Below are 207,559 nucleotides of genomic sequence, written 5' to 3' on the forward strand. Positions count from 1 at the left end.
AAGTTTTGGGAAGACAGGCAAAATAAAGGAAACATCTGCTAACTGCATTTTTAATTTTGTTTATGTAGCAATTCATTCATCTGAGTTATGTATTTGCCAGTGCCAAAACACATTTTAACTCTAGAATTGTATTTTGTATTCATTGCTTACATTTCATTGTATTTCTGCGTTTTGGTGATGCTTGTGTATTCTGTAAATAAATAAACACAATAATAATAACACACACAGTACATACTCAAATTATAATATAATGGAAAACAGTTTTTGTTTCAACTTGATAACCTGCCACACTAATCCTGCAGGGACACCATATTACATGCTGTGAATTTATTAGGACTCACATGAGGAAGAGAAAGCTACACTGTGACAGGATATTTAGTTTATAATGCTAATTCTAACTAAAAATAGGGGGAATCATTGACTGAATTACAATGGGAGACATTTCAGAATATTTAAAAATGTAGAATAACTGATGTTCACAGCATTTCCTGTTTCAAAGTGTTCAGGCAGGGTTATAACTCACTTTTCACATGATGTCACAACTGCAAAGCTGGAGGCAACGACCAGTACTAGGATTCTAATTATCTGTAATGATATAAAAAAGTAAGTAAAATGCAGTCGTATCAATAATCAATGTGCTAGGCTGCATCACCAGAGTTTAGAGTTTAGCTACATATATCATCAAGTAGGAACAGAGGATTTAGACATTTTAATGAGTCCCTTTAGACCTCTGTAATGAGCTGAAATCTAGTTAACAGAAGACATCATCGACATTAATAGGTGTCTAGACAACAAATGAGAAAAAAAAAGAATGTTTCTCCACCCTTTGCAATGAACTCATAGATAGACCTAGCAAAGGAAACTATGCACTGAGAACTACAAACTAGGTATGTTTAAACATGTTTTAATGCAATTGTTTCCTCATTAAATCACATGACACTAAAGCTAAGACAGCAAAATGTCCCTTACTCTGTTACCGGTACACTGGAGAGATTATGCAGACGCTCTGAGAAGAACCTGCCGATTCAATGGGCTTCTTTGTTCTTATTTGTGGGGAACTTTCTTTCTTTCTTGATTATAACTGGTGACAGAACCTGAAATCACATCGTTTTTATTGCAAGAGCTGTATCAGTTCTCACCAATATGATATTAAAAAGGGGGTAGAATCCATAATGCATTGAATTAAGTGAAACCCCAGGTAACTGGTAAGACAACGAGAAGACGGGGAGTCTCATAAGGTGCTAGAGAATGCTAGTGGTTTATGCCAAAATGGTGTGTGGGGAAGAGCAGGACGCTGGCAGTGGGATGGCGAGGGATTAAAAGAAGGATTAGGACTGTGGTAATCAGATTGAGTCGAGAGTTGAAGCATGCTCTGTCCATACAAGACAAACCTCTTTCCCTGGACTGGAGGAAGATTGTGGCAGCGAAGAGACACAGGCCACATTGGGATTGATGCTTGGCCTTTCGGGGATGGATTACGATCTGGTCTGGGCTAATAATAGAGGCAACCAGTGTTTTGTTCTCCTAAGTAAACGTGGGTGAAAGAGTCCTTGACCTCTGGCTTTACACACGGACGCAGTCAGTGCAGAGGACGTTCTCAGGATAATCTCTCCCTGTGTAGTATCAGTGTATAAGTATGTCAGCTAATCCGGCACATTTGTATAGGATCTTCTCACTTGTAGCATTTGGCTGAAGTTGCACTGATCTGCCTTTGCTATACGGTGTTTGGGGTACATTCTATGCACAGCTCTACAATTGATTAGCATTTGTTTCTCACTCCATCCCTCCTGTAAGTAAGTCAATTGATCTAATTATTTTCCTCGTTAGTCAGGTTAGGGATCTTGATTAATCAGGCCAGATGTTATTTATCAGGTTATGCTTTCAGGGATATGGTTTCAGAAGGACTTGTGGCATACCTTCAGTCATGGCACACATCAGCCCACTTTCGACTGAATGTGTTTATAAAGCAAGACATGGCACTTATGATGTGATCTGAACAAAAAGGCCTTGTTGAGCCTGCAACCACTCTGTCCAAGAGACAGAGTCACTGATTGGTGGGGATATTCATTCTCTGAATCCAGGTTCCTGGTTGGCTAGTTAGTGAATCACTCCTTCACATGAGACAGACATAAACACACAGACTAGGCCTACCCCCCCCCCAGATAATCCTCAGAAGTGTCCCAATATCCCCTGCTTCTGACCTAGTTAGTGTACATGCTAAGAAAGTCTATATTCTTCTTTCTAGGTTCACAAAACCTTATTATTGTTTATTCCAGATGTGCGCGTGTGTTTCTTTTTTCATATTGAAGATTCCTCATGTTTTATTAGATTGAATTTACTCTATAACCATCCACTGGAAATTAATGCATCTTTGCTGCCATCTAGTGGGGCCTATCATATTCATAAGTCTTTTCCCTTTACTAAATTATCCTCTTCATAATTCAGGGTAACTGCAGGTCTCCAGGACCGGATTCGTGTAGGAATGAACCTAATGAATACCTGTAAATGACACGGATTTTACTTATCATCTTGATAATTCGAACAATTACGTAATTATGAGCTGGGGTGAAAAGTCAGAGAAATGGACTTAAATGATCATTACATAAGATAATACTAAATAGTACTATTAGTGCATCACACAACACTGTTGTGTAAATGTCTATGTAAATCAAGTGATCTCTACATGTCTTCCAATGTTTATGAATCCCCGGGGTGATCTTAAATGCATAGAAAGAATGGCGGATTGAAGTAAAAAGCTGTTAAGAAATCGACATTTTATTCAACACGTTAAGAGCTCTCAATTATTAGAATGTGGGTGTCACTTTTCAGTAAAATAAAATGTGCTACTACTACTACTACTACTACTACTACTACTACTACTACTACTAATAATAATAATAATAATAATAATAATAATAATAATAATAATAATAATAAAAACACAAATAGTTTCCTGCTCATGAGTGTAAAAATCAGTTCAACCTACCTGTTTTCTCAGATGCTGTGGGTAACATTAACCCCTTCTGTACCTAAGAGGCAATGAGATGTATTTTTTCTCAATGTATGAATTTGTTCCCCACTCCACTTCAAAAACAAAAAGACAAACAGACAAATTGATTTCCCTCTGCAATTTCTCTCTCAACAGTGAGCTTTTTATTTCCGTGCTCTTCGCGGCCTAGAGACATTGACAGATCGACCAATTACAGACAAACCTCCGGGCTTTCATAATGCTCTCAGATCTCTCGATGAGCTAAATGGCCTTTCAGACAGGGATATGAGATTCGTTTTGGAGAGGAAAAGTGACTTCCTCAGCTCTGAGTCCAATCTGCTGTGTATCGATCAAACCCTTGCCCATTTCAGAGCGCCTGACAGCTGGGGCCAAATCAGCCTCATCTGAACAAACATAGGTCAGTTAAGGATATTTTCCTCAAGTATACTTGTGTACAAACCTGTAAACACTGCAACTACTGCCACAACTCCAACTCCCACCAACAGCTACCACTGCTCTCTCTCCTCCTATTACTACTAATATTACTGCTACTACTAGAAAGGAGAAGACCTTGAATCTGAAAGTGATGATCAAAAACCTTCAATCAAAAGCAGAGCAAAATGGGAAGAAACCATTCCAGCTAAGTGCTAAATCCTTGTTAAACCTGTCTATTAATGCCATGGCATGCAGTGACTGCATTTAATTCTCAATTATACTCCCATTCCCTGTCTTTGCTCAGCTCATTCGCAGCTAAAGACCTCTTGCAAATGAGTACTAATGTACAATCACAGCATCTCAGACACGCAAAATCAATAGACTTCTCACTGCTCAAACAACAGGATTATGGAGGAATTACTTGAAATAACCAGGATTAGTCCCCACCAGCTGAAGTACCGAAACTGGGAAAGTCACCCAGCCATTTCCTCAACAATGTTAATAGTATATTCATACATTTAATTTATTAATTCACTAATTCATAAGACATACCTATTGTATGAAGATATACATCGATCTACCATAACATAATGACCACCTGCATAATATTGTGTAGGTCCCCCTTTTGCCGCCAAAACAGCCCTGACGCGTCGAGGCATGGACTCCACTAGACCTCTGAAGGTGTGCTGTGGTATCTGGCACCAAGACGTTAGCAGCAGATCCTTTAAGTCCTGTAAGTTGCGAGGTGGGGCCTCCATGGATTGGACTTGTTTGTCCAGCACATCCCACAGATGCTCGTTTGGATTGAGATCTGGGGAATTTGGAGGCCAAGTCAACACCTTGAACTCGTGATTCATCAGACCAGGCCACCTTCTTCCATTGCTCCGTGGTCCAGTTCTGATGCTCACGTGCCCATTGTAGGCGCTTTCGGCAGTGGACAGGGGTCAGCATGGGCACCCTGACTGGTCTGCGGCTACACAGACCCATACGCAACAAACTGCGATGCACTGTGTGTTCTGACACCTTTCTATCAGAACCAGCATGAACTTTTTCAGCAATTTGAGCTACAGTAGCTCGTCTGTTGGATCGGACCACACGGGCCAGCCTTCGCTCCCCACGTGCATCAATAAGCCTTGGCCGCCCATGACCCTGTCGCCGGTTCACCGCTTTTCCTTCCTTGGACCACTTTTGATAGGTACTGACCACTGCAGAACACCCCACAAGAGCTGCAGTTTTGGAGATGCTCTGACCCAGTCGTCTAGCCATCACAATTTGGCCCTTGTCAAAGTCGCTCAGGTCCTTATGCTTGCCCACTTGCTGCCTAATATATCCCACCCACTGACAGGTGCCATGATAACGAGATTATCAGTGTTATTTACTTCACCTGTCAGTGGTCATAATGTTATGGCTGATCGGTGTAACCTATAATAATCATTAAATGCATAACAAGCAAAGTAAAGGATTTAGTTTTTCAATTGTGTATTCTTTAAATTGAATGGTTGTTTCAAACATTAGTGAGGGAATATTTGACCACAAAACATGCATATAGATATCCACCCCCTAACCCCAACAAAAACATGGATGGTGATAACTTTACTCCTTTTATCTTGGTTCAGTGAAGGCTCAGACAGGAAAAAACACTTACACTGTTAGCCTTATGATATTAAATGACAGGCCATGTGCCCATGTGTATGCATATTATTGCATACATCTTGCTTGTATAAGAGAATGTGGGAATGTGTATTTCACTTGACCCTGTCTGATCTCCTGGGAAATGCCTCAAAAAACATGGCCTGCTACCTCATAAAAAAGAGTGAAAATTCCCCAGAGTCACACAAACAGCATTATTTATATACTTTTGTATGCATGGCCTATTTCTATACAAAACAAACAAATCAATCACAAAATGGAAACCAGAGTGGGGTGATATTTGATTCTTGAGATTATTCAGTTAATGAAAGCTGTTTGTAAGCATGACATTTAATGTGCACTGTTTTGCATGTCACTGCAATTAAAGGCTGTTTCAAAGTGAAGGTGCAGCTCCATCTTTGGTCTTTCACACAGCTCAACTGATTCTGCAAGAACACTGCATTACACTGCACACTGCTGTCTAATCAGAGAAAATTACTAGAGCACATCCAGGGAACCATCTCAGTGACACTGTGTGGTCAGGGTAACACATTTCTGCCACATTTTCTCATGTTATCAAAATAATCTGAACCAAAACCTTATCAAAACCAAAAGACAACCAAACTAAAACCTTGTTCAGCGTTGCACGGACAGGGTTTAAAGTTAGTCAAAATGCATTTCAAGCTTTAGTACCAACAAATAAAGAAAGTACATTTGCAGACAAAAATGGGTTTGGAGTCAACAAATAAGATGCACAGGAGAATATGAATTACTATTTTTTTCTCACTCACAAGTCATGGCTTATTAAGCATACTTGAAAAATTTGGCTCAGAATTCACCAGCTAATAGCTCAACATGTCCTTTATTTCAAAGGGAAATCTCCAAACTGAAGTGATCTGTTTGATGTTTGATAAATCAGCTGAGGGTTCTTGCAGATAAACAAAATGTCACTGTTAATAGATTAATATTACAAATTTAACAAAAGCTTGAAGAAATGCTGGAGTGCTAATGGTCATTCATGCTAAGGCTTTCTACACTCCTGAACTGTTCTGGACCATTACGTGTACATAATTGCCTATAGATGTAAAGACACGGCCCTGTTCTCCCCCATTAAAGCAGATATATATAAACAAGCTTTTTTGTATACATGTTATTTATTTTGCGGTGCTGTTAATAAGACTAAGGTTTGCCATTGCATTTTTGTAATATGTTGTGAGCATTCCCAGTAAACTCAGTCTTGAAATCATAAAGTGATAAAATAGCAGGAAACGGAGACTGGTACCTAAAAACAACACAAACAAATATAAGACAAAAAATAATTAAATCCAGGGGGGAAATGAGATAGAGACGAGTTATTGTAGTCATTCTGCTCTACAGCTTAATCTTGGCTTGCTGGGAGGATATTGAAAATGCCTTTTTATGAAATCTAATACAATATTATCAGCAGGAGATTAAAAGCTGCTGGAGGCTGTGCTGATAATATATTAAGCTTGTGCTTTGTTGCCGAATGCAGTTTAGTGAAGCCTGGTTAATACTGGCAATGGTAATCAAATCACAACCCTGATTTTGGAGCCACTCATTCATCTTCAGCCCTTCTGTCACACGGTTGCTGGATCCCACAAAAGAGCCGCTAAGCACAATCATCTCTAACCCAGAACGAAGTGCATAGGATCTATTATCAATTCAAGAAGATGGAAATAATACACAGATTTTAGACATGGCGTATATATAGGTCAAGCAAAGGAAGCATCAAATACACAAGCAAACATTGGCAATTGTATGGATTAGGTGTGGACCAAAGTTTAGCTCCAGTTATCGGATGTTATACATTCTAGCAATCCAATATTCACTTTTTGTGTTCTAGAATGAATCCATGCCTACTGTAGTGATGAAAGGACAAACCCAGTATCTCTCAGGCTCAGTCACTGGAGACAGTTGTTTAGTAGGTGTTACAAGACTCTTTACATCACCTCCTATGCCACACCTGGGACTAATGATTTTACTGGTTTAATTAACCACTTAGTTAATGGATAAACTGGATAAAACCAGTTTTAGTTCAAGATTATTTTAACTGTAAGACTTGCTGTTGACACACATTGCTTTTCTTTTGAAATTTACATCCTTAACTCGTTGAGGAGGGGCTCTTCTGTCTCAAACTCAATGATGCCTGTCCATTGTTAGAAAACATGATGCATGAGTGCTCCCTATGAGGTTTCCTGTTCGAACTTGACCCCCAGACAGCTGTTTACATTTCTTAAACTCCAAATGAACACTAGATGGCAGCTTCACCCAGAAAGAAAGAGAGTCACACTCATTTCCAACAAAGAGAAGACTAAACCAGTCTGGGCAAAGAATATTGTCAATGTCAAGTAGTATCATTTATGACAAATATCTTCATTCCACTTGAGATCTGAATGAACTATTTCATGAAGTGAGAGAACTTAACCAGTTTGTTGCTGCCATCAGTTTAAGATCATCTCATAAAACGTGAAGGCTAGTGAGATATTAAAAGGAAATTGTTAAAGAATCAAACAAGATTACAAATGAAAAATAAACTATACATAGCATGGATTTCACTAGACATTACAATGGAGATTATGGTTCAGATCTCAGATGAAGTGTATCCTCTTTTAGAGAAATTTAACTTTGATTTTAAAGACACATTCAATGAGTGCTTAACATATAACATACAGCCATTGCCAAGAGCACTTTGGAGAACATGGGGTGTATAATTGCACCTAAAGCACAAAACTACATGAAGTAATTTTGCAGGTTTAGTATAAGAAAAAGACTAAGAAGAAATAGATGAGAAAAAGGAAGAAAGTACAATGTTGCTGTGATTCTTGAATAGAAATTCACAGAAGAAATGTGTTCATTCTTCTTTCATTTCCTGAAACACCAGTGAAGATGTAGAAGAGAGAACAAAAGGGGGGCTGATAAATATGCATGAGGAAATTATTAAAGAAGCATGGCACCTTTTCATATTTTATTTTCCAAAGGTTACATTACATAAGGTTATTGCTAATGAACTGAACCACATGAGCCCATATGAGAGGCCAGGAAACAATGAGAAATGAAGAAGTGGACACTTGTGTATTTGTATCTGTGTGTTTGCCACTCAAACTGTTGACGGTCACAGTGCACACTCTGCTCCCTCATATCTGTTTCCTGTTGACTCCATTTCCATTATGAAATGTTCCACTTGATAATTTCCTGTTACCCTGAAAAGGCACATATGTACAGTAGTATTTTTAATGACTACAACCATAACAAAGTCCACTATCTGTAATGAAATATATTTTATGGTTCATTTGAATGTTTAAACGATCTTATAACCCATATGTTCATTCATATTGTAGTGCAATAGCTTCTGTATTTAATAAGGTTTAATGACAACAACAACAACAACAATAAAGTAACTACTGTAAAACAATATGAGGAAGGCTTCTTGCTGAACTCAAATTAACAAAATATCTTTGAAAGACAATCCAAAAGTCAAGACTCAAAACTTAATCCTTCTGTGGCATCAGAAGTATCTGTTGTGAAGAGTGTCCCAACAGCAGGATGTGAGGGTGTGGTTTGGGTCTTGAAGTCCGTTGCCTACAAGTCCAATTTGTTTTGGGATGGGTGGGTGGGAGCTGTTTTAAAAAAATAAACTTTATCTTTTGAGTACTTACTGCGAGGGTGTTTTGGGTTTTTGAGCACTATGCACATTCAAAATCCTTCAGGAGCCCCAATCTCACCCTGCAGGCTGACACCAATTAATACTTCACCACAAGCTTTGAGGATTCTCCAAAGTCAGGACCCTTAGAGGCGGCACAGTGCGAGGCTCCAGGGAGCGCAGTTTTAAACAATACCTTAGGCTACCTTTAATTTACACTGATTAGAATTAGAAGTTGAAAGTATTAGCAAAATCTTACTGTATAAAATGAAAAGTACCAAAGGAAAGAGAGATAAAACGATTTAGGACTTATAACTTACTGTCTAACGGTGACATGAAGTCATTGCAACAGCTTGGCAAGTTAATTAACTTCACCTAGAAATCGGAAAACAGCACAATAAGGGGGGAAATTCTGTGTTATAAAAAAAATGCACACACACACAAAAGCTTGAATAGTTAAGGCCTAATGAATGTGGGGCACATGTTACACACGTTAAAAAATAAACTGTTCTGCCCCAGTATCTCTCATTTATTTTGGACAACCCTATGACAGTTGGAGGCTTTCACTTACAAAAGCAACTACACCAAAAACTAAAATATGAACAAATAAGCGATGAAAAATCCTTTCATTATAGGACACTATCATGCTATACTGATTCTCTATGGCGTAGAAAGAAAGAAATAGAATAAAAGCTTTGGTTTGGTTGTTAACATACGAAAAAGAAAGAGAAAGATAGACAGATATAAAGAAAGAAAGATAGCATTGTGTTTCCGTAATGGAACCAAAGCACATTTCTCCCCATGGTGATGACACTTTCTGTCTCCTCTAAAGACTCATATATTATTTATACCACTGACCTGTTGTAATGAGAATAATCCAATTTTCCTCTTTTTTTTTCAGGCTGATCTACCTGTAAGTCCCTGTACGTCACCACCTGTTAACTAGTCCTCCAACCTGTTACCTCAGACCCCACCCCTCTTCCCCAGCGATTGGCCAATACTCTTTTCCAGCCCGCCCCCTGGACGGAACTCCTCTCCTCTATTGGGTAGCCGCCCTGTCAATTACGCCTATCCCGGTGCCGCCCCTTAGGCTAGATGTGCCTAAGGTGAGTCCCTATAATATTCATCATGGCGTTGCGGGGCTGGGAGCTGTTGCTCTCAAGCCTCACTGTTGTTAAATTGCACCTCCGCTTTTTTTACCACCTCTTCGTATCGCCTACTTACGCAAACTCATAAAAAGCAACAGGGATGACCTTTTGCAATGCTGCCAGCGGATGAAATGTACATTAGCTGAGGCGCTTCGTCCTATTTTAACTCCGCTAACTGCAACCGGATTTTAGTTTTTTGTGTTTGAAGATAACCGCAGGCTCTGGCTATGTCTCTGCTCTGTGTGAGAGGTAAGGCTTTTCTCTTTAAAGTGTTTCGTTGACTGTATATTTCCTGGAAAATAACACAACGGCGGTGCTTTTCTTATTATAGATATGTATTTGGTTGTTTCTAATCAGTTGGCAAGCCGGTGTGAACTTTTCTGCCTCAGATTTATTTGATACCCTGTTCATATTGACACCGTCTGTGCATGATGTGATGATTGTTATTTGTACATTGCATATCGAAATTATACACTTTATTGGCGGTGAATGAAATCTGCGGATTGAGACAACGTTGGCTCGGATTATTACATAAGTTGCTCTGGGACGAGTAGCACCGGCTGTTCCCATCCCTGCACCCTTTGACACTTTGGTGACGTTTAATTTGTATCCTGTACTGTTTTTGCAACAGTTTTTATTCTTTCTTCCTGGGCTTTTCCCCCCCAACTTATACAAACACAATAAGGATGTGGTTGATCTTTTTCCCGGGCAGATACAGAACCAAACCACGAGAAAAAAACAGACAAAAGAAACAACCACGAAACAAATGAAAATGCTCTCCGCTTCTCCTCCCCTCTCCTAATAATGGTATAGAAACTGCCCTTAGTTATGTGTGGTGTTTTGGCTGCACGGCAAAGCCACATCTTTCTAAGGAGCTTACCGTAAATCATTGCGTTCACTATCTGCTGTCCACTAGGGAGTTATAATATGAACGGATATCATTTAAAGCCTTTCTGTCCAGTGCAACACGGTCGCCAGTTCTTGGTCGTGTTCGTGCTGCGCAGATGTCCGCAGTCCGCCAATGGGAGCGGTGGGATTCAGCAGATCTGCGCAGAACTGCGGGAATCTGCGCCTTCTGTTTGTCTGTATACATTGGTGACGTATGTGTGCGTGTATTACAAACTAATCTCCACATAAAGTTGTCAGGCAAGTGTCTCCCTGACGTCAGAAATAGACCTGCAAAGTATTATACTGCTTCATCATAATATTAATAATACATTACAACCGTTAACCTACCACAGTTTATTTATTCATTTGTTAAGTTGGTACAGTGAAAACGATGTTTTTCCTCCATCAATAAACTTTTTTTTTTAAAATGTATTTATTTTTGTGAATAGTTATTTTATACACATACTGTTTTATTAAAATGAAATATCCCCAATATACCAACATATTAGCTTTGAGTTGATTCTGCACTGGATAGCATTTTCATATCTCAGTGCAGTTGCCCTTATTTTTAGCCAGAGAAAGTTTCCATGGATTTCCAAGAATGTACGTTTGGTTTAGATTTTAGCATTTTTATTATTATTAATAATAAAATTATTACTACTACTACTACAATTGATTGATGCATTTAATGTTACTTGCATATGATGGGTATATTTCACTGGATTTGAGAGTCTTTCTCTCTCTCTCTCTCTGTGCATATATGTATAAGAGTGTGTGTATAATTGCAATACAGACACAAGTAATCGCACACCAAAGTTCTTGTGTTTATTCAGCGTGCCTGCATAGTGCCAGCACAATGTGAGGATGCTTAAACCATTGAGGAGTCACTCTTTAACCTGCACATGCATAAACCTCAATGTAAGGGGAAACTGGAAGAGAAGAACGCTTGGTTTAGTACATTTTATAGGATCCAAGGAAGCGAGTTTTCAGGAATTGGTCATGGATAGCACACAGGGTCTTGCTGTTTTCCCATTGTTGCACTACATGGGCTCCCTGTTTTCCACATAAACATTGCACATGCCATTGCCACACAGATGGTCCTTCCTAGAGAAATGATGTATGTGGCATAAGTGACGGTGTCTTCATAGTCTACCAGCAGACCCCAAAGCACTAAACATCACAGCAGACAGCCTGCAGTATGTCGTCGTTGTAACTGAGAGTAATAATTCAGATTTCACTTGTATTCAGACAGAACACAGATTTGGCTGTGTTCTGTGCATAAACGTGGCACTGCTCTCTTGTGGTGTCTCAGTGCCTGTCTGAAATTCAACCCTGGATGTTTCATAACTTGGTTGTAGCTGTAGATTGATAATTGGTAAGTGCTCTTAGTTGGGTTACATCAACATCTTAAGTCTGTTCCATTTCCTGTTTAGTATTTCAGTAATGCTTCATTGTTTTTGTTACATATCAGATTACTTTTGTGGTCACGGGAATAGCTTCGGGCCGGTGTTAAGTAGTGTTAATACAGAGATGTAAAGATGAGCTCTTGCTTGCTGTAGGTTAGCCTTGCACTTTCTGATTGCAGGAGGGAACTGTTCTCCTAGACTCATCAAGGTGGCAGGTGTAGTTTGGTGTAGTCTAGGAAGTTCTGTAATTATATTTAATTCATTCAGTTTTTTGTAATTCCTTCTGATTACATTGTGTGTGTTTTACTTGTATATTTCTGTGTGTACAAATTAGGGATGCTATTAATACATTATGATTAAGTTAAAGGTTGTGACCCCACCTGTATTACTTATTACGGTGGATGACAGACTAATGCAGGGTGACCAGTTAGTTGCAACTTCCACGGTACTCCATGCTGTTGAGTACACCTATGTGGTTTCTAGCTCACAACTGCTGATTTGCCTATCTGAACTCCTACTGCTATATCTGGTAGTTAGAGACCATATTCTGTGGCAGACCCTGATTTGTTATGCAAAATGTATGCAAAAAAAAAAAATATATATATATATATATGTGTGTGTGTATGTGTATGTGTATATATATATATCTAAATAAATATATATATAATGTCAATGTGTATTCTTCCTCTAAGGACTTGCCTGGCTACTGTCCTTCCACTATAATGGGATGTCATGTTAACTGTAATGGAAGATTATTTTAAGAAAGCAAAAAATCATATCTGATCAATGTTAAGGTTGGAACTATCACTGAGCATTAAAAAATATATTATTTTGAAATATTTGATACCCTATTAATACTTTTTGCAGTCAATAGCTAATTGTTGCTGTCCAATACAATGCTTTTTGTGAATGACTGACTTGGATAATTACCCGAACTAGCCTAATTCTTGAAATATTTCAGTTCAAATCAGAAATGGCAGCTGGCTGTTGCCACCCACCCATTTAAAAATAATATAAAATTACTTTCCTTATATTTCCATTACATGTGACTGTACCACACTCTCATACCCCAAAATATCAATTAATTCTATTTGGTTGCCTATTTATTAATATATTTATTGTTATTGTAATATTGTAAAGTTGAGAAGTAATTGCCAAGCTTTATTTTCCATGCAGAGCTATGAAAAATGATGGCTCTGAGCTCACCATCTATAAATCATTACTTGGGATCAATAAGCTCAAAATCAATTATAGGTTTAATGAGTTCATGAAAATTACATGGTTAACTGCAAGTAGATGGGCTGCATTTAATTGATTTATATGGTAGCCTGTGAGACTATTTTGGAAAAAAAAAATTCTGTGCAGGCCTATGTTGACGGTGTTGCTATGGAAAAGAATGGAAGATGAACGTGGAAACTCTCTAATAACCTGTAATAGAAAAAGAAAGATCAAGTGGACCATGTATTGACTCAGGTGTACAATGTCTATGTCTACTAGTGTATGTGTACCTCAGATTTAAATAAAAGCAATATTTGGGGATAGATATTTGGGCACTCCAGCAAAACAAAACATATTTTTAGAATTTTAGTTTTTAGGAGTGTTGGTATAAGGTTTAGGTCTGTATCTGTATAACGAGGAATAAAGAACAATATAAAAAGGCAGACAATTAATTTGACCTGTCCTATCAATGTCTTGTATAAATTATGTCAGTATTATAAGAAATCGTATGAATTTCTCAGTGATCTTGTATGGCCTTTTTACAGCTGCATTCAATGGAGAGAGAAAAACAATGATCACAATTAAGGAAGTGCTGAAAGTTTTCTCTTTTTTTTTTTTTTTTTAAGGCCAGTCCAAATACCTGCTTCCCACTAGGAATCTGTCATAAACTATGTATCAACCTGTTACGATGTGCCAGGGATTTTTTGTATCTTTCTTTCAGAGCTGCCCCTTTCAGAGTTTCAGCAGCTTTCGGTATGAAACCTACACATTCAGTGTACAGGGTGCTTTCAAACACGCTGGTAACTCTAAGAACATCAAATCCTTTAAGCTCAGGGCTACCTTGAGGGTATCCTTTACATATTTGTATAGGGCTGAATAGTCTGCTATTTTACTGGGTTTCTATCTATTGCTTCCTGTGGATTAATCTCTATACCATCCTTCTATCCTATTCTAATGTGTCTCTGTCAGTGAACTGTTTTGGGGCTCGGGAATAAGATCTCAAGGGACAGGATCTAAATCACTCTGTAGCCTTAAAGGAATTTTAAAAGTGCACATGGCTTTTGTTTGTTTTTGTTCTGATTATCCTGGTAGTGTACAGCTGACATGAACTGAAGAACTGTGTTCTAGGAAACAACGGAAATAGCAGTGACATTTCCTGTACAAAAATAACGAGTGATCCATTTTTTTTTCTGATTACAATAACTTCAACCAAAAATATTGATCGATAATTCACTAAACCCATCCTTCTCACATCTCATTCTAATTATTCCCGGAAAATGAAGGCTCTTTTTTAATTTAGCACAGTTGTCCAGATCAGGGTCTGAACCAGGTTGCGTTGATATAGCTGTGAAATGTTATTAAGGAACGTTGTGGAGGCGAATGATGAGTGGGATTCTATGACAGCTGGGGGAGATTGACATCTGATCACAGCGATGTGCGCCTTTAATCTTCAAGAGAGCTGCTGCCTTTTCACTTATTTAGATGATGGAGCCGAGGTAAGAACACAATTGCTTCTGAGGCCAAGTACTGTCCAGAGGTTTACACAGGGTTGATTGGTTCAAATTGTCCACCAGATCATAGATATAATATAAATAACTTCTATGAACAACAAAGTTTGGCCTAGTGGTGCAGTTTTCATAAGGCTGAAGGCTTTGATCTGTAAAGGTTGGCTACAAAAGACCCTGGCTTTTGATGTCTTCGTTATAGAGTGGTAGCCTTTTCCATTACATCATATGCCAGGAAGAAACGCAAATAGATTGGGAAATGATTAAAGCGGAAATAATGAAAGACAGAGAGGGAATAATGTCATAAATTATTATTTATGGAATGAAATTAAACATTAATTTGTAAACATTTAGTGAAATAGTTTTTTCCTTCGGGTGGGTTGCCAAGCCACCTCTTGTATATTGGCAAATCTTGCACATTATTTATTCATCAAATCAATAAAATAATGGAGCAGTTCATGATTGCATTTTAAAGTTGATATTTGTTCTATACATTATGCTGTATTCTGATGAGAAAATGTATATTACATGGGTGTTGTGTGATTCCACTTGATGAACCAATACTTGTGGAAAGGGCTGAAATCTATATCTCTATCTTCAGCAGTATATACATACAATTAAACTGGAGAGATGAATGAGAGACAAACACCATGGTAAAAAGGTTGTGTTTAAATCTTACTATAGTTTGTGTCTCCATTCACATGACTTCAGACTTATGAAGATTTCTTTAAAGGTCCTTTGACTAGGACAGTCTGCATGATGGACATGTTACTTGATCGGTCTCTCAACCCTGCACATTTTTATTAAAGTCTGGAAAAGGAACGGTCATGTGGTCAGAGGCGACTGGCCCATTAAATGCGTGTGCAGTCAAGGACTCCTTTGTCTGTGTCAAGAAGTGACGAAGCCTGTCACTTTGAATGACAGCTCCAGAAATTTGCCTGAGAAAGGAGAGGTTTTAAACCCATCAGTCTGCAGCCAACAAACTTGTTATCTCTCCCCGCTGTTCAGTCTGAGAAGGAATGATTTCATTGAGGGATTGAGACTTGGGAAGACTGCAGTAGATTGCTGTTTATGGTCATATGTGTGGAAGAGGAGATTGGGTATAGCGGCACATTTAAACTTCCAAAGTAAGGTTCTATTGTCAGTTAGATTTTTTTGTAATTGTTTAATATTTATTGAAAGGTGTATGTTAGCAGTGCAATACTGAGCATGATCCCTTTTCTTTACTATATTATTACATAGAAAGGGTTGAGAGGGTAAGTCAATCTGTGCCTACAGAAACCTGAAATATTACATTTATAATCCCATCAGAGGTTTTATTTTCCCAGCTGCAATTACAAGACTACACCAGGAATATTTTGTTTTATCGAGTGGATCAATAGATTTTTATAGATTCTTTTTTTGACCCTGAATAGAGCGATTTTTCTTTTATTATTCATGTGAGGAATTCTGGCTGCTTGTCCTCTCTGATTGCAAGTGTTTGGGGTCTTAACAGATGTGAAAAGGCCCAGCTGCACCGTGGTGTTTTAATAGCAGTCCAATTGTGGACTTGTGATCTTTACTGTACACAGTGCTTTATAATATGTGAACTGGGGTATACTGTAACTCTAAAATAGTGTGCTTTGGAAATAGTGGACATTTTAGGAGCAGATTGAAACCGATAAGTAAACCCTGTAATTAAAGATATCGCCTTAACATTTCCCCGTTTTGCACGAGAAAAACAGGCAGTGGCAGTTCAATGCAGTGAAAGTCCTTGTTGCCATCTGCTTTCTTTTTGTTCATCAAAGGGCTTGCATGTTGTACAAATCTGTAAACACAGGCAATTTCCCTATCCACGGATGAGTCTATTAAGGTTGTACGAAGTCTTACTGTGGCTTCTGTACTCACACAAGAGGAACGATGCAGAGATGAATTCACAATAAATAGATGGTGGGGCAGGATGAGGTGGGTTTTAAAACAATGGGCCATTTTCATAAAACATTAGTGTCATAAGTTTATCACCCTTTTTATGCAACACACAATTGTACAAAATTAAAAAAAAAACAAATTTCCTTTTTAAACTTCCCTTAGGATTCTGAGAGCCGTATGTGGCACCTCCCTACTGGTTAGCGGGTTTTCCTTCCTCAGTAGAATCCGTTTTATGAATGTGGCCCAGTGTCTTTTGAAATTAGGAACAGAGACCGGAGGGTGTGTTGTGTACTGCTTCCCATGGTGCACTGCAACACCCTGATCCCTGGGTAAGTTTAGCAGTTTGACTATGCTTAAAAGTTTAGTGGATCCAGTGCTGTGTCTCTGGCAGCCACGTAAGCAACCCAGCATGAACCTCTCTGAGATACCTGCCTGTACCGGCTGAAAGACCTCACAAGTCTAAAACTGCTAGCAGTTGACAGTTACGCTAATGATCCCACTGTGTTCTTTTGTTATTAGTAGTATTATTTTTTTACTTTAATTTGTTATAATTGAACTGTACTATTTTGTGAGGTTGAATGAACTAGAATGTTCAGTGTTTAGAATTTTACTTGTACAAAGACTAATTGCTTCAAATCAGCAACAAAGAATATATTTTTGTATTTGGCACTCACTGTCGTTGGATGTTTCACATTTAGTTCAATTATTTATACTTCTAAAGTACACCACGGGCCTTAAATTGTTTAAGAAGGCTTGATCTCTTGCAGTTTGAACAGTTTTCTGGTATTGCCCGAACAATCAATGTATTCTTATGTTATTGGTGAGAAAACATCTCGGGGAACCTGCTCTGGCATCTCTCCTTGAAAATAAGCCTAATTATTGTTGAGTCCAGAAACTGGCCCAATCACCTATTTACCTTACTGACTTGGCACAGGAGCACAGGGTTTGAACTTGCTTGTGTAGCGAATGCTTTGAGATGGCTCTTTGGACTTCAATTATCTTCAGTATAGCTTATGTGGTCTATAAATGCCTTCTGCATTTTTATTGAATTATGAAATCACTGAAACCAACCTCCTAGAACATTTTCAGTTCGTACAATTTTTCTCCTCTGTTTCCAGTATATATTCAGGGAAGCAATATAGCACTGTGACAATGAGATAATGAGGGAAGGAAAAGTTACGGATGGTCCAAGATGAGTCTAACTGAATAAATTGTATAGGCATTTCCTATATTGTTTACCTCTCACATTTATATGGGCAAAGGAGCGGTACAAATATACTATTAAATATATTTTATTATTGTTTCCCATTTGCTTTTCCTCCACCTTTTCTTCCATACAAGATCAAATTATTGCAGTAGACATAAAGATAGATCATGTAATTGCTTTGGGAACGATCATTATACTGGAAAAAGCAGTAAAAACTTGGATTAGCATTCAAATGGACAGTGTTGTTCTGTAGTAAATATTACAGTGCAGCCATGTATATGTATCTTACTATGAATCACAATCTCATGTAAAGAGCCGAATGAATCCCAATGGAAGTTTGCTTTGGTGAATCTCGGGTCTCTTTATCATCAATGCCGAGCCCGTTGTTTGTCTCTGGTTATTGACCTGTTTCCATGGGGATGTTATTAAACACCAGATGAGCAATGTTTTTCCGTGTGCCTGTGCGTGCGTGAGCTCTTTTCCTCTTCTTTGAGTGCTCACATGTAGCAGTAATCCTCGTCACAAGATGCAATGGGAATCAAAGTGATCTTGTCTGTAAAATGTCAACATACTCTACCGGATTGTCTGTGATCAAGAATAGCATTCAGTGCGTGATGCATCCAGTTTGGTTACAGAATATAATGGGGAGTGCTCCTGTATGTTCTAAACGCTCTGGAACATTTGCTATGGGTCTCTTTTGGTTGTTTGAAAAGGTTTGATATTGGTAGAAAAAGTACTATGTCAATGTTTTTCACCTGGGATGATTGATATTGGCCCTTGAAAATAAACTTTTATAAGTTTGTATAATCATTAATCTGTAAGTACTAGGAATACATGAAATCTGATAAATTCTAGTAAGGTGTTTCCAACTTGTGTTGTTTCCAGGTTGTTCTATACATACATTTATCCTCTTAAAGAATATAACTAGTCAGCCATTATTACAGGAAATTGGTGGGAATACAATATTAACCATAAGAGATGTATAAACTATATTGGAAAGAGACAATTAACTTCTTAACTTATTCTGAATTCTATTCAGTTTAATTGCTATTTTTATTAGAACATCTGCTGTTGCCAGAAGTCATTTAGAGACCTGAGCATTTTGTGAATCAGACTCATTATAGTACCTTGTGACAAACATACAATCCTGTAATTGTGAATGATAACCAGCATAAAAATGGCAGGGCAATTAGTACATTCTTTTGGTGTGGGTTTTTTACTATAACTGTCGTAGTTACAAATGGCAAAGCAGATGACTGCACAAAATGAATTTTTAACTAATGATCTTTGTGTAGTTCTTGGGAAGGTTGAGTGTCTGTTGATGATAGATTCAAGATCTTCCAGACTGAGGATGCTGTTAATCCCTTGAGATTCAGATGTGGCTTTTATTTTCCTTAATGCCACAGGAACGGCACAAGGCCTCTCAAAACACAAATGAAGAGGGAAGCAAAGAGTGGGCTACCGTTTCCATGACAATCCCATTAGATAGTGCAGTGGGCAGGATCGCATGGCAGTTTGGAGATGGGGAAGCAGCAGAGTGCAACTCCAGCCCTTCTTTGCACTACAGTGGCCTGAGTGGGCTGCACTGGGGCGAGGCATGGTGGGCCCACATTGGCTGTCATAGAGAGCCAAGGTTGTATGAATCGTGTATGATTGTCTGAAAACCCAAAACACAATGCTGACCTGCTTTAGTCTTCTGGCACAGCAGGGAATTGTCAGTATTGTCTTAAAGCCCAGCTCTGATCTTTGGAAGATATAAAGAAACTATTTTTGTGTAAGTTGTGGAAATATAGAGCTGGGTGGCTACATAGATCTGGACCACCCAAGATATTGTCAGTTCAAATATACTATCCACAAGTGTTAAGACACACACTCTGTTCATAAATAGGAATAGTTTTCAAATTTGTGGCGAGTTTGGTTACTTTTAGATGGCCCTCTATACGGAAGACAGTCTGATTGAAAGCTAATATAGCAGTGTCTTCACATTGGCAACTGGGAAAGAGAGTTAAACAATTGCTTGTTGTTCATCTGGGTTTGCATTTACTTTTGAGCTTTTTGTCAGCCGGTATGTTTGTAACTCTGTGAGCCATAGTGTGTTTCCAAGGCACCTGGCAACATTCATCAGCCTGCAGAGCCAGATGTAAAAAAAATCGTAAAACAAGCTTTGAGCTGCACTGCGTGCCTCTGCTTATTTTGATTTAATAATTTATTTATTTTAAGAATATTGCATACTTATATACATACATACACACACATTTCTCATAATGGTTTTCTAGGGCAATTCCATGAATGGGTGGACATTCATGCTAAAATCACAAAATGTGTAATTGCTTTTGGCCAGTGGGCTATTTGGCTGCTATGTGTTTCTGTGTGAGGAATATCATACTTTGAGGTGAATTCATTATAATTCATGAATTGCTTTTGTTTATCTAAAATATATATATTTTTTAAATGACTGAGTCATCAGAGTGTAGTTTTCTGAATACAAAACACTGCCTGGAATAGATATGACACTAAAATCAGAAACCTCAGTTGCAATTGTGAATTACATTGTCATAAAATAACATTTTACTGTTAGTTTGTCCCAAAATACACACTATTAGGACTATCTTAATTTAAAATAGTGAATCAAAACAATGCATATACTTGAATTTGACTGACCTTTAGACTTGTTAGTTTAGAAATACTGCTAGATGAAATGGATTTTCAGCTTGTGATTTAATAATTAGGTATGCAATAATATGGATGCATTTTTTAAATTCTAGTTCTTGATAAGTTTATAATAAACGTTTCTTTCAATCTCTTGTTCAATAAGGCAATGTTTGTATTGTATTAGAAGCTAAATGTTATTGATTCAAACTCATGCTGTATGACAAGCTAGTTGTGTTTTCCTTGTTTGGCTAGTTTTACACATGAGACATGCCCCAGTTTTCTTTAAGACAATCAGCTCCTAACACTTGCCTAATCTGTGAAGTTGAGTGTTGGCCAATCGTCACGATGAAAGTGGTGCGGCATGTTACTGTGGGTGTTTGTTGTAAGTAGAAGGAGTCCTGTGTGACACATGGAATCTCCTACTACTTAATCATACTGGGGGAAAAAAAAACACAAATGGAAGATTTTAAACTCAAAGTAATTTTCAGAAGCCACAGAAGCTTTTTTTTAGTCTGTCCTGTCACTTCATTCACATTGTTCAGACAGTAGACCTATTCTATTGGCACATTTTTTTTAAATAATGTAAGTTATTTTAAACAGTAGTTTTAAACATGAAGAACCACAGCAAAACCTTATGCACAGCATGGTTTAGTACTTCTTTCCACATTCTCAAATAAGTTCATGTTTTCTTTTGTCCTTAATATACAAGCATTACATTTCTTTGTTTTACACCTTTATACAAATGTCTTAACTTGTTAATTGTCTTCCTCACCAGTATCCAACATTAACTGTTGTTCATTCCAGCCCGCTGGATATCTTGGGCAGGATTTCCCTGTGCCCTTTGCCTAGCGACCATTTTATATGCAACACTAATCTTTACAGAGAGAGGCAGAGAGGGGAAGAGAGGCAGAGAGATTGAGAGTGTAATCCTTTGGCCATCTGCTCTCTCCAGCATATTTGTTTCCAGCTCTGATTCCTGATCGTTTTAGAGTAAACACCGAACAATGGCAGCCAGTAGTCCAGGAAATTCCAGCCTAGCTCCTGCTGTCATGCTCACCACTGCCTCGGCATCTTTACCCTGGCCTGGTTTGTAGTTGAGGCCAGGGTCACTTCCTGACAGAATGGCCTTTGACTGAGACATTAGGTGAGCAACAGTGCCCCTGCTGGACTGTCACAGGACTGGAGTACTGATAACATTCCTCATCTGAATAATAGGAGTGAAAGGGAGAGAGAGAGGGCATGTATACATGTGTAGCAGTGGGGTGGGGGTTGGTATTATAGGATGTAGTAAAGGGTTTCAGCTCAGAGAGCAGTCCTGAAGGGATCTCTGTAGTGAGAGGGTGCCAGCTGGCCCTCAGGACACAGACTCCAGTGTGAGAGGGAGCTCTTGGTTTAGCTGAGATCTGACTGTATCAGTGTTGGACCTCCGCTTAGTCATGTGACCAGATAATGTGGCTGCCTGTGCTGGGTCATGGCTAGGGATGACAGTCCTGATGGCTATAGCTGTCTCAATGTTGTTTCATGTTTGCATACTTGTCCATTTATTGCTTTTCCACTGGTAAAGCCCTGCAATAAATCCCAGCAATGAAGAATGCAAGCTGTACAGCTGACCCTCTGAATATTACAATTAATTTATTTATATTACAAATAATTTGGTGACTTATAAGAACATTTAAAATCTAAACTTGTGCAATAGTTGGCCATCTGACTTGTGGCATGAGTTCCTCCTGAATTGTTATTCAGATGCCTTCATAATCCAATGGATTCATCTAACTGGTTAATAATAGTTACAAGTAGGGATAAACATTAAATAAATTGCATTTAATCAAAGGAAGAATTATGGTGAGTATTTATAAATGCACATGTGCAAGACTGAAAGATGAATGATAAAATACACAGCCCTTACAATAACCCTTCCATATCTTGTATGTTTCTCATACATTATTTTAGGCAAGAAAAACAAATGTCATTACTAAATAAAGTTCTCTAGCTTCATAGTCAGCCTGAAGTGATTTTTTTTTAGCAGTAATAGACTCATACCCACTTGAATACTGACTTAAATCTCCCTTCAAGTATGTTTTGAAGGGTTTAAATGTGGAAAGTCATTAGTGTTTTAGAAATAATCTGTAAGAAACTCAACTGAATGCTGACAAAAGCTTCTAATAGTGTTTTTTTTTCCCGGTCTCTGAATTTAATTAGGCAAAAAAGTCATTTAGGGGTTGAAACTGACGATGTGTAGTCGTCGTAATCCTTTTAATCTTAGAGTTATGCAGCTCATTTCCTTGTGCTGGAGAACATTAACATGCTTTACAAAGTGAGTGACATATTGAAGTGAAACACAGCTCAGACACACAATTTGTGTGTGTGTGTGTGTGTTTGTGTGTGCGCTTCTACAACTATGGGACGTCTGTGCCAGTCAGTTGCATTCTGTTTGCTGTTATAACTTGCTTTCCAGTATATATTTTTGGCTATGGGAAGCAGACTGAGTGATAAATATATACGTGTCCCAGTCTAGACACCACTCTAGATCCCTTCTGCCTGATGCATTCAGGGCGCTCTCCGAGGTGCTGAATGATGGGCCGGCTGTATGACGGGGGCCTCCCGGCTACTTGACCTCCTATTTTGCAGGTCTTTGTTACAAACTACTCCTGCATAGTGGGTAATTGGATTTTATAAGTCTGAATCAAATAATTGGAAGAGCTGGATGTGTCAGAATGCTGCATTATGGTGGTTTGTTATTTGGGAATGTCAGCCTGAGGAGAAATCTTCTCACTGCTAACAATTTCTAGCGATTTAATTCCTGCTTTGTGTCATATGTTTTTGTCTTGTATCACAATTCAATTAATTTAGGATTTACTTATGCTGAAGTTGACCCGTTATTTGTTTATTTGTTTGTCATGAAATAGAATTTTCCAATATAAACTTTTTTTCCCTGCCTTATAATGTCCTCTATTGGTCTTACTGAATCTCTTGGTATACACTGTACAAACACAAACTAGTCTGAATATTAACATGTGGAATCATTCAGAACACAAACCCCTGTGTATTACCCAACCTTTTTTTACATTATTTGTCATTTAGCAGATGCTCTTATCCAGGACAACTTACATTTGTACCCATTTATATAGCTGGGTATTTCACTGGAGCACTGCCCTATGGAGGGTTATGGAGTTTAACTATTATTACCATATTCCTGTATTCCTGTTATAGCCTTTTATGTAGGAATAGGATTCAGGGTGGGTTAGTCAAATACAAGTTTTGGAGAAGAATGTGATGAGTTTAATTTAGGAATCCTGCCTCCTGGCCTTAACGATACTCCACATCTGGACAATGAGCTGACTGCACCTCTGAAGAGGTGGAATTATACATGACACCTCTGGTTATTTGTATGTCACACATCACTGTTAGAGAGACTGAACTCTTCACATATTTGTAAATAATTTAGAAGTGCCTTTCAGAAATTGCAAAAGTGTGTGACCAAAAAGTGACATGTAAAGAAAAAACGGTAACCCTAAGTCACCCTAGTTACAGTGTATTTACATAGTAGGTTAGTAGGTTCTCAGTTACTCATAAGTACAGTGTAATTATTAGGGGTGTAACGATTCTCCAAATCCTCGATTCGATATGACTTTTGATTTTTAGGTCATGATTCGACTACATCTACATTTTTTTCTCAGTGCTGATTACACTGCTGTTAAGACTATTGGCCCTGTTTTATGAATAAAAAACACTTGCTTTTTATTAAAACAACTTTTTTGAAAATACAGTGTAAAAATAACAAAAATTTAGAACATTTAAATTAACACTCAAACTTGAACAACTCTCAAAAATAGAACACTGTTATTGTTGTAAATGTAACATTTTTTGAATTGGTGACAACTATGTCCAGCACTTGTTGCCTATTTTAATATAATTATTTACACCTTGGCATATATTTGGAAATGCACTACAACCAGTGTTTTCAACCACCGAAAAAGGCTGCAGATCCATTGCCATAAACTTTGCTATTGCATTTGTAATTTTTTGGGCACGAGTACAGTTTATTGGTAGTTTGGCTCTAAATGTAGCTGGGATAGTAGGTTGAGTGAATATTTTCTTTGCACTTATATCAATTTCTTTGTGATGCCTCCACATATGACCTGCCATGTTTGATGTGTTACTGGAGGTGGAGTATGACACCTTCATGTAGCAAACACGGCAAACTGTTTTCTTATCAACGACACAGACATTGTTCTCATAACTCGCCAGGAATGCAGAATGTTGCCATACTGCTGATTTCAAAGAAGCAGGGGGCATCTCAAGCTTAATAGTTTCACCTCCTGCTTCCGAAGCAGCCATCTTATTTTCTAGAAAAGCGAATGTTTGCCCACTGCGCCTGCGCCTTGTTTAGTCGCTAGGCAAAGACATGGAGGGTGAGGGGGGAGTAGCAAGTTGGCACGGATCTATTTTGTCAATGACTGCATACAAAAGTAGCTTATTAAAAGTAACGACTCTTCCGAAGTTAAATAAATAATAAGCCTGCAGGTATAGAGCGGTATAGTTGCTTTTAACAGTTTTGTGAGTGCAGTTAGTTTAATGCCAACTCTTTTACATGAACTGTACACGATCAGTTGCATGGATATGGTGGAGGTGGTAACAGCTGGCCACAATCAATGACGTGCAGTCACTTAATTACAGAATCGCGAACTACTTTTAAATTTCGCAGTTCGAAATCGAACCTAATAATTTTAGATTTTCGAACTAGAATTGAAATCGTTACACCCCATTATTATGCATTATTACAATGTACTTAATGTACTTAAAAGCCCAGAGTAGCTCCAAAGGAAGACTCCCAGTGGTCATCCTTACCAGACAATTGTGTACTTGCCTATACCGTTAATCATTTTTACACATTAAGATCATAATTCCACTGTTCTTATGAGTAATTACAAATGTAGTTACTGAGTACCAACTATGTAAATACACTGTAACTGGGAGACTTATTGTAAAGTGTTGCCGAAAAAACTAAACTGAGACCAATTAATTTGAATTTATTAATAGTTTTTTGTGGGGTCAGCCATGGAACCTAAGTAAGTAGGGAAACTAAATTATATGCATTCCACATTCATATAAATTACAGTGCTTTTAAGTGAATGACTCTAAGATAAGACACCGTGAATCCTCTCCATTTCCCTGTTAGTACTGTATAAAAGTTGTGCCTTCTCCTTTTAGCTCAACGTGAAAAATACAAATGCACCCCCCTCCCAGTCCAGCCTATTACCGCAGCACCAGTTGGTGGTACATACCTGAATGGAGAAATAAATTCTGCTTCAGAGCAAAGGTAGGCCAGTGGCAGAGTGCAGACATGCATGCATAACCCTTTCTAGCTGGCCACTTACCTGAGGCCCTGACCCTGAGAGCAAACTAGACAAAGCAACACAGGGAGATGAGTGCGGACAGAGCCGCCCACACTCCCCTCCAGCTTTCCTTACATCGATCAGTTAATAACCTGCATTCATTCTCCGCATTTGTTCTTCGATTCCAAAATCCCGGTTAAGGTCATTTCAGTGCGAATAATATAACTTAAAAAATAAAAAAATGCCCATTTTCTTTGAAATCGCCAATTATACATATACATATCCACTCACACCTGTCAAAGCTAATGGTTGTGTTTTCACAGTGATCTACACAAGCATATGGATCTACATTTAGAATCACTAATGGTATTTCCTTTAACACATTCTGCCAATTTGGAATCACCAATTGTTACTCAACTGGGATCACTGCTGCAACCCCTACTTCCAACTTGCTCTTCTGTTGAAAAGCAGAATATAGTGACTTGAACCAGGATGGGGACAACAGTACAAGATGTTCTGAAACAACAGAGCATTTCCTCTAAAGTCAGATTTATTCAGCAAACAGGTGGAAAGCTTTGAAGCAATCGTGTCAGGATGATAAATCCCAAGATTGCATGATCCTTGTGACGGCTTTTTCCTCTTCCTAACTAAGATATCCCTCCAGTTTTCTTAATCCTTCCCCTCCTTGTGTTACACCTGGCTGGTGTGGGATGAGGACAGGCTTGGAGCGAGAGGGGTTGTGAATGTGAATGGCATGGGCTGATAACAGTGCTTTGTCTAGGCAAGACAAGCCCATATGGCACATGAACTGATTTGTAAAAGTAAATGTGCGCTTGTCATTTCGGAGGCTATCGAAACTTGCTCGTCCTGCAAGTAAGAAAATGACCTTGTGACTTCAAGTGCAGAAGATACCATTTCCCTTTAGGAAGACATAAACTCTCTATTATTATAGAATACATAATTTTAATAAATGCAACAATGGTTTAGATTGGAACATGAGCTCTAGAGGTCACTTCCTAGTGCTTTTGGTATATTTAGGTACTTTTAAGTAAGTTTCCATACCTTCCAATATAAAAAATAAGGTTCTCCATATTGGTAAAAATCATCTTCAACGGTAAATGGGGGTAAATTAACAAATCTTATTCAATCAATTCAGATCCTGACAAGTATGCAAAAGTATTAAGTAATGTATATATTGATATGTTTATATTTAAATGTTAGGCAGTTACCTTCTCATGGGAACAGCAATAAAATCATGTCATGCCTCACTGTGTCTGGATCTAGTGAGCGTCACTGTACGATGAAGGCACAAACATGAGCAATCTCCATTTCCTGGAACACAGTAATTTAATAATTTGGTGATAGGAAAACCTCCTCACACTGCATCGGGAATGGCAGAGAACAGATGGCTGTGATTACTTGGGGAGAACATTAATTATTATTGAAACTTTAATGTACTCTTAATATCAGTCAATCTTTCCACAGTAGTGACGCATACTGTCTGCAGTTACTTTGCACTCTTACCTGCACGTGTCTAGGTGATGTCAGGTCTGAAACCCCAGACAGCCACTCTTGGTTTTCTTCAGCAACACTTTAGACCCCTTTTTAGGATGCGTGGAATCAAGTGACAAACTGGAATGATAAACCTTTGTGCAGTGTTTCCTGTCCTACATTGAGGCATTGCTTTGGAAATCACTTCTGCACATTTGTGTGAAATTTTTGTGAGCTTTTTTGTGAGTTTTATATGCATTCCCACTTCATTTAAACTTTTTAAATGGGACTATAGTGTGAAGTATATTGCATTCAACACATTGTGAAAACGTTGTTTAATAAGTCTACTGTGTAACTTGCTTTTTGTTGTGTGTGTGTGTGATTTACCATGCATTAGTGTCTATTTATAGCTGTAGGGTAGTTTAGAGCAGATGGCCAGCCATTTCCATAGTTACCACCTACCACTTTATAGACCCCTCGCAATATTTGCCTGCAAATATCTTCCCTATATGATCATATTTCAATGACTAATATCCGGGTCTGGGTGGCAGTAATTGTGTGACTGGATAAATAAACTGTAACCTGGGCAGCAGTACAGTGACAGGGCTGTTACTAATTGCACACGGTTTTCTACCCAATGAAGAATGATAGTGTTTTTCGGACCGATAGAACAATCCACAGGAAATGCAAATGATGCAGTAAAATGCAAACGCTGTGTGCAAATTCATGGCTGGTCATTAATAACGAAATCCAGATTTCTCCGTCTGTGTGTTGGATTATGTCTGTCTAATAATGATGTTGATAGCGAGAGAGGACCCTGAGGAATTATTTACATAAGGATTTGCCATCTTTCTTGGCAACTCAACATAGTGGCTGCAGAGTGCCTGAGTCTTAGACAAGCACACTGATCAGAATTGGGCTTTTTCAGATCATGTGACAAACTTTGGAAGGGCCCTTTGTACTATGATATAGGAAGGCGATGGGTAAAGGTGACCCTGAATGGAGCTCTGTTCAAACCGGGGCTGTGTGCTTTCTAGGCTGTGAAAAAAAATCACTTTTTTTTATTTTACTCTCCCTAAAGCAGCTGGTTATAGTAATTGTTTTTGCTGTTTGTTTTGTTTGTGATCAGTGGGAAATCTCATCAGGCTTAGTGTTTTACCTATGGCACATGTTAGGAAGAGATATCGGAGTGGTGGTTTCTGTGCAGCTCAACTAATTAAATGCACGTCTGCAGATGGATTTGATTTTAGTTTAAAACGGGGAGTGCATCAATGTAGGACGCTGCAGCTTTACTGATATAAACAGCACACTACAACTCTGACTGTATATAGTGTTATCTGTTGTGTGTGACCTCCCTGGAAGACATGGCTTTACTGCTTTACAGAGTAATCTCTTGGTATCAGCCTGTAAGAGCAATAAACAAATGAAACAATCCTGGTTATTTTTGTGCACACTTTCTCTTCAGGAAATTCTTAAAATAAATCTATAACTTGCACATTTGTCTGTTAAAAGTTATTTTATATCAAACAAAATGATTCTCTCTCTCAGCTTTGTCAAGATATATACCTAATCACTTTTTCCAATTTCATGTATGTAACTACCTCATTTTGAAGCTTAATGACATAATTTTTATCATTGAAAGTATTCCTAAAAGTTATGTTTAAAGATATATACTTTTAAATAGTTTTATTTGTATCAAGGAATTTTTCGATGGAATCATAAATATTACTTATTATTGATCCTTACTTACAGTCGATCCCAATACTTTTTTCCCCAAAGAAACCTATAGTACTTACCAATTGCATGGATCCAAATTCTTATTAGTATTTACACAATGCTCCAAGGCAACAATAGGCTCTTATGAAAGCAATAATTACAGTCTGTCTTATGTGTTTTTCAATGGATTAATATGGACTCCAAAGGCAGAACCATGTATGTATGGATATAATTGGTTAAATCCCTTGTGAAAAGTGTTCTCCCAAAGGGTTCTCGCAAGGGGCCAGTAAGAACTAGGTCTGTCGAGCAGAAGAAATTTAGCCACAATATGAAGAAACTATGAAAAAGTGGCCTATGGAGACAACTTCTCGATTTTTAAAACTTTTTACAATAAATCTAGTTAAAAAAAATAATAATCTGATAATACTGTAGGAGTTTGTCAGAGTATTTATTAAGATTTATCTTGTATGCTTTTTTTCCCCTGATAAGTGCATTTTATCCAATGTATCCCTTCTAGATTTGGATCAGCACTGGCACTTTCCAAAGTGAAGGTTATAAATTAGAAGCAAGCAGGCCTGTTGTAAAACTACCCAAACTCCTTGGACACTTCAGTGGGCGTATGCGATTTATTCACATGGATTTCAGAAGAGAGATTAGTAACTGTTCTTTGTTATAGCTTGAAACTATAGGAAGCCTCCCCTTTGCAGCGCCATTGGTTGTTCAGGTTTATTTTCCTCTGTGTGTGAGTGTGGTGGCAGTGGGTGTTTTAAATCTTCAATTAGAAAATTTTGAGAAGCTCTAGTTTTTGGCAAACAAGTCCGATGTTTTAGTAATGCCATCACCACTAATTTGTCATTTTGCCCTAGATCTGATTGAACGGTGTGAATTAGCATTCTTGGGAGGAAGCTGATATTTACATGCAGGACTAGCTACACACCTGTTCCTCAAGACAATTGTTAATAAGAGCATTTTGCAAATAGGTTTTAATGCAGTGTTCCTATGGCTGCTGGTTATGACACAGTTGCTCCCTCATGTGAAGACACTTGCCTAAATTGAGTTATATTTAGTCATGTTTATTATGCACTACATACAGTAAGTTAGCACATACAGCACACAGATGTCTACTCTATTACAAAGTAGCATTATAAAATATGTATGCTCAGGTTGCGCTACAGTGTATTTACTTGCGTTACAGATGATCTTGATGAAGTTAACTGATCTGTATAGGTGCATGCTTTTCATATAAGTTCATGGATGTGGAAAAGGAAGCAGAATCCTGAAATGTATCTGACCTTTTTAGCAACCTTAAAGAATCCAAAATGTGCAGACGGCTTGCAGAGCTCTCTGTTAATGTTTTATTTTGGGAATACATGCATGAGCGTTGTGATGTATCAGTTTAATAATTCTCGTGGTGTTAGAATAATTGCATTTTAACCATTTGTCCTGAATGTGGCGATTGAATACATGTACATTTTGGTATAATAATGTAAGTATTTTTTCCATTTAGAATAAATACAGACTAAAATAAAATCTATTAATCAGAATTGGTAATTCTTGTAAAAATGAATTATTTTAAATATAAAATTAATTGTATATAATTGTATGTATTATTTTGTGAATAAAGAGAATATATTTGTGGTCTAGCATTGCTCTAACTCAAGGACAAAGTGGTATTTGCATACTCATACATTTTAATAATTCATTTACAACTAATACTGATTCTGACTGTATACATTATAGAGGGGGGTTTGTGATGTTTCCAGTCTTAATTGTTTTTGTATTTTCTGTCTCTAGACTTAAAGCTTTCACTGTAGAAAGGAAGAATACTGTTCCTGTACTGTTTGAACCCTGAAAAATGGGCGGTAGCTGTACGTAGATACCACTAATGTGATTACATTCAATATTAAAGTCACAGAATGCAAGGCTGTTGATGCATATTGACAGGCATTAAAGATTATAGTTTTTTTTATGGAACTTGGAAGAGGATTTAGATCTGTTCACAAGAGTGAGGAGTTGTTATTTAACCTTTCTTTTTGAGTGTGGTCTTCATGAGAACCTGAACTTTCAGTCTCTGGATTAAAATGTGCAGGAGGCGGGATGTAGTTTGTTATTTTTTTATTAGTTTGCATTTTACTTCATTTATATCTATAAAATGTCAAAATCAGTTTTAATTTGAACAAAATTACTATAATGAATTTGTGTATTTTGCTATAGTTACTTTTATGTATTTCTGAAAAGTATTCTAAAATGAGAATAATCTGTAAGCCTTAAAAATGATCCCAAAGTGACTGAACTGTGCAAAAGCAGAAACAAATATCCTGTTTTCTCTTGAGGTGCCACTTTATTACAGACCTTTTACAATCCTGACTATTGACTACTTCATTAGGCATCATGGCCAAGTCTTTATTGCCTAGCAGAGGCACTGTGTTGCTGACCATGCAGTGCCATTGAGAAAATGACCAAGTACTTGCCCATCTGTGTGTATTTTTAATGTGAGTGTTCAGTGACCCTGGGCTCCTACTCCAGTGGAAGGAATTATACTTCAGTGCCCCTGACTGAGCAGAACAGAGCAGATCCAGGGACTAACCCACTTGTGCACATACCTGCGCATCAGATAGGACCTTGAAGAAACCTTGAAACCTGCAATATTTATTTTTTCACATAAAGCTTTATAAATGTAGTGTTTACATAATAGTACAAAAATATATATAATTAATTTGAACTGTATCAGCCTTTCCCCCTTCACTGTTAAGCGTCGCTCTCCCTGCTGAGCTTCACCTTTTCTACTTTCTACTTGCACCCCTGAGCTCCTCCCTCTCCGAGCTCCACGCACTGCTTGCCCATTCTCTTACCACTCCGCTGCATTCTCGCTGAGCTCCTCATTAGGCTAATTGATATGCATATATTAACTGAAGATGTCTGAGGTCGGAAAAGAAAATATGCAGGTTAAAATGTACATATATATGTATATAATTTGAAAAATTGACAATGGTAAGCTTTAATCTGCAGTAAACTGGAGGTTTGGAATGGTCAATTGGATACAATAGGTTTTGAATATGACAGCATTGATTGATCTCAGAGAAAGGTATTTTAGCCTTTTTCTATGAAGCAGCCATTCGGAACTGAAGTAGCTCTTGTTCAATTGCAGTGTTTTATTAACCCCAATCAACCTCATTGGATCCCTGTAAGATGAGTAAATTGCAATACTTGAGCCATGCAATTCCAGAGAGCTTGCCTCAGCATCGCAGCCCACGGGAGATCAGATGGAATCATTGCTAATCAGCGTTGTGCTGCAGCAGCTCCTGAAGATGTGACTCCAACCGTTCACCTAGAATTAGCATCTTGGCCAGAATTAGAAATCAGGGTATGCTTTCATGCAGACTCATTCACTTTAACACCAAACCTTTGCGCCTACTGACGCCCAATATCCTCTCTGAGATGAAGTTCTGTAAGGGGGCAGTGGATTAAAAATGTCCAATATCTGCAGTTGATCAACATATGCTTGAGACAAGATCTGTAGGTGAGGACAGCTGTTAATTTCCATGTCCATCACTGTTAATGTGATTTTTACCTCTTAGAACTGTGGCCGTTGATTAGCAGATAAATCATCTAAACCGAAAAGCCTGGAACATTGACCTTCCCCCCCCCCCCCCCCCGAGTTATTTTCACTTCCTCTCTTTGCCTGTTCATTTCCACTCACTCATTCGTCTATTTTTTTTCTCCATTAGGATTGTTTCCTCTGTTTCATTCTTCCTTCCTGATCAGGTCAGCTGCCTCAAAAAATACTTGTACTTTCTTTTAGTATTCTACAGACTTGAAGTAATGTTCTAAGAGTACACAATTGGGCCATGGTCGGGTTCAGTAGGATTTAATGAAGTGGTTAAATCTTGCAGGACTCCAATTGAGGTGCAGATGTTTTTTTTAAGAGACCTTTGTCATGTGCAATGGTGAAGAAAACTCCTGAAGAGAAAAGAGGTCAACTGCAGATATGAAGATGAGTCCTGAAATATTTAAATATTAACTTGTAAACACTGGCTTTAGGGTACAGATCTCTGTGGTAGTCGGGCAGTCTGCGTCATGCGGCTATTCTTCACATGCTCAGTACAGATTGTCTCCCCAAACCGCTCATTAGCAGCTGCCTGTGCTCACTGGTAAAAGCCCCGCAAAGTATAGAGTATGTGTGCCAGCTGCCACCCACTGTGCAAGAGTAGTCAAGGGTGACTTATTTAGGTGTTTCTGAAGTAGCATGTCAACGGACCGGCATGGTGAAGAGTAAGTTTCTTTTAGAATGAATAATTCTAAAAGTAAATGTCATTTCATCCTCAGAAGGCTTTTTCAGGTGTTTGGATTGCAATATATTTTACAGTTAATGAGACTAACAGCACTGGCATGTAGTTGTGGGATTGAATTAGTTTGTTAGCCTGATCAGGGTGGGTGGAAAGAGCCCATCAAATTTAGACAAAATTAATATGACTGGTTGGTGTAAAATGTGACTAGTGACGGCTGAATCTTTTCACAAGAGCAGTGGAGCAAGACTCAAATTTAGTGTAGCATAGAAGTGACAGACAGACAACTAGTAGCCTAACACTGCAAACATCACAAATCTGCTGTAAGATTGGCTTTATTCTGCTTTTAACCACTTCGAGCATCTCGGGTTCATATGAGTACAAATACATAACTATTAAAATTGTTAGAATTGCATTGTGTTAATGACAACTGTCTACACTTACCATGTGTGTACTGTGTACATATTTGTCTTGGGGGTTTTGGCCTACTAAACATTTATGATGGATGTTACCTTTCGAATATGATTGCCAAAGAGACTTGGAGAGAAGAAACGCTTTAGATGGTGGCCGTCTCCTTACACAATTTCACATTTGTGGTAAAGGATAGAAGTTTGCACACACGCAGGCTATGAAGATGTTGGTCCGTCACTTTAAATGTACTTGTAGCTGAAGAGCACTATTGATTGTATCCTTGCCCTGCGGTCACTGGAATTGTTTCTTAAGGAAACGAAAACGGTGGCATTTAAAAGGAAAAAAACAAAACAAAAACGTTGCTCCTCTGGGGAGGCTAAAAGCTTCAGTGGGCAGACAAACACTCGAGTCTGACAACATGCTGGAGCTAGTGCCCTGCGGTCTGGGAGAGCATTCGCCGCTCCATCAGGAAACCCGGAGAACAAAACAAGCTCTTTACAAGCGGCTCTGTGGTTAATGTGCATCTGCGCCTCTTGTGTCCTCCCTCACTCCACATATTAGATCATCACCTCTGCACCTCCGGATTCCGGCTTCCTCTCCCCCCCCCCCCCCCCTTCTTTGTCTAGAAAATGCATTCCCGTAATTGCACATTCAGCATTTGTCATTTAAAGGTTATATAATTTCTGAAACAAAACGTACAAATTTGAATAGCTTTTTGATCTAGCTGCAATCGAGAACCCATCTGATATAGTGAAATGGTTTTCTCACAACTCTTTTGCCCTAATAATGAGCTTTCTGTGTGACTGCCAGGTGTGTCAAAGTACAGCATATTGGTGCATTTTTTAGTGAGGCTGCTGATCGGAGTCCAATGCAGAATTGCAGAACTAGCTCCTCAGGATGCGACTACCACAACCCGGTGGAGCAGGTCTGCTTTTTGGGGCTGCAGGTGCTTTAAAGTGCATGTATTTTAGGAAAGCTCTGCTCGGGTTTGTCCATGGAATTGTCATATTCATATAATCCTCAATTTAATATGGCAGTACCCTGTAGATGGTGATGCTGTAACAAATGGAGACCAATCAGTGGTTTCTGATGTGTTATTGAGAGAAGCAGCAGAATTAACCATTAGGCCAAATGTGAGAGATTGGGCTCCAGTCCGTGGGATAATCCTGGCCCTAAATTAATAAACTTCTGGTGAGTTGTCTCCAAGAGTAGTCCCTGGGAGCCTCCTGTTCATATGGGGCTATGAAGGGGTTCAGAGGGTAGGCTAATATCTTTAAGCAAAGACAGCAGATTGACCCCATAGTGCTGTCCCAAAGCTCCTCAGGCAGATAGGAAATGAGAACCCGAATTGCCCTACCTGATCCAGCTTCCCCTCCCTCAGTTGGTCATAAAGCAAAAACCAATGACCTGTGTTCACACATTCCTATGCATTGCACAAGCCTTCCTGAAACAACTGGTTTAATTTGTGCAAGGAACTAACCTTTCATAAAAATAAATAAATCTGTGCTCCAACCAGTGTCTGAGGTGTAAGGAAAGCCTCAATAACTATCCGTAAAAGACCAGAATAACTGAACGCACTTGGAAAGTGTTACCATGCAGAGTAATTTGATGTCCCTTTCAGTAGGCTGATAATATACATAATTAACAAGTGCTAAATTCCTCATTTAAAAGCCGAGTAGCACACTGTGTTTAACAGAGTACGCAGACACACGAGACAAGTGGAAAATCAAGAGCTGTCACTGTATCAGTGTATCCAGAAGCCAGGCATTTAGAGTACCTGTCCTCGCATGTAGGCAACACGACAGTAACTAGCTGATGGTAGTAGCAAATATTATGAGTGGTCCAGTGAACCCATTTTCAAACTTGTATCTCACTGAAAACAAAGAACATTTCTCATCAATGGTGAAAAGTTTTTATTTTATTTTTTATTCCTCAATATAAAAAAAAATCCTCTTCTTTCCAGAGCTATAAACACACACAATACAAATACACCCATGTTCAATAAACTCATGCTTATGATAGCTCCTACACCTGTGGTTCTCGGCCCTGGTACTGGTTGACCCTTGGGTTCTGGTTTTGGTTTCAGGTTTCAATCCTGAGGTGATTCCATCTGTTTTTAAGAGGTTTATCCAGTTAAGCAATTTCAATTCAATGGCGTAATGTAGACCTATTCTTGAATAAAACCCAGAAGACACAGGGGCACTTCAAGACCAGGGTTGTAAAGCTAAATGCCCTCTACTTTCCACTAATGATGAACTACTACTGACTGAAAACAGCCTGGAAATTACACTTCACTGAATATTAGAACTGTATCTTCTGATGGTGGGTCATTCCGGGTGTAAATATAGTACTGTTTCTGCATGTCTGTGTTATTCAGTGTGCATACACTAAATATACAGTATTTTCTAGTAACACCTCAACATTGGTTTCTGTGCATGAAGGTTCAAACTGATCTGTTTTATTATCATTATTATTCTCTTTCTCTCAAGCTCTCACTGAATGTGATGCTTCCTGAATCTGTAAAACTGAAAAAGAAAAACCTCGTAAACCGGCTTCCCCTTAACGTCTCTGAAAAACCGTTGTAGTCCTTATCTGCTATGCTTTGACTCTTCCTGTCTGCCTGAAAGGATGTTGCTGTATGGAGCCACCTGTTTTATTTAACAGATGCGAGATGAAGATGAAATCTTCTTAATTAGCATTTTTCAACACCCAACTATGTTTCCTGACAAAATGTTTAATCTGTTTTATTAATCACATGTTTTTTAAATGTTCTATTGGTACCACTGAAATATTTCCCTTGTCATCCTGTTAAGACAAACTGGAGAAAAACCTACACACACACACTTCTCTGGGACACCTCTCCTGTGCTGTGTGCCGTATGGAGATGCTCAGTACCAGACCTCACAGTCTGAGTAGCTCTCTTATGCATTGCTGATAAAATCTTTCTGCCGTATGAGTGGCGCTGTGAAGAGAGATGCGATAAAGCTACATCAAGCATATGCCTGGCACTTCAAGCACAGTGGGAATCTTTCTGCCTGTTCCTCATCTGTCCCTGTCAGTCTTATTGTGTGAAGTCAATGCAGATTCACTGCTCACATTGGGACCAGGGGGATACAAACAAGTCTGATTGCCCTTGATAGTCACATATGTTTAAGTAATGTCTGGGAAGGCAACTTAATTAATCACTGAAAATGTCTAAATGTCTACTAGCTGACTGATGGGAATGTCCCCCCCTCCCCAAGAACCTCTGTTAGACCTGACCTGACCCTCACCAGAAGGAGAGTATGTAATCCACTCTCTTGCCAAAGCCGAAGGGAAGATTGGATACCCACATGACTGGCAATCAACGAATCCAGGTTCATTGTCAGATTTAAGTGTTAGCAGTGCAACCTTGATCAGAAGCCTGGCTTAGGAATGGTCAGACAGACCAGTATGTGTGTCAGCCCCACAGTGTGGAGGGACAGGATTGGCAGCTCAGTGCAGTTGGCACAGGACATTGCTTGGCTTTCACTGCTTTCTAAAGACAGGAACTGATTAATGAACGGTCAGATCTCATGGCAATTGGGTCATTAGGAGCCGCTCACACAATCCTATGCATATGTACAGTAACTGCTGTGTGGAAATACGTTGCAAACTCTTCTACCCGGACGTTGTAGAGAAACTCGGGGACTGAAAGCATATTGTAATGTATTGTTGCCTGCTGCCGTTTTAACTTGAGGACATGAGGGCAGCAAATCCTGCACAGAACCGCTTGTACTGAAAAATCTGTGGTGATACCAGGCTAAACAAACAGAGGATAAACTTTAGAGGAGGTTTTAATTGTTGGATAACACTGAAGAAAAATAGCTTAATCAGCTAGTTTGTAAGGTTTGTGTGTGCTCACCAGAATGCAGTCTCTACTGGATAATCACCATTATATTTACTGTAACTTTAAACTGTAATACGATTTAAAATTGTTGTCAATTTTCCTTAATATAGCTGCATAATGGTGAGACCTTCCAGCTCCTACCTGCTCTGTGGCATCTGTAGATAGATTTGAGGAAGCAGATTTGGAGGCAATTAAAATAAAGAAATCAGCCTGGTTAGAAATGATAGAGAAATCCATGTATAGCACCTTTTTGCTTTGCTCATCAGGCTTGATTATTTCCTGTCAGATGTTTTTTGGGGATGGAAAAAAGGTAGAGGAAGCTGTCATGAACATTATCTGATCTTAATCCATCAGAGAGATTGTGCAGATTCCTTTTGATATGAACATCAGAAGTCTTCGCTGCCACCGCTGCCAGTGAGAAACGTTATTAGTTGCCCAATCAATGAAAACAATGTGGCTGATGAAACCGCACTCCCTTGGGCAAGACTGTAACAGCCTGGAACAGTAGACTTTGACAGCCACAGGAAGTTTTTTTTTGGATGAGTTTTTGTCTGTCAGAAATGTCATTTTTTCTTTTTTCTCTCTCTGGAGCTTATGTCATACAATATTGTATTTTTTGGAATGATTAGGATAACAGCATGAAATTACAGGCAGATTGTGCAGTACTTTACAATGTTTTATTCATTCTTCATGGGTTTTCATGACTGATGCTTAGCTGTGGGATTTGATTCGCTGGGCGTTTGCTGTACTCTTGATGCCTCAGTGTGTGAATTGAGCAGGTCTGGACCTGGTTCATGTGAAGTATTTTCTAATAATTATGTGACAAAATTCATTCTGCTTGTTGCCGCTTTCTAATGTGACCTAAGACACTGTGCCCAGGAATATACAATGAACCAGCTTCATATTGGGCTCCTCATTTGGACCAAAACAGAAAACCAATCAATTGAATTGACCACACACAAGATGTTGCACTCTGAACCACATAACTAGTGGCCTTTATGGATCAGTTGTAGGGACTTGACAAAAGTGTGGAGGCAGCTGACAAGCAAGTGTGCTATTGGCATTTGCAGCCGTTCAAAGCTGTAAAGACGGGAGATGGTCTTGTCTGGATCCAGTGCTCCCGTACAGAGCTTGAGGAGTTGAATATTAACTAAGCTATTTAAAATTGAAGAGTTGTGTTACAGGAATAGAAAGAGAGATGATGTAATGGTGTACAGAAAAGATGCTCTGGCTCTTTTCAGTCTCCATTTCTGAATGGACAAGTCCAGACAGGACCCTTCTCTTGCAGCTGGTTTCCGAGTGGGGCTCTCGAGTGGGTAACCAGCACTGGCAGTCATCAAACATTTACTCCACTGGGCTCAGGCCTCTTCCCTGTTAGAATAAATGATTTACAGAGCTGAAAGCTTTTCTTTAAGGCTCTAGGTGGTTAGGAGGCTTGTGCGGTCTCTGTTGGCTGGTGTCAGCGAGGAAAAGGATATTGCTAACAAATTTAAGGTGGCATAGAGCCAGACTCTGGAAAAGCCTCGTCTGATAAGTTGTTTCCACCCCTCATGAATCTAATCAGCCACTGCATTGAAATTGATAAAATCATTAGTAAGAGGCTTGGGGTGTCATTTTTGTATGTATTAAAATATATATTGAAATCCATACATTTATTTTATAGATTGAAAACCTATGATGAGGTTAATTTCTGCAATATATTTTCAACCTGTAAAATACATATAGATTACAGACTAAAATATATATTTGAAATATATCCCATACAATTTTGGCAATTGTGGCATACAACGTATCAGCTTCACACATTTCTACCATCACAATACATACACACACAAACATATAGTTGTTGCATATGGGGTGTGAAGGCTGACTGGCCTCATCAGATGTCTGCCTCATAGGGTTAACTTTGGACAGTGAGTATAATCAGGAGTATAATCAGGCTAATCTTCTCCAGATCTCAGGAAAGGCTGAGAGAACTCGTATCTCAATCTTTGTTTTAGCAATCTATCGGGTCAGGCCCATATCTTAACCAGGCAATCTGTTCCTCGTCTCTAACCATTTTTCTTTCTCTTTTCTTTCAGTCAAGAAAGCCAAGCTCCATGGACCCCCAGGTAAGATAAAAAACGGTTTCGCTTTTGAATGACTTATATATAATAGTGTAGAACTCGCAGAGACTGATTTTTGTGAGATACTGCTATGGCTTGCAGACAGTCATTACCTATCAAGAGTCCCTCAGGGCTTGGCAAAAAGCATGGGACACATTAATTGTCATAACTGTTCTTCATCATTTTCACATAGGGATTGAAGTTAATTAAAAGAGGTAGCCTGAACTTTTATAAGCTGCTCAGTCCAGGTGCTCAGGTTACAGCAAATACATCTCTTGCTCTGGAAAGATTTGTTTTGCTGGAGCAAACGGAACACAATATCAGATACATTTAATAAGACATTAAGATAAAAAATGTAATAACAGGTCTGATGTGGGTTATCTTGCTCCTTTAAAGTGAAATTCTGTGTGTAAATCACAATTAACCAAATGGGATTCCCCGTCTCGGCAACCATGGCAGCGGGACTCTCTAGTGAGTTTGTGTTTTCTGTTGAGTTTTATGGAGTTTGCAGCACTTTTCCCTCCCCTCAAGTGACATAAACATTTCTGACTGTCAGAAAACAAGTCAGGGTGTGTAGAAGCTGTTAAATATGCAGATTAGCCTTTCAAATTCGGTGAAATAGCATTTTGTTTAGGCATGTGCTTGTTAGCTGAAATGCAGTTGGCCATGTCAATGTGGAGAACAGTGTCTTGGACTTGGACCTAACAGATACCACAAGATGCAGTATGAAAGGGATAGGGACAAACATGAATACAGACATAGCTGGAAATCAAGCAATTTTGTGCTTAGTGGAAGGAGAGAGAGAGTGTGTGATTGTATGTATCAGTTTTGTTCCCATGATCATCTTCCTACTTTATATTTGAGAGCCCAAACTAAAGTAATATGAATAGGAACTTGTTAATGTCGAGGAGTCTCATTCTGAAAGCTGGTAGGATGTTATAAATAGTGGAGCCGTAGCAGTTAGAGCATATTTCATTGTTGATTGGCGCTGGCCTACTTTTTTCCCGTATAGACAAATGTTAAAATATTTAGAGTAACACTTCACATTCTCTTCCGTCTGAGCAATGCTGTACTTTCCTCAGATACAATCCCATGGTGGATGACATGGAAATACCCATCTCTTCTGTTGTAGCACACTTGATACCAATACAAAAAAGAACTTGTTCACATAAATCATTGCATTTCACTTTGTGTTGACCCTTTCTGTACACCTATTTTGGAACACTTCTCCACACGGAGGAATACAAATGTATTGTTGCTGGTATCACATATTTCCTTTTGCTGCTACAATATGTATGGCTATAAGACTTAATAATACCATATAATTTAATACACAGTAAGTAGCCATTTGTGGAAGGTAGAATTAAATGGGATGTGGCCCTACTAAAAAAAGACTTGAGCACCAGTTTCAGAGGTGTTTAATTCTGTTACTTTGTGTTTTGTGCTGGATGGCTTGGTCCTACTGCTGGCACTGTCTGGGGCCATTAGAGACAAAGCACAGTAATTCGCTTGAGCCCAGTCTGCAATTACATTAGTCAGACTGGCCAAGGCAGCTGGCAGCATATTTGTACAAACTGTCTTGTACTAGATATTCTTGTTTTGTTTTGTATGGTGCAAAAAGGTACTATAGTCATTTATTAAGGGTTACTACTGCTATTAATATTAGATTAACGATATTAACGGCTTTAATCAGTTAAAGTTAATGAGACATAGTGTGTGCTGTCTTGGTATTGTAAGCTGTATATTCACATTTTGCACTTTCGTGGCATTTAAATTTTCCTAACTTTTCTGATGAGATTTTACCACACATTTGAACAGAAAATTAACAAATACACCTTTATTTTGCATTAGGCATTAGTGAACCATTTGCCATTAGTGAACAATGATATTATCTGTTGAATATGATTTCATCACCTGAGCTCTTGGAGTTAAGTTGGTTTCTTGCAGCTGGATTTGCCTGCTGTGAAACCTGCCAGGCAGTAGGTTTTTGAGGATTATAATCACAGTATTAAAGCAAATTAAATACCAATTCTAATTGCTGTTTCTGGTGGATTTTCAAGCTTTCATTATAATTATAGCACTATTAAGAAGTGGCTTACTTAATCTTGTGTGAAATATATGTTTTTTTAAGCAATAGTTAGGTGCCATTATGTTTGAGGTGGTACTTCTACAGAATCAAATCAATGTTTATTTTTATTGTTCTGCTACAGGGCTGGATCATTGCTAGTTTTTTAAAACTGCAACCTTCTCTTTGCTAATGAAAAGTAAGATCTGTAAACAGCCTTTTCTTACAAACAAACAGAACTGGCCATTCTGAATGGATGCACTGTGCATTGCCTGTGAATGTGACGGGCTGAGCTTAGTCTCAACCAGAATTAGGTGACAGAGACCATTGCATTTGTGGGCTGGTGTGTTGCGATTTCTGTGGGTAATGGAGAATAGCGGTTTTGTAGTGGAAGAGTAATTTGCATCGGAGATTTTGTGTCTGACCATCTGTTGCTCAAGCCATCTGAGATTTTTATCCTGCCGACCTCTTCTGAGCTATTGAGCTGGACTGTTAAATGTGGTGTGCAAAACCAGTTGCCGTACATTGAACCTGATGCACTTTGTTTCCAGCGCAAAAACCTGTCTAGCAAGCCCCTTGTTTGCACTGCGACAGGGGCTTCTGTATCTCACCTCTCATTTAAACCTCTCTTTATCATCTCACAGTTTCAAATTGCTCCTCTATTACATGTGGATCCAGAGCTTAAGCAGGAAAACAAATCTATACATGTTGGAACAATGATCAGAGATCCCTGTTTGACCCAGGAATTGGGTCAAGTACCTGGTTTCTCGGGTTTTGTCTTTTTGTGCCAGTCTCATTTGGTTCAAATTAGATTTCAGCGGTTCCTTTCGACAGTAGGACCGGAGTGGTGGTGCTCTGCGTCCGAGCAGTAGATTTGTTTCATGCCTTCATGCACCTGCCAAAATGAGACTCGCCCAGGAAATGAGGCGTTCTGTATTTTTATTAAAATATTTTTAGTGGGGTAATGGGTGACAGAAGGTGGTATGTGTGAGAAAGTTTGCATTTAGTAAAGGTGTACTTACTAAAGGTCTCATCGATGTGAAAATGCACATCATTGGTTAGGAGGGCCATTGAACTTCTTTCATTTTATCTTGAATATCCTCAGTGAAGACAAACTCCAGACTGGAGTAAAAAGAACAGCCCTTTATTTCTCTATCGGGCACATGGACTGCTGTGACAGGACTCGCAAACGGAGAGTGAAAAAGACTCCAAGTACAGATCTAACTAGTGTTCTGCTCTGTTGTTATTCCCTCCAGAGTCCCCTACATTCACACACTCGTATATCACTGCTAATGACCTCCAACCACAAAAAGCAGGTCTTTCCCTGGAGGTGTGGGACTAACATCATCAGCTCCAAAAGTGCAAATCATGGGGACACCGCTATTATACATTATGTATTATCCCCATTATAGGAGGTTTTGTCCAGTTTGAGATCATCCTCCTGCAGGTGATCGTCCTCTTGAGTGAGGAGAGAGTTAGAAAGACGAGATCTAAAATACAGCCTAGTTTTAGCCTAATTTGATCATATTCCTATCCTTTCCCTGCAGTACTGTTATCAGTCCCAGCAGGGTACTCTACTAGTACCTGATTGTTATACAATTTTTATGAATGAATTTTGTTCTGTAGCCCACAGGGGTTATGTGGTCTTAGCTGGACTGCTGACGAATGTTAAAACTTCTGTCTTTTTTTTTTATTCCACCCCATCTCAGATTGTTTGTATTAAGTGATTTTTAGTGTTGAGTTTAACAATGTTCTTTCTAATTACGTGAAAATATGTACTGAAAAGCCAGGGTCCTATTTACTTCTTGTGCTGTAGAAATGACTCCCTGACTGTCAACATATCTTTGCTTACTTTCCTTTTATTCCTAAAAGCCAAGTGCATTTTCATGATGAATGTGGTGTAATTTTTCTTCTTTAGCTACCCTCAATGCATACTCAATAACTTTTTGAGTGAGAAGAAAATGTTAAGATTGTACTGATTTAGATTCAGATATCAAATCTTTACCAGATTGTTGAAGATTAACACAGTGTATACCGTATATCCGGTGTTACTAATACCTGTGATTAAAGGCACAGCAGGGACGTAGAATCTCAAATGTTGGGATAGACCTCATGGAGACTGATTTCAGGGGTTGGCTTGGATAACCAGTGAACAGGAGTGCTATAATTTTATCTGAGGAAAACATTTACGAACATCATCAAGGACAACCAACAACATTCTCCTCTGAATCCCCAATGTTTCCTGGGCACGTTACAGTCATACACAATAGACAGTACATGGGATGGAGTCTTTACACTACTTAAACAGGCCATCCACAAGTCAAACCATCAAATACTGCAGGACGCCTTAATGCAGATTCTTTGCTATATATGTCTGAAGACTTGGATGACTATAAAGGCTTTAGGAAGGTGTCTGAATTTGGAGTGTACTTCTGTGTGTACGCACCTGCGTTGTTCATGAAGTAAACATCCGCTGGTCGCAGCCACACGTTTCTTGACATGGAAAATGGGATTTGGGATACAGAATTCAGCAGAACCTAGTGGTGAATTTTCCCCAGGTGGTTCCTGAAATTAGGAAATAGTTTGGCCATCTACTCATCCTCTCACAATGCTGGACCAGAGGACAGCACAGCCAGGATTTGAGCCACCAGTGTCCAGCTGTTGGGCTCGTCCAGCTGTCTGGTCAGTCTTGTACAGAATGAGTCTCCTGGGAGCACCAGCCCTGGCTGTTTGTGCTCATGTTGGCATAAAATCAGGGATTGGCTGTCCTGTGGCCACTGCGTTCATCTCTGGTCACTCACTAAGGAAGGTTGATTCTCCTGATGTTATTCGTTGTCTTTTTATATCCTAGTTTATAAAGACAAAAAAAAATTAAGTTTGACAGAGCAGCCAGATCTAATGAAATGGCATAGATTTTGGTTCTCCTATTCAGAATGTAATTACTTTAGAGACAGCTGTTTTTTCTTTAATTAACACGTTGGAATGAGTGCGATTTGTGCAGCGAAGTGACGCCAGCATGAAATCTGTGCTTTCAGATGGTGTTCAAAGTTTGGCACATCTGAATCCTTGATGGCATAAAGCAGCTTAAATTGTCAGACCTGGACTCTTGATTTTCAGTTCAGCTAGTAAGCAGCCACCACCTGGCCACCACCTTGATATGTTTTGAGCATCCTGTTCATAACTCCAATGAAATCCAATCATCCGAAGTAAGAATTGCGTTCTTGGTTCTAGTAAAGCATTTGTATATCCAAAGTGTTATACTAAAATCAAGTGTTTTACTTTAAAATAGTAACAAAGTCTTGCTTTACAATTATGTAGTACTCTTGCTATGGACCAGTTAGACCTACTACCCCAGCATCCAAGTCTTAATACTGCTGTCACCTTCAGAAAATAATTGTACAGAGATTGAATAGAAGAAGACTTTCAGGTCTGCAAACTGTCCAGGTGGGATTGTATTCAAATTAATGTAAATGGTTGCAATTGAGTCTCTTGTGTGAATGATGAGGTGTTTTAACGAAAGAGTTAGACATGATGCACAGTGGACGATCTTTAAATAGATAGGAAGCAGCAGTACACCCCAGTGGCGTGCAGGATACGGCTTCTTCTCACAGCCACTCTTTTATTAATGAGCAGACGGGAAGGACTGCTCTTATTAATCAGCCCTGTCTGATCCGCGCAGCACGGTGCTCCGCTCTTGGTTCATGTAGCTCTTTTGAGATGAGCACTGGGAACAGCAAGGAAGCGTTAGAAGGAACTGTGGGAGAGTCCAGCTGCATCCTGGTTTTTCTCCAGCATTTCCCAGTGCTAGCAAATATGGCTCTGCCTACATATTGTGCAGGAAAATTAAGCCAAAATACCCCCCAGTTGCACTCGACTTCACCTTTCTGAAGTTAAAACTTCACAGTTGCAAAAATGCTGGATAGGATGACGAGGAACCAGCTCTCAAAAGAAATCTCCATTCTGTACCCAGTGTGTTCTTTCTGCTACCCTGCAGTTTTGATCAGCATGAGCCGTTTTGAAATTGCTCTCTTTATCTCTCATGATGCAATGTGATTTGCACTAGATAGTTGAGATATAATTGTAAGGCAACATGTTTATTTCTGTTTCAACATATATATATATAATCTAATCTAATGTCCAGTTATATTTAGTTTTAGAATTTCAGTCCACTGTGTTTAGATATGATATGTCTTTGTTCTTTTATTTAGCCGTGTAGTAAGGCTAGTAGTTTTTTCTTTGAGACATTGTGTGTTATTGTCAATACAAATACCTTGAAATAACCTTGAAACAACATCCCTAGGTATGATGTCATTTATTTTTGCAGTCCCATGTGTTCTCTTTAGAATGAGTGGTGCTGGTGGTTTATTTGAGTCAGGCCCTCAGAAAAAAGGGCCCTTTTCGTAATTTTCAAAGCACTAGTAGTTTTTTTGTAACTCCAGCTAATTTTTCTAAACTCTTTTGTGTGAGGGTGAAAAACAACCAAGCACATGGTTTCCTTTTCAGAGCACATTTGCAATGCAACCGAGCACTTCTAAAATCGATGTATTTGTAACCATTGTGAAATTCATGCTCACATAATAGACTCTCTGACTATTGCTGGTTCATATTCTTATTAAGTTTCCCTGTTTTCTGTATTTGCTTGGATTTTCTTTTTCTGCTGCATTTAATACATAATCTTCCTGTAGCCTAAATGGTTGATGTTTTAAAGTGCTTCATATTGCATTCTCAAATTATTTCTCAGCTTCATTAACTTTCATTTTTTAACTTAATGATTGATTATGCTTATTGTATAAAGAGGATACATTCAGTGTACCATACATCTGTAGTGTTTTCTGTAGCCTTGAGCAAAATGTGGCATAACCAATGAGATTTGATCACTTAACTTGCTTCATTCGGGTAGCTGCCATTTGCAATGATACTATCTATCAGTCTTCCATTGATACTGTGCTCTCCATGGAAATGTGAAATGTTTTAATATAAAGTTATAATGAGGCTTCCAGACCACACAGCTCCAACTATTTTGCAATGCCTTGTAAGTGTGTCAGAAATCAGATTTTCCTGTAATAGTCTGATTATGTGATGCAGTGATTTAGAACTGAAAAGGTTTGACACCAAGTCTGCAAATCAGTTTAATCATGTACTTTAAGTGGAGAGTAGTGTAAAGAGTGCTTTTCCCCTTGGGACTCCTACCGCCATCCTGATCAGAGGGAATCGACACACAGGGACCCGGCCTGTGTCAGGTGTCACCAACTCAATTACTGGACAGGCACTCTCATTCCAAACGAAAGTCTTAATCTGTACCAATGATCTAATTACTGTCTCAGCTACACTAATTCACCGCCTCCCACCCCCCTGTGCATGATTTGAAAGGTTGTGCTACACTACACTATCAAAAAAATCTAAGGCCCAGATCTTTTAAAGTTCTCCAAGTAAATGGACCAATTTAGAAAGAGAGAACTTCAGTGAAATAAAAACAAAAGATACAATAGCTCTCTGAGAACTAAGTTTAATATCTGAGGTCTATGCATTTCTTTTTTTTCATTTTGTAAGGAAGGTAAGTATTAATACAGCAGAGTTTTCAGTGTAGCCTGCATCCTTAGTGGCTTTCATTCTAGAACGACTCAATCTGAAAGCACTTAAATCAATGAAAATGTGTGAATTGATGTCGAGAAATAGCTACTCTGAATAATGCAGACCTTTCCAAATGGCAGATGGCATCGTTACTAACCTGCCTATTGTCTTTGTCTTTTCTTCCACTTTGTGTAACATCTTCAGTGGTCGTCTCAAGTCACTCAAAGGCCTCTTTCTTTTTCAGAGGTCTGCGTAAAATGATATCAATAAAATAAAAGCAATACAATTTCTAGGTTGCGTTTAAAATTCCAGGTGACAGCTTTCAGGTCACATCGTCAAACTGCAATCTCACAGGTGGGCTATAAATCGACTATAGGACATGGCTGGCAAGACATTTTGTGCTCTGGAAAATGCATTCAAATTCCTACAGCAAGCTCGGTTGTCAGGAGCCTTTGCAAAGTAGGCTTCCTTTTGACACAGTCCAACTCTGTGAAGTATTTATTTGTAATCAGGCCTCCATGGAAATGGACCAGAGATGGATTTAAGTGGGCCTTGAGAATGGAGATGTAACAAAGACAAATCCCGAACAAAGTGCATGTTAGAGAGCATGTTACAGTTTGTGTCATTCATGGGGTAGTTCCACTATCACTGACCTGAGGATGAAGTAAAGCAACAGTTAATACAAATCATTATAATTTAAAAATCACATTAAACCAAATGGAATTTAAGACCGATTTTGACCATTTCCATGGCTCTGTTTCGTAATCAGGCTGTGATTTCATAAGTTCAGGCCATATTGCATTGTGTGTGGTATTATGGATCACTGGTTTCCTGGTCCCTACTGGCACAGCTGGATGGAAGGCTGTGTGACATGGCCTGCATTGTGGCTCCATTTACCACCTCTGCAGGGCTCGGCTGACAGAAGATGGATGTGTTTTCCCGGGGCTTAATGCTCTGTCTCTATTAGTGTGCAGACAGAGATTGATAGCGTCTCTGATGGCGCTGTTGAGTTAATTTTGTGCCACATTCAGCTGGGGCTCCAGGATCCCGTGCAACACTGAGGGCTGAGATTGCCATATAATCCATTGTTATTTCTGACATTAACAATGGTCCCCATTAATGCCACAGTTAATAGGCTTAACCTGTGTTACTGCAGCGAACCTTGGGCTCTCCTAAAGAGGGAAACCCAGTGCAAATTCTGCATTTGGAAATCTTTTATAGAACCATTAAAGGCAGATGAGCCAGTACTATATTTTAGAGGGCACAGAGTATGCATTCTTTACCTCACATTTTTGAGGTAAAAGTCCATCTAGAGCTGGTGTTTGTCCCTGTGCAGCAGTAACTCCAGGGCATCCAAAATAGAGATGCCTGGGCTGGGCTGTTTTCTCTGGAAAGTCTAAGATGGTCTGGACAACCCGGAAAGGTCCAAGGACATTTAATGAACCTCAGTCTTATGTATGGGGCAAAAATGGAGAAGAGGTTTGAAGTAGGACTTTCTTGAGTATGCTTCTTTTCACTGTAATTCTATAATCATGTTTCCTTATTTGTTCTCACAGTTTAAAAAATTATATTGACAAGAGCAATCAATATTTTCTTCAATTGTAAACTAAAGTTAGTATAGCAAACAATTTTCAGTTTCATTAAAATGGATATTGAACATTTTCCTTTCCAAAGTACCAGAGGTACTTGTGAAGTCAATGCAAAATCAGCCCCCCAAATGAACAGTATAGATTCAGGTGAATGAAAGGTTTGTAAAAAAATATTGACTTGTTTGAGAGAGAGAGAGTCTTTGAAATGCAAATCAAATCAGAGATCTGCAGTTTAATTCACTGTCATCCTTTCCCTTACACTCTTCATTTGAAGTGTCTTCTGACTTGAATATAGAATATCATCATCACCTGTATTATTGGTTTTCCTTGTTTTATTCTTCATTTTCACCTGGAGTAATATATTCTCCAATGTAATGTAAGCATTTCCTGAATAGTGTCCAACTACAAAAAAAATGAGAACAAAACACTTACGTTAACAAGCTAAATCTTGCAATTTCATGGATGAGTGTTTTTAGTATGTATTGCATGGTGACTTCTGCACTTTTATACCTCCTACAGAGAATTGCAGATTACATACAACCCTCCCCATTGCAACGAACAATTTGTGGAGCCATTTTGTCTAATTTGAATTCAGTGGAATGTCCCTGGCTGGAAATTAGGCACTGATGGCAGTTCTAAGACTATACATATTTGTACCATCTTCCTCCAGTACTGATAAACAGAGAAGTACATATAATTAGTGGCCAAGTACACCAAGCTGATTAATCAAATAGGATGCATATCTCTCCAGGTTGTGAAAGGAGTACAGGTTGTAAGGTGAGAACAGCTTGTACTAGATAACTTCATTTAATCAGTTCCCCCCCAATGCTTTTAAGTAATGCTATACCAACGATTTGTGCTGACTTGCCCGTTACTTTTTCTGGGACGGTAGACCTTATAATGTTTGTGTTTTGGTTATTTTCCATTTTCTCATTTTGTGTTCCTTACCTTCCTCTATGTAATAACCAAAATATAGGTTTAAAAAAGCTGCTATGATTTCTTTCAGTAATTGCCTTGTGTTGACAGCTGTGTGGACGGAGCCTTTTTCAAAACGTCATTATAGTCTGAAGTATATTATATATATACACTCACCTAAAGGATTATTAGGAACACCTGTTCAATTTCTCATTAATACAATTATCTAACCAACCAATCACATGGCAGTTGCTTCAATGCATTTAGGGGTGTGGTCCTGGTCAAGACAATCTCCTGAACTCCAAACTGAATGTCTGAATGGGAAAGAAAGGTGATTTAAGCAATTTTGAGCGTGGCATGGTTGTTGGTGCCAGACGGGCCGGTCTGAGTATTTCACAGTCTGCTCAGTTACTGGGATTTTCACGCACAACCATTTCTAGGGTTTACAAAGAATGGTGTGAAAAGGGAAAAACATCCAGTATGCGGCAGTCCTGTGGGCGAAAATGCCTTGTTGATGCTAGAGGTCAGAGGAGAATGGGCCGACTGATTCAAGCTGATAGAAGAGCAACTTTGACTGAAATAACCACTCGTTACAACCGAGGTATGCAGCAAAGCATTTGTGAAGCCACAACACATACAACCTTGAGGCGGATGGGCTACAACAGCAGAAGACCCAACACTGGGTACCACTCATCTCCACTACAAATAGGAAAAAGAGGCTACAATTTGCACAAGCTCACCAAAATTGGACAGTTGAAGACTGGAAAAATGTTGCCTGGTCTGATGAGTCTCGATTTCTGTTGAGACATTCAGATGGTAGAGTCAGAATTTGGCGTAAACAGAATGAGAACATGGATCCATCATGCCTTGTTACCACTGTGCAGGCTGGTGGTGGTGGTGTAATGGTGTGGGGGATGTTTTCTTGGCACACTTTAGGCCCCTTAGTGCCAATTGGGCATGGTTTAAATGCCACGGCCTACCTGAGCATTGTTTCTGACCATGTCCATCCCTTTATGACCACCATGTACCCATCCTCTGATGGCTACTTCCAGCAGGATAATGCACCATGTCACAAAGGTCGAATCATTTCAAATTGGTTTCTTGAACATGACAATGAGTTCACTGTACTAAACTGGCCCCCACAGTCACCAGATCTCAACCCAATAGAGCATCTTTGGGATGTGGTGGAACGGGAGCTTCGTGCCCTGGATGTGCATCCCACAAATCTCCATCAACTGCAAGATGCTATCCTATCAATATGGGCCAACATTTCTAAAGAATGCATTCAGCACCTTGTTGAATCAATGCCACGTAGAATTAAGGCAGTTCTGAAGGCGAAAGGGGGTCAAACACAGTATTAGTATGGTGTTCCTAATAATCCTTTAGGTGAGTGTATGTATATATCATTTTTTTTTTCTTTAACTATTTAATCAGTGAAAAGATACTTTAAGAATGCTATAATGCTATAAAAAAAGGAAAACGCATCACTTTTACCCCCTTTAAATCTGAAAGTGCCTAAAGTTGTCCCTTTATTTCAGTAATAAAGTAGTCTGGGCATGTCTCAAGACAAACCCAGTCTCCCTGTGGATAGGTTTCTGTTCACATCTCATTGTGTTAGAAGGCTAATGCCTTCTGTTCGTTTCTGAAATAAATTTTCCAGAAGTTAGAGAAACCCAGAGGGGAATTCGACAGTAGCTTTTATCTGTTTAGTGGTCTAATCTTGTCATATCCCTCTTTGTATGACTGTCTGCTGGCACACTGTTATCTTGTCACTGGCATTCAAGGGACTGCTCATGGTAGAAGACAGCATGCACCTAATTAGTAAAAGTAAGTCTCAAAATAGATCTACAACAGCTCTCCAAATTATCTCCATAGATACGCGTTGAGTCTTTGCCGACACCGGTGGCATTGTTTTGTGTGGACATTCATTACCATATAGCTTTTTGACCTTTACAAAGATACTACTATTTTATGGCCTTACGAATGTGCTCTGTCAATAAAGGTAACGTCTTTTGTTTGCTCTTTTTACCCTGAAATGAACTGCAAATGTTAGATACAAAATTAAGAAAACAGTCTCCCTGGTTACAGCGCAGTAAACTCCAGCCTGGCCTGTTTACCACAGGGCGAATGTCAGTGGCTCAATCACTAGCCCCCATTAGCATCATTAGCAAATTTGGTTCTTATATGGTGTTAGTTTTCATCAGTTCAATTGCAATTCAGAGACACCCAACTATTAGATCTTAAAGGCCGTTGCACACTGGCTCCAATATGTCATTTGTAGTCCATCATCTGAAAAGTTGTCTGTCAAGGACATTGCACATTGGATACATTAAAACTGTACCAGGTACACAGTCTGTCCCGCTTCTAGTGCTGGTGTGTGTCTCGCAAGCTATGCCACAGTTTCCTTACCTCCTCAACTTTGATATTAAAAAAAAAAAAAAAAAAAAAAAAAAAATCTTATTTAAGCAAACTAATTTCAATTCCAAAATTGCCACATCACTGTCGTATGACAATTACAGACTTCGTTTGCACAGTGAAATATGGATGCATGTTTTTTCAATGGTCACAATCACGTTTTTTTCTCTTTTCGTGCATTAAAAAAAGGGATGCAGCCAGTGTTCAAAGGCCTTCAGTCCATTCCAGCGCAGGACTGGTCTTTTACAACCGGCTCCTTAATAATGTAAATTTAAATTGGCCAAATAAAGGTTGCAGTGTTTGTTGAGCATTCATTTCGGCACAGGAATAGCATAGGGATATCTCATTATATCTCAAAGCCACTGTATCATAGTTGCAGACTTTGAGAGCAGGTTTACTAGTTAAGAGTGGCATTTTTAAACACTGAAAGCATAAAAATAGTACAAAAAATAAGATGCACAAATAAAGCTAAAAACTACTTACGACTGTTGATAACATAGATGGAATTAAGATGAAAACCCTGTAGGTTTGCAGACTACAGCTCGTCTGCCCTATTGACGGTTTCTCTAATTGCCTGTATTCAATATGGATATATTTATGGATTTTAACACTTGACGTCCAGATGTCCATTATTTCCTCAGTTAGTTCTGCCATGGACAAGCACAGTGCTGTCCTGTTGGCTCTGCATCACTTTCTCCTTGTCTTTGTACTTTGACTATGAAGCACAGGCAGAGCAATTCTTCTGCTGAGTCACTGCTAGTGTTCTCGTCTTTAATTAGTTTTGTGTGCCTTCAATTATTATAAGTTCCTCCCAATCACGACTGAGGCATGACTGTGTCGCAGTAGAGGCTAGAAGTCATATTAACCTACACAGGATTACCTTAACCTTCATGTGCAGAGATCTTACCTTAATATTATTTTGTTCTGTGTTGAGCTACAGGATTAGGATTTGGAATGAGAGCGAAAAAGACTCACTAGGTATTAATTAGATGAATTAGGTTTGCAGTGCAGTAGACTTGGGTGGAAGGTGAAATGGGTGACTGTCAGTACAGGCTGCGGATTTAGTTGTCCCGAAATTGAATTGGATTGAGTTAGAATCAAAGTGAGCGGGAGTCAATGTTACGTCTTCTGCCCTGACTTCCACCTGACTCTTCTGGGGTTTTGTAGGGAAATAGCATAGTTTCTCACGATAAATACGCACACAACCAGATTGCAGTTGACTACTTTTTACTGCTTGGTTGTTTCATAATGTTTTTTTCCCTCCAGTGTGGATTGGGTGCAACAATTACAGGAACATTTTTTTTTTCTACCTAATAACCAATATTTTGCCATGCTTTATAAAAAGTATTTTAATGAAGTACCATTGACTTCAACCAGCACCTCATAACTTAATTATGATGAGCTACATTTAATTTACTCTGTGTATATTGTCTCTGAAATGCAGAAGGTGGTGTTTTCCTGGTGTTTTCCTGATGTTTTCCCATCCAGGTGCGCGTTGGGTTACTGTATTGTGCCCAGATTACGATGCTCCTTTTGCTTGTCAGCTGGGATCAGTTGCAGTTTGCTGTGCGTTGGAAATTAGATCTGGGTTGTTTGTTCGAGTGTGAATGACAGTGGGAATTCGTCAGGTGCCACATTGTGCCATGTTAAACAAAGCCTCCCGCCTCTCACCCTGGTGTGCCGCCGGGCACCCTGCGAAATAACACCTCCAGAATTCCCCTCGGCTTATCTCTCTCAGGACAAACACACACAACTCGCACAGTTGCCAACTCACACTGCTTTGTCTGGTGTGTCACTGTTTGGCTTTTTTTCAGTATCCATGCACGTCAGCGAGTGCTGCTAAGACGCTTAATGGACACTTCTGGATTGTTGATTTTTTGGACATAACTTTTGAGCTCTGTTTCATACAGTTTCAGTAGTATTTTCAAGCTCAAGTTTTGAAGGGTGGGGATAGAGGGCTGTGTCGTGGTGGCAGTGGCATGGACATTCCTACAAATACTTTCTTCCTTCTCCTTATTAATTGGTAGTCTTTCATACACCTACCTGGTGCCTGAACAGATATACTGCCACAATGTGATGGATCAGCAGATGGAAACATTAAAGCTTATCCTTGTGTTATTTAAACCAGAATTAAACTTGACGATTGTAAATGGTTGGCGAACAAAGAGGTGGATGTCTGAGATCTATGCTGTGTAAGATTCCTATTGTCCGTGGCTTTTATTATTTCACCCCACCGGCACATTAGCTGAATGTTAACCTCCATAATAATCCCAATCTTTACAATAGAAGCTGGATAATGGTGCTAAATCTGTCGCTCATATCCGGGTGAGTGGCTTATCTGTTTTCAAAAGCAAATATATTCGAGATAAACAGTTGTATATTTTTCCATTGGCCAGTAGCACTTCTTGTGTATACAGGTGGCGTTGTTTAATGAGTTTATTTTTGGCCATCACTCTGATGGAACTGCTGTGTTCTGGCTCCCATAGCAGCTCTGTTCTTCTCGAGTGTCCTTTAGTCCCGATTCCACATATTCTGGACTTCCTTCAGCAACGAGTCCCTGTACTAAGGCTCCCAACCCATTGGTATTTTCTGTATATTAAATATATTGTCATAATTGTCACAGAGTATCTGGTTCCATGGCTATGCGTTAAATTGAGACTTTGATTTGATAGCTTCTAGTGTAGCGGGGCTGAAAGCCAGAAGATACTGCTCTCCTAAGGACCGGATTTTAGAGTTCCTGTTCTGATGTCACATGCTCCATTGATAGACTCTTAATCACTATTCTGCAGATAACATGCACATATGCGGAAGGTACATTTAGAAAGAAAGAAAAAATCACTTGGCAAGTATCCATTTTCATTCTGAAACTCTATTGCAATTTTAATGAGCTTTTCAGCTGCAGAATTAATTTTGCAGTTTTGGAACTTCCTCTGTACTAAATGGAAAACAAGATAAGTTGAAAATAAAATAGTTTTTCAGTCAATAAAATGAACCTTCACTAAAATAGGTAATGAATGTATATTCATGTTGTACCAAATCTGTTTCGCTATTTTGTGGCTTTTATCCGGGTGAACAATGTGTTCAGGTTTGACAGTCACGTGTGGTGGCATACCACAGCTTGAGCAGAGAAAATGAAAAGCTCTCCGAAAAGCCCTGGTTATGTCATCTGTCTTTAATCCTTGTGAGCAAACCATTAAAGGTTGATCAAAATTTTAAAATCTTTCCCAATGCAGCAGGGCAGAAAACCTTGAGACATTTTGAACAGCAGGGGGGTTAAGGGTCTGGGGACAATACAGAGAAGACTTGCTTGATTGTGACCATTGTCATGTATATTTATGCTCTCACCGTGGATTTGGGAAGTGTAATGATCTTTATTTTTAAACCAGATGTGCACCAGCACGAGACAACGTCCTTTTGTTAGGATTTCCCATGTAGTTAAAAGTCCAGAAAATCCAACTTAAGATCATCGTTACTACGGTCAGATCGACAAATAAATAGGAGGCAAAGACTACACATTTCTTTGAATTTAAATCAATCTTATTCTTGCTATAGCACTTTACAGTTAATTGTCTGTATTCTGCCACCAGAATTCAAATCAAAGTATTGGATGCCAAAATAGATGCATACAAGCCTTCTTTTAAAACTGCCCGTAGAGTAATCCACTTAAGCATGCAAACGGCATTTGGGCTTTCTTGTTCCTCCTGTTCACGTGTCATATAACTCCTGTTGTCTGTTTATTATATTGCAGTCTATTACATGCTAGCTGTCTGAAGAGGGAAGACAACACAGTGACACTGGGGAAAAAAACGAAAACCGGCCTTTTGTTTTTTTTTTTTTTTTTTTTATTGCTCTCAATGCTTCAGTGCTTTAGACTAAACAAAAGGAAAAAGATTTCCCCCTTGCGTCAAGTCTTCAGCCTCAGCGACGTCATGTGGTCTAATACAAAGGACAAAACATTAAACTGCAGTAACAAAGAAAAGTACACACAAAAAAAACATTGGCAGAGCACTCAAAGGCTGTACACTGGCATGGCTTGGTGCTGGCCTCGGGCCTACTCTACTGCCAAAGAGAGGCAGGTAAATATTGAAAAGCACAGCTGAGGTGAGTGTGCAGATTGAAATCTGGCCCTGGGCCGACAGCTGCGCATAATCAGCTGCTATAGGATACCAGTGTGACACACAGCTGCCACCACTGAGGGGGCCGCGATCCTGACCCGCCTGCAGCTGATCAAGGATAAGGGTGGGGGCTGCCACACACCTGTAAGTATCTCCCAGAGTTGGATTCACTTTAGTTTCTGGGGAATATTTCACAAGTAGCCTGGAATCCTGAATTCTGATCATGAACAGTTATGCATGAGAGGTTGCGCTGTCAGTCCAGCTCATCCGGTTATTAGTAGCTTGATTAGTCAAAACCCACACGAGGACTCCTCTTGAAGGCCCGGGTTAATTCAGCATTAACATGCAAGTGGTTATTGTGGTTGTAGTAATGCATTTTGAGCTTAGTGGTAGGAAGTGATCTAATTGTGGCTACACACTCTCTCTGTCTGAAGTCAGTGTTGCAGCAAGAGAAAAAAGATCTTCAGCTGATGTCTGAGATGTTCTGTCCATTTTGTATGTGCTTATGGTGTTGACATATTTTGAAACTCCATGAATCCATTATTTTATATTTTGTTTTAAATAGAACTAAATCTATGGTTTGATTATAACCCTATTCAATAACAAATATTGATTTAATTAAGATTGTAAATGGGGAGGTCTACAATTTCTTCCTACATGTTGTTATGTAAGTTAAGTTCATTAACAGTAGGAGAGTAAAGTCTTACAGGGACTTTCTCTCGTGTCAGCCCCACATGGTCCTCCTGATTTATAACCAGTATCCTAACAGTCTAATCACATGACCAACTTACATTCGGTCTATTCTTCACTTCTGTTGTCTTTATTCCATCCTGAAATTAAGATGAATCTGCAGGGGAGGATTGTGCTATGAAATAAATACTGTACGCTATTTATGTGCGTACGGTATTTGTCTGTCAGTTAAAGCACCTGATATTTGTATACCCTACATATACAGTAATTAAATCCTCTCCCCTCTCACTTTGGAAAGAGTGGTTATAGATTTTAAATTACCAAGGAAGATAAACAGTGGGTCAGGAAGACAAACGGACAGTCCTGCTATTTATTTATTTATTTATTTATTTTCCGGTTTGGATAGTGACTCTTGATAACTCTTGATAATTAAAAGGTCACATTCTGCCATTGGTCTCTGACTCTTTCTTTCTCTCCGAAGAGTTATTTTCCTGTGCCGTCAGGGAACCGACTGAAAGAATTAGACGGGAGCGAAAAGAGTGCCGGGCTTATTGATTATCTGTGTATTAAGCTGTCATGTGTGATTAGCAGGGCTAGGGCAGATGTATAGGCCAGGGAGAGGGTGTGAGGTGGATGCATATTTGGCTCACTGGCGCTTCCTGTGGCCAATCCTAGAATTGCACAGGGTGTTCCAGAACCACAGAAGTGTCATTATTGAACCTGGGATGACCCCCAAAAAGGGGGATCTATATACCCTACTCATGGATCCTTCTCTGATGTCTGTCTTAATGTTTGTTTCCCCAAACCTATTATTGTTATGTGTTTGTGCAGACAGGATTTTCTTTCCTCTCTCCCTCTCATATAACAAGTATAATGCTGATGTGGAAATGGCTTTCCTTGCATATGTAAGCTGACAGTATGATGACTCTTGGGAAGCAGAACTGTGTAGGCCTACATATCAATAGAGCACGTCTAGAAATAAACTGACTTGAGACTCCTTTCTGGCTGTGAAGGGGTTTACACAGTCTGCAGCAATTGGTTGATTTTTTTTTTTTTTTTTTTTTTTTTTTTTTTTTAATCCCAGTTTTAGAGAAATAAGACACTTTTCAATACCTAAGGAATGGTCTCTAAAAGAGCTGTTGCATATCATAAGAAATTAAATGTGTTAACCGCTGTGTAGTTTCACAGAATATTAGTTAAAATAATGTATTGCAATCTGAATTCCCTGCCCCATGTACTGTCTCAATACTTGTGGGATTGCCTCTGCTGTCCTGAACACAAATGGAAGTGCACTACAACCTTGTTATCCTGGAAGTCTTCAAGCCATTGAGTATGTGATCAAGGTAGTAGACTAACACTTGACAACACTTTGAGGGTTTCTCAGCATTCGAGCAGGTCCGTATCCTCTCAATTGAGATGGGAAGCAGGACAGTAATTGAGGGATTGCGAGTCTGATGGATGAAAATTCAGATATAATGCTTTGCTAACGAGCTGCAGCTTGGCCTGTTCAAAACAATTAGTGCGCAGCCAGCAGGGACCTGGGAGCGGAGGCCTGGGACTGTGACACAACAGTGAGTCGATCAGTCTCAGTGCAGTGCATCATCCAAAATGCCTTCAATGCCACCTGCAAATGTCTTGATGACAATTAGGTGTGAAAATCCATTGGATTGTGAACAGGACAAAATGGAAACATCCATGCATGTATGTAGGTTGACAGCATGCTAAGAAACATGACTTCTAAAAAAGAACATGGATCACAGTGGATCGTGGAGTCGCCGAACTGTGTAGTGCTTGCAGGGGCTTTTTGGAGCCGTCTCTTTCCCACTAGTATATCCAGGTCATGGTGACATCAAATCAAAGGCTGTCATGGTGAATATGTTCCTGCTAGGGTTTATGCTGGTCCAAAATAATGAATGGCAAATATTATGTTATCACAATTGCTTAACAATCACTTCTTTTCACAGCCTTGCCACTGCATGCCATTTTTCAATGCTGGCAGTCTACGTGGAAATTGCAATCTGGAAACCACTGGAATTATCACTGCTTTACTATTGAATGGGCTTTTGATTAGGTCTAGCCCTTCATGTTGCTTAAACAATAAAACCAAACTGTTGGGCTAATATAGCACAGTTTCTTGTAGCAAAAGATCACAATGCAATCAGTCATGATGTTCTCACCACTGGAGTGATGCTGCTATTCTAGCCGGAGAACCATAAATATAAATGGGGTGAGGGAGTAAGTATTTAACTTTTTCTGTTTATCTTGTTCTCATGTAGGTGGCTTTTTGATCTAGAATCTACAAAAAGAAGACAACCAAAGGTCTATTTAATGTCACATCTGATGCAAGAACCACACCGAAAATATGTGTAGCTAACAATTCCAACATTTACTTTTGCATGGGAAATGTCATTTATATATAGACTTCAAAGGAGTAAAACTATAGCTTTGAATGGTCATTTAAGTACCTTTCCTTTCCAAAGGTTGATTTATCAAGGGACTTCAAGATTAGTAAACTATTCACGTAATTACTTGAGGTCTAAGTTTAAAATCAGTTGCAGATGTATCGGGTTTGAGTACCATCTGTGTTTTAAACAAGTGTTCAGGCTCTCAATCTGAGGCTAAGAAATGTTTTCCAGGATTTTAACTTTTTAACATGTGACCCTCAAGTGTATAAACCAGTCAAGTGACACCCATTTGATAAACATTATTATTTGAACAACCTAATTAATTTGACTGGTATTACAACTCTGCTCTCCAGACTGACATCTAAGTTACCTTTGATCTGTGAGACTGTTCATATTTTAAATATTAGCCTTAAAATCTATTTTTTTATGTTTTATTTTGCAATGCCTGCTGCATAAAATTAGTTGGTTGCGGAAGACAACTCACTCTGTTTGGGTTTGTTTTGCACCGGCTTATACCATGTATTAAAACCACGCCTGTGTGGATTGCTTCTGTCAGTCAAATCAGTTATGCACAGCTGGCTTTCATTGAGCAAGCATGAGAAAATAAATTCCAACTGACACTTCTGCATTTCATTTTGTAATGAAAACATTTCAAACGGTTTTATCTCCCTGCAATCCAACTGTAATAAAATATATCAGAACTCGATCAACCATAAATATGTCTGTCTGATAGGTTTAGGAGTAATTTTAGATTTCTGTATTTAGTTTTTGTATGGCCTTAACTTAAAATGTTAGTGTAGGCTAGCTTTGGGTGTTAGACTGCTGTTAGGGGTTTTAGTGAATAAATTGACGATTTCCCAACAGAAACATTGTTAGGAGAATTTAAAAGTAATTTAAAATGTAAATATTGTTTCCCAAATACAAATTGGATATATTTAACTTGTTTGCTGCCTTGAGAATGGGTTTCTCCTGTACCAAAACTGTATTTTCAGGATCTCTCCAATTCAGAAACATTTGTATGTGTTTTTTTTTTTAAATCTGTTTTTAATTACCATATTTACTTCACTGCCACTCAACGTGCAATTTCACAACTCCAAATTAAAATTGAAACGGTCAACAGACAAAATCCAGCAAAATTCACAACCAAAACAAATGCATTTGACTTGTCTGTACTGGAGATTGGGACTATTGATTGGCCTAACAGTACTTGCACTTCAAATGAACTTTGCCGAGTTCAGTCAATGAGAGACTGAGTGTTAACTGGTGAAGAAAGGCAGCCTTTTTAAAAGTTCTGTCCACATCCAACTAGTGTTGAGGTTTCCAGTATATGGGCCTGTAGAAGCGAGTGGAACGAAGTGAGGTGACAGCTTTTCAGAAGATGACATTCGGAGCCGCACAGTGTCGGTGCGAGTCAGGTGAGCAGCTGTGGCTGGTGCACAGTGTTTAAGGGGTCACTAATTCTGATGGCAGCGTGTTGTCGATGGAGACGCATCATCACCTTCATCTTTCGTCTCATAAGGGCACTGAGAGTCTGACGTTCATTCACACACTGACGCACATCAGGTAGGGAAAGAATAGACCAGATTAGGAGCATGGTCTCTGATAGGTCTCGACACTCTAGCAATGTTTACAGATGACACACCCATGTTTAAAACCATCTAGTAAAGTACTTGAACACCTGGATATAAACCAGGTCTATGTTGTCCATTCCTGAAGTTTTTGAACATCAATGAGTTTTTGAAAAATGCCTAAAAATAGAAAGGAAGGTCATGTAATTTGAAATTGCTGTAGTAAAGTCTATTAGAGTAAATTACATCCTCCAGGTGAAAGGCGGTATTAGAGTGTGCAATCCTGTATATTTGGATGCATTCGATGTGCTTGTTTTTCAGTTTGGGTACATCCAGAGGGCATTCGTGCAAGCTGGGTGGAACAGTGTGAGAGTCAGACAGGAGTGTGTGTTGAGAGCACACTTGATCCTGCCAGCTCATAAATTGTAAATTAAATGCAAACTAATTTTCGTCTGTATGCACAGATGGTTTTCCGATCTTGTGCTTGATTTCCTTGCTATTTAAACACACATGGAGAGCGAGTGAGACTGATAGAGAGTTTCTGTTTTTCTGAACCACCCCTTGCATAACTGATCAGTTCTCCCAAAAGCAAACTTACCTAATAATAAAGTCCTGAAGCTTCTCGGAAAGGGAGGAGTGTTCAAGTTTGTGGGCTAGAGATGAAGTTAGTGTACAGCCTAATACTTAAATGAAACAATCTTTGAGTATGAGCCTCATGGAGTAAACTCTAATCTGAAGTTTAACCTAACACTTCAAGAATAATTTGGAATACATTCTTTAAAGAAACCAATGCAAACTGGATACTGACTAACCAGTCAAAAACAAAGATGCAATAAAGCAGCCAAACAACATGATGCAATGTCATTGGGGAATAACAAACTAGGCCAAATAAAGAGGTGCTTAAAAACAAACAAACCCAACAACTATTTTGTAAAATGTGTTCTTTGAGAAAAAACAGATAGTGAACCACCTGAACTCAGCAGAGTAACTGTCCAGCACGTCTGTCTTTCTACACAATGTCCCTGTGCAGAGTTGGACTAAATTGTTCCAGGCTCAAGTAACATATTACTGAAAATGGGCTGAATAGCATCATTAAATGAATGTAAAACTCCCAGCTATTAATCTAAGAAAAATAATTGGACAACTTTGTTACTACTCTGTGTGAATGCTTGCTTTGCTGGAGATTATATTAGGTGATGTTTTGCACCCTCTGAATTCCCCAGAGGAGCAGCGGGTCTTGCCAGATGGGAAACTGCTAAGTGCAAAATCATGTAGCAAAAGGTTATTTTGAGCAAAATAGGTTGACAATCAAGCTAAATGGCACTCCAGGGTGTCCTTTACTTCCCTAACCCAGCTCTTTCAAGGTCTTGTGTGTTAGAGAACATGTCTCTGCGGTCAGGTATTCATTTGAACACGTGCAGAGAAACTTTGAACCAAGTGAGCCTTATCCTTCACATTTCAACAGAAGATAAAAATGTAACCTTCTACCACTTTAATACCAAAGGTTAAGAAAACAGGGTCTATTTGTAAAAAGTGACAAACATTCTGTAATATGAAATGTCTGGAAAATCTGTGCAATAAAAAAGTCCTGAAATACTGGCACTCAATGAAGAGAGACTGGTCTTGGTTTTCATATCAGTGCTGTGTAGTAAAGCGTTTTGGAGCCTCTACACTCACACATTTGTCTTGCCACTTCAGGGGGTTATCCACTGTTTTCCTTACTCACGTCTCTAATTATTGGCTTTGAAACATGTATCCTGTGGCACCCACTGCTATCTCGTCCACACTCATTTTATTTCATTCTTCAGACGTTTTTTCTTTCCCCATTTAACTTCATGAGACTGCATATTTGACAATATTTAATTATCCCAGTTTAGATAATGGCCTTCTTCTATATGCAAAGCAGCAATACCCCTGTAGATTTATTTTGAATTAAGTAGTATTAGTCGACTGTGAGCTATATTACCCTATTAGAACCAGTCGTACTCCCTGCTCACCAGCCATCTGTTAAATCCCCACAAGAAATATATCCTTTCTTCAGAAATGGGCAGAACCAATTAATATTCCAGAAGCCCCGCAAGTACAATAGTACTGTGTTGTAATTGATGGGAACTTATTGTGTATAATATTATGTGTTGTTTATAATTCTTTGACAATGTAACCTATTTAAGCTTGTGTTTGTGCCTGGAAAAGTAAAAAAGCAGTTCAGAGAAATCCAGCTCAGTACTAGAAAGTAGATATCTGCTATCTATGAGACAGAAACTGTACACAACGCAATGAAAAGATCTTAAATTCACTTTGCAGAGAGGTAATCTCTATTCTTCTAGTCATTCACATCTACTATTGTACGTAGAATACCAATGAATCCGCCTAACAGCACTGCTCACTCTGCTTGCCCTAAATCTGTGAGTTTCTACCTGTTTCAGTTCCACAAGAAGTTATATTTGTGTAAGAAGTTTTTTTTTGGCAGAGTGGCCCTTTTGTTATAATAATAAATAAAAAAGACTGAAGTGCCCTATTTTAATGTTATATATCTGTCAGGATGGCATTGTACTACTGTAATACATGAATCATTTTTCTGGCTGGTGTTTTGTTCCAAAATAGAAACCTCAGTCAAGAATATTCAAACTATTCAATGTAAACTGTTACGTGTCACATCCAAGAGAGTGTGCCTTCTTCATTTGCTCTTCTTTTGTTAATGTTTTTACTCTACACATGGCTCCTGTAAGTGCAAATTTGATGGAACAGTACCGTGTGATCTTACAGAGGAGCCCTGGCTTTTGCAACAGTGCATCTTGCTGATGCTGTGACTGGAAAATATTAAATGGACATTGCTCGGTTCACTGACAGTTGACCTGGGACCCATGCTTTTCATATGAACCTCCGAGTGCCACCACAAATGGCCCTTCATTAAACTGAGAGACACCTCATGCTTTCGTTTTCCATACATGTCTTATCTCAAATTTAATGGAATCCAGTGTCTCGTTTAATTTCAGATTTTACCATGTATGTACACATCGAAGCCACTTAAAAAAAATAAATAAGTGGTTTCAATTGAATGTCGTACCATTTACCACTTAATTTATGGTGATTTAGTATCAGCGTGCTTTTAGGAGGGTGAAATTGAATGGTTTGTTTTCTGTTCTGCTCCAGATAAAACATTACATTCTCCAATTTAACTAATTGCGTCTTTGTGCCTTGAAATGTTCTCTGAAATATTAAAATCGTTGTATTTAGATAATTATAAATGGTGTCCTTTGATAAAATTCGTTCAATAATAGTAACAATAGTTGGCGGAATATGATTACATCTATTAGCAGAATGTAGAGATATAAAACAGTTTTAATACTGGTAAAGTATTTATAGCATGTTATAAATGGTCGGAAAGTTGGCATGTCAGGATAGGTTTCCTGCTGAGGGACTTAATCGTTTGCTTATATTTAGCACAGCTTCATATGAGGGCTTGCTTGTGAAGTTCACTTTAAAAGGCTTTAACTTGAGCCCTCGGTGTAAGAGCCCTGTTAATTCGGCAGTGAAATGTTTTCAGGAGAAGGCAGGAGTGTTGTTGCTGAACGTAATGCAGAGTTAAATGGACGGATGGGAGAGGAAATCTGAAAATGAAATGTTAATGTATTGTAATTATATGTGCTGTATTCTACCTGCTCTATCATCACTTACCCTCTGGGAGAGGAATTGAACCTTGTGTGCCATTTAAAATTCATATTCAATTATCCCCTCCAGTAGTTTACTAATGACATTTACTGCTCTTAGCTACACTGTAAAAATGTTTAAATTGATTGGTGGCATGAAAGCATGACAATCACCTTGCAGGATTTCAGCTGCATCTCGATGCATTCGGGTCAGCTTTTTATTATTGCTGTCCTAATTCTCCAAATATATCTGAAACAAACAAGGCACCATTCATATAATGCATATTTCAAACCAAAATGAGTGTTTAATCTATCCAAGTGTATTATGAATGATTTTTATGCAGATTATTCACTTTCATTTTGGTGAATTCTCATGTATGTTTGTTCGAAGCTGAATGGTTAAATAATACAAATTAAAATTATCAATCCTACAGGGTTCCTTCCTCCATTTTAATTAAAATATAGCTGAACAGATGTATAATGAAATGCATACCTGCAAAATGATACAGCTTAAATTAACATGATATATTGGGGGAGCGGTCTTTTTTTGCTTTTTTTTTTTTTTGCTTTAAACATGATAAATATTGCAGGTAATTTATTTATTTATGAACAGATAACGCCTGTTATGAAGGTTTTAATATATTCATCAAAACACATTCTGGAATATTCTATACGCCCGTTATTTCTGGACACAGTAGGGATAGTCTAACTTAATGGCAGTTGGGCATCTGAGCTGTGACACTCCTTGACCGCCAACATCCTGCGTTAGATTGTTTAAACATCTGTGAAATGCATCTTGAGGTGTGATGTTTATTAATGTGCCGTTTCCCGTGTTCTCTTTTCCAGATAAGTTTAATGCCTACGTGACTCTGAAGGTACAAAATGTCAAGAGCACAACGATCACAGTCCGTGGGGATCAGCCGTGCTGGGAGCAGGACTTCATGTTGTGAGTATCCTGGAGCTCGGCCAGGGGGTGCTTTTTTTTTTCCTGCATGCAATATAGTGGAGATGCCCAATCCTTGTGTTGGTATCTTGGAGTCATGAGTGGCAAAAGGCCTGAATTCAATTTTGTCTCAGTTAGGAAACAATTGTTTGAGTGAGACAGAGGCTTGGAGTTTGTGATTCATATAAATCTCTACCAAGGAAGATACAAAATAAAATAAATCCCTAAGAAATGTCAATGAACCACATGTTTCTGCGAGGTTCAGTTCTATTTGCTTACTAAAACAGGCTAATGAAAAGCAAGATGCAGTGTTTTTCATTCTTTGGTGGGTGCTAAATTGGTTCCATCGCTGCTGTGCTCATAAATGTATGGCTAATCTTGCCATTGCAGTGCATCTGTGTAAACTTTCCCCCCTGATATCTTATCTTGGGAGGCTTCCAGTTTATTTGCCTGGTCTGTCCCAGCTGCACAGCAGGTTATCTGAATTGATTCACACACACTGTTCTTTGTATTGGCCAGACAACCTTACATTTTGCTTTTGCAAAGGTCTAAGCTCCACCTATAGATGTTTGTCAGACAGATATCAATGTTATCTTGAAGTTAATCCTCGACACAGATACCCACAATGTGTGTGTTTGTGGTCAACAGTGCCCAAACAAAGACAGATGAGAGCTTACAGGATCAATAATAATTCAATGCCTTTACATGAGCATAAGTGAGCATTTTCTAGTTCCTCCCTTGTAAACATGGAAATCTTATTCTGATAGTTGACTGCTTGCTGACATTCAACTTAATATCTCTATCCTACCAGTGCCTACAAGTGTCCTACACTTTCACAAAAACATACACAGATGTGCACAACTGAATTATATCAGATCTTTAATTACATTGTCAGGTAAACACACAAAAGTGTCTTTTTAAATGCTGGTAATTCACTTGTTTGGACTGTCGTACACATTGAGGAGGGTGTTGTGCTGGCAAGGTCGCACACCTGTTCCTTAAGTATTTTGAAGCTCCGTGAACCAAACTGTCAGCCCAGTCCTCCATAGATGAGTCATTCAGGCTAATCAACAGACTGATTTCACATCCTCTTAAAATGAAACACAAAAGCACATTTGTTCTGATTGTCAGGAGAAAGGGGTAATAAGTAGACCTACTAATTTAGAGGCTGCCTTACCATAAAAGGTCACAACTGTCTATCTAACCACAACAAAACAAAAGGGAACATCATGTCTTTCTCAATAGGTATTGTTTTTTATCTTTTGAAACTGAACAACAGTGGTATCCCCTATAGATGTTGGTAAAAATACACCCATGGGGAATTCGATAGTTACATTCAAGCAGTCATATTTTATTTGATTGACTAAGAGTTACTCCCAATCAGTCAAAAGTTGTTCAATGATCTTTGCCATCAGAAAATATATACTTTATTTAATCAAGAAAGGATCTAAAGTCTTGAGTTGTAGATATCCATATATAAATACAATAAATTTTATTTGTCCTCCTGTATTAAAAAATCTGCCACCCCAGATTAAGGCTTGCGGTTCAAGCATGGAGTTCAGTCAGAAGGCAGTAATGTGTTTAGATGGGATTAACAGCTGGAGAATGATTGGAAGCTTCTCTGACACAGGAAATCCCAGTGTGGGAGGAAATTTACATTTAATGAGGGAGAGTAGATCCGAGTGGGAAGAAGGCCGATCTGCAATATGACACAAGCCTTGCATACACACTTGCACATTCAGACAGGGTACAGCACACCTACCCATGACTGGATAAAGCAATGTGAATTGACTGGCTACAGCAGTCACACTGTATGGCAGGAAGGCACTGAGGGAGGCCTCTTTGAGTCTTCTGTTTCTTATGCTACAGCCTGATCTCTATGGACCACCAATTCCCTTTCATAGTCTGATTAAATGGAGGGCTAGAAAAACAAATCAGTAGCTTTGAAAATCCCATTGACTTGTTCAACTTTGAATCCAGTTTGAACCTAATAGGCAGTTTTCGACATATTTGTGCTCCAGTAACATGCTACTGGAAATGTTGAATTACCATATTCAGAGTTGAAAACATTGCCTCTAGTCCGCTTGTCTACACGAAAAGTTATTTTTGGCATCAGAAATGTAGTTGACGCATTAAGTCACTGGATTTCAGTAGCAATCATCCTTTCCCTTGCAGGAGACTTTGCAGTCTGTAAATTATAACCTAAAGGAATCCATTATCCAATATGACCAATTGTGTTGAAAATCAAAGTAATCTTAATCACAAATCCAGAAATGTTTTATTTTATTATGTGTGTTCCATACAAGTCAACATTAGAACACATTGATGCAAATAAATATAGGCTTATTTACATTTTTTATACACTTTCAGCACTTTTTAGTCCTGAGAAGACTTCCTAGAAAACGCATTTATTTCTGTGCTGTTTCTGAATTCACAGAACCCACAACCTTACTCTGACCACCTTCTCTTCCCTGTCTGGAATTTCACGCTGCCAGGAGTGTCTAGATTATCTTAATTTGAGCCTCTCTCCAGTGCCTGTGCTGCTGCAGGTCTTGGCTGTGATTCTCCGCGAGTCTCGCCACGATCGTCTCCTGGGATTAATTAGGAGGATTGTGAGAATCGCTCTTGCTGTAATAATCTTTCAGCCTGAGTTCCCTCTAACACCCCTCCATTATTTTATACAAATCCCGTTAGCATGCTGGGACTCTCAGACCTTCGCAGCGCTAGTCTATTCTCCTTACCTGGCCTCCCATACAGCCTACGAGTTCAGGCTATGGCGAATTAATTTTGTACCCAATACAATCCATAACACTCCTGTGGTACCTGTCTCTGTACAGATCCTGCCAATTTGTAATGTGTCATTGCCCCCATTACAAATACAGTTAATTGTTACAGTTAGTAGACTTTGTACAGTTTGACTGCTTTTTGTACATACATGCTGAAAATGGCATTTCCCACTTTTATGTTTCGGTTGCTTCTTCAATGCATGCGAGAGTCAGACTGAGTGATTATGTAGGACTTGAGGAGAAGCTACAGTGATGGAGTAGATCCTTGTTCCTGTGGCTTCTGCTTTGAACAATTAGCAGGAAAACACTATGTAACACAAGCAGGAGTTAACAAAGGCAAAACTCAGACTCGCCCTTTCCACATTGCAAAGTAAAATCAACAAATTAAAAGTGGATTCTTTACAAAGTCTTTTCTTTCATCCTACATTTGGTACATAGTAACCCAGTAATACACACACACTTTTTTTCAAATGGCATCTTGTGTTTTATCTTGTTGCTGTGTATCCAGAAACCAAAGCCTTTCAGAGAATCAAGATAATTTGCTTTGTGAATCTGCTCGGTCTTTTACGGCCTGGCATCTGTGGGATTTATTTTGTTCGCATATTAGCATTTCAAAACCCAGTGGTCTTTTCATGGATTCCATGTGAGACCACGTGGTTGGTCCTCTTTGTGTGATTTGTTGCTGAAAAGGCAAGCAAATAATCAACATGGATAAATATTCAAGTTCAGATTTTTTTTTTTTAGTTTTTTTTTCTCGGTCTGCGTCAATTGAGACTTGCAGTGTCAAGACCATTCCCTCAACCAGAAGTGGTTTACAGTTCTGTTCTCCTAGGCAGGGGGTGATGGAAGAGCTGATACATTCATACAATTATAGTTCTCTCTCAAGAACAAGAGTATATTAATAAGCTGACAATCAAAAAGGCAAAGGATTCACAGAATGTATGACCTTTTCCTTTTTCTCCTCACACAGTGCGTGTTAGTGAAAGATGTAGTTTAGTGTTTTTTTTTTTATCTTGGCCTGAGACATCCATTCTTATAATGCAAGTCAAAAGTGCCTGCCTGGGTCTTCATTATGCTAATTCTGTATAAAAGATGCACTGAGTGATACTGTCATTGACACTGTGTTCCTGTAAGAGCTCTCTAAGCCATTGTTCTTAGCGCCTGTAAGACAAGCAAGCACAAAGTGACGCTTAATAAAATGGCAGTGTTATCATTTGCTTTCTTGACTTCGAAAAGAACACATTCATTGCAGAACCGGAGCCTTTTGTCCCCATGGCCCATTGTGAGCACTCAAGACAGATGCGTTGCAGAAGGTTTACTGTAAAGTTGACAGAGCAACACAGGCTCCTGTTTCAAAATAAACAGCTGGACGATATTTTGTTCGTCTGAATATGATCTTTCACATGGATGTTTATTTGATGATGTACGATTTCTTTTTAACAATGTGCGTGTTGCATGGCTCACTGGCTGTGTATGATCGCTTCAGTCTCTTATTGATGTCATCATGTCTTGCCTGCTGTTTTAACCAGGGCTCCTTTTGTAAAATCGACTAAACTAACATACACATTTGCCTTGGGTACATATCGGCGAATGACACTAACTTGCAGCTTCTGGCATTCTGCGTCTTCGAATGCGGGAGACTTGTCATCTCGATTAGATTAATGACATCGAGTTTTTCAGATGTTTTTCCTGAATTTTGCACATTCATCAAAGTCTTCAGCTCAGCTTAAGTACATTATCTTATTACTACAACATCAGTACTGTATCAGAGCACAGAAATGTGGCCTAGAAGACCTTTTACATGTTTGCAGAATCGTGATATTGGATTTTGACAATGCTGAAATATTTCCATTCAAGCCCTGGACAAAACTACTAATACCTACTTCATGAATTCAATAAAAAACTAAAAAACTGATAAAAACACTGGTCATATTTGGGGGAAGCAATTTCCTTCTCAACTCATGCAAATGTAACGAAGTAAATAATTGAAAGTGTTCTGTGAAACTCTGTGTTCTGTCTTTCATCAACATTTTGTAACCAGTCAATGCTCTATATTAAGGAGATTTATACTGTTAATACAAGCAGGAATCTGAGATTGCTTTCAATTCACATAGAAAAACTAAAATGTCAGAATACATAGCATACTCAAAGTGCAAGTATTCTTCAGTTTTCAGGCTTAGGGTATAGGCTAATTGATAAAGTAAGGAAAGGATAAAATTCCCCAAATGTTGTGGTTAAATTGGTTAACACATTGGTGTTCATAGGAAGTACTCTATATGTAAACCACATATGACTCCCTCACAATGTAAGTTCCCAAAGTGTGGCCTGGGGGCCAAATGCGGCCCTTGAGTATGTTTGGTGCAGCCCCCCAAAGCCAACCTTTAACACCCCCATTTCTGAAAATTTACTATATTTTTAAACTTTCTACAGATTTTCTGTTATAAATTGCACATATAATTTGTGGGAAAATAATAAAACAACAAGTACATTTCATACATTTTCCCTAACAGAAATGTATGGGAAATAAAAAGGTATGATTTGGGACATACAGTGAGGGGAAAAAAGTATTTGATCCCCTGCTGATTTTGTACGTTTGCCCACTGACAAAGAAATGATCAGTCAACATGCAAATCAATTTATAAATTTTTTGAAATGCGTTTTTCTGGATTTTTTTGTTGTTATTCTGTCTCTCACTGTTAAAATACACCTACCATTAAAATTATAGACTGATCATTTCTTTGTCAGTGGGCAAACGTACAAAATCAGCAGGGGATCAAATACTTTTTTCCCCCACTGCATTTCATTTTCATTCATTTTCGACTGCGGCCCCCCCATTCCTTGCAACCTCCGGAAATTGGCCCTCCATCACCAGACATTGGGAACCCCTGTTGCATGCTAATCATATTTGAAGCCATTCTAAGAATGTTTTTGTGTGTGTGTGTGTGTGTGTGTGTATATATGTATATGTATATATAACACACAATGTAATGTATTTATAATGTATCAAACTTTAAAGGTGCACACTGCTCTTACCATTTTCCATGTTTTTTTTGTTTTTTAAAGCTCACATTGTGAGTTTGAGGCTGGCAACACATTAATAGCTCATAATATCAATAACTACAGGGACTGCATATATTACTCTAAATCTGTTTAAATATGTTAGTAAATTATATTTTCTAATACATCCTTTAGACACATTTTTGGCTCAAGATTTAAATTACAAAGAAATGGAATCATTTTGTTTGATTTTTAATTCTGTTGCACTGTGTTGAACTCTTTAAACGATTTAAAGATTACTTTATATATTTTGTAACATTGCCACTGCTTCATTGTCTTTTGATTAAAAAGAAAAAAGAAAAATTGACCATCAACATATAACATTATGGATATATTTGAAAATCACTAAGAAAAACAGGATTAAGACACCTGTATTAGCCTAAATGGCAAAAGTTTTCTTATTTGAATGCTTCCTTATGGTGTAAATTGTTTTCTAGTAAAATAAGCAGCCTATTTTTTATAGTTTTTATAGATTACAGGGCCATTTTTCACAGGGCGGTGAAAGAACAAAAAGTACTGAAATATTTAGGGACTCCAATTAAAATGCTTTGAGGCCAGAGCCAGTAATGGGGTTATAATCCAGAAAAAATAGTGCATCTGGCATGGAGTGACCCATTTACAGTATGTTAAAAATAAAAGATGTGTGCCTGGTTGAGCTATGGAGCGTCAGAAGAGGTCAAGAGATTACAGCTATTCATGAACCACTTTTCATATTGTACGCCTTAACACAGACGATTTGCCAAGTTGCCAAAAACCCTGTTGTTCATGATGTATTACTCAATTTTTAAAGCGTAGCAGTGTGTGTGCTGTACTAGTTTTTACGTATTTAGTCATCTGAACGCGAGTGAGTGTTAATCACTTGGCATCTTCACTTTTCAAAATCAAAACCCCTTTGCCTGATGCTGGCTAACTGGTCTGAACTTTTGCTCCAAATGTGTCCTTAGTGAGCTAGATATATTGGTACAGGACGAGTAAACTCAATATGCAGCTGGATTGAATTAAACTTCCCTTTATATCCTCTAAGGACCTGTCAAATTTGTGTCATATACAGGCTTGTACCGAGATAAGTGTCTGGGTCCAGGGAGCGATTCTCCCAGTTATTCATATATACAGGATATAACAGCCTTGAAGACTTTGAAATTGAGTCGTTTTTGAAATAAATAAATGAAAGGCAGAACAGTTGCTTGGAAGATGTATACCATAATGCATGGTTTTTGTTCCAACCTAGATCTTAATTACTCAATTGAATGGTATATTGCTTTGTTAGGTCAATTAAGGATTCAATTAAGCAATTAAAACCTCAGATTGAAAAAACCCCAGTAGGGAATGGGGTACTCCAGGACTAGCTTGAAAACTACTGCCATAATGTAATAGTCTGCATTTAGGTTTTCATTTTATGCATTTATTAATCTGAACTAAAATAGCATTTGTAGTTGAATGTAGATTTCAGTCAGCCTTCCCAGGGATTCTTTCTCCTCAGATCCTTATTGTGGTGAGAATTTTTATAACCTGAAGCATAAAGTTGTTTCATAAATAAAACCAATAATGAAGGAGCACTGAAAATTATGCTGTGTCTTGTGTATGTTTTATGGTAACCCACTGATTCCCAGCAAAAGCGTGACAGAAAAGCACCTTTAGTGGTAGATTTCCTCAATCCAAATGAAATTGAATGGTTTCCAAACCAAATGGTGTCGGGAATCTGGTTTGAAGTGCACTCAGCTGCCGTGGCAAAAGGAGAAGTGGCGGCCCCTTTCACAGCGGGCAATGAATAGGCTCTCGCTCAGATTGATAGATGAAATTGAGAGGAGGAAATGTTGGCAGAGGGTCACAATCAGCTGCCAAGATAGCCTGTCTGCAGGGAGGCAGGGCTGGAGCAACAGAGGGAGGGAAGCCACTACAGGAGGAAGGGAACAGGGCTTCCTACTTTGTCCGTTAATTATTTTAAATGAGGTAAACCCCACCACTGCTGGAAGTTATATCCAAAGTACTTAAGAAATATGTCTTTTTACCTCGATAAGTTTGATTCCAGACCTTGTGGAACTATTGCTAACTTTGTGGGCATCACCCACAAACAAGTGACTTGGGCTCAGTGCGTCATTCGATTTCTAATGCCGTCTGTGTCTGTGATTGTAATGACAACCCACAGAAAATGTGCCAATACCTGGGCATCTTTATAGAAGTAGTAATTACATTTTTTGTCTGGTCTGATGACTCTGAGCAGCCCCTATCATTTTGTTCTGTGGCTTTTTGTGTGCAGAGTTTATAACATCCCCTTGGAGATTACTTGGCCCCACTAAACTAATTTCACATTGATGTAGTGAACCTTTGCCTGCTTTTTGTATCTTTGTTGGATGCTCTGGTAGTCATGATATGATAGTCCTCAGTTTTTGTGATGTATCAGTTTGTGAGCTTGTGTGCAGCCCTCACTGTAGAACTAATTTCCTGCATCCTTAAAGGCTGAAAGAGTTTCTCTATTTTGGGGAAACAGCAAATCCTCCTTACCTCATCCCTGACCATATCAAGGACCTCCATGACCACAAGCAGCTTATTTCCATGGCTGACATGGAATTTGCAGGGTCAGGGCTGAAAATCTCCAAGCACATGTAATTGCAGTTCACCACCACAGCCTTCCATCATGGCCTGAGGGCTGGGTTGCATAATCCCTCCTGCATTATTCACCAGGACAGTGTAAATAAAACAGCGTCTTCCACCCGTGTGCTGGTACCCTCCACGGGGCTCTTTGTAAAAGACAATAAGCATTTTAAAAGAGTGACATGTTTGAATAAATAGGCTTTTCCTTTTGCATGGTAATCCTTATTTGAAAATGTACCTCATGAAAATAAACTACACAATGTGGATCTTAATTAGATGGGAGGAAATCGAGGGAGGAAAGATGTGGGGGATAAGAGATGAGCAGACTGATCAGTTTTATACATTAAAAAAAACATTTTATTTTTGGAAATGGAGGGAAGCTAAGTCATTGCCTGCACTATGAGATTATCTGGAACAGTTTAACATTACTTGGAAAAGATGAAGAGATTTGAAAAAGCAAGCAAGTAATAACTCAGTTAAAAATATGAAGTGAATTTTCTGTTTGTTCTTCTCAGAATATTAAATGACCAACAAATCTAATTTAGACCCTGCGCTCCATTGTGCCGCCCTGCTCACTGTCCCTTCACAGGGAAAATCACCTCCATCACATCCCACTGCGATATAACAAGCTTGACAGCAACCATCTGACGCAAATACAAAATTACACCTTTCCAGGAATAGCCCAAAAGCTATTTTACTAAGAAATGATTCAATTTTTTGCTTTTATTTCTACCTACCACCTACCATTTTCAGTGTTGACAGTAACGTTTCTTAAGTACAGAAGAGAAGACATTTTTTAGTGTTCTTGTCAACTCCTCTGACCGATTGAAATCATACTGAAGAAATATGGCATACTCTGATAATGCTTCTAATTGTATGTAAGCTAATTGTAACATGTATGTGCAGAGAATGCATTTCACCACCTCCCGTCTGTTTCCGAACTGTTCTGCTAAGAGGTCACTTTGACCTCATTGTAATTACCATCCCAGTTCCGGTTTAATGTTGGATAGGAGGGCTTCTCTGTCGTTTCAGTCTTGGTCCTTATACGAGACTGTAACACCCTTGTAATTTGGTCATCATTCTATGCCACCAGCCTCGCTACCCTTGGAAAGAAACTGCAGAGTGAGCACCATAGCTGCGGCTACGAGTGTTGTAGTACTTAGAGCTGGAAGAGTTGGAAGGCAGTGCAGTTGTCCATGCAGCTAAGAGACCTATACATAGACAGTGTGGTTAGAGAGTAAGGAGGTGAGGAGGAAGTGTGCTGGGTCACTGAGAGGAAGTGCACTGCGGTCCAAAAGTTTGAGAAGCTGCAGTGGGGGAAATATGACTTGCCATTATATTGATAAATGTATGCATTAGTGAAATAAGGCGTTTAGGCCTATATTGTCTTGCTCGAAATTTCAGTCCAGTGATCCAGTAATAATTACATTTTATTTGCTTTCAGTATACACATACTGTAGCAAAGAAAAACTAGAAGCACGTTATCATATTATTGCGGTATTTTGTTCACAGGAGAGGACAGGTATCCCGACAATTTGTTACTCACTTTTCATCATCAGTGACAAATCATCACCAACAATTCACGATGGACAATAAGTCACTGATTGCTCAACAACAAAAAAATGATTGTTTTCTCTTAGAAATCACTACTCATACTCACCAGTTATTGCCACAATATATCATAAGCTGTGCTAAAAACAAATATCACTATAATCAATCATAAATAAGATACTGTACATATTCACTTACAAATTACATAAATAAAACCCCAAAAGAGCTATTAATAAACTAACAGATACAGTAAATATTCAATTAAGTAGCAGCATAAAAAAAACCCAGTGACTTACTGTCTCTTTTAATTTTGGTCCGATGCTTCTTAATGTCCTACAACGATTCCAAAACAGCCTTAATCCTAATTAAATACTACGGTAGTTGTCTGTTTTTCAACTCTTTATTCTCACCCCTAGACTTTGTTTGGTTGCCAGATACTGAATCTTCAGTCAGTGCTGGTGTGGTTTTGTGCTCATGACAGGTTTGGCCACTAGAACCTTTTTCTTGGAGAGCAGGCTCAGCCTTCTGGGGCAGAACAGGATGGCTTTCCTCACAGGGGGCAGTGTCTTCTAGGGACAGTAGCAGCTTGTAAAGTGGGGAGTTGCACATCAGTATAGGCTCCCATTGATCATGCTTGTTTGAGCAGTCCTGGAGGCTGGGAGGCTGCATGAAAGTTTGGTTTGGATATAAAGAAGGCGGGGTCCAGCAGCCAGTCGGGGCAGGGCTGACTTCAGATCGTGTGGAGCGAGGAACAGAGGGGGCATAAGTGTACATCATGAACATCTCCTCGTGGTCTTTGAAAGGTGAAAGGAGGAGAGGGGTCCCGCAGGTCGACAGGAGGGTCAGAGGGGTAAATACGGGGGAAACCGGGTCCAATCTCCACTCTGGGGAGGTATGTAGTCTCTGTAAAGGAGAAAAGAGACAATAGACAGTGTTGTAAGCAGGGATTCACCACTTCACAATAAACATCACCATTTACATGATTATAATTCTAAAATATATATGCTATACTTCCCCACTGACATTTCCTATATTTGACATCATTTAAATTATTGGTAATTGGTATGATTGTGCTTAAATTACATTGTCTATCATTGCTGCATGTATTTTTATTTTTGTTTTTTAATAACATTGGTTACATTTTAACCATAAAGCATAATTCATGTTTATATTTTAGTAATTAATAAAGCATATATCCTAAATCACAAGTCTAAATCTTAGAAGACTGATTAAGTTTTGGACTATTTTCATATTAGTTTATTTATAGTGATAATGGCATCTGTACCTGGTTTAATGAAGAAGACCTGTCTATCACGGTCCGAAAACAACATTTTCTTGCTTGTTTATAAATTCTAATTCCTCTTGTTAGCAATGAGTTGTTCTTCAAATCTGTATGTGAAGTGAATGGCAAATATTTTTCTGATCATACATGAAGATTCTTCCGTTTCCATGGACATTTGAGTAAACAGAACTTGAAACTTTACAGAATGTTGAGCATTCTACTATTTTTGTAATGGCTGCATGTCATAATGGGAGTCACCAATACATATCACATAAGTGCTAATACCTTGATTGATTGATTGATTTGTGTATTTAGTTGAGATATTTCTGTGTTGATTTGTTGATACATCATAGTCTATATAGGGCATGTATTGTGATTGGAAAAACAAATTAGCATGTTTTGTTACTCCTCAGAATTTCCTGAAGTGCTTTACAGGCTAGGTGGCCCAGCGTGCCAAAAATCAGTGCCCCTGTCCAAACATGCGTGAAAAAATAAAATAAAATGGAAAAACAAAACTTTAAAGTACAATTGCACATGCTCCGCCCCCTGCTCTCATTCGCCATGGCTAAACCCACTCCTTAATATGCAATTCCCCTCCCCCTTCTTTCCACATTTATGGCATTCCAATTTTCTAATAAGTGCCCTACCTTATTATCATTTATTTATTTATTTATTTATTTATTTATTTAGTGTAATCCCAATCAACATTCAGTGGGCATAATGGTGCTGTATTGTGAAAGGATGTAATTAGGTGTTCACTGATGAAATGCAGTTGTTTACAAGTTGTAATTATAGCTGCAATCTCAGGGTAAGTAACCCAGAATTAAGCCACAGACTGTGAAATGAGCTGAAGGGAATGCTAATTGACTTCATGTCTGACATCCACACACCTTGTGTCTATTTCTGATGCTGAAATCATCCAGGTTTGAAGGCTCATATTTTAGGACAAATTGAGCTAAACAAGCAAGATTACTCTACAGTCGTAAAAGCTTGCAATGACCTACCTTCCTAACTTTTTGAATTAACTGTATTGTCTTAAAAACAAGAGATGTTCTTTGTATCACAAAATAAATGTTTCAAAAGATTCTCTCCATCCAGGCTGAAATTCTATTTATATAATAAAAGTAAAATTATGTATAACTTGTTTGTTGTTGTTTCCCCATTTCCCCCCAACACTTTATTTGTGTGTTATTTTTCTAAAGACATTTAGTGGCTCAGCTGTCTTTTTATTGTTTCTTTGTGTTGGAAAGAGTTTGTCTTTCTTTTGAGAGCGTTTGAAGAAAGGAAGCCTTGATGTTTTATGCTGCCTGTTTTACAATAGAATATAACTAGACAATCTGTATCTATGGAAACCTGTAAATAGGCAATTATCTAGCCCTGCTGATGGTTTGCATGAAATAATAGACAGAAAACAGATGTGAGGGAAGCTTTTGATGCACTGAAGAAAAGGTTAAAAAATTAACAAAAAGGCTGTCATTTAGACAGTTTTGTTTCAAAGCAATGACACTGTCATTTTTACAGGAAGACAGCAGTGTCACATGAAGATAATCAATGTTTTAGAATGCTATTAATAATCACTTTTATTCCACCTGATTATACTGGTGCATCGCACAGCAGGTGTGTGTGTCTGTATGATGAGAGATGTATATTTATACAGAGTCAAAGTGGTACTGAAGAAACATATGCCTTTTTTCCACTGGCTAAGCATCCGGACGCGTCCGTGTTTTGGGGCCAGTGAACTATCAGTGCCAGACGTGTCCACCCAAGCGCCCGTCACCCATTGAGGAAATGATTCGCTTTCAGGAGCGGAGGTGTGTGTTTGACTTGAGACACAGGGAAGAGATCGGATGCATTGTGTCGGAAGATATAATCTCAAGTGCTGTGTGCCATCACAAAGAAATTAGTTTTATTAGCAGCATGGAGTGAAATCCACGTACAGAAACAATGACCGCTTACAGTTAATATCCGAGTGTATTAAAAACCTGGATTTCACAGGACCGGTGCAGTGCCGTGACGAGTTAAAAATAAACTGAAAGATAATAATCGGATCGTAGCAGCCGATGTTCATAATATTTTATGAACAACTGGATGGTGTTTCAGGCTGTGTTTTGTGAATGGTGTGCAGGACAATCCACAGAGACAGTCAGTGTGAAGACGAACACGATTCAGTTAATGTGTGCCCATTTACAAGTTAAATGAATGAATAATTACATACAGCAGATCTGGGTTTCCCTCTAAAACATTAAGGACTGGTTTAATAAATGCATCCATAAGTCCGTAAACGCCATGACTGAGACGCGCACACTTTAGTTCAATTATAACCTGCTATATTATATTATAGCTGGATGATTAATCATGAAATGTGTGCATTTAGTTTCAACTGTAACTTGCCCTGGTTAAGCACGTCTGCTAAGTAAATTATAAATAATACGGCAAAAAGTATTGTTTGCCATTACAAATCTGCAGACAAAGTAATACATTAAGGGAGTCACGCTGTGCCGTTTAAAATGCATATATACTATCACAAATGATGATGATAATACTAAATAGCAAAAATGTAATTATTGTTGCACATGGAAACGTATTCTTATGGGAACATGCTTGTCGGAATATGCTGTTGTCTACACGTTTAGCTCTTCCTAATCTCTCAACAGAAATGTGTATTTATTACGCTGTTTACAATCATGTAAAGCAGAAATAATAAAATTGACACAAAAGTATTTTCCGCGTCAGGCTGTATCGCTCGTAGTGTCGTTCTTTGTTTTTGGAAAAAAAAAAAAAAAAAAAAAACACAAGCCAAACCCTCAGCCGCTGCTCCTCCCATCAGAGGGACGGACTTCCCCAGGCCTGGTTTGACCGAAAAATCTCTGGGACACGTCCGGCATGGCACGGCACGGACGCTTAAGCCAGTGGAACCGAGGCATTAGATATTCAGATGTAAATAATCACAATTATCAGAGTTTTCCATTCCTAATAATTTGTTTGCCTGTTTAAATGTATTATATTAAAAAGCAAAGATCACTGATGTAATATACAATGTGACGATTTTTTGGTAAGCGAGGCACACTAATGTGAAATAGTTTAGAATGTGATTGCCTTATTCAGACAGTTTGGGAGCATCTCAGTTAGATTACAGGTGTTGGTAGACAAAGACTTTCTGAAAGCGGGAAGAATTTGCTGCTTGACTGGACTGTGGACAGATGACCTGATTATCAGTTGAGACTCTGAGAGGTCTACTCTCCCAGTGACTTGCACCAGAGCACTCACACTGTTCACACCACTTCACTGTAATTCGCTCTGCACTACAACCTGCAAAAGGGTTTATGTTGTAAATATATAGAGAGAGCAACGTCTTTTCTGTGATCTCAGAACGAGATTAAGGTGATGGCTGTGTAGGTTGAATCTATGATGGATAGATGGATCATTTTTTTTACTTGATTCTGTCATTTCACTTAAACGTTTCTCAGACTTCCTATTATTCTATGCCTGAAGCTTTGCTACATTGGTAGCAGCTACAAAAAGCATTATTCTAATTTTCAGCTATGGTTCAATAAACACGTGGGCTTTAATCTAATATTAAGAGTTGTAAGTTGTGGGATGTTGCACTGAGATACTTAATATGTGGTTTTAGTTTTTGCTGCCTTCAGAGTAATGTAGTTTTAAACTGTGTACTGTTGACAAAACCAGCACTTTAACAAACTGCAGGCGAAGTTATTTACATCTCTGTGTTAGCTTTTTTAAACTGACATTTTAACTTTGAAAGGTTATAGGGACTGATTTTATTAGGCAAAACAGGTTTTTTGCCAGAGGCTTTTTGTTCTCAAAGAGGTTCAGAACCGTTCGCTCTGTTTGTTGAAGGAGATTAATGATCTGACTGAACAGGTTAATTAAAATCCACTATTAAACACCGCTAACGATCCCTGTCAGATGTTGTCTGTAATGGTCCTCTCCTTCTGCCACACAGCATCCCTGATTGATTGGAGACAGAGCGAGACAGTAAAACAATGTGCCCAGGCACCGGCTCTCCTCCTGGGCAGCCTGTCAGCAATGGGAGAAGAACCGTAAGCCCAAGGCATATTGACTGAGCTTGACGGGGATTAATTGATTTATGTCAGTCATGTGACTCACTTATTTTCATTGTCTTTAGAAGCACTTGTTAATGGGCAAAGCAGAGCTGGACAAATAAAAATCCATACATTTTTTAATCTACTCACATCAGCACGCTTTACTTAAGAAGGCCACGCAATGGTGTCCCATTTTTATTATGGTTTAAACAATATGTCTTTCCTCTTCTTCAATTAACTATCACCAGTATCTCACCTGTATGCCCTCAGCTGAAATGGGCCACTGTGCTGGGATAGGCTGGTGTGTGCTGTGAGGCTGACTGTCTGTGATTGCAAACCGCAATGTCAGAGCCAACAAAAGACCAGAGTTCCCAGTAACTCCAGCTAGCCCAGATGTCTCCAGGCACTTTAGTGTGGCAAATTGGGGTCTATCTGCCAGCTAGCTCTGCCTCCTTTACCAGTCTCTAGTCTCTCTCTTTGCCCTGGCACAGGAAGCACCAGAGTATTTTTAAATGTAGACTGTGTACAAATCATTAAGAAATGAGAGGAGGACAACATTTAAGTCCATTGTCTGTTATTTATTAGTTTTCAGTTCTATTGTTCTGCTTCTTCTACTAGTATTTGCACACCCTGTCCAGATGCTTATTAGTGTCTCGATTTACTCTCTCTTAGGCAGCTTTCTCTCATGCTGTTTATTTCCCTCCAGTTAATGGTTCTTTTCCTGGAAATCGTCTCAGTAAAGCCAGAAGTTTCAAATGAGATTTTTTTTTTTTTTTTCCCCCATGCATGGTCCTCCTGGCACTTTATTACATTTTCTCTTGCAGGATTTTGAAAACCTCACTCAGATCTCCATGATGGTGTCTAAATGTTTCCAAGTTGGATACCTTTACTCTTTAAACTTTACCATGTTGTCATTTATTTTATCTTTGTTTCACAGTAGTCCCTTTTTAACATGGTAATTGAAATGTCTGGCCAAACTATCTTTGGCATTTCATTTCGGGGGTATTCAGGAGCTGGCCATGCCAGACCAGGGCAAGAGATTCTATTGCTGTGTTTGTGCAGTGTGGGCAGTTGGATTTTAAATGGCAGACACACACAGCCATCTGTACTGAGGCTGTTCTCCTGTCTTGCCTCCTCACAGAACAGAGAAAGAGGCTAAATTACGATAACAGAAGAGACTGAGACACTGAGAAGCAAAAGTAGGTCTTTCCTGTTCCTCTCCAGAGAAAAAGACTAGACCGTGTTCCAGGGAGGCAGAGATCTTGAATTAATTATATCGGGGGAGTTTGGCATTTTGAGTTAGCGTGCTCATTACGCTGATTTGTTACAATTTCCCCTGTATACGCGGTCAGCTTCTTTTTTTTATTTTTTATGCCGCACTACTTTGTCTGTTACATCGGGGAATTTCACAGCAGCAGTGACAGAAGAGGCTGTGTTAATTACCAGCGGTTCTTAATTAAAGCATGAATGCTCATTGGCATCAGGAAATGTATTTTCTTTCAGATAGAAAATGTCACCAAACAAAAAAAAAAGGAGCCTACCATGCAAGACTCGAGCCTGGAAAGTTATGATCTAACATCTGTATATTTCATGAAAAATAAATTATACCCAAGAGTTGATGAAAGCATAAGGAATTATTCCTTATTGTAGATCTGTTAGGGACTGTAATCAGTGATGGTATTGATATTGGCATACACACAGTCCATGTCTTTCTATTGTATTGTCTTTTTCTGATAATAGAGTCCTAATACAGACTGCCTTTGTTTCTGAGATGCAGGTTCTCGTGTGCAGGCACTGTGTGTGAATTAATGGTGTGCTGGTTTCTGTCTCTCTCCACTCTCTCTCTCCTCTGTAGTGAGATCAATCAGTTGGACCTGGGGCTGATTGTGGAGGTATGGAACAAAGGCCTGATCTGGGACACCATGGTGGGCACTGTCTGGATCCCTCTCAGCACCATCCGCCAGTCCGATGAGGTGAAGTGCCCACTCTGAGATCACAGGCACAGACGCACTTCCGTGGCAGCCAGACACAGACACAGACACACACGCATGCACCCCATCATACTCCACAGAATGCTTGAAGAGCTAAAGAACAAGCCTTAGGAGCCACAGAAGGTCACTGAACCCACAGTACCTGTCTGGCTGTTTGCAGCTCATTTGCTGGAGAACCTCATTAAATTGATTCTTGAAAGATGCAGATAACCCAGCAACCAGAATGCGTCTCTGTGAACCGTGAGCTATATAGCGATCACTTCAGCAAAAGTGCTTTGTATTAAGTGTTGAAAAGATGATTGACAGAAACACGGCTTTAAAAAAAGACTAAACACCGTGTCCATTAGTTTACCCTTCAACGGAAAACAGGACTTTTAACTGGAGAAAAGCTGACAAACACTTTGTAGTTCTCTTGATTGCCATCTGGTATATTTTAATACTCATGTTGTTTCTCTCCAAACACGTGCTCCCTGGAGGAAGGCAATGAAGTGTTTAGAAGGACTACTGTATTGTGGGTTTATAGCAAAATTAAACCTCAGCGAAAGTCTGACATAAAACAAGAAGGCTTTAATTGGCTTTTGACAATTTTGTGTTATCCCTTCAGCAGGAACTTTAGAACATAATTCTTCTTATTTTTATTTTGTTATGCATTTATTTTTTACTCAAAGCCCAACAATCTCTATTCTTCAATTAAGTTTTGTGCAATATACAAAATGATGGCTCTGTGTGACTGCTGAATAGAATCAATTAATCAAATCTTTCTTTGCACAGACGTTTGCATATTGTTTCTGCAAACCATCAGACTTCATGTTCTATCTGTCAACTAGTTTTTAAATATTTATAATCCCCTATAGTACAGTTACCTTGCTAATAGCCTTGTTAATGTATATATATTGTCAAACCTCTCTGATTACTCTGACCTCTCATCTCCTTATAATATAAAATGTGCAGATCTAAGCTATGATGAATTTGATATGCTGTCAAATAAATGTTGAACACTGTTAGAACAACAGTTGTTGGAACGGTCATGACATCGGACCGAAGAATAACAATGTCAGTATGATTTTCAGTTTGTTTTTCAATATAATCTAACTGCTAACATGCGTTACTCCGCCATGGTCTATGGGATTTGTTGTGTCTTGAGAATTAAAGTTTAGAGAGGCAAACCACTGTATAGTTTGACTTGAGGAGCAGGATTGCTTTGGCCTCCAGCTACACAATCCACTTCCGATCAGCGTGAAGGCTGGCCTTCGACACACCGAGGGATATACGAGATGCTTAGAAGCGGAGTACAGTGTTTAACACCTTGTCAGGCTGCATTAGTGAGATGGCTAAAATCAATACTGCACTAAATATGTGTATTCCTGTCTCTGCTTCTTCTGGGCTCGTTTATCTCAGATGACACTGTCAACCTCGTCAGGTACCACCATTCCATAGAATATCGACCTAATTACTGCACTATTTATATGTAAACTGCACGAAGAAGCAACACACATGCGCACCACGGAGGACTTCATGAGATTTAGGAGAACAATTACACAGACAGTCCATCAGTGCTCTGTGGAATCACACCAGGACTAACTGCGTGTGAAATTGCAGTTCAGTAGTTAATGCAGCTGCAGTGATGATGATTTGCCAGTGGCCTAATAGGGCTGACATAAGAGCTGGAGTAAGAAAGTAAAGATTTAAGAAACTGAGAAGTGTTATGGTCCAATGAAACCGCTGATTTGAGGAGGCAGAGTTGCTTTGTATTTCAGGTTACTTATTCTAAAGAGCGAACATAGCTGGGAGAGAAGGGCAGTTGAGAGCAGAAGGGTTTAGGGATGGATTATAGCTAGAGACTGGAAGAGAGGTAGTGTGGCAAAATAGGTCAGGACAGGAGAGCAGCATAGCAGGACTGAAGTGTACTTTGGCTTTTGTGTTTAAAGGGGAGGTTGCTGAGTTTCTGAGTAGCTGGGAAGCCATGTATTCCCTTATTTCAGAGGGCGAGATGCCTTAAGGAAGGAGCCAGGGGTTTCAGTGTGTCTGTCTCCCTGCAGGAAGGTCCGGGGGAGTGGGCTGCTCTGGATGCAGAGGTCCTGATGAAGGAGGATGAAATCTATGGCACCAAGACCCCCACACCCCACCGCATCCTGCTGGACACCCGCTTCGAGCTGCCTTTTGGTGAGAAAAGTCTCGTTCCCTTTCGCCGGTTTCTCTGGGCCTCTCTGAGAAAATTTGGCGATCGAATCAGCGAGCATCCACTTTTCCAGCCTACTGCTTGCATAGATGTGTGGACTTAGGTTTCTGAGTACGGCAGCCTTGGGATATTTCAAATATATCTGCAGATTTCAGATGTCATAATCTCTTATGGATTTATTGTTATCTTAAATGTAAGCTCTGGGCGTAATACGTTTACTCCTTGTGTGCCTTCCAGAGGGTTCTCTCAGTGTAATGTGTCTTTGGTTAAGTAAATGGATAACTTTCCTCTGAGTCAACCTGCCTGTCCCCATACTTTAATAAACTGTGATTTAGCTTGCTAATAAGAACAGAGAAAGTATAGGATAACACTAGAGAAAAGCTAAATATTCTACCCTAATATTTATTTTCATCTATGTATGTATGAGTGCAATTGAAGGTGACGGTAAGGGGGTCTCTACAGGTTTTCTTGATTAAACAGTGTCAGGAGAAAAGGTGTGAGAGGTATCCCTGTACTCTGGAGAGCAGATGTTTTCCAACAGCAGCCCAATTATAGCCTTTGTACAATTAGCTATGTGCTTCTGAAAACTCTTGGTGTTTGTTGGTTTGATTTGCCATCTTAATTGCATCTTGGGGCATTAGCGATCCCTGTGAGTGATTTTATTTATTTAGTTGTTTGTTTGCCTGTTATAACCTGGCACATGATAACAGCTACTTAGTCATTAAATAGACAAAGAATAAATGGAAGATTTCATACCTTACATAAGAGCCATTTAGGCAGTACATCTGTGACGTGACAGCCAACGTGATTCAAACCCTTTTTATTGATTAATTGAAATGTCATAAGGGTTCAAAGAGTCTGAGTCAACTGTATACATGCATCTGCTATTCATAAATAAACAACTACAGTTATAAATAACAACCCGTTACTGGAAACTAACCAAGTGGATGTGGCAGGTAGAAACAAGCCACCCACCCCATGTACTTAAAGTGAAGATTACAGTGTCACCTGGAGAGTCTTACGGAGTGCTCAATTGAGATGAAAAGATAACATGCATCTGTGTTTTAGGAACATACCTGTGTTTGTGACATGCAACCGTTCCCCTTATAAAGTGGATTGTGCATTTCTCTCTCCATCAGAAAGCTAGACACAACTCAGAACTTGTTGATGCTGGGAAATGTAGGACTACTCTAGAATAAAAACTGCTCACAGAAGATGCTTTGTGTTATCTCCATCTGCCACAAGGTTCCTCAGATAATGAAGGGAACCTGGCACTTCACTTTCAGCTCTCTAGTAGGAACAGGAGGAGTAAAGGAAAAGAAAAACGAAAGCTAAAATTCTAAGATGGGCATCGAACCAGTGCTGAGAGGGGTCTGTAACAACCAGCCCTTTAACAGACCTGCTGAAGTTTGATCTCGGGGCCCCAATCTTGGCACTGCTGGTGGTTTGAAAGTAAAGGGTGTAAAAGGTTAGGCTTTAGAAGGATAGGGTCTGCAGTATGCTGGCCTTGACATCTTACTATTGAAGTTGTATCTGCTGTTCTCCATTTACCCAGCAGTCTCCTGTTTCATCTCCATCCTTTGAAGGCCCCACGTTTTTAGCCCTCTTCAAAGCAAGATTCAGCCTCGGCATGGCCTTTGATCCTGAGACACTGACCCCTCTTTACACTGGGGTGGGGAGGGGGGGCTCTTGCATAATAATGTGGCATGAAACAAAATCACAATCTCTTGTATGCTTTTCCCACCTTCTGATTTTCAGAAGGTCTCCATTTTACTCTTTAAAATGATTGTGATCAATTTTCTGATGATCTTTGTACAAGTTCAGATTACAATTTCCCAGCATCAGAGAAAGAAGATTTTTTTTTTTTTTTTTTTTTTTTTACCTAAAACAGAGAGATATGGAGGATCCCTGGTCCGAAACCCAAGAAAAAGGGTTGCAGTTATTTATAGCAGAGGTTTCCAAACTCTGGGGGGGTGCAAGACCCTTTATGGGGTGGCGCGGGGAAAGAGCTGAATGTGTAAAAAGTCAAGACGACACGAGATCCCTGAGGGGATCTGACAAATGTTGATTGCCACCCCGCTGAAATCGCATTGGATGAACTGATATCTCTTGCATTCACCTATCTCTGTGAAACGACTTTTTCTACACTTAGACACATTATAACAAACTGTACTGTCGCGACTCACAAGAGTGGAAATTGGGTCTCGGTTATTGGATTCTTCCATATCCAATCAGAATAGAGGATTGTCAGGCAGCAGTGTCTGTGAAGCCGCTAATTGGTAGTTTCAGACCAAAATACACAGCAGTTTATAAGAACATAAGAAAGTTTACAAACGAGAGGGGGCCATTCGACCCATCGTGCTCGTTTGGTGTTCATTAATATCTAAGTGATCCAAGGATCCTATCCAGTCTATTTTTAAATGTTCCCAAACTTTCAGCTTCTACCACATCGCTGGGTAGTTTATTCCAGATTGTGACGACTCTCTGTGTGAAGAAGTGTCTCCTGTTTTCCGTTTTGAATGCCTTGAAGCCCAATTTCCATTTGTGTCCCTGGGTGCGTGTGTCCCTGCTGATCTGGAAAAGCTCCTCTGGTTTGATGTGGTCGATGCCTTTCATGATTTTGAAGACTTGGATCAAGTCCCCACGTAGTCTCCTCTGTTCCAGGGTGAAAAGGTTCAGTTCCCTCAGTCTCTCAGTAGGACATTCCCTTCAGACCTGGAATGAGTCTGGTTGCTCTCCTCTGAACTGCCTCTAGAGCAGCGATATCTTTCTTGAAGTGTGGAGCCCAGACCTGTACACAGTATCCAGATGAGCTCTAACTAGTGCATTGTACAGTCTGAACATTACTTCATTACTATATGAGGTGATAATTACGGTAAAATAAATACATAAGAATAACTTGCAGCTGCAAAATGTCATTGAGTGGGAAACGAGCTCGCCAGGACTATTTTGGAAACGCATTAACAAAAAATACATTAAATGTGAAATAATGCCAATTAGAAATAGTGACAATTTTTGCAATTGCAAGAAGTTCTGAACTTTATTTTAAAATAGTCATCTAACACAACTTTATTAAATAAATTTGGAAACATACCTGTGCGTTCAAGTTCAAGCTGGCTGTGTGTGTTTAATTAATATTAGTTTGTTTGTTGCTCCTCTTTCATTTTCTGTCATTGCTAGTTTCGCAGAAGGGTGTTTGGCTTTTAGGTGGGTTTTAGGTGGGGGGGCGCAAGCTGTGACCCAAATGCCTTTGGGGGGGGTGCCACCCAGAAAGTTTGGGAACCACTGATTTATAGGACCTTGAAACCGAACAATGAAATTAATAGTCATTAAATGCTGATTAATACGCAAGTCTAACAGATTATTATAATCAACAATATAGCTAATGAGTACATATGTCATAGCCTTGGGTACAATTCCATCTCACCATTTTTATGACCTTGGGGACAACAGGAATGTTTGTAATCAGTGTAGCCATGTTTACCCCATCCCATGAAAATGTTAAGGCAGGGAACTCCGATGTTTTAAGAACCAAGTGTCTGTCTGCTATAGACTTCTCAAGACACAGAAAGAAAGGCAGATGCACACAAGCCCTGTATTATTTGTATAAGTTTGGTATAGTTCCTGATCCATACTAGAAATTCTCACAATAGTATTGGATTGGGATTTTTAAAAATATATATCTATATAGCATTTTAAAGGATCAAAGCCTTATTAATTGTCATATTTAAGAGCATTGGCTAGGTACATTTTTTAGTGAACTCCATAGTTTCCTATTATGGACAGTAGGGATCATTGTTTTCGGCATTTCAGAGGCTGTCTGAATGATATATATTTTTTACTTGCACGTAATTAAAAAATGTGAACTGCTGTTTTTTTCCAGATATCCCTGAAGAGGAGGCGAGGTACTGGACAAGTAAGCTGGAGCAGATCAACACTATGAGACTGCATGATGAGGTACAATATGAAATCTTGAAATAACTATCTCCAATGCAGAATGATGAAACGCATGTTTTTATCCATTTCAGATATGAGCACAAAGATGAAGGTTAATAATATAAAAATGAAAATGGTTTCTAGGTTTGACTGTGCTTCAAATACAGGGTCCAGCCACACTGACTACATAAGCACAGACCTTCATTAAAGAAACCATTAACCGAAACTCAAGATAATAGTTTCAGTTAACAGCAAAATGATGTACAATTATCACGTGAATTAACCATACGGGTAGTTATCATAAATTGCTGCCTGCATTTTTCACAATTATCTGCTTCGCCTCAGTGCAGGTGTTACTTTCTCATTCACTGAATTTACAAGTTTATTAATACCAATATATTTTTGCCAAACCTAAGTAATTGTGTATTTTGTCTCTCATTAATATATTAATTTTAAAGTTGGTGTAATTCAGTGGCTAACATTGTTTAATGATTTCCTACTTAGGAGTTTAGCAGTAAAACTTAATTCTACTAAGAGAGGTTTGTAGCATCTTCTACTAAGATTTAAAGGATCCATTTCTCTGATTATTTTCCTACAGAGTATAAAGTTCTAACCGGACAAGAGCTCGTATAATTATTACATTACACGTTCACCTTTTGAATAATGGAAAAACTGTGAAATACTGTTATCATAAGTATGGTCTGTTCCACTTTAAATGTCAAGTTATTTTAGTTAACCTGTTTTTAAAATTCATTCCAGGTTAATGCTAATAGCACGTAAGATAGGACTGTTTTTATTGAGTCCTATTCGATTTTCTCAATTCAGAGCAAGCCTTATTGTGCTCCAGTCTAAATTAAAAACACATTGTAGATGTCAGTGCCTTGCCACTAAATTGAACATGATAGAAAATGTCTTATTGTACATGTTATTACCATTCATCACAGGACATATTTCTTTCCTCATCAGTTTTCATTCTGCATACCTGTGTCACTGGCGTATCTAATGACATTCCAATGGCAAGTTACGTTTGATCTTGTAATGTTTTAAATTATATATGTAAATAACAAAACGCACATATTCTGATTTGAACAGCTTCATTTCCCTGCTTACGCACACCAGATCGGGACTCTCACTCTCTCCACTGATGTACTGTGGGAATAAACCTGTAACTCCTTATATTTATGACACACACCTGCCATCTAGGCAGAGCATTTGAGAACTGCAACACATGCGTTCAATACCTTGATGCTCAAAAGACATCTGGAGAAGATAAATATGATACTCTTTTTTTCCTCTTCATTCTCTAATTAAGGCAATGTGAAACAAACTATCACAAAGATCCCGATAAAAGAGAAGAAAAACATTCTTATTTAGGACCAACATATAAAACCTGAAAATATAATTCTGTGCAAAATGTATCTTCTCCTGCCAGATTAATCAGTTTTGCTAATTTCCTTCCACTGTGTTTATTAATTAATACAAAGTCAACCATTTTTTGGGGAACTGCTTATCTGCATTAATTAAAAGCCCAAACTGGCATAATATCATATTAATCAGACCCCCAGTGCGGTGGGCAGCATGGATTAGTGAATTGAACGGTGATTAACATTATCATTTGCACGCTCTTTCCCTGTTGCATTAATGTTGGCTCCTCAAAGGGTAAAACTAGGTATGTCTGCATGAAGAGTGTGTGTGTGCTGGGGGGCGGAGGGGTGGGGATCATTTCTATATAGATCTAAATGATAGTTAACCATTTTTGTGTAATAATGATGGTGCTGATACCTCCGTATGAATTAGGAACTATTTTTCATTGCTATTCTCATGTGTACCCTTGTATGAGCAAATGTGCAAAAGCAACTTACTGGACATTGATGTTAAACCCAAGAAACTTTACATATAAAAATATGTAATGATTATGGGAAGCTGTGGTGTTGAGGAGTGTGTGTCCGCTCCTGCCATAAACACACAGAATGTCATAAGTGTCGTTTGAAGTGAATTTTACCTCTGGTGTGCTTTTCAGTTCTGTGAAGGTTTGCGTTTGGTCTAAATCCCATCGCTCCTCTTGTTGATTAAACCTCTGGTTGCTCCCCTCTCCAGTACTTGCTGCAGCAGGAGGTTCAGAAGAAGCCGCTGCCCACTGCTGCCTCCCAGTGCTGTAAGTGTGAATTGCATCCCCTACTGAGCATATCTCTCCCACTGGATTCATTTATCTTCCCTTGCTTTTTTTGTTTACACACACTGACATCATCATTCCCTTCTTAGGCCTCGACCAAATCAAAATGTTAACCTATCCAACCTAACTGCAAATCAGATTATATATATATTTTTTTACCTGTTCATGGTTTAATTTATTGTCAGAAGTCATTGTTTTCTACTTCTAATGCAAAATATGAACGGGAACCAGTCTGTAGTTTTCATTTGGTCTGGGCCTTAGTGTTACAGGGCTGCCATTTTGACATTGTGAAGAATAACAGACGATCTTCTGTGCAGTTATTTTAGAAGCTGAAATTTGGGCCAAATAAAGAATTAATCCCTTTAAATGACGTGAATTAGTAAATTAGTCTGATATGATAATTCTTCACTTAACTTGGCATGAATGTAAATGTTTTATGAATATGGCTCATATGTCTAAAGAACCTGTGGCAGTCTCCACTGGGCATTTTAGTGTCGCAGGCTCTTTTTATTAGGTTAATTGGTATTACTTTGATTTATTTGAATGCATGTATGTCTGTTATTTTATACCATTTCCTTTCTTAATTTCTTCAGTTCTTACTTATTAGAATGTCTGATGCAGTCTCATACTTAAAGCCAAAACAAATCCTTTTTAAACACAATTCTTTAAAATCGTCTGTCTGTGCATAATTTGACCCCTAGCATGACTAGTATGCAAGTAATATAGGGTAATTTCCACAGCAGTAAAAATGAATCCTGTCAATAATACTCAGTCATATAGCAGTTGCGTTTCTCCAGAGAGTATGGAGTTAGTGATGTAAAGACAGCGGCTACTCTAGAGTGACTAAAAACAGGATCTTTTTTTTTTTCTTTCTGATTTTACAAACTGAGCACAAATAGGTTAAATAACTTGCTCAGGCTAACAACTAGTCTCCTCCACCCAAACCACTGTGTTAGCCTGCTGTAGATGGACAATGTCACTGATAATAAACTTATATTCAGTCAGTGAATTGTAGAGAGTTAATAACAAATATATTGACCGTTTAACAGGCGACAAGCTTCCTGTGTTTATCTGCACATTGAGCGCCTCTCTTGCCTAGTTAGTATTGCTGTGTCTGGATGGATGTGTCCAGCTGTGTAGCACTCGAGCAAACTTGGACAATACCACTAGATGGAGTTCTTTCACAGAATTCCCAGCTCTCCAGCATTCTGCACAAAGAGATCAGTTCACTTCTTTTTTTTATCATTGTGTATTAGTCCCCTGTGTTGGCTGTGATTTTCAGTCTGTATATTGTGTTCCATTCTTTTTTTTTTTTTTTTTTTTAATTAAATGTTTTATGATTACAGTAAGGATAAAGTTGAATGTACGCATTTCTATCTCAAGCATGTAACAATATTCATGCAGGTTTCTACAATTTTACTAATGAATGGTACATCACTAAAACACAAATTGAAATAGAAACATTGAAATAGTAATGGCAAGTAGGTGATTAATGTTTCATTGCATAAGAACAGACATTTAAAATGCAGTTTGGTTTTTATCGCATACATACACACACACACACACACACACACACACACACAAACAGTGTTTTTTTTAAGTGTCTTTATCAAGCCCAATGCATGATAGTGCTGGGACGTCTTCTCTCTGGTGCCCCTTCCTAAATCAGGTACATGTGCACTACAGGATACTATTTGCAGTTCATTAATCACTACAATGGCTCCCGCCACACTACCAGGACGCTGTAGGGACACTTTCTGCCTCTGAGATCCTTAAGTTGTCTGTAATACTTACCAATCCCATCACAGATGTCTTCAGCATTGTTCTTAGCAACTGGACAGTGCTTTGTCCTTTACTGTGATCCCAGGACATCTGATCTCTCCTGGACAGAGTGACTGAGCCCAGGCCTGTGAGATGGGGATATGCCCTTCAGTTCAATTACAATCGGTGGCCCCATGCACCATATTTGAGAGAAATAATTGCTGTAGAAACAATAAAGTATTAACTTTGATTCTATCTGACTGCTGACAGGTGCATATTGAACCTTTGAAATATATATATTTACATATTTCCTTTTGCAAATGTCTTGTGTGAATATATCACCCTGCCTCAGAAATGAAATATTTTGATCTTTGAAATGTAAATCCCCAAATATTTTTCTGAACTTTTTTTTTTTTTTTTAAGGAATACATCCTAAGATCTTTGTATTTTTTGCCTTTTTGTTTTGTTTTTTGCTAACATTTGCATCCTAACCAGGCAATTGGAGTTATTTCGGATGGGGAGAGCAGCAGAGTATGTAACTCTTCTACATTTTTTTTGTTCTCCCCTGCAAGTATCCTAACAGCTCCTACTGTACCTCTGCATGCTCCGATATGATCAAAAATATCCCCACCACTGAGGATATTCATGCATAGAGGGCTCTCTTCAACCAGTCTCCCTCCCTCATCTCATACCTCTACCATCTTCAACCTCTTGGTCAAACTCATTGCCGCTGCTCTGTAAGAAAGAAGACTTCCTCACGTTGCCAAAGACTGATTTCCTGTATTCATCTGTATATATCTGTATGTCTTTCATCAAAAGACATACAAAATATTACCTTTGCAATTGTTAGTTATTTCTAAAACGAGTCTGTTGGAGTAGTGCAGAGTTTGCCGTATGACCAATAAAATTCTATAAGAAACGCATAAGAAGCTACATTGTCACAACATATAGAGATTGAAACAGTTTTTTGATTGTAGCCTACTTTAAAGAAACAAACCATAAAGAAATCGAGAGAATATATAGGCCATGAGCTAAGCCAGATCCGTTCAACAAGAAGTGTGCTGTTAGTCCTTGGGGAAAAAGAAAAACAAGCGAGTAAGAAAAAGACAAACCATTGCCTCCCAGAGTGGCTCGTTAAGTAAGAGTTTTAACTAGAAAACATGCATTCATTAGGTATAGTTGTCTTTGAGATATGAATGAATGAAATCAAGGCTCATGGCTTCGGCCTATTTTCCAATGCAGCAGCACTGTGAAGGGCAGGCCTTGGAGACTTGTTTTGTCTCCGTCATCTTAAGAGAGAACAGAGTGAGATTAGGAAGAGTTAGAAGTTTATAAAATGAGAAGATGTCTGAAGACCAATATTTGCCACTTCTTGATGCATCCCTCCCAAGAGCGTCTTAATTTCCTCCATTCGTTTGCACTTATTTTCATATTCAAAACATCTGGTTTGCATGGGATCATAATGGCAATACATCTGGCTCTCTCGATAAGTGAACAAAATAAACCTTACAGAAAAAAAATAAAGGAAAATTCATTAAGTAGATCAGTGAAGCTGAGCTTAGGCAACACAGAGTTTAGGAGGAGTGACAATGAATCTGGAACATTATGTGTGGTCTCATCTCATCCCATTTCCATCTCATCACCTCATGCTCTACTGTTTATTTGGGAAGGTAGCAATGAGGGCAGTATGCATGAATATTGTAACTATTTACCAAGGTAAATGCATGTATGCCCCCTTCTCCCAGTCAGACCTGCCCCCTGTGACCTGCTGCCCCTGCGAACGGCAACGAAGAGAGGAAGTCAGGGGAGGCCTTGCCCTCTCCCTCTCCATTACAATACAGGAGACAGAATATCTCAAAATGATCTGTATGCAAATGTGTGTCTGAGCGAGTGTGTATACAGAATGCCATATGCAGCGACCCACACAAACACACATGTATTTCACCCTGTGTCTTTGCATCTATTCTTCTTTTTAATTCCCTTAGATAAAATGGCATAATAAGTCAGGAAGGTTTTTTGTAACGCCACTGCAGGGTTATGCCATTTTAATGCCCCCGTGAAACAGTTTTCAGCTCCTTTTTACTTAGATGATACCTCCTGTCTGTGTAAATTCTAAAGAAATCTAATGCCTTTTTCACATCATATGGCCGAAATTAAACAATACTTTATTAGACTTCTCTATTAATTTTACGTTAAATGTGGGATACTGTGAAATTTTCAGCAAGAGTTTAACATAATGCGTCATGCAAGCAAAGGATATTAGTTTGGGTACTAAGAATGGTATAAGTAATTGCATGAGAAAGCCAGGTCAATTTAAGAGCATGAAAATGGTTACAGAAGATTAATTTTCAGTATCATTTTCTAAGACCTGGCATTGCAATCATAATGCCTTATAGAAGGTGTCTTAAAAATGACTTATTCTACCTTTTTCTTAATCTAAATAAAAAAATAAAAAAGCTCTTTTAAAAGTCAAGAATCATTTAAGTTGGATTTTCTTTGAATCCATCTATCAACAGATGTGAAGGAGGACTAATAGGGTTGGCCATATAAGTGCTGCACTTGAATGGTGATGTGTGTGAATGTCTGTAAATTACATTGTGGCCAGTAGGGTCCAAGTGTAACAGACTGGAATCGTGAATGCTTGCGACTCTTAGTTTGAGATAAACAGATGAGCGCATTTTCCAACCACATCCTCTTAATTGTCCTCAAGTGGTTGTTGTCCACATCAATACTATGTATCTGGGTACATTTGAGTAGATGCTGTTTATATGTATCGCATACCAAACCCTAACTGTAACCTTCGTCTTAACCGTGAAATGAACCATACACATTGATTTTAAATGTACCCAGGCACATCTGTTGCTCATGTGCCAACACACTGGTAGCCAAGCTGACTTTTGTGTCTTTGTATAGTAACCATCTACTCAGATGGTGACTTGCAATCCCGATTCACAATGAGAAATTAAAGCATTTCACTTATAAGATCTTTTATACTTCAAATCGAAAAAGTACCCGTTGCAGGAGAAATCCCACATTCTGAGATCTTGGTTCCTCATGATACAGTGAATCAGACCTGGTGTAAGAAACCGGAGTTTCACCAGGAGGCTGAAATCCAAAATCAATGGTAGTCATAAGGGATCCACTTTTCCTCACCTTCCCCTTTTGTGTAATTGGTTTATTGTGACGTGCGATTAAGGGCTTGTCCATTAACATGATGTAGTGAAATGTTGCAGTGGCTTTTAAACCTTAAGAGGAACACCTTGTTTGATCACAGGGGCTTTAGGTGAGCATGTGAGAAAGTTATGTGTTTATTTTATTTATTTTTTGATCAAACTGTTTTATGGAATGGTCTGCTCTGGGTAAGTGGCCTCCAATGTAGCTAAAGCATGAGCTATTTATTTATACATGCACAACCAATAGAAGGCTGTAACTTCCATGGCCATTCCACGTGAAACCCACTAATTGATTGGTGGCCACATCCTGTGAAACCCGATGAGTCTCTGACAATCCTTGGTAAATAATTTCTGGATGGACTATTATTCTTTCTTTTTTTAACATATTTCAAATAGTTTGTTTTATTATCATTTTTATTTGTGTAATGGTTGAAGGGCTGTATGGATTTTGCCTGAAATATGATATCCTCCTCCTTAGTAAATGTCTAAAACATGCCTGTTAGTTTCTGTCTTTCTCTGCCTTTATTTAGTTTCTGTCTTTCAAACATCTTTATTTAGGTAAATGAAGGACACCTCTTTGTGCAAACTCTGTATGACATTTTATTGAAGCGGTTTGTCTTAAATGCTATGGTGAATTCTTAATTACATTGGCAGCAGTTAAGGGTTGCTACATCATCATGCATTCTTTACCATTGATATGAAACTTATATTTTAGAGGATACACCTATTGTAGTTCACAAAATGTCCTAAATGGCTTACAAAGATTCTCTGATTTGGTTGCAGACCGCTTCTGTTTGAGGGATCATGACCTTGATAACTGTCCCCTGTTTTCAAAGCTAAATCTTTAACTAAAATGACAAAACCTTACTAAAAGCCACCCCTTCAATCTTTTATGTCTCGCAACTCGAAGCAACTCCATTTATCACCGATCTTTAGGCAAAATCTTACAGTTTTTGTTTTACTTTCTTTTTGTAAGAGGAATTTTAAGTTCAAGTAAATTAGGGCCTACCTGGTGCCATGCAAGATTATTTTTTAACTATTCTTCTTTGCGTACAATTTTGGTTGGCTAGATTGGGCTGCGTGTGTTAGTGTATGTAAAGCATGTATTCCTTCTGCTGGGTGACTGTGGTGGAAGTTTGAATAGGGGGTATATATTCACAGCCCGTGCCCCTCCAGACCTCTCCTCTCCCCTGCTGCGTTTCGGAGCTTGTTTTTTCCCCGCAGCTCTCGAGGACCACGACAGTGCGGTGGATGACCGGGACAGTGACTACCGCAGTGAGACCAGTAACAGCATCCCCCCCCAGTACCACACCACAGCCCAGCCCAACTCCTCCCTGCACCAGTACCCCGTTCCCCCCCGGCTGCAGCACCAGGCCGACTCCCGCGAATCCTGCACCGACTCGATGCAGAGCTACGACCTGGACTACCGCGAGCACAGGGGCACCAGGTACGGCATGCCCCACCGCCGCTCAGACACAGCAGTTGTATATTTTTAATTTTGCAGTGTTGGTGTAAGACAGTAGTTGGAGCAAATGAACACAAAAAACTATATAGGTACAATAGAGGGAACAAGCACATGTTTTAGTCGCATCATTTACAAGGGCTTCCCAAGGAATCCTTGAAATGAAATCTGCTTTCATATTTCATTATTATTCCTTTCAATATTTCACCACCAGAATGTCTTAGTCATTCTAATGCATGTCTTACTTCCCTATTGTTTTGAAGGATGAGTTTTACTGTTTGACGTAACAGTCACGCACAGTGGTTATATTGGCATCCACACCTAAGATTTGCTCTGCAAGTGGCTAGAAATATATTTTTCTGTCTCCAGTGAAGATTTTCCAAAGCTAATGGATCTTGACCATATACCAGTTTAAAAAAAACAACCAACCAACCAAAAAAGCATATTCTCCATTTAGTTAGACTGTCTAGTCTGAAAGGAGCCCTAGTCAAGTCCTGTTGTTTAGGCTGAAGTCATTGATGTGAATGATGTAATGTCACTGAAGACATCACAATTGTATGAATAACTGGCTGCAATTATTAAAATCTAAATGACATCTCGTATGCCTTGCTTTCATCACCCTTCAGACTCCTTCAACTTTTTCTCACATTTCTCACACAAAAGCAGTTTTCTCTGCTTAAATAAAATTGATGTTTTCCAGTCACTTCCAGAAACACTGGTTTCACGTTGAATATTTGTTTCCACCTTGTACTTTCAAAACAAACTATTCACCCGGCTAATAATTTTTCTTTCATGCTTGGAGATTTTAATTTGTGTGCAGATTTTTCAGGTAAAGTAAGGACTTGCCTTTGCAAAACCAAAGGTATATTTTGAGGATGGTAAAAGTAATTTACTTTCTCTCAGACTGCCCTGTTTTTAACCTGATTTTGTGGTTTATATCTAACATGGCCAGCATGGCCAGTGAAAATTGGCATCTGAACAAAAAAGTCACATAAAATGGCTTTTTGACTTGGTGGGGAGAAATCACAAACACCCTATATTAACCAAACCACACTTGCAGGGATATGGATACAAGTTCTCAGTGATGGATTTAAAGTGAATTCCAAAAGTCTGGTTAACAGTAAACAGTAAGTCTTTCATGACTAAATGAGTGAGTGGGAATTTAAAAATAAGAAATTAAGATTGATTGGATCAGCAAACATTTCCACCAAGGTATTCCAAAGAGGTGAAAAACATTTTCACTTTATAAAGTAGTCTGACTCCAATATCCCATTGATGTTGCTGATTTGGAGCCCCCACGTTTTTCTGATTCATGTCCGTCTCCCACAGTAGTGAGTGCTAGACATCATTGCCATTTACGTAATCTGCATTGACTGAAAACAAAATATAAATCTCTAAAGTGCTCTGTTAAAAAAGCATTTGTATGAGATTTATGGAATACATTGCACTTCACAATGGTCAAATGTACACACAGATGTAGATCTTCAAGCAGATCAGATTCCTTAAAGATCATTCTAGCAAGGAACTGACCAGATATAATCTTATCGTAGTTTTACTACTGATATCAGAATTCTCCAGCTGTGAAACAAAGACTGTTAGACTGTTTAATGGTCTCCGTATGCTAGTTCATACCCCTTTGCAAAGTAAGTTAATGAAAGTTGACAATGAGTTGAATGAGTTCAAGACATATATTCCATACCACCGGGTTCCTGAACTTTGAAATGTTTAAGTAGGAATGCATCCAAGGTATATAAGCTCTTAGGCACCAGTTATCTGCCAGCTTTTTGTGCAGTGAAATCTACAGCTGGGTGATGCAGGGGTATTCTCTGTTTTGGAGCCAAATAACAGGAAGATAAACAGCCTGTGTGCTCTTAAACTGCTGTGTTATATGAGAGCGACTTAAGGGATGCTAATGAACTGTCACTAAGCACAGTCTGTTTACAGATAGAGAGCTGATCTGGTGCTAATGCAACATAAAGTTCTACATTTCAGTGGGAAACTGATCAAAGGTTTGGAATTGGAGGACTTCTTTATTCTGTTGTTGATTTTTGTCAGTGTGTAGTGAGGAGCCCAAGTCTTAAATTCTTCTGCAGCAGGCAGGGTAAAGTTTACAGAGATTAAGTTGCATTTATTCTGATGGCCAGCTTCTGATGTGTACTGTGCTGTTTGTCCATCTTGCATCAGAAAGTGCAGGTCTAATTGATTGAGCATTCAGGCCACTGTGTATGTATGTGTGTATATACACTCACCTAAAGGATTATTAGGAACACCTGTTCAATTTCTCATTAATGCAATTATCTAAACAACCAATCACATGGCAGTTGCTTCAATGCATTTAGGGGTGTGGTCCTGGTCAAGACAATCTCCTGAACTCCAAACTGAATGTCTGAATGGGAAAGAAAGGTGATTTAAGCAATTTTGAGCGTGGCATGGTTGTTGGTGCCAGACGGGCCGGTCTGAGTATTTCACAATCTGCTCAGCTACTGGGATTTTCACGCACAACCATTTCTAGGGTTTACAAAGAATGGTGTAAAAAGGGAAAAACATCCAGTATGCAGCAGTCCTGTGGGCGAAAATGCCTTGTTGGTGCTAGAGGTCAGAGGAGAATGGGCCGACTGATTCAAGCTGATAGAAGAGCAACTTTGACTGAAATAACCACTCGTTACAACCGAGGTATGCAGCAAAGCATTTGTGAAGCCACAACACGTACAACCTTGAGGCGGATGGGCTACAACAGCAGAAGACCCCACCGGGTACCACTCATCTCCACTACAAATAGGAAAAAGAGGCTACATTTTGCACAAGCTCACCAAAATTGGACAGTTGAAGACTGGAAAAATGTTGCCTGGTCTGATGAGTCTCGATTTTCTGTTGAGACATTCAGATGGTAGAGTCAGAATTTGGCATAAACAGAATGAGAACATGGATCCATCATGCCTTGTTACCACTGTGCAGGCTGGTGGTGGTGGTGGGGGATGTTTTCTTGGCACACTTTAGGCCCCTTAGTGCCAATTGGGCATGGTTTAAATGCCACGGCCTACCTGAGCATTGTTTCTGACCATGTCCATCCCTTTATGACCACCATGTACCCATCCTCTGATGGCTACTTCCAGCAGGATAATGCACCATGTCACAAAGGTCGAATCATTTCAAATTGGTTCCTTGAACATGACAATGAGTTCACTGTACTAAACTGGCCCCCACAGTCACCAGATCTTAACCCAATAGAGCATCTTTGGGATGTGGTGGAACGGGAGCTTCGTGCCCTGGATGTGCATCCCACAAATCTCCATCAACTGCAAGATGCTATCCTATCAATATGGGCCAACATTTCTAAAGAATGCTTTCAGCACCTTGTTGAATCAATGCCACGTAGAATTAAGGCAGTTCTGAAGGCGAAAGGGGGTCAAACACAGTATTAGTATGGTGTTCCTAATAATCCTTTACGTGAGTGTATATACATAAGGGCATAATACATCATAAGAAAAATTATGTATCTGGGAAATGTCTCATTGTTGTCTTTTGTGTTATGATGTTATGTTATCAGCACCATTTCAGTTATAGATTTTAATGTTTTCTGTCTGATTATTGTCTGATGTATTTCCTTTTCTTTTTATTCTTTTCCAATTCTTTGTTTCTGTCCCGTTTTCTTTATCACATCTTTATCACACATTTTCCTGACTCACTTTATTTGCACCCGAGAAGATTTTGCCCCCTTAACCAGAGAGGAAGGGTTAGGATAATCCCCGTAGATTCTGGGATGGGGGAAGAAGATTGGGAAAGTAAATATTGTGTGTTAGGGAAGAACTTGCTGGAGGATTACCTAGACAAGGAGCAGGAGCAGTGGGAGGGTGAGAGTGATAGCAGGAGTGTCATTTTCCGAATGGCCAGGGCGAGCAGGGAGTCAGCTGGCACCAGGTTCTACCAGAGTGTGGAATGCGACACTGTGCCTCCTGCAACTTACCCAGAGGAGTATGACACCATAGACAGGCGACGCACAAAGAAGTTACGTGACTATGGCCTGAGTAATGGTGAGCTCAGACTGGTTTACAAGGAGGCGAGCAACTTTGAGGATGAGTCGTCCCCTCCAGAAATATCCATCATCCCCTCAGTTGAGCGTCTGCGTCATCAGCGGTGCGAACAGACTCTTGACCGGTTGGCAGAGCTGGAGGAAGAGAGCCATCTGATGCCCTGTCTACGCCCCTATAAGAATGGATTGCTGTATAAAACAAAAATGTGGGCTAAAAACAAGTTGGAGAATACCCTGGAGAACTATGTAGCGTTCCAAGAAGAGGAGGCGAGGCTTCGAGGCCACAGTGAATATGACAGCAGTGGCTCAGATGAGCTGCAGTACTCCATAGGTTCAGATGAAGAGATGGAGGAGATAGCCTCCCTAGCCGAGGCCATCAATTCAGAGAATGGAGATTATACTAGCACTCCTGGGTTTGGATCTCCCTTCGTTGGCCATTCAGATAAAAACCTGGGCTATAGGGAAAGGAAGAATGGCAAGGGCAAAGTTGGTGGTTGGGCACCAGAAGCCATGCTGTCACCAGTCGAGGAGCCTAGTGATGAGTATGTTGATCCCATGGATGAGCTGCAGTGCCTAGTAGAAACAGTATCAGAGTACCTTGCTGAAAAAGAAGAAGAGATTAGCAAATTTGGGACCTTGCCAAAGTCAAAAAAGTCAAGGCACTCATCTCAGGATAGTGCAAGGACAGATTCCTTAGGTGAGAACCAGAGTGTAACCTCAGCAAAGGATGAAATGCCAACAGAAGCAAAGGAGACTAATGCAGAGACTCCAGCAGATCCTAACCAAGGAATGACTGGTGTGAAAAATGCTGTTAGCTCTTTGTTCAGTTCATTAACAGAGAAGGTTGGCTCAGGCACAAAGCAGTTATCCACCTCTGTAGAAAAGCTGGTTACAAACCCACCGCCTGAGAACCCTGAGCCAAGTGCTCCACCTGAATCAGGGATCTCCAAACTCTTTTCATTCATTCCAAAATCCAGCAGTACAACTCCTGTAGCAGCTGTCCCACCAGCTCAAGGGCCTCATCCAGATAGGAAGTTCTCTCTGCAGTCTTTGCTGCACTTCCAATCATCTGATCCTAAAGAGTCTGGGAAGAAAACAGAGGAAGACAGCAACCAAGTGACCAATCCAGCCATGGCATCTTCCTCTGAAACTAAGGAGGCCCTGGGAAGTTGCAGCAATGCTACCAGTGATAAAGCCCAGGACTCTTTCACAAATCAGCAACCTTCTGTTGTAAACTCTGTGTTTGGCAAACTAAACCCATTAAGGTTTTTCTCTGACAAACCACCCACCACTGAAGAGACTGTAATATCTGTTGGGGAGAACAACATTCCTGTGCAAAGTGAATCCAAAGGGGGTACTCTCCTATCTGGTGTAAATGAGGCTTCAAAAGTAAAAGGTGGGGGAAGCTTAGATGCAGAAAGCATGCACAAAGACGACTATACTTTAAAGAATGATGGGAGTCTGCCCATTACAACATCTGTAAGGCAGCCTCATCCAACTAGTGGTTTGAGTATGTTAGACAAAATACTACAAAAAGAACAACAGGTTCAGAATGAATCTGCTAGTCTAACAACTAACTTGCAGGGGAAGATGATGTCAGATCAGCTAGAGGAAAATAATACCCTTCCCAAAATTCAAGCAAAAATAGCAGAAACTAAAGCTGGTAAATTGGAAGCTGTTGAGGACTCGGGATTCTTCAGCCCTTTGAAAAAATCATTTAGCCAGTTGATGTCATCTCCTAATGAAAAACTCCAAAGTGAGACTTCAGGACCTTCCAAGGTTTCTTTGTTCAGATCTGCTGAGGATGTTAGAATAGACAAGCCTGCTGAGGAACACTCTTTCTCTCTTGGGGGTAGGTTAAAGCTTCCATTCTTTTCTTCTGAAAATGTCTCCACACCTCAGCAAAAAGACACAAAATCTGAAGCAGGATTGTTTTCTGGGCTGCTGAAGTTTGCTTCTGGTGAAGAGCTCGGTGATCCTAAGGAGCAGACATCCAAAAATAATCTTCATGGAACAGGCAATAAGGTGTCAGGGATTTCCAAAACAACATCAGCCATCAACCTGGATAGTTCTAAAGTTACCTCAACAAGCCATGGTATGTTTATAGAGAGAGAACCTAAAGGGAATACAGAAACTGGATGGTTTTCAAACCTCTTTAAGATTACATCAAATGAGGATGTGCACACACCCCAAGGTCAGCAGCAGGGAAGACCATTTGACAAAACTTCATCACCCAATGCTAGACTGCCAGGCCAGAATATTCCTCAAGATCACAGCCACACCCTACATGTTCATGATCAGCAGCAGTCCGTCAACCAGACCCCTCCTGGACAACCGCAATCTGGCAACCAACAGAAAACAGGACATCAGGACCCGGTCCAGCATCATGGCAGACAGCCAATTACAGGTCAACAGCAGTACAATATTACACAGGGCTTTGTAACGGCTCAGAATCAGGCTTCCAAGGGCAATGACCAAAACACTGCTACACAAAGCCAAGGTCTGTTTTCAGGACTGTTTAAATTTGCTTCATCAGAAGATGTATCTAGTATTAATAGACCTCCTGCTGGGCACAGCCAACCTCAACAGAAGCCTGCTGGACAAGGACTGCTTTCAGGTCTTTTTAAATTTGCTTCTTCTGAAGATGTTTCTACAATCACCCAGCAACAAGCTAGCAGTCAGTCTGTTCAGGGGTTTAACCAAACACAACAGAACAAGCAACATTTAACAGGACAAAACCAGAATGCACCACACCATGCTGCAACTGGCAGAGAGCAAAAACCTACTGAGCAACATGGGCTGCTTGCAGGGTTGTTCAAGTTTGCTTCTTCAGAAGATGTTTCTGCCAGCAATCAGTCTCCTTCAGCCCAACAACAGACTAGGAGTCAGTCCATTCAAGGGCTTAATCAAACTCAACAGAACAAGCCACATTTAATGGGCCAAAATCAGAATCCACCAAACTGTGGAACCACTGACAAAGAGCAAAAGCCTGTGGTACAACAGGGTATCCTTTCAGGGCTGTTCAATTTTGCTTCTTCAGAAGATGCATGTGTAACCAACCAATCATCCACAATGCAAAAGCAGCAACAGCAACAACAGAATCTGTCTGCCCAAGGGAATCGGCAGCCACGGTTTAACAGGCAGCAACCACATTACCCACAGTCAAGTACAGCTGACTGGGACCAAAAGGCTGCTGTGCATCAAGGTCTGTTTTCGGGACTGTTCAAACGTGGTTCCCCTGAAGAATTGTCTGCCAGAACAGGGGAATCATCTCATCATGAGAGCATAGAGCAGAAGTCAAGTAACAGTTCCCAAGGTCTGCTCTCTGGCATTTTTAAGATGGGATCTAATGAAAATGTTACAGCACCCAAACAGGAAGATCTGATAGCTGGCAGCAAGAAGGACGGACCCTTAAGTTTCTTAAAGTTTAGGAGCAAAGGGGATGAGCCTGATTCTGTGAAAAAGAGTGACAGTGATGGTCATGTGGTTGAACAACGATCAATTGTCAATCTCACGAATATCAACAGTGAGGTAGAAAAAGAGAGGACTAGCTTTGGCATCTTTGATCGCTTCATTCCAAAACAAAAGAAGGATGATCAGATTACTCCAATTTCCAGCAGCACAGAAAGTATAGACTTGAGGACTTTTGAACACTCAAAATTGCAACAAAACCAACCACTGTCATCCTCTTATAGTACTGGACACTTACCTTATACTTCCTATAGCCATCAAAGCTTTCAGCACCATGTGCCGATGACAACTTCATACAGTACAGAGCAACTTCATTACTGGAAACAAGGACAACAGCCATCTGCAATATTGTCTTCCCAGAGCACTGGGCCCTTACAACCCTGGATTAGTGGCCAACAGTATCCTCGGGTAAATGATTATCAAGTCCAGCCATTGTCATTGCAACATGGAACAGCACCTATTAATAGCTTTGAACACCATCACCTCCAAGAATCGTCTTCATGGCACCAGCAACTTAATGAGTATTCTGAGTCTGATGTTCATGCTGAAAGCCCAATTTATTACACAACAGGTCTGGAATACAGACAGCCCCCAGATGGGGCATCTATGCTAGAAGCCCCACTCTGTTGGAGCACCACAGAGATGGACCCTTCCCCTTATTATGTTCCTTCCCACCAAAGAGAAGAAATCATTGATTACCAAGGCCAAGACGGTTTCCAGCAGGAAAAGAACAGCAAAGTATATGACATGAGCTATAAGTATGAAAGAAAGGAGTTTAGTAGTAGTTACTATCAGAACGACAGCAGAAAGTCATGGAATAGCTATGATGACCTTAGAGATGTATGTTATCAGACTGGAACTGAAGATGGTGAGAGTTGGATAGACTGTAACAATGCTCTGAACCTGAGTGTAAAAAAGCCTAATCCAAGATTTAACAGGTGGCATTCACTTAATGAAAGTAGCCACTATGACCTGCAGAGTGTTGCATCATATGAATCCTTGGGATGTGTCTCATACCATGAGGACTATTTTGAGGAAAATGTGCCATGGAATGATACTTCCTTGAAAGGAGACTTTAATTATACTGGTACCCCAGAGTTCCTTAACAAATGCCCTTTTGAAGAAGCACCAATCGATTTAAGCTACTCTATTAGTGATGAGAGAAACCCGTGGAGCTACCAGGATAGTAATTGTCCAATTGATATGGAAGAGGAGTATAGGTTCCTTGAAGAGGCAGAATGGTACCAGCAGTGGCTGTCTTTGCTGGAGCAGGGAATGTGGTGGCCATCAGAAGATGGGGATTATGGATACTTCATATACACTGATGGGGAGTTCATTTACTCCTTGCTAACCGATGGGGCTGGACAGAATGTCTATGTGTGCACTCCTGAGGAAGAGGCTTGGGTTTATGGAATGTATTCTGATAACCTGCCCAGTGCCTGGTTAGAAAATGAGATGGTTGCTGTCTGTGGATTTAAAATTCCTCTCTACAATGAAGATGAGCTATTCTGGTTTCCTGGGGAAGATCAACAGCAGACAGAGCTTCTCAGTGCTCCCCTGGATCTCTCTGCAGCCTTCAGGAAAGGGGATCAGATCATGAACATGAACCTAGAGATCTTTTCCCAGATGTTTGAGGACTCCATATACTACCAAAGAGAAGAGCCTATGGACTTCTCCACCTACAGACTCCATAAAGTTGGAATGGACCTACAAGAGCAACATCGGTCAAGATATACTTATGCAGAACCCCAGATAGAGGCTTTTGATCTAACGGTAAAGAAAGGATCTGTGACAAAGAGAATGGAAGGATTTAAAGAGCTTTTCTCACAAAAGGTTTCTGTAACCCTATCATCCGCTTCACCTTCTGAGTCCACCTCATCGGGCCTGTTCGGGCTCTTCCGCAGTCACTCTAAAGAGCCTGAGCATCTAGAAGCTAAAGACAGACATTTTGTTCAAAAACCAGGTACAGAAGAACAGAGCCAACCGATCCAGAAGATCTCTTCCTTCTTTTCAGCTTTGGGAGATTTGGTTGGTAAGACTCCTGATTCTGACACAAGCAAAACTAGCACAGCCTCAATAGCACCTGCTACAACATCTGTATCTGCAACCTCAAAGACAATTCCCAACCAGTCTAAAGATGGAGCCTTGTCTTTAACATCAAACAGTAGGTGCAGAGAAGAGTCTAAGCCAGAAGGACATGACTTACCTCCCATGGACCAGCACTCAAGGAACATTTTGTCTTCAGGCTTTCAGAGCCTTAAGTCAAAAATCATGAAGGAAGAGACTCCAACACCAACAAGTGTGCCTCAGCAGGTAGATCGTCAAGCAACCAAGCCAGCCACAACCACTTCTCGAACTTTGCCTTCATTGCCTACAACAGCCATAGTATCTGTGTTTGGTATTAGTTCAGGGCAGAGTGAACCACCAGTTTCCCCCAGTGAGAAACCAAAGCCTGTGCAGTCTAACTTGGCATCCCAAACCCCCAAGCCATCTCAGCCAAACCAGGCTTCTACTGAAGCTGCTAACCAAGACTCCTTTTTCAAAAATCCGTTAAGAATCTTCAATATTTCTGATGCAGCTCCACAAGACAAGCAAGCTGAAAAACCACAAGGCTCTGGCTTCTTGGGGTTCTTTAAAGCAGCAGTAGGAGTAGAAGAAACAAAACCAGAACCTCCCAAACCTCCACAGACTCAAGCTAAACCACTAGAAAAGAATGCTGCCAGCAGTGAAACTATAAACAAGGAAAATATGGGAATGTCTTCCCTTTTTGGTTCAATTGGTGACTTTTTCAAAGTGGAACCTCCCCCAACTAAACAACAGCCTCCAAAACAGCCACTTACACAGCAAGAGCCTGAAGGCGATCAGCAAGGATCAAACATTATTAAAAATGACATGAACCAAGACATCATGGGCCCAGTGCCACAGCAGCACACGCAAGAGGGATTGAATGAGGTTACTGGTGATGCATCCCGTTCCTCTTCCAGACCAAAGGGTCTTCGGAAGCAGCAAACTTTGGGTGGAATTGGTGAAGCTCGGCAACCCGATGTAGGAAGCATGCCTCCATTTGGCCAACCTCAGGGCCCAGCAAGAAGTATGTCTCAAAACTTCCCTCCCAATGCCAGTCTTTCCAAGCCTCCTGAGAGGTCACAGACAATGCCGACAGGGACACCAAGACCCCCTCCAGCAAGGCAGAGTAACCAAGGGCCACCTCCAAAGCAAACTGGTGGTTTGTTTGGCTTCTCTATTGGGGACATGCTCTCTGGAACATCAGCCCCCAAACAAGAAACCCCTGGCAAAAGTTTATTCTCCTTATTTAGTGGACCTAGCCCTCAGCCTGCCCCGAGTCAGACAAGCTCAGCACACGCCACACCTACAGCATCAAAACCACTAGCTGGGGAGTCAGAAGGACTTTTCAAGATGCCTTCTTTCTTTTCTCTTGGTGGTGCTCCAGAGGAGAATAAACCCAAGGCAAGTGGCTCAACCTTCAGTCTTTTCAACTTGTCCTTTATGGATGAAAAGAAACCAGAGGTACCTGCTGCTCAATCTGAGAAACCTCTCAGTCATGTGAGCAGCAAACCTTACAGCAATGAAAGTAAAGCGAGCACAAAAGATGAACTTGACTTCATGAACTCAGTGCTTGGCCTTGGAACTCCACGTCCTAAACACACTGAAGCTAGAAATCGAAATGAGCAAGATTACGTGTCTTCTGAGCAGCCAGCTTCATCCTTGAATAAGAACATTGAGGTACAGTCTGAGTGTATGGTTTATGAAGACACTAAATCTGTAGTACCTAGCAGTGAAAATGAGTTTATAACTCAAAGTCAGGACTCTCTTGTAGAGGAAATCTCACCAGCCCTTATACCTGAAATCACTGGTTTTGAAGTTGTTGAGGCTTATGAATTACAGTCGGATACCATTCATTTACAAGAAGATACTATTGTATCCCATGCAGATGGACAGCCAGATGGGTTTTGCCAGGTTGGGGAGCCAGTTTGTCAAGCATCTAGTGTAGAGGGAGAGCTTCACCTAGATGCATGTCCTCCTGTAGTTGATAAAGCTTTTCCACAGCCTCCTGAGCAACTTCCTCAGACTGTACAGCCACAGCCCAGACCTGTAGAACAAAGACCCCCTGGTTTCCCAACAGGCCCAGTTATTGATGGCGTACCTAAAATCTCTGAGCCAGAGAAGACCGTTCTAGACTCTTCAGTTGAAATGTTTTCTGGATTTATGTCCAAGGTGAAGTTATTCTCTGGTGGACCGAGTGCTCCCTCAAAACCCTCCTCTGGCTTTTTTTCCACAGCTCAGCCTTCAATGTTCAGGTCCTCACCTGGCCCTGCTCCGCAGCAGCAACAGAAAAGTTATTTTTTCAACCTTCCCGGGAGCCACCAAACTGAGTCTTTGAAAAATGAACTGTTTGGTATCTTCAAGATGCCTGGGGACAAGCCTGCAGAAGAAGCCAAAATTCCAGAAAGCAAGCCCACTGCTGCACTCATACACCAGGCTGGTGTCCAGGATATTGATGTAAAAGCAACTGCTAAAGAACTGGCAGAAGAAGGAGTTTTACATGACTTGCTTACTGAAGAGCCACAATCATTGGTGGAATCAGAAGCAGTCATTTGTGGCACGATGACAACTATTGAAGGGACACATCTACAAGAGTTCACTGAAATAGAGCCAGTTTTGGAAACCTTACAAGAAGAAGAATCTTCACTAGACACCGAGATTTTACCTGCCACTTTGGCAGCAGAGGATATCATAATAACAGCAGGAGATGTGAAGCCCCTTGTAGAAGTAACAGTTCAACACATGGAAGCTGAAGAGACATCCCTATGTGTTGTCACAAGTGAAGAATGTCAATCTGCAGAGGAGCTCAAAGTCAATGTGGAAGATTTATCTAGTTGTCGAGAAGGAGAGGTGACACATACGGTCACTACTGTGATCACTGGAGATTTTGAGGATAAAGGTGGAAACCAAGAAAGTGTTCCACACGAAACTTCCCCAAAAATGCCAATGGCAGAACCACCTCCTGGCAAATCCCTCTTTGACATACCTGGCTTATCCACACCCAAATTTGGTTTCATGTCTTCTAGTGACAGTGGAAAGACTTTTGGGTCATTCTTCTCACCACCTTCAATTCCTAAAGTTATGCCACAGAAGGAAGGGGGGCTGTTGTCTGGATTCAAAAACTTCTCAGCTGGACTGTTCCAGGAAGACAAACCAACTGTGAAGGAAGATCCCTCTGCTACATCCATGTTTGGAAAGAAACAAGACTTTGCCTTCCCTTGGCAGAAAGAAAGCCCTGAGCTGTCCAAGCAACAGCCTGCAGTAATCACCTTCCAGCCCACAGCCAAAGACAATAAATTGGTTGGTGCAAATGGTGCCATTAGTGGAACGCAAGTGAACAAGTCCACAATAGTGTCTGATAAGGAAATGGCAGAAAGCCATGAGATTAGCAGTGAAGTTAAAGAACTCCATAGCTTAGATCAAACTGTTCACACTAGCCGGGAAAATGCTGAACCCCTAGAAGAAGGCTTAGATGCCACAGGTAAAGAACCTGTTTCAGACAGCTCAGCTACACCTCAGGTAGAAATCTTAACCCCAGACCTAGATCAGTCCCGACCCCTTGCTGAAAATGGAAAGGCCTCCCTTTCTGAACCCCTTCCCTCTGCAGAGCTGACTCTAGGAGCACTTCATGACGACCTACCGAAGAGGGACCTTTTGAATGTGACAAGGCCAGTAGCAGCATAATAAATGGCTGTTGCACACCATTTATAATGCAATGTTATTGTACTGGGAATAAGTCGTTAGCGATGCCACCTAACGGTGCCTCCCCCCACCCCTTCCACCCCGACCCCACTATTCTTTGTTTACTGTGTTTTTCTGTTATTACCTTTTGTGTTTTTTTTTCCTTTTGATATTTAGCTCTTTTTAAATGCCCTTTCGCTTGCCAGTATGTGTTGAATGTGCTTTAGATATCCGTTGAGGTGATGTGCGTTTCTCCAGCACTCAATTTAACCCTAGTAGCACCACTCTGGTAAAAATGACTGATTGTATATAACATTATTAATGTATCATTATGAAATACAAAAATACCATATTTCCTTTTTATTGTACTATATTTTATTGATAATTGCTGTAATTTAAGGCCTTATAAGTGTTTGGCCATAAAGACGAAGAGATTGTGTATCAGCTTGTCTTATTAGACCTGCTGGAATCATATGAATGTGAAAGAATGTGAAACCCCTTGAATGCAATATCTTCAAAACAGTTTTGAATATTTTTAGATTATGCAATTTTGAGTGTTCCTATTGATATGCAGCTGTTGATTCTCATTTACTAACTTGTATTCGGAGCAGCACTGACATGAGAAACCAGTGTCAATGGGGCTAAACATTAACATAGACAAAACCTTTCAGAATGCACAGCTGTTGAGGAAAGAAAATGTTCATTCTTAACCCAATAAATATTTTAGCTTGCCTTAAAATATAAATAAATGATTCTGATCACCAGTCTGTAATACATGATTGAATACAGATGTGTTTTCAACTTTACTCTAAAAACAGAGGAATTTGGGAACCATATATTTGTAATGCCTTTTTATTTGTTAGTTTTAAGGTAGTGAAAATATTCAGAATTGCATCTAATTGAGAGAGAGGACAAACTTCATAAATGCACCATGAAGCAGGATTAAAAGGTCACATGCTTAAGTAATGCCTTAAATGCTTAAATGTCAAGATTGGACCTTCAGTTACCCTGCTTCAGTTCTGGAAGTTATTGATTCAATACCGAACATCTGCTCTCCATGGACACTGACAGCAATGCACTGTGTCTAGTGAAGAATACACTTCTAACAAGACTTATAACCGTAGGCCAAAAGGGTCTCTCTAAAGGCAACATTCAATGAGACAATTAAAAGTAGGTAAACTACTGCAACCTAAGGTGCATTTAAAGGGTACAAGGTTGCATACTGTAGCAGTACAGCAATGCAATACTTTTATGTATGATAAGTATTAGTATCTGATTAGTGGTAGTGCTCTCACACTACAGGGTTCCCCATTTAGCAGACACTTCTATTCACAATGCACTGAGCAGATGGATGTGGAGGTTTACATTCACCGCAGTTCGAGATGCAGTATAGAGAATATGAATGAACCGAAGCAATCATTTAGTGCACATTGAGCCACAGGAAGAGTGGGGATCAGCCTCCATTCAACAGGCTTAATAGTTTTGTGAATTTCATTCAGCTTTATAATATTCATGCTGTGAAGTGATGCTCAGCTGTTACAGTCGCGGGCCATAGAATTCTATAGACTAGCAGTATTCTCCCACTTTCCATATTTGACTGAAGTACTTTTACTAACCTCCCCCTCTTAATATTTCCCATAGTTTAATACAGTAAAGGATCAGGAATGAACCAGTAGGAAGCATTTAGAGAATTAAAGAAAAGATGCAGAGCTTGTTTTAAACCAATGGTTGAATAGTACTGCTTTCCCATCTTTGTATTATTAATTCTTATTCGTTCAAAGTGAGGTATTAAAATATATTCTTTATTTATAATAGTATTAGGCACGTTCAGATTTACAGATTGGTGAGGCAAAAGTCAATACTTGTATATTATTATTGTGTTCTCTACAGTAGTAAAACCATCTGCACTCCAGTCCTTTTAGCTTGAATTATTGAACTAGACCACAGAGCATAGATAGCCCAGTAGTAGCACACTAAAAGTTACTTGGCCTGATTTACCAAGGTTTCAATCAGCCTTCAGAGTTCTCATTTTTAGCTACAGGAGAACACTGATGACAGGAGTTTTTTCCTGCTTCCCAACTGGATTACATTTCCGAAAACCTACATTTGATGTTTTGCCGCAGTCGTGCTTATTTTGTTAGACTTGCTTCTTCTACACAAAACTGCATGCACCTTGTGTCCAGGGTTGGTAATTGACATCTCTTCCCTGTTTGCTCAACTGCAGCCCAGTGGGGAGTAGCCGCTACGGCTCCTCTGGGAACCTGAGCCAGGCCAGCTCTCAGCTGAGCGAGCTGGGCCCGGACAGCGCTGGCGGCTCCGAGCTGGAGGAGCGCCGAGACCTCGAGTCCTTCCACTCCTACCACAGCTCTGGCAGCTACCGGCCCAATGGCCACGTCTGGGAGGATAAGGAGGTGGCCCCGGAGACAGGGCTGGGACCCAGCGTCCGCCCCCAACAGGATGAGCTCACACCTGGGGCCCCACTGGAGCCCAAAATCCAACCGGAGAGGAAGCTAGAAAAGCAGCAGAGCAGGTCAGTGTCTGAGCGAGTCTGGGCTGGGGGCTTTAGGGAAGTGGAAATCCAGGAAAACCACAGTCGGACACCAGGTGATGTAGGGCACGATGCTCCAAAGTAAATGTATATACAGCTCTTACTCATTCGTACATCCTTACCAGTTTAGGAAAGTCGGGCCCATAAACTGAAATGTTATTTTTTTACTTTTAAGTTTTCTTTTTTTTTTTTTAGAGAGCAAGAATCTGTTTTTCTAATCTTGTAAGATACTGCCAAGCATCTCTCACTAAAACGTTCTCTCTCACCTTCACACACACCCAGCTGCCTCGAGGACGTGGGGCCGCCACCCTTCTCCCCATCGCGGGCGCGTTGGCTGAGAGCTATCAACAAAGTGCGGGTCCAACTGCAGGAGGTAGGGAGTGCCACGCTCCTCTTGTCTGCTTTGGTTGGTTGCTTGTAAAGTTTTTTTTATCTTGCTCTGCGTTGGTTGAGTTTCACATTGATCTGCCCCGACTCCCTCCTGTCCTAATTTGATTTAATATGGGGAAAATACTGAGGTCATCGATTGATATTCATGGTGCAAGGAATGGTGCTGTGATACAGGAATGAACAATCTTTTGTTTTTATATCCTTTACTATATTGAAATACCCTGTTATAGTGTGCCACCTGGTCGGCAAAAAGTAAAGAAAAGGCCAAGACGTCAACATGTCTGTTTTTTTTTTTGTATCTGCCCTTCATCTATTTGGACAACATGGTGTTGTCATTCAAAGTGATTTTGGGGAATAAGTTCACCTCATCTCTTATGCCTATAGTCACAGTCACAGAATGCGTATTGCTTCCTGTTGTTAAAAGTTAGAGTGGAACACAAATCCTTCTCCCAGTGGTGGGGAAATCTCAGTACAGAATAAGAGCCTTGCGCACCACTTGTTCTTTTGTTTGTTTCTGAAGGCAACGATTGGATGTTTTTACGACTCACGATTGACTTTGTGTGAAGCTGGCCAATGTTTCAAAGATAATTCGCTTTACTTTGTTTTTATTTTGCAGATTCTTTTCCTTTAGTTACCGTGCTTAGTGTTGTAACTAGACTGCTTCGGTTTGATCAGAGTTGTTTGAGTATCGACTGCCTGGTGTTTCTTGTGTGCCTTCATTACGTTTCTCAGTGTGTTTCTGAATTGGTTGTGATCGTCTCTGTACTGTCATGTTCAAATAATCGAGGCAAGACATTGTCCCCATGGTTACCAGTGTGGTCTGAGAAGAAACATCAAAATAAAGTTGGAGTCTTTTCTTTCCCTGAACATACCATACAAATGCTGCTTATACAATTAAAAATATGAAACTTTAGAGTGTCCAGAAAGCCGTTACATTCAAATTGCATTTGTTTGTTATTTTTATTCCCCCCTTCCATTTACATATAAACCTTTAGAAACTTCACTTCGGTTTCTAAATATGGTTTAAAACCGTAAAAAAATCGTTCAGGGACATTTTTGGTAAGGGCTGGTGTCTTTGAGATTAGCCTATGTCTCATTGCTGTACCTACTCCTGCACACCTCAGTGATTATCTGTGATAAGAGCTGTGCTTGAGTTTGTTCTTTCTGTCCTTGTGGTTTGATGGAAGTCCTACATCAGAAAGCATTTAATACTGATCGTAAGTCAATTTGTTCAAACTTTGTCATTTTAATAATTGGTTTAATTTTGTTCTTTGAGCTAGACTGTTGTCATACATATGTCCATGATGTGATTGCGTTAACCTGTACCTTTATGGCGGAATTGATGGTCTGTGTAGAAGTTTGTATGAGGCTACAGACTGAAGGAGGCCGTTTCTACTTTGCCATCTTGCAACTTTAATTGGTTTGATATGGTTAGAGAAATATTTGAGAAAAATAACACCATGAAGGAAATGAAAATGTCTAGGATGTGAACCCAATCACTGTGTTTGTTTTTTAAATGTATTATTGTTTTTAATATTGTGGCACGGTGTGGGGTTTGGGTCGTGGCTTTGGTTTGCTGTGGTACGTAGTCGTTCAGGAGGATTTTGCAGTCTCGTAGTCCGTGTCCGTTTCAGGTTCGGTTTCCAAGGGGTGTTGTTCGTGAATGGTAGGTCATGTGTTCTGTGATCAATGTCTCGTCTCTCCATTCATCTAGTAATCTTTATCGCCGATTCTCCCTCCATGGTTTTCCCTACTGGTACTGGTAGTGTCAGTGTCAGTTGCGGGGTGTTTTTATGTGATTGATTAATGCAGGACAGTGGTGTGTAATTTCACTGGCTGGACAGGTGACTGGCGTAGCATTTTTGCCATCACGCCATGTTGAAAAATGGAATGGGGAAACTCAGTGGCCCTGAAGTACCTCCCCTTGTATACTCCTCTCACACTGTCACAATATAGACATCCTGAATACAGATGGTATACACTCACGTAAAGGATTATTAGGAACACCATACTAATACTGTGTTTGACCCCCTTTCGCCTTCAGAACTGCCTTAATTCTACGTGGCATTGATTCAACAAGGTGCTGAAAGCATTCTTTAGAAATGTTGGCCCATATTGATAGGATAGCATCTTGCAGTTGATGGAGATTTGTGGGATGCACATCCAGGGCACGAAGCTCCCGTTCCACCACATCCCAAAGATGCTCTATTGGGTTGAGATCTGGTGACTGTGGGGGCCAGTTTAGTACAGTGAACTCATTGTCATGTCCAAGAAACCAATTTGAAATGATTCAACTTTTGTGACATGGTGCATTATCCTGCTGGAAGTAGCCATCAGAGGATGGGTACATGGTGGTCATAAAGGGATGGACATGGTCAGAAACAATGCTCAGGTAGGCCGTGGCATTTAAACGATGCCCAATTGGCACTAAGGGGCCTAAAGTGTGCCAAGAAAACATCCCCCACACCATTACACCACCACCACCAGCCTGCACAGTGGTAACAAGGCATGATGGATCCATGTTCTCATTCTGTTTACGCCAAATTCTGACTCTACCATCTGAATGTCTCAACAGAAATCGAGACTCATCAGACCAGGCAACATTTTTCCAGTCTTCAACTGTCCAATTTTGGTGAGCTTGTGCAAATTGTAGCCTCTTTTTCCTATTTGTAGTGGAGATGAGTGGTACCCGGTGGGGTCTTCTGCTGTTGTAGCCCATCCGCCTCAAGGTTGTACGTGTTGTGGCTTCACAAATGCTTTGCTGCATACCTCGGTTGTAACGAGTGGTTATTTCAGTCAAAGTTGCTCTTCTATCAGCTTGAATCAGTCGGCCCATTCTCCTCTGACCTCTAGCATCAACAAGGCATTTTCGCCCATAGGACTGCCACATACTGGATGTTTTTCCCTTTTCACACCATTCTTTGTAAACCCTAGAAATGGTTGTGCGTGAAAATCCCAGTAACTGAGCAGATTGTGAAATACTCAGACCGGCCCTCTGGCACCAACAACCATGCCACGCTCAAAATTGCTTAAATCACCTTTCTTTCCCATTCAGACATTCAGTTTGGAGTTCAGGAGATTGTCTTGACCAGGACCACACCCCTAAATGCATTGAAGCAACTGCCATGTGATTGGTTGGTTAGATAATTGCATTAATGAGAAAGTGAACAGGTGTTCCTAATAATCCTTTAGGTGAGTGTATATACCCAAGCCATAGACCCAAGAGCAAAACCTACTATACCCTGGAACTGTGACTGGACCTTTTGTAAGTATTGTGAAGAAAAAGGGTTCTGTTAATTGTAAAACTTTTTTAAAATATGGCACTTTTTCTTTTTGTTCTTTCAAATAGGATTCAAAAGTCTGTGTAGCAGCTCCTTTCTTCTGCAATCTTCCTCCTATTGTCTGAGACTGACAATACAGACCGACCTGAGCTGCACAATTCCTGGCATGACCAGTGAGAGTTAAAAGGCTTTCATGGTTTAATTTTTAAAGCCACTGGGCACATCAAAGAAAGGCAGCAGAGTGAGTTTTACCTGTATGACCTCTTAATGTCTTTCAAATCAAAGATTACAATATAATTACATCTTACTATTCTGCAAAGGCAGTGGAGGAAATAAGGCAATCCTATTAGGAAGACATCAGTGGGGCTCCAGTTCTTCTTCCAGACAGACCTCTCAGCTTAATTTTCTGATTACAAGGCCACTTACAAGCAGGGGACTGAGTAGGTGTACCATCTAATTCTCATGTCTAGAGCTCTTTGTTTGATTTGCTCCGTATAGCAAAGAGATCAGATTTGAATCTGTGTTCAGTATTTATGGATCCATTTCTTCTCATAACACATATTCCAAGACACAAAAACATCAAAACACAAATCCTGCAGCATACAGAAGTAAGCATTTATGAAGCAATTCTCATCCCAGCAGACCTTGTTTTTATTCCAAAATGTGTATGTACTTTGAAAAAGCATGCAGGCACACAACTCCATTGACTTAGTGTTAATTTACAGCCTTTAAGTCATACCATGATAATAATTGAAACTGATTATGTTTCAAAGCTTTTTGATCCATGAAATGTGCTCCTCTCTCTTTACCTTCACCATCTATATTTTCAAGAGTTTACAAATGGGGGCGAAAGCCACTTTATTTAATGTTTGCTTAACTACATTTCCTTGTGACATTTCACTTTATAAAATTGACTGTCACTGTCAGGAGATGAAAAGCACCCTGTATTTTTGCCACGGTTTCTCATAGAATTGCTACCATGTGATCTGAAAAGTGTATTCACTTTTGCAATGTTACTTATCATGCTATATCTCCCATTCCACTCGTCTCTGGGAATATGGTGTGCTAATGGGTAAACTAGAGACAATTAATAACCTGAGTTACATGGATGATGTTTTACCAATATAACAGTTGTTTGTATACATTTCAGGTCCATAATTATAGAAAAAAATCCATAAAGATTGACTTATTTGTTTGAATCGTTCATCAATGACATTTAAAAGGACAGTGAGGTTTTTCTCATCACCTTCTCTATTGTTCTGTATGTATATGCTGTATTTTGTCCCCTCTTGTATGTCTCCCTGTTAGTGAACCTTGAATTTGGCTGTTTAAGAGTTCCGAGAGCCAGAACAGTACGTGTCACATGAAGCGGATAATTGAACAATTCTGTAAATGTATATGACATGCACTGAACAGCAATGGAAAGTGTCTACGTTATTAGGGATGCTCATTATAGCGATATCCTACAACTGTCAGCTTGTGATCGGCCCACCACCACTGTTGTTTGGAGCAAATTAATGAGGCTTTCTCTTCATGGTCAGGTGCTGTGTTCTGCTTTTGACAAGCAGGGAGGAACAGTGCAGCACCAATGGGAGAACATCTTCACAGGGTTTAAAGTGAACTGATTGCCCCAGCTTCATTTTGTGTTTTGCCACAAGTAATACTGATAGGAAATTATATAACCATATTAACTACATATAATGGGGAAGAAAAATAAATATAATTAAATTTTATTGTTCGTGTCCTCATGGTTTCATTGCTTATTTGTGAAAAAAGTATAGTGTTTTGATACCTTTAATAAGAAAACATTCCATCTTTTTCTACCAAGCTGTTGTCTGTTTTTTTAAGTATATAACCTTTGGGGGAGGAATATGGATTATGTTTCAAATTGAAGTTCATAATTTATTCCGGGCCTCGGATAAATGTGTCCGTGGGCACATATTAAAGAGCAAGTTGTGGCATTGACAGGTTGTGAGTCATTTTAGGATCCTTGTAAATGATGGATAATTCAAGTGGAAAATAAGAAGAAAAAAATTATACTGCATTAAAAGAAAAAGTGAATTTGGAGATATTGATCCAGTTGCCATATAATTCCTTTTTGTTACTAGAAGGAATCGTTCCAGAAGTTGAAACTTGTTAGTATATGTGCTGTGTTGACTACAGTACATTGTAAGCAGATTTTGTTTTTCCAATTAGACATATCCAGTTAATCACAAATAAAATGTATCCATTGCACACGTGACTTTAGTTTGGTGTCCTAGAGAAATACGTGTGAATTCAGATATTTGTTTCCAATGAAGACATGCAAGTGTGACAAGCCAGAACTACAAAGCTAGGTTGAGCTACACCAAAACCAAGTACACTTTACAACTGGGGTGCAGGTCCTCTATTAACAGGATGTGACATCTCTAATGAGGCTCTTCCCAGGAATTGCGTTTTTGTCACCCTGCTCATTTGTTTGTCAGTCCGTAATTTAAAGGGTGGCCGTGAGTGGAAGTGCATGAAAGCACTGATCTGTATTAATGGCAGAGAAGAAAAAAAAAAAAAAAAAAAGACCAATCCATGTGTGCGCTAATTGATAGCGGCATGCTGAGAATAGAGATTGTATGCTGTCACGTCCCTGGCTCCAGGTTGTGGTCCTGCTGGCATCTGCGTTCATGGCGGAGCACAGCTGCATTTACAGGAAGAATAGAGAGGGTGGGGGGATGGGTCTAAGAAACCGTGTTACAGTTCTGAGACATTTGTGCAATAATTACTGTTCTTGGCTACCTGCACACAATATTTCCAAACTGGCATTAGAATGACTAGAGGCAGGGGAGGAAAGAACTAGAAAAACATTAGAATGTTTTTCATGAGGTATAATGCTTAATCGATGTTTAATTTATAGTAGATTAATGGATGGTGCTGGAATTCTTGAATTAACAGCCATAAAATGAAAATAATCAAATCCCTCCCCACCCCTTAGTGAATTGATGAACAAAGCAAGCTTTTTTTTTTTTATGTATAGCATATTCTTACTGCGTTCAGTCAGACATGTAGGGTACTGTACAGAGTGTTTAATTGACTGCAAGCATGGATGATGGATTTGGGGTTATGTATGGATGTATACCAATATAAATTTAGTCAGTGGATGCAAGTCTGTCTCAGACTTAACTTTATACCTCTTTCCCACTGGCATATCTGAACATCAGTACCCTCCTACTCTGATAGTTTTGTTGATTTTCCACTGGCTGCTTGCCAGAACTGGACTATAAAATGTAAGCCAGACAAATCAAATCAACTGCTACAGACTTGCAGGACAAAATGAATAAGTGAATAGACCTGAAGTGGACTTGAAGTGAAAAATATCCCCTTCGAATCTTTCTACTCCTTTTGAATATTTGGCCTGTAGAACTAAATTACCCCCTGTGTTTCTGCTCATTGGCAGCGGACAACTGTCTTTTGAAAGTAATCTGAACTGTCTGATAATTTCAGACGGCGTTTACAAAGCTCTTGATGGATGTGCCACTTAGCGCTGGCAGTACCCTTGCTGAGTTCGTTCTTTTGGTGCCAGAAGAAGGATCTTACCTAACTGGCATGTTTAAATTGTTAAAACTCCATCTAGAGCACTTAACACAAGCCTTCTGTGACAGGCATTATCTGTGCGATGGCTAGAAGCCCTACCTTTGAAGAAAAAGCTCTAAATGCACTGTGAAATTTCAAGTTTGGGGAATAAGTTAGAAATGCAGGAAGATTTAGACTTGAGAGCTGACATTTGGTTGCAGGGTTGACCTGCAGACTTAAGTGCACTGGTGAAGAACACTTTCAGGTAGAATTAATTGAGTGGGATGAACTGTGTCATCAAGCTACAAGGCACTCTTCCAGCATTCAAGACTGAGCTCAGCACTTTTTAAAGCAGTAGCACACTTGTTTGTATTTTGTTTGTGGTTTGTCTATGGCGGTGGTGGTTGTAGTGGTTGTTGTTGTTGTTTCCTCATGTTGCCGCTATACTTTGCATCTTTAAATCCTGAATTTAATCTTTAATTGGAGTGCATTCAGGATTTAGTTTAGACTAAAAATAGTCTGCATATCTCCTTGCCAAATTATCTGCCATGGCAACAGAGTTGTATTACTATGGCAACACAATAATTGTGTACTTTATGGTGACGAGAGCAGAGTGTCAATGTGTTGTCGCTGGGATTAAAGTAGGACAATTGTGTATAAATGTCCCCTCGATAATGTATGACAGCTGTTCTTGTACCCCCCCATTGCTTGATTTTCAAAAGTTTATACCAAAATCTATTCCTTTTGGGAATGAAAGAATGGGATCCCACTTATTGTGGTGGAATGACTCTGAGGCTATCATATACACTTACAACTAAAACTAACATCTGCTAATAACTTCTTCTAAATGTAATCTACTGGCCTCCAAATTTACTACCTGTATGTGAACCATAAGAAAAAAAGCATAACAGGAATTCGGGGAGAGGAATACCCCTCAGTAAAGAAGAATGGATGAAACATTATACGTTTTTTTGTTTGTTTGTTTGATATTAAGCTGCAAGACATACATGTAAGGTCTTTTTTGTTTTGTTTTTGATAAATAATGTAAATGCAGGGTCATTGACATCATCGGCTGTCATAGCAACTGCAGCATGTCTCCCTTTGTCTAATTATCATTGGAGTTGTTGGTTTGAAGAATTCTGTCTTAAGTCAAATTGTTTCATTACCAGAATTCCAAAGCAAAAGCAAGGACAAAGAAATAAGTCAGCATATGAAAGAGGGGAGAAAGAAAGATAGATAGATAGAGAGAGTGAGAGAGAGAAGTACCAGTGTACTGGCTGTCTGCAGCCCTCTTGGCAAGAGGCTGAACGTAGCCAAAGCACGACTCCTCTTCATTCACCTTGACATCCACAGGGAGTGCATGACTGTGGGAAAGGAACTTCCTGGTTCAACAGCAGGGTTCCTATCAGGTAAAAATTGGTTTTGTGTTGGTTTGTTTACAAATCATATGGGGATTCAAATGCTTTACAGATTTGGGGAAAAAAATACAACGGTGAATTTCTTTTGAATATCTAAGCATTTTAGTTTTTTGTTCTTTTAGACCAACATTCAGGGGAAAATATTAGAAGCAGAAAAAAAAGCATGACCTTTTTTGTTTATCTCGCCAAGATAAGGAAATGTGCATTCACTCTCAACCCCACCACACTCCTCAGAAGTGGGTGACAACCTCCTGAAAGCCGTGCTCCTCACCTGTGCTCCAGTGCTTTTTCAAAACCTGCTTTGTAAGGCCTCCTCACTCCAATAGGCTGCTTGCAATGGTGGGTGTCTAATACCTCACTGTTCAATAGGTACTCAACTGAGAGGAACATGAGCCAGATAGTGTTTTACAGCTAGGGGCCACTTGACTCTGGGGCTTGGTGTAACTACAGCTGTGGTTCTCAGCCTTGGTTCTGAAGGCGCACTATCCTGCTGGTTTTCATTCCAGTCGAGCTCTGAATTACTTAAATTCTGTAATTGTAATTTTTCAATTGCCAAGCTGGAAAGCCGTTGGAGAATTCAGATGGGATTATATAAATAATATGTACCATGAGCAACATAAATATTGGCATTCACAGGCCTTGGAATTGTTGGGATAAATGTGCTTTGAGGAGTAGAATAGAATGATTGTTTCTTTCTTGCTTGGCACTTTCTTAAACATCAAAAGTGTTTGTTTAGTTTTACATCGAGAACAGGCCCATTGCTGCAGTGTCAGACTGGCTTCCTTAAAATGACAAGAAATGCATCTCAGAGTTGATCTCTTTTCAGAATGTTTACAGATCAAACTCCGACTAATAAAAGTATAAACACTGTGTGTTAGAGGGGAAATCAGGACATTTCACACAGGTCTATGCATTTGAGCTCTGAATGTCACACAAGACGGAGCAGGCTTTGAAAGAAATCAAAGTCCTCTCAGGAGTTGCAGATCTGTGCCGATGCATGGTTTTTCAGCCTTTAGAAAAGAGAAGACAAATTGTATGTGATTTTGTTCTCCTTTTCCTACCTCACCGTCTCTGGGTCTTGTCTAATAGCAACTATCGGTTATCTTGGTGCTGTCCTTAAGAACACTCCCCAGACAATTTGTGGAATATTAAGCATCACGTAAACTATAACAATAGAAGAAAATCCAAGTCTTTATGATGAATTTGACTAATTAAGAACATGAATGAAAGTTGAGAGGAATGTGTATCTGTCCTAAAAATGACCTCTGAGTCCCCTTATAAAAACAAGGAAGAATGTGTTCTATAAATGTAACCTTGTTTGTTTAATGTATTCTGCCAACAATACCCTAAAAAATGCTTACATACAATAAACCTAGCACAGCTGAACCTGACACACTGTTACATTCTCTATTAGTGGTGTCAAATCTCTTTTTGCTTCCAGCATTTACAAAAGACCTATTTGTACACATATACCGGCAGGGAATATTGTAATAATTCATGTTAATTCCGTTTGGAAAAAGCTTCGATAATGTCATTTGCTCAGTGAACTCTAATTGAAACTGGATTCCAGCCAACACGCGCAGATTGACATCAGAAAGTTGCCCCAGGATGTTTCCTGTATACACAGTTGATTGTGTTAAACTCCTGCACGTCTCTCCGTCAGCAGCACTGAAGGAAGTACACTCATCTTTCGTTGTCTGCTGTGGTGGGGCTCCATTAGCAGCCCTGCTCATTAGCTTGTGATTGCAAACAGCGTGAGCGGGCGGAAAGCATTCAAATGCTTCCTTATCTTCTTCTGCTTCAAACTAAGCCGGCAAAAGGCGCTCACCTGCAGCTAGGTCCCCTGCTGCAAACACATTGTTATAGTCAGGATCAAACTTGAAATGGAAGGCCTTGGGTACCTTCAATTTCCACAACTAGGATGCCGAATGGTGTGCATCTGGATGGGCATTTCTGCTTCTGTATTTGACTTTTTTTGTTTTGTTTTTTGGTTAGTGAAAATACTGCGTTATTTGTTTGCACCCCCTTAGAATACAATCTTACAGTGCAGTTTCCATGTTGGACTTGTCTACTTGATCCTTCTCATATTTTCCCTCCCGTTGGTCACCACATACAACATCCCACCAAGTCATTGGAAACATTTCTCAAACCAGTGAAGTAAAGGACACACAACTCATCCAACATATTATTTGGTCTACCAGGTTAATGTAACTGAAATTAGAACATAATAACATAAGAAAGTTTACAAACGAGAGGAGGCCGTTTTACCCATCGTGCTCGTTTGGTGATCCAAGGATCCTATCCAGTCTATTTTTGAATGTTCTCAAGTTGTTTTCAGCTTCAACCACATGGCTGGGGAGTTTGTTCCAGATTGTGACTACTCTCTGTGTAAAGAAGTGTCTCCTGTTTTCTGTCTTGAATGCCTTGAAGCCCAATTTCCATTTGTGTCCCCGGGTGCGTGTGTCCCTGCTGATCTGGAAAAGTTCCTCTGGTTTGATGTGGTCGATGCCTTTCATGATTTTGAAGACTTGGATCAAGTCCCCACGTAGTCTCCTCTGTTCCAGGGTGAAAAGGTTCAGTTCCCTCAGTCTCTCAGTAGGACTTTCCCTTCAGACCTGGAATAAGTCTGGTTGCTCTCCTCTGAACTGCCTCTAGAGCAGCAATATCTTTCTTGAAGTGTGGAGCCCAGACCTGTACACAGTATCCAGATGAGCTCTAACTAGCGCATTGTACAGTCTGAACATCACTGCCCTTGTTCTCAATTCTACACTATTGACAATATAACCTAGCATTTTGTTTGCTTTTTTTATTGCTTCCCCATATTGTTTGCATGGGGAAAGTGAGAAGTCCACATAGACTCCTAAGTCTTTCTCATGGTTAATCCACACTGACGCTTTTTGTGCCAATAAAGAAAACGTATATTTGTATTTGGCTGTGTTGTATGATAACTCTGTGCTGCAGAGTGGCAGGACAGACCCCACCATGCCAACTTAACCCTAGCTGCATTTGAGCCAATTTAACGCTGGCCCAGGGAGGGGAGCAAAAGCGGATTATTGCGCAAACCGTGAACTGAAACATGATTTTTCAGGTTGGAGAGTTGATCTAATACTGCAAGCAAAGGAATTCCACAAGTCCTAATGTCCGTGCTTTAGTGCTGCTGGCTGTAATTTCCTCCCAGTCTTGTGAAATCAGAGCCTAGATTAACAGTATGGCCATATCATTTTTGGTTGGTATGTGAGGAGGGGGTTGGTAATTACACAGCTCTCTGTGTCCCTCCACTCCTCTTCCTCTCCCCCAGGGAATCCGAGGGTAGATTAAGGCTCCCATGGACAGTTTAATTGTACACTTTCTATCTATTTCTGTTGTGCCAATATCTATGTCTGCATAATCCATCTTCATCTCCCCAATAACAGTAGCCACAGTAGCCCTTTCAGTCTCTTTATGAGTGAGCAGATTGCAAGCTTCAAATTATACCTTCAGCTTATATATGAAGTATGGTAAGATATCAGTTTTGATCTTTCTTATTTGAAAAAAAACAAAATATATAGTTTGCTCGTTTGTTAAATTATTTTAATAATAATTTGTTATACATTATATTTTGCATTGACAATGGATTTCACTTTCATACTGTAAGAACATTTAATTACGCTTGGATTTTAATTAAAGTTTTAACTAAAAGAGTAAAAAAAGAAAGAAAGGAAATGGGAAGAAAAAATGCTGTCACTCCCCTTCCTCTCTGCCAGAGAAGTAAAATAAGAGAAAAGGGTCCCATTGACAGCCTAATTGCATACTCCAGCTTACGGTTTCTCTCTTCTTTCACTTGGTGTCTCGTGTCAGCCCTCTACCCTCCTCGCCCCCTGGCCCTGTAATTGCTGAATATAAGCAACTATTCCTTGTATTATCATCTTTGTGTCAAAGTGCATCAGTGATGTGCTAATTAGTATGCATGGATATTAAGGTAATGGTAACATTTTCCATTCTCAGCCCAGAATGAGATGTGAAGCTATTCTGCTCTGCTCTTGACCCATAATGGGTGGAAAAAAGTTACATTGCAGACTCTGACTTACACCAAAAAATACTTGCAAAGACTTGAGGATATTTGGGAGTGCAATAACAATTTTCACATTGACAGCTGTTGGCGATTCTTGTCTAAATATAATCATATGCCTTTAGGAGCATGAGCCATTGCTTAAAGCTGCAACATGTAATAAATATATAAATATGAAAGAATTGCCTACTTCCTCCAAATATTCAGTGATGCCCCAGTGAATATGTCGTGTCTGAGGACAAGATCAGTAAAGTGACATCATTGAAACAGACCTGTGGTCCTTATTTCTTTGAATGTGTTTGTCTTTCTCGATGCTACTACCGTTTCATCCACAATGCCTTTTAAAGTCATTTAATAAAAAAAAACAATAGATTCTGCAAAGGATAAGTTAAACCTTTGGGAATGCATTTTATCCTCGTCTTATCTGCTGCCTCCACCAGTGTCTCTGTCTGCCAGTGGCTCTTCCTGGCTCGTCCACCTTCTCTCCTTCTCTTTCGGGAGGGGAGTGGGCAGCGCAGACAGCCCTGCGGGGGATTCTCCGCAGTGGATGGAGGGGAGAGTGTGAGGCTCTGATCATTGGGCTTTGGGGTGATGCTCGGCATATTAACATGGTCAGAGTCTGAGATCAAAGGGGCAGAAAGTTACACTGACTTATATGCTTTTAGCAATGTACACTAATATGGTATGGTAAGTGTGTGACAGGGGAAGCGTATGTGAAAACAGCCCATTTAAAAGCCACAAGGGGGCTTTTTAAATAAGGGGGATAAATAAGAGCCCGAGGTGGAAATGGATGATGTCACATTACAATTGGATATACAAAATATAAAGGCGAGCCATGTTAATTTATTGTTCACAAAATAGTTTCATATTTGTTTCTGCTCTGAAACGCATGCATTTGAAGTTCTGTTTAAACTGAGATTAATTTAACTGTAAAAGGGTTGTCACTTTATTCCCTTCTGTAATAGCGTTTTGTGATTGAATTGAAGGTTGAATGGATATACACTGCAACCAATCATACATTTCCTAGAGGCCTGTAAAACATAATCTTATTTTGTTCATTTCAAATATGGCAAATGTATCATAAACCTGAATTAAGCTTAGTATCGCCGTTCTATGGAGTAGTGGGGGATAGTTTTGCATGGGTCTAGGTTAAAATGTTGGCGTTGGCTAGTGTTGGGGTTCCACCTGTTGCTTGTGCTAAAAATGGGTTAGCTGATCTTTGATGTACTAGGATGGTGTACTCTGCAGACTCACGCTACAATGCAATGCAAACATGAGTGACTGTTTTTGTAATTCTGTGTATTTCTCTGCCAAGTCCTTTTCTCTGCTTTTTGTATTTCACTAAATGTGCTGTATCCTTATTTGTAATCTTGGCTCTGGGATTCTACAGTATGTGCTTTCTGAAGTGACTCTCCTGCTTGTTTGTCCCTGTCATGGGTATTGAGTGTGTTGTGGCTGACTCTGGCTGCGAGACAAAGGAAGTAAGCAGTTTTTTCCGATTTTGCTCTGTGACTTCAGCCCTGGCGCTGCTGAGAGAAACAGCTGGCTTTTGGATGTTGAATTGTGAAACCAAATCCAGAATATATTACTGTAGCCTAGATTGATTCCAGGTTAGTTTCTGGACTGTAAAAAGATGACACCAACAACCTGTAGATCCGTCTTAATAACTCGCTTATAGAACAATACTTTCAACACGTTATTTGGGAGATTTAGATCATTATAATATAGGACTTAAAGCTGTCCCATAGAGGACTACAGGGTCTAATATTGTTGTCATTTGTTTGTATTTGCATACATTGGCATTTTATTGGTTAATGATTTATTAGGCTGATTATTCATATTTTATTCAAAATTAATGAACATAATGAGTTTTAATTTGCTTTCTGGTAAATGGATTTGCTTTTATTAAGTTATTAATGATGGGCATTGCTGGTTAGAAAATATTCATTGTATTCCATCACCACTCCTATTCTTTGATAGATGTACAGTTTGTATGTGTAAATGTGTGCCACAATATCTGCCATTTGTAAAACACGGAAATCGTTATACTGTTTTTCAAATCACATTGAGCTCGGCCCGCCTCAGATTTCAATTCATGACTGGTAGTTTTATTTTGCCTAAGGCATAGTTTTTGTGAAAAGCTCTCAATGAATGTGAGATTCATTAATATATGCTTCTTTGGATGTGATTTCTTTATCGCAGATTTAAAGCCCTTTTTAAAGCAAATCTAAACCCTGCATTTATTATTTTTTGTGAGAAAGAGTAGCAAGTGCTTTTTCATTGTCTCAACACCTCCTTATTAATGATGGAAAGGTGTGATGAAATATAAATAAATTGTCAGATTGTTTGTTTTATAGAAAAACAGAACATATTGTGCAATTTTATTGTCTTGCTTTATTTTTCAGAATTTTTTAAGGATGTGAAATAACTGCCATTAAAATATATTTGGAGTTTGGTAACCTGTAAACGAATCACTGCTGACATGAAGAGCTCCAGTTCATGTGCGTTTCATGTTGTCTGAGAGCGTGCCGGCGTGGCTGTGATTGTGCGTGTGTGTTTGTGAGAGATTGGAGGGATTGCGCTCTCGTGTGGGAGTGGAGAGGAGCCTGTGTGCCTGCTGGAACAGCGCGTGTAGAGTGTGCTTCTCCATGTGTGTGCCTGCGTGTGTGTGAAAGGAGAACTGCACACAGGGAAAGAGGAGGCTGTCTGTCACAGGGGTGGGCCGGGGGAGAGAGGGAGGCAAGGCTGAGATTTGCCTGCCTGACAGTTCAGCTCCGCTTCGTGCAACAAGATCCACCTGGTGATTCGGCCGTTAGGGAGAAAGAGAGGGAGAGACGCGTTCAGGGTGATTCTCAGTGTCTGTGATGCGAGGCGGGCTGTGCCGGGTGTGAGTGTTTTCTGTGGCACATGCCTTCGGTCCGTCTGAACAGGGGTCAATCCGTTTTCACTGGCATTCACTGGCACACGGATGCCGATCGCACAGCTTCCCTGGCTGAGGAGAGACCTTGGATTTCCATACTTGGTGGTCATTTTCCATGGGAAATGGGCTGAAATATAACTGGAGACGTATTACTATTTTTTTAATATTTTTTGTTTTGCTTTGTTTTCATTATTATTTATGTGTTTGTTTATTTTTTTTCAATCTACCATGGAGATGATACTTTTTTTTCTGAAGGTGATCCCTTTTCTTCTCATGGTGATTTGGTTACTTTTAAACTTTTGTCCTTCTCTTTCTGTGGGTTTGCCTTCGATCAGGTAAGTTTTCAGGTTTGCTGGAGTCCCCTTGCAGTTTGCATTATTAGTCTTCAGTAGATTTTTCTGATGGTGTAGTTTATGAAGAAATGGCTTGCTTAGTTATAATACATACATCCTTGTGTGCAGTGAAATATGTGACCTATATGTGATCTTTATATAAATTAAACTTTATTAAATTGAATTAGATTACATAAATAAATAAAATCATCATTTTTAAAAATACAAAAATGTTTACTATTTCCTTTCCTCATCAAGAACTTTCTCATCAAGAGCTTCTTTAACCCCCCCTGGAGTTAATAGAGGAGATAATGACTAGAAAGTTGGCTCTATACATGGACAGCCTGTCTTTGAGCAGGACTTGAGGATTCAAATATCCCAGGGTTAGAACTGTCAGGAGTTTGACTTTGACTTTGTCTTTATAACATTTTATACTTTTTTCATTGGTTAGCTGATTTGTGGTAGTTTTCATGTCTTGGAATTAATATGGACATGTATGAGGGAAGATGTGATAAAACCATAATATAAATGAAAGCATTGCATCTATTTAGCCTTCGTTGTAAGTTTAGTAATCTTGTTATACCAAGGGAAGCCCATCTTAAGGACAGTGCCAGCAGGGGCAATCAAATCTTAAGCTGGAGTTTTTCAGTCAACAGATTGATGGAAGAAAGTTGTAGCTCTGACCATGTCTATTTGTGTGTTGCATGAGCAGATTAATCTAGACAAATACCAGCTACTTTTGTTGTGAATAAAAAAAAAACTGAAAACAGCTAGACTCCACCTCCAGATATTTACCAAATTGTAATACCTTAATTAACATCACATTTAAAATTACTTAACTTTAACATTTGAAAATATTTAAATTTAAGTACAATTAGCCAGGGTGCATTTTAACCTACTGTAACTTAAAGTAACAATGTTTCTAGGAAAACTTTTGTAAGGCTCCTATTCAGGTCTAGTAAGTGCTGGAACTGACATGTATGTAGTTACAGAGAGAAAATCTGCTTTTGCTAGTACGAGGATGTTAATCTTGTTTTGTGCACTATTGCTTGTCTGAGGCAATGTGTTAAACGTGTTTAATAGTGACCGATAGATTGCTTGTTATGTGACTTTGAAAATGAAAAGGCAGCCCCCCCAATATTTAAAAACATACATTAATTAAATAAATTAAATTAAATACGCTACTAGCTCATAGATGAGAGTTTTACCAGGAACTTCCAGTTTGAAGCCCCCGGCTCTGCCACTGACTAATTGTGTATTACTCTGCGTACTTAATCTTGTGCGATGTCCTTTACACAATTTGGAAACCTGATGTCCTTCAGTAAATGACTCTGGAGCTACAGTTGTTAATGCGTAGTTAACTGCTTGACTCTCTTGAATTAAAGCACCCATTCAATTAGCTGTACTAATAGTATACTACACCTAATGATAGTGCTTATTCTACTGTAAAAACTGCAGAATTTAGAAAGCAGGCATTACTTACATACATTTGTTTTTTACTACAGTCTTTAGGTACTGTAGCAGGCAGGTGGGAAAGGAGAAGAAAATAAATAAAAGGATATCACTGCATTTGCTAAATTAATCTTTGGAGAGAAAAATAACAACCTAGCTACTTGTTTACATAGGTAATAGCACAGAAATTAAAATTAATTGGACTATTTTTATTGCCCATCCCTTTTGATGTAATTTGTAAATCATTTAATAATTTTAGATGAGAGAATAATTAAACAAGGGCACCACTAGATCATTTTTTTTTTTTTTTTTTTTTTTTTTTTTTTTTTGTTGCTATGTGGAGTTTAAACAGAGGCATTTATATGAAATAAAACCCTGAGGATAATGTAGATGAACAGTACTCTTCTACTCTGATGTACTATAGTTAAAGGCATCTTTATTGGTTGGACAAATCATTTAAGATTAGCCCGATTTCTAGGAGGTTTGTTGTAATGCAAGTAATAAAAAAAATATAAAAACCATAGGCAACGAACGTACAAAACAAAATGCAACCACCACACCTTCCTCTCACAGAGCCAGGACAGGAAAAACCTCTGTAGATCTTTACAACATCTTGTAACAGCCATTGTTAAAAACCATAACAATCATTATATTCATGTTTATTAATAATAGCAATTACAGTCCCTGCAGGCTAATGTTGTAGAGCATCTGCAAAGTGCTTTTGCATTAACTGTTGACACAACATCAGTACAATAAAAACATGTATTACTTTGCAAATTGATTGTGACTCACAGTTATTCATTGTCATCTAAAGGACATTTTCAACAAAGAAAAAGATGATGATTTTTGTGTGTGTGTGTGTAATTTCTGATTTTAATTCAAACTTTGCTTCACTGGAATTAGGTGTGGCAGGGATAGGTTTGTCCCATTTCCCCATGTATATACCAAGGAAAGTGTGCAGGGTACTGCGCCAGTTAGATTACATCTGCAACCTGGACCAGGATGTTAAAGAACAAGGAGAAGAAGACATTAAATGTGACAAACTATCACAATTTGTACATCAGCTGTGAGGGAGAGGTTTATGGCTTCTTTGGCCAGCTGAAGATAACATGAGAGACACAGCAGGAAATGGTGCATTCAGGATTGGGGGAGAATATAGTGATTTTTTCCTACCAAGTGATGACAGTGAACTTACAGCACTCCAATAGGTTATTTGTAAGGGCCATGTAATTAACAGATAAATTTAATATGCCTGGGAGAGGTGTTTCACGAGGAGCTGATGTATGAGGTGAATGGATGGTCACAGTCCCCCCCCCATACCATTTCATCCAAGTTGAATGAGGACAATACAGAGGGAGAAGCTGGCCAAACTTGGCACACCGTGTTGGATGAGCTCTGTGGTACAGTGGGAGCTCCAGGATCTGCCAATAATATTGAATGTTGAAATCATGGAGGAATTCCATCCCTATTTTGTCACAAACGGTTTGAGTAGTTATGGAAGCTAATGACAGTCGAGGCACAGCAAATGATTGAGCTCGGGGTAATTGAACCTGCAGACACTGACAGGTGTTCCCCAGTGGAGACGGTTTAAGTGATGGCCTAGTAAGGACTCGTATTGACTAAGGCAAAAATCAATGAGCTTTCACAACCTGACATCTTATTTCCTCATTTTAACCCACCCTTGAGAAGTGGAATGAAGTAAGATCACAGCCAGGCTTTGTAGTTATCCGTTAATTACAAGAAAGGCAAGCTGTGCAATCCGCATTGTTCAATATGTCAGGGATATGCCGTGGCATATTTTCCTGTTTGCAGTGCCATTCTCTCCAGGTATAACAGGTTGTAGTATCACAACTTTTAGCCTGGTTTCTATAATGGTAGGTAGGAATGAACGGAGAAGTCTGAAGTCCTGCCCCTGATTTTACTGGAAGCCTTTCCTGAAGAGTGTTGCAGTTAGTGAATAAACTGGGCTGGCAAACCAGAACGTAAAATCAGGGGAAGAACTTTGGAGAACATGTTGTTTTTGTAAGCAGGCATGACCTTAGGCTATTGGCTCATTGAAGTAAATAGCCTTGTTCAGTACAGCTCCCTCTGTCCCTGCAATTTGGCACGAAAGTGGATTTTTTTATATTGTCAGAGATGTAGATTTGATCTGAAGCAGCCCTATGAGGTGTAAAGTGCCTTATTGCAATGCTATTTATTGTAATTTTGTGCCTTCAGCATGTTTTATCTGGCTAGATGCATCCAAGTGCTTTATTGAGAAAATGATTAATAGTTTTTCACATGACTCCTCTGATGGAGAGAAACTCAACTGGCTTCTCCAAAGAAAAAGATGCATATGGTAAAGGATGACCTAATATTAGAATTCAGACAGGATGCGTTTCTGTTCGTAAGGAGCTGGATTATGTGTGAAAGCATGACTATTTTCCATTGCAGGTGTTTCATTGATGCTTCAAATCTAAAGAACTTAAGAATGAGTGAACACGTTCTCAAAAGTCTTACTCGGGACATTTAAAATATGTTCGAAGAGCTCCAAATTAATATGATTTGAATACTGGAAAAATACAGCACCCTCTATCCAACATTTGCTGGGGCTATATATTTCTGATATCCTTATAAAACATGAAAGTCATGAATTCTGAAGTCTTATCGTCACTGTGACACAAATTGTATAATTTCAAACATCTAATATGATACAATTACTCAGTCATACATTTTTAAAGTCTGTTTTTCTTTTTTAGTCCGTTTGTGTTTCATAACTGTATTGGATTTAAAGCTTAAATAAAAGAAAACCTAAAACTACTTAAGCTACTACATCCAGGAACAAACAGGCTTCCTTCTTCAGAAGTTAAACCTTGTTGCTGCTTTATAGCTTCCTGTCACAATTCTCTGGCGGAGTGTTTCAAGGTAAGGGTGAAGATCTATCACTCGACGTCAGGGGCATTGTCTCCGAATAAGAGGACAGTGGCAGTCGGTGCCTGAAACCGCCTACGCGATCATGGCACACTGTGCAGCAAAGACACAGGATGATGAAAGAGTGAAATAATGAGAAATGTACCAGGGATTCACAGAAAGACTTGTTACTGTTTAATTACACACCATATCCGTATCAAAGTCACCTGCTTTTTCTTTTCATTTTTAACGGTAAACTCATTCTTGATCTAGAACGCATTCAATTTACTTTTATTTGGACATAGTCATAGGATTCTCATCAACAGTGACTTCAGTCTTCATGGACTGCTGTCTCTCCAAACTATACTGCTAAACTATACAGCTCTGGAAAAAATTGAGACCACTGCAAAATGATCAGTTTCTCTGGTTTTACTATTTATAGGTATGTGTTTGAGTAAAATGAACTACTGACAGCATTTCTCCCAAATTCCAAATAAAAATATGAATGGAGTGGAATGGCTGCCATACATGTAGAGATGCTGATTTAAGAAAAATTTGCAGTGGTCTCTTAATTTTTACCAGAGCTGTATATCATACCTCACGCTCATGTGAAATGTACACACTTTGTCTTTTTGTTTGGCATATATGGATATCAAATCCAACAAAAGTGAAACTGGTAGTTCAGACTGCATTCTTACAATAATGGCAGAGGGACGATCCCAGCTCCCAAGGAGTTTTACAAAATGTGTAAAATGCATGTTTTCCTGTGCAAATGATCACAGTGAGTTACAGTGAGGAGTGGTAAAAGAACAGCGCCTTGTCCCTCACCTGTCCTGCCCTCTCGGCTTTAATCATTTGCGCTGATGGGTTATATTGAACTGAACACAGGCAGTTTGGCGTCTGAGGGGGCTCTCTGTGAATCATAAACAGGCAATAAAAGCGATCAGGTACCATATGTGAGACGGCAGCTTCGGTTAATTTATCAACTTTCAAATTAGACCTGGAAAACATGCTGAGCCCCAGCATTAATAACCAGGGCTTTTTTTAGATGGTTTAAAAAAAAATAAATAGGGTATTCGTATTGTAGATTTTATTAGTTAACTGGAAATCATCCCTTGAACTTAGTTTTTGTAATTATAAACAGTAGGCTATACACAAGCTAGTAATGCTAGCACAAGCTAGAAAACAAGCTAGTAATGTAAAAAAATGGTTAAGAGTGCTTAAAGGCTCAATATAATGGTTATTTTATTCCCTAAACAGTGGTTTTCCCTTTTAGGAATATGAACTTGCTATTATTTTCACTGGGGGTTTAGATTGTAATGGTTTAAATAATCATTTATGTTTCTAGAATTCAGAATCTCACAGGGGACAATTAACGTGTTTGAATATTTACACATTTACATATTTTCATGGTTTTCTTGATATTGGCAGGTTGTTAATAGTAGATTTTCACTGATCATAAAAGCATACTTGTCTGAAGGAACGATTATGTTAGAATACAGTCAAAAAAACCCAGAAACAAGTCATTAAGATATTTGAATGCTCAAGACTTTGCAACTCGTCAACTGTCACCAAAATAAACATCATCAAATACTGTGTAAAGCTGCACCTTCGTTAGATCTGACAGCAAAATATTCCACCAGTCTATTTTATTTTTTTTATTTTAAGTTGAGACCTAGATTCTTCGGATACTAGGGCAGTGAATGTCTCAAGATGTAGAGAAGCTGGAAGTATCCTCAGTCAGGGGGAGAAGGGGAGAGGGCCCTGGCTGGCTGACTGGCTGGCTGGTGAGTGCGATGGTATTTATAGGTTATCAATAGCTGAGAGCTCAGTGCACTGTTCTCCTTTGTGTGGAGTGCGTCTGTCTCTGGGATTCAGGAGTGCTGGGAGGAAGAGACGGGGAGCTGGGAGAGGGGAAGGGAGCATTCTGCCGCAAGGGAGAGATCTCTTCCTGTTTTAAATCAGCTTGCTAAATGTCAGCTGGTTATAAGCTGATGTATAATTTTTCTTTCTCTGTCTCTCTGTCTCTCTCTCACAAGCCAATCCAGCTGACTGGCTCCTATTGTTTCTGTATTTCATTCTGTCTCCGTTCTTCGCTATCACTCTCTCTTTCTGTCAGTCTCTCTCTCTTACTCATAAGTTATCCTTTTTTTTCCTTCTTCACCCACGGTTTACAGCTCACAGCAAGGCGAAACACACAGGCAGGGGGTTCTGGCACCTCATCAAAGACCCAGTGCAGATGTGGGTGTTGCAGTTTGGAAACGTTTGGTTAATCGTTTTCAAGAATAGGTTCCTTGTGTCGTTTAGCCCTTTTGGCACCCTTTCCAATAGTACGATTCCAAAGTTCATAACAAACAAGTAATTCAAGTTTGGAAACATATATATTTACTAACTAATCTGTTAGTTTGGGATTCACAAAGTTTCCAGATGCTGTGACAATTTATTTGTGGTTGTTGGGTTAAAATCAATGGCATTTTAAGCCATAAAGTGGAAATAAATGAATTAGGGATGCTTTTAAGTGATACAAAATTCTCTAGTAATTTATGAATAATTATATTTCTTGATGTTCCTTAATTCCATAGCTCTGATACTGAGAATTCGGACAGATTCCATATTGATGCAGTGGTATACAGTGTGCACTATGAGCCATCGTCAACATTATTTAATTTTTCTTTGACCACCAGGGTCCTGATTGTAATAGAGCACGCTGTCACCTGTATGGCAGTCTAAACACAGACCTCGGACTCTGTGCTGTATGGCACTTATTGTTCTTGCCTGTGCAGCTGGGTATGCCAAATCCAGGAAGAGAGAGGATGAAATTTGCTAATTGAATAGTAATTGGAAACATTAATTGCTCAGCTATGACAAGAAAATGAATGCCTTGAGAAACTCCATGCAGATTGCAAACTCCAGGGGTCCCCCCCCCACCCCCAGCCCAGTTAAAATGGCTAGTTAAAGCGCTCTGGCTGGTGCTGTGTGTTGTGCTCTTGACAAGCCTCCAGGCACAGTAACCGCCATGCTCCAAATCATAGTAGAGAGCTATTCCATCACATTGTCTTCATGCTGTAATATACAGCACCATAACACTGATTACTAAGCTTGGCAAAACTGCGGTCTTTTACTCTGTTGACCAAAACTAACTACTGATCTACTAAAACCCACTGCCATCCAGTCTACAGACCAGCGTTATTGAGCCAATAAGCATCCTAGTGGCCAGTATGTATATACATTGTATTCAAATTTAATATGGGTTAACCCATTCTGTAGTAGGGCTATATGTTGTTTCCATGTGGTAAAAAATATAATAAAAAATTACGTATGGTAATATATGGTTTAATGTTTGTAAACAAATGTTACACTTTGTTTTGGAGGCATGCTTTGTATTCATCAACTGGCTTCATTTATTCATTATTCATAAATAATACATCCTTCTGTGTTTCTGCGGTATATTGACTGGCATCGAGTTTATAAATATGCAAAGCAAAAAAGAAAACATACCTGTCTCTGATTCATACACAGCTTTATGCGTTGTATTTCAATTTGTTTATTTTTTCATGCACAAGCTTTCAATCAAAACTTCATTAATAGTGAAAACGCTGTCCCTGTAATTTCCCTTATTTTCATCAGGGTGCCCTAGTACATTCCCTTCCACTTCAATGATCAAAATCATCCTTATTGTCAAACGGATTAAACAAGTTCTGTAAGGAATCAAAAGAAAAGTTTTGGTTTGATTTAATATTTTTTTCCGATTTGATGGGGGAAAGAACATCCAATGATTCAATCAGAGATATTTTAGCTTGTTACTGAGAGAATGAAATGTCTTACTGACTGCTAATGGTACATGTATGTTTTGTAATACACATTTTCTTGCTGTCCGAACTGTCTTGTTTGCTGATTATCGATTTGCTAATATAAATGTTCCTCAACTCCAAATTTTGAGCTAATGTTTTCCATTAATTTAACGTTGATTTGAATAACTCTGATTAAGAAGCTCTTTTAGTTTAAAATAAATGAGAACAGCCACCATGACATGAAAAGTGGTTAATTAAACATTTTTGTTTTTATTAAATAAAAAAGTTGGTGCAAAAACATCTCAAGGAGTTTGTGTGACCAGGCTGTGTTTAATTCCAGTCACTCGTGCCTTCTCTGCTTTTTTGGTTGAATGTCTGCTCATTGTTCCCACCGGCATGCAGTCTCGGTTTCAGCTTGATAAAAAGGTTCACCTGCAGGGGTTTCTGGAAATTCGGGAGCTCATTGCCCCTGCAGCAGACGGCTATTACATTTCTCACAGAACTTTTTTCTTCCTTCTTCATCTCCCAACTTACTGAATTGTGTTTTGAACTATTGTAGTATTTTTGTTTGTTGAATTTGATACATTTGCTCTTCTGCCTGAAGCAGTCTTGTATATGGCTTTGTCAATGATATTTCCTTCTACTTCACAATCCTGGTATGAATCTAATCATCTACAGTTATTTTTTATTGTATTTATAATTATTTATTCACCATCATTTAATACATTATTTATCAGATAATATGGGAAAAGAGGAATAACATAGTTTTCATATATAACACTTTTCTGAGCAAGGTCATTATTTTTTCTTTGATTTGAAACCATAACTATGAATTTCTCTGCAAATGATGAGTGATGCACAGTTACCCTGTATCAGACTCTTCACTTCACTCTTCTCTCTGCTGGTAATTGATTCTACCTGATCTTATATGCTATGTAGAGGTTGTTTTTATGACTGCCAGTGCATCATGCATTGCAATATTTTGGAGAGCAGTGTAGTACCAGGATCTGATGGACATTATAATGTGTGGACATGTGCATCTACAAACATGATAACACAGTGTGCCATTCAGTGGGTCAAAGAGAACAGTGTTGAGATCCAACGCAACAGCTTTTGGGGTTTGAACTGTATAATCCATGAAGAGTCCTCAGGGAGTAGCTTCTCTGACAGCACCAGAAGTCCCAAAGGAATCCCCTCTGTCTATCAGAAGCATCGCAGTCTGGTTGGAGTAAAATGTTATGGTGGTCGGTGTGGGGAAACTGTTTTTGATAAGTTTACTTTTATCAATACATCACAGTTTTTAACAGCCTCCTGTGCCTATTAGGGAAAACTATTAAAAATGAATGTACAATGATTATTAATTCTCACTGATGTTCAGATAAAGAGGGACTACTAATAAAATATCTACTGGCTTTGCATTTTGATCAAGGGAAGAAATTAATTCTTCCTTAAGCAGTCTTTGAACTACCTGCTAATTATTTTTCTTTTATAACTTGTCCTTTATTGGATATATTGTCTTCAGAAAGTTATTTTTCCTTTCTTCTTCTACAGCTAAAGTTGATCACAGTTTGTAACAGTATACAGATTGTAGCTGAGATAATTGGCATGTTTAAACTTATTGTTAGTTTTCCTTAGGAGTAAGGTTTAGTACTTAACTCGAAATGATCTTTTACATAAAATAGAGAAATATAGTTTATAATGCATAACATACATTTCTCATCTGTAGTTTATGTCCAGGGCAGAATTTTGAGTAGGTTATAAATATATCTGGCAACATGATTCTGTTTTACAAGCTTACCTCTGGGTGTAATAGTTTAAGATGCAGAAGGCTCAATGTTATTTATGTGTAAATGTCCCCTCTTTACACACCCCATAGATTGCATGCACTGTAAACTATAAATTCTTGTTCGGGGCGCTTGGCTCAAAGGCAGAAGGTGCCCTCAGGAAAGTTTTCCGAGTCAATCATCTCAGACAGCATCCTCAGACGCAAGTGTATTGTTGGCAAAAGTGTTTGTTTTATATCAAAGGAAATCGGCTTTTGATACAACCGTCACCTTTTCCCTCACTTAAGGTGTATAGATGTGGAAACAGGAAATGAACAGTATGTTGCATAAATTGTGTATATTTTTTTTATTTTTAATGTCACCCTGTAAATGTTTATTTTTTATTTTTCTTATAGTTATTCTTGGTAATGCTCAGTAGGAGTGTTAAAATAAAGTCGGCGCTGGGTGGGACAATGTCTCTGAGGGGACAGCACTCCCATTGGGACACTTTATTCAGCCTTTTCTAGGAGATGGCTGCTTTTCCCCAGTTATTCTACATGCAAATGCAAATGCATGCGTCTTATATTTTTCAGTGCATAAAAATGCAAGTTAATGCAAAACAACAACATTCGTATTTTACAACTTCAAAACAATACTCTGGATTATAGACCCTCTAGGAGTCTGTCCTAAAAGTGTTTTATCTGTAGAAAAGAAGTAATACAAATTCAGCAGAAGAATCCAATTTCATATCCCTGATATGACTTTTTTTTTTTTATTCACAGTTAACTGTAGCATTACATAACTTACATACATTTTTTAACACAAAATTAAGTCCAGTTAAGTCAGGTTCTCCATATAGGCACAATTTGTTCCACTTTATTTCAAATTGAACTTGCATAAAAAAACTTTCGCAAGTGATGACTCAACTCTTTCGCTTCAATTAAGTTATAGCTTAATAAAACATTATTCCATACATTGTCACTATATATTTCCTTCATCTTTTTGTCCAATCATAACTAATTTTCACTGAATCATTTTCATCTACAAAGAATGTAATGTATTACCCGAATGCCCACTGCTGAAATTGCTGTTACTGTTATGGCTATGGTTAAGTGGCTGTCAAAATATATTAGAGATACATGCCATCTAAAACTTTTTACCTAATTACAAATCCCCTTTTTACCAGTACATTATTTCATTGTATGCAAATGTAAATTTAGTTCTGTAAAGGTACAATTTAAATACACATGGCAGCCTAAGAGTTAACATTTTCTACAGATTGCAGTTTGAGTCACACTTCACGGTGACTGACATATGAGGGTTCCTGACAGATTTCGGAGTCAGACATTGTGTCAATGGGTACTGCTTCAGTATGCTGAAGATTAGTAATATCAACTCCCACTCTCTGTTGGTGACAATTCACAGTGAGTGTGCAATGCATGTCCATGCAGAGCAGTCTTTGAATTGCAAACTACAATTTGCTAGCAGATGAGGGAGGGTGAGTGATGCAGGTGTTTGTAGCAGGAGGTGAGAGACCTGTGATGGATACTGGAGAAGACATTATGGAAATTGTGCATTGGACAGTTGGACAAAGGATTGGCAGGTACACTTGGTGAGAGTTTACAAGGCAGTCGAGGAGCTTGGGGGAATGAGTGTACATCTTGGCACTGGCAGACGCTTAAAGATACAAGAGCTAAGCTTACATGATTTCATCAAAGGCTAAAGCAGAAGGTTATTGAAATTATGAAGATAACCATAACTATTAAAGATTGGAGAAAGGAGGTGTTGAATTACAAAGCAGGTCACTAAGTACACTTACAGGCAAGGGCTGATAAAACTGTGACAGCTACAGGAGTATGTTTTTAATATCAGAGAGCATGCAACATGTTCAGGCTGAATACTTATAGATTTTTTTAAGATTGAAAGAATAGCAATTTATTACTATATTTGACTTATTATAGTTATATAAGTCTATTTTTGTGAAGTAAAATAATGAAGTTTCATCAAAATCTGTGTTGATGTAAATACAAATCCCATTCAAAGGAAATTGTGATGATAACATTCTCATTGTCTCGTATGTAGTAATGGGGGACATACATTTGTTTGCTTATTCATTATTCAGGAAATTCTCTTTGAATGACAGTTCTGATGGGGTAAAGGAAAACAAAATGGTGAATATGTATGTCAGGACCCAAACTTAATGAAAGGTTTTGCAATATATATTTGCAAATCAACCTTGTTTTTCCACAAATGTCTTAGTTGTGTTTAATCTTATAACTGCATATTTCAGTACATATGTTTATATAACTTGTTAATGCCAAGCAATAGAAGGAAAGCATTTCTGTCTCAACTCATTCTTCCTTTGTCTTGTTGAACGCAGAGTGACATATCTAAATGTTAAGTCCTAAGGTGTAATGGCAGTCCATACAAATTTAAATCTAAGACCAAAGGCACTGTTAGGCCCCTGAAAATCAACGCACAACAGGACCATCTGCTGCAATGTTTTCAAGGAACCGGCTCAATGGTCAAGATGGATCAGGGATTTTACCTCAGAAGAGGTCCAAGAAGAAAAACTTGGGCAAAAAGAGACCTCAAAGGCCAAAAGTGGCTCAGGGGCTGAGGAGCAAGATACAGAGGTTTCTTCAGGGTTCAGGGGAGCACTCTTCTCAGGATACCCCCGTCTCTCCTGTGGAGATTGAGAAGGATATGTTCGTCTGTGGCATTAAGAGAGATTCCCCCAGCACAGAGTTCTCTCTCCTTTGCATGCCTAATGGCCAGGGTCATGCCATGGCTCCTAGCGTTACCTGCGTAGGTGAGGTGGAACTAAACCGCGAAGGGTACATCAAGATCCCTTGCACTGTGAACATAAACGACCCAAAACTGCAGCTCCCCATCACAGATCCAAATGGTTCCAAGTGTGTGACAGGAGGAGATGACAATCGAGAAATAACTGGAGATGGGCAGAGTCCTACCAGTGATAAGGACTCAATAGTCTCCCAACAGACGTCAAATGGTACTGAAGAGGCAAAGACTGTGGAGGAAGAACAGGATGAGGAAGAGGAAGAGGAGGAACTAAATGGGGAAGAGGAGGATGAAGGTTCAAGTGACATCATTGAGCATATCGTGAAAGAGCTGCGTGGGATTAACCGGATCCAGGAGGAGATCTCAGACCTGCGACAGTACCTGACCTCTGTGCGTGGGTCGGTAGATGAGGTGTCCTGTTGTGTGGATGCTGTGCTGACAGAAATAGAGGGGCTGCGATCCGGAGTCCTCTCCCAGAGGGCAAGCTGCAGCTCCACCAGGGAGAGAGACAAAACTGTACAGGAGGAGTTAATCAGCAACCTCTTGTCAGAGTATTACACTTGGCAAGAGGATGGTCAGTTAGCGCAAAATCAGGATGGTCATCTTGCACGAACTGAAACCACTTGCCAGGCTGCTGCCTCCCAAAATGTAGGAGATCAAGGAGATCAAGATACTTCTGACCAAAGCTCAGATATTCCACCTCAGTCGGGGTGCAGTGTTTACAATATTACTTGTTTGGATCGCCAGGACTTTCCAAGCACAAGCTCCTTGTCTTCGGGACGTAGTTCTAAGTCCAATGAATCAGATTTGGAAGGGCAGGAGATATTTCCCTCCAAATTGGATGTGCGGGATGAATCTGGGACAAGGGAATGGCCTGAAGATGGTATGCAGCATAGCGTGAGCTTCAGTGGAGATGCAGGATGGAGTGAAGAGGAAGGCTACTTCTGCCAGAGAGGTATGGAAGAAGAACAGCCAGAAGCTTGGGACCCCTATGGAGGTGGAGAAACAAGCAGCACCCCAGGTCAGTCATCTGTGAGTAGTTCTGAACACTTATCCCTTTTGTTTGGCCGGCACTACCCCTCTCCTTCCCTGAGTACATCCAGTCTTGCAGACTGGAGAACACATGCACTGCACTTAAGTGAGATGGAGAGAGACCTTGGACAGGGAATAAAACCCACCCTTGAATGCGAATGTACAGTAGCTTGCCCATGCTCCGTGGACCCGGATTATCACGTCAGACAGGGCTATGCAGATGATTTGGGAAGTGGGCCATCCAGAAGCCTTAGCTGCAATTCAACAATTGTTTTTACGGACTGTGATGACTGTTACCAAGAAGGATACTCCTCTGAATGTTGCCTTGTAGCTGATATTATGGATGAGGGTTCTGGGGAACCGGTTATATCATGGACAGATCAGGTCCTCCAGGACAATGAAGGGGGGTTTCAGGGAGCGGAGGGAGGCTTCCACTTGGACTCTGATCACCCTTTCCCCAGTCTGGAGTCTGAGAGCACAGAGCTCCTCAACATGGGGTTCAGCGTAAAGAGAATCGGGAAAGCTGTTCTGCATTTTAAAACAGCCCTGAGAGGGGCTTTCAAAAAACTTGAAGGGACTGGCCCCCATTATCCCAGTGAAGAAAACATAAATCATTTACTTGACAGTCCTGGCAGCTTCCCACAGGAGGCACCTTGGTTAGAAGACATCCACGTGAATGGGCAGGTCCCCAGCCAATGCTCTCTCACTGATCTGCAACTGGAGACGTTCAGTGAGGTTTCCCTGGGCGGTGAGTATCCAAACACGAATATTCCAGAAAATGTGTTGTCCTGCACCACACCCTCCGACCGACTGGGCTCGTCGTGCACGGTGCTCTCCCACTGCACCACTGCGGAGTCGTTCTCGGCAGAAGACCCTGCAGCTCTGGAGCCCCACCCTGAGGACAGTTGCTCCAATTCCGAATGTGTCCCAGAGCTCAGCCCTGCGAAGCCTGAATACAGCCCACAGGATGCGTATCATCTAAATAAGTGCCTCATCAACTTCCAGAGTGTCCTGAAGCAGAAGAGACTGACCCGCAGAAAGCTCTCCAGCAGGACTGAAGGGTCCAAGCCCTCCTTCTCTGAGGAAGAATTAAATGCAGGTATCTTATTTTTTTCTTCTGCTTGGCATTTTCCTAGGCAGACAAAAATGGTACTGCTACAAATCAGGACATGTATTGAATCTGTAGTCAAATCTCCTAGTGCCATCATCTTTGTATTAAACATGAAACTGCAAATGTTAAATGTTGGTTAATTATATTATTGTCTGTAACAGTGCTAGTTATTTGCAAATTATTGATTCAAATATTGAATTTGTATTATACTTTACATTTTTATACTTAGTTAAGGCAGCTAGAGGTTAGGTGTCTTGCCCAACTACATGGGCCTAACTGTAACTCTCTGAAATATATTTAGGTAGTGCAGTGAGTTGAACATATATTTTCTAGCGGTTTATGGCATTTCTTTGTGAAATCTTCCACCCTGCCTAGGTCTGTTATATGCCACAACATATGATTCGCTTTAGAGTGAAAGCTTCCAAAGGTATCTGTTTCAGTTGAGTCTACCCAAGAAATGAACCAGCAATGCTTCAGTAATCAAAGACAGGCTTTGTATTGCTGGTTGCCTTTTTCTTGTTCTGTTGGAATAATTACCCCACACATTCCCTGGAGCCAAGAACCATCTTATGCAATTTGTGGTGGTTGGAAAAACAACCATCCCCCAAAAAATTTAATAAAATTATCTGTTTATTCTATTTATTATTAAAGTGAAGAGCATTATTTGTCTCACGTTGATGAATATCTCCTAATTTAAAGACACATTTTATGTCTACTTTTATAATAATAGTGGTAGCCTATCAGGCCCAGTTTTGGCAGTGTGATGCATTATGGTTTGTAATCTGGCTAATACAGATAGGGGCTATAGTGTGCTATACACATGATTAACAATTCATCCTGTAGAATCTGTTCCCTCATTATGTTGTGCATCATCATAAGTCATAATTACACCATCCATTGGGTGGATCAGGAATCCCTTTCAGTTTTCTAATTCTCTCTTCCTTGCTCCTTTTCTTGTACCTTTTCTTTCTTGCAGAAGGCAGTAGAGAAGATGATCAGGTTACCCTAGCAATATTATATATGTATATTCATTTGCATACACACACTATATTACAAAAGGTATTGGGATAGCAAATCTAGACTGTACCCAAAGCACACCTGCAGTGCCATCACAAAGCACTTCTGCATTTGTGAACTTGTGTATTGTGTGTGATCAGAACTTGGATTAAAAGCATCACCACAGGCTCACCTCCGAACACCAGGTTCATATGGCTCAAAGAGCATCCAATAAAAAAATACCAGTCTCTGGGCACTGGGGGTCCTTGTAGATCAAGAGGCAGTGACATCACAAAAGTACACATTGAGCCCTGTTTCGCCTGCAAAAGCTCATGGAGATGAAAAGCATCACACTCCAGACGATGTTTGAGTAAACCCGAACCCCTGCACATTTGATTACTGTCCCATTACTTGTGTGCTTATAGTGTGTATATATTTTTGTATGTGTATACATATACATACATTTTATTTTCATATGTATTGTTTGAAGCTTGGCATGCCTTACTTGTTTGTGTTATTTTTGCATTAGTCCCAGTGTTGAGTTGTTACTTTTATGACGAGCCTGTTCAGAATGTTGCTGACGTTTGCAACACATTTATTTTCCTTTAAATAGATTTCATCCGTGCTGGTGAAATTATTTCTTCTGACTTGTTTAGCATCACTTATTTTTCATCCATGATAGTGGAAGGTGAAAGAATGTTTCCCTCTTGCTAAATAGTTTAGATGGTGGCCCTGGGTCTCACACTATCACAATTGTTTTAATGTATTTTTTACCATAATGAAATCAAACCCTGTCAGAGAACAGCAAGTCATTTTGCACACTTAGCCTGATGTTGTGTAAAAGTACTTAGATTTTCTGTAAATCTGCTGTAAAAAGGCATGGCTTACTAATTGATCAGCTAGTTGTTTTGTTCTAGGAAAACAATGGAAAATGTGGTTTAAGCTTGTTAATGCTATTTCTTCCACAGTATGTTCTAAGAACCTTTAAAACCTTTATTCCATAATTTATCTCTCCTTGAAAATCTGTTTCCCTCCTAGATCAATTAAAGTATTTTGTTTGTCATGTGTTATGGTTCATAGAAAAATATATATAAATACTAATTGGGGGAAAAAAAAATCCTCTGATATTGCAAAGCATTCACAACAATATAATCAGCTTGATCATCTGTTTTGGCATTCACTCTTTCATTCTTCATTCCTTTTTTGTGCAGAAGCTGGCATAGTTATTTTTGATGTTAGTGCATATTGCCTCTTTTATTGCTATGCCAGTATCGCAGAGTGTAGGCAGTAATGAGTTCAGTTATTTCAGTCCTTTTGTTTGCTGTATCATGGTTGGTTGGTTAGTTGATTTAGGTCCTCTTCATCCCAGAAAGATTTTCCCCAGTTGAACTCCCATTCTGCATGTAATTACTGTGGGATTAGTTTGTCCAGAATCAGCCATTGGTTAACAACTTTAAAACTGTTTGATGTATTTAAATGTTTGGAGGAAATAAACTCATGGTGTTTGCAAGGTGGTTAATGAGGATTATTAGTCAATTTCCTTTTCTGCTTTACTTTTCCTTTTCTGCACATTTTGGACTGTAAGAGTTTACTTAGGTGCTTTGGATGCTAATGACCTCCTCCTGTTCAACCCCTCTACCCCATTTCTTGTTTTCTTCATCTATCACTTTCTATTTTTATTTTATTCTTGTTTTTCTTCACCCTTTTCCTTCTCATTCTCCTCCTCCTCCAACATGATTACAGTGTTAAGGTCCTACATATGCCAGGGCAGAAAATGTACCCAAAATATTTTTCCTTTGGTCTCCATAGTTTCAGATTTTTTTTTTTTTTTACAAATGCCTCAGTTTAGACTGCTTGTCTGACCTCTATACTTCCTTTACAATGAGCTGAACAGACTCTTTCACTGTTTGAGTTCAGGCCAAGGGTGTCTACTGATTCTGGCTGCCATCTTGCTTCCCATACTTTGTATTCAGGAGTGGAATGGGAGATTTAAATAAGCATGCATTTTGGCCGGGGGTTAATGATTTGTGAAACTCAACCAATGTTTGATTGCCTTTGTGTTGTTCATAGTGTTGGTGTATTTTTTTCCCCTTAAACTTTGCCTATATTCATGTAATTCAATAATTCATTGTTAAAACTGTATGTATTGATCTCTTTTCGTGTATTCATTTAAACCTCTGCAGGGTCGGGATTATGGCGACCCTTCTAAGCAGGCCTGGATTAAAGAAGGGTGAGTTTACTTAACTTTCTTCCCCCTATGAATCTCTGTAAGGGTACTTTCAGTATCACACGCGTGACACAATCGGCTGCCAGGACTGACCTTGGTTTGTTAGTATTTGTGCAGATCTGAAGAATAGCATGCAGGAGATGTGGAATGGGAAATCAGGTGGACTCACTGCTGCTGCCTACCGAACCTTTTTGTGAGCAAGACAGTAACTGTTAAGAGACGATTTCAGAATATATATATATATATATATATATTTTTTTTTAAATCACAGTTGGTATTATAAGAACAATAAACATATTACATATTTTATGAACTTGTGAATGCATAAGTAAAACTGATGCCAGGTAGGCACCGTCAAATGAGGGGACTGAAGCTGTGTGTCTGATGCCTGTGCTGTCTATCTGACTGTTCTGTATCCACAGTCCTGGAGGAGGTCTCTTTGGCATTGACAGCATGCCGGACCTTCGCAAGAAGAAGCCCATTCCTCTTGTTAGTGACCTGGTGAGTATCTCCCTTCACCTCAAGATACCGACAGTTAATTTACTTCTTGAAACAGATGCAACGTTATATTTCCTCCTTTGAATATATCTGTCAGGAAATAAATCTTTGTCTATCACCCAAAGAAGGTCAATGTCTTCTATTATACAGAAATCATGTTTTTTTGTTCTTTTTATACTCACAAATTAAAAAAAAGCCTATTGGCATTCTACCCCACTTACTGTGCTGCCCCCACACTATCCCAGAAGAGATGGAGAAAACACACATCCTGTAAGATGTGCACATCAAGCCATCTGCCTGTTTTTGCACTGCCGTACTCGAGACAGCCAGTTCCCGCGCTGCCAAACTGAGCTCTGGACCGCGGTCAAAGACAGAACCTACAACCTGAACTGCGAAAAGAGGCCTGTGGCCTAATACTACATCTTGGAGGATGAAATGCCATGAAACAATAACATTGGGGGAAGAATCAACTTGAAATTTAACGCAGGAAAATAGAGCACTCTCTCTTGTACGACATCGCAGTTTAATGTATACCTCAATAATCATTTCATTTTCTCTTCTTTTGAAGTCATATTTGGAATATGTGTGTAAATACATAAGTGACATTATTGACTTTGCAACCATCATCTTGACAGTATGTGTTTAAAGCGAGTAAATGTGATTCTGTGAGCAACCTGGAAATTATTCTTTATACATGCTGCCCAGTGCATTATTGGTAACATGCTATAAAGACCAATCAAATAGTTGTGTAAAACTGTGACTTCCCCTGCTGCTGAATTCCTACAATTTAACCCTCTACAATTCTTTTATATGCAACCATTCTCCTTGTACAGGCTATGGTAAGTTGAACTATAAAATTCACCCTCCCATATTTGCAAAAACCTTACTAGTATTATTATTATGATTATCTTACTCCTCAGTTACATTCCTTACTTTATTCCCTGTAGTCCCATTATTATTATTTTATTTGCCTTTATTTTTTTTTTCATCATGGTGCATGCAGCAGCATGTCAAGCCATCACTGCCACACAGGGGTTAGAGTAAAGACGTGAGCAGCCATTAGGCAAGACTTTGTAGTGTCTCTCACAAGCCCTGGTGGTCAGAGATGGACTTCAGACCTGAATATGTTCCCATTCCTCCTTGTAGTGAACTGATCTACAAAGATTGCAGTTCAGTGAATGGAAATCGGGTGCAGCGAGTTACTTTGTGTGAGACTGCTAAAGTAAAGCCATGAATCGTACTGTAGATTTAAAAAGAAACTTGCATTAACCTGTGACATTTCCTGTAATAGTGGCTATTATATGATTCATCGCTTAATTGCTGCAGTCTTTCATCAAAATTGAGTGGAAATGAAGCAGGGTGGCACATTTCTGTTCCTTATGGGCTTCTGATCTCTTCTGTCCCTCTGTTTGCTTGGGACCTGCAAAAAAGTGCTAAAAGGAGCTAATTAAATATATAACTATAAATATTCATCAATAAATTTAGTAATGCGGTGCACAGATGGAACAGAAATCACATGGCCCTGCTTGGCCTACATGTCAGATGTTGTGCATCACTGCCGAATAAGGAAACGACTCAATTTTGTGTTTGTAGCTGTTTGTGTACTGCAAATGTGAGAGAATTCACTGCAAATGAGTAGCTTCTTTCTATTCTTTCAGAGTTCATTTTCAGTTGTAATGACATGATTATTATTATACATGTTTTTGTTTGTTTATTTTAGTTTGCTTTTAGTTTATTAATCAAATACAATTTTTAATTATATTTGATTACAATTATGACATTGCCTTGGAATCCTGTGTTCGCCCATCTGGGAACCCAGCAATACACAGGTTTTGATATTTAATATAATGCATACAATACATAGTAGATGTATGTAGAACAAGCTCATTGCTAACCAGATGGTCTCTGTTCACTTTATTTTCCCTCTCCAGTACCTGTCCCTGTCGCTAGTCTTTGAATTAATTCAGTAATGAACTTGAAAGTCCTCCTGATCAAATGAAGAGCACCCTTAAGGAATTGAGTCTGTTCAGTGTCTCGTTGTGAATCCAAAAGTGATGCCCTCTTTCTAGACTAGATTAGACAGTACAGAAAAGAGCACCTCTGGTTAAGTGGTTGGACAAGTTAAATTTGATTAATGTACATTTAACTCTGTGCAAGCTGGAATACAAATGCATTGATTGGCTGTGCATAGGGGTTGCAAAACAGTGCCTCAGACTCTGGCCTGTTTTAATTAATATAATGAAGGAAAATAAATACAGCTTCTTAAGTTTTCCTGATGGTGAGAGCAAGGGTTCAAACATGTTGAAGGATATAAAGTACTGATACATTAACACCCCGCAAGTGCAATATGCAAATGAGATTAGTTAAGGGTTATTTATTCCTAGCCTGAGGCAAGTTGCCTCCAATCACTAACCACAGCCATTAACTTCAGTTTACACAATTACTATTAAACAGTCGGCCCTCTCAAACAACATAATGACACTAACGAATGATGAGCTTGTTCTGAATATGCTGTTTTATTCTGCATGGCTTTAAAGCTGATTTTAAAATACCTTATGTGCAGTGGCTGAAAACTGCTAATTAATATTCCGTAAAATATTAATTGCTGTTTGTGCACTGCATGCCTGCATTGAAAGGTAATAAAGCAGAGTATAAACACATTTTGCATACAGTATTAATGTATTTTATTAATTTGACATGTATAAAAAAAAAAAAACATAAATTGAGATGCAAAACTCAAAAGGATTTCAAACATGAGGTTAAGTTTTACATCAATAAGGGCCATTTAGTAAACTGAGCTACTTGACAGTGTTGAAATGGTTTGAGTGTACAGGATAGGTTGAGTGAATACTAATTGAATGTGACGCATTACTTAAATACGAATGTAAAAAGGATTAGAGAATGTGTTCTTATACACTCTTCAGCTGAAGCTACATGCTTGGATCTTGTGCTTCTTTTATGAAATCACTTTCTAAGCGATTAGATATAATTATCTAGTTTATAAGGATTATATCCATAAATGAAGACACATTCTTTATAAACATTATAATCTGCTATTAAAAGTTTCCAAAGTGAGAGGAATATAGTGAACCTGAGAGCTGCTTCACAGTGAACAGAGACAAAGCTAGGGCTCAGGCATGTGACAGTGTTTTGTTGCACCTGTCAGGCTACAGTACAGAAGGATGTGGCTAATGTTATGGTCTGAGTATTGGAGGACAGGCTAGGGAATCTGCTTAAAATAAAAGACTATTTATTTAATTTAACTTGGCTGAATTATTGATTGAAACAGGCACTTTGTTTTGCATCAAAACAGTTTAGTGCCAGTGTTTTTGTTTTTCTTCCTTTTTATTACCTTACAAAATAATACCTATTCTAATGATGTACTTTATGATTTGAGCTTTCTTATATTCTAATGTTAGGCTGTGAGAGTCTGATGTTTGGCTTTTAAGATCTGATGTTCTGTGTTCTGGTATTGTATGAATATGGCCGCTGTGCAGAGCTAACATGCTGTACTGTCTCTTGCGGTGTACAGTCTCTGGTCCAGTCCAGGAAGGCTGGCATCACCTCGGCCATGGCAACACGCACATCCCTCAAGGACGAGGAGCTGGTGAGTGTCTGTCCTGACACTGTTGAACTTTGTATGCAATCGATCTTGGTCAGAAAACTGAGGAACAAACGATCACCCTCACAGACACCTAACAGCTGATGTCCAAAGCCCACGTTGTAACATCTGAGCATTAGAAGTGCTTTATATTCGAAATAATTTATACCCAAAAGAATAAGATACAATAAAAACTTTAAACCAATAAAAACCTTCCCTTTTTTCCATTCCCAGTATTGCACACTGCAATGAATACAGGACAGTGTGCTTGTGTAACATTTCCCTTGACAATTCTCTCATACTCCTGAAGGTCATTTTATATATTATAATGTAATCAGTTTCATAAAATAAATCAGTCATATATCAAAAGCAAAGAGGAGCATACGTATATCCCACAACTATAGCACATCCTCCTCTCGGGATTTATCATTTTTCTGATGTCAGACTAGTACATGAATAGCATCAAAATAAACCCTATCAGTTCCTCTTCAAACACTTGTAACATGAACTGCAGGCCATCAAAATATATTAAGATATTTTTATTTGAATCACACTGGGGTGCAATTGTCCCCTTTTCCACTGGAACAAATATGAAGAACCTCTTTGTATAGCACACTGAGGGCGGGTGGAGCTGCTAGTTTCTTGTAATGTGCAATTATTCATTTTATATGTAATGCCTGTGATTAGAGATGTATTGTTCATTACTTTTAATAAACAATATACCCGTTCTCATGCACTCTCCTGCCTTTTGCCTCCTTGCAGAAGAACCATGTTTACAAGAAGACCCTGCAGGCTCTGATCTATCCCATCTCCTGCACCACGCCGCACAACTTCGAGGTGTGGACAGCCACCACCCCCACCTACTGCTACGAGTGCGAGGGGCTGCTGTGGGGCATCGCGCGCCAGGGCATGCGCTGCAGCGAGTGTGGGGTGAAGTGCCACGAGAAGTGCCAAGACCTGCTCAACGCCGACTGCCTGCAGCGTAAGTCCCGCTCTGCTGCCTGTGGCCGGTGACGTGCCGGGTTCCCTGCCTGACTCCATCACTCTACTTGCAAGGGTTCAGACCTTCAAAAGTACAACACGTATTTAAAAAAACAAACACTGATCTCATCCAAGGATTTAAGAGGTATGAATGTCATGGTTTATGAACTATAAACATAATCTGACAAGTAGGGAACTTGGTAATGAAACCATGAAACATCTTCCACCACTTTCAAGAAAGCAAATGGGTTCTCCTTCTAGGTTGCATATTTGATTGAAAACTGCCATCTCTTTCCTGCACTTTTCCCCCCTTTCTTTGTTGCACCATTTGTGTTCCTCACCCTGAATTGGGAATCTAGTATGGGAGATGGCCACAGTACTGTGCCGAGACGGCTCACGGGCTCTTTACAAAGTTTCTCAAACTCATGCGATCAGATAAGCACAGATTTTGTACACTGCTATTTGTCATTCTCTTCTTAAATTAAAAATCAGCATCTCGAGGTGTTAATCCATGAGACAGTTAAGTCATTTTAGTAATTTCACTGATGTGTCAAGCACTAGTAGATGTCCAGTGAATCACCAGCTTTGATCAGGAGCGCCTTAGCCTGCCTTCATTTGGAAATTAGATTTTTATTTATTTATACATTTTATTTATTTATACATTTATTTATTTTGAAAGTTTTAATTCTTAATTATCTGAGACTGTTGATGCAGTGCTGCTAAATTGTGTTGAAATGCACTCAATGATTTATTGCTCTTTAGATTAATTTAATATTGAATCATATTTTTTTAATTCCATCTAAATATGATCTAAATTATTTATTTGCCAAGGGGTGGGGTGTGTGTTGGGGGTATTGCTCCATATATCATGAACAATTAAACATACTTATTACTCTTGAGAGCTGTTTTTGTAATGTATTGGTCTCTGGAAATGTCACAATAAAGATTCCTTTTGCAGCACAAATTTTGACACAAAGGCAATCAAAGAGCCTGAAGTGAGAACCATTGACATGGAAGATGAACTGATACATATTGTCAAGATTGCCGTGTTCATACCTACATTCCTAAAATGCTCCAACATCTAATCCAGTATTGCCATACCTGTATGTGACAATTCATTTTTTTCTAGGGGTCAGTACATTGCCCCGTGTCCTCCTCTATTACATACCTTGATGTGCTAGTTTCCTTTAACCATTGCTGTTCTGGTACCAGGGTGTTGTTTGACTCCATCCAGCTCCTTTGTGTCCATATAAAAATTGAAAAAGTTAAACTCAAGGCCATTAAACTCATCATTCGTACTAACCCATGTATCCTCACAACCCCCCCGCCCCCCCCTGTTTGTTCTGATTGCAATGTTCTCAGTATCTGCGTTCATGAATAATTCCATCACCTTGTTATTTCACGCGGACCACATAGATGTTATCACAGGTGAGATACAGTGCTCTTAAAGCTGGTAAACAGGGTAAGTCCACATGTCACTGGACCTCTGTTATCCCACAGTGGGAAATGCCCCTGCCAACAATCAGCCATTGCATTGCATGTATTTGTGGCCTACAAAGTGACTACAAGTTACAACAATGCCTAACGTGTCGGGGTGCAGTAACCCATAATAGAATCACTAATGAAAACTATCATTTGGATTATTATAAAGTTCTACCCATTACGTAGAAATGCTCTCTACGTTTTCCAAATAAACACAGAATGTTGCTGTATCTGTATCTAGGAAACTAGTTAATATTTTCAAAATTAGGTAATTAAGTTTTTTCTTAAATATATTTTAGCAATAAGTTCCACACCATTTTGGTATTGTTTGTCACAAAGTTTGTGACTATAGAACAGATGCACAATCTATCTGTTTTCCAAACAAATTCTAGAATTATCAGTACTTACAATGGATTTAATTCAAATCCACAGCTGGTCCATATACAAACCTTGGTGCTGAACCATCAGCATCAGTGTTTCTCCACTGTGCAACTTTTCTTACTTGCACTTGGAAAACATGCAATTCATTTTCTGAAAGCAAGCAAGGATTGGTTCTGATCAGTGTTTTGGGGGACATAGGGGCCATGGGCAGGTGTGGTTGGGGAGTGCAGTTCTGTTCACAGTCCCTGGGGGCACCACTGTTTGGGTCTATCAAGCAGGATTGACTCCAGATGGAATACAAACACAAGAAGAGAGTCCAATGGAGTGTTGTCACTGTACAAATGCTCTGCACAAATGTCCTCTCTATGCAGATCACAGCACGAATACTTGAAAACTTGATATCTTTGCATTAATAAATATGTATTTGTTTTTGTTTTATATATATATATATATATATATATATATATATATATATATATATATATATATATATATATATATATATGTTTTATATTATAATAAATACAGTAATATCAGAATTATGCCTGCAGCCAAAACAATCTGTTCTGTGCATATGTTTAGGTCTGTCCTGTACATTGGGCTTCATATCAATACAATACTTATTTCCCCAGTCTTCAGAATTGTTAGGAATTATAATAAAAGGACACAGAGGGAAACAAAATGTGCATCCTCTGAATTATGAATATGGGACATGTGCCATTGCCCTTAGCTATAAAAACAAAAACAAAACAAAGGTACGTTTTCATCTCTTAGTGAGATTGGTGAAGTCAAGTGTTCTTAGAAAAGCCTCAGAGAAACAGAGATGTTCCTCTGAAAAGTTCAGTACTAGTTTACCAAAAGATGTATTCATATACTGATGCCAAAACCCCAGCTGGAGAATGCTAGCCATCCAATCTGGGTTGTAGGTAAACGCATTGCACGTTATGCAACACCTGTATGCTCATTGGAAAGGTGTGAAACCAGGATGATTAGGAAAGATTAATTTTGTAACAGTTTACAGGTATTTGACAGCAAACCCAATAATACGCACTGCCGCCCCCTTCCCTCCTCGTTCCTGCTGTGTAGGAGCGGCAGAGAAGAGCTCGAAGCATGGGGCGGAGGACCGCACCCAAAACATCATCATGGCCATGAAGGACCGCATGAAGATCCGCGAGCGCAACAAGCCCGAGATCTTCGATGTCATCCGAGATGTCTTCGTCATCACCAAGGTGGCGCACGCCCAGCAGATGAAGACCATCAAACAGAGTGTGCTGGACGGGACATCCAAGTGGTCAGCCAAGATCACCATCAACGGTACGACCAACCAAGACCAATATCTAACAATCTTAGACTTGCCTTGACAGTTAGATTAGTCTAATGCAGGTTAGTCAGTTGCATAAAAATGTATGAATTTAAGTCAATCTTTTCATGAATCTACTGGCCTGAGACACAGTTGCAATAGTAGGAGATTGTAATTCAAACAAGATTTCAATCAAATAACTTTTTACATTGACAGGTGCAAATAAAATCAAACCAATAAATGTAGTACACTAGTCTCTCTGGGGCACTTAATGAGGGAGTGCAGGATTCTCTTCAGCTCAGAGCCACTTCAGACCACACAGTCCTATTTGAATTGTTAGTAACTGTGTGAAAGCTGTCTTCAATAATAATAAAAAAATCTTCCAGACAAGCCTATGGGGCTGAACTAAAATGTTTGTGCTTTTATCTATTTTAGATGTAATTGCTTATTTTTTGACAGTATAATTTCTTAATCAGTTATTCTAAAAACTAGAAAAAATAATTATCATGATTGAAGTACTTTATTTTTGTCTAAAAATCTAATACTCCAGTCTGAAACTTTTTTGCATTTCTCATGAGGGTTTTTCCTAATTTTTGTAATATGATTATTTGTAACAGGAAAATGCAGACCTACAAAAACATAAGCTATGGTTAATAAGACAGCGAAAGGGCTGACTGTTTTTATAGGCCACATTTTTACATACAGTCTTGGAGCACATTGCTGGCAAGGATATTAAAATCACTTTATAACCAATAACAATGACAATAACATGCTGCCTAGAGTATCTTGGTAGCTCTGTTAGTCTGCTGACATGGTACATTGGTCATCCATCTGTCTGACTGCCTGTCCACAGTGGTGTGTGCCCAGGGCTTGCAGGCCAAAGACAAGACGGGCTCCAGTGACCCATACGTCACCGTACAGGTGGGCAAGACCAAGAAAAGGACCAAGACCATCTATGGCAACCTCAACCCTGTCTGGGAGGAGAAATTCCACTTGTGAGTCCTGTTCCTCTATACATTCAAATCAAGACCATATTCTTTTAGATTCTTATTTGTTCACATTAGTTAACATAATATAGTATTTGTCCAGTGTCAGAACGTCTGTATAAAACTGAGTGTGATTTATCTCCCTGTTCAAAACCAACCTCCTGAAATAAAAGGGCTACATTTTAAGCTCCGTTTGTATGTTTCTGACAAGTCTTCCTGACTTTCCACTGATCTTCCAGTGAGGGTGCCGCTCCAGTTTCTCTCTGGCCTTTTCCTGACTGCATAGCCCTCCAGGTCCTGCCAGTCCTGAACCTGCAGACAGAGACGGGCTGGTCTATCCTGAGTCAGGTTTATCCTGACTTTCTAAATGTCTAAGCACCTCTAGCACTTCTGTTTCTACTTCTTATAAATGTCAGTATCATTTGTTTTGCTTTACTGAGGCTAAATACTGAGGCTAAATTATATTCCCCAATCACAGTTTGTTAGCCTATTCCCCTGGAATTAAAATACAAAATACAGTGACCGAGAATGCTATAGTGAGGAGAAGAAAAAAAAACTAAGAGTTGGTCCAAGGTTTGGTTTGTGAGTGGAGCCATTTAAGTGAGCCGTGTCTCTCTCCACAGCGAATGTCACAACTCTTCCGACCGCATCAAGGTGCGCGTGTGGGACGAAGACGACGACATCAAGTCTCGCGTGAAGCAGCGGCTAAAACGAGAATCTGACGACTTCCTGGGCCAGACCATCATCGAGGTGCGGACGCTGAGCGGAGAAATGGATGTCTGGTACAACCTGGGTCAGTATTTAATTCCACACAAAAAGAGTCAATGCGCATGTATTTAATTCCTGTGCATTTGTCATCGTGTGCAAACTACTAGGGCTACTGTGGTGGCAATAGTCATGTCACAAAATAGACTTTGTCACTGTTCCAAGTGGTTGAAAAAACAATTATACTTGGCATAGCTAATAAAAAGAGTAAAATAATTGCCATCACTATCTTATCATTACATCTCTTAATATCTCTGTGCTTGTAGGCCACTGCGTGTTTTACTTAGAAATGGGAGTCATATAAACTATAGGCAGGATATCCCCCTATTTACAAGGCTTTGTTTCAGTCTTTACACACACACATTCCACAGTGTGATATTCCACAACGTATGCCAGTCAGGGAATATACACACACTCCTCTATCTGTGAACTATAAATAACATCCTTTCCTCCTCACTGAAGTTCATTCTCCTTTTCTCTAGTCTAAAGCGAGAAAACACTTTTATCGGATTAATGAGAATCCCAGAGCAAATCAATCCAGCATGTGAGGGGAAAAGGACCCTTTATCAGTCACGAGCAGAATTCTCTTCATGCACATGTTTATTCTGTATTTCCTTGATAGATGGAACTCTGTTCAGTGGCTGCTCTGTGAGTGTGAGAGGGGACTGATTACCTTGGCGCACCGCTGCCCATTAGTTATGTTAAAAGGGAATTAGACGGCAGGAGGGAGAGAGGAAGGAGAGCAAATGTTTTTGCAATAGTGTGAGGCATTGAAGTGAGGTCTCGGAGATGCTAGGGGCTTGAGCTGTAATTGCACTCTTGTGTTAAAGGCTGAAAAATAAGTTTTGCTTCATTTTCTATTTACATTTTATTTTCAGCAACATTATAAAAACATAAAATCAGTCAATAAGTCAAGGAACGGTGGCTAAGCAATTCGGTTAATTTTCCAAATGGCTCTAAGTTCATCACGAGCGTATAGTCATATATGATGCATTACTGGAATTACCTCAGTGACTACAAATTAACAGATCAATTGTAAATGCTCTAATTGTTTATGATTATTATGTATTTCTTAGCAGATGCTCAGATCCTGCTGGATCTCCTGATTAGAAGGCCTTTTTTATTTTTAGCCTCAGAAGAATATTACCATTATAACACCGAGAGAAAACAAGGCCCAAAACACTGTTCATTTAGAATCAGGACCCACCAGATAGCCTAATAATAATACTCATAATAAAACAGTGATGTAAATTGGTGTCCCAACTGTATCCAAATCTTTGTGTATAAACAGTCATGCTCGGTGAAGGCTGTTCAGTCCCTAATGAACACCACCTGCTTATCTGCAGTTTACCTTCACCTGCAGATGGTCTGGACTGTGCCTCCTCATGTGCTTAATAGCGCTTGTAAATTTGTTTTTGCCTGCTTCAGAACTGCATCTGTAGATCCTATTATCTGTGTTTGACGGACTGTCAGGCCTATTCATCTTGCCCAATTGCTTCACTGGGTTGTGTCGCTAAAGGCCTCTACTTTCCTAAATGAAAAAGTATTGGCTGTTGCCAGGCCTCTTTCACTGCTCTTTCTCCCCCTTTCCATGTCTCTTGCTTTCTCACCCCCCCTCCCTGATATCTGTCATTCATTGACCTCTAGGCCTCTGGAATTTGTTGTTTTCATTCTTTTCAGCATGTGTTCCCCAGAAAGATAAATAAAGTAAAATGAGCAGGGCTTTGAAAAGCCATCTTATAAGTATAGATTAGATTTACTTTTTAAATGTGATTGTCAATTTTAAACCCCCCACTATATGGTAATGTATATGTTTTGATTTATAAAAACAAGTGCGTGTGTGTGTGGTGATATGCAGGTCCACTCTCGTTAATCTGCCAAATTCGCGTACTCATTATAAAATGACTCGTTCGTCTGCCAATTCGCTAATTGCCATCAGTCAAGGAAGTTTGCAGCTCAATACTCAGGCTCGATAAGTCATCCAATGTGAATTGAAAACGTTGACTCTAGGATACGATAAAATCACTCCAAACTGAAGTGTTTACTATAAACCGGAACACATAGGAATCAAAATGACACACTCAAAACTGATAGAAATCAATGTGCAAAAAACACTTAACAAGTAAAATATTAACCTGTAATTGAAAAGATAAACTCTCACACACCTGTAAACCCCCATAGGCAGCAACCAACTACCGAATCGGCAAATAACCCAACCACCCCCCCTCCCGGGTTCTGAGAATATGAGCAATAACAAACCGCAATAACTTGATTAAAATAGCCCCTAATGTCCCACCCCATTAACATAAGAGGGGTTTGTTTGTCTTACTTGATTTGATCTGCAGAATATGCACATCAGCTGCAATCAGGGAGGAATAGAACTTTGAGTTTGGTTCAAGGTCCCTTTCAGTCCCACACTCCCAAACTGCAAGCATCCAGCTTTACTATTCTACCACTGTAGTGTCTCAGTACAAGGTATACATCCCTTCTGTTTTCCTTCTCGCTTTTCAATCAGCACACAGCATGGCGCTCAACACAACCTTCTCCCTCCCAACTTCTCTCTCCCGTGCCTTTATCTTCCCCTCTTAACAAACTACCAATTAACTTAATTAATTACAATAATGAGAACAATACAACACAGGTGACATGCATGCTTAAGGCATGTACTCTCATTAATCCAACACATTTTCAGAAAATTAAATGGGGCGGATAAACAGTGGACTTGTGTGTCTGTGTGTGTGTGTGTGTGTGTGTGTGTGTATATATATATATATATATATATATATATATATATACACTCACCTAAATGATTATTAGGAACACCTGTTCAATTTCTCATGAATGCAATTATCTAACCAACCAATCACATGGCAGTTGCTTCAATGCATTTAGGGGTGTGGTCCTGGTCAAGACAATCTCCTGAACTCCAAACTCAATGTCTGAATGGGAAAGAAAGGTGATTTAAGCAATTTTGAGCGTGGCATGGTTGTTGGTGCCAGACGGGCCGGTCTGAATATTTCACAATCTGCTCAGTTACTGGGATTTTCACGCACAACCATTTCTAGGGTTTACAAAGAATGGTGTGAAAAGGGAAAAACATCCAGTATGCGGCAGTCCTGTGGGCGAAAATGCCTTGTTGATGCTAGAGGTCAGAGGAGAATGGGCTGACTGATTCAAGCTGATAGAAGAGCAACTTTGACTGAAATAACCACTCGTTACAACCGAGGTATGCAGCAAAGCATTTGTGAAGCCACAACACGTACAACCTTGAGGCGGATGGGCTACAACAGCAGAAGACCCCACCAGGTACCACTCATCTCCACTACAAATAGGAAAAATAGGCTACAATTTGCACAAGCTCACCAAAATTGGACAGTTGAAGACTGGAAAAATGTTGCCTGGTCTGATGAGTCTCGATTTCTGTTGAGACATTCAGATGGTAGAGTCAGAATTTGGCGTAAACAGAATGAGAACATGGATCCATCATGCCTTGTTACCACTGTGCAGGCTGGTGGTGGTGGTGTAATGGTGTGGGGGATGTTTTCTTGGCACACTTTAGGCCCCTTAGTGCCAATTGGGCATCGTTTAAATGCCACGGCCTACCTGAGCATTGTTTCTGACCATGTCCATCCCTTTATGTCCACCATGTACCCATCCTCTGATGGCTACTTCCAGCAGGATAATGCACCATGTCACAAAGGTCGAATCATTTCAAATTGGTTTCTTGAACATGACAATGAGTTCACTGTACTAAAATGGCCCCCACAGTCACCAGATCTCAACCCAATAGAGCATCTTTGGGATGTGGTGGAACGGGAGCTTCGTGCCCTGGATGTGCATCCCACAAATCTCCATCAACTGCAAGATGCTATCCTATCAATATGGGCCAACATTTCTAAAGAATGCTTTCAGCACCTTGTTGAATCAATGCCACGTAGAATTAAGGCAGTTCTGAAGGCGAAAGGGGGTCAAACACAGTATTAGTATGGTGTTCCTAATAATCCTTTAGGTGAGTGTATATATATATACACACACACAATTTTTCACAGTTTTTTTCGTCTCACTTTTTCATATAGGACTACTTTATTTGAACTTTGAATTTTTTATGATGCTGCTGAGAGAGCTTTTATAAAGTTATCTGTCTTTCTGCTGAGCCCTAGATACAAACTTAATCATGTTTTATGTAATACACTGCAATATATGCACATTTTTTAGTTTACATAGTACAATTAATAACACAGTTTAATCATATATATAGAGGTTATATATTATATACGGACATGAAATAAGATTACATCAGCCATTGTAGGGTGTGAGATGCTACAAATGCAATATTTTTGAATAAATATGTTCCAGTATTATTCTACTGAGTTAGTTTTATGTTCTACAGCCTTTTCAAATGTCATGATTTTTTTTTGACATATGAATGCAATCATCTGTGAGAAGTGAACTGAATCGAATATATAAGGGAAATTGCATCTCAGGCTTATGAAATGATACACATCGTGCAAGGTTTGTGCAAAGACATCGGGCAAAGTTAAGCATATAAATTGGTTTGTGAAGTTTTGGTTCAGAACCCTAATTCTAACAGCATTGACATGATCTTGACCTGAAGTGCGCTTTGAAAATTTGTTTATGATGTGGTATCTTTGAAACCTACTGACTGTGTATTTGAATACCACATGTATAAACTGTCATCTCAGTGCCAGACTGATGTTTAAACAACAACAAAAGATTCTCATTGAGGTTGTTGGTCACGTATTCTATGTGAGATCAGGAGTGAAGCATTAGGCACATTTATCCCAATTTGAGAGGAATTAAACCCATTGAAGGATTTATACCATCAGACATCATCTGCAGTTCTAGATCTCGGCTGATAGAAGGTTTTGATGTTCCAGGAAGAAGTCATTATGTTTCTGTGCAAGTCTAGAGTCATTTGCAAAGTCTTTATTTTTACGCTTTAAACAAAAACACATTTACATTCTGTAGACACCTGTTACATTATGCTCAAGTGTTTTGTTGGTATTCTGGTATTAGTAGTAGTCATCTGTAATCCATGATGAGTGAATATTTAAACTAAAAAACTTTATTCCTGAAATCATACTATTAGCTGAAATAAAGATATAAATATACCGTTTGTAGCCAACCCCTCCCATACACACACATACTATGGGAACTGGCAAGTTGATGTTTTTGCCTTTTTTGAGCACTTAAGTCACTGCTCTTTTTGCCATTTTTCAAATTCTCCAAACAAATAATGCAGTACAGAAAGTGACATTCTTGTCACTACCACACAACCTGGATCCACATTTAAAATCAGTATTTGAAGTGGTCTTATCCCTCACAAACATCCCACTCAAGACAGAATGGCTCATTATGAAATGTGCTGTGTAAATAATCCCAGATCGACCGTGAGTGAGGAGCTGGTGTTTGATGTTTGGCTCCTCCGTTTCTGTGACAGTCTCTGCAAAAGAGCTTTAGCATTTGGTTCTGTGCTTTCTCTGCATTTATAATGCACTCTCAAATTTTCATTTTGAGATGAATATTGAAGAATGAAATAATTTCCCTAGAGTGCTTTGTGCCGAGCTCAGGATTATACTATTTATTATTACAGTGTTTTCTCAGCCTCTTGGAAACTAGGGAATAACACATTGCAGAAAGGTGACAGGTATTAAAACTGTTGTTGCCAGCTTTGTTTTTTAGGAGGCCTCGAATCCTTTGCAGTAGGAGAGAGACTTTATTAGCTTTATTACCACTCTGCCCACACACTGCGGTCAAACCCATTTTCGGAGGTCAGTAGTTGTTTTTTCCAGGAAGATCGTGGAGCCCAATTCGGTTCATTCAGTCCTCCTCTTTAATAATGATTTACTACATCTCCATTGGAAATTGCCTGCTCCACTAGCACATACAAATTATTTTATTCATTAATCTGTACAGAAGTGCTTCGGAGGACCAGATTTTCTACTGGAGTCGACTCGTCAGGGTGTCAGGTGAAGTCTCGATGTGGCAGTTATTCACAAAGTTTAATTTGCTTAAAATAAACGCCAACATTTAATTAGGCCCAAGAAAATAGTCATGATGGCGTATGACCAAGGTGGTTGAATTGAGAAGTGACTTGCGTCCGGTCTGTCTCCACAGAGAAGAGAACCGACAAGTCTGCGGTGTCGGGTGCCATCCGGCTGCAGATCAGCGTGGAGATCAAAGGAGAGGAGAAGGTGGCACCTTACCACGTCCAGTACACCTGTCTCCATGAGGTAAATTTCACCATGGCCTTAGTTTTGTAAAACGTGAATCCAGCACATACATTTTGGTCTGGGCTAGGGTTAGAGAGGCATAACTATTCATGGTACACCAATGTTCTACAGGAAACACTGATCTGTGTCATGTAAAGGCAGCTCAGCATATGTTACATTTGAAAGGCCTTAGTTGAAATCCAGGTTAATCAATAGGATTAAAAGACCACAGGCATTGCATGAGACTGGTGACAACTCTCTTCCCTGTTCTGCAGAACCTGTTCCACCACATGACCGATGTGCAGGGCGCAGGGGTGGTCAAGATCCCAGATGCCAAAGGAGACGACGCCTGGAAGGTCTACTTTGACGAGGTGGCCCAGGAAATCGTGGACGAGTTTGCAATGCGTTATGGGATAGAGTCCATCTACCAAGCCATGACGTGAGTTCATTGGATTTGACTCCTGCATTGAATTGATTTTGTGTAATCTATTACCTCGTCTGTGTGTGGGGGAAATTAAGCACAGTAATCTGATTGAAACAGTCGGTCATCGTTTCCAAATTAGTTAGAGGAAAAGTAATCAATGCTTCTGGTAATAAAGAATCAAGAAGCAAGCAGGTGATATGTTATTCAATAGAAGGGAACAAACAACATGATCATAGATCAGTTGAAACCATCTTCTCACTGTCATTTTTCTGTAAGCACATTTTCAAGTGAATCCTTAATTTTAATTCAATTAATGTAATAATAGTACTGTTAGACCAAAGTCCAGCAATGAAATGTGCCAGTGCTGCCTACTCCTTGATATAGATAGAAGCCCGTATCCACAAAACTGCCTCATGCTCAGAAATGCTTCTGACTGTAGGCTGCCCTCTCTCTCCTTGTAGACATTTTGCCTGCCTCTCCTCCAAGTACATGTGCCCGGGTGTGCCAGCGGTGATGAGCACTCTGCTCGCCAACATCAATGCCTACTATGCCCACACCACTGCCTCCACCAACGTGTCTGCCTCCGACCGCTTCGCTGCCTCCAACTTTGGGGTACGGTCCACTGCAGTTTATCACTGGCCCTGTGTGCACACATGCCCGTTCGCATGCCTCCGAGTACATGTGTGTCTGTGTCTCCATCTCCTCAATGCGGTCTTGCATCGGGCCACACTTCATAGTCTGTTGTTGGTTTTTGTTTGACCATTTGGGTTAAAATTAAATTAATGAGGCAGTAATTTAATCGTGATAGATGTCGTTTACCTTACTTTTACCAGATTGTTCTTGGTAATTAAATAGTCTTTGATAAAAATGTGTTCTGTTTCTGGTTAGATGGTACAATAATAAAATGCAGCCTTCCGTTCAGTGGAAACAGGTGTCTGCCTATAGATTATTAGAATTGGATTATTTATTGGTCATGACCAAGTAATAGGCATCTTTAATGATTTTATAATCCGTAAAAGTGAATCTATAGAGATACAAGTGGCACATTTTTGTAGGGGTGAATTTGTACATTAGGTTATAATTCAGTAGTTTTCTTTTTGAGTCAGACAACAGGAATGTACTTTTTCAACTGCTATCCATCATAATTAAGAGCTAAACCTAAATATTTCTCTGATCACTCTGACAACGAGAATTACACTGAATGCGATGAGGAATTTGATCCTGGAGAGCAACCAACAAAGGAGTCTCTGTAATTGAATTTACTTGTGCTTCAAAATGTCATGATTTAATTTTTTCTGATCCCCATGATCTGTCTTTTTTTTGGTTGCCCAGGGAGACTATTAATTCTCATTGTTGCAACTTACTTGACACAGAGCGTCTCCGCAATGATGAGTGATGGTGGCAGGGTTCCAGTTTGTGTTATTTTTAGGCATTGACACTGCACTCTGTGTTGTCACAAGCCTTCTGTATCTGACCTCTATGGATCTTCATCCAGGTGGAGCTTACATTAATTACCTGACAAAATCAGATCACCGTGTGTAAAGTAGTTCCTGAGTCTGGTTTAAACAACATAGGATTGATGGTTGGGATGTGGGTTCAGATAAAGAGAAGTGATTTCGGCAGTATGAGTGACCTTGTGCCTAGGGCTGTACACAACCAACAATACATGTGTCAATCACCCATGTAGACACAAACCTTGGCAGGGTGTTAAATATGCTCAGAAACTGCTTATGTTCTTTTTGCAAAAACCTTTTTTGGTGTGTGTGTGTGTGTGTGTGTGTGAAAAATATGTGGTGAGAATTGAGTGTTCAGAGTTTCTCAGAATAGGAAGGAATGACTCTTTACCCTAGATCTCATTAGTTCTGATTGATGAGCCTCCCTCTCTGCTCTGCCTCTCTCCTGAATATAAACCGGTTTCCTTCTTTTACTGATGCATGTAAACTTGAGCCCCTGCCCCAGTAATTCGTTTATCTCAAAGAACGCTGTTTTTTTTGTACTCTTTCTTTAACGACTGTGTTCTCCTGCTTTTCCTTTACCGAAACAGAAAGAGCGCTTTGTTAAGCTCCTAGACCAGCTTCACAACTCCCTGCGTATCGACCTCTCTATGTACCGGGTAAGTCAGAGCGGCCTGACACAAAATCACAGTGCAGCACTAGACCTTTGTGAGGGATTTATAGTAAATACCTTGGCATTGGTGTGATGGACTGAGTCGCATTTGAGAGCATTACAATACAGCAGAATGATGAAATGACAGTAAACCATGCTATTTATGTCCGATTCAGCAACATGGCAGCATATGTGGGAGAGACGAGCCTTAAAGACAAGTTAAATGAAGTATGAGGAAGTGTTAACCTGGTTTTTGTAGCACATCATAGGGATTTTGTTTCTCATGACAACATCTTTTAGCAGAGCTTTGAATAAATCTATCATTTTTTGTCATATATATTCAGAGATGTATCACCTTTTGGTTGTTGTATAATGTTGCTGAATTATACTGCTATAATTATACTCCTTTCATACATTTTTCTCCTACAGAACAATTTTCCAGCCAGCAGCAAGGAGAGATTACAGGACCTGAAGTCTACTGTGGATCTGCTCACCAGCATCACCTTCTTCAGAATGAAGGTAGACCTCCTGCCCTCTGGCTCGTCTCTGTATCGATCTTAATCTCTCCCACTGCTTTCCCTTCTGGTCCGCTCTGGTTCTTCTCTCTGCAGTCGGCCAGTTTATTCCTCTCTCCTGTCGGCCCTCCAGGTGTGGAATGAGGATGGATAAACTGCAGTTCTGACTCAATACCCTTAATAAAGAATCTTCATCTGTTTTTCTTAAATCTGCCATGCGTTGTTTTCAGCTGTCATGAAGGTCTTCTCTAATGGGTCTCCAGTGAGCATTAGTATCGGGTGAATTAATACCATGTCAGGGGCTGTTTATCATGCCTAAGGTAGAATTGTTCAGAATATCGGTCCTTCTGACCATCCCATGGCGGGATTGTGGTACAGCCAGTTGTGCGAGTAGTGGAGGTTCACTGAAAGTATATAAGTACAGTGTTCCACAAATCTGAAGTATTGATATGAGGTTCATGGACTCACTGGTGGAAACAGGTCTGGCCTCAGGTCTGGTCTACACTGTCGTTTTTTCCTGATTTGTTTATGATTGGTATGACCCATATCCCTCTGGACATTAAAAAAAACCTCAGTGAGGAAAGCGTCTTCATTAAGAGGTTGGTGAGAATTGCTGCTGTTCCTCTTATTGTTCCTCGTCTTTGTCCTAATAGGTGCAAGAGCTGCAGAGCCCGCCCAGGGCCAGCCAGGTGGTGAAGGACTGTGTGAAGGCCTGCCTCAACTCCACCTATGAGTACATCTTCAACAACTGCCAGGAGCTGTACAGTCGCGAGTACCAGACTGACCCTGTGAGTTGCCTGGGCAGGGCGGGGGGCCAGCAGGGTCGGACTGAAGGGTTTTTTGGAATTTCCTTGGTCTAATCTAATTCTTTTAATTAATTGAGGAAACATTAGAATCATAAGTAGATTTGCTTTCATATATATATATATATATATATATATATATGTGTGTATGCATTGTCCTGATGGAATGAGGATGTTATTATAATATTCTCTACAGATACAAGTGGGTGAAATACCATTTTGTATATGGATATCCCATTGCTATTCTTTTTCCTTCTAAAATAATGATGTTTAATGCCAATTATTGTTTTCTAATTTCAAAATTTAAACATCTCAAAGGCTGAAATTGCACTAAAGCATCGATGGGTCTGATGTCATTGTGTGACTGTCTGTGTGTGTTTTGTGCAGAATAAGCAGGAGGTGCCCACAGATGAACAGGGCCCCAGCATCAAGAACCTGGACTTCTGGCCCAAACTCATCACCCTCATAGTGTCCATCATCGAGGAGGACAAGAACTCCTACACCCCCGTGCTCAACCAGTCAGTACACCCTCTGGCCACACCTCACAGCCTCTCACAATCCCCACCGACTGTTCTCCATCTGTTTTCTCAACACTCACGAAGAGCAGTTTGTAATGAGATCTTGGTTTCACACTGAGCATGTCTGGCTCTTGTCTCCTCCGTTTGTCTTTCTCATTCTCAGTCTCTATGATAACTAGCTACGATTCACAGATATACTGACTCTCACTCATACTCTCTCTCTGACTCAAACCACCTTTCTTCCACACCCTCTGACCAGCTACATCTCGCATGTCCTCTTTTCTTTTCTCTTTCTTTTAAATCTTAACCAACTCTCTCCCCTTTTCTCTCTAGGTTTCCCCAGGAGCTGAGTGTGGGGAAGGTCAGTGCAGAGGTGATGTGGACTCTGTTTTCCCAGGACATGAAGTATGCCATGGAAGGTAGGCATGCCGGCGGTGGTCTCTGTATACTAGTGGTCTCTGGCCACACTGAGTGAAGAAATCCTCTCCCACAATTCTCTATCAGCAGTGCAAGATGCATAAGTTCAGACCAAGACTAGTTCATTTGCTTATAAAATCTTATTAAAACCATAAGAACAGTCTTTTCAAGCAACATACGTCTGTCAACAGTACACATTGGATAAAATCTAATTATGCAGTATCTTTAGACATTTGTTTGATAATCCGCAGGGAATTGAACATGTTCCTTTTGATATGCCACATATGGATAGACTTCAATAATTTATATACTCTGAGATACTTGAAGAATGAATTACATTTACCCCAGGTACTGACAAACAAAAAATAGAGGATGCTCACAATCTGATTCTTTTGTTTAGAGGATTGTGTGTTACTGGATCTGCTGGTCAGGACAATCTCCAAACTGTTGGTCAGAGAACCAGCTCGGCTAGAAAAACATTTTTTCAGTTTTGTGCATCTAACCCCATTTGTCAAAGATCATAAGGTGAACAAAGAAACCCAAGCGTTGGGAATCGCTGAGCCCTCCAAAACATCAGGCCATCGGTTCAGTTTGTCCATTGTTGCTGTCAGAACTACCCGTGTCGGCTTCCTTTCTCCATGCTGCTCATTCCTGTCCCTCTGGCTCTCAATCTTGTCTATCCTCTCGCCTTTCCTTTTACAGTCATGGATAAGATCAGTTCTTGTGACTGGCTGAGTGGTAAGGTTTTTCTTGTTAAAGTAGCGTAGGTTTGGTATAGCACTAGTGCACCATGGCTGGAGAGCATAGTTTTATTTTGTATAGAATAGTAATAATATCCCCACCCCCCTTTCATCACAGTCTTGTTGCACTTCAAATGAACATGGTGCTTTGTGAGATCGAGAGATAGCGGAGATTAACAATTAGTTCAGAAGAGACCCTTATTCCTGTGTTTTGAAATTATAAATGTGGTGTCATATTCTTATTTAGATTAATCTTTTTTTACAGTAGCTACCGCTGACCAATTTAAATTCCTAAATCTAAATTACTTTTTTTAATTGTGGTTTTAGTGTGCTGGAATTACTGCATAAGATGTTTGTGATTAATGCCTGGTAACAGCATCCAACATGAGATTTTCCATGGATGCTACTTCCAGTGAAAACGGTTAATGCAACTGCTTTGATTTAGTATGAGCTCACATTTGCAGTATTGCAGTCTGGTAGTAAATATTAGAGAGTTTGCCGTATATGGTAACTGGGTTAGATAGATATTGTTTACTACAGTTTGGTAGTTGTAATAGAACAACAGTGCTTGTATTTGTGCGCTGTTAGTTCATATGTTGTACATTTTCATTGTTTTCTCATCTTGTGTTCTGCCATGTTGTGTTTTGTTTTTTTGCCTCCACTTCTCTCTTTCTCTCTCACTCCCCATTCTCCACTCTTTCTGGTGGCCGTCCTAATTTCCATTCAAGCCCCTGCCGTGTTTTCCATCCGCAAAGTCCAGTTCTATGGCGGTAAGAGAGCCCCATAAGCCCAGCTCGCCCATCCCACAATCCTCCACTGATGAATGCCCTTTTCAATCACAGCAGCATTCGGCACTTCTCCGCACTCCGCCTCCCAAGTGCTTCAGATTGGCTATGCATCAACACCGCGAAAGGCGATCAATCGGAGAACATATTTTGACTTTGTAGAGCACCTTTTCATTCTGAGTAGCCTGTTAAAATGCTGAAGCATGATTTATGTATCAGGCCACAGCACTTATGTAAAACGTAGTATAATAGAAGAGTACAGGTAATAGAAAGTATAAACAAGGATAAATACATTGATTAGTTGCCTTTTTCAAACAATCTAAGTGGAAATTATATCCGAAGACCGAGACTTCACGTGTTGCTGTCTTTAATATGCATAAAATAAATCAAGACGTATGTGTGTGGTGGGTTGTTACTTTAATACCAGCTCACCAGATGCACCCATTTCTCTAAAGATTGCAGTCCCCAAAGCATCCAGAAAAGAGCCTTTTGTAGTTCACCCGTAATGAAGACTCTGGGTTTCCCCTGATGTCTTTGCGTCTTGGGAAATTAAGTGTGCTGACATGGAGGGATGAGAGCAGTTTATCCTGCAGTTTCTTTCATACATGGTATATGCAGAAGATCACATGGAATTGGGGTCCACTAGTGTGCATAAACTATTGAAACACAATATAAGGGATGACACTTGTAACTTAAAGCCAAGCAATTACTTTACAACCTCATTTGAGTTTAAATCACTTAATTTGCAATCAGGTAAACACTGTAATGAATGAATGTAAACAACACCTGTTGTTCCCAGACTTTCTTGTAGTTAAATAATTAATTAGTACTAAGCTGATGCAGGATTGTCATGAAAGTGCTGCGATGTCATAGTCTCCATTGCAACCTTGAATATTAGTGGACAGCCGTTGCAAGGTGTCTGTGTTCAGCACGTGGGTTGTAGCCGTTTAAATTAGAGTAAAGCGAAGCAAAAGTATCTAGCCTGAAAACCAGATTTGTGTGAGCAGAGAAGTGGGTTTCACCTCTGGCAACATCAAGTCTAGGAAGAAAAATCACATCTCCGGTGATATGATTGTGCCAAAGCTTCTCAGGCACACTGTGACAGTCCTAGAAGGCTGTAAGAAAGGTTTAAAACTGATTCTGAAGTGATTGGCTTTAAGAGGGGGGACTATGACAGAGAGGAATTGTGACTGGTTGAAAAGCCTCTCATTAGCTGTAGCTTTCCATCAGGGATAAGAGATACATATTTCTGCTGTGCTATTCAGGGATCTCTTCTTTCTCTTCTCCCTCTCCCTCTCTGCGTCTTCCCCTCAGTGGTTCTGCTCATTAACAGAAGCAGCTCCGGGCTCATCTCGCCCAATCTTACCACTGGCTGCTTGGCAACTCCCCTATAGAGTCATTAGCATAACGGCAATGGGGGGGGGGATCTGAGTGATTGGACTTTGTAGGGCTATAATTCATAAATATTCTAAAATCATGAAATGCCATAAAAACACATTTTCCATTGCTTACTTATGATTAGAATGGATCTTTTTTTCTTCTTTTTTTGTGTAATTAGATTAAAATGTCAATAAATAATTGTAATTCATTGACCATGCTGTAAATTAGCTTTAAAGATCTATAGCTGCCCTGAGTTCTTGTAATAGTGTTTATCATTCACATTTATTTCTAAAACATCATTACTTTAATTGTCTTCCCTGTATTTAGAAAGACAAGTATTTTTATTTTTATTATTTTATTGCTCCCAAATTGCAAACATGTTGGGTTAGTGTACAAACATCGTTTCCTGTAAACACGCTTGCCGATATTGGTGGAAGGACGAAGGGGGTCGTTACAGACAATGACACCAGTAATTGATACTGCGCTCTCCTTCAACACAACTCATGACCACTGGTGTGCATGCTGGATTTGCAGGAATTAAAGAAAATCCCTGTATTTGTAGTCAAACAGAGGGAAAAATTAGAACATGCTCTCAAGGGAGCGTCTGTATTTGTTCTCCCTGTGCCAGCACTAATCTCCCTACTGCCGCCTATTAAAAGAGTGGGCAGAATCGCTTCAGACTGAGCCGCTCTTCCTGCGCATCCAGGGCCTTGTGTTTCAAGCTGATAGGTTGTCATTATTGAAACCACAGTCCTCAGGAACAGGTTACTAGAGTGCACTGCACATCCTTGCCTGGAAGGGACTCAAGGAAAGATTCCTGCTCGGTATACAAGCCAGCCCTCTCCGTAGACGAAAAGCTGATCTAAACACAAAACATGGTTATGTTATTATAATTTGTTTTCTTTTAATCTTCCACAGTATAAACACATTCTCTCTCTCTCTCTCTCTCTCTCTCTCTCTCTCTCTCTCTGCCACACTTGAATATTAATTATATTAATTAATGTATTGCTCTTTAGAGAGAATAGGCTATATGAATATATACACATCATCAAAGGGTCTGTTACATCCCTTACAGAAATGTAAACACACTACCGTAAAGAGGACCACGCCTGTCACACAGCCTGTGTTCATTTGATCTTCAGTGGAGATGCATGCGTCTGCAGGGCCAGAGCGTTGTGTAAGAATCTGAAAATCCAGTGTCAACTGTAAAAACACTAATTGTAATTCATAAGTTAGATAATCTTTTTTTTTGTATGCGATGACTGAACCACTTCAGCAGCTCACAATCAGACACTGGCACTATGCTGCTTGAATGATGAGGTTTCCTTGTTCAGATGTGGACCCCCTGAGATGAGTTCTCTCGGGCCACCCGTTTAGCGGTTCCTCTCTTGGCTCACGTGTTGTTCTTGTCCCCAGAGCACGAGAAGCACCGGCTCTGTAAGAGTGCGGACTACATGAACCTGCACTTCAAGGTCAAGTGGTTGCACAACGAGTACGTCAAGGACCTGCCTGCCCTCAAGGCCATCGTGCCAGAGTACCCCGCGTGAGTCGCTATGCCTCCGGTTCTCTCTGGGCCCTCTCTTGCTCTCCGAGTGTTGTTATTATTTTGTGAATTTCATTACTAGCAGGCTGGCACACACATGAAAACAAACAGATTTTGTAAGTATCTCCTCGTCCGCGACTGCAGTTCAGTGTCTGTGTATATGAGTGTCATAAGTCTTAGGTTGGACCATTTAGCAGAAACATTTCTTTGTATGTCTGCATGATTGAGCATAGCTACAGAATTGAAGCGGTTTCATTTTCTTTCTCTCTGGAACTCATTCTGTGTCTCTCGGTTGATCCATGGGTCTCCTCTGTCTGCAGGTGGTTTGAACAGTTTGTGTTGCAGTGGCTGGATGAGAACGAGGAGGTGTCTATGGAGTTCATGCACGGGGCCTTGGAGAGAGATAAGAAGGATGGGGTGAGTGGGTGAAAACCAGAGCCCATTAAATAAGCCCAGGTGTCCTCTAAGGACTAGGCAGGGGAGCGTGGCTGTTCTGAAGTGAGCTATCGTGCCAGAAAACACTTGTTTTCATTCTAGAGTCATGGTTTGCCAATGTATGTTTTATATTATTTTTATTTTATTAGGATACATTTTAATAACCGATACACATACTCAGAAGTAAGACATTGTCATACATTATGCAGATGTTGCCTTTAGTTTTATGTAGATCAGGGGTTCCCAAAGTGCGGCCCGGGGGCCAAATGCAATGCTTGAGGATGTTTGGTGCAGCCCTCCAAAGCCAACCTTCAACCACCCCTTTTCTGAAGCTTTTCTGTATTTTTACACTTTGACAAATTTTACATGTAATTTGGGGGAAAATAATAATACAACAATTCAAGTTAATAAATGTTCCCTAATAGAAATGTATAGGAAATAAAATCGGTGGTTCATTTTCTACTGTGGCCCCCCCATCCCATGCAACCTCGGGAAATTGGCCCTCCATCACCAGACATTGGGAACCCCTGATGCAGATGATACATTTTATACTTTTAATATTATATTTTTATAATTTTATTTTATACTATAATATAATTTTATACTTTAATAACTATAATTTAGTGATTCAATTTATTCCATTTCATCTGGGTTATGAAATGGCTATGGTTATACTTTGTAAGTAACATTTTCACTAATTTGTCAAAAATTTGTATTCAAACAGTTTTTGTTGGTGGTATTGCTTAATATTCATATTAATCTGTTTTAAGAGAACAGCATGTTATGTGAATCAAATCTAATTTAATAAAAATGTTCAAAGGCATGTGGCTTTGTTTTAATTAGTTGATTGAATTTGCTAATGCAGAAACTTTGTATGCTGTACATTTTTTTTGAGTTGCACAATTAGTAAACAAAATAAAATGCATACATAAACACACCTCTGTTTAGTTAATTGAAAACGCATTAGGGATGGACAGTGCTTTGGTGGCCGTCCTGACCCCGCGCTGTCCCCCTCAGTTCCAGCAGACGTCGGAGCATGCCCTGTTCTCCTGCTCCGTGGTGGACGTGTTCACCCAGCTCAACCAGAGCTTTGAGATCATCAAGAAACTGGAGTGTCCCGACCCCTCCATCGTGGGTCACTACAACCGGCGCTTCGCCAAGGTAACCTGACTGTGCGCTGCTGGCAACTCACTGGCAGGGTCCGTTGAGTCGGGTCGCCCTACTTGGAGGCATGACTTCACTTCTTTGTACAGCAAGGGGTTGAAGTGATGCTAAAAATAATTCAATCCAGAGAACAAATCAAAGCATGAATTATAAAATGGATTTTCACATTCACAGTTATGTTCTGCTTTGCTACATTGGATGTAGACTTTAATTTGAATCAAACATCATGTTCTGTGATGGTTTCTCTATTTTGTCTATAGCCCACGTTGGCTTTCATCTACTGCTTATCTGGAATTGTGTGTATTTCATGTTGTTCTTCATGTTATGTTTTTAATTACTTTTGGTCAGTGTGTTTGTTTCGGTGTAAGTGATTGATTAACCTGTTGGCAGAAAGCTTTGTAAAGGTTGAAGATGATGGGAAGAAGAATCCAAGTGAAATATATTGGGATTGCACCCTACTGTAGGAAATCTGGTGCAGCCTTTAAAATTGTAAAAAAACTGATACACATTTATTTTATCGGTGCAGTTTTTGCCAGAATAGCTACTTATGGGCTTTAAAGTACCCCAGAAAACAACAGAATATCAGGTATGCTAATGACAATAATTACAATGCATAATACAAACCACTCCTTCCTGGTTCTCTAATTCCCAGAGGTAATCACGGCTCTGCTTAGTAATTATTATTTTAGACATACTTTCTCATCAAAAGACTAATTCACAGTTAGTCATATGAAATATTCATATGCTAGAGATAGCGATCACATTTATTTCCAGCAGTTAGCAGCAAGACATAAAGGAGAGATAAGGGTGGTGAAGAAATGTGGCCTGTCGGAGGAATTTAATAATTTACATGGTCTAATGCATTTCACACTGAAATTAATGGCAGGATTTGGAGCTGTGTAGGATTTGACAGATTGAATGATCAGCTTTTTCTCGTCAGAATTGGTTGCAAGTCACAGTTGTGCTCCACAGGTTCTTTTGCCATCCATCCAGTCTGCCATGGCAATTTGTGCTTTTAGAAAGAACAATAAAGTCAGACAAAGACAGTAATTCTGTTTTGCTGGTTCTGTTTGTTGAAAGTGTCTGTTGATGCCATTATTACTGTAGTGGATTCTAAGTTAAAACATCTAATAATAGAGTGAATGTTCCCTGTCTGTGGGGTTTGAGGCTTCAACTGTGTAATTTTGGACAAAAGTTACTGATGCTTTTTCATCACATGCCCACCAAGAGAAAGCAGATACTCACAGAGGAAGGTTTATATGCCTAAAATAATTTTCTAGCCACTAGTCTTGTAAACATCCATAAACATCATAAAAGAGTCTGAGAAAACCTGACTTTTCATTTGTGATTTTCTTTGCAACCCTGAACCTGCACAATACAGCCCTTCAGTCTGTTCACGTTCTGCACATTTATAATTGAGGCAGCAAACAAAAGTGAGTAGAACTGCGGTTTGATTGGGGTCTGGTTCTCAGATCCACATTTAATTTTTTCTCCTTTCCCCACAGACCATCGGCAAAGTGTTGATGCAGTACTCTGACATTGTGGCCAAGAGCTTCCAGTCCTACTGCTCCAAGGAGAAATTAGTGAGTCCGCTGCCTATATCACCATACCTGACCACTGTCCAGTAGGAACAAACACATTTCATCACCTAATAACTAGATGGAGACATAGATAAGTAAAAAATAACAAAAGAAAATATGTACAGGGACCGTGCCATTTGGGTGTGTTTCTCTCACACATCTTTCTCTCCCCAGCCCTGCATTCTCATGAACAACATCCAGCAGCTGCGTGTCCAGTTGGAGAAGATGTTTGAAGCCATGGGCGCCAAGCAGGTGAGCATAGACACAGGAGGAGGGTGGGGATGGATAGCCCGGCCATGACAAATACCAAAAGGCATCTTTTAAAACAGTATCCTTCAGTCCTTGGCTGCTAATGGCCTCCACATATGTTTCCCTACAGAACAGAACCAGCCATCTGCCAGTAGGATTTAATTTTTGTCACAATTTTTTGTCTTTCTTTCCATGTGTACATTGTCACCCTGTAGGTCCGGTTGATTTGTATAAAAGCCTAATAATCACTGACACCTGTAGGGCAACCTCCTACAGCCTGAGCCTGTGGAAGAACTTCTCTGATGCCTAGAAAATATGTGTCAAAGCAGCAGTCATTATTATTATTATTATTATTATTATTATTATTATTATTATTATTTTATTTATTTATTTATTGTCAGAAGCCTTACAAAGGCCAGTGCAACTTACAAAATATAAGCGCAATACAATACAGTGCAGTACAAGGCATAACATATTACAAATTCCAATTCACATAATACAGTGCAATTCAATGCATAATACATTTTACAATTTCCAATGTACACAAGTGTATACAATATAGGAGGTCTTATATCTAACAATCATGTTAAACAAAGAATACTGTGGTCCTTCCTCTCCCAATAAGAAATACGAGACAATACGATATATATGAAGTACCTGGCAGAATGAATCCTGGTTAGAGTATACTATCCAAAATCAAACTAATTTCCCGTGAAGAAGGTTAGAGGGAGTCCGGTGGAAACATTAATAGAAAACTGTTAATAATATAGGCTTCTCCCTACATTTTTCAACTTTGATTACTCATTAGGGACTATTAATTGGCTAACTTAGAACCCTGCTTTAGTGGGTGTCAGTATATCCACCCAACCAGTGCTTAAGTATTTGGGTTTCATATCAGCTTTGCAAAAAGCAGCTTCCAACTCGAACGTAAAGAGTGTCCGTCAGCAGAAACTTTTTTTTTTTCTCTCTCATAATCACCATTGCCTTATAGTCACAATTCTTGGAGATAGACCGGTCCGCATCACTATCATAGGGGATGGCCTCAAGAGCAGCCCACATAAAGAACTGCATCAGAGCCACCTCAGAAATGAATTCATTGTTCACTGTGTTATTTCATTACCAATCTTTGAACACTGGTCAAGTGGTTTAGCATCATATGGCCATGGTCACTTAGGGGTCACTCCTCCTGAACAGTTTTATTTGTTCAGTTTGTGATTGACCCCCACGTTTACTGATAATACTGTTGCGATGTGGGTGGCCCTCTTGGTCAGGGGTAATTTTAGTTCACTGACCAAGACCAGTGAGCAGTTCTGAAAATGTGCCCATGAATAAACTGAGGCCAATTCTGTTTCTCCAGCCAGGCGGTGACAGAGTGCTTTCTTTATTGTCCAGGGCTGTGAGATATGAGATATCCTAGCCTGCAGTTTGTCTGTGTATGGGTTAGCATACAATAGGACTGAATAGCCAGCCCCTTCCATACAGCCTAAACAAAAACAGAGCCTTTGCAGTCACAGGGGTTATGTAACCCACACACAACTGCATACACAAAATACTGTATTGATGTGTGCCTGTTCCGATTTCTGCAACAGTGCAGTCTGTATCACCATGGTCTTTAACGTAGTCTCATAACATTAAATACCATTTCTAGATATCATTAACGTATGTGAAGTACCTGTATTCAACATATTTAACTGCAGGTTTTTCTGTTGCTGTCTGTTCACCTTGTAGGGATGGCTTATAAACATAATGTATGTTCCTCAACTCATATTTTAAATTGGTTTGTATAAATCCTGCTTTATGGAAATGTGGCACATAGCTTATAGATTGCCACCTGTTTGTATGTCAATTCGTACAGTGACACATAACTATAGGTGTTAAGGGATTTATAAATGTCTTTATTGGTATACTGATTGTTTAATCATTTTCTCCTCTGAACAAACAGGAGGAAAAGGTGGGTGAGATTAGAGTTGAGCGGATCCCTTAGCTAGAGGAGAAGCTGCAGACCTGCTCTGTCACATTAGCATCACTGCTCACCTGACCTCTGACCTCTGACTCCTAATCCCTCAACTGCATCTCAGCTGAACAGTAGTACTGTGGAATAGACACAGGACTCTTGGCTTCATCCTATAGAGTTGAAGAGGTGAAATTGTGTACATCTATGCCTTTTCTGAAAGTCAAACCAAAACCAAAACAGTCTGTTATAAATGCGTGGTCTCTGGGATGCAGCAGAGGTATCCAGGTAGACCAATCACTGAGCACTGTAGAGCCAGATTAGTTTGTAGTGTAGCCTGTGAACAAAGTGGCCACTGAACCTGTAGAAGCACAGTGAATAGATCATAGTCCGATATAATGATGCCATTCGGCTTTCCATCCTCCAAAATAAAAAAATAAAATGACAATTCTATCTTTCCTGTACTTCACTAGTTGGAAGAGAAAGAAGAAAAGGTGGGTGTGTTCATCTCGCTGGGGAGACGGTTCCTCCTCTCTAGAATCTGGATTCACCGAGATGCATCGCGAAGGTGTTATTAGCCGTGTCAAGACGGCTCTCATCTTGTTCTCATTGGCAGGCAGTGACGAGGATACTCTGAGTCTCTGAAGGGCTTTTCATGTCAAGATGTACGGAGGAGAGCGTTATGTTCTGTCCCGTCACACTGTGGGCAGAGAGCATTCGATCAAGTACCATGGGTGAAATGGCTTTAATGCTCTCTGTGGAATGCAGGCACATCAGTTTCCAAATGAAGCCTTTAGACTAAATGTTTTTACCTCCATTTAATGCAAGGCTACTTTTTTTACAAGAATAGTTTTAATTTTGAAAAGCACTGTGTTGAATGGCCAGAGAAGTATATGGACAAGCGATTGCTTTACTCTTACAAGCTTTAATAATAGAAGCCTGTATTTCTAACAAAATCAAAACAGCTTTGAATATTCATGTATTTCTGTGAATGGGTTCTGAAACAGATACAGTACAGTAAGTTTGCCGTGTGGGGACAGCTGGGTAGCTCTGTGCTCTGCTCTCCAGCAACACAAAACAAAAATCCATCAATAACAGTTTACTTGAAGCGGGTCTTAAGGACGCCTTTTCATTTTAATCCTCCAGGCTGATTTTGTATTCCTTTTACAGCTGAAAAACAAAACAAAAAATCTGTTGAATTCTAAATCTCTCTCTCCCCCCGACCCTTTAGCCGGAAGATAGCGAAGAGAAGGTGGGTTTGATGGTAGCTGTGAGACGTCCTAAGATTATGCTAGTTTGTAGAGTGCAACCCAAACATTGGTGTGATGTATAGAGACATTGTCATTGGAATCGGCATATTGGTCAGGGAGGCCAAATAAAAAATGCCCGTGATGAGAGTGCACACAGTCAGCATGTGGTCTGAATGAAGAGTCCCTTAGGACATCTCAGCACTGCTCATGGGGACCCGAACGACAGATCTGAGACACACTGGTTTGATTTATCCTCAGCAGATCACTTTTTATGGCAGTGGTTGCCAGCGACAATTGTGCTGTGAAGGTGCAAACGAAGTGTAAAGTGTAAATCATGAGGATGTGCTTTTTGTTGTTACTCCTGTTGAGAATTTGACCTGCCATGTTAACTAGTTATGTTTTTAACCGTCTACTAAAAGGGCTCTTTATGTTGATTTGCTAGACATGCAGAGGAGCTGTAGTAGTATTGTACCACACTCATTAGGATTTGCTTGCAGGATTTCGTTTTTTAGTTAGAATGAGAAATGATCTTGACAGAAGCAACACCACAGACCCACCGATACGGCTCTATTACAGTCTGTGTTGTATGTGTTGCTGACACTGCATTTCACAACAAAGCACTTCACTCTCCTATTTCTTTACTGTAATACTCAGTAGGAAGTATTTACTCACGTCCAACTGGAAGTGATTTCTGCAATAAATGAGTGTAAGAAGGAACATATCTTTCATGGATATCACAGTAAGATGGTCACAGCAGTAGTCTCCATCTAATAAAGTGAAAGAAATCCTATATTGTGTTAACTAGGAATTAAAATATCTATATCTATATAGTTGCTGCAATGGATTCAAGGACCACATTATTTCAGAAATAATGCTCACTGGTTATTTGCCCAAAATAAAAGTAAAAACCTCCTTCATCTCTTCTTTTTTTCACCCCATCGTTAGTCCGAAGATACGGAAGCAAAGGTGAGATTAGAGGGGAAATGGTGAGCCCTGAGTTGTTTGCTAGACTGCAGACTGTAGCCCAGCTTCCTCATATTGCTATCCATGTACTCATCTCTCATCCCTCACTTCCCACCCCTCCACTGCATCCCAAATAGGTCACGTCATTCCCATCTTGTCCCTCCTTCTAGGGGCAAATACTGTGTTATGGTTCAAAATAAGACGCTCTATTATAGTGATTCCCTTCCTATGGTAAAAAAGAGACGTAAACATCACCAATTGCCCATCCCAGAGCTAGTCTTTTGCTGTAGTGAGTTACTGTGCTTCCTTCCTTAGCACTGGTATTGTACTAGCTCACACCTCCTCTCTTAATAACGACTCATCAATTTATTTTGGAAAATCTTTCTCCTTTGTAAACCAGGTTTGCTCCTGTGTAAATTGTTCCATCCAGATTTGTGTTGTTTTAGTTTAGCCTGTACAACATGAGGCTTGCAGGAGGACTGCTGTGCTAATATGACTACAAAGATTTTAAATTATGAGATGCGAAGCCTAATTTTGGGGCTTGTCTGGCCAGGGAAATGGATTACTGAGCCACTGTAGTAGATGGGTTTGACAGTAAATTAAGGCAGAAGATCTAAAGAAAGGAAAGAAACTCTAAGACACAGCTGACATGTGAAAATAGGCAATCATTTCTTTCTCCAGGTTGAAAATAAAGCGGTTATGCGAGTGGTAGGAGTGATCATGTAGAGACGGTGATTTGAGCTGGCCTTTTTTTTATTATTATTTCTTTTTCTCAGAGCAACAGCTGTGGTCTGCAACTGTTACTTTGGAAAAGGTGCTATTTTGAAACACTGATTGCTTTTGATGCAGTGTGTACAATTTTTCAGGCCAGACTACGAAGTATATATCAATTTAAGATTTGAGGAAATGGTTTGATTTTTTTTTTTTTAAAGGAGAAGAGGAACACAATTTAAATTTCCATTTCCAAGTACAAATAGTTTTCATTAACCTTATGGTATTTAAACAACATAAAACAAAATTGTTTTTTTCCTACTCATTAGCCAGCAGATACAGAAGAGGAAATGGGTTTAAAACAGCAGAGAAAAGGCCCTGAAACATTAAGTTTAGTGTCTGAGAATTCACTGCTCAGGAAACGGAGGGCTGTATGATTTAATTAAAGTATATCGGAGAGAGTCATTACTGCAAATTTACTTCTGCATCCAGTGTATTCACAAAGAAATAGCTACTTAAGGCTCAAACTCTTCGGTTGTTTTCATATCCCTTGTCACTTGTGCATTTTTTACACGTCCTAGACTTCAGGGCTGAATGATTTATAAAGATGCAAAAACGAGAGGGTAGTTTTGATGAAGCCCAGTGATGCGTGGTTAAGTTTGGCTCTCAGGCTTCACTTATCCTTTTCTCATGCCAGCAGCTGAGAGTGCAGGGGGTGAGCTGGCAGGTCTGTGAAGGTGTATACTGAACAAACATGATGGGGGGGGGGGCAACCAAATTACATGAGTGTATATAAAGATGTGGAGGAAATCACTCTCTTCTCCACAGTTTTGAGAGCTTGGTTGGAGTTGCTGCTTCACTGAATGTTCTATAATGGAACCCTAGTCATAGAACTAGAAGGTTTGCCTGAATAAAACTGTAGAAACCACAGTGAGCACTTGAATGAATAATTTTGAACCTCTTTTCTCCCCCTTATTAGTCCGAAGATAAGGAGGCGAAGGTGAGATTAGTGCTAGTGAACCTCCTTCCATCAACCTGCCCTGAGACCTCACCTCTCATCCCTTTACTGCATTCCTGCCGGGCCACAGTGCTGCACGGCGTTGCCCCCCTCTGGTCAAGCATTAACATGCAACCTTTCAGGTTCCATGCATGAGGAAAAAAAAATGTTAAGCTTCTAGTGCAGTATGTGAAACTAAGTCCATTGCTTGTAGGTTTCAAAAGTTAATTCAAAAGTATAATGCTTTACACTGTTGCCAATCATTTTTGCTGGTTGTGCAGACATAAATGGTCCCCACAGTTACCTTAAGAAAGTGGGGAGAGGATTATGTTTACTTCAGTTTCCAGTAGAAAGTCAGCTAGTATGTTGATGACCTTTGAAATTTAGTTTTGGGTTCTTTCCCTTTAAATAAATCTCCCTCTTTCTTTTCTCATCCTCATTAGCCTGACAACAAAGAGGACAAGGTGGGCTTGGGGGAGATGTGCCATAATTCTATGATGTTGTTTGCTCTGATTTAGTTTAGTTTGTTAAAGGTTAATACTCTTGCCATATGAAGACACACACACAGCCATGACAGTAAATCACTAGGAGTTATTTAGCGTTTCTCTAGAAGTGATCTTGATTCAGTAGACTGTTTTGTTTTAGTCTCTAGCAGCTGATGCAGTTTGTTTGGTGTTAGCAGTTCAGTTGCTTCACGTTGATTTCCTCTTCATGATCATCAAACTCCCACGCCAGTTCACATTCCTGTGGGACTTTTTAACTACTGTTCTTTTCTTCTTCTTCAGTCTGAGAAAAATGAGGCAAAGGTGCGTCTATTAAGCAGTGTGAAATGACATTTGTTTCAGCTACAGTAGTTTATAGACAGAAATCTCCCTAGCTTTCTCCCTTAGACCATCAATCAGTTAGTCATCATCTGTATTTCACCAACTTAAATCATGTGAGTACAAAGGCCAGTCTGGGCCAAGAAACGAATTAACAATACTCATTTTGTAATAGTTTTTTGCTTCTTCAGGTTATTAATGCTTAACAAAAACATGAAAATATATGAATTGCCTTATTTACTTATTTGTACTGCACAGAATACAAATTATAAACCACATTTTAAATTATGAAATGAAAGTAATGAAAGCAGAAGTACAGGCTTCCTAGATTTAAGGCTTTTAAATCAGTTTAAATCTCCTTTCAAAACTAACTCAAGTGACTTCTTGGATCACTGCCTCTTTTGACAACTGGTTATTTATTTCCAATATGAGTCATACATTTTTATTTTATTTTTTCCCCTAATACATGGATTCTGGTCAAAACAAGAGCAAACCTCCCCCTCCATTTTAACATCCATTTGCCTCTAAGACGCTAGAAACTATATATATATATATATATATATATATATATATATATATATATATATATATATATATATATATATATATATATATATTATTATTTTATTATTATTATTAGTATTTTTTTACTCAAATGTTAGAACAACCAGCACATCAAGTGAATTAGTTTAAGGATGCCAGGCTTGGGAGGGAAATGTATTTTGCTAATTTGAAGAAAGCCTTTGAGACTACAAAACATTGGAGAAGGACTTGGAATATTCCACATTTGTATTCGAGTTTCAAGGACAGTAACATAATATATGTGATGCAAGTGCTTTTACGCCAGTATTGCTGAGTGGAAATGATTGTGCATCAGGGTCATTCCTCTTAACACCCACTAACAATATACGGTGTTTAACTGTCTCCCCATTCCATCAACCCTCTTTTTCCTCGCTGTCATTAGTCAGAAGACAAGGAGGTGAAGGTGAGATTCGAGACTCTGTCATCCCTGTACTTCTGACCTTTGAACTCTCCCCTCTCACTGATGTAATGTATCAAGGACTGGGCCACACCACTGCTTTGTTGCCCCCTGTTGTACAAACACAGATCCTTAGTTCTCCCAGGTCCCTAGTTCAAATCCATTGAACTGGCATTGAAATCAATATTGAGAGAATGCATTTTGAAGGTGCAGCCTGTCTGAAAAAATGTGATCAGTCCCACATTGACCCCCAAAACATTGCTAGCATAACAGCATCAAATCAATCACTATTATTATGTTTTTTTTGGGCATTATATATTTTTCATTCATTTTAAAATGTTGTCTATAAGCAAAGAAAACGCCCTTTTGTCAAGCAACCAGGAATCTAATATAACCATGTCCACGTACAGAAAACTCAAACTTAAACTTTAAGAAGCTTCATCCTTATATTTTCATTTTTTCATCCTCATAAGACGGAAACCAAGATGAAAAAGGTGGGTTGAATTGGAACTTGGCTGTAGTTAGGTTTTCTGGACTCGTTTTGACAATAAATCATAATTGTTAGTCAGATGAACAGAGAAACAAACCTTGCTTTCTATTGTTCTGAAAGTGCTATAAAGTTCATGTGTGTTAAATTGTGGTAAGGAGAAACTTACAGGGGTTTTGTAGTATTGCCCATTTATTACTTATCACTTGAAATTAATATTGTTCAGTTGCCCATGCAGCATGGTGGACAGTCCCCACCTATTAATCCTGTACAGTTTGTAAGGCACTCATACATATTATTTAAAATGCAAACTTATTTAAGCTCAAGCTTTTGAAGATACAGAAATCATGACTATTAAAAGTTTCCCTGTGGTGAACAACTGTACAGAACATGTGCAATCATCGAACAAAGGAATTCATATTCAGCGATTTCTTTTGATTATATTTGAAAATATGAACCCCTTTTTTCTCCCTCTCATTAGTCCAAAAATATGGAATCCAAGGTGGGTTTGAATTTAGCTCTCCAGTCTGTTAGTCTGTAGAAATGAGGCCTCCTCCCTCAGACTGTAATCGATTTTGATAGTCAATTAAGAGAAGTTAGGTCTGGTAGTAACATTTTGATGTCTATTAATGTCTTTATTAGTGGTGGGATGAATGCAGCTGTTACTTTGGGTTCTTGAATTGCCATAATGAATTAAACTCCAGTTTGGATTATCTTTTAGCTAAGTTCATCTAAAGCTAATTGAATAATTACCCTAGTTAAGCAGTCTTAAGCAGGTGGTTATTCCGAGAGTCGTACAAATCTGTAGGATTGTTGCCAATGAACTTGAATGCTGAGAGAAAGACGCTGATGCAGTCCAGCTGGTGAAACAACTACTTTTCTATCAGACCTTTAACACTGCTCTGTTCCTCGGGCAGTTCTGGTTTTGTTTCTGACTTGATTTCTTTAACATATTCTACATAATTAAAATTGAGTGCGTGCCAAACTGTGCCTTAATGTCGCTCTAGACACCAACTAAAAATGCTTAATGAAATAGACTTTGAAGAAGTGAAAACTGAATTTTATTTTCATTTTTACCCCCCCATAAAGCTGGAAGTCAAGACCAAGAAGGTGGGATAATTAGATCTGAGGGTCAAGTTGAAGACAGCTCTAGTTTTTTTGACCAGAAAAAAATATTTGTAGCGTTCACTGCTGGAATGAAGAAACTGATCCTCATTAAAAAGCCAGCACGGAAAACAAAGACTGATCTTTAACTGCCTAAGTTTCTTCCCTCCAGTAGATAGGCATTAACATGCGTAGAGATGAGCATTATTAGTGTGACAAAAGATTCTGTAGATGGTGTTTTGTGTGAGTGTGTTCATCAGATCTTGTTTGGCTTTGTAGTAGCCTGTGTGTTGCTTCAGCAAAATAAATGCCACAATTGTTTTCTTAATAATAATAGTATCACTATATGTAACACTTAATGTCAGCTCCAAGACTTAAATCTAACTGTAACCCTGTGCCACTTTCACTGCCATGGCTTATGCTCTTGTAAAAAGAAAAAACTGAATATATTTAAGTTTTTGTTAAGTTTTACACTATCTGGAAAGGAAGAAAGTCTTCCAGTTCAGTGCAGTTTTGAGCTTTTCCCCCAGGCAGACATCCTGTTTATGTAACTGGAGTCTTGGAGACTTGCAAATGATGCTCATCTGTTTCTTAGATGGATTGCTCCTACATTAAGTGTATGTGGTTGGCATGAGTTACAATTGAGCTGGCTTAATTGTTTATATAGAAAAGAAATAAAGACTTGGCATTGTGGTTAAACAGAGTCTGTGGAAACCAGTACACTCCTAATAAGCAGGTGTCAGTGTTTATCAATGGCCAACCAGAACAAAGTCAAAGCAGTGGGTAATATAGGTGAGATCATTAGAAGAAAGGGAGTAGCAGTGAATGAGTTTTATCCGAGAAACCCATTTCAGCCTTGAGAATAAAGACTTGGACACCTGTGGAGTCTTCAGGTTATAATTGGATCCAATTAAGAAACTAACATCAATCCTTTTCTGCAGCATTAACATCTCCTAATTAAACATTCATTAGAGAGGGCAGCTGTTTAGAACAGGCAATTAATTGAGAACGAAATGTTTATTTGCAGTGTTAATACTGGCACTTATTAGAATATAAGGTCCCACATTGTTTCTTGGCATTCCTCTCTATCTGATTGTTATTTATTTATACTGCATATAATCAGTATATTATATTGCTAAAATTAAATGTTCTTTTAACTAGAAGATGCTTTTATTTACCTTTGCAGATAGAAGCAAACTATAAATGGACAGATTTGAAGAAACCCCAAACAGCAACGATGCTTTGTTCTTTTTACACAATGGAAAATAAACTCCAAAAATCATTTGCATCTCACAGGATCCACTGCTGTGTCGGCGGTGTCGCTGTATCTATTATTACTCTGTGTGCCGTGACAGCAAATCACAGGAGGCGGAATGGGACTCTGGAGCAACTTGAACAATAAGAGACAAGTCCTAACTAAAGTGAATTCCTCTTTTCTCCCTTCTCTCTGCCTCTCCCGTCCACACGCCTGTGTTTCCCTGTTGGCAGCTGGACCCCGATGCCAGCGACATCCTGAATGAGCTGCAGGTGAAGCTGAACAACGTGCTCGATGAGCTGAGCACTGTCTTCGGGAACAGGTGGGTGGACATCAATGAAAACATTTTTATTTAGTTTAGTGCCCTTCGCAAGCTTCTCCTGGTCAGCCTGTTGTGGGGAGAGAATATTTTATGGAAGCCACACAAGGGACTCGGCGTAGACAGTGTGGCTTCCGTAAAATATTAGCGTTGCCCTCCCCCCCATCTGTGCTGACCGCCCTCTGCTCTCTGTCCCCGCCAGTTTCCAGCCCAAAATCGAGGAGTGCGTGAAGCAGATGGGTGACCTCCTTAGTCAGGTGAAGGGCACCGGCAACGTGCCAGCCAACGCCCGCAACACAGTGGCCGGTGATGCAGACAACGTGCTCCGGCCGCTCATGGACTTCCTGGATGGAAAGTGAGTGGTGCTCCACACTTCGGAGGAGCCTCAGTTTTTGTGTATGTTTTTTTTTCCTGAAAGTTGTGTCTTAAATACATTTTGCGTGTGTGTGTGTGTGTGCACGTCCTGTCTAGCCTGATGCTGTTTGCCACGGTGTGTGAGAAGACTGTCCTGAAAAGAGTGTTGAAGGACCTGTGGAGGATTGTCATGAACACCCTGGAGAAGGCCATTGTCCTGCCGCCGCTCACCGACACCTCGGTAAGGCTTCCCCCGGGCCTACTGATCATTTTATTCCTATACTCAATTTTTAGTGGGAAACAAACATATACACTTTCTTTTCTGCCAAAAGTGGTTTTAAAGACGACTGTATAGAGGCGGCAACAAGTCATGTTAGCCATATTGAAATAATCAAGCTTGATATAAAAATACTTCGACCAAGTCTCTAAACATAAAAGGGAGCAGGGATATCAGAGTCTGGTCACCTTGCCTCATCATTACCTGACTGCAGTCACTGCCAACACGCTCCATTTGTGTGATAAAATAAACCCTTGGATGAAAGTGTTCCATAGTGACACATATACCATGGATGAGCCCTTAAGCTTCTCTTTTATAGAAATTCTGCAAGATAGAAACCAGCTATGAAACACAGTAACAACCTCTCATTTTAAACACGATCACAAGGGCTTCCCAGAGAAAAAATGTTTTCAATACGAAGTCCCTCTCACAAAAAAACTGTTTAATCTCCTCAATAAATTAGTGAATTGGCAAGAACAGTGCAATTCCTGTTTGTTTGGTCAGGTCTGGTCTGTTGATTCTACAATGTTTTGCCCCTATTTTCCTGTTCTTTTTGTTGTTTTTATATATATATGAAATTACATGTTCACGTTTGTACTCAACTTACTCTCAAAACACTTCTTCTCCAGCTTGGAATTCACTCTTAAGCCGATTTATATTTCTGTGTCTGCGTCTCTGCGTACATGTGCGGGCGACATGCTTGCATGCAACGTTGACGCGTGGATAGGGGGCGGTGACACATTTACACATCACAATCTACAGAAAACAAAACCTAGGGTTGTATGGATGTCAATCAACACATACTTTTAATGACATGGTACAGAAACCACACACACAAATTGCCATACTGCATCCTGTATGTGCACATCTATATTGTCTTGCTATATTTGGGTAGAGACTTAACACTAGAACCACACAGCTTCTTTTTCAATTCAAAAGTAAATTTCCCTGCGTGTGTGAATTTCTTCTGCATATCCGTTCTTATGTTACTAAATATTTGAATTAAATAAATGAATGGTGTTTCAGCTGTAAACTCCTCAAACTTAAGCTAGAAATGCTTACTTCTCCAAACACCGACCCGCAGTATATGCAGGCTAAACTGAATATTATATATATCCCACAATCTGTCTTTGCAATACAGTTAGTAATTGTGAAAGATTTATAATCATGTTGATTGGTGAAATATGCGATTTCCTACACATCATATATTCATTATTATCATTGTTGTATTAGATCTGCCTGTATTGCCTGTCCTGATCGGCTCAGCAAGTTTCTAACTTTCCTGTGGAATTCAATGTTGATCACGTTGCAAACCCGGGTCTCTGGATCAATGCCTTGATCAGTCACCTGTATGATCATGTTGCTAATTCTTTTGCATCAGGTGTCGGGCTGGCGACTGGTTGACTGGTGCAAGAAATGTATTTTTCCTTACATAATTTTGTGGATATAATGGATTCATTCCAACCATGGAAGACAAAGTACATTTTATTTTTTGTCCACAAAATTGCCAAGCACGAAATGATTGGGCATTTCGTAGGACAAAATGTGAATCAGATGCATAAAATGTGCATTTTGAGGAACAAAATACTCTCATTATGTGCACAAAATTACGAATGACACACACAGTGAACCATAGTTTTGAGACTTCTGCATATGTCCAGGCCAGTACAGTCTGATAGTGTGACAAATGCATTTCGTGGATGAGGAGATGCATTTGAAATACTTTCGTATGTCACCACATAACTTTTCTGACCTGCTGCAGCGAATACAGGCAGACATTATACACCAGTCGACCCAGCACTGTGCAATTGGCTGTGGCTTTCAACATCTCCCTGCTCAAACAATCAGCGCTTGCTTGACACGCAACGCGCTGTTGAGATTTCGGAAGAGTGCGCATCGGCTCCTCTGTGAGCTTCTGTGAGCTGCGCTAACCCAGAAACGAGTACGAGTACCTATGCTGAACTATAAATCAGGCTTTAGGAGCAGCACCATTTGTAGCGCCATAAATGTTTGGATAGTCATTGTTTTCATTACTCAAATTTCGATATTGAAATGTTTTGCTAAAATTGATTCCTTTGCTATATTCCCAAAAAGAAAGAGTAAGTCCCTGACTGGAGCATAAATCATGGGGTATAAATGGTGATGTTGGAGGTATTTAGTGCTTTATCAATGGAACAACTGCTTGAATGTGAAGTCAATGCCCTCTAGTGGAGAGCTCGACTAGTTTTTACTTTTTGCATGTTTCACATTGAACAATTTCCTTAGTTTTCATTCAATCACCCTCCACTTAATTACAATAATAATAAACATAGTGAAATTAAGATGATGAAGAAGGAAACGAAGAAGAAGCAGTGTGGAGAATATTTTATAATTATCAATATTAGGTGTGTGGTAATTGAGTTTACAGAGATTGTACATGCAAGACAATATATTGTCAGTTTCTCTGAGTTTCTTGGGCTCAGTACTCAGAGCCAAGGTGGACACTGCTTGTGTGGGTTTCCTAATTTCCAACATAAACTACTATCTCCATCATCAGATCACTGCTTCACTTCAGTGCAGTCAGTTGCTCATGACTCACATCTCTCATCTAATAAATTCAACATATTTTGTTTAGTTGGTTTTGTGTTTTGTTCTTTGTGGTTTGCATTTTTCAAATTTTTGCTTTTATTTTCTTTCCAATGTCTTCACTCGATGTTCACTGTTTTTTTTTCAAAAATGCTTGTAAAGGAAATTGTCTTTCAGCTCAGAATAAACACAATTAAATATTTACCACTACATGATAACCGCAGCTTTCCCTTTTCAATTCTTATATTAACTGCCGGTTTGTTTTTTTTAACCTCGAAGGTAGAGTATAAACGCGTACATAACATTTTTCACCCGTCTGTGAGCGCAGCTATAATTATTGGCCGGATTGTTGTGTTAGGGTTAGTTGTCTCAGGGTGGTGCCTCTTCCTCTCTGTATCTTTAAACCTGTGCTCTGTCTCTCTCCCTGCTGCCCACGCTAACCCCTGCAGGGCACACAGCTCATTTTCTCTGCTGCCAAGGAGCTCGGACACCTGTCCAAGTTGAAGGTACCCATGTGTCCATGTGTGCAGTGTGTTTGATTCTGCTCTGTGCCACCTACTGCATGTGCCTCCTGTGTCTGGTTTGTACGGAGGCGTGTCGTGTCCCCTGCATGTTTGATGTACACATGTGCTTATTGAGCATGCTACCAACACGAGTAAGGTTATCCGATTCAACTTTCTCTTGTGTCACAGTTTTAGTTTTATTTTGAATTCATTTTTTCTTCACAACAGTGAGTACATTTTAAATAAGCGTGCTTCTCTCATTTTGGTTTTCTGTAATACAGAATAGTCCTATGGGTAACAGACTCCTTCCCATGAGCTGTGCTGGAGTCCATTTGTCTTTAGAGAGGTTGCTGTGTTGATTCATCTCCACGGAGAAGCCTCTCTGAGGTTTGATTAATCTAGACCTGAGATGTTGACAGTTCTCCACGGACACCTCTTTCATTAGAGGGAATGCTGCTGCCAATGATGTGAAAGATACATTTTTCTGCCTTTCCTGAGGACTTCTACATCATTCCTATGTGGGAGCCTTTCATACTGTATACAGAGATGCTAAGATTGTCCTCCTATTTGATGGATTACAGTTGAAAATCCCTGTTATTTATCCCATCTCTGATTGGTGTTCTAGGATCACATGGTACGAGATGAAGCTCGAAGCTTGACACCCAAACAGTGTGCGGTCTTGGACCTGTCTTTGGACACGATTAAGGTATTTTTTTTAGGGGGTTCTGTTACGGGTTTTTGTTTTTTTTTACGATGTGAACTAGGACAAGTCACAAAGTCTTTCATTAAAAAGTGTGTGTACATATGGATATTCATATACATACTAATATTATATACAAAGATTAGTCACTAAATGCTCAGTTCTAGCCCTGTAATTGAACATATCAGCCTTTTTCATTACCATTTTGAGTTACCTCTGTTAACGTGCATAACCTGGTGTGCAACACATTCAATACGGATCGGTGTGCATGGGGCCTGTCTGTTCTTTGTTGTTTTACACATTTTGAAACATGAAAGGCAACCGTTCTTCACTGAGACAACCCTCTTTTTACCCCGGAGTGCTTGAGATGACAGCTGAGATGAGTCAAACGCACAGACGGCAGAATTGCATATGAATACCCTTGTCTAGCACAGGATCTGGAGCTGAGCAGAGGCATCACTGAATTATCTTTTTACCCTTATATACTGGTGGTGGATAAAAAAAAAATTCTACTTAAATAAATCTTGGAGCATTTGTTTTGGTTGCTGTCAATAAGGCTGGTTTATTAAAAAAAAAAAAAAAGCACTACCCCACAGTGCTATTCATTTTAAATATGTACTCTACTCTGTGGTAGCCTGTTTATTTTGACATTCCCTATATTGGTCTTTTACCAATTTAACCAATGATTTAACTGATGCATTTATAACACCAGGGCCAAGCAAGATGCAGGATCATATTTAGCTGCAAACCAAAGTCTTGCACACAAAGTTAGTATCAATCACCCTAAATATTAATAAGATGTGACTGAGAATACAGGTCAGATCTGAAACCCAGCAGAAATAGTTTCAGGCCCTGTGATTGAGCTTGTCTCTGCTGTGTTTCCTGCAGCAATATTTCCATGCTGGAGGCAACGGTCTGAAGAAGACCTTCCTGGAGAAGAGTCCCGAGCTGCAATCACTACGCTACGCTCTGTCGCTCTACACCCAGACCACAGACACCCTCATCAAGACCTTTGTGCAGACGCAGACCACCCAGGGTAAGTTCCCAGCCTCCTCCAGCCTACTTAAGAGGAAGTATTTGAGTCATTGCGAAACATCCTGCTCAGTTTACAGAGCAAGCGCCAGGATGTGCAGAATCTCAGTACCACCAATTTATTTACATAAGTGTAGCCTTTAGATTTGAAATTGCTCATACGTTCTTGATGAAATCTGGGTTGGTACCTTATTTAGTTTTTCACACTCTTGGTTTCCTGATGTTTTTCACGTCACTGTGATTGCTGAACATCTTTTTATACATGCAGACATTTACACTGCCCACTGTCTCGTGCGTCGCAGCAAGCCGGGAGTTTGAAGACTTAAGTGGGGCAACTGACACGTTCAGTTGGAAATCTTGGCATGCTTTGCCCAACCCTTTGTCCGCAGTACTGTCCCTTTTCTGAAACTTTGCATGCATTTTTTTTTTTTTTTTTTTTTACATTTTTATTCCTGTTAATTTATTTGCTTTGGCCTTTTGTTCCTTCTTCTTTCATCCTTGCCTTGTTTCTCCCACCAGTGCATAATGGAAAGGGTATAAGGTTTACTGCTAACGAGGATGTGCGTCCAGACAAGGGTATGTTTGGGATCGATGTTGTGTCCCGAGAGAGACAACCTTCCAGCCAATCCCGTGCCCCCTGCTGTAGCACCCAGCACAACGTCCCAACTCCTCTCACCCCCTTTAACTCTTCAGATCCCCACTGTCTACAGTGAATGACACCACCATATCTTTAAATCCCCCCTCGCCCACACTGACATCCCCTCACCTGGTTAGAATCTCCATCTGTAACCTTATAGTCACATCCCTTCCTAACGAATCCTAATAGAAACATTGATTTCTCAGGAAATATATCTCAGGCTGTCATATAAGAGAGTGATACGAAATACATTTTTGAATATGTGCATCAGGGTATATTATTCCAGTGCATTAAAGTTTTAAAAGTTGCTGAGAGCCAGTGATGAAAAGCTTTAATAAAAATGTAAGGCCATCCAAATCATTCACTAAACCTCTACATTAAGTCAGGCAGTACTCTATTTAATAAATAGCACATTGCAAAGTAAGTTCATTCAAATAGCATGTAAATAATTAATTTTTGGCTGAAATGCTGCAGTAAAACGTTTGAGAAAGTAGAGAACAGACAAGCCGCTATAGAGAGGCATATTTTGAGGGTGCAGTATTTATAACTACAAGGGATATGTGAGGGATTACAAAGCAGGTGGGAACAGGTAGTGAAGATGCATTTTTACTGGATACTACAAATATGGTTCCTGAGAAGGATTTTCATTTAAGGTGTGCAACCCAAGTGCTCCAGTCTGTGTAACTCTTCTGATTTCCTCATTTCAATGACTCACAGTTTGGAATGTGAACTGCATGCCACACAACACTCTGGGTTTTAGATCAGCTCACCTCATGAGATTGCATAGTCATTTGGTTGTTCTTCATAGTCTGGATTGCAAATGTCACTTCCCAGTAATATGAATGTTCTGCCATGTTTATGCTGGAAAAGGAATCCCTACAGTGTGGAGTTATTTGTTTTAGGGTTTCCCTTTTCTGATTTAAAAATGTCTACGTATCACAGTAGGATCTCTTCAACAAAACTATGTGATAGTCAATAGCTTAACCATGCCAAACAGCATTTTAACTTCTCTATCTACACAATATATTTCTCACATAATGTAAAAAAAGGGGTTTTCTATACAGGAAGTACAGTCATTACTACTGTTACTATGACGTCACCTGATTAATCATACAGCTTTGTGTTCTCAAGAAACTCCCACAGTGACTGGTTTCACTTTATTTGTTTGTTTCCCAGTACATCTCCATTTGCATACAACCCCTAATAATTTACAAAAAAAACAGTTGAATTTTGGGCACCCTGAAGTTGAAGATTAGGGGATGCTGGGAAGGGTTCCAGTCCAGGCTGCTGTGCTGTGGCACTGTGGCCCCGTGGCCCCATTACTGATAGTGGGGGACCTGCAGTCCTGTGAAGGCTTTGCTGATTGCTCTTTTTTGGTTCAGGTTCAGGAGTGGAGGACCCAGTGGGGGAGGTGTCCATACAGGTGGACCTGTTCACTCACCCAGGGACTGGTGAGCACAAGGTCACTGTGAAAGGTGAGTCAGCAGCTTTGGGCTAGCACGTGTTTAAAAAGAAATGCCTTCTCATTCATGTGCTTCTTCCTCAGGGTGAATATGAACTGAAATTCTTAGCAGTTTTGTCATGTTTCTCAAACCATTATATAAAGAACAACGGTTTATAAATTCAGTAATGAGTAATGAGCTGAAACATCTCAGAATTTTGGCTAGACAGGACATTGAAAAACCAAAGCTTTTAATATCCAAATCTGCATCAATCATTTACATTTTATCAGAAGTACTGAATGGTATTTTGAAAAAGTTATTCAATAAAACAAATGGAAGTCTGTAAAAGTGACATTTCATTTGAAACTGTTCTGGTCCTGGAGGGAGGAGTTTGTATTTATGCAATGCTTCTCTGAGGTTTCATCTCTCCATCTTTGCTGACAATGGTCTATCTTAGACCTGCCAACCTGTACGCATTTTGACATCAAAGTACGCTGGAATGCATTGTAACACCGAAATACGCAAAAATAGGGCTGAAGTTCTGCACACTGTTATTTACCCGTTTGATTAAAGCCAATTGAGCCAATCTAGGCTCGAAATATGGAAGATTGACAATATCCCAGTGTCCCTCTCCCAGGCTGGGAGGCGAGATCCCGCCCCCGCCCCTCTCTGTTAATCAATAGGCTCCACTGCGTGGCTCTGATGTCAGTCTCAAGACCCCGGCGCAGAGCTGCGGTGCTGGGATGTGAGTCGAGCACTAACAGTCTTGTCTGAATGTATATTCGCTACACGAGAAATAAAGCATGGCAGTGTTTCATGGCAGTGAAGCACTAAATCACTTGCCGTAAATTTGGCAATTAAAAAATTAGCACCGAGAATATCTCCTGTGTAGATGTGTGGGGACCGGTATGTGAGGAGCGCCGTGGGCACAGTCACGATCCAGAGAGTGGATTTCATGCACAGTCTCCCCTGAAGTTACGCCCTAATTTGGGTCCGAGACCGAAGACATGAGTCGATAGCACGGAAGTCGAGAGACGCATGTTTAAGCAGAAGCATCTACTCGAAACCATCGTGATAATTCGAGTAAACCGAAAAACGCTTATATTAACTGTAGACAAGTTATTCGAGACTGAGACATTTAATTACAAGCACCATCGACAAGAGATAACTATAGTTTAACACAATTTAGTCTCCACATATTACTCGTTCTCAACACAGTAACCGCTTTGTCTCTCAAAACAACAACACCTAGGACACTGAATATACCGTAATTACATGCATACATGGAGTATTAGAATACTGAACACAGAACATACCATAATTACTTGTGTTAAAGGAGTATTACAAATACTGAACGTAAAAGCACCAACTGCACAATGCAGCTCTGGGGCTGATTATTGATTTAGATTCACTGCTTATTTGATATCATTCTGGTGCCAGACACATTCATGAAATAGCCAGAAATGGCTGGCAAAGCCCCCCTGGAACCCCCACCAGGGCTTTACCCATGGACCCCAAAGAGGGCCTTGGCAGCCCCCATACCCCTGGCCTAGGCTGTAGTGCCTTTTCTTCAGACCTTCTGACTTTCCACTCCAGTGTTAGAAACAAAACTGACGTGTGATGCCTTCTTGCAGCCATGCACAGCACAGCACGGTTAGCTAGAACAAAAATTGCACTATTTGAGGTATTATTCATTAACTGTGCTGCTGTTCACTTTATTTATTCATTAAATCTTTTCTTTTTGTATTGAGAGCTAAAGTAAACAGCAATGAGCTACAAATACGTATGTTTTCAGGTAGTTACAGAGGCTACATTTTTATTTATTAATAATTTACTTACACTTTATAGTACTGTCCCAATACCAGGACATCAGGTTGACGTAAAATCAAAGTAATAAAGGAGTTGTTATTCGAAGTATACATGTACTGAATTGTTTTCTGGCGGACAGGTTGAGGAATGCTGTGTCTTTAGCTTACGCCGCTGATGTGCTACTAAAAAAAAAAAATGGCCAGGGTTGGCAGGTCTGTATCTAGATTTGGGTGGCAGCTACAGATTAATATTAGACTTCAAATAGTGAATCTTAGAAAATTAAACAGTCAGTTTGCTACTGAAGATACACAGGTACCACCAGCTTACTGCCACCACTTCCACTGTGGATGTGGAAAAGCTTTTTAAAACCTTCTCTGTAAAATCTCGGCTGATCTGAACTGTGCTGCGCTCTCTCAGTGGTGGCGGCGAACGACCTGAAGTGGCAGACCTCCGCAATGTTCCGGCCCTTCGTGGAGGTGACCATGATCGGACCCCACCTGAGCGACAAGAAGCGCAAGTTCACTACCAAGTCCAAGAACAACAGCTGGGCGCCCAAATACAACGAGACCTTTCACTTGTGAGTATCACAGAGCCTAATCTGCAATTCGTATCCGTTATCAAAAGCCAAGTCCAAGGTTGTACTGTTACTGACAACCTGGAAGTGCTGGGGTCTGGGCAGGAGCAGGGCATTGGGGTGCATCGCCCAACATGGCATCACAACAGTTCATATATTAACTAGCGAATACATCTCCCACCTTCATCAGTGCAGAACATGGAAAATAAACACAAGAAAAACTGCAGTTCTGTTGAAACCTCTAAAATTACTATAAGATTTAAGTTTTTACAACCAGTGTTAACACTGTCCTAGGCACATTTGTTTTCTGTGTGAAGGAGTTACAAGAAAATAACGAAAGACATGCTGAGAGGGAGGAATGAAAGAGAGAGAATTGAACCCTGATCTGTCTTCAAGCTGGGCAACACGTGGGTGTTTGAGTCATCATGGTTGTCTCCCTGTCCCCCGCAGTATCCTGGGGAACGAGGATGGGCCGCAGTGCTACGAGCTGCAGGTGTGTGTGAAGGACTACTGCTTCGCGCGGGAGGACCGGGTGCTGGGCATCGCCGTCATGCAGCTGCGAGACATGGCTGACAAGGGCAGCTGTGCCTGCTGGTGCCCGCTGGGCCGGCGGGTGCACATGGACGAGACGGGGCTGACGGTGCTGCGCATCCTCTCCCAGCGCACCAACGACGAGGTGGCCCGGGAGTTCGTCAAGCTCAAGTCAGAGACGCGCTCCGCCGAGGAGGGGAGGTGAGGCGGGGCACTGGGGTCGCCTCGCTCTCCTCTGGCTGTTCGGACTACACTGTTCCTGTGGAGAGTCACCAAGGCGGAGGTGCTCTCTATTCGAGGGGCGCCCAGCTCTCACTCCCTTGTGTCTGTGCCATGGTCTCTACTGATCTGTGGATCAGGCAGCTTTATTGGTTGTATGTTAAATAAGAACAAAACAAAAAAAACCTATCCCAATTATTTGAAATGTATAAATTAGGTTATTTATTTTGTATTTAAGTGCAATATTCCCTGAAGTCATTTTATTCCTGTTTTATCTACAGGCAATGCCTTACATTTCATTAGTAATTGCAGATGTGTCAAGTTGACAGTAACATTATTGACTGTGGTACAGAACGGCCCATGACCACACGAGGTGCTCAGAGTCGCACGGCTTCATACATTTATTGAGTGTATATGAATTATAGAAACACAGAACCTGCATACAGTCCTTTCCCTTAATATCTGAGGAATATATCTGAGATATATTCATTCCATTTATTTCAACCACACGAACTGTGCAAGGAGGCGCGATCACTCCCACCCTAAAATCTGCTCCGATTCTTAATAAGTAATGAGAAGGTTATTTTAAGTCCTGTCTTAGTCAATCGATGCCATATTCCCTTTCTACAATATTCCGATAAAATACCTCATTTTGTTAAGACTTTTAGGGGGATGTCTTTAGTACTACCTGTGTCTGAAGGCATTACAAAGCACTCCTGATATAGCGACATGTTATACTTTCAGGGGAAATCTTGTGTGACCTGTGTCCTGCAAAGAAAATAATGATCTAACAATTAGTGGGCATAGTAGGGTTAGAGTAAGAGGATATGCAAAAAACATCTGTATTAGCACTAATATTACCACAAAGCAAAAACATGGAGGATTTGAATGCACACCACACTAATTAACCAGTCTATGGCCTTAGCTGTTGTAGCTTATTTACATGTATGACGATTTAATATGTGATTGGGTAGGATAATAATGTGCTCTAGTATTATTTACACAAAACTGTTTTAGTTATTCGGTGAATCAATGTCCATGTGTTCATTTAACTTAGTTTTACCTTGGCGTTTTCCCCATTGTCTCTGATGTTTTGACCTCGCGGTGGAAGGCTCTCTATAAAACCCCACTACAGCTGTAGAATTAGCATTTTAAGCACGTCAATGTCCACAGAGTGCCTTCCCCTCCCGGGAGTCAAACTACACTTGTTTGCGTTTTTCTTCTAAAGATTTCCAAACATCAGCTCCAGTGAGTTAATTGTACAATCAAAGAGTTTCATATTGCAGAATGAACTGTCGGGATTAGATCAAAGGAAGAAAAAGTTTTAAAGGAATAAATTACTTCTTAAACATCTCATTTGATTTTCATTTGATTTCCCTTAGCCATTTGTGTAGTACATTATATTGTTCAAGCCCTATCCTTTTTTCATAAATCATTCAGGATAACTCAAATTATTCTCCATTTGAAACTATTCGAATGCATGTTAACACTTTGAGAAGGCGTTTTCAAATGGACGTCAAAAACTTGATTAGTCTTGAAGAATTTCACGATTCATAAAGTAACTGGTTTCAGAGACTGAATCAGTATTCAGCACAATTAAATCCAAAACAAAAGTCATAACATGCAGTTCTTTAAATAAAGAAGCTTATCTGAAAAATTAAGCCCAATCATAATACCATTTAACAGTAAAACGGTTGTATCAAAATGATTAATCAATTTACCTTGAAACTGATATTTTTGCTATACTCTAATCATGTTTTAATGACTGTGGGTCTCTGAATGAGCTGGTGTTCTTAGATTTCTTTCCGAATTGAGAGCATACCTGATGAGTCGCTTGGCTGTTTTCAGATTAAGTCAGTAGAGACCCTGGCCGGACAGTGGAAACTCACATGTGCAGCCTCACTGGGGGGTTTACCAGCCATGTGGCATTTTCATGCTCGGAGGCCTTGCTGTGGCTTTGCAGAATTAAACCCTCACACAAAAGCCTAAGATAAAGAATACTTCCCTTATCTTGCTGTAGTAGTTATTCTTCATAAGGGCCAAGTGGGGTATTTTATCTACCAAAACTGGACCAAACTGGAAGCAGGCTCCATTAGAGAGATGTTCCCCCTTTGCACAGGTTTTATCTTTAAAAGAAAAAGACCACAGATTTGTCACATACAATCACTTAAGCAAAACTATTGCAACTTTATCACGGTTTCCTTTTTAGTTGGTGATGTTCAAAATGTTTAAACATGCAGTATCCCTCTTCAAACAAAAGGCAACATCTCCCGATGCCCGGGCACTAGTGGTCTGAATAGATTTTCTGCGTAAATCGAGATACCGATGTTCTCTTTGGTTTTACTCGGAAAGATGGATGCCTGTCTACAAAATGGGAGTCAAATCTGGCCTTACAGGCTTTGCTTTTAAAACTTGTTTTTGCAAAGTAGCTTTCCCAAAACCTTCCCAGAATCAATGTCACACTATTTACTCGTGAACCACAGTTTCAGCTCGCTTCCCTTAATTTAGAGATGTTGACTGAATTCCTGCCCACACTTCTGTCTACTGCCTCAAGCTACAGTAAATAAATGCCACGGTCTTTGTTTTATTTATTTAATGTTTCTGCCTGTGCCTTTGGGTAGCAGCACACAAAGTGTCCACTGATCATAGAAAACTATATACACACAAATAATAATAAAACCACTATAAATGTATATTGTAATGTAAGGAACCCTATTGAAACCAATGGCATGAATAGCAATCCTCCAGTCAGAAAAGTATGGATACCATAGTATTAAGAAACTAACAAGTTTGTGTCAAGTCTTGCTGTCCAAGATGTAGACTGGGAGCCACTGTTTACCACCAGGCAAGACAACTGTGCAGTGCATACAGTGGGCAGATGCGTCTTTGCTGAAAAGCTTTGATTCTCCTCTGTTGCAGCATTTGAAGAGTGATGCTGTGCTCTGTGTGTATACCTCGTGCCAAGACGTGCAAGTGTTCTTTTTTAATGTTCGTCTTTTTTGTTTTGTTATGGTTGTTTTTTTAATGTGAACTCTTGCACAAATATTTATCTTCATAAAACAACAGAGATAGCATGTATTGTATAGCAATCAAAGTACATAGACTTTCAGATGTGAATTTATAATTTATGTATAGCCACTAAAATAAAAAAAATGGTATTTATCATAGTTATACACATTGTCATAAAATACAATGCTGATACAAATTCATGAATTTTGTACATAAATTATTTATGAAACACTTTTGATCTGTGATCTTGTTTTTGTCATATTGCTTGAGTGTCTATTTCTAGGCACATGGGGAATCCACTGTTCAAAAGCAAGTGAACTGTAGTCCAACGTTAACAAATCCTATCTTTACTCCGTTTGATACATTTTTTTTTTTTATCTTTACAGATTCTAGTTCTGGGGGCTTTGATATTGTATACTGTATTAATGAATTGCCAAATAACTGCTTAAAATTTTGCATATAAATTCTGCTACTGCTGCTACTTATATCTATGTATATTAATGGTATAGTTGTAATTAACCATCAAATTAAATGACAATCACAATAATCTGCAGGCTCCAGTTATACAATTAAGATCACAGTACAAACAAACGTACACACACCAATACTGTGAATGAGGTGCCAGTCACTGAAAACACACTTGGGACAAGAGGGAAACCGCACACTCGGGAGTACAAAAATTAAAACCAACGTTTTGGCACTTGCGTGCCTTCATCAGGGTCAATGATACAATTAAGATCAATCATAGTTTTAACTTACACTGTTCATGTATGGTTCAGAGTCTCAATAGAACATGATGGAATGATCAAATGCAGTACTGCTAGGAATCTGCTACTCCAGACCACAAAATATGTTCCAGGGAGGGGGGGAAAAAAAACATTATTGCGAATGTGTTTTGGCAGTGGTGAATCAAATGTTAGACTAACAAATCCAAGACGAACACCACACAGCATAATTCAAATTCTGTGTGCTCACCCAGTCACACCTGGGGAGTCTGGACTGTTCTTCAATCATACAGGAAAACTAACCTTTACATTGCCGAAATGTGCAAGTCTTCAATGCTACAGTTCACTGAAAAACACCTCCTACAGAACTAATAATCCCTGGGGAGGAGATGCTTAATGAACATTAATTAGCAATTAGCGGCTGCTGAGTTGGAATATTACAAATGCTAATTCATAAATTCCAAGGTGCCAATCCTATCCAGCTGAATGAAGATGGACCCTATACCAACTGCATTAAGTGGACGTTATTCGGGCTCGGCAAGTGCAGTAAACAATCATCACTGTTGTATTTCTAGCGGTGCGAGTGATTCCTGTACTGACCGAAAGACCTGTCATTTCACAGATTTCCACTGGATTATCAAAATTCAGAGAAATCGGACCACTTTTCTGTAGTATTTTTATTCAATTGGTATTGATTGGACTGCTTACATTCAGTCAGCTCTTATCTGATTTATAATTGAACTATTTACAAAATGTTATTAGGTATGTGTTACTCCATGTAAGCACTCTGAATAAAAGCGTCTGCTAAGTAACCTAATAATAATATTGATTCAACTAGATCTAAATATTCATAATATAGCCAGGGCTGCTCGTTTCTCTGGGTTTATTATCTGGCTGTCTGCCTGGCTGATTCTTACCCATCATGGCTTTTTAAATTAAATTGTAAGTTACAAAGTATAAATGAGTTCCTTTTGGTATGCCTAGTACCAATATTATTATTGTTTAACTGATTAACGATGGCTCAAGAGTGTGTAGCAGACACTTCAGGACGATGTTGCCTGTTGGTTTGTGTGCGCTACATGCATATTCTTTAAATCAAATAAAATGGCTTTCAATTCCTATATGGGAAGAACACGCCGTTACCTTCAATATCATGCACGTAATCCTCAATCCAATGACTGTATCCCTTCTATTGCTATGACCCTGGAATTCTCCCTTCGTCTGCCCACCTATCTATTTCCACCCGTGTAACTTCTGGTAAATACTCGAGATTTGTGGACCAGATTGCCATGAATGAACTCTCTGCCAGAATGTTTGTTTGCTTTCCGAGCCTTTTCAAACTAAAATGGTGCTGGCGTGAATAAAGTCTATTAAGTGCCATTAAAGGATAGACTGGGAGACATGGATGAATGAGACAAGGCTGAAGTATAAACCGTGATATGACACAATGTTCTTTGTAAAAGAAATATAAATGTTACATTATCGTAAACAAATAAATAAAATCAATTGTAAATTATGTGCCTTATATATCTGAGCCGGGTGACAACAAAGTGTCTCAGTGAGGTGTTGGGCACCATGAGCCGCCAGAACAGCTTCAATGCTCCTGGCACAGATTCTGCGAGTCTCTGAACTCTACTGGAGGGATGAACACCATTCTTCCAAAAGATATTCCCTCATTTGGTGTTTTGATGATGGTGGTGGAGAGTGCTGTCTAACACATCAGTCCAGAATCTCCCATAGGTGTTCAACTGGGTTGAGATCTGGTGACTGTGAAGGCCATAGTATATGATTCACATCATTTTCATACTCATCACACCATTCAGTGACCCTCATGCCCTGTGGATGGGGCATTGTCATCCTGGAAGAGACCACACCCATCAGGATAGAAATGTGTCACCATAGGATAAATTGACCCTTCCCTCTAAGGGGACAAGTGGACCCAAACCATGCCAGGAAAATGCCCGTCACTTTATAACAGAGCCTCTGAACCCCCTCACTGTAGGGGTCCAGCAGTCAGCCCTGTACCGTTATCTTGGTGTCCCACACATTCACTCGCCCACTTGTCAAGAACACGAGCCAGTTGAGTGTCTGTGTGACTGAAGTTCCTGCCATTCGTGCCCCAATAATGACCCCTCTTTCACAGTCACTTAGATCCTTTCCTCTTGCCATATTGATCCAAAATCGAGGTCTACTGGGCCTGCTCGGCATTTTTATACATGTCACAGAGCATGATTGATTACTTACACCTGTTTGGAGGCATCTGCATTCGTTATGTTCCTCCACTCATTTACTCAGGTTTTTCCTGAATTTGTCACCTGTCTGTGTGTGTGTGATATAAACTACACTATGGTATAGTTAAGGTAAATTCTAATTAATAAAGCTGCAATGCTATAAACAACATTTCTATTACAACCCATATAACACAAATTCCAACACAAATATATCCTACAATATAAATAAATGTGTCAAAAACAAATACCTCCCGGATTGTAATACAAAAAACACACCGATAGCCCACATTTTTTATATATGTCTGTTGTCTCATCTGCCTGTACAGCAACAAATGCACAAGAGCTGCTGAATCTCCTCCTGTGCACTGGACTCATGCAATATAACAGCTCATTCTAGATTGTTTCTTTGTACTTTCATATTGTCCTGGTCTCTCTGTCAAGTGATTTAAGTCCTTGTAGCCCGAGTTTGTCCACATGGTTTGTCCACACGGTCAAACAAGATCCCATTGGTTTCAATGCTGCGCTGTGGCAGAGGGGCGGAGTTATGAAGCGGCCTCACCATGACGTAGACAGCCATCAGCCAATCAGAGAATAGTACGAGGCTCAGTGTAGATAAGGAAATAATAAAAATGGAGGATAAACTTATCGGCGATTATTTTAATATTACATTTTTATACGATAACTATCAATACAATGAAAGAAACCGATAGTTAGAAAAGTGATGTGCTATTGGGTAGCAGGTTGATAAGGCAGCTTTTCAGGACTGCAGTTTGCCTCGATAATGAAAGAGTTCAAGAAACTTTAGCTTGATATTATAATGTAAGCAATATATTAAAATAATAAAAAAATATAAATATAAATATGATAAAATACATCTCAATCATACAAAAAGATAAAACCCAAACCTAGATAAATCCCCTCCTTTACCCAAACCCTCTCACCTACCAAATACGACTGTGGGGTAACCTGATGGAGTGCCCGATGCTTTCAATTGAGGTCTTTTTACTGCTTCATGTACAGAGCCTAATCACTCATGAAGTTGTTCCACATATTCATGAATGGACTGATAACTCAGGGTAGGATTCAGGTTAAAAAACATGTCTACTGGCATCACAATTTCCTTGCCAAATAGGACCTGATAAGGGCTACATTTAGTGGAGGCTTGGACACTTCTTCAGTAGGCAAAGCGCATATGTGGCAGTAGCTGATCCCAGTTCTCACCATTGGCAAACACTGAAAACATATTCCCTAATGTTTTATTAAGTCTTTCTACAAGTCTGTCTGAGTGGGGGGTGTCAGGATGTTGTGCAAATTGTATTGATTTTCAGAAGCCTACAGACTTCTTTAAATAAGGCACGGCCAAAATTTCTACCCTGATCAGTATGCAAATTACAAGGTGTCTACCACTACCTTAGCAACGGTCTTGGACACTTCTTCAGTAGGCAAAGCGCATATGTGGCAGTAGCTGATCCCAGTTCTCACCATTGGCAAACACTGAAAACATATTCCCTAATGTTTTATTAAGTCTTTCTACAAGTCTGTCTGAGTGGGGGGTGTCAGGATGTTGTGCAATTTGTATTGATTTTCAGAAGCCTACAGACTTCTTTAAATAAGGCACGGCCAAAATTTCTACCCTGATCAGTATGCAAATTACAAGGTGTCTACCACTACCTTAGCAACGGTCTCAGCCTTATTTGGAAGGGGGAATGCTTCAGCCCATTTGGAAAAATAATCCATAATTACAAGGATGTGGCAGTTCCCACAAGGAGTCAATGAAAGGGGCCCAACCAGATCCATGGCCACTTTCTCAAAAGGGCACATGGCTTGAACAGGACACACTGGAGCTCTGGGTTCTGGGCCTATAGATTTAAACTGTTGACACATTTCACAGCTTATGACCTATTGCTCTATATCCTTCGTCCAACCAGGCCAATAGAATCGTGTTCTGACCTTTTCCTTTAATTTAGCCATTCTCAGGTGTCCCCCTGTAAGATCATCAGTACTACAGGAACCAGAGAGCTGGGCAAGACCACTGACCCCACTCCCATTGAATTAGGGCTCACTCTCTTAAACAGCCCATCCTCTATAAACATTCCCCTCCAGTCAGATACTTTCTTAAATAAGTTTGTTCTCCCAACTCAGTTATCAACTAACCTCAGTTATCATCCTTGTACCTTCAATATCATCAATTCCTGCACCGCAGGATCCCTTTCTTGCCTGAAAACTCCCACCCGGAGCATCATCTGAGTCAGTGTGCAAAGCTGAAGGATGCCATGCATCTGCATTATTATGTAGCCATCCTTGGTGATTAATAAGTTTATATTTAAATGGGGCAAGCCGATCTTACCACCAAGCTACTTTTCCTTCAGGTTGACTGAAATGATCCAACACTCCATGAGTTGGCCGAGCAATGTCAGAAAAATGTGCCAAAAAGCACCGATAATAAGAGGCCAAACCTACACAACTTCTCACTTCAGATAGATGTTCCTCAAAAGTTTGACCAAATACGATTATGTCATCTAGATGAACAAGACATTTGGTCCACTGTAAATACCAACTCCAACAGATGCTGGAATTGCTAGGTGCATTACATAAGCCAAAAGGGAGTACATTAAACTCACAGAGTCCCTCCCTGGTGACAACGGCAATCTTCTCCCTATCCTGGGGAGCCACCTCGACCTGCCAGTACCACTGGCCAGGTCTAAGGCTGAAAACTACTGAGCTGCAGCGATGCAATTATCCAGCATATCATCCATCCGAGGGATAGGGGTAAGCATCCTTTATAGTGGCATTCAACCGTCCGTAATCAACACAAAACTGCAATTCCCCATATTTTTTTTTCTAACCAACACCAAGGACTTTTTGATGGCTGAATAATTCCACCATACAACATCTTCTGTTTGTGATCTTGTACCTCTCCTTGAAAATGGACCCTCCAAGGGTAAATGCGTCCTACCCAGATCATTACCATTTCTAATAAACACTGCAGCGTGTCTCTGTAACTCCTTCCATGTCACCCTCATTTCCTCAGATGAAAAGTTACGATAATTCAAACCCAACTCCTGAAGTAGCAGCTCAACAGACCCCTCCACACTCTGCTCCTTTTTTCTACAGACTGTACTGCCATCACCCCAGGCACATATTCCCCTAACAGTCTCTCTCCATAAATGTTTTGGTTTGTGATTTTCCCTTGTTTGCAGCGTGCAGGATATCCATAAATAATATCTATCCCCCAAAGTCCCAAGAGGTTCTGACAACCCTGTACTTCACCAACTACAAATATCTCCATCTGTGGGGGAATCACAACATCTACTGTAATAGAATGTAGGTGTACCTACACACACATTATTTTGTTATAGGACTACAGATACTAATTTTAATTGGATATCTCAGTTTGATGAGAAACTGTAGTTCTAATGCTAATCAAAGCAGCTGTCGGGAAAATCCTGGTAATGCAATAATAATGAAATTCAGTGTTTGTCTGATTTGTAGAAGCTAACAGGTGTCTCTTTGTGTGCGTTTTTTTAATTATTAATAAAGAAAACACACCCTCCAGTGTCTTAATCATTCAATAGTGTAGCTTTATCTTCTTCAGATAAGAACATATTGTCCTTTGCTTCATACCAATGTGAAATATTCTGCCTGGA

The 207,559-nt window shown here is 39.6% G+C and overlaps 3 protein-coding genes and 1 long non-coding RNA gene across 6 annotated transcripts; all 4 read left to right on the top strand.

The window, feature by feature from the left end:
* Window positions 1–9,857: 9,857 nt before the first annotated feature.
* Window positions 9,858–201,187, top strand: unc13bb (unc-13 homolog Bb (C. elegans)). 3 transcript variants are annotated; one of them, XM_066710678.1, is made up of 41 exons: window positions 9,858–10,111; window positions 39,836–39,865; window positions 65,689–65,788; window positions 82,973–83,090; window positions 85,148–85,271; window positions 89,171–89,244; window positions 91,321–91,378; window positions 93,653–93,688; window positions 97,555–97,777; window positions 113,263–113,568; window positions 113,869–113,959; window positions 147,538–147,584; window positions 148,004–148,082; window positions 151,612–151,686; window positions 152,443–152,662; window positions 155,611–155,838; window positions 156,678–156,819; window positions 157,434–157,603; window positions 163,714–163,829; window positions 164,084–164,247; window positions 164,694–164,844; window positions 166,277–166,345; window positions 166,768–166,857; window positions 167,507–167,641; window positions 168,044–168,174; window positions 168,508–168,593; window positions 172,913–173,039; window positions 173,360–173,456; window positions 174,492–174,635; window positions 176,144–176,221; window positions 176,393–176,470; window positions 187,219–187,307; window positions 187,507–187,659; window positions 187,776–187,899; window positions 190,950–191,006; window positions 191,629–191,709; window positions 192,592–192,739; window positions 193,255–193,311; window positions 194,755–194,847; window positions 197,041–197,200; window positions 197,648–201,187. In XM_066710678.1, the coding sequence occupies exons 1-41, from the start codon at window positions 10,090–10,092 to the stop codon at window positions 197,931–197,933; spliced, it is 4,857 nt and encodes a 1,618-aa protein (XP_066566775.1). In that variant the 5' UTR covers window positions 9,858–10,089; the 3' UTR covers window positions 197,934–201,187. The 3 variants fall into 3 exon arrangements, with proteins under 3 accessions (XP_066566775.1, XP_066566776.1, XP_066566777.1); XM_066710679.1 differs by lacking the exon at window positions 93,653–93,688; XM_066710680.1 differs by lacking the exons at window positions 93,653–93,688; window positions 193,255–193,311.
* On the top strand, window positions 104,895–111,041 carry LOC136755194 (microtubule-associated protein futsch-like). Its single transcript, XM_066711680.1, has one exon. The coding sequence runs from the start codon at window positions 104,895–104,897 to the stop codon at window positions 111,039–111,041; it is 6,147 nt and encodes a 2,048-aa protein (XP_066567777.1).
* Window positions 142,028–144,773, top strand: LOC136755195 (uncharacterized). The gene is made up of 2 exons (XM_066711681.1): window positions 142,028–144,346; window positions 144,769–144,773. The coding sequence occupies exons 1-2, from the start codon at window positions 142,120–142,122 to the stop codon at window positions 144,771–144,773; spliced, it is 2,232 nt and encodes a 743-aa protein (XP_066567778.1). The 5' UTR covers window positions 142,028–142,119.
* On the top strand, window positions 178,386–187,208 carry LOC136754655 (uncharacterized). The gene is made up of 9 exons (XR_010817581.1): window positions 178,386–179,670; window positions 180,614–180,634; window positions 182,322–182,342; window positions 182,783–182,803; window positions 183,125–183,145; window positions 184,125–184,145; window positions 184,613–184,633; window positions 185,108–185,128; window positions 185,716–187,208. It is a non-coding gene; the product is annotated as an uncharacterized LOC136754655 (long non-coding RNA).
* Window positions 201,188–207,559: the final 6,372 nt, after the last annotated feature.

The sequence above is a fragment of the Amia ocellicauda genome, chromosome 8 (assembly GCF_036373705.1).
Source record: "Amia ocellicauda isolate fAmiCal2 chromosome 8, fAmiCal2.hap1, whole genome shotgun sequence".
NCBI lineage: Eukaryota > Metazoa > Chordata > Actinopteri > Amiiformes > Amiidae > Amia > Amia ocellicauda.

Bases quoted from the DNA above. Each gene is read 5' to 3' on its own strand.
- LOC136755195 (XM_066711681.1), top strand. From the start codon at position 142,120: ATGTTCGTCTGTGGCATTAAGAGAGATTCCCCCAGCACAGAGTTCTCT.
- unc13bb (XM_066710678.1), top strand. From the start codon at position 10,090: ATGTCTCTGCTCTGTGTGAGAG. The intron at 174,636-176,143 runs GTAACCTGACTG...CTTTCCCCACAG, and splicing joins ACAACCGGCGCTTCGCCAAG to ACCATCGGCAAAGTGTTGAT. The intron at 193,312-194,754 runs GTATGTTTGGGA...TTTTTGGTTCAG, and splicing joins GGATGTGCGTCCAGACAAGG to GTTCAGGAGTGGAGGACCCA.
- LOC136755194 (XM_066711680.1), top strand. From the start codon at position 104,895: ATGCAAAAGCAGCAACAGCAACAACAGAATCTGTCTGCCCAAGGGAAT.